This window comes from Carcharodon carcharias, chromosome 8, assembly GCF_017639515.1.
Source record: "Carcharodon carcharias isolate sCarCar2 chromosome 8, sCarCar2.pri, whole genome shotgun sequence".
In the NCBI taxonomy this organism is placed as follows: Eukaryota; Metazoa; Chordata; class Chondrichthyes; order Lamniformes; family Lamnidae; genus Carcharodon; species Carcharodon carcharias.
Genome location: NC_054474.1, coordinates 16,803,686 through 17,092,043, shown reverse-complemented (window position 1 = coordinate 17,092,043; position 288,358 = coordinate 16,803,686). Strand labels below are relative to the sequence as shown.

The window sequence follows — 288,358 nt, the reverse complement described above, 5'->3', positions numbered from 1 at the left end:
TATCTCCCTCGTTGTTTGCTACTCTTTCAAGTTTTTCGATTATTCTGCAAAGTTTGAAAATATGCTTTGTACACCCAGTCAAGGTCAGTAATGTCAATCAAAAAGAGCAGGGGTCCGAACACCAGCCCCTGGTGAACACCACCGTATACTTCAGGCCAAAAGCAACTGTTTACCACTCCTCTCTGTATCTTTACCAACTTTGTATCCGTGCTGTCACTGACATTTAATCTCATTTTTAACTTTGTTAGTAAGTCTATTTATTAATTGGCACTTTATCACGTGTTTAACACAGGTGGGGTGGGGGAGGGGCAATCAAAGCAGGAAAATTTTGCCACAAGGGTTTTCCGAGGAAGAGATCAAAAACAGTTGCTGGAGAATGGGCAAAGGGTTGTGAAAGGGAAATATAAAAGGAACTGGGAAAAGGGCCGGGAGACGGGACTGGGGCCGAATGGCCTTCTCCTACGCTGTCAGCCTCGATCGACGTCTTCCACAAGCAAATCCCTTTGGGTTCCTGATTTAGAAACATCTCTGTTGCACAGCTGGCGGTTTTATTGAAGTGGTGACTGAGGGGAAGTGGAGAGAGGGGAGGGGAGAGGAGAGGGGAACTGGAAACAAGACGACATCCAGAGGTCAGTGCAAGTCTCTGACACACTCATTCCCGCACACTTGACCCGGACTGCGGCAACTGGTGCCTTTTCTGTTCGCGGTTGCAGAGCGTCAAGTCCCACTTCAGATTCCTGCTTTACTATTGGGGATAAACTTGCTGTGCATCGCAGATAGACAAAATGGAAATAGTGCTTGCAGGTTTAAGTGTCAGTCTCCTGGAGTAAATTGGAAAGCTGTGTGAAAGGAAATCCCAGCCGATTAAACTGGAAATTACTGGGGCTTTTAAACCCAAAGCCATGGTCTTGAACCTCACATTGGTCGATGATTGTTTTTAATTTAATATTGTCCATTTATTATTCATTTATCAAAGGATACATTAATTTGTAGAAAATAGAATAAATCATTTTGATGGCATCTGCAAAAATTCCTATTAAAAATGCATTTCTGATGAGAATTTTAATAATAACGACTGGCAAATGAACAGAATGCCTTTGGGGAACAGTCAATCCTAACATGATTCTGTTTTAATTTGCTCCCTAATTCCAGGTTTCAGTTTCATCTCAAAATTTAATAATCTAGCGGCAAAAGATCAAGTCCCAGATTGATACACTGTGACTGACGCTGTATCTGCACATGTGCAGAAAGTGCTCCCCCTGGTGTTGCGGCACACAACCAAAGTCTCATTGTGGGACGTGGAATTATTGTCAAGGTAGCGGACCCCTGAAATACCTCATCACCGCGAACTTTAATTGTGAGCGATTTCAATCCCTTTAAATTGAACTGCATTTGGTGCCCTCTACTATCACAAGCTGTGCGGATCAGGAAGGATTTAGCACTGATCCCAGGCTGGTATTTAAATCAGTTGATCACATCTGTCTCTGCTGTCAGACTTGCTCCTGCTCCTGGTTTACATCAGCCTCAATTCTTACACCCCACCACTTGGGAAGGACAGAATGGGACAGCTCACAAGATGGCAGATGGAGAATATTATAGGGAAGTGTGAAGTTATTTTCTTTAGTCAAAAGAATGGAAAAGCAGAATACGGTTTAAAAGGTGTGAAACTTGTTCTGCAAGTGTTGATGGTCAAAGAGACTTGGGTGTGCTGGTACAAGGAACACAGAAAGTTAGCATGCTGGTACAGCAAGCAACTAGGAGGACAAATGGCATGATGGCCTTTATTGCAAAGTGATTGGAGTACAAGAATAGAGAAGCCTTGTTACAATTGTACAGGGCTTTGGTGAGACCGCATCTGAAATAGTGTGCGCAGTTTTGGTCTCTATATTTAAGGATATGGATTGCATTGGACAGGACAACAAAGGTTCACTAGTTTGGTGCCTGGGATGAGGGGAATGCCCTGTGCTGAGAGGCTGAGTAAATTTGGCCTCTATTCTCTAAGAATGGGAGGTGATCTCATTGAAACATATAAAATACTGAAGCGGCTTGTTAGGGCAGATGCTGAGAGATTGTTTCTGCTGGTCAGGGAATCTAAAACATGAGGGGGTGGATGGCACAGTCTCAATATAAGGGCCAATTATTTAGGACTGAGATAAGGAGAAATCACTTCACTCAAAGGGTTGTAAATCTTCAGAATTCTCTACTCTGGTTAGTTGTGGGTGCTCCATTGTTGAATACATTTAAGGCTAGAATAGACAGATTTTTAGTCTCTAAGGGAATTAAGGGATATGGGGAGTGGGCAGGAAAGTAGCATTGAAGCCTGAGATCAGCCATGATTGCATTGTATGGTGGAGCAGGCTCAATGGGCCTATTCCTGCTCCTGTTTCTTGTGTCCTAACTAAACTCACACATGAAGAGTGGCTGTTTGCCTGAGTTTTGAAGAGAACCTGTGGTTCTGTAGCCCAGGCCAAAAGAGTTAAATTATGAGGTCAGGGTGCATCAAGTCAGCTTGCATTCCTTTGAATATAGAAGATTAAGTGGCGATCTAATTGAAGTAATTAATCTTCGGTCTGTCCACAAGCATGACCCAGACCTCCCTGTTGTTTGCCATTTCAACACACCACCCTGCTCTCCTGCCCACATGTCCGCCCTTGGCCTGCTGCAATGTTCCAGTGAAGCCCAACGCAAACTGGAGGAACCGCACCTCATCTTCCGACTAGGCACTTTACAGCCTTCCAAACTGAATATTGAGTTCAACAATTTTAGATCATGAATTCTCTCCTCCATCCCCACCCCCTTTCCGATCCCCCTTTTTTTCCAATAATTTATATAGATTTTTCTTTTCCCACCTATTTCCATTATTTTTAAATGTATTTCCGTCCATTGTTTTATCTCTACCTTTTAGCTTATTTTGAGCCCTTCCCTTCACCCCACCCCACCCCACCCCCACTAGGGCTATCTGTACCTTGCTTGTCCTGCTTTCTACCCTTAAATAGCACTATCCTTAGATAATATCACCGCCTTCAACACCTCTTTGTCCTTTTGTCTGTGACATCTTTTGGCTATTTCCACCTATCGCTGGCCCTCTATCCAGCTCTACCTGTCCCACACACCCCCTCCCTTAAACCAGCTTATATTTCATCTCTTTTCTATTTTTACTTAGTTCTGTTGAAGAGTCATACGGACTGAAAATGTTAACTGTGTTCCTATCCGCAGATGCTGCCAGACCAGCTGAGTTTTTCCAGGTATTTTTATTTTGGATTTCCAGCATCCACAGTTTTTTGCTTTGATCTAATGGAGGTGTTTAAGATGATCAAAGGGTAAACAGAGAGAAACTATTCCTCTGGGTGGGGGGAATCCAGAACAATGAGGCATAACTTTAAAATTAGAGCTAGACTGTGCAGGGATGATGTCAGGAAGCACTTTGTCACACAAAGGATAGTGGAAGTCTGGAACTCTGTCTCCCAAAAGGCTGTTGAGGCTTTGGGTCAATTGAAAAATTTCAAAACTGAGTGTCATGAAAAGATATTAATGTCTATAATGTTATTGGAAAAAAATTTTTAAATAGAATTCAGTGGTGTCTGTGTGTGTGTGTGTGTCTTAATTGGATTAAAGCCAGCTGGTCTAGAAGCTTTGATGTATAGAAAGAAGTAGGTTTGAAATGGTAATTAGATAAACATGGGGAAGTTTAGAAACATAGATGTCAAGGGGGAAATTTGCATTTCTAAATAAACCATTCAAAATCTTGCACCTAGCTAGAAGACGGCAAGCAATGTGTTTATTTTTTTCAGCTTACTAATAAAATTGGCAGAATGACAGGATGTTATTGTTAGAAGAGGTAAAATTAAAAGCCTAGTGATACAATGGAAAATTTACATTCAAAGAGGAAGATATGCATAAAGGAGAAAGGAGATTGTGGGTAAGGGAGAGGCATTTTAAGATCCAACAATGAGAAGCTGCAAGCTGCTGTCTGCAAGGACCCAGAGCTGAAAGAAACTCATTCTGAATGTGACTATCCAGGGTGTGCTTTGCTAAGCGTCTGTTTAAATCTGAGATTTACTGTTGCCTTACCGGGGGGCTAACTGAGAGTCAGATTAAGTAGGGTATCTTTGTAATTATTTTAGTAGTAATTTTGTAGACATATGGATGTGTTTGCAGTCTTTCTTGTATTAATAAATGTCTAATTTAGTTTTATTAAAAAAAAAACCTCTTGAGACTCGGTAGTCTTATTACTACTGAATTCAAAGCCTGCATCTCAAAACATACAAATTGCAAAAATGGGTTATGACAGTTGTTTCCAGTTTCCCTCTGGGATTTGAACAACTCAGCCTTTACCATCGGCTGTGTCACAACAATAGATTTTTGTTGGGTAAGGATCACATGATTTATGGAATCAAGGAATGTGAGAGACAGATTAGCCATGATCTAAATAAATGGTTGAATGGCCTCCTACTGCTCCTATGTTCCTGAGGGGTCACTAAAACTGTAATTGCGGGACAGGAAACAATTGTGCAAGTAGTAAGCCAATAATGCAAAGATGTCCTCATCACTGGTACCACAAATCAATAGGGAGTTGAACTGTGTTAAAATGAATTGCATTCAGATGGCTCAGTGGGTTAATGAATGCTCCCTCCACTTGCTCCTATCACTGCTTGCTTGTCCCTACAACCACACCACAACCCCCCCAACTTCTCTTCCCCCCACTCCCCCACCTTAAACCAGCTTATATTTCACCCCTCTTCTAACATTTAATCAGTTCTGTTGAAGGGTCATGAGGACTCGAAATGTCAACTCTTTTCTTCTCCGCCGATGCTGCCAGACCTGCTGAGTTTTTCCAGATAATTCTGTTTTTGTTTTGGATTTCCAGCATCCGCAGTTTTTTGTTTTTTATTAAAGTGCTGCTGTGTTGCTTGCAGTGATAGCTGCAAGTTACAGCCTTAAGCGAGCATGCAACTAACCACCAGGGAACAAGGCTGTGCATGGTTCACAAGGCAGCTGTAATTCTGCATATGTTGACCTGTGCTTGCTGCCCACATTAGCTCCTAGCCTGATTGCACTAAAAAGGCAAATGCAATAGGTTAACATAAATCTCTCTGATCCTCCATAGTTCCTAGTGTCTCACCATTTTAAAAAAACCTTATCTATCTTTGTAAACATCCATTGTGATTGATCTCACCTTTAACCACATTGAACTGTCTGCCACAGACTGACTCACTTTACCTGCCTTTGTAACATCCTGCAATTATCTAAAGTATTTACTGTGCCTCCGAACTTAGTGTCATCTGCAAGCCTGATAAGCAACTCTCTATTCCCTCATCTGAGTCATTTTTAAACATGGTGAAAAATTATCCTTAGCCAGACACTTCAACCTCACCAGCAGCACAAAAACAATAAATTGTGGCTAGCGTCATATATGTTCAACAAGCCAGTGAAACAGCATAAAATGAAGGGGTAAATTAAAGGTTCTGACTCTCACTGTGGTGTTGGTATTTACAGCTCATCCTGTGTACGCTAATTTGGGATCCGCAGTGAACCTCTCAGCACCCCTCACTTGCCCTGAGTGCCTCAATGTGACCTGGTTCTGGAAACTGCAGCACAGTTGTTTGGGAAAGGCAAAAGGCTTTCAACAGGCAGTGACCACGCAGAACACCAACCAAACGTCCACGGATCCAAACCTCTACTCCTTGCAGAGACGGCTGCATATCCTGGCTGACCACAACATGTGGATGGATGGGGTGGAGTTTACAGATGCTGGGAACTTCAGCTGTGAGCAGAAGAGGAATGAAAGTCTCATAGACACAGTGTTGCAACTCATCACAGTGAAAGGTAAAGGAATCATTCTGTAAAAGGGGGAGAAATCAAGTGAAATTATCAGCTGTGGCTCAGTTGCAAGCGCTCCCACTTTTGAGTCACAAGGTTCTGGGTTCAAGTCCCACTCCATGTACTTGAGCACAAAAATCAAAGCTGGTGTTCCAGTCTAGTACTGAGGGAGTGCTGCACTGTCGGAGGGCCGACACTGAGGGCGCACGGCACTGTCGGAGGGATGGTACTGAGGGAGCACTGCACTGTCGGAGGGGCGGCACTGAGGGAGCGCTGCACTGTCGGAGGGGCGGCACTGAGGGAGCGCTGCACTGTCGGAGGGGTGGCACTGAGGGAGCACTGCACTGTCGGAGGGATGGTACTGAGGGAGCACTGCACTGTCGGAGGGGCGGCACTGAGGGAGCGCTGCACTGTCGGGAAGATGGCACTGAGGGAGCATTGCACTGTCGGGAGGGCTGATACTGAGAGAGCACTACACTGTTGGAGGGATGGTACTGAGAAAGAGCTACACTGTCAGACAGACAATACTGAGAGAGTGCTACACTGTTGTAGGGACGGCACTGAGAGAGAGCTACACTGTCAGAGGGACAGTACTGAAGGAGTGGAAAAACTCAGCAGGTCTGGCAGCATCTGCGGAGAAGAAAAGAGTTGACGTTTCGAGTCCTCATGACCCTTCGACAGAACTTGAGTTCGAGTCCAAGAAAGAGTTGAAATATAAGCTGGTTTCCCACACACCTTAAACCAGCTTATATTTCAACTCTTTCTTGGACTCGAACTTAAGTTCTGTCGAAGGGTCACGAGGACTCGAAACGTCAACTCTTTTCTTCTCAGCCGATGCTGCCAGACCTGCTGAGTTTTTCCAGGTAATTCTGTTTTTGTTTTGGATTTCCAGCATCCACAGTTTTTTTGTTTTTATTAGTACTGAAGGAGTGCCTGTTTTCAGCTTCGCCATGTTTTGTTGAGGCTTTGCTTATTCTATGGGTGACTTGAGACACTTGGTGTATAGTTCTGCTGAAACTATTTATTTACACTTACAGGAAACAAGTCCTGCACTCCCAAGTTTATTACAAGAAACAGTAAACTTTATTTACAGAATCCAGATGGAGCTACATACTTGTCCCAAGACCAAGGATAGGAAGCTCTGCCCCTAAGAATCCCCGCACATAGGGCTGATTCATCTATACAGTGACATGATCCCCATAACAGTAAGAAATGGTTTAAGTTACAATCATTTCATTCTTCCCCCTTTAAATTTGTTTTACCTTCTTATTTACAAAAACATCTTAACCCATATTATATACAGTTCATGTCATTATAAATTTGGTCTTTGGGGAAGTTTTCCGATTCAGGTAGAGTAACACAACTCTACAACTGGAGGTTCTTCTATAGGATCGATTTGCACAGGAACTGCAGCATCAGGGACACTCTTAGACAATGATAGTTCAGAATTATTTACTTCAACAGAGACATCCAATATGTTTATTGTAAAGAACATATCCTTCTATTTTTCTTTATTTAAGTTAGACTGTGGATTAGAATTACAATAGCTGCAACTTAAAGGACATGTCCACTGGGACAGGATGAGAGATATATAGAGTGTTGCAGCCCTGGAACAGATTGTGCCATGAAAGACAGGATGGTGCCGAAAAGGAGTCCTGGACTAAGGGAGCTGCCTGACACAGCATTTTAATTGGCTGCTGACCAGGTAACCAATGTTTTGTGTGGTAGCAGTGCAGAAAGCTCCTGGCCTGTAAAGCAAAAACATCTAAAATCTCTTTTCCTCACATCTCAATACCTGCTTTCTTTCTCTGAGGAAACCCCTGCAAAAAGGAAAAGGGGAAAACCACTGTTAGAGACCTTGAAAAGCAAGTTCTCAACTAGTGAAATAGATACTGAAAGTGCTGGAAGACCACCTCATGTCATCAACAAGAACTGAATAGAATTTGGAAGACATCAATCAAAATCATCCCATCGAATCCTGTTTTCCAGATTGGTGCTATTGAACTGTTTTATCCCACCCTTAAAACCCATGTTTTGTGTGTTTTACGTTCTTGTGTGTTTTTTTTTATTCATTCATTGGATGTGGGCTTCACTGGCTGGGCCAGCACTTATTACCCATCCCTAATTGCCCTTGAGAAGGTAGTGATGAGCTGCCTTCTTGAACCGCTGCAGTCCCTGTGGTGTTGATACACCCACAGTGCTGTTAGGGAGGGAATTCCACAATTTTGACCTAGCTACAGTGAGGGAAAGGCAATATATTTCCAAGTCAGGATGGCGGGGTGACTTAGAGGGGAACTTCCAGGTGATGGCGTTCCCATCTATCTGCTGCCCTTGTCCTTCTAGATGGCAAGGTGCTGTCTCAGGACCCCCTTGGTGAATTCCTGCAGTGCATCTTGTAGATGATACACACTGCTGCTACTTATGCATAAGTGGTGGAGGGAGTGAATGTTTGCGGATGTGGTGCCAATTCAAGCAGGCTGCTTTGTCCTGGGTGGTATCAAGCTTCTTGAGTGTTGTGGGAGCTGCACTCATCCAGGCAAGTATTCCATCACACTCCTGACTTGTGTATTGTAGATGGTGGACAGGCTTTGGGGAGTCAGGAGGTGAGCTACTCATCACACAATTCCTAGCCCCTGTTCCTGCTCCTGTAGCCACAGTATTTATATGTTATTCCAGTTCAGTTTCTGATCAATGGTAACTCCCAGGATGTTGATATTGGGGGATTCAGTGATGGTAATGCCATTGAACATTAAGGGGCAATGGTTCAATTCACTCTTATTGGAGATGGTCATTGCCTGACACTTGTGTGGCACAAATATTACTTGCCACTTGTCAGCCCAAGCCTGGATATTGTCCAGGACCTGCCGTATTTGGACATGGACTGCTTCAGTATCTGAGGAGTCTTGAATGGTGTTGAACATTGTGCAATCATCAGCGAACATTCCCATTTCTGATCATATGATGGAAGGAAGGTCATTGATGAAGCAGCTGAAGATGTTTGGGCTGAGGACACTACCCTGAGGAACTCCTGCAGTGATGTCCTGGAGCTGAGATGACTGACCTCCAAAATCCACAACCATCTTCCATTGTGCTAGGTATGACTCCTACCAGTGGAGAGTTTTCTCCCTGGTCCCCATTGACTCCAGTTTTGCTTGGGATCCTTGATGCTACACTCTCAAATGCTGCATTGATGTCAAAGGCAGCCACTCTCACCTCACCTCAGGAGTTCAGCTCTTTTGTGTTTGTATATAGGGATTTAAGAAGTGGATAGAGTTTAAGTTATAGTTAGAAGTGAACGGTTCATATTTCTTTCTTTTGCCACTAGGTAAAGACAATTTGTTCAATGACTTATTAAGTTTACGAACCTGGTGTTCATATTCTGTTAACCTAAATGAAACAGTTAGGCAGAATTGGGGACAATCTGGTGGTTTGGTCAAACTTTTCACATTTGTCACGGCTCGGGGCACTGTAGGGCTTGATATTACAGCGCACTGTCCCCAGAGAGCCGTGACACTATTCTTTGTTGTTCTGGCACCTCAGGAGTCGAAGTTTCGACTTTGATTTCAGCATCAACTGGTTGTTGGAGGATTTCTCGACTTCTGAGATGGTCCACGAGTTTCCTAACAATCTGTTTTCCACTTCTGCCTGATAAGATAATGGTCCTGTTTCAGAGACAATCGTACCAGGGGCCCATCTCTCTCGGTCCAGTTGCAAAATTTTGTACAAAAACTCTTTCCCACAGAAAATTCTCAACCTTTACTGTGAATGCCATGCTTCACTTTCTAACTACCCTGGTTTCTATCCACCTTCCCCTCTAAATTAGGGAATACCATACTCAATCTTGTACAAATTCGGTACTTCATTAACAATTCTGAAGGTGTTAAACCAGTTGAGGAGTTGTGCAATAGTGCAACAGATATCTTGAAATTCATGTTTCCAATGTTCCCTCTGATAGCTTCTTCAATTTAATTCCCTTGAACTTTGCCACAAAAAAGCCAACCATGTTCAAGGAGCTCCTCAAGCAGATGGTCACTGTCTTGTTCAGTGCATTCTGTTTCCACCTCCTCTAGCCTGTCTTCAAAGAGAAGTGAGAGATCTGCGATCTCCTCCCGTGGTGCAGTGGATGGTATTTCTGCAATAAAGACTGGCTCACTATGTAACGAGTAGACTTCCACTTCTGCTGCAGTGTTGGGTTTTTCCAGCCCTTGGAACACCTATGGAAATTCACCCCATACAATTGCTCCGGTGTCCCCTATTGTTACCTCATCGGCCTTTTCACAGAATCACAGAATCAGACCATCGCAGAAGGAGGCCATTTGGCCCATCATGTCGGCACCAGCTCTCCAAATGAGTAACTCACCTAGTTCCATTCTTCTGCCTTCTCCCCGCTAAACCCTGTACATTCTTCCTTTGCAGATAACAGTCTCATTCCTTTCTGAATTTATAGAAGACCAAGTCCTAAACACTTTGGTGTGCTAACTGATAAATTTGCTGGTTCTATAAAATATAAAGAGTTTTGTTAATTTCTTTATCTTCATGCCTAAGGTTTGTAGTGAGCTGACCCTTCACTTTGAAGCCTCGGCCCCCGGCCCTTGTAGCTTTAGTTCAGATGGTTTGACTTGAAGCCAGTCCAATTTTTCTGATCAGACTGTGCACCCCCCCACCCCCCACTACCCCCCACCGCGCCCCCCCATTCCCCCCACCCCCAGCCCTGGCGTCCAGTTTAAATTCTGTTTTGTAGCCTTGGACTTCCAACTCTACAGACCAGAACTGCTTATCAGGATCTGTGATTTTTTTCCTAGGAAATTGTCAGTATGATGTGGTGGGCATCACGGAGACATGGCTGCAAGGGGATCAGGACTGGGAGATAAATATCCAAGGATATACATCCTATGGAAAAGATAGGCAGGTTGGCAGAGGGGGTGGGGTTGCTTTGTTAGTAAGAAATGAAATTAAATCGATAGCAAGAAATGGCGTAGGGTCAGATGATGTAGAATCTGTGTGGGTAGAGTTGAGGAACCGCAAAGGTAAATAAACCATAATGGGTGTTATGGACAGGCCTCCGAACAGTAGTCAGGATGTGGGGCAAAGATACACCAGGAGGTAGAAAGGGCGTGTAAGAAAAGCAAGGTTACAGTGATCATGGGGGATTTCCCAGGAAGACTGGGAAAATGAGGTTGGTAGTGGATCCCAAGAAAAGGAATTTGTAGAATGTCTACGAGATGGCTTTTTGGAGCAGCTTATGGTGGAGCCCACTAGGGAACAGGCAATTCTAGATTTAGTGATGTGTAATGAGGCAGATTTGATAAGGGAGCTAAAGATGAAGGAACCTTTAGGAAGAAGTGACCATAATATGATAGAATTTACCCTGCCATTTGAGAGGAAAAAACTGGAATCAGATGTAACGGTATTACAATTGAATAAAGGCAACCACAGAGGCATGAGGGAGGAGCTGGCCAGAATTGACTGGGAGATGAGCCTAGCAGGAAAGACAGTGGAACAGCAATGGTAGGAGTTTCTGGGAGTAATTTGGGAGACACAGCAAAAATTCATCCCTAGGAAGAAGAAACATACTAAAGGGAGGACGAGGCAACCATGGCTGACAAGGGAAGTCAGGGACAGCATAAAAGCTAAAGAGAAAGTATACAATGCGGCGAAGGGCAGTGGGAAACCAAGGGATTGAGAAGCCTACAAAGACCAACAGAGGACAACTAAAAAAGAAATAAGGAGGGAGAAGATTTAATATGAGGGTAAACTAGCCAGTAATATAAAAGAAGATCGCAAGAGTTTTTTTTAGATATATAAAGGGTAAGAGAGAGGCAAAGGTGGACATTGGGCCGCTGGAAAATGACACTGGAGAAGTAGTAGTGGGGAACAAAGAAATGGTGGAAGAACTGAATAGGTACTTTGCGTCAGTCTTCATGGTGGAAGACACGAGTGACATCCCCAAAGTTCAGGAGAGTCGGGGGGCAGAGGTGAGTATGGTGGCCATTACCAAGGAGAAGGTGTTAGGAAATCTGAAAGGTCTAAAGGTGGATAAATCACCTGGACCAGATGGATTACACCCCAGAGTTCTGAAGGAGATAGCTGAAGAGATAGTGGAGGCGTTAGTGGTGACCTTTCAGGAATCACTGGAGTCAGGGAGGGTCCCAGAGGACTGGAAAATCGCTAATGTAACCCCCCTGTTTAAGAAGGGAGTGAGGCAAAAGACGGGAAATTACAGGCCGATTAGCCTGACCTCAGTCATTGGTAAGATTTTAGAGTCCATTATTAAGGATGAGATTTTAGAATACTTGGAAGTGCATGATCAAATAGGGCAAAGTCAGCATGGTTTCATCAAGGGGAGGTCGTGCCTGACAAATCTGTTAGAATTCTTTGAGGAGGTAACGAGTACGTTAGACAAAGGAGAGCCAATGGATGTTATCTACTTGGACTTCCAGAAGGCCTTTGACAAGGTGCCGCACAGGAGGCTGCTCAGTAAGATAAGAGCCCCTGGTGTTAGAGGCAAGATACTAGCATGGATAGAAGATTGGCTGTCTGGGAGGAGGCAGAGAGTGGGGATAAGGGGGTCCTTCTCAGGATGGCGGCCGGTGACTAGTGGAGTTCCACAGGGGTCAGTGTTGGGACCACAACTTTTCACTTTATACATTAATGATCTAGATGAAGGAACTGAGGGCATCCTGGCTAGGTTTGCAGATGATACAAAGATAGGTGGAGGGACAGGTAGTATTGAGGAGGCGGCAAGGCTGCAGAAGGATTTGGACAGGTTAGGAGAATGGGCAAAGAAGTGGCAGATGGAATACAACGTGGGGAAGTGTGAGGTCATGCACTTTGGTGGGAAGAATAGAGGCATTGACTATTTTCTAAATGGGGAGAGAATTCAGAAATCTGGAGTGCAAAGGGACTTGGGAGTCCTAGTCCAGGATTCTCTTAAGGCTAACTTGCAGGTTGAGTCAGTAGTTAGGAAGACAAATGCAATGTTGGCATTTATTTTGAGAGGACTAGAATATAAAAGCAGGGATGTGCTGCTGAGGCTTTATAAGGTTCTGGTCAGACTACATTTAGAATATTGTGAGCAATTTTGGGCCCCGTATCTCAGGAAGGATGTGCTGGCCCTGGAGAGGGTCCAAAGGAGGTTCACAAGAATGATCCCAGGAATGAAAGGCTTAACATATGAGAAACGTTTGAGGACTCTGGGTCTATACTTGATGGAGTTTAGAAGGATGAGGGGGGATCTGATTGAAACTTACAGAATACTGAAAGGCCTAGATAGAGTGGACGTGGGGAAGATGTTTCCATTAGTAGGAGAGACTAGGACCCGAGGGCACAGCCTCAGAGTAAAGGAAAGACCTTTTAGAACAGAGATGAGAAAAAACTTCTTTAGCCAGAGAGTGGTGAATCTATGGAATTCATTGCCACAGAAGGCTGTGGAGGCCAGGTCATTGAGTGTATTTAAAACCGAGATAGACAGGTTCTTGATTGGTAAAGGGATCAAAGGTTACGGGGAGAAGGTGGGAGAATGGGGTTGAGAAACTTATCAGCCATGATTGAATGGTGGAGCAGACTCGATGGGCCAAATGGCCTAATTTCTGCTCCTATGTCTTATGGTCTTATGGTTGAAATGTTGCATTTCTAATTTCCTGGGCTTCAAAATGGTTGGAAGCTTGTTCCAGCTTTCTTGCCCTATCTTGAAGTTTACATTCGCAGAATTGTTTAAAATGTCCAGGCGTGCCACAGAAAAAGCATTCAGCTCCCACTGCTGGGCAGTCTTTGTGGTGATGCTGATTTTTGACTCCGCATCTGGAACATTTTAAAATAGGTGGAAGGGTTCTTCTTGCCCCTTCAGTGGTTTTGGCAGACATTTCCATGGTCTTTTCAGTGGGCGGAGTTCCCGACTTTGGGCCTACATAATGGATCGACCCCTCCCGAGCCTCAATATCTCCAAAGTGTGCCCCGATTCTCCTGTCACAGCTCAGCTTGCCTGGCAAACCGTTCGGCCTTCTCTAATGTTAAATCCTCCTTGGAATACAAAACATCCAATGCATATTGTTGAGCACACCAACGAGGATGCGGTCAACAATTAACTCCTGCTCTAAGGCTCCATAGCTGCAACTACTGGCCAGTCAATACAAGTCGTTAACAAATGAATCAGTAGGTTCACCCAACCTTTGGCTCCTTTGGTTGAATCCCACCCAATGACTAGATTCCTCTTAGGGCTGAAGTGATTATCAAAGGCCCTCATAACCTCATTGTAGGATGCTGAGGTCCCCTCGATGCCTTGCCGCACCAGGATATCATCAGCTACGGCCTCAATTGCATTTAAAAGGGTACAGACTTGGTGTCTTTGTGCCTTTTCCTGTAAGCCTGAAGCTGCTCGGTACCTTTCAAATTGTCCCCTCCAGAGCTCCCATCATCGTCCTTGCTGCTGACCTTCGATGTGTTGGATGGGCTGTGGAAGTGATAGTGGCTGTTTGATGTCTGTCGACATCGTGTGTGGCTCACTGTCCCCTACCAAAGTGTGTTTCAGTTTTGTCCTTCTTCGTTGCAAAGTTGAGCTGTTCCAAGGTCTTCACCCTTGGGTTACCAATCTGTGGTCTGCATTTGTTAAACTGCGGCCTCCAGTGCTGCCACCATGTTTTGTTGAAGTTTTACTTACTCAATGAGTGACTTATTCAATTACTATGTAGTTTTTCTTTAAACTATTTATTTACACTATTTACAAAGACTTCATGGTAAGCACCATGGTTCTCTGGACACATTACTCTTCTCTGCCTTGCTCTCTTGGAGTCTCTTGATCATCTGACCCTGATGTCATGCTGACATCCTCATTAACATCAATGTCTCATTAGTATAACCATTAATCATTTAACCGCCACACTGTCAGAGGGGGCATTACTGAGGGAGTGCTGCACTGTTGTAGGGGCAGTAGTGAGGGAAAGTTGCACTGTTGGAGCGTCAGCACCAAGAAGGGCTGCACTGTCAGTGGAGCAGTACTGAGAAAGTCTGCACTGCCTGCCCAGACCGAGAGTGGCTGTCAAACTGGTAGCACAACACAAACCAATTTCTTCCCCAGAGTGGAAAATGGCTGCCATTCCTACACAAAATAGTTTCCATGTTTTCTTATGTAACAATTACTAAGTCAAAGTAACTACATCCAAACGGACTAAAAGAAAACACCAGACTAGGCATGCGCCTCAGGCTCCATATGTGAAGCGCTGTGAAGTGTTTCTCAGCTGCAGTAAGGTGCTTTATCAATGCATGTCTGCCTCTTTCCTTGTAGTTGGAGCTGTGCCCCCTGGTCCCACTGTGGAAGGACAGACCGTGACTCTCTTCTGTCGAGTATCTTTGGCCCTTTCAACACCATCTATAATGTGGAGAAACTCTGCCAATGACAGCCACCCTAAGAATACCAGCAAGAGCCAAGCATCCACACTACAGCCGGTCAAGAATAAAAGGCCAGATGAGGGGGAATGGAAATGTGTGATTGAGAATGGCAGTTACACAGTTGAATACCAGCTCATGGTTATTGGTATGTATTGAACTTGGTCTTTTACCAAAGGTAATCTTTACTGTTCGTATAATTAAATGCACACACACATATGAGGGGAAAGGAATTCAGCCCAACACTCACTTGGATCCTCCTCACACTGGCATTGATTACCTCAGTCAGCCTACCTACCACCCACAGGCTCTGAACCAAAGTGTGGTGGCAACTATTGATATTCCCTTTTACTCTCAAAACTCTAGGTCCCAGCAGAGTTTGTGTCTGTCTCAGCAACGTTGCAGTATAGTCCCAGCAGAGGCTGAGCAAACTCCTGGCAGAATCTCAGCAGACTCGCAGCATAGTCCCAGCACAGTTTGTAGTTGTTCCAGCAGGATCCCAGCAGCAGTCCAAGAGAGTCTCAGCAGACTCCCAGCATGAGCCCAACAGAGTTTGCAGATGTTCCAGCAGAATCCCAGCAATGTTCCAGCAGATTCCAAGCGTGGTCCCAACAGAGTTTTAGCAGTGTCCCGGCAGAGTGGGAAGAGACTCCCGGCAGAGACAGAGCAGATTCCCAGCGGATCCCAACAAGGTTTCAGCAGGCTCATTGCAGATTCTCAGCATCCTTCCAGCAGAGTTCCAATAGAGTCTCAGCATATTCCCAGCATGGCCCCAACAGAGTTGTATCATGATCCCAGCTGATTTCCAGCATGGACCCAGCAGGGTCCCAGCTAAGACAGAGCAGATTCCCAGCAGTGTCCCAGCAATAACTTTGGGCCCATCTTAAGTAAGTGAGCTGAACAAATTTATTTACTTTGTGCCAAACATTCGTTGCCCATAGTTTCTCCCAGCAGTGAGCAGTTTCAACCAACGCAGACCCAGTGGGAGAGATAATTTTTTTGTTCTCTTAAAGCAGCAACTAACAGGGAAGGGACAAATTTACTCAGAATTTCTTGATTTTCAATACTACCTTCACATCATGATGTCTTCTGTAAAAGTTCCAGAGGGGAAGTGAGAAAGATTGAGAAGAGACCTAATGGAGCAATAAGAAAAAGGGGGAGGCCATTCATCCCCTCAAAGCCTATTTCACAGAAAAAGGAGGAACCCTCCACCCACTTGAGCCGGTTGCTTTGAAACAGGAGGAGGTCATTAAGCTGCCTCAAGCCCGTTATATAAGAACAGGAAGAGGGCATTCGGTGTCTCAAGCTGGTTCTGCCAGTCATTGAGATCATGTTTGATCTGTAATCTAAGAGTAGGATGATAAAGATAAAAGGCAAAAGCAATTCGGCTCCTTCCGCATCATCATCAATACTGTCCCACCGATGATGCAGTACTCCCTCAGTACTGCCCCTCCAATTGTGCAGCACTCCCTCAGTACTGCCCCCACTTCAATGCAGCACTCCCTCAGTACAGCCCTTTCAGCAGTGCAGCTCTCCCTCAGTACAGCCCTTTCAGCAGTGCAGCACTGCCTCAGTACTGCCCCCACTTCAGTGCAGCACTCTCTCAGTACTGCCCCTTTGACAATGTATCACTCTCTCAGTATTCACCCTCTGCCATATCCATATTCCTGAAGTATTGCCCCTCCGATAGTGCAGTGCTCCCTCAATACTGTCCCTCCAACAATGCAGCGCTACCTCAATCATCTTCTGAGGCAGTCCCTCGGGATCGAGGATGATTTGCTTCGACTCTGGTTCAAGTTGGCCGATGAGTCCAATATACGATCGCAGACTCTGCCACATGCACAGCAAGTGATTTGAAGAGTCAGGTAGATGGGTTGTTTGAAGGTTTGCGCGCTCTCTCTGACACTTCAATTTCGCCTTTGCACGTTTCCCGATGATGTCTCTCGATGTGTTCGGGGCTTTCCCAAATAAACCTTCTCTATTTTGGTCGCTCACAAGCCAGGGACTCCCATGAGTCGGCGGGGATGTTTGACCTCTTCAGGGATGCTTTGAGGTCAATCCTAAAGCATTTCCGCTGTCCTCTTGGGAGTCTCCTGCCACAATTAAGTTCAGAGTAGAGCAATGTCAAGTACATGTATGACATGTCCCGCACACCTGGGTTGGGTTTGAGTGATTAGCGCCTCGATGCTGGGCGAATTGGCTTGGGAGAGGGCACTTGGGAGACTTGGGCCACCTTTCTCGCCATTGAAGGATCCTGTGAAGGCACCACTGGTGGTGCTTCTCCAGTGCTTTGAGGTGCCTGCTGTAGGTTGTCCAAGTCTCTGAAGTATACAGGGTCACAGGGGTCACTGCTGCCCCATAAAACATAACCTTGGTCTCAGGTTTGAGATTCTGGTCCTCAAATATTCTTTTCCTCAATCCACCAAAACCTGAACTGGCGCGTTGGAGGTGACGATGCATTTTGTCATCTATGTCTGCCTTTGTCAAGAGGAGTTTCTCAAGATATGGAAAACGCTCCATAATTTCCAGCATCTCATCATTGGTCTTAATCGAGGGAGGAGAAACACCTGTCCTGTGGGAGCTGGTTGGAAAAGGACCTTTGTTTTCCCGGTGTTCAGTGAAAGGCTCATTTTCTCATATGCTTCAAGAAGGAGCCAACAATGAGCGGGAGCTCAGCTTCTGAGTGGGTGCACACACACGTGTCACCTTCAAACTGATGCTCAATGACTGAGGTTGGAATGGTTTTGGTTTTGGATTGAAGGCACCATAGGTTAAACAGTTTCCCATCTGGAAATTTGCTGGGGGTGAGGCGCTGTATTGCAATGAGGAAAATGGAGAAGAGGGTTGGTGCAATAACACAACCTTATTTGACCCTAGTCTTCACTGTGTTGTGACAGAACGCATGTATTCCCTTCTAATGTCTGTGATTGGTATGTTTGTACGTAAGTGGTATGGGTTTTCTTTCCATCAGAATGAATGTCCCAAGTAAATAAGTCCAGCAGCAAGCTTTTTGTGAGGTTAAAAATAAAGGTTATTTATTCTCACCCACTTACCCTGAAAATTATGCAACATTTCAATCATTTGTCTCACACACACTTTCACATACACAAAGATTAGTTACAGATGAAGGTAATATACCATTATGGTTTATATCTCAGTCTCTTTCGTAGCAGGCCTGTAAATTTCATAGATAACGTTGATGCTTTAAAGTTGAAGTGAAGGTCTGGTAAAGCGAAGGATTCTCAGTAAGCTCTGAGATTTCTTGTAGTTAAATTTTCAGGAGGTTGGTTCTCAGATGAATTTGAAGGTGGAACAGGTTGGGGAAGTCCTTCTCTCTTTTAGGGTCACCCACTTTCAAGGTATTGCTGTTTATTACCTTGCCCGCTTGGATGACTCGCAGCTAGTTCAATGGCTTTCGATGAAACTCTGTCTACGTACAGCTTTGCGCTGATTTTAAAGAAGACAATCAAATAGCTTCATCATCATGTGACTTCAATGTCCTTATTCCAAAGAAAGGACCTTGGGTTTAACACCTTGAGAGTTTGGGACAGTCAGTGTCTTCGTGTTTGAATGATCCATTTAATTTGATAATACCCCTTTGGATTCATTTCCAGAGAGGGCATTGATTCAACATCAGTCTGGAATGTTCCTTTTGTTCCCTCTTGAGAGAGGGCAGTGGTTTCAATCCATAAAAGAAGTCAGGTCATCCTTTGCAGCCTTTTATGTTCAGTTTTAAAATATGAAGTACGGACTGGAGGTTCATAATACACTGGGGCATGACAAGCAGCTGCCACACAAACAAAATGGAATTTTAATGACATCTTTTACATGGCTTCCCTGCAAACAAAGGAAAAGAATACAAACACATTCACTTTTAACACATATCTGGACATTCACGCAGGAACCAGAGACTGACACAGTGTCTCTGTCTGTCGCATCCTCTTTTTCTTAAAATACCCAGTTACATGTTATCTTGTGAATAGTCATTAATATTCGTATGCAAGATTTTGGGAACTTTAACATCAACGGGTATAAGATTCTCAATGCATTTAGCAGCTGAGGGAAGTTCAAACTCCTCACTGACCTCTGGGGAGGAGTCGGATTAAACGTCTGGGTTCTGTTCCAAAGCTTGTAGTATGTAAATTGCTCTGATTGTTTGGTTGTGTTGCCTGTGGGGCTCTTAATCCTTTCATGGCTGCTCCCACAAAGCGTGCGCCTGATTCATTTAGGTTCAGGTTCATTGATGATTTTTATTTCCAGGTTAATGGTCTGTGATATATTGTTTATAAACCCCTGTGAGGTGGCTGCATTCTCCCCCTGCACCTTGTCCTCAGGGGGCCTAGGAGTTAAACTGCTGGGTTTAGGTTTTGAACCTGGTCCTGTGATGGATTGATGAACTATTCTGCATTAGCCGCACTTGTACTTTCCTTGTGGCTTTCAAAAGTGCAGCTTCTCTTAGGGTGTATTGACTTCCCTTTCCCTGTTACTTTGGGGATAAGTTTGTCCCAATGTGCCCCATGTCCTTTGGGACACTATGGTCCACAGGTAGGTGGCCAGCTTCTGCCACACGGTCCTGTGGCACTTCGGCTGGGTGAGGCGTCTCTCCCTCATTGTCCGTCTGCTGATTTGGGAACATTCTCTATTGCTATTTAAATCCTGAAAGAAGGTACTGCTAACCAGACCTCTGGTTCAGCCCCTTCACTCTTTTTAAATTCTACAGACCTTGCCTTGGCCTCTTTAAACTTTACAGGCCTGGTTTTGGCCTCTTTAGCTTCTACGGGTTCTATCCTGGTCCTTTTTGTGCGGGGAGATCTTCTCCTGGCCTCTGGAAAGTCCCCTGGCTTTCCTTCGATTTCCCCAATTTTTACTGGTTCTAACACCCACTGTAGGATTTTAGGGACTTCGTCCGGTTCTCTGCAGCTGAGCAGAATTTTCTGGCTCCCTTTCATTTCCCCAGTCTCCGGGGACTGTTTTTGTCCCTCTGGGTACTGAACCTGGTACCCCCACCAAGCCATTCCCCAACAATAGGTCCAGTCCGTGTATGGGTAAGCTCAGAACAACCCCACCCACACCGGTGAGCACTTACACTGCAGGTGAATTTTTATTAAGGGAGCTTTTAAACAGGTGCTAGTAAGCCCTTTTATTAGCACTGTGGTGTTTGTCCTGCTTTCAGTTGGCCATCTCAGTGAGCTTCGCTACAAGCAGTGTTCGGAAATACCCCATAGCTCAAAAAATGGTTATTTTTCTTCTTGGAGCTTGTGATACAAAAGAACTAATTGTCCATTGGTTCAAGAAGCCTTGGCAGGTATTCTGTCTTATCAGCCCTTAAAGTTGGGGATTGATCTGCCCTGTCTTCTCCACCTTCCTTCCCTCTTGAGTCTATCTCTGTTCCATCTGCCTCTTTCTTATCTCTCCCGCGCTGATAGGAGTTACTAGATCCAAATTTGTTTTGGTTTAAAGGTTTATGGGTTAATTTGCCGTCATCGGCCTGCGTCTCTGACTTTTGAAACCCTTTGTTCCGCTAGGTCAGTTTTAAGGCTGTATGGGAGACAGTTTTTGAACTCCTCTAACAGTACTATTTCTCTTAACCCTTCGTCGGTGTGGGCAGATTTTAGGGCTCGCACCCACTGGTCAAGGATTGGCTGTTTAGTTCCCCTCGAATACCAGCCCTGTGCGGGTTTTTTGATGGGAGTTCCGGAATTGTTGGCCGTATGTCTCCGGTGTGAGTTTATAGGCACTGAGAATGGCAGCCAAGCTCTCAACAGAGGAAGCCTGGAATAAACCGCATGGGCCTTTCCTACTTGCTGACCTTGTGTCGGGAGTGTCCAAAACTCTGCTGGTCGTTGTAACTGAGCTGCCAGTTTCTCAAAGATTGTGCACAAAATTTCCTCATCTTCCTCTTCAAATTTGCGGACGAATTGGGGATACTTCAGGAAATCGAAGCCTGTCTCTGGGCTAAGGGTATTTAAATTACAACTAAATAATTTCAGGCTCTCCCTAGCTACCTCAATCTGTCTTTGTTCCCTAGCTTTCCGTGCTTGTAGTTCTCTCTCTCTCAAGCTTTTCTAGCTGGAAAGCTCTCTTCCTCATTTTCTTTCTCTCTCTCTCTTGCCTGAAATTCTAACTCTACTCGCTGCTGCTCTTGGTCAATTTTGGCTAAGGTAATCTAATCTATCTCAAGCTCTATATCTTCTACCTGTTCCGATTCTGAGGTGAGGTGAAGTTGCTTGGACAGCATTTTGAGTGCTTTGGGCTTCCTTGCTTTATTATGTATATTCAGTTCTACCTGCCTAGCTATGGCTTTTAGCTATTCTATGTTTAAGGATGCTAATTTTGGCCAAGTTGAGTGCTACTCTTGTGTAAATGCTTTCACATTGAAAGCAGCCATCATACTTTCTATTGTTAGAATTGTCAGTAAAGCTTATTGCTGTAATGCCTTTTACTTTGTTCAACAATTTTGGCTATTTTGTTTATTCATTTATGGGATGCGGGCATCGCTGGCTGGGCCAGCATTTATTGTCCATCCCTAAATGCCCTTGAGCAGGTGGTTGTGAGCCGCCTTTTTGAACCGCTGCAGTCCATGTGCTGTAGGCATTAGTGCTGTCAGGAAGCGAGTTCCAGGATTTTGACCCAGCGACAGTGAAGGAACGGTGATATATTTCCACGTCAGGATGGTGAGTGGCTAGGAGGGGATCTTGGAGGTGGTGGGGTTCCCATGCATCTGCTGCCCTTGTCTTTCTAGGTGATTGAGGTCACAGGTTTGGAAGGTGCTGTTGAAGGAGGCTTGATGATTGCTGCAGTGCATCTTGCGGATGGTACACACTGCTGCTACTGTGCCTCGGTGGTGGTGGAGGAAGTGAATGTTGAAGGTGGTGGATGGGGTACCAATCACAAGTGGGTTGCTTTGTCCTGGATGGTGTCGAGCTTCTCGGGTGTTGTTGGAGCTGCACTCACCCAGGCAAGTGGAGAGTATTCCATCACAATCCTGACTTGTATCCTGTAGATGGTGGACAGGCTTTGGGGAGTCAGGAGATGAGTTACTCTCTGCAGAATTCCCAACCTATGATCTGCTCTTGTAACCACAGTATTTCTGTGGTTGGTCTGGTTCAGTTTCTGGTCAATGGTAATCCCCAAGATGTTGATAGTGGGGGATTCAGAGATGGAAATTCCATTGAATGTCAATGGAGATGATTAGATTTAGATTCCACTTCCAATTTTTTTTGCTAGATTTTAGTTATTTGCAATGGATTAATATCCCAGATTGCAGCCCCTAATTCTGTCATGGGTAAAATGTATGCGTTCCCTGTTACTGCCCAAGATCAGTATGCTTGAATGGAAGTGGTGTGGGTTTTCTTACCCTCAGAGTGAGAGTCCCAATTTCCAGCAGCAGGATTATTGTGAGTTTAAAAATAAAGGTTATTTACTCTCACCCACTTACCCCGAAACAACACAGTGGGAAGAATTTTATCCCCTTCAGGGGGGTTGGGTGGGAGCAGGCGGGTGGACAGCTGATCGCCGCCCTGCATTTAACGTGGGCGGGCCAATTAAGGCAAAACAGCGCAGAAATCTCCGAGGCACAGAGCTGCCTCAGGGAGATCAGTTTGAGTTTCAAAAATTTCAATTAAGAAAAAAAATTTAGGACGTACCCTCTCATGTGAAAGTGTCACATGAGCTGGGACATGTCTATCAATTTTAATGAAAACCTTTATTTCACTTATAAATCATTCATGAAACCTCATCCCACCCATGGCAGCTGAATTAAGTGGTTTAATTAGTTTTTAAATGGCTTTAATAGGCCTTTGACAGTTCAGCAGATGCGCGCCTGCCGAACTGAAAATCGGAATGACATGCGGTGACATTGGGACACACGCCCGATGTCACCGGGCATTATTTTACACGTCAGCAAGCGGGGTGGGGCCTATTCGCTGAGTCGAAGATTCTGGCCAACGTTTCACTCATTTCAGCCGTCCTACAGGTGGCTGAAGGCAGCAATCATTAAAAAACCCATGACATAAAAAACAAATGGTGGGTAGAAAGAGCATGGGAGATCCAACAATTTGCAGACACAAAAGGCAGGCATTGTCTTTTTCAGCACTGTCCAGAAGAACTCTTCAACCAAGACTCTATCTGCAACTTCAACGTCCTCAACTTCATTCCTAAATACCCCGTCTGGCTCAGTCTTGGCACTCTCCTGATTGGAGCTGAAAAAGAAAAGGCCTCTGGAGCAGATGGAATCCCTGCCAAACTTCCTTAGTTTTGCCCCTCTGATAGTGCTATAACTCCCTTCAGTACTGCCCCTCCAACAGTGCAGCACTCCTTCAGTACTGATCCTCTGATAGTACAGCGCTCTCTCAGTATTGCCTCTCTGATGGTACAGCATTCCTTCAGTACTGCTCCTCTGACAGTGCAGCACTCGCTCAGTACTGACCCTCTGACAGTGCAGCACTCCCTCAGTACTGACCCTCTGACAGTGCACACTCCCAGAGCGCTGACCCTCTGACAGTCCAGCACTCCCTCAGTGCTGCCTCTCTGATGGTACAGCATTCCCTCAGTACAGCTCCTCTGACAGTGCAGCACTCCCTCAGTACAGACCCTCTGACAGTGTAGTACTCCCTCAGTGCTGCCTCTCTGATGGTACAGCATTCCCTCAGTACTGACCCTCTGACAGTCCAGCACTCCCTCAGTGCTGCCCTAGGTTTTGTGATCAAGTCTTGCCCCCACAAACTTTAAATTGAAAGGTGTGAGCGCTGTCACTAAACCAGACTGGAACACGGGGTCATGGGAAGAGAGATAACACCAAACATTAATCACAAGTGATTTGTACAGAAAGTTTCCAATATCGTCAATGTGGAGAAGGTGTGATTCAATCTTTCCTGACCCTGTTTTCTATATTATTTATTTTACAGCCATGCATTCTGGAGTAGGACTGATCGCTGTCTTCAGGATTTTCTGTCTCATGTTGCTTTTTTCCCTTCCCTTTGCAGTTTACTCTGGATATCGCAAGTGCAAGAGTGAGTTTTCAGCATGTGGAAGTGTCTTCTGTTAAATATTATCAAAAGTGTTGCAGCCTCAGGCTCCCACCATCAGCAGGCAAAGAGAACTAAGCCTAGATTGGATGACTCTCCGCAGTCTAAATCACCTGCTGGCACTCATTGTCTGGCCTCACATTTCCAGAAGTTAGTTACTGACAGCCGGGAAACTGGCACGCCCAGCGTCAGGCCGCAGACAAAACAAAAAGGAGACGGGAAAGATTTTTTTTTAATTAATCCATGCAATGTGAACATTGCTGGCAAGGTCAGCACTTACTGTTCATCTCTAATTGTCCTTGAGAAGGTGGTGGTGAGCTGCCTTCTTGAACCGCTGCAGTCCGTGTGGTGTAAGGTACACCCACAGTGCTGTTAGGAAGGGAGTTCCCTTCCACCAACAGTGAAGGAACGGCGATATATTTCCAAGTCAGAATGGTGAGTGACTTGGAGGGGACCTGGGTGGTGTTCCACTCTGTCTGCTGCCCTTGGTTTTCCACGTGGTAGATGTGGTGGGTTTGGAAGGTGCTGTTCAAGGAGCCTTGGTGAGTTGCTGCAGTGCACCTTTTAGATGGTACACACTGCTGCCACTGTGCGTCAGTGGTGGGGGGAATGAATGTTTAAAATGGTGGATGTGGTGCCAGTCAAGCGGGCAGCTTTGTCCTGGGTGGTGTTAAGCTTCTTGAGTGTTGTTGGAGCTGCACTCATCCAGGCAAGCGGTAAGTATTCCATCACACTCCTGACTTGTGCCTTGTAGATGGTGGACAGGTTTTGGGGAGCCAGGAGGTGAGTTAGGATTCCTAGCAGGATTCCTAGCCTCTGACCTGCTTTTGTAGCCACAGTATTTATGTAGCTAGTCCAGTCCAATTTCAAATCAATGGTAACTGCCAGCATGTTGATGGTGGGAAATTAAGCAATGGTAATGCCATTTAATTAGAATTTCCCTTATTGGAGATGGCCATTACATGACACTTGTGTAGCACGAATGTTACTTGTTTGAATGTTGTGGAGCTCTTGATGCATGTGGACCTGGACTGTTTCACCATCTGAATGCTGCTGAACACAGTGCAATCATCAGCGAACATCCCCACTTCTGACCTAGTGCTGGAGGGAATGTCACTGATGAAACAGCTGAAGATGGTTGGGGTTAGAACATAATCATGAAGCTCTGTAACATCTCTTCCTTTCTTCACTTAGGGTCAGGAGGTCATGTGACTCCACGTATCTGGTTGGAAGCTTTTGTGAGAAGACACAGTTTGCTAAGAGAAGAGAGTTAGAATCACACAACACAGTAGGAAGCCATTCAGCCCATCATGTCTGGGCCAGCTCTTCAAACGAGCTATTAGTCCTACATCCTATACTCCTCCCCCATACTTTTCAATTATTTATCCAATTTCCTTTTGAAAGTTATTACTGAGTCTGTTTCCACCATTTTTTCAGGCAGCACATTCCAGATCATAAGAATATTTTTATGCAGTGAATGATTATCTCTTCTCTGCTTCTCATACCAACAATCTTAAATCTGATTCCTCTGGTTCCTGACCCTCCTGCCAGTGGAAGGAGTTTCTCGTTTACCATATCAAAACCACTGAAGCCTCTCACCAGGACTCAGGTTCCATTGATTCCAATGGCTCCTTGGTATGCACTTGGTGTCTGTTGTTCATGGGTGAGGCTGCACAGTATGTTAGTGAGATATTCAACCATGGAGGGGGCACCACACTTCAGGACAATTCTGTCCTCGTCTGATGCCCACAACACTTCACGAGACAGGGAGTACGAGCAAGAGCAGGAACCTTGCGTGATTTTTTTTCACTCTCAGCCCCAGGAGCAGAGACCAAGTAGTGCCCTGGCTCAGAACATCTACTTCTGCAACTACGTGAATAGCAGCTCAGGTTAAATGATTTTTTTTTTGCAGTGGGAATTAGTCAATAAACAAACTTACTTTGATCACAATCTCAGAGCAATAAGATTGGAAAAGGGATGAGGAACTACAGTTAAGTAGATAGATTGCAGAAGTTGGGACTGTTTTCCTTGGAGAAGCTTGAGAGGAGATTTGATAGAGGTGTTCAAAAATCATAAGCAGTTGGACTGAATAGTTAGGGAGAAACTGTTCCCACTTGTGGAAGGGTTGAGAAGAGAGCAGAGATTTAAGGTAATTGGTAAATGGAGCAATGGAACCACATGGAGAAACTTCTACAAGCTGCAAATGGTTTAGATCTGGAATGCACTGCCTGACAGTGTGATGGAGGCAGGGTCAATCAAGGCATTCAAGACAGAACTGGATTACTCTTTGAACAGGAAGAATGTGCAGGGTTACAGGGGGGAGGTGGGAGAATGGCATTTGGTGCATTGCTCATTCGAAGAGCCAGTGAAGAGAGGAGGGGCCAAACATCCTTATGCTGCATTGTAACCATTGTGAAAAATCGATTGAAATTAATTTTCATACAATGATAAGCTCAAAGCAGATTTCCTCATTTTGAAGTAAATGAATGTCCTATTCGTAGATTTATTGGGAATGTAAGTTTTTTTTAATTCATTTTTGGGAGATGGGCTTCACTGGCTAGGTCAGCATGTATTGCCCATCCCCGATTACCCTCAAGGGGGTGATGGTGAGCTGCCGTCTTAAACCACTGCAGTCCATGTGGTAAATTGCCGCTGGTGCCGATCTATCTTTTCAATTATAAACTCCATCAGGGCTCATTGGCTCTGCTGCTGAAACTCAGCTATGCTTTGTTACCCCCAGACTCGACTGTTCCAGTGTTCTCCTGGCCAGGGTCCCACCTTCGGCCTCAGTATAATTAAGCTCATCCAAAACTTTGCTGCCCCTGTTCTAAAACACACCAAGTCCCGCTCACCCATCACACTGCCCATGTTCTCCCCGACCTACATTGACTCCTGGTTTAGCAAAGCCTCAATTTTAAAATTTTCACCCTTGTTTTCAAATCCCTTTATGGCCTTGTCCCTCCCCATCGCTGTAACCACTACCAGCCCTACAGCCCTCCGGGATTTTCCAGTTATAGCCACTTGGGCAACTCTGACACCCCTTAACCACCACTAGCAGCCATGTCTTCAGCTGCTTAGATCCAAGAATTCCTTTTCTAGAACTCTCCACCTTTAAGAATCTCCTTAAAATTTGACCACATATAGTCTCCTCACTTTCTTTGGCTCTGAGTTAATTTTCATCTCATTACACTCTTGCGAAGCATCTTTTGATGGTTTCCCACACTAAAAGCTCTATGCAAATGCAAGTTGTTGTTGGACAATGTCATCTCAGTGAGTGGACTGGTATTAACCAATTTAATCAAGCTCTTAGGCCTGCAGAACATTACTTTCTTTGTGAAGTGTGTGCCCTACATCAGGTACTTGCTGACCGATGAAATCAAGATCCCACTGTGTGAGGAATCTCAGGCACAGATCCTCAACCCCTCACACCACAGCCCAGCCCAATAATGTATCAATTAAAGGCTAATGAGTGAATCTAATATAAGGATATATTCAATTAAGTAAATAAGCAAAGCAGTATGTTGGGCTCAATATATACACACACTGGCTGGTCCTTCAAAATTCATTCTTGGGATGTAGGCATAGCTGGAAAGACTGGCATTTATTGTCCATCCTCATTTTAACACATGAAGAAAGAACATAAGAAATAGGAGTGGGGTTTACAAATTCTGCACCACTGAGAAAGATCATGCATGACTGATCCCACTTTCTCACCCACTCTCCATGTCCCTTGATTTGACAAATGTCCAAATATCTATCAATCTCGATCAGAAATATACTCAACGACCGAGCATTCACAATCTTCAGGGGTAGAGAATTCCAAAAGTTCACAACACTCAGTGAAGAAATTTCTCATCTCAGTCTTAAATGATCGACTCCATTATCCTGAGATCATGACGCCTGTTCTAGACTCTAACCAAGGAAAATAACCTCTCTGCCTCTACCCTGTCAAGACCTCTCAGAGCCTTAAGACATTTCTCACTGTTCTAAACACCAGAGAATAAAGGCCCAATATACTCAACCTCTTATCAAAGGACAGCCCTCCATCCCAGGAATCAGTGACATTCACTGCACCACCTTCAAGGCGAGTACATCCTTCCTTAACTGAGACCAAAACGGTGCACAGTGTTCCAGATGTGGTCTCACCAAAGCTCTGCACAATTGTAGCAAGCCCTGTAGAATGATGGAACGGTGACACCTTTTTGGCCAGGCATGCCTGTGCCAGATCTCTGCAAGAGCCACTCAGCTAATCCCCTTCCCCCATCCTTTCCTTTTGGCCCTGCAGATTTGCTCTCGCTAGTTGCTCATCTAATTTCCCCTTTTGAAACATAGAAGCATAGAAAATAGGAGCAGGCGTGGGTCATTCGGCCCTTCGATCCTGCTCTGCCATTCAATATGATCATGGCTGATTCTCTATCTCAATGCTATACTCCTGCTCTCTCTCCGTACACCTTGACGTCTTCAGATTCTGCAAATCTATTTCCTTCTCAAATATATTCAGTGACTTGGCCTCCACAGCCTTTTGTGGTAGAGAATTCCACAGGTTCACCACCCTCTGAGTGAAGACGTTTCTCTTCATCTCATTCCTAAATGGCCTCCTGAATCCTGAGGCTGTGGCCTCTTGTCTTATGTCCCCAGCCAGAGGAAATATCATCCCTGCATCTAGACTGTCCAGCCCTGTCAGAATTTTATGTGCTTCAATGAGATCCCCTCTTAATCTGTTAAACTTCAGTGAATACAGGACTAGTCGACCCAATCTCTCCTCATACATCAGTCCTGCCATCCCAGGAATGAGTCTGGTGAAAGCTACAACTGAATCTGCCTCCACCACACTCTCAGGCAGTACATTCCAAATCCTAAGCACTCACCAAGTAAACACCCTTTTCCTCATGGCGCCATTGCTCCCTTCGTCAATCGCCTTAAAATCAGTGTCCGCTGCTTCTCAACCCTTACACCAATGGGCACAGTGTCTCTTTACCTTCTCTATTTAGACCTCTCAAGATTTCAAAAATCTTTATCAAATCTCCTCTCAATCTTCTTCTCTAAGGAGAGCTGCCCAAGCTTCTTCAGTGTATCCACGTAATTGAAGTCCCTCAGCCCTGGAACCATTCTTGTAAAATTTCCTGCACTCTTTCTAAAGCCCCCACATCCTTCCTAAAGTGTGGATACAATATTTCAGTTGATGCAAAACCAGAGATTTTTAAAGATACATAACTTCCTTGCTTTTGTACCCTATGCCTCTATAAGTCCCAGGAATTCATTTACCTTTTTAACCACTCTCCAGCTGCCTGCCACCTTCAAAGATTTGTGCATATGTGTCTTCAAGTCCCTCTACTCCTGTACCCCTTTAGAATTGTACTCTTTATATTGCTTCTCATTATTCCTACAGAAATACACCACTTCATATTTCTATGCATTAAATTTCATCTGCCACCTGTCCACCCATTCCATCGGCCTGTCTATGTCTTCTTGAAGTCTATCACTATCCTTAGTTCACAATACTTCCAAGTTTAACGTCACCTGCACACTCAAGTCATGGTCATTAACGTACATCAAGAAACACAATGGTCCTAGTACTGATGCCTGGGCAACACCACGATATACCTTTCTCCAGTCCGAAAAGAAAAATTCACGACTACCTTACGTACATACATAGGAAATAGTAGAAATAGGCCATTCGGCCCCTTGAGCCTGCTTCGCCATTCAACAAGGTCATGGCTGATCAGTTTTTATTTCGAATTCCACATTCACATCTATCCCCGATAACCTATATTTCCCTTGCCTAACAAGAATCTATCTACCTCTGCCTTAAAAATATTGAGCGATCCCACCCCCATCCCGTTCAGGAGGAGAGTTCCAAAGTCGCACAACCCTCAGAAAAAATTTCTCCTAATCTCTGTCCTAATTTTAAAACAGCTCCCCCTAGTTCTGGACTCACCCACAAGAGGAAACATCCTTTCCACATCCACCTTGTCAATACTGTTCAGGATCTTATATTTTTCAATCAGATCACCCCTCACTCTTCTAAACTCCACTGGAAACAATCCTAGTCTGTCTAACCTTTCCTCATAAGACAACCTATTCATTCCAGGTATCAATCTAGTCAACCTCCTCTGAACCACCTCCAATGCATTTACATCCTTTCTTACATGAGACCAAAGCTGCACACAATATTCGAGATGTGGTCTCACCAGTGCCCTGTATAACTGAAGCATACTCTCCTTACTTTTATAGTTCAATTCTTCTCATAATAAAAGATAGCATTCCATAAGCTTTCTTGATTACACCCTATGCCTGCAAACTAACTTTTTGTGACCCATGCACTGGAACACCTATGTCCCTCTGCACCTCAGAATTCTGCAGCCATTCTCAGTTTGTAATACTCTGCTTCTTTATTCTTCCTGCCAAAATGGACAACTTCACATTTTCCCACATTATACTCCATTTGCCAGATTTTTGCCTACTCACTCAACCTGTCTATATCCGTCTGCAACCTCTTCACAACATACTTTCCTACCTATCTTTGTGGCATCTGCAGATGTAGCTACCATGCCTCTGCTCCCCTCATCTAAGTCATTGATATAGATTGTAAAAAGTTGAGACCCCAGCACAGACCCCTGCGGGACTCCACTCATCACATCCTGCCAGTCAGAAAAAGACCCATTTATGCATACTCTGTTTTCTGTCAGGCAGCCAATCCTCTATCCAGGCTAATATGTTACCCCTTACATCATGAGCTTTTATTTTCTGCAATAACCTTTGATCTGGCACCTTATCAAATGCTTTCCGGAAATCCAGATACACCATGTCTACAGACTCTCTATCCACAGCACATGTTACTCCCTCAAAGAACTCCAATAAATTGGTTAAACATGATTCCCTTTTCACAAAACCATGTTGACTCATCCTGATTACCTCGAGTTTCTCTGTGCCCAGCTGTAACCTCCTTAATGATCGATTCTAACACCTTCCCAACAGACATCAAGCTAACTGGTCTATAGTTTCCTGTTTTCTGCCTCCCTCCCTTCTTGAATAGAGGGGTTATATTTGCTAATTTCTAGTCTGATGGAACCTTTCCAGAATCTAGTAAATTTTGGAAAATTAACACCAATGCATCCACTACCTCATTAGCCACCTCTTTTAAGGCCCTAGGACGAAGGTCATCAGGACCCAGACTTGTCAGCCTGCAGCTCCATCAGTTTGCTCAGTACTGCTGTCCTTGTGATTGTAATTTCACCAAGTTTTCCTGTCCCTTCCACCTCCTGATTTACACCTATTACTGGAATGTTTTTTGTATCCTCTGTCATGAAGACTGAAGCAAAATATTTGTTCATTTCATCCGTCATTTCCTTATTATCTGTTAACTCCCCACTGTCACTCTCTAGAGGACCAACACTCACTTTACTTACTCTGCCTTTAGAAATACCGGTAGAAACTCTTGCTATCCGTTCTTACATCTCTAGCTAACTTCCTCTCTTACCCTTAATTTCTTTCTCCTGATTAACCTTTTAGTAATTCTGTCATTCTTTATATTCTAACCAATCATCTGAATACTCTGAAATATCCCCTTAAATGTCTGCCACTGCTTCTCTATTGATCTATCCCCTAGCCTAGTACCCCAGTCCACTTCAGCTAGCTCAGCTTTTATGCCCACATAGTTGCTCTTATTTAAGTTAAGATACTAGTCTTAGACTCATTCCTCTCCCTTTCAAACTGGATGTAAAATTCAATCATATTATGGTCACTGCTACCAAGGGGTGTCTTTACACTGGAGGTAATTAATTAATCCTGTCACGTTACAGGATACCAAGTCTAATATAATATGCTCTCTGATTGGTTCCAGAATGTGCTGCTCTAAAATAAACTCTCTCGAAATTAAAACTCCCCAACCAGGCTACTGCAGCCAATCTGATTTTTCCAGTTTATATGTATATAAAAGTCACTCATGATTATTACCATCCCTTTATCACAAGCACCCAATATTTTCTCTTGAATACTTTATCCTACACTGTGACTAATGTTTAGGGGACCAGTAGACCACTCCCACTTGTGACTTCTTTCCCCTACTATTCCTCATCTCCACCCAAACCGATTCTACATTCTGATCTACTGAACCAAGATCATCTCTAACAATTGCACCAATGATCAACAGTGCTACCCCTCCACTTTTACCTAGCTTCCTATTCTTCTTGAATGTCATATACCCTTCAATATTCAGGACCCAGTCTTTGCCATCCTGCTGCCAAGTCTCCATAATCAAACCTACTTTTCCTACACCAATCTTTAAACCATGCATCCATCTCTCTAATCTTATTTGTCTTATGCCAATTTGCACATGGCTCAGGTAATAATCCAGAGATTATCTTTGAGGTACTGCTTCTTAATTTTGTACCTACCTTCTCATACTGACTATGCAGAACCTCTTTCCTTATCCTGCCAAGTCGTTGGTACCTACATGGAACACCTTGACTGCATCCTCCCCGACCCACTGCAAGTTCCTCTTCAGCCCTTAGCAAACGTCCCGTACCCTGGCACTGAGCAGGCAACACAGCCTTCCAGACTAACGCTCATTGTTGCAGTGTCAATCCCCCTCACTATACTGTCCTCTATTACCACTACATTCCTGTTTGCTCCCTGCACTTGAATGGCTTCCTGTGCCATGATGCCATGACAAGGCTGCTAATCCACTTTGCAGACCTTGTTTTTGGTCCACACAGATTGTGAGCACCTCAAACCTGTTTGACAATTGCAAAGACTGAAGCTCCTCCACTACTGTCTGCTAGGTCTAATTACCTACTTCACTCACGGTCACATCCCCATGTCCCTCACTGCTGACCAAAACAGATGACCTGATTCTAACAGGCGTGATCCTTTTCTGGAACCAAGTGCCCAGGTATTTATCCCCCTCCCTTATGTTGCGCAGTGTCTGCAGTTCAGCTTCCAGTCAATAATCCTGATCCGGAATTCCTCTAGCTGCTTACACTTTCAGCAGATATGTTCATCATGGATTGCCTAGGTGTCCAAAAGCTCCCACCTTCCACAACTGCAACATAAGTAACAATGGCAGGACAGGTGTTATGTTTAATTAATTTAATTACTCACTTAATTAACTTAGAATAATTCCTATGTTTACCACATCGTTTTCCTCCACACACCGAATTGCCACATGAACCTAATGTGCCACTCACTCAGTCTCCATCTCATCATGGCGTAGTCGCCTGTCTCCTCGCGTGCCCCTTAATGATCATGCAGTTTGAAAAGCCTGTCTTTTTTTAAAAATAGAACTTCTGATGAGTCACTAGCTCGTTTAGCTTCCTGCTACCGTAATTAACACCACTTGAACCAATTGCTTTCAGGTGATTGATAGATAATTGCCGCTCCAGGCAGTTCACTGTTTAACAAGCTGACCTAATTTATGTCAGATCTTGATTATTAATCCATAGTTAAAACCTGAAAAAGACTTACCAGAACTTACCACACAAACCTAATTTGGTACTTCCTTGGTCTCCATCTCACCCCGGCATAGTCGCCTCTCTCCTCACGTGACACTTACTGATCCTTGCTTCCTGTCACTCAGCCACTCCGTATCTATGTTACCACTTTCCTTTTTATTCCATGGGATTCAACAAGCCAATTATGGGGCATTTTATCAAATCCCTTTTGGAAATCCATATACACCAACCATCAGAGCTTGGCCTAAATGGCCAAGTGGTTATGGTACTGGGTTTGTAACCCTAAGATCAAGAGTTCAAATCTCACAACGGCAAACTATGAAACAATGTAACTTCATCTGAAAACATGTTCGTACTCGAAAGAGTTACATCAATCACATTACCCTCATCAACCATCTGTTACATCAGCAAAAAACTCAATTAAGTTAGTTAAACATGATTTGCCTTTAACAAGTCCATGTTGGCTTTCCTTAACGTTTACTTGGATAAATGTGGATTAATTAAATCCCAGATTATAGCCTCTAAAAGCTTTTTGATGACAGAGGTTAAACTGACTGACCTGTAGTTGCTGGGTTTATCCTTTTACCCTTTTGTGAACAAGGCTGTAACATTTGCAATATTCTAGACTTCTGTCACTACCACTGCACCTAAAGAGGCCTGGAAGATTATGCACAATATACCGTCAATTTCCACCCTTAGTTCCCTCACCATCCTCAGATCCACCCCTCCAGTCCTGGTGACTTACCAACTTTTAAGTATGGCCAGATTTTCTAATACCTCATCTATAAACACTGAGCCCATCCAACTACCTCACCTTTCACCATAAGTTTGGCAGCATCATCTTGAAGACAGATGTAAAGTACTCATTTAGCACCTCAACAATGCCCTCTGCTGCCTTGCATTGTTCCTTTTAAGATCCTAATTGGCCCATTCCTCCTCTTAACTACCCTTTTACCATTTATTTGCCTGTAGAAGAATTTTGAATTCTCTTTTTATGCTAACTGTCACACTCTACTCAATCTCTGACTTCCCCTCTGAACTATATTCAGCCTGGTTCTCGCTTGTATTATTAGCCTGATATCTGTCATACACCCCCTTATTCTGCTTCATCTTGCTCTCTGTCTCTTCATCATCCAGAGAACTCTTGCTTTGCTTACATAAACTTTTTATCCTTTGTGGGAACGTACCCAAATCTTGCTTTTTTTAAAAGTAGCCCGTTGTTCCATTAGTTTGCCTGTCAGTCTCAAATTCCAATTTACCCGGGACAGGTCGGGTCTCACCCCACTGAAATTGGCCTTTTTTCAATCTAGTATTTTTACTTTTGATTACTCTTTGCCCATTTCTATAGTATCATAAGGGTTAAGTTTTCTATGATCATTGTTCTCTAAAAGTTATCCAAGTGACTTTATCCACTTGACCCACCTTATTCCTCAAAGCCAGATTGATCAATTCCTCCTCTCTTGCTGGGCTTGAAACAATGGTCAAGAAAACTCTCCTGAACACACTCCAGAAACTAAAACTATCCCAGTCCATATTAGGATAAATCGAACTTCCCCATACTCTCCAGTTTTTGCATCTAACTTCTCTGTTGGAACATATGAATAGGAGTAGACCATTCAGCTTGTCGAGCCTGCTCTGCCATTCAATTAGATAATGGCTGATCATCCACCTCAATGCCACTTTTCTGTGCTATCTCCATATCCCTTGATGTCATTAGTTTCCATAAATCTAACAATTTCTGTCTTGAGAATAATGTGATTGAGCTTCCAAAGCCCTCTGGGGTAGAGAATTCCAAAGTTTCACCACCCTTGGTGAAGAAATTCACCCTCATCTCAGTCTTGAATGGCCTACCCCTTATTCTGAGATTATGTCCTCTATTCTAGACTCACCAACCAGGGGAAACACCCTATCTACATCTGCCCTGTCACGTCCTGTAAGAATTTTGTAAGTTTCAATAAGATCAACTCTCATTCTTCCAAATTCTAGAGAATACAGGCTCAGTTTCCTCAATCTCTCCTCATGCAACAATCTTGCCGTCCCAGGGATTAGTCTGGTGAACCTTCATTGCTCTCCAATGGCAAGTATAACCTTCCTTAAATGAGACCAAAAAACTGTACACAATACTCCAGCTGTAGTCTCACTGAGGCTCTATACAATTGCAGCAAGACATCTTTACTTATATCTTCCCCAGTAGCTGGTGCCATATTCATTAAAATAAATTAGGTGGCTCTTAACAAAATGTTGTACATTATACACTTTGAAAGAAACAAACTGTTTTGTATAATTTTTATTATTAAATTCTCTACAGGACGGAATGTGAAAAGCATTATTCCTTTGACTTGCACATTAACAAGGCTGTAGTTATTTGTTCACAAGTGCAGTTTGCAAATACAAAGAGAGAGAGAGAGAGAGAGACTCCAGTTTTCACAAGTGTACATTGATTGTAGCTACTGGGAACGTTTGAGCAGTTTCACAATTTGCACAAACTCACAACATTTTCACTGTTAAAAGTTAGAGATACGTGTACTAGAGCTGAGTCATATCAAACTGTTCTCTGCTATACTCAGTCTGCTGCACATAATTGCTGCTCCATAGAAGGCAGTTTTCTCACAGAGGAATGATGTATGTGCCACAAGATTCTGGCTCCCATCCAGCCTTTTCTACAGTGCATGAATGTGCACACAAGTGGGAGGATTTTGGTCAAGTGAGATGTGATGCTTCAGTAGTTGAGTAGCTTGCTAACACAGGCAAGGAAAGATGTGACTGAGCTTGCAGAACTGATTTGCACTACGAGTTAACACCTCAGGACATGAAGGCAGGATAGGCCAGGAATTCAAACAGCCCAAAAGAGAAGCTTAGAATTAGGAATTCTGAGCAATCAGAGCTCTAAGCCTTGGCCCATCTTTAAAGGATTGAGGGCTGGGAACTACATCTTTATTGTACATCTGTGGACAACAGTTAATACACAGACACCAAAAAAGAGAGACGTTTTAAGCAAATTTACATCCCTTTGCTCAACTCCACTCAGACACAGACAGGTGATAATCATTTATACAGTGCCTCAGGTATGTGCATGTGTGACAACAATCCCATATCATAATGATTCTCAAAAGGGCAACACAAACTCTTTCAGTAAAAATTACAGAAGAAATCAAAGTATCCTTAGAAAATGAGGAAACAAATGAAAAGACAGGAAGCTGGCAGTGTAGACATGTTTGGCTTGGTGAGGCAGGCAGCTTCCAACCAGACAGAGATAACCTGACATTCACAAATCAGCCACATTAATTGGCATGGAGTGTTTCTGATTTACAATCAATGGCTTAGATACAATAAAACTCCCTCTACAATGCCCCAAATTTAAATTTGTTTTGACTCAGTTACAATGCCCCAAACACTCCCAGGTACAGCACAGGTTAGATACAGGCAAAGCGCCCTTGACACCAACCCACTCTCAGGTGAATGTCTTGCAATGCATCTTCATATGTTTTCCATTCGCTGCAGATCTGAGCAAGATTAGTATTTGGAGCCAAACTGGGTTCATTAGCAGATTACCTGCCGGCTCTTTGACTCCCAAGCAATTGATGAAGTGGTGAGAGGGGAGTGGCAGGAGCTTATGAGAGACCACACCACTTTTGGGAGGGGGGGGGCAGCATGACAGCTGACTTTCCAACAATGAACAGGTCTGAAGTGAAATTGGCCAGTTCATCAGTTCATACGTGCTCAATGCTGAACTCACTCCTAGTCAGTTTCTACACATTCTTGGTCAGAGATGATAGTCTCTTTCTATTAATATCTAATAGCAAAATCGGGGACCATCTCAAACTTATAGACGGTGACAAGTCTTACATGATCTGCCAAGTGGAACCTTTATATTCAGGAGAGATGAGGTCTAAACAGAACAACTGTTTAGGAAGCAAGGTAGGGCTGACTTCAATGAAAATGGTGCACTGAAAGTCACAAAACAGAGATTAGAAATCAGGATGCATTACAGGAGCTTCTGATGTTTGCAATTATCGACCAATTGGAAAGTCTGCAAAGATCTGAAGTCTTACCTGCTGAAAACTTGGTTCACAAATGGAAAACAAACAAATGCATTCTACCTTGAATTAAAATTACATCCAAAACTGTTTCCTCACCAGCGATTCTAGCTTTAAGATACAATCCAGTAACTTTGAATTTGTTTCAAAACACGTACAAATGGTTAGAATACTGAAAACCTAATGAATCAATTTTCCAATTCATATTAGAAACTTGAAGTCATCTCTTGTTCACCAAAGACTTTAAAACAAACTTTGGTTTCAAAAACCCACCAAATAACACTGATTTATTTGATCCTTCAATGCCCTGCAGGCATAGCACAATATGGGGATGGAGTCACATATAGGCCAGTCTGGCTGAGGATGGCAGTTCCCTTCCCTGAAGGTTGTTAGTGAACTAGTTGGGTTTTTAAATGACATCCGACAGCTTCATGCTCACTTCACCTAGTGCCAGCCATCGAATCACCAGGTTTAGTGAAATTAAACCTGGTGGGGTTCATTCAGTATAGAACCACAAGGCTAGCTTACCTATTGGATGGGAGTCAAAATTGGCTTCACTGCATCTTGATTATGTGAGGGGGTTTGAAATCAGGGAGGGGTCCTGTCCATGCTTGCTATCCAACAACTCCTGATGCAAATGCATAGGTGATTAGGTTCAGCTATGAAGCCCTTCCTCAGTTGAGCTGCCTGTTGACACTCAGAGGTAAGATTCTGGTAGGTGGGCAGTGTTGAGGGAGCTGTACAATGTCAAGAGACAGAGGGTAAACAGGCTATCACTGTTTCCTTCGGCATTTTGACAATTTGTATCTGTTGCAAAGAAGAGCCAGTGAGTGGAAGAGTTGCTACATGGCTCATGAACTGGAGAGAGAGAGAAAGAGAGAGAGAGAGAGAGAGAGTGTGAGAGAGAGAGAGAGAGAGAGAGAGAGATAGCAACGGGTCAACTTCCACCAGTCTTTCACTCTACAGAAAACTGAGGCAACCTCTGTTGAAACCACTTTTTCAGTCACTGGTTGCACAGTATTAAAATGTGGGTTGGGAGGGTGTGGAAAGCACTGGAAAATTCCAACGCATCTTTTTATCATGCTGAACAAAATATCTAGTAGTCTTGTTCTCCCGCCAGCTGGAGTGTGTCCAAACAAGTTAAAAGCAAGAACAACCTCCCATGCACATACGAACAAAATTACAAAGCAAAAGCAGAAAGGAAACACTTTAATTGTACATATATTTTTGTAAAGTTTACCCACAGACAGACACGTGGACTAAGTAAACCAGTGATGTGCAAGGTTGCGCAACAGCAGGAGAGGCTAGACAGATATAATCTCTCAAAAGATACTGTCTGGGGCAGAGGGTTGTCTGAAACTCTTGATACTTGTGCTTTTCCATCAAATTTTACTTTTTGCTGCTGTCCCTCCCCCACACTGACCTCTTTCACCCTATCACAGTCTCAGTGAAACACAGTCTGTCGCCACTGCTTGTCCAGGAGATAAGGCCAAAGACAACGTTGCATTCCTTCTCGGAAGGGAGTCCGCTGTCCAATCCCCATCCTCTCCAGACGTGAGCAATCAAGGTGGACATCCCGGGGTCGAAGAGCACCGACAGAAGGACAACCCGTAACCTGGGGGGGGGGGAGCAGAGTGTGAGGAGTGACCATTCCACTAAAAAACACTGCACAAAGCATCTCCACAACAATAACTTGCATTTGTAGAGCACCTTGAACCTAGTAAAATGTCTCAAGTGCCTCAGAGGAGCACGGATCAAACAAAAACTGACAGCAAGCCAGAGAAGACATTAGGTAGGGCGATCAGCACTTGATCAAGGAGGAAGGTTATGGAGGGAGAGTGGCTAACCAGTTTTTCCTGTTTAAAAGGAATAGAATTTACAACATGGTGATTCCTAGAGTTTTAAAGAATAACCATGCATCTCTAAGTTCTGAAGAGTCATATGGATTCGAAACGTTAACTCTGCCTTCCTCTCCACAGATGCTGTCAGACCGTCTGATTTTTTCCAGCTATTTTTGTTTCAGATTTCCAGCATCCGCAGTATTTTGCTTTCATCTCTTAGTTATGTTCAGGTTAGCAGTACTTCCTGTTGATAGGCTCAGAACCAGTTGTGCAATATTTAACAACACACTCCTAACAGTGGGCAATGATGGCTGCTCAAGTTTAACCCAACAACAGGCAAGTGCCATGTGCCCCATAACAGGAGGATCAATCTGTGAACATCAGCACTTTATAAAGGCTGGACTAAGGCCAGTTGTTGATTAAAAGGTATAGAGATCACAAGTTCATTCCCAGGCAGTCAACATTCTGCAGACTTCACCTGTCTAGCAATGTGAAAAATGCAGTAATTAACAACACGCAAATCTGTGGGGATTGGAAGACTGGTGACATCACTTATATTTGCTCCAAAACAATGACATTGGAGGAGGCTGGAGACAGAACAGACGGGAAAGTCTTAGCAGTGGGAGGGGTAGCGCGGGGGATATTTTCACTCCGCAGTTCGATTTCATTTTATGTCCACCAACACTAGAGATGGGGAAGTGGAATTGCTAACTTCTGTATTTACAGTTAGCTGAGTGAAGTTCCAATGTTTGAACTCTAAGCATTTTTTAAACTAAAAAAACAAACTGGTGTTGACTATCACTTGCACCACTCTGTTTATGGCCAAAATTCATTAGAGGAAGGCAAGCAGTTGGGAGAACAGAGAGGTGGGCAAAAATAATCAGACACCAACTTGTTTCATCAGAGTCTGGTTTGGTCTTGACTGGACCTGCAGCAGGCTAACCAATGCTGGAGAGTTACAATCTTAACAGATAATGTCAATTCATATTCAACAATAATCCTCCAGTACACAGCGATGAGCTGGAAGGAGGGTTTAAAGGATGATCATCCTCTGCCATTTCCGCCAACTCCAGCATGATGCCACCACCAAACACATCTTCCCTTCACCCCCCCCCCCCAACTGGCGGCATTCCGCAGGGATCGTTCCTTCCGGGACACCCTGGTCCACTCCTCTATCAGCTCCTAAAGCTCAACCCACTCCCACGGCACCTTCCCATGCAACCGTAGAAGGTGCAACACCTGCCCCTTTACTTACCCTCTCCTCACCGTCCAAGGGCCCAAACACTCCTTTCAAGTAAAGCAGCATTTCACTTCCACTTCCTTCAATTTAGTCTACTGCATTCGTTACTCCCAATGTGGTTTCCTCTACATTGGAGAGACCAAACGTAGACTGGGTGACCGCTTTGCGGAACACCTTCGGTCTGTCCGCAAGCATTACCCAGACCTCCCTGCTGCTTGCCATTTCAACACTCCACCCTGCTCTCATGCCCACATGTCTGTCCTTGGCCTGCTGCATTGTTCCAGTGAAGCTCAACGCAAACTGGAGGAACAGCACCTCATCTTCCGACTAGGCACTTTACAGCCTTCCGGACTGAATATTGAATTCAACAACTTTAGGTCATGAACTCTCTCCTCCATCCCCACCCTCTTTCCGATCCCCCCCCCCCCCCCCCACCCCTTTTCCCCCCAATAATTTTTATAGATTTTTCTTTTCCCACCTATTTCCATTATTTTTAAATGTATTTCCATCCATTGTTTTATCTCTACCTTTTAGCCTTTTTCGATTCCTTCACCCCCCTACCCCACCTCCACAAGGGCTAGCTGTACTTTGCTTGTCCTGCTTTCTACCCTTAATTAGCACATTCCTCAGATAATATCACCACCTTCAACACCTTTGTCCTTTTGTCTGTGACATCTTTTGGTTATCGCCACCTATCACAGGCCCTCTATCCAGCTCTACTTCTCCACCCACCCCCTTAAACCAGCTTATATTTCACCTCTCTTCTATTTTTACTTAGTTCTGTTGAAGGGTCATTCAGACTCGAAATGTTAACTGTGTTCCTCTCTGCAGATGCTGCCAGACCTGCTGAGTTTTTCCAGGTATTTCTGTTTTTGTTTTGGATTTCCAGCATCCGCAGTTTTTTGCTTTTATCTTAGGGTTTAGTGGCCTTTGGGCTGCTGGGAGACACGAAGAAACAGACCCCCAAATAATGAAAGGGAGATAGAAGAACAAATATGTCAGCAAATTTCTTCTTATAAGAACAAGAGGGCAATAATAGTAGCAGACTTCAACTATCCTATTATCAACTGGGATTCAAACAATATAAGGGGCACTGAGGGAGAAACATTCATGCAGTGTATCCAGGAAAATTTTTTCAACCAATTAGTGACAAACGCAATGAGAGGAGATGCAATTCTAGACCTAGTCTTGGGGAATGAAGAAGGGCAAGTGGGTGAAGTGACAGTTGGCGACCAGATCGGGGACAGTGATCATAATTCAGTTAGATTTAGCATTACCATGGAAAAGGACAGAGATAAGGCAGGAGTAAAAGTTTTCAACTGGGGGAAGGCAAATTTTGCAGAAAACGCGAAGGGACTTGGCAGCACTGCTGGAGGATAAAACAGTGGAAAACCAGTAGGAAGCACTAAAAAGCAAGATCCTAATTGTACAAAGTGGACATGTCCCCGACAAAAATAAGAGCGGTACTGCCAAATCTAGACCCTCCTGGTTGTCTAGAGGAATACAAGGGAAGATCAAACAGAAAAAGAAAGTGTACGATAGTCACAAAGAACTAAGCACTGCAGATAGCCTAGGCGAATATAGGAAGTGCAGGGACGAAGTAAAAAAGGAAATAAGAAATTCAAAGAGAGGACATGAAAAAAGATTAGCAAGTAAAGTTAAAGATAACCCAAAGATGTTTTACCAATACATTAATGCCAAAAGGTTAGTTAAGGAAAAAGTGGGACCTATCAGAGATGAAGATGGAAACTTGTGTGTAGATGCAGAGGATGTGGGAAGGGTTTTGAATGAATATTTTGTCTCCGTGTTTACAAAGTAAAGGGAGGATGTAGATATGGTAGTCCAGGAGGAACACTGCGAGATATTGGGTGGGATAGTCATAAAGAGAGAGGAAGTACTTGAAGGGTTGAAATCCTTGAAAGTTGATAAGTCACCAGGGCCAGATGGATTGTTTCCAAGGCTGCTGAAGGAAGTCAGGGAGGAGATAGCAGATGCTCTGAGGATGATTTTCCAATCTTCATTAGATACAGGGGAGGTACCGGAGGACTGGAGAAATGCAAAAGTTATTCAATTGTTTAAAAAAGGGATCAAAGGAAATGCCAAACTATTATAGGCCAATTAGTCTTACAGCGGTGGTGAGCAAATTAGTAGAATCAATCCTGAGAGATAGGATTAACTGTCATGTGGAAAGGCATGGACAAGTCAGGGATGGTCAGCATGGATTTGTTAAAGGAAAGTTTTGCCTCACAAATTTGATTAAATTCTTTGAGGAAGTGACAAGAAGGGTTGATGAACAGTGGATGTTGCGTACATGAATTTTAGCAAGGCATTTGACAAGGTCTCAGTGTTGGGACCCTTGCTGTTTGTTTACATATTAACGATTTGGACGTGAACGTGGGGGGCACGATTGGGAAATTTGCAGATGACACAAAGATTGGCCAAGTAGTGGATGGTGTAGAGGATAGCCATAATCTCCAAAACGATATAAATGGGTTGGTGGAGTGGGCAGTAAAGTAGCAGATGGATTTTAACATAGGAAAGTGTGAGGTCATACATTTAGGGAGGTCAAACAGTTACAGGGATTACAAAATAAATGGGAATATACTAAGAGGGGTAGATGAAGTGAGAGATCTTGGCGTACAAGTACACAGGTCCCTGAAGGCGGCAGTTCAAGTAGACAAGGTTGTAAAGAAGGCATATGGAATGCTCTCCTTCACTGGCAGAGGTATAGAATATAAAAGTAAGGATATAAGGCTGGAATTGTATAAAACACTCGTGGGACCACAACTGGAGTATTGTGTGCAGTTCTGGTCACCACATTACAGGAAGGACGTAATAGCTCTGGACAGAGTGCAGAGGAGATTTACAAGAATGTTGCCAGGTTAGAAAAGTGTAGCTACGAGGAGAGATTGGATAGGTTGGGGTTATTTTCCTTAGAATAAAGAAGGCTGAGAGGTGACTTGATTGAGGTGTATAAAATTGTGAGGGGAATAGATAGAGTTGACAGGATAAAATTGTTTCCCTTGTAGAATTCTAGAACCAGGGGACATAGATTCAAGATAAGTGGCAGAAGGTGTAGGGGGAACATGAGGAAGAACGTTTTCACGCAGGGGTAGTGGGTGTCTGGAATTCGCCGCCCAAGTTGGTGGTAGAGGCAGAAACTTTAAGGTCTTTTAAAAAGGGATCTGCACCTTAAGTGCTGTAAGCCGCAGGGCTATGGGCCAGGTGCAGGAAAGTGGGATTAGAAAGGGCACCTGGGTGTCCTCGGGCTGGCATGGACAAGATGGGCCGAATGGCCTCCTTTTGTGCTGTAACTTTTCTATGGTTCTATGGACCATGACAACTGGATCCCCCCCCCCCCCCCCCCCCCCCCCCCCCCCTCCAAGTTCGCTTCCAGCCACAAAGAGACATCCTTAACCCTGGCACCAAGCAGGCAACACAACCTTCAGAACCCCTGGTCATGGTTGCACAGAACAGTATCTATCCCACTAACTAAACTGCCCCCTATCACTACCACATTCCTTTTCACTCCCCCCAATTGAATAGCCTCCTGTACCATGGTTCTATGGCCACCTTGTCCATCCACCCCACAATCCTTGCTCTCATCCACACAGATAACAAGTACCTCATGCCTGTCGGTTAAAGACAAGGGCTGAGGCTCTTCCATCACCACATCTTGGATCTCCATACCTGCCTGACTTGCAGTCACACCCTTTTTCCTGCCCATTGACCAACGCTAAAGCTCTACTTAACCTAAGGAGGTGTGACTATACCCTGGAACCCTGATGCCCCACAAAGTTGCAACCCAGGCTCCAGTTTAACAACTCAGACAGTGAGCTGTTTGGTAGGACAGAACTTGAGTATCGTTGAAAAAAAAAAGACACGTTGAAGCATTTCGTCTTGCAATCATCAGGACGCTCGCAAGAACACCAATATAAAAAGGGAAAACAACTTATAGTATATGAATGGTATATGAATTTCAGTGCCAGTGTAATGGTGGATATGCAGGCTGTATGTCCCGAAGACTGGCGGATCGTATCAAACAGCACGTCCCAGCACTGTTCGCAACAGGCAAGGTACAGACTGAATCCAACCAGCCCATGATTGCAAAACTCAAGTGTCCAACATTAGATGTGATTCCATGATTGAGGGTTATTTAGCAAATGTTATCCAATGTGCTAAGAATTACACTGACAACCAATTTAAGAGAGTCAGTTGGGCTCGCAGTGTGGTGCATTTGTGTGTACTGGAAGCTACATATATTAATACACAGGGCCCTGTGCTTTGCAGACAGGAAGAACATGCATACACATTGCACCCGTTTCAGCGAAACAAAATAAGTGACAGCCATTCACTGACTCATTCCTCAGGGCAATGCCTTGACCAATCAGGGTCAAGCTGCCTAGTTTAAATTTCAAACAATGCTTGACAGGTAACTGTCAACCATCATTGGTGCATACTCCATAGCAACGCCTCTACCAGGGTCTACTTGTCAATCAATCAGCACTCTCCTCACATACAGTATAAGTTGTCCTTTTCCCCTTATACTGATATTCTTGCAAGTGTCCTCGATTGCAAGACGAAAAACTTCAACATGTCACTTTTATCAGCAAACAAACTCAGACAGTGGTGAAAACCAGGTCTTCAGAGCACCAACACCACGGTTGTGGAGTTGTCCAGATGTGTAGCCTGTGTGACTGGAATCACTATAGAATGAAATGAATATCAGCTAAAGGGCAGAGATAGATACTGTAATTTGAAAAGAAAATTATATCTCCTCCTTTCCTCAGAATGAAAATGTAAGGCGTTCATTACTTCAATTGTGTAATATGCCAGGGGTTCTCAACAAGGGATCCACAAAACCCCTAAAATGTTTCAAGAAGTCCTTGGAAATTTCCTCCAATTAAATAAATATTGGGAATATCAAAGCCATTGTCTTCCATCCTATCAAAAACCCCATCCCTCATCCTGGCAACTGCCCGAGGGTGAACCAGACTATTCATGCAACCTCAGTGGCATACTTGACCCCAAGTTTAGCTTCTGATCTCACAGCCACAATCAAAACTGCCTATTTTCACCTCCAAAACATCACCTACTCTGCCCCGCCTCAGCTCATTCATACCTTTGTTATTTCTGAACTGGACTAACGTAACACACTCCCAACTGGCCTCCTACAATCTTCGCTCTGTAAACTCTGCTGCTCGTGTCCTAGTTTAAATTAAATCTCGTTTGTCCATCACCCCTCTGTTCACTGGTCTACACCGACTCGTGATTAAGCAATGCCTTGATTTTAAAATTTTCATGCTTATTTTTAATTCCTTTCATGTCCCGCTCCTCCCCATCTCTAACCTCCTCCAGCCTGACAATCCTCCAAGATAGTTTTGCTCATCTATTTCTGGCCTCATGAGCAACTCCAATTTTAACTGCTCCACCATTTGATGGCTGCCTTCAGCTACTAAGGTCCTAAACTTTGGAATTCCCTTCCTAAACATCTGCACTTCTCTTTCCTTAGGTTTTAAGGATTGTCTTATCTCTTTGGTCAAGCTTTTGGCTATCTGCCGTAAGGCAGTAATATCCTCTTACATGCCAAATTTTGCTTTATACTCCTCTGAAGATGCAAAAGGTCCGTTATAAATAACGTTCGAGATTTTATTAAAAATCAAATTTTAAAAATTCACCGCTGTCTAAAAGGGGGATCGAGTTGAGCAACCAATTCAAGCCTCTGTTTAACCCCTTCCAAACATCTGAGATGATAGCAGCAACTGCCAATGAGTCCAGGTCCTTGCTCATCGAGAAGGAAGAGGCAGCAGTCATTGCTGGCTTAGCATAGATATCCTGACCGGAGCTCTCCATTCTCCACTTACTTGCAGGTCCCACTGAATATCTTGTTTCACCCCCACTCCCAACATTTGCCTAAACGTCAGGCTGCATAGGATGTTGTTTCATCCTCCCTCAGGCTGTTTGTTCACCCCTTGCTCCTGAGTCCTCACTCTGTCACACATCGCCAGCAGCCACCATTACCCATTCAGCTCAAGTATCCCGCAGCCACTGAAGTCAGCCAACAGCAGCTCCACGTGCATACCTCCTCTGTTTTGGTTTCAGATTTTAATTCTTTTGCCATCCATGTGATCGGGACCATCAATCAAGAGGGGCGGCAAAATAAAAGGCAACAGCTGCATGAGGAAAGGGGCTGCTGGGGTCAGTGAGTCACTCTCTTTGCAGAGGGAAAAAAGCACAATGTGTCAACATTGGGACCTACTGTCTGCAAACTCATTTCAATATTCTACACTGTCTATTTCCCCCTTCCTCCAATTGTCTCGCTTACTGTTTTCAAAGTGTTGAGTCACACTGTAGTATGGTTAATATATTCTTCACCTGCAAACCCATACCTTGCGTGTTCTCAGTCTTGCTTTACCAAGGAGGACATCACTGGCAGGCCTGATTATGCACACCCAGTGGTCAGCCTCCAGCTAGGATACCAACTTTCCAGATCATCCTGGAGTCAGCAGCAATAAAGCAATCTTTACTCTACTGAGAAATTTGGGAGGAAAAACGTCAGACAAGCCTCAGTAAAGGTTTTGTTTCCGCCACCCCCCCCCAACGCCCACCATTTTCATTGCAGATGCGTGTTTATTAGGTACAAGAATGTTGGCGAAGGAGGGGACAAGGAGGAGGCTCTCAAAAATGCAGAGAACCAGGACCAAGCAGAGAGCCGGGGTTGGGGGGAAAGAGGAAGACAGAGGCGGGGAGGTGGAGAGGGGGAAGATGGGAAGAGGGAGTAATATAAAAGGTCAGATGAATGGGGCTCATGTGGAGAGAAAAAGAGGGAGAGTGATGGGCTGGGTGGTCAATGATTTTCTGCAGTACTCAGATAGCACCATGGCTGGTAGAAGCCATGCTGAGAGTGTGTTTCCACAGAGAGAAAAACTTGTTTAGTTACAGGGGTCCATGGAACTTTTAGAATACAGTTGGGGGGGGGTGCCTCTGAAACAAAAGGGTTGAGAATCCCTGCTGTACAGTATTAACTTTCAGCCACCAGGAGAAACTATTATAGCTTTGAAGACGGAACATGATCTACCCCCTTAACTCTAATGTAATCCTAGTCACCCAGTGTACTATCCAGGTGCAAATTTAAAAAAAACTTGCATTTATAGACCACCCCAAAGACCACAGGATGCCCCAAAGTACTTTACAATAGAATAATTTAAAAAATAAACGTCGACTGTTTTATTGACGGAACCATGGCAGCAGTTGAGGTTTGCTTTCGGGTTAGGGGTAGTCTGATCTAGCTCGAGTTGCTCCTTCTGGCCAAAATCTGTCTGACTTGAGCACACTTACTGGACGTGGTCTGACCAGTCTCAAACAGCGTCCAGTCCAAGTCACTATGCCATAAGGAAGACATTGAGCACTAGAGGCAGATCAGGAAGAACCACAGGTTTAATGCCTGGTGGTAAAAAGTACGGAGGAACGACAGCATGAGTCTGATGGCTGGTGTTGGAGAAACGGGGAAGTGATTAGAGAAACAGGTACATCGGACTGCAAAGAAAGTTCCCATGAGGAGACCTACTGGAGTGCACAAGTTAGTAATTGGCATGGCAAAGGTAAATCCAAAAAACTACTTTAAGCTAACCTGTGGGAGCAGCACAAGGGTGCCACAGTGAAGTCAGAGTACAGCACAAAAACAGGACATTCAGCCCAACTTGTCCATACATGTTCTGATGAAGAGTCATACGGACTCGAAACATTAACTGTGTTCCTCTCTGCAGATGCTGTCAGACCTGCTGAGCTTTTCCAGCTATTTTTGTTTTTGTTGTCCATGGTGTTTATGCTCCACAAGAGTTTCCTACCGTCGCTCTTCATCCAATCTTCTCAGCATCTCCTATTTCATTCTCCTTCATGAATTTAGCTAGCTTCCCCTTAAATGCAGCAAGGAAGCCGCCTCAATCCCTCCTTGTGGTAATGAGTTCTACATTCTAACCACTCTCCATGTAAAGAGGTCTCTCTTGAATTTATTAGTGACTATGTTATGATCCCTAATTTGGGTCTTGCTTTCAATTAGAAATATCTTGTCAATGTCAAAACATGTTAGACCCTTTCATAACCTTAAAGACCTTTTTCTTGTTATCCCTTAGCCTTTGCTTTTTTGAAGCGCCTGTTCAGGTTTCCCTAATAAGTATATCATCTCAATTCTTGGCTTGCCTTTTAAAAAAAAAATTAACCTGCATTCAACATTTAGTGATTTGTGTATCTGTATCCTAAGATCCCTCTGGTCCTCCACCCCATAAAGACTCTCATATTCCAAGCAGTATGTGACTACTCTCCCCTTATCCTTCCTACCAAAATGCACCATCTTACCTGTGCTGCTCAATAGGTTTGTAAGGATAGCAAAGTTTCTTCATTAAAAGGACATTACTGGACCAACTGAGGTTTGCGACAATCTGATAACAAGTGACCATGAAGCTATTTTTAAATTAATTCGCAGGTTGAGGGCACTGCTGGCAAGGACGCCATTTATTCCCCATCCCTAGAGAAGGTAATGACAAACCGCTTTCTTGAACTGGTACTGCATGAAGGGTTTTTTTTTTAAAAATCCACCATCACATAAAAGTAGAACCAAGGTGAGCAATCTGCCAGTTCCAGCCCAATTCAAACATCTGTTTACCCCTTCCAAACACCTGTGCGATGATGGCAGTAACTGCTGCTAAAATCTGCTGTTAGATAAGGGCTTTGACCCAACAACCATGATGGAATGCCTTATAGAAAAGGTGGGAATTGACCTTACATGCACTGGATCACTATTCCAGTTATGTCATCATCACACCAACTCACCCAATTTTAAGCTATCTGGTGTTCAAAATACTACTTTGTTTCAATACAAATAAGCAGAGCCCCAAGCGGCAGTATGGGCCTTCTCTCGGGATGTCATATGTAATGGATGAAAATGTCTGGACCTCACTCCTGCCAGAAATAGAGGCTCATTTTTCATCAATTCTAGACACCCTCCGCTAACACTGGCACTCAGACTCCATATGGACGATGGTCGAATCGTCATTACAGTTACTGATGAGCCAACCATGTCTTTCCTATGATGTCTGTTCACACAGAGCTCCAGGATTTCAATAGACAGATAAAATGCTGGAAACACACAGGTCGTCAGGTAGCACCAATAAAGAGGAAAGGACAGATAATCTATCATGCGGTATTTTCAATTTTTAAGAAAAAAAAATTGAGAAAAATAATAGCTTGGCCTGTTTGAAATACCTCGATATCCACAGAATCACATTTCCCAACAGCAATCACTGCCTGGTGTCTCCCCTCCCTGTCACAGAGAGACACAGATCATTCGAGGCTTCACTGTCAACATTTCAGCCGTGGTCAGCAAACTGAGCTGAGATCTTGCTGGGGGTTGGGGGCGGGTAGTCAGACCTGGGACTAATCCTCACCAGCAAGGAGCAGAACCACACTGGGTGACCAGGCACTAAACCAAATCGAGTTGCATTTCAGTACACAGACTGCAGCAGCACATGGGTTTAAAGAATCAAGCTCCATAGCGAGATTACCACCGAAGGATAAAGCTTCAAGCAGTAATCACTGGTACTTACTGGCCGCAGATGGTTGCTTGGCAAGTTGAAGATGTCTGACATTATGCAAGCCATCTCGTATTTGGTCATTCGTTCATTCCCAGACCAGTGGAAAACTCCGTTGATCGATGGGTCCTGTTAAGGGGCAAATAACAGCAAAAAATTCTAAATGGAGGAGAACGATTAAAAGCACTTAAATCAAACGATCTAGAACTGCTTCATGGAAGATAATAATTCAGCAACAAGGTCAATTTTTTATCAAACTACATTAATGCTGGAACTGTTCAAGAACTCAGGACACACTCACCTCAGAAGTGAGCCAACCTCTTTGGTGGCAGGGAAGAGTACACGAGTGAGAATGAGTGGGTGAAAAGTCAGTGGTTATGTTACTGGACTAGTAATCAAGAAGACTCGACTAATGATCTAGAAACATGAGTTCAAATCCCACCACAGCAGATGGTGAATTTAAACTTTTTTAAATCTGGAATAAAAAACTTGTATCATACTACTGGATTGCTGTAAAAGATCATCCTTTGAGAAAGGAAATCTAATGTCTTTACCTAGCCGAGCCTATAGGTGATTCCAGATCCTGAGCAATGTGGTAGAGTCCCAACTGCTCTAACAAGACACTCTGAAGTTAATAAGGCAGCTTACCACACTACCTTTGCGGGGTCAATTTAAGGTGGGCAATAAATGCTGGCCTTGTCACTCTCACTTTCAATCTATGAATAATTTTTTTAAAAAAGGAGTGGGTGGGGAAAGAGGAAATGAGAGAGGAAAAAAGGAGGAACAGAAACATGTTTTTTTTTAATATTCTTTTAACGAGATGTGGACATCGCTGGCTGGGCCAGCATTTATATTGCCCATGAGGTGAGGTTGTGAACCATCTTCTTGAACCACTGCAGTCCATGTGTTGTAGGTTCACCCAGTACTGTTCAGGAGGGAGTTCCAGGATCTTGACCCAGCAACAGTAAAGGAACAGTGTTTGAGGTAGTGCACATATTAAAGGACCAATAACTGAGAATTATATGGTCTTACATCAATTCAGAGCAACCAATAAGAAAAAAGTGTTGGAGGAGCTGCATGCCAGGGTGACCAACTCTCAGTGAATAGAGAAGCTTGAGAGCAGGTACTACCACCATGGCAGCGCAACTCATTGCAAGCTCAGTAGAACATTCCTTCCGACAAGCACTGGTAAGCCCTGAGCACAAGACATGGTACTTCTAGGGCTGACACAGGCGCAACACAAAGAATGGAGCGACAGATGAATTCCAGGACAACATGCATCCCGGGAAGAGATGACATGGGACAGAAGGCCAAATTACTGGCGGTCCCAGAAAACCCAAGATGGTTGGTCACCCTGTGCATTACAGAGGTGAGCATTTGTTGCGAGGAATAAGAAAAGCCACACTGCTGGATAATAACACAAAATTAAAAGGGTTTGTCAAGTTTGAGGTGTAGGTTGCTGCTGCCAATGGACTGCATCCACTATGCGTACCTGTATTCTACGCTCTGATAACTGCCTGCACACTCTGGCTACATCATCGACGTGTGTGGGAAATTGTTGCTGCCAGTGGTCTATGCAGGCCACTACGCTGTGGCACTGCACTTTTCCAAATAGCGCAGTGGCTGAACTTTCCTCCAGCTTCTCAACCTTGCCATAAAGGAGTGGAACACGGAGCACCGCCGCACCTGAAATCCAGAGAGCAAAGACAGTGAATGCCTCCCCACACTCTACAGTGCAAATACCAGTATGCCCCAACACTCCGCACTGTACAAGCGGAAAGATTGCTCACATCAGACAGAGAGAATGCCCTTCCCACACCCAACTGTACAGAAGAAAGGAATGCCTCCCCACCGCTACCCCACACTGTACAGAAAAAAGAGAATGCTCCCCCACAACCTGGACACAGCCAGGGAACACCCCAAGAGTAAACACTCTTCTACACTATACAAGTAGTGAACACTCCCCTCCACTGTACACAGTGAAGTCTCCCCTGCATTGTTCAGGGACAGAGTGAACACTTCCCTACACTGAATGGAGATTGACAAGTGAATACCTACCACACTTCACTGAAAGTGAGTTAACAACTAAGAAGAGGGGATTCAAATAATGAAGTACAACAAAGGGCAACATAGATGTGGAATAATTTATAGCTACATCAACTTATCACAGTATTTTACATCACAGAAAGGGGTCAATCAACCCTTTGCTTCTGTGCTTGAAACAGCCATTCAAGTGGTCCCATGCTCTCACTGTTCCGCACATGCTTCTCAGAGTATTCTCCAATGGGAATGGAGACTAAGCAGATGGGAAATCTGTGAAAGAAAAATAGGTGGTTTTTGAAAGATGTGGAAATTGCAAGGGGAAAGGGTGCAATGACTGAAGGACCAACCTCAATGGTGAACAGTAAAGGAGTAGGGGTGATGAGAATAAGTATTCCGAGCAAAGGACATGGGATGGCAACCTGGGATGTACAGCTGGACAAGATACAGTACAACCACTTGTAAAATAGGCTTGGTAAGGGTAGGTAAAATAGGCTTGAGGGACTGAAAGGCTCTTCCTGTTCCTAAGCAACATGAAGGAACTTGGAGAAAATCATAAGGACCTAAGAAACAGGAACAGAAGACAATAATATGGCGTCTTGGGCATGCTCTGCCATTCAATATAATGATGGCTGATCTCCTGCCTCAAATTCACCCTCACAATATCCCTCAACACAGATCAAAATCCGTCTATCCCAGCCTTAAATATATTTAACGATGAGGCATCGACAACCTTCTAGAGTGAGAAATTCCACAGATCCACAACCCTGAGTTAACGAGTGTTTCCTCATTTCATTCCTAACTGATCAACCCCTTATCCTGAGACTGCATCCACAACTTCTAGATTCCCAGCCAGGGGAAAACAACCTCTCAGCGTCTACCTTGTTAATCCCCTTCAGAATCTTGTCTGTTTCAATTACATCTCCTCCCTGAACTCCTTTACATTCTTCTGAACACCAGAGAGTGTATTGGTCCAATTTACTCAGCCTCTTAACATAGGACAAAGCTCTCATCCCAGGAACCAATCTAGTGAACGTTTACTGTACTATCTCCAATGCAAGTATGTCCTTTGTTTAAAAATGCAGGCCAAAATTGCACATAGTATTCTAGGTGTGGTCTCACCAAAGCCTTGTTCAATTGTACAAGACTTCCTTATTCTTATACTCCAACCTTCATGCAATATAGGCCAACATGCCCTTTGCTTTCCTAATTGCTAACTGTACATGTATGCTAACTTTGTGTTCTTTGTACGAGTACAGGCAAGTCTCTCTGAGCATCAACGTTCACAAGTTTCATGCCTTTTTAAAATATTGGTAATAAGAACATAAAAGCAGAATATGGATAACCTCACATTTTCCCACTTATGCTCCATCTGAGCCCTGTTACCCACTCATGTAACCTGTCTTTTTGCAGCCTGTGTCCTCCTCACAACTTACATTCCAATCTAGCTTTACATTGTCAGCAAACTTAAATTAAAAAAAAATAACGTCGCAAACTCAGTCAAAGTTAGTAACATTGATTGTAAGTAACCAAGCTCCCAGCACTGATCCTTGCGGCAAATCAAAGGTGAAAACTAAGTTGATGCACTGAGGGACCGGGAGCCAGTGGGACTTCGCAAAGGCCTTTGGGTGTTCAGAACATGAATGTGCACGCGAGACGGGGCTTAGGCTACGAAGCACTGGATAACATTAGGTTTTTTGAAGGCTGGTGGAGAAGCGGCACAGAAGAAGAAATGGACCATTAAAGTGACTGCAGATTATAGCTTCAGAAGCACAGTGCGAGGAAGGATCATATTTCAGAAATGGCCACGTCCAGGTTCCAGGTTTAGTCTCTGCACTGCAGAAGAGGATGAGGGTACTCTGGAAATGCTTTCCGGACAGGCGGTATAATTGGGTTCAAGAGACAATTCAATACATTTCTGGAGAGAGACAGGACTGAGGGGCCTGTTGGTAGGTCAGTCACTGGAATACACATCATTGAAATAGAACAAACTTATTGGTCTTAAGCAACAGGAGCAGGAAAAGCTATTAATAACATTCTTTCCTGTTGTATCACTGCTATATCCCAGTTATCCCTGATCTCAGGATCCTAGAGACAACCACAAACACAAAGTGGGAATTGGATTCCTGCCTCACCCGGATGATTTTGCAAAACTACCCTCTCCCCTTCTAGCTTGGTTTTCCCATACAGGTTGAGGGGGTTCGGAGTGTCATTTTCTCGATAAGGAGGATGCAATCCATCGAAGATGTAATTTGTGCTCACGTAGATCAGGAAAGCTCCAATTTCAGCTGTAAAGAACGGAGACAATAGTTTTTTTTTAAATTACAAGCAGTTTCAAACTGGTCAAATTACACTCATTTTATTTAGCAACATTTTATTGTTTCGTTGTGGGAGACAACATTCCTCCCATTTTCTCTTCCATGCCTCTCCTGAAGGCACAAATCCTTGCTGGGGCACAGCTTTCCCAGCACCATCCCATGTCTTTTGTTTTTGATTATTTGTTCTTTGGGTGCGCATGTTGCTGGGATGGCAGACACTATGGCCCATCCTTAGTTGCCCTGAGAAGGTGCTGATACCATAAAGACCACAAGACTCAGGAGCAGAAATTAGGCCATTCAGCCCATCGAGTCTGCTCCACCATTCAATCATGGCTGATAAGTTTCTCAACCCCATTCTCCTGATAACCTCTGATCCCCTTACCAATCAAGAAACTATCTATCTATCTCTGATGCAACGGAGATCTCAAATCAATCTGGGTAAGGGTGGCAGAGATTGCAAGTTCAAATCCATTCACAGCAATTTCAGAGCCTGGAGTTCAAGTTAAAAAATCTGGAATAAAAAGACGGCTTCAGCGTAAGTGACCATGAGGCTGTCAGATTGTCATATAAATCTCGTGGATTAGCCAACTAGGGAAGGAAACCTGCCATTCTTACCCGGTTGGGGCCTATATGTGAACCCAGCCCCATACCAAAGTGGTTGACCTATAACTGCCCTCTGAAGTGGCCCAGCAAGACAGTTAGTATCAAACGTGTTGCAGTGGTTCAAGAAGGCAGCTAACCACCACCTTCTCAGGGTAATTAGAGATGAGCAGTAAATGTTGGTCTTGCCAGTGACATCCACACTCCAAGAACTAATTTAAAAACCTGACTGAGTATTCAAACAAGTCGGACAGCTGTCCTACAGACATTCCTTCAGGTAAGAACCACTAAGGATTAATTTTTATGCATTCAAGCCCACAAAGAGTTTTAATACCTGACTCCTTGGCTATGCATCCTGAGCTGCTTACATTCAACTGCCTGGTATATTCGGGCTGACACTCCGCAACATCAGGTCTCCGCTCCGCAGCACAGTGTATAACAGCATGTGGCTGTAATGGGATTAACACAAGACCCGCAGTCAGTTTTCAGCCTATTTCCAACATCACTTGTGAAGGTATTCCTACAGATTTTAACAGCACAGCTCGATTTTACTCTTCAGGACCAGCAGGGAAAGCAACTCTGTTTACTGAAGTAGGAAATCAGCAGTTTGAGACAGGGAGTGGGGAACCCATGACAGAATGGGTAATGGATGAAACAGGCTTGACCTAAATCACATGTCCTTTATCAAGGAAGACGACAAATTATTTTTCAATCCAAGGAAGAGAATAAATCAAAAATCTGCAATATCTGTCAACAGAGACAGTGCATAAAGCTAACGGACACACAACCTGTCTTCTTCCTTCAAGTCATTTCCTGTTATATTGTGCTGGGAGAAAATTAAGCACTTTGTCACAAGTAGTGTCAGCAAATATTCCCTCAGCAGCTACAGCACAGCTTAGATCCAGAGTAAAGCTTCCTCTAACTGACCCATCAAACACTCCCAGGGCAGGTACAGCACGGGGTTAGTTACAGAGTAAAGCTCCCCCTGCACTGTTCCCATCCAACAATCCCTGGACAGATCTAGCACCGGCTATATATAAAAAGTTAAGCTCCCTCTACAGTGTCCAAAACACTCCCAGGGCAAGTGCAGCATAGGTTATATATAAAAGAGTAAAACTCCCTCTCCACTGTCCCAAACACTACATGAAGAACCATGGGTCAGTGATTTATATCCTATGAGTAGTCTCAACCGTAAGCTCATGATCAAGCTGCATACAATCATAACCTACAAATTCAAACACTATAAACAGAGTAGATATACGGATAATAAAGTCATAAATCCTGGAGTACTAGGAAATGCAAACTGTGTTTGATTAAATCACTGTAAATAAATGGCTGCTATCTAATACTCTCATGGATATATGACATCAAATTGTACAACTTGTCATGACAAAGCACAACAGACCTGCAGTTATATGTACTAAAAGTCTGGCGTAAAGCAAGAATGCCTGCAAGTTATTAGAAACATAGGAACAGGAGGAGGCCACTTCACCCCTTGAGCCGGTACCGCACTATTCAATGAGATCACATCTGATCTGTGACCTAATGACATATACTCATCTTCTCCCCCATATTCTTTAATATCTAGTGCCCAGAACTGAATACAATACTCAAGTCGTGGTCCAATTAGGGTGGGGCAGTAATATTAGGATGGAGAGTGGAAAAATCAGGCAATTTTTTTTTTATTCATTCATGAAATGTGGGCATCTCTGGCTGGGCCAGCATTTATTGCCCATCCCTAATTGCCCTCGAGAAGGTGGTGGTGAGCTGTCTTCTTGAACCGCTGCAGTCCATGTGGTGTAGGTACACCCACCACGCTGTTAGGGAGGGAGTTCCAGGATTTGGACCCAGCGAAAGTGAAGGAACTGCGATATATTTCCAAGTCAGGATGGTGAGTGGCTTGGAGGGGAAATTCCAGATGGTGTCAAGCTTCTTGAGTGTTTTTGGAGTTGCACTCATCCAGGCAAGTGGGGTCTAATCCACCATACTCTGACTTGTGCCTTGTAGATAGTGGACAGGCTTTGGGTAGTCAGGAGGTGAGTTACTCACCACAGGATTCCTAGCATCAGAACTGCTCTTGTAGCCACAGTATTTATATGGTTAGTCCAGTTCAGTTTCTGGTCAATGGTAGCCCCAAGGATGTTAATAGTGGGGGAATTCAGCAATGGTAATGCCAAGGAGCGATGGTTAGATTCTCTCTTGTTGGAGGTGGTCATTGCCCGACACTTACCACTTGTCAGCCCAAGCTTGAATATTGTCTAGGTCGTGCTGCATTTGGACATGGACTCCTTTAGTATCTGAGGAGTTACAAATGGTGTTGAACTTTGTGCCATCATTAGCGAACATCTCCACTTCTCTGTCCTTATGATGGAAGGAAGGTCCCCATTTTGTTAGAACAGAGGAAATTACACGGTAGATAGGGGGAAATATTTAAAGTTAATAAAAGGTAGGTATGAAGCAAATTTAGAAACTGTTTCCATAGTTTGAGTGTCTAAAATGATATCTCAAATGTTATGATCCCAGCTGATGGTACCATTGGACAAGTCAGGTCCCAGGGCAGAACTTGGCTTGATAGATCCTAACTTTTATCTTGTGTTTATAAACATTGAGGTCAGATACTGAAGAGTTACAGGGGTCTGCTGATGAACTTTTAACAAAAGAACAAAACAATTATTAAACATGAAAAGATTAACTATATTACAATACTCCTTCACCGCCAACTATATCTTTACAGATTCGTAAAAATAACACAAGTTACAAAATCTCTCATACTCCAACGTTCACAGTAAGAATATAGTCCATGTAAACCAATAGGTGACCTGTGGTCAGATACACCAAATGACAGATGCCGCACAAAACCAAATGCTATGTCTCTCTCGTCAGCTCCATCCCCAGATGCTTGTCACACTGCGAGCCAACCCGTCTCACTGAACTCCATCTTTCTCCCAAGGGTTTCCAATTTCAACATTCGAAGAACTCACTTTGGAATCTTCTCCCAAACACACTCTCAGGTGTCTTCAACAAGGATCCACCTCCAGGGTTTTGGTCTCCTTTTGATGTTCCTCTCCCCTGGATTGCCATGTTCAGTTAAGCTTCACCTTTCACGCTCCCTCAGATACTCAGCGCTGCCAACAGAACACCACTGCTTCACAAGCCGTAGTAAGGAGTCACCAACCTTTGGCTGTCTCCTCAGATCTTCCGGATTCTCGCAAGCCCACTGTGCCTTGATTCTGCTCCCCACGGCTTTCTCCCTTTAATTCGGTGTCTTTTCCTCTGCTGCTTACTTAAACTTCACTGAACATTATCTGTTCCAGATTTCCAGCCCCTCGCTGTTCCTTGACTTAGCTGGATGTCTTGGGACCCTTTCCTGTCCCCACTCCCTGGTTTTAGGACTCTCTATTTCTCTTTTGAGACCTGCTCCCTTCCCACCTGCGCTGGCAGTTTCTGGGGAATGTTCATAGAAACAGAAAAGCAGATTGAGTTCAGTTGATATCTCTGTGGGCCCCCTGTTGCTCAGCAACAGCAGTGTTCCCTACTTTGTTTTAACTTCCCCAAACCAATTAAAACCTGATTAAAATGCAAACAAACCCACAGACTTGCAGGCAACATTCTCCCAGAGAAAAACTCAAAAAAACTAGACCCAGGTTTAACCCTCTTAATCCACAAATAAAAAAATTAATTACTGAAACATAAAAGCTACAGCCTATCCCTAACACATACAAATATCTCTGTTTCCTAACACAAATAATGGATTTAGAAGAGATCTAGGACAGAGCAGATAAACCAATTATACACCAAGGATTTTAAATTGTGCTACTGGAGTGAGTGATTGAAGCAGAGACAATATCCTTCAATATATTCTTAATGCTGATATGAGGAATAAAGAGAGGTAGAGATATGGGAATCATATGTGATTAGGATGCTGCTTCAGGGAAGAGAATAACACTGGTTGGTTTATTTGGCTTCTTTACATGGTTTAATTTCTAGGTAATTAGGCGTCAGCCATACAGTGGAAAGCACTCTCCCTTGTCTCTCAATCAGAACACCATGGGTTCAACTCAAGACTTGAATACAAAATCCAGACTGCCAGACAAAGTATAGGACTGAAGGAAAGCTCCATTCTCGGAATTGCTGTCTTTCAGTTGAGATAGTAAACCGAGGCCCTGACTGTCCCCTTAGGTGGATGTAAAAAATCCCACGGCACCATGCAAAGAACAGCAGAGGAGTTCTCTAAAGTGTCCAGGTCAATATTTAATTAAGCAGACAACATTATTAAAAATGATCTGGTCATCCTTGCGTGCTGTTTGTGGAATTCTGGGTGCAACTGCACAGAAAAGTACTTAATTGGCCATGAAGCGATTTGGGATGTCCCAAAATCATGAAAGGTTTGGCATAAAAACAAATTCTTTCTATTATTCCATGCAGGTTGACTCCTCCAAAATTCTGTGCAAAACCAGTTGTGATCCCTATCACTCACTAATCAACCGCCAATGGCCCTGCTGGAAAGAGCACATTTTTGAATATTGTGTAAAGACAGCATAGGCCTTGCCTGTGATGCCCTCAATCAAATAGTCAGCACAACTTTAGACTCATATATGTGGTTATTCTTCATGTGTAAGAAACCAGAGATTAACTGACATGCATGGAATGTGGTAAAAAAGATTGGATCATCATGTGGAAATACGATGCTGTGGCTTAAAAAAGGGCAGGACTGGGTGTTAAGTATTCCTGCATACAAGGTGAAGATCTTGATTAAGGAAAGCACTGCAGTGCTGGAGGATGTCCCAGAGGGATCAAGGGCAGAATTTCTTTGGCTCGAACTAAGGAACAAAAAGGGTGCGAGTACATTTCTCAGTGTAACTTATAGGCCACCAACCAGTGGGAAGGATGTAGCGGGACAAACTTGTAAGGAAATTGCAGAGGTGCAGGTGCAAAATTATAACGTACTTATAAAGGGAGACATGAATTATCTGAATATAGACTGAGATAGTGGCGGTGTAAAGGATAGAGAAGGGCAAGAGTTCCTAGAACGCATTCAGGAAAATTTTCCACAGGACATAGTTTTTGGTCCAATGAGGAAGGAGGCATTGCTAGACCTGGTTCTTGGGAATGAGGTGGGCCAAGTGGATCAAGTGTCAGTAGAACATTTAGTGGACAGTGATCAGTGTACCATAAGGTTAAGTTGGCTATGGAAAAGGACAAGGAACAATCCAGAGTACGAATAACAAATTGGGGTAAAGCTAATTTCAGTAGGGTAAGAACAGGTCAGGGCCGAATAAATTGGAGTCAAAGGTTGGCAGGAAAAATGCTACCTGATCAATGGGCTACCTACAAAGAAGGGATAGTTCAGGCACAGTCAAGGCATATTCCCTCAAAAGGGAAAGGTAGGGCACACAAATCCAGACGTTCCCTGGATGACAAAAAAAAAGATAGAAATTAAGATGAAGGAGAAAAAGTATGCTTATGACAGGTAACAGGTAGAAACTACAACAGGCAACCAGGCTGAATATAGAAAGTTCAGAGGGGAGGAAAAAGCAAATGAAGGCAGAGTGAGTATGAAAAGAGACTGGCAGCCAATATTAAAGAGAATCTCAAAGTCTCTTATCGCATAGATAAAAGGAGGAGTAGGGCCAACTAGAGACCAAAAAGCAGATTTATGCATAGATACAGAGGGCATATCTGGGGTATTGAATAAATATTTTGCATCTGTCTTTACCAAAGATGATGATGCTACCCAGACCATGGCGAAAGAGGAGATAAACTAGACGGGTTTAAAATTGAAAAGGAGATGGTGCTAGATAGACTATATGTAGCTAAAAGTGTAAAAGGCATCAAGGCCAGATGAGATGCATCCAAGGATTTGGAGGGAAGTGAGGGAAGGGAGATTGGAATTGCAGAAGCACTGGCCATAATTTTTCAGTCTTCCTTAAGACTCAGGGGTGGTTCCAGAGGGCTGGAGAGCTGCAAATGTTACACCTTTGTTTAAAAAGGGTATAAAGATAAGCCCAGCAACTAAAGCCAGTCAGTTTAACTTTGATAGTGGGGGAGCTTATAGATACAATAATTTGGGACTAAATTAAAGGTCACATGGAGAAATGTGGATTAATTAAGGAAAGCCAGGATTTAAGAGAAAATCTTGTTTAACTAACTTTCCGGAGTTTTTTTTTTGAAGAGGTAACAAAAAAGGTTTAAACACAAAAAACTGCGGATGCTGGAAATCCAACACAAAAACAGAATTACTTGGAAAAACTCAGCAGGTCTGGCAGCATCAGCAAAGAAAAGAGTTGACATTTCGAGTCCTCATGTTGAAGGGTCATGAGGACTCGAAACATCAACTCTTTTCTTCTCCACCGATGCTGCCAGACCTGCTGAGTTTTTCCAGGTAATTCTGTTTTCGTTTTTAACAAAATAGGTTAATGAGGGCAATACTGTTGATGTAGTTTACATGGATTTCCAAAATACATTTGATACCATGCTGCACAACCATCTTGTGAGCAAGGTTAGAGCTCATGGAACAAAAGAGACAGTAGCAACATGGATAAGAAATTGGCCGAGTGACAGGAAACATGGACTGGTGATTAACAGATGCTTTTCGGGCTGTAGGAAGGTTTGTAGTGGAGTTCCCAGAGGTCAGTGTTGGGACCCTGGCTTTTCCTGGTAAATAATGTCCACCTAGATCATAGTGTGCAGGGGACAATTTTAAAGTTGGCAAATGATACGAAACTTGGAAGCATTGTGAACTGTGAGAAGAATAGTGTAGAACTTCTAAAGAACATAGACAAGTTGGTGGAATGGGCAGACAGGAGGTAGATGCAGTTCAACGTGGAGAAATATGAAGAAGTGAATCATTTTGTTGGAAGAACATGGAGGTGCAATATAAAATAGAGGGTGCAGGAGCAGAGGGACTGAGGTGTATATGTGCATAAGTCATTGAAGGTGGCATATGAACATACAAATTAGGAGCAGGAGTATGCCACTTGGCCCCTCAAGCCTGTTCCGCCATTCAATAAGATCATGGCTGAGCTGATTGTAACCTCCTGCTTACCCACCACCACCCTCCCACCCCCGAGAACCTTTCACCCCCTTATTTATCAAGAATCTATCTACCTCTGCCTTAAAAACATTTAAAGGCTCTGCTTCCACTGCCTTTTGAAGGAGTGGGTTCCAAAGGCTCACCACCCTCCAAGAGAAAAAAAAAAATCTCCATCTCTGTATCAAATGGGTGACTCATTTTTAAACACAGTGACCCCTGTTTCTAGATTCTCTTACAAGAATCCTCTCCACATCCACCCTGTCAAGGCCCCTCAGGATCTTAAAGGCTTCAATCAGGACAGGTTGAGAGAACAGTTAATAAAGCATACAGTATCCTGGGCTTTGTTAACAGGGGCATTGAGTACAAGGAGGTTATGTTGAACTTGTATAAGACACTAATTTGGCCTCAACTGGAGTATTGCATCCAGTTCTGGGTGCTGCACTTTAGAAAGTGAAGGCACTGGAGAGAGTTCAGAAAAGATTCACAACAACCTGGTTCCAGAAATGAGGAACTTCAGTTATGAAGACAGGCTAAAGAAGTTAGGATCATTTTCCTTGGAGAAAAAGGAGGCTGAGAGGAGATTTGATAAGAGTTATTAGAAAAGCATGAGGGAAGGGGGAGGTTCTGGACAGAGTGGACAGGAAGAAACTATTCTCACTCATGAGAGGATCGTGAACGAGAGGGCACAGATTTAAAGTAATTGGTAAAAGAGGAAAAAAGCGATGAAGAAAACATCTTCATGCAATGAGTAGTTAAGATCTGGAATGCAGTGCCCAAGTGTGGTGGAGGCAGATCCAATTGAAGCATTCCAAACGGAATTGGATGGTTATCTGAAAAGGAAGGATGTGCAGGGTTACAGGTAGAAGGCGGCAGTGCCGGTGCCAACATGACAGGCCAAATGGCCTCCTTCTGTGCTGTAACAATTCTGTGATATTACGAACAGCAAATCCCTCAATAGAAGAGTCTGCCCACCCCCCATCTCCCAGTAAAGCTCTGTGCACTCCCGGTGAAGGTCAGTAACCACCCCCCCGGTGTGGGTCAGGTAACAACTATTTCACAAGAAAACAAACTCTCGGCAGAATGCACTGACGTTCACTACCTTAAAATCCTGGATAATTTGCCGCACCGCCCCTGGATCCAGCAGGTTCACTTTTTCGAACTTGGGTCGAGCTCTCTTGTAACCATAACCCACTGCATCCCAGTCATTATCCAGAAACTCCTTGTACACAGCACGGCCAAGCAGTCCTGTTGCCCCAGTGACCAGGACACGTCTGTCCGGCACACAAGCATCCACCTGGAAAATAAGATGCAACAACCACTCAATCCCTAATCATTCTTTCACTGGCAGCATCACCTTCTCCTGAATACCTCCATCCACGGAACCCAGTAGGGGCATCCTGAAGTTGTGAAAGGCACCATAGAAAAGATCTTTCTTTACACAGATCAGAGTATATATCTCACTGTTATTCTGTACCCATCCTCAACAACTGCTCCAAAACACTGCATGGATATCCCATTCTAGAATTTCCAAGTCAGGAGTGTGAAAGAATACTCTATACTTGCCTGGACAAGTGCAGCTCCAACAACACCAACACCATCCAGGACAATGCAGTCGGTTTGTTCAGCACCCCATCCACCACCTTAAATGTTCACACCCTTCACCAATGGTGCACAGTGGCAGCGGTGTGTACCATCTACTACATCTCATGGAGGTCCTTCAGTAGCACTTTCCAAACCCAGTACCAATCTGAGAGAGTAATACTTGTGTTCTCGAGCTGCCCAAGAAAGTAGTCACCTTCCCAACAGTGCTGCCAGGAGCAAGCGATGGTGGTTTGAATAGTGCGAGAGACACGATAATGACAGGGTGAAGAGAGTGGCAGCAGGCAGAGGGACAGATGCAGAGAGTGGCCGCAGGCAGGGTGCAAGGGAAGGCACAGGTGTAGCAAGTGGCAGAGGTGCAGAAAATTGGTAAGGACAGAGGTTTGTAAACGTAATGGACAAATTAATCCTTCCTTTGAGCAAATTCAACCAAAAGTAGTTAGTGGTGGCGAGCTGACAGTTTAGGAAGCTGAACCGTCATATACACAAACAAGCATCACAAATTATACATAGGAAAGTCCCTTACTTAATGAGGACGTTGTGGCAACAAAATGTTGGCACAGGACAACAGGATGTCAACTGCACAGACAGGAAGCAAGAGTTTTATATTATAGGTCACACATAAGGATTATGAACATTTGGACCCTGTGGCTAAAGTTGTTACAACCCATCGAGGTCTCTATACACTTTCAAATTTGGCCACTTTCGCATCCCCAATTCCTTCATTCCAACACTGGTGGCCATGTCTTCGGTTGCCAGGGCCCCAAGCTCTGGAATTCCCTCCCTAAACCTCCCCCTCCTCCAAGATGCTCCATACAACCTTCCAATTGATCAAGCTATTGGTCATTTGTCCTTATTTCTGCTTATGTGGCACATTATCAAATAAAATTTGATATGCTCCTGTAAAATACCTTGCAATTTTTAACATACTGCTACATTTACTTATATAAATACAAGCTGCTGTTATTGCCCAGAACACACAGGATCCCTGTTGATGAACTGACAAGTCTGTGAGGACTCTCCCTACTAAGAGTTACCCTGCGTCAGTGGAGAGGGAGCTGTTCCCCACAGTTTTAGAAGTTGCTGAATGTTATGGAAAAGTTTAGAACTGCATTTGACAAGTCTGTGTTACAGAATTATAGAATGGTTACAGCATAGGAGGCCATTTGGCCATTGTGTCCAAAGCTACCCTGTCAGTGACACACCCACACCTTTTCTCTACAGCTCTGCGAGTTCTCTCTCTTCTGATAGTTATCCAATTCCGTTTTGAAAGCCATGATTGAATCTGCCTAGGGCAGTGCATTCCAGATCCTAACCACTGGCTTCTTAAAAGCATTTTTCCTCATGTCACCTCTGGCTCTGTTACAAGTAAATAGAATCAACTAAAAAGTTCATTACCTAAAACCTAAAAGACATACAGTACACAAGAATCATTCCCAATCTAACAATTTATTTCTAAAATGTGCATTTTGCAAATAGTGCTTAGAGTCCAGGTTTTTGAAAAATAGGCACAATGTATAAGCATTGAAGTTCATAATCTAACAAAAGGGCCCCAAGGTTGTTTGATATTTAAATCTACAAATCGTCTGGTGAATTGCATCAAAATTGCAAACAGCTCCCATTTATTGAAGTTGACAGTCAATGTTCAGTTTAGAGTACATTAACTAAGAACCTAACCACAAATATCTGCCACACACAGCAATATGAAGAAGACTGGATCATATGGTTATCGGTTCAAGTTTCACTACAAAGACTTGAGCACAAAAATCTAGGTTAACAATCTGGTGCAGTGCTGATGGAGAACTGCACTTTTGCAAGGTGCCATCTTTCAGATGCAGTATTAAACCAGAGATCCCAGTCTGCCTTCTCAGGTGAATGCAAATGTTCCCATGGCACTATCTCAGAGTAGAATAGGGGAGTTATTCCCAGTGTCCTGACCAATATTAATCCTTCAATAAACATCACAAAAACAGATAATTTAGTCATTACCACACTTTTGTTAATAGGAACTTGCTGCATTCATATTGACTGCTGCTCCTATGTTAAAGCAGTGACGACACTCCTAAAGTGCTGTCCAGTGCTCTGGAACGCCCTGTGGTCATGAAAGGCACTAAATAAATGTAAATCTTTTTTATATGTTGGGCTTCAAAAAGCACTCGATAAGGTGCCAAGAAAAGCTGTTAACACAAGGATTCAAGGATTGTAATAATATATTAGCATGGATTGAGGATAGTTAAAGGAGAGAGAAGAAAGCCGAGGTTAGGAATAAATGGGTTATTTTTTAGGTGGGTAGGCTGTAGATACTGGAGTGCTGCAAGGATCAGTGCTTGGGCCCCAGCTGTTTACAATCAATATCAATGGCTTAGTTGAAGCAACCGAGTGTAACGTATTCACATTTGCAGACAATACAAAGCTAGGTGAGAAAGGAACCTGTGAAGAGGACAATCTGCAAAAGGAAAGGAATATAAATATGTTAAGTGAGTGGGCAAGGTGGCAGATGGAGGAAAACGCAGGGAAGTGAGGTTATTCACTTTGAATGGATGGTAGAAAAACAACTTTTTTTTTTAAAAAAGGTGGTGAGAAACATTAGATTTTGCCATAGACGGATTTGGTTGTCCTTGTTCACAAAACACAGGAGTTAATTTGCAGGTACAGCAAGCAAGTAGGAAGGCAAATGGCACGTTGGTCTTTATTGTGAGGGGGTTATAGAACAAGAATAAGAAAATCTTATTACAATTGTACAGGACCTCAGTGCAATCACACCTGGAGTACTGTGATCAGTTTTGGTCTCCATAGCCAAGGAAGGGTCTACTTGCCACAGAGTGGGTGCAATGAAGGCTCACTAGATTGATTTATAGGATGAGAGTGTTGTCCTGAGCAGAATAAGCCAATACTCTCTGGAGTTTAGAAAACGAGGTGATCTCATTGAAACATAAGATTCTCAGTGGGTTTGGCAGAGTACATGCCGAGAGGCTGTTTTCCCTGACTGGAGAGTCTGGAACACAGTCTCAGGATAAGGGGCTGCTCGTTTAGGACTGAGATGAGGAGAAATCTCTTCGCTAAGAGGGTTGTGAATCTTTGGAATGCTCTACCTAGAGGGCTCAATTGTCAAGCATTTCAAGCCTGAGAGCAACAGAGGTTTGGACTTTAAGGGAGTCAAGCAACATGGGGAAAGGAGTTGAGACAGAAGATCAGCCATTGAATGGCAGAGCAGGCTCAAGGGAGCAGATAGCCTACTCTTGTTCACGTTCTCTAGTCACTATCGGCTGTTCAAAATTCCTGACTTTAAGTATTACAACAGATTATTCTAACTCCAGATTCCCATTCCCAAATCAGATTAAGACCTCTATCCACCACCTCTCTCCAACATCGTATTGTACGTTTTCGGATGAAGATGATAGAAAAGGACGATGAGCAATTCAAAGTAAGAATAATTAACTGGACGAGAGCCGACTTCGATGGGGCAAGAACGGAGCTGGGCCAGATAGACTGGAACAAAAGATTGGCAGGAAAAATTGTAGCTGAACAAAGGGCTACCTTCAAAAAAGAATTGATTCAGGCACAACCAAGGTATATTCCATCAAAAAGGAAAGGTAGAGCAAACAAATCCAGAGCTCCCTGGATGAAAAAGGTTCACTAATGTCTGGACTGGAGAATTGCAAACATTACACCCTTGTTCAAAAAAAGGTTGTAAGGATAAGCCCAGCAAATACAGACCAGTCAGTTTAACTTCAGTGATGGGCAAGATTCTAGAAACAGTTATTCAGGATAGAATTAGTAGTCACACGGAAAAACATGGTTTGATAAGGAAGAGGCAGCATGGATTTCTAAAGGCAAAATCGTGTTTAGCTAACTTGAAGTTTTTTTTTGAAGAGTTAACAGGAAAGGTCAATGAGGGCAATGCTGTTGATGTGGTGTACGTGACCTTTCAAAAAGGCATTTGACACAGTGCCACACAACAGACTTGAGAAAAGTTATTGCTCATGGAATAAAAGGGACAGTAGCAACGTGGATGTGATCTAGATCTTGGTGTGTGGGTGACAATTTCAAAGTCTGTGGATGATAAAGTTTGGGAGTGTTGTAAACTGCAGGGAAGACAATGTAGAACATCAAAAGGTCATAGACAAGTTGGTGGATTGGGCAGATGAAGTTCAATGCGGAGAAGTGCGAGTTGATGAACTTTGGTAGGAAGGACATGGACAGACAATATAAAATAAGGGGTGAAATTTTGAAGGGGTGCGGGAGCAGAAAGGCACGGGTGTGTATGTGCACAGATCATTGAAGGTGGCATTACAGGTGGAGAGGGCAGTTAATAAAGCATATAGTATTCTCATGGAAAAATAATAATTTTCATATTATTGCAATTTATTGTAAAGGTAAATTAATAGTGGGGTTTGGATTAGTTTCTTTGTGTGAGGTTGTGCATGTGGGGGCTTTAATTGAATTGCAGACAACTAGTCTGGAGCTTTTGAGTTATCAAAAGGGAAGTTAGGTTTGAAATGCTAAATATGTAAACATAGCTGAAGTTTTAGAATGCGAGGTTTGAGAAACATTTGCATTTTTAGATAAACCAGAATAGTTTTAATTTCAAAGAGATGGTACGGTGTTACACCTAGCCATAAGAGGCTAAGCCAAACATGGTGTTTATTTTTCCTCCAAGGTTACTGATAATATGAGGACTATGGAAGCTTTATATTATGGGAAAATTAAAGTTGCAAAGACATATTGGAACAATGGAATTTACATTAAAAAGGGAGGAACATGTATAAAGGTAATAAGGTTGTGTAAGATACATAAGATAGCAAGAGTTTCTATAGGTGTTTAAAAAGGAAAAAAATAGCGAGTCTTGGTCCTCTAGAGAGTGACATTGGGGAGGTAATAGTAGATAATAAGGAAATGGCAGAAGAAATGAACAAATATTTTGCTTCTGTGTTCACTATAGAGAATACAAAAAACACTCCAGTAATAGCTGCAAATCAGGTGAACAGGAGAAAGGAACTTGGTGAAATTGAAATCACTAGGGAAACGGTACTGAACAAATTGATGGAGCTGCGGGCTGGCAAGTCTCCAGGTCCCAACGGACTATATCCTAGGGTCTTAAAAGAGGTGGCCAATGAAGTGGTGTTAATTTTTCAAAATTCACTAGATTCTGGAAAGGTTCCATCAGATTGGAAAGTAGCAAACATAATCCCTCTATTCAAGAATGGAGGGAGACAGAAAACAGGAAACTATAGATCAGTTATTAGAATTGATCATTAAAGAGGTTATAGCTGGACACTTAGAAGAGTACAAGGCAACTGGGAAGAGTCAGCATGGTTTTGTGAAAGGAAAATTATGTTTAATCAATTTATTGGAGTTCTTTGAAGGAGTAGCATGCACGATGGATAAAGGGGAGCCTGTGGACGTACTGTACTTGGATTTCCAGGAGGCATTTGATAAGGTGCCACATCAAAGGTTATTATGGAAAATAAATGTGCCTGTTGTAGGGGGTAACATATTACCATGGATGGCAGAGTGTATGCATAAATGGATATTTTTCTGATTGGCAAGATGTGGCATCCCATAGGGATCTGTACTGGGGCCTCAACTTTTTCCGATTTACATCAATGACTTAGATGAGGGAAGTAAAGACATGGTAGCTAAATATGCAGGTGTCACAATGATGGGTAGGAAAGTATGTTGTGAAGGGGACATGGGGAGGTTGCAGATGGATATAGTTGGTTGAGTGAGTGGGCAAAGATCCGGCAAATGGAGTGGGAAAATTGTTCATTTTGGCAGGAAGAACAAAAAAGCAGAGTACTACTTAAATGGAGAACAGCTGCATAATTCTGAGGTGCAAAGGGATCTAGGTGGTCTAATATACGAGTTGCAAAAAGGTAGTATGCAAATACAGCAAGTAATTAAGAAGGCTAATGGAATGCTATCCTTTATTATGAGCAAGTGTGAACATAACATCCTTATTTTTATGTTTCAGTTATACAGGGCATTGGTGAAATCGCACCTTGAATACTGTGTGCAATTTTGGTTTCCTTATTTAAGGAAGGATGTAAATGCATTGGAGGCGGTTCAAAGGAGATTTACTAGATTGACAAAAGGCAAAATGCTGCAGATGCTGGAAATCTGAAACAAAAATCAAAAAATGCTGGAAAAACTCAGCAGGTCTGACAGCATCTGTGGAGAGAAAGACAGAGTTAACATTTCAAGTCCATATGAATCGTCTTCAGAGCTAAGAGAAGTAAAAATGTGTTGAAATTTATGCTGTTTAAGGGAGCTGGATAGAAGGCCAGCGATAGGTGGAGGCAAAGGAGATATTGTCAAAGATGTCAAACAAAAGGTCAAAGGGGCAGAGGGTGGTGGTACTGGCTAAAGGAGGTGCTAATGGTGACATTAATGGCAGAAAGCAGAATGGGATAATAGCCAGACAGGGGTAAGCACTCTGGAAAGAACAACATGAGCAAGTGACAGATGGCCCTAGTGGGGGTGGGGTGGGAGGAGGGGACAGTGGTAGGAAAAAAGATTGAAAATAGGCTAAAATGTGGGGATAAAACAATGAATAAAAATGAAAATGAATTTAAATAAGTGGGAAAAAGTAATTTAAAAAAATTAATATTGATAAAAAGGTGAAAAGGGGGTGAGGATGGACGAGAGAGTTGTTGAACTCAATGTTAAATCCAGAAGGCTGTAAAATGTCTATTTGGAAGATGAGGTGCTGTTCCTCCAGTTTGCGTTGAGCTTCACTGGAACATTGCAGCAGGCCAAGGATGGACATGTGGGCATGAGAGCAGGGTGGTGTGTTGAAATGGCAAGCGACAGGAAGATCTGAGTCATGCTTGTGGACAGACTGAAGGTGTACCACAAAGTGGTCATCCACTCAGGCTTGAGGGGCCGAATGGTTTACTCCTGTTTCTATTTCTTATGTAAGGAGGAAGGAATTCTAAGATCTAACATGTGTGAAAAGCCTCCAGTCTCTATGCCTCAAGCTGTCTGCAGGGACCGAAGCTAAGAAAACTCAGTGTGATATCATTGTCCAGGGTATTGTGTGCTTTGCCTGGGTCTGTTGAAATTTATTTGTATTTACTGTTGCCTTAACGGAGGTGTAACTGGGAGTCAGATTAATTAGCAGAGTTAGGTGTTATTATAGTAGCAATTTGAAGACCTATGCATGTGCTTCAAATCTTTTCTACTATTAATAAATGTAGAATTGAGTTTTGTAAAAAACCTCTATGCCTTGGTGGATTTATAACTACTGAATTCAAGGCACACATCACAAAATAAAAATACAAATTGCAAAATAGCTGTGGCAGCTGTTTCAAGCTTTTCCTCTGGGATTTGAGCAGCTCAGCATTTACCATCTGCTGTGGCAGTACAGTATCTTGGGCTTTATTAATAGGGGCATAGAGCACAAAAAAGCAAGGAGGTTATGCTGAACTTATATAAGACACTCATTAGACCTCAGCTGTAGTATTGTCTACAGTTCTATGATGAGAAACTTCAGTTACGAAGATAAGATTGCTCCCAATGTGGTCTCCTCTACATTGGAGAGACCAAACGTAAACTGGGCGACCGCTTTGCAGAACACCTGCGGTCTGTCCGCAAGAATGACCCAAACCTCCCTGTCGCTTGCCATTTTAACACTCCACCCTGCTCTCTTGCCCACATGTCTGTCCTTGGCTTGCTGCATTGTTCCAGTGAAGCCCAACGCAAACTGGAGGAACAACACCTCATCTTCCGACTAGGGACTTTACAGCCTTCCGGACTGAATATTGAATTCAACAACTTTAGGTCGTGAGTCCCCTCCCCCATCCCCACCCCCTTTCTGTTTCCCCCTTCTTTTTTTTCCCAATAAATTATAAAGATTTTCCTTTTCCCACCTATTTCCATTATATAAAATAAAAAAAAAACCCACTAGAGCTATACCTTGAGTGCCCTACCATCCATTCTTAATTAGCACATTCGTTTAGATAATATCACCAACTTTAACTTTAACACCTATGTGTTCTATTGTACTATTGTTGTTGACATCTTTTGATGATCTGCTTCTATCACTGCTTGTTTGTCGCTACAACCACACCAACCCCCTCCACCTCTCTGTCTCTCTATCTCTCCGCCCCCCACACACACACCTTAAACCAGCTTATATTTCAGCTCTTTCCTGGACTCGAACTCAAGTTCTGTCGAAGGGTCATGAGGACTCGAAACGTCAACTCTTTTCTTCTCCGCCGATGCTGCCAGACCTGCTGAGTTTTTCCAGGTAATTCTGTTTTTGTTTTGGATTTCCAGCATCCGCAGTTTTTTTGTTTTTAAGATTAGAGAGGTTGGGATTGTTCTCCTTGAAGAGAAGGCGGCTAAGAGATTTGATAGAGATGCTCAAAATCATGAGGGGGCTGGACCGAGTAGATAGGGAAATGCTATCAGCTTATAAAAAGGATGAAGAATGAGAGGGCACAGACTTAAAGCGATTTTCAAAAAAAGCAAATGTGACGTGTGAAAAAAAACATTTTCACACAACAAGTGGTTCGGGTCTGGAATGCACTGCCTGGGAGTGTGGTGGAGGCAGGTTCAATCGAGGAATGCAAGAGGGCATTAAATGATTATCTAAATAGAAGCAAAGTGCAGAAGTTCGGGGAAAAGGCAGGGCAATGGCACTAGGTCAAATGCTCATTTGGAGAGCTGGTACAGACACGATGGGTGGGCTAAATGGCCTCCTTTTGTGCCATTAAAATTCTGTGAACTATCTGTTCATGACTTGTAGCCTGTCTGAACTGTTAAGAATCAACACATTTTCTGTGCCAGTCACACTGACTGCTGAAGACAGCTGCACAATTATCATGCTCACTGTGCACACACTAACAATCAGTGTTCTTCAAGTGATTGAACTTGAACCATCTTAAGACACTGCTGGAGAAAACTGATTCAGCTTTATATAGAATTTAAATCCACCTATCATATCCTCCATGCAGGCTCAGCTCATCGTAAACACCTTACAGCCAATTAAATATTGTTTGACGTCTAAGGTAAGAAAGCCAGCAGCCAATCTGCACACAGCAAACCACCCACAAACAGCAATAAGATAATGACCATATTACCTGATGATGGTCGACAGATCAATACTGCCCCCAGGACACCAGGGAGGATGCCCCATTGGTGGGGGTGTACCAACCCCTTATGTACCAGGAAAGTCCAAGGGAAGGAGGCACTAACAGGTGCCAATTCTCTCCCGTGTATCCTGTACCCTGACCAAAGCTAAACTTTATATCTATTGTACAACTAGACTACTTCATTCTAATCTTTGCTGCCCATTTCCTAACTTGCACTGAGTCATTTAATACTGACCATACTCACTGCTCTACACTACTGGCTCCCAGGTTGGCAAAACCTCAGTTATAAAATTCTCACCCTTGTGTTAAAATCCCTCTGTGGCCTCACCCCTCCCCGTCTTTGTAATCTCTTCAGATGGAGAACTCTCCAAGATCTGAGTGCTCCTCTAATTCTGCCTCCTGGCACATCCCCAATTTTCACTGTTCCATCACTGGTGACAGTACCTTCAGCTGCCTAGGCCTCAAGTGCTGGATTATTCTCCCTAATCCTCTCCACCTTTCACTCCCCAAATGCCTTGGGACATTTTTTTCTATAGTTACATGCAGTAGATAAATGCAGGTTGGTCAATTCTATGTTCTGGAAGAATTCAAGCATGAGGGGGAGGAAACTGGCACTTATAAGATATCTGAGTTGTCCTGAAGAGCCTAGGATTGGTGCGACAGAGAACAGAAGTTTCAGAGTTTTGATTCTAGGTCTTTTAAGGGAATCAATTACCACTGGATATGATCAGAAGGGATCTTGGGGTGCGATGTCCCTGCCTCTGAGCCAGAAGCTCCAGGTTCAAGTGCCACTCCAGGACTTGATGGTCATGGAAGGTACACTCATGTAGGTACACCGGCCAAAAAAATTAATTGTCAAACTGCAAATCCTTCCAACAGCCTACGGCAGGAAAATCTCCTGGTCAGCCAGAACCAGCAGAAGGCAACAGCAAACACTGCAATAGATGGCCAAGCATAACCATGGACCAACACAGAGGCCTCCGCATTCAAAGGATCATCCTCCGCCATTTCCACCAACTCCAGCATGATGCCCCCACCAAACACATCTTCCCTTCACATCCCCGGCGGCATTCCGTAGGGATCATTCCCTCCGGGTCACCCTGGTCCACTCCTCCATCACCCCCTACACCTCAACTCCCTCCCACAGCACTTTCCCATGCAACCGCAGAAGATGCAACACCTGCCCCTTTACTTCCCCTCTCCTCACCATCCAAGGGCCCAAACACTCCTTTCAAGTGAAGCAGCATTTCACTCAACTTAGTCTACTGCATTTGTTGCTCCCAATGCGGTTTCCTCTACATTGGAGAGACCAAACACAGAATGGGTGATCGCTTTGCAGAACACCTTCGGTCTGTTCACAAGCATTACCCAGACCTCCCTGTCGCTTGCTCTCATGCCCACATGTCCGTCCTTGGCTTGCTGCATTGTTCCAGCGAAGCTCAATGCAAACTGGAGGAACAGCACCTCATCTTCCGACTAGGCACTTTACAGCCTTCTGGACTGAATATTGAATTCAACAATTTTAGATCATGAACTCTCTCCTCCATCCCCACCCCCTTTCCAATTTTCCCCCCTTTTGTTTTTTTCCAATAATTTATATAGATTTTTCTTTTCCCACCTATTTCCATTATTTTTAAACGTATTTCCATCCATTGTTTTATCTCTACCTTTTAGCCTTTTTCGATTCCTTCACCCCACCCCACCTCCACTAGGGCTATCTGCACCTTGCTCGTCCTGCTTTCTACCCTTAATTAGCACATTCCTTTTAGATAATATCACCACCTTCAACACCTCTTTGTCCTTTTGTCTGTGACATCTTTTGGTTATCTCCACCTGTCACTGGCCCTCTATCCAGCTCTTCTTATCCCACCCACCCCCCTTAAACCAGCTTATATTTCACCCCTTTTCTATTTTTCCTCAGTTCTGTTGAAGAGTCACGCGGACTAGAAACATTAACCGTGTTCCTCTCGACAGATGCTGCCGGACCTGCTGAATTTTTCCGGGTATTTTTGTTTTTGTTTTGACATTCCAACACACTTCGAGTCAACCAAGAACCACCACTGAAGTGTAGTCACTGTTGCAAAACAAGAAACATGGCAGCTAGTTTACACACAGCAAGCTCCCACCACAATCAGCAGTTGGTTAAAGGGGCCGGTTAATCTGTTTCAGTGATGTTGCCTCCGCTGTTCTTTGAGGCAGCAGCTATGGGGTATTTTACACCCGCCCAAGAGGGCAGCTGAGGCATCGGTTTAAGATCTGAACCGGGTGACGGCACCCGCGGCAGTGCGGCCGCCCCTCAGTGCTGCACTGAACTATCAGTCTAGATGTTGTGCTCAAGTCTCTGGAGTGGGCCTTGCACCTCCTACCAGTCAGGGTGGTTTAATGTTTGCTTCTGGGCCAAGGGGCCTGCCGGCCTCCCTCCGCTCTGGTGATTCTCGGCCTGGGGCTTCAGGCCCTGGGGAGGGGGGGGGGGGGGGGGGGGTGGTGGTGGTACGGTGGGAGACCCGGCCTCCCACTTACCTCGAGCAGCCGGACCGATCCCGGGGTGAAATGGATCTTCAACTCCTTCTCCTTCCCCACCATGACCGAGCGACTCCACCGCCCCGAACGCCGCGGTGCCGCCCCCTTCACCCTGTCAAGCGCCCTGACCGACAGCCGTACCCGCCAATCGCCGCTGCCGGCGCTAGGCGACCGCCCCTTCGCTCTGGCCGTTCCCTATGACTGACACCGCCATCCACCAATCGGCGCCTGGGCCTACCTCAACGCCCCAGCGTAATGGAGGTTGGGCCATTCCGATCCGCGGAAAGTCCCCGCCCCCCGCCTTACCTGACGGCTTGATTAACCAATCAATAGCCAGGCCTTTCTCCATGGTACCGATGAGTGGCCATCCGTCATCGCGCGGGGGGGGGGTCCACCCTCTGATAGACAGGTCAATTCACCAATTATCTCCATCAGGCCCTTTCTCCCGTGACAGATGCTCAACAATAGGAACGGGCGTCTCCATCACTGATTAGCGTGCGCCTCAACCAATCAGATCTAGGCACATCTGGTTCCCTTCTCCAATCTGCTGTTGGTATCACGAGAACTGTAAATACCTGCATCAACATGGTCAGCCACACTGCCAGCTATTCAACTGTGGCAGGCATATCACCCATTGCACCACACTCTTGCAGGACAAAGTAGCCCATAATAGAAGGCAGCAGCATCTACCAAAGCAGACATGACTGCATTTCCTCACCCCTAAGGGGACGGTGCAGGGGGTAATTGGAAATGGTTGGCAGCACAGCAACAATTAAGCCAAACAAAAGCTAAAGTTCCTGGAAAAACTCAGCAGATCTGACAGCGTCTGTGGAGAGGAAGACAGAGTTAATGTTTCAAGTCTGTATGAGTCTTCATCAGAACTGAAAAGAAATAGAAATGTGGTGAAATATAAGCTGATTAAGGGGGGGTGGGACAGGTGGAGCTGGATGGAGGGCCAGTGATAGGTGGAAGCAAAGGAGATAAAAACAAAAAAACTGCGGATGCTGGAAATCCAAAACAAAAACAGAATTACCTGGAAAAATTCAGCAGGTCTGGCAGCATCGGCGGAGAAGAAAAGAGTTGAAACGTCAATTCTTTTCTTCTCCGCTGATGCTGCCAGACCTGCTGAGTTTTTCCAGGAAGCAAAGGAGAGCTTGCCAAAGATGTCATAAATAAAAGGCCAAAGCGGTGTTAGCGGTGGTGATATTAGCTAAAGGATGTGCTAATGGCAACATTAAGGGTAGAAAGCAGGATGAGCAAGGTACAGATAGCCCTAGTGGGGGCGGGGTGGGGGGAAGGGATTGAGATAGGCTAAAAAGGTAGAGATAAAACAATGGATGGAAATAAGTTTAAAAATAATAGAAATAGGTGGGAAAAGAAAAATATATATATAAAAATTATAATAATTAGAAAAAAGGGGATCAAAAAGGGGAGTGAGGATGGAGGAAAGAGTTCATGGCCTGAAGTTGTTGAACTCAATGTTAAGTCCAGAAGGCTGTAAAGTGCCTAATCGGAAGATGAGGTGCTGTTCCTCCAGTTTGCGTTGAACTTCACTGGAACATTGCAGCAGGCCAATGGTGGACTTGTGGGCACGAGAGCAGGATGGCGTGTTAAAATGGCAAGCGACAGGGAGGTCTGGGTCATACTTGTGGACAGACCAAAGGTGTTCCGCAAAGCGGTCACCCAGTCTGTGTTTGGTCTCTCCAGTGTAGAGGAGACCACTTTGGGAGCAGTGAATACAGTAGACTAAATTGAGGGAAGTTCAAGTGAAATGCTGCTTCACTTGAAAGGAGTGTTTGCGCCCTTGGACGGTGAGGAGGGGGGAAGTAAAGGGGCAGGTGTTGCACCTTCTGCGGTTGCATGGGAAGGTGCCGTGGGAGGGGGTTGAGGTGTAGGGGCTGATGGAGGAGTGGACCAGGGTGTCCCAGAGGGAACAGTCCCTACGGAATGTCGACCGGGGGTGGGGGGGGGAGGGTGGGGTGAAGGGAAGATGTGTTTAGTGGTGGTGGTATCATGCTGGAGTTGGCGGAAACGGCGGAGGATGATCCTTTGAATGCGGAGGCTGCTGGGGTGATAAATGAGGACAAGGGGGACAAGTTGTGAGGGCGGATGCGTGGGAGATGGGCCGAACACTTGAGGGTCCTGTCAACCATCTGTAACAATTAAGCCATTCAGGATTATGGCATTTCCCTACGCATAAAAGCAAAATACTGAGGATGCTGGAAATCTGAAATTAAAAACAGAAATTTGTTGGAAATGCTCAGCCGGTCAGGCAGCACCGGTGGACAGAGGCAGCACCGGTGGACAGAGAAACAGAGTTAACATTTCGAGTCCAATGCTGTATGACTCTTCTCTGGAACTGAAGAGGTAGAAACGTAAAAGCAAAATACTGCAGATGCTGGAAATCTGAAAGAAGAACAGAAAATGCTAGAAAAACTCAGCAGGTCTGACAGCATCTGTGGAAAAGAGAAACAGAGTTAATGTTTCGAGTCCATATGACTCTTCTTCAGAGCGCATAAGGACTCGAAATGTTAACTCTGTTTCTCTCTCCACAGATGCTGCCAGACCTGCTGGGTTTTTCCAGCATTTTCTGTTTTTGTTTCAGAGGTAGAAATGTAATGGGTTTTATGCTGTTGAGAAAGGAGGGAGAGTCAGGTAGAACAAAAAGGTCAGGGTTAGGTTAGGAACAAAGGATTTAGGACCTGGAATAGGCCATTCAGCCCTTTGAGCCACCTCTACCATTAAATAAAATCATGGCTGATCTGGTTGTGGTCTCAATTCCATGTTCCTGTATGCCCTCCATAATCCTCGACTCCCTTGTCTATGAACAATCTATTTAGCTCAGCCTTGAATAACTTCAATGACCCAGCCTTCACTGCTTTCTGGGGAAGAGAATACCACAGACTAACAATGCTCAGAGGAAAAGAATTCTCCTCATCTCCATCTTAAAACAGTAGCCAAGTATTCTTAAACTCCATCCTCTAATTCTAATCTCCCCCACAACAGGAAAAACATCTTCCTGGTGTCCACCCTATCAATTCCCCTCCAGATCTTAAACAAAAACAAAAATAACTGGAAAAATTCAGCATGTCTGACAGCATCTGTGGAGAGGAACACAGTTAACGCGTCGAGTCCATATGACTCTTCAACAGAACTAAGGAAAAATAGAAAAGTGGTGAAATATAAGCTGGTTTAAGTGGGGGGGGGGGGGGAACAAGTAGAGCTGGATAGAGGGCCAGTGATAGGTGGAGATAACCAAATGATGTCACAGACAAAAGGACAAGGTGGTGTTGAAGGTGGTGATATTATCTGAGGAATGTGCTAATTAAGGGTAGAAAGCAGGACAAGCTAGGTACAGATAGCCCTAGTGGGAGTGGGGTGGGGGGGAAGGAATCGAAATAGGCTAAAAAAGGTGGAGATAAAACAATGGATGGAAATACATTTTAAAATAATGGAAATAGGTGGGAAAAGAAAAATCTATATAAATTATTGGAAAAAAGGGAGATCAGAAAGGGGGTGGGGTTGGAGGAGAGAGTTCATGATCTAAATTTGTTGAACTCAATATTCAGTCCAGAAGGCTGTAAAGTGCCTAGTTGGAAGATGAGGTGCTGTTCCTCCAGTTTGCGTTGAGCTTCACTGGAACAATGCAGCAGGCCAAGGACGGACATGTGGCCATGAGAGCAGGGTGGAGTGTTGAAATGGCAAGCGACAGGAAGGTCTGGGTCATGCCTGTGGACAGACCAAAGGTGTTCCGCAAAGTGGTCACCCAGTCTGCGTTTGGTCTCTCCAATGTAGAGGAGACCGCATTGGGAGCAGCGAATGCAGTAGACTAAATTGAGGGAAGTGCAAGTGAAATGCTGCTTCACTTGAGGTATTCTTCCAGGTATTTTTGTTTTTGTTTTGGATTTCCAGAATCCACAGTTCTTTGCTTTTATCTCTGTGTTTAATTGACTGCCACTTCTCTTCAAGGAATGCCTACCTTGAAGAAGTATTGCTCTTCTCTCCGACAGGATTTCCATCTATTTTGCCTTGTTCACCTTCATTGCTTTCCATTTCTCTCCTGGTGTTTGACTAAAACTCGCTTTCACAGCCATCTTTCTACCCTTAGTGTTACCTATTATCACATTCCTTAGACAATATCACCACCTTCAACACCTCCTTGTCCTTTTGTCTGTGACATCTTTTGGTTATCTCCACCTATCACTGGCCCTCTATCCAACTCTACCTGTCACCCCCCCCTTCTTAAACCAATTTATATTTCACCTCTTTTCTATTTTTCCTTAGTTCAGTTGAAGAGTCACAAGGACTTGAAAGGTTAACTGTGTTCTCTCTCCACAGATGCTGTCAGACCTACTGAGTTTTGCCAGGTATTTTTGTTTTTGTTTTGGATTTCCAGCATCCGCAGTTTTTTGCTTTTATCCCCTCAGGATCCTATTTGTTTCAATAAACCTGAACCTACCCTCCCAGTCCTCCCTGAAGGCCAAAGCCCTGATCAGTGGAGTGGGAGGAGGATCTGTGTTTACCCCCGCCCCCCTCCATAGGGTCCATATAGAGTGTGACCTTGTTTCAGGCCCTGCTACAGTAGGAATTGTCCCTGAAATAATAGTAGCAGGAACTGATATCCTCCTCAGAAATGATCTGGCTGGCAGCAAAGTGTTAGCTAGCAAAAGCAAAAAGGCCAATATAAGCCAGCAGAAATCTGCAGGAGTGAAGGTGGCTGGGGATTTTTAGAGGCCCAAAAGGGTGAAATAGAACCCATAGCCATTGATCGAGAGCTGCTTGAATGTAACATGGTCAAAGCCAGGCTAGTAAAGTTAAAAGAGGTTCGGGAAGGGCCAGTAGAATTTAAAATAGACTCACAGAATATCCCAGAATTAAACAGGAACCAGAGAAGTCCCAGAGCAGGGAAAGGGATAGTGAGGGGGGTTCCCCATGTAGTCAAAGAACCTGAAGGAAGACAAGTTACTAAACCAGGAAAGACCAAGGTTAAGGAATTGCCCAAAGTATGGCTGGCAGAAACCTTCTTTCTGAATTTAAATAGGGTAAAAGGGAGTTCCCATACCAATGAGCAGATAGGGAGTGAGATGCCTCCCCCAGTTGAAATGCCACAAGGGAGTGTAACTGGAGCTGCACCTCCACTTGAGGGCAGCAGTGTTCCAGTGGACAGGGGTCAAGTTAGGAAAGAATCCACTCCCAAACCAAAGGCACCGGCTTAGAAGCCATTGATTGGTCTAAACGGCAGTTTTATGGCGAATTTAAGTGGCGACCAGGAATGTTCCCAACTTGGCCCTGAAAGAGTGAGGGTGAAGCCTAACAGAGTTGAAAATCCACAGGGGGCCTCTGGTATCAGCTCACATGCTCCTGGCCAGTTTGAATTTAAAAAGCTTGTCATCTGTGATGCAATCTGTCTCATCTCTGCTTGTCTTCATTATCTTGTGCATACTACTGTGGTCAAAGCTTTCTTCTTCCTCCTAAGCTTCACAAAACTATGCTCAACCCACTCTGTCCTCCCTGCATCTTCAGTGTATTGAAGTCAACACTCATTACACAAATGCAAAATGGTGGAACTTCTTACTTCCATTGATCTCCACTTCATGATTTATCTTTCTTTTATTCATTCACGGGATGTGTGCTTCGCTAGCTGGGCCAGCATTTATTACCCATCTGTAGTTGTCCTTGAGAAGGTGGTGGTGAGCTGCCTTCTTGACCTTCTGCAGTCCATGTAGTGTAGGTACACCCACAGTGCTTTTAGGAAGAGAGACCCAGCGACAGTAAAGGAACGGTGATATATTTCCAAGTCAGGACGGTGAGTGACTTGGAGGGGAACTTCCAGGTGATGGTGCTGTCATCTATCTGCAGCCCTTGCCCTTCTAGATGGCAGTGGTCGTGGGTTTGGAAGGTGCTGTCTAAGGAGCCTTGGTGAATTCCTGCAGTGCATCTTGTAGATGGTGCACACTGCTGCTACTTTGTCAGTGGTGGAAGGAGTGAATGTTTGTGGATGTGGTGTCAGTCAAGCGGGCTGCTTTGTCCTGGATGGCGTCAAGCTTCTGGAGTGTTGTGGGAGCTGCACTCATCCAGTGAAATGGTGAGTATTCCAACACACTCCTAACTTGTGCCTTGTAGATGGTCAACAGATTTTGGGGAGTCAGGAAGTGAATTACTCATTGCAGGATTCCTTGTCTTTGACCTGCCCTTGTAGCCACAGTATTTATATGGCTAGTCCAGTTCAGTTTCTGATCAATGGTAACTCCAGGATGTTGATAGTGGGGGATTCAGTGATGGTAATGCCATTGACCATCAAGGAGTGATGATTGGATTCTCTCTTATTGGAGATGGTCATTGCCTGGCACTTGTGTGGCACGAATGCAACTTGCCAATTGTCAGCCCAAGCCTGGGTGTTGTTTAGGTCTTGTTGCATTTGGACATGGACTGCTTCAGTTTCTGATGAGTCGTGAATGGTGTTGAACATTGTGCAATCATTAGTGAACATCCCCACTTCTGACCTTATGGTGGAAGGAAAGTCGCTAATGAAGCAAATGAAGGTGTTTGGGCCGAGGACAGTACCCTAGGAACTCCTGCAGTAATGTCCTGGAACTGAGATGACTGACTACCAACAACCACAACCATCTTCCTTTGTGCTAGGCATGACTCCAACCAGTGAAGAGTTTTCCCGATCCCTATTGATTCCAGTTTTGCTAGGGCTCCTTGATGCCATCTCTTTTATGCTTTTCAACTTTTACCTGCACAGTACAGAGAAAGCTAGCTAGGAATATAAAGACAGACAGTAAGTATTTCAGAAAGAAAAGAGTTAACCAAGTGAGCACTGGTCCTACACAAGTGAGTCTGGGAAATTAATAATGGAAAATAAGGAGACGGCAGATGAATTAAACTACTGTTTTGCATCGGTCCTCACTATAGAGGATACAAATAATGTCCCAGAAATAGCTGTGAATCAGTAAATGGAAGGAAAAATTACAATCACCAGGGAAACGGTACTGAGAAAATTGTTGGAGCTACAGGCTGACAAGTCCCCAGGTCCTGATGGACTTCATCTTAGGGTCTCAAAAGAAGTGGCCATTGAGATAGTTGATGCGTGGGTTTCAATTTTCCAAAGTTCCCGAGATTCAGGGAAGGTTCCATTAGATTGGAAAATAGTGAATATAACTCCTTTATTCAAAAAGGGAGACAGAAAGCAGGAAAGTACAGGCCTGTTAGCTTAACATCTGTCATAGGGAAAATGTGAGAAGCTATCATTAAAGACATGAAAGCAGAGCACTTGTAAAAATTCAGGGTAGTCAGGCAGCATCAATATGGTTTGTGAAGGGGAAATCATGTTTAAGCAATTTATTGGAGTTCTTTGTAAAAGTAACATGTGCTGTGGATAAAGGGAAACCGGTGGATGTACTGTAATTAGATTTTCAGAAGGCATTTGATAAAGTGCTACATCAAAGGTTATTGCGGAATTTAAAAGCTCATGATGTAGGGGGTAAAATATTGGCATGGATAGAAATTTGACTAGCTAACAGGAAACAGAGGGTAGCATAAATGGGTCTTTTTCTGGTTGGCAAGATGAAAATGAGTGCTGAGCCACTGGGGTCAGTGCTGGGCCTCAACTTTTTACAATTTATACAAACGACTTGGATGAAGAGGCAGAATGTATGGTTCTAAATTTGCCAATGTCACAAATATAGGTAAGATAATAAGATGTGAAGAGGACACAAGGAGGCTACAAAGAGATATCAATAGGTTAAGTGAGTGGGCAAAGACCTGGCAAATGGGGTATAATGTGGTAGAATGCGAAATTGTCCATTTTGGTGTGAAAAATAAAAAAATATTATTTAAATGGTGAGAGATTGCAGAGCTCTGAAATGCAGAGAGATCTGGTGTCCCAGTGCATGAATCATAAAAGGTCAGTATGTAGGTACAGCAAGTAATTAGGAAAGATATTAGAATGTTTTGTTTATTGTGAGGGGAATTAAATACAAAAATATGGAGGTTATGCTTCAGTTATACAGGGCTTGGTGAAAACACATTTGGAGTATTGTGTACAGTATTGGTCTCCTTACTTAAGGAAGGATGTAAATGCGTTGGAAGCAGTTCAGAGGTTTGCTAAACTAATACCTGGATTGGGCTTATGAGAAAAGGTTGGGCAGGCGAAGCTTATATTGGCTGGAGTTTAGGAGTCAGGGGCACTTGAATGAAACATATAAGATCCTGAGGGGTCTTGACAGGGTTGGTTTGGAGAGGATGTTTCCTCTTGTGGGAGAATCTAGTACTAGGGGCCACTGTTTAAATATAAGGGATCATCCATTTAGGACAGAGATGAGGAGAAATTTTTTCCTCTGAGAGATATGAATACTTGGAACTCTCTTCAAAGGGCTGAGTGGCCTATTCCTGCTCTTAATTCGTATGTCCATATGAAAAACATGGAGCCTACTACCCAATTGACCAGCAGAGAGATTACATCCAGATTGGATACCGTAGCTACCCACATCAGTGCAGAATTGAGAGCAACCTGACAGGGCTGTCCACTGCATTTAAAATGATCCATGACAACCCACCAGACTACAACACTGTAGCCTTATCCAGTATGGATGCAGGCGAAGCACCTTACTGAAGGCAGTGTTCCTATCATCCGGACCCAGTTAGGTTGGCCCAAGTTCAGGGGCAGATTGCTCGCCTGTTGTCATGGCAACCCATAGCACCTAGTAACAGTAACTGGAATACCCCAGTGGTGCTAGCTCCCTCACTGAACCGGAATCCCCCTAAGAGGCCAAAGACTCCTTAAAACACCTCAATTTCCTGACAATCAGCCCAACACAGTCCCTGGGTTATCAAGGTGGACAGGGAGGAGCTAAGCTGGACCAGAGCTGCTCATCCCTGTGATCAAAGGACCTGGAACTCAGAGCAAGATACCCGGGATAGCCCCGAGCAGCTGGACAATTACTCACTCAGTGTGTGTAAACCACTCTGTAAAACCCCCAGAACCTTTAGAGGGCACTTAATCAGGAGTTGGACAGGCAAAGTTCTTCTGAAAGCAATGACTTTGCTTATGCCTGATCCCCAACAGAGGAAAATTCTGAACTCCGACCCCGACGAGATTTCCCATAAAGACAGATTTGAATCTTCCCAGGTCACCCAATCATTCCATATCCCAGGACAGGACCATGTTCTTGCTGATGCAGTAACCCAAATTTAAACTTCAAAAAAGGAAAATACATCAGGGAACTGCCATTACCCCTCTGAGCTGTATGTCTAGTCACGCCAGCGTGAATGAAAGAATGAATGATTCTTCTTTATTTCCTACTCTTCCTTCATAAGACCACATTAAAAAATATACAATTTTTTTTCTCCAAGACTGTGTGGACTGTGAGGGACTAAGGCCTCACACTGTATCTTTTTATAAAAATATATATAGATATGCTCATTGGTGTTTCTAAAATTTTAAAACTGAGTAAAGACCTTTAAAATGACTTAACCTATGTTTGACTGTGACCCTGCAACAAAAAAAAAGCTAATTGGCAGTTTCAGGAAAACTCGCACCTCATTATCCCTGAAGAGATACTAATGACCCCCTGTGGACTGTACACCCACTTTCAAAGAGGCCTATACAAAGGCTGCCTGCATTTAATAACCCAGACTGGCCAGAAGGAGATGGGATTGCCTGCTAAAACAAAGGCCCTGCAGCCTTCCTTTTAATTCCAAATGGCCGAGAAATTGAACAGTCTTTGGAATCCAAATGATGGATACACATCTTTGCCAAAGATGTTGGCAAGGTGGGAGTCATGTGACATGGGCCTCTGGCTTGTGGAACAAGTAATATTGCCTGGCTGAATTGCATAGTTCAGTCTGCTGTTTACCATCTAACTGGAAGCCTCACAGACAAGGAGCTCTACCTAGATGGAAAACCTGGCCCCCACTTATACTGTTTCTGCTTGAAATTCTGTACCATTACCTACAAGACAGATTCATCTCTGCATGCCTATCTGATTGTGTGAAGTCAACACCATTGGAAAAGTGAATTATCCAGCATCAGTTTTCAACCCACTAACTTGTGAAGGAGTACCTCATTGGACTTTGATTCTGGACTCTGGAATCCATGTGAAACAATATTTTTCTCTGTGGTCGCTGTACTGTAAATCTTTCTTTTCTCTATCCCTGTCTTTACTTTCTGAATGTGTGGGATGTTATGAACCCCCTTCGTGTTTTGAATATATGCATAAAAACAAACCTTTTGAGTTCATTGTATCTTGAGTTTGCTGTGGGGTTATTAAGAAAATTGTATTGCCCCAAAACCAAGTTATTGGGAAGTACGCCACTGCTTATAAACTAAAACACCTTTGTTTACGGATGGGTGGTGAGAGGAGAAATTAGTGCTGTTTAAATTAACACCCTCCTGCCTGTAACATCCATGTCAACCACAGTGGAGTGGGGGTTGGGGGAGGGGTGGTGAACCCTCGGTTGAGGAAAAAGAAAGACATGTCAGAAGAACCGTTGTGGAAGGTAGCTTCATCCGAACAATTTCCCCTTATCTTGTCTCTGCTCACCTACATTCATGACTCTCCTGATGCCCAAAGTCATTTCAACAATTTCTAGTTTCCGGCCCTAACCACCTCCTCTTCACTAGGGACGTACAATTTCTCCACACCTCCCACCATCACCCAGCCACCCATCCCACCCCTCCCCCTGCCCCTCCCCCACCCCCACCCCACCAGGAATGGTCAGAGGGCTGTCTGCTTCTCTCTTGAAGAAGTGCACTGTGTCCCATGGATTCCTGTCCATTTGCAGGACTGGTATGGCAGGGAGGTGTTGTTGAAGTATGGGCTGGGATGCCAACACTTGCTGATCGCAGTGTGCTATGTTAAGATGTTACCGTCTTTAATCGGTTGCCAGAGTTGCCGAGGGAGTTCGGACAGTGGGATGCTCGGTCTGGGCACAGCTCGTCTCTGTTGGGAAATTGCAGTTGCATTCTTTTCAATCCCAGGCTGCCCATCACTTTACATTGATAGGATGTTTGGACGCCCATCCCCCGAACCCTCCAACACCCTCCACACCTCAACTCCCATGTCTCTTCACTGCCCCTTATCCTCCCCTCCCATCCCATCACTGGTCTTACCACCCCCCAAAACACTCCCCCACACCCCATTCCCAGATTACCCCCACTCCTTCCACCGTTCCACATTCCCTCCCCTACCATACTCCATCCTCCCAGACCTCCTGTTCCCCACACCCCCTAACTGACTTGCTCTCAACCATCGGTGGGATTCCTGCTGGGATCCACCACTAAAATCCGCATAAGGCGGATTGCATGCTCTTCCTACATTTGGGCACTGGTGTTACCTGTCCAACCTGCTCTGGTGTTGTGAACGTTTTCCCCTTTCCAAGCTGACAGGGGACACAGCAAGTCTCCTAATGCTTCTCCAGTTAGACCTGGCCATAATTTGCATACAGAAACTGTTAGCAAAACTTTAACATGAAGGAAAAGGTATTTTTTTTTTTAAAAAAAAGTCCTGGCTTTAAAAAGCAGCAAGTATGTAAAAGATTAGGAGAGAAGACAAGAGAAATCAGGAAGCTAATGACATCAATTCTGCGTTTTAAAAGCCTTAAGTCTTCTCGTTTATTAGTACAGACCTCAGGATAATGAGTGCAGAGCTCAGGATTACTAGTATAATAATTTGACCTATCAACACACGACTACACTTGGTACTTAGGGATTTTCTCCCGGTTTTGGAAGGCCTGAATTCAGTCACTTTGCACATTTACCCTTCCAATTTTGCCAGCATTGAATCGAAGTCTACAACACAGGAGCTACTTCACTCGTGAAACAAAGCGCCGAGCCCCAAGTGCACCCCCGCACTACCCCACCCCCCTCCCCTCCCGCCGATTATTTTGTATGACTGGGGGAAGCAGTTATATAGCTCGGTGTTGAGGTTAAAAATCTATTCAACAGCTTCAGCTGAGGCACTGTGGTAAGGTGAGATAAGGTGTGGTCACTGAGGCAATTATGATGCCGCCAGGACTGCATCTCCCAGGGCCATAGTTCACTATATGAGTGATGGTCTGATTCGGATGAGCAGAGGCACAGTTTGAGCTGTCAGCCCATCCCTACCCATGGGGCTCAGTGCCCTTCCCACCACCTCCTGCACCTCAGTCTCCTCACGCCTCCCCCACCCTCCCATGGACCCCCGTCTTCCCTCTCCCCACTGTGGACTCGTCTCTCCTCGCCCCTCTACCCACCCACCCAAGTCTCCCCTCTCTGTGTTTTCCACTCTATGATACTCCATTCTATTTGATGGTTTAGTATTTCACAGGATTAGAAAAAAAAACCGCGGCAGTATATTTAATTTTCTTGAGCTGAAATTTGAGTTGGAAGATAATATAAAGGTTACTGTGCCCCACGCAATTTCCCAGAAAATGCCTACATTTCATCGTGAGTCTTATCAGCCAGAAGTACCGGACTTTCAGCAATAAAAGATATTTAGCAAGATTCTTAGTATAATGAGTCGCAGCCTACCTGCTCCATGCTCAGTTGAATCCAGAGACGCAGGGAGGTGAACTCGGATTGAATGTTGTTCCTGGAACCGGGGTCCAACAGGATTCACTCGGATCTCCCGACCATAGTTCGCGGATCATTGAAGAGAAGGACTTTAAAGGGGCCAATCGCCAAAATCCACACCTGTTCCTCATCCACAACCCGAAACGGATAGGGTGTTGATGCTTCTCCGTGAATGAACAATCAGCGAAATATACCCCCACCGCACAGCCAGCGGTACCAGCAAAGAGTAAGTGGGGACCACTTCAGAGTGAATAGGAACCGGCAGAGTAGCGACCAACAGAGTGGGGATCAGTTCAGAGTGACTGGGAACCAGTAAAGCGGGGATCAGCTCAGTGACTGGGAACCAGCACAGTGAGTGGGGACCAGCAGAGAGTAAGCATGGACGAGTTCAGAGTGACTAGGGACCAGTAGAGTGAATGCAGACTAGCAGAGATCGAGAGGAACAGAGTGAACGGGCAACAGAGTGAAACAAAACCAAAAATAGCTGGAAAAGCTCAGGTCTGACAGCATCTGCGGAGAGGGACACAGTTGACGTTTCGAGTCCGTATGACTGTTCAGTTCTGTTGAAGAGTCATACCGACTCGAAACGTCAACTGTGTTCCTCTCTGCAGATGTTGTCAGACCTGCTGAGTTTTTCCAGCTATTTTTGTTTCAGATTTCCAGCATCCACAGTATTTTGCTTTTATCTTGGGGCAACAGAGTGAGCTGTGTCACTCATAGAAATGTTTGGTTATGTTTTGGGAATCTGTTCCTTGGCCAGACACCCTGGCCTCTTCATTTTCTTCTTTAAGAACTTGCAAGAGCGCATTAAATAAAACGGCCATTAACCCTGCTTCTCCTAGAGCCTATATAAACTCTGTACTAACATGGACTTTGCCCATTTAATCTCTATTCCGAGCCATTTTGTTGTATGACGGACTCTACTCCAGCCATTTAATCTTCTGCAAATCATGCCAAGGGCAGTCAGTAGATTGACAATATCCCGGAATCGTCATTCTCGAAGTTCAGTTAAAAAAAAAACAAATTGTGAGAAGTCTCAGAGGATCTTACTGAGGCTTTCAATATCCTAAAGTATGGAGAAAGTGTTTACCGTGGCCCCAAAGTGACGAGAGGATACGGGAACGGAGGAGGGATGAATGGACAGGTGAGATAAAACTGTGGAACACAGAGGGAAGAACAGACAGATTCAAAAGAACGACTGCACACAGCGAAATAAAGAGATTCTATAAAACTACTGCACATAGAGCAGGAGGATTGAAAGATCAGAGAGGGGCTAGGAATGGGCAGAATAGATGAAACTGCTACGCAAAGAGGAAATATTTGGAATCAGCTGTGGAGGTGGGTAATGAATATCAGTAACAGGAGGCTGAATGGGCACAACTGGATGTGCTTTGAGTGGCTTCTCAATGATACCATGAGGCATACGGACATCGGGTTTCCTTTCAAAGTGTGCAAAGGCTGGAATCAAACATTTGAGGACATATGAAATGAATGCCGTGGTGGGAATTACTGCTCTGAAAGAGTGGGAGTGTTATTGTACAAGTGTGAGCTTTCAATGACTTTGCCCCGCATGGTTAAAACCCAAGGGAACATAGTAAGCTAACAAAAAAATACAAGCAACAATTTCCTATTCTCCTGCACACCAGTTGAATGACAAATCGTAGGACCAGAGGAAGAGGCTATTCACCACTTTATCTGTCCACTATTCAATCAAATCGTGATAATCTGCAACAATGCGTTGGAACCAGCTCACGGAAGGTTTATTAGACCAATAGCTGGAATGGGAGGGTTGCCTTATGAGGAAAGGTTGGACAGGCTAGGCTTGTATCAGCTGGTGTTTAGAAAATTAAGAGGTGACTTGATGGAAACACACAAGATCCTGAGGGGTCTTGACTGGGTAGACATGGAGATGATGCTTCCTCCTCTGGGAGGATCTAGAAGTAGGGGTCACTGTTTAAAAATAAGGGGTTGCCCATTTAAGACAGAGATGAGGAGAATTTTTTTCTGAACACTCTTCCCCAAAAGGCAGTGGAAGCAGAGAGTCTTTTAATATTTTTAAGGCTGAGGTAGATAGATTCTTGATAACAAATGGGTGAAAAGTTATAAGGGGTAGGTGGGAATGTGAAGTTGAGGTTACAACCAGATCAGCCATGATCTTATTGAATGACAGAGCAGGATCAAGGAGCTAAGTGGCCTATTCCTAACCCATATTTAACAACTCTGTTTACACACCTTGCTCCATATTCCATGAAATCTTCACCCAAAATCTATTGTGGGAAGTACAAAACTGAAACGTACTTTAAGAAAGGAACAATTTAAATTGATTAAAGCTACAATCTAGCCCACAACTCCCTGGTGCACATAGTTCTCTCTCTCTTTAGTTCGTCCTTTTGAAATCTGACCCTGGCAAGTGCTAGCCTTTGCATCATTCCACCATGATGGATAAATCCTCCAACAGAACACCAAGCTGTCAATTGTGCTGAGGATTCCAACAGGAGTAGTGACTCATACTTATGATATATTCCTCAGGTCAGGCATTTCTGAGAGACCAGATCACTTCTGGCTCATTAGACGACAGGCCATTCCATAAAGGGCCATGTTTGTCCCTTTAAACACCACAAAATAGATTGGAGATGAGGTTAGAATGCATTTGTTCTGCAGTTAGAGACCACAGCCCTAGTGGTCTGCGTGAGATTAGTTATTCCAATGCTGTGTACTTTTGTAAGGTTTATTTGACACAAAGTTTGACAAAAATTGTACAAATGATAGCCAAGAAATGCAAAGATGTACCATTCTTGTATTAGAGATAGAAAAAGGTCATTTAGTTATCATCAAAACTCTTGTTGCAATTTCTGACCAAATATGAATGGGGGAAAATACCTGTAGAATTTCTCAAAGTGCTTACTACCAATAAATTAGATTTGAAGTGCAACTTTTACACAGGATGATAATTTAAACAGAAGGGTAAATAATAAATTAATCTGTTCTTTTGGTCCTGTTGGTCAAGGGACAAATGCTGACTAGGAGAGTGGGAAAACTCCTTCACTGGAGAAAAATTGGAACATTCACATCTAATTGTTAGTCTGCCTGTCCAATGTAACTCAACATGGCATGGAAGTGCAAACTAGACTATATGCTTAATTCCTGAAGTAGGGTGGAAACCACAACAGAGTGACAGATCGGAGAGCCTCATTAATGGAGCCAAGCTGACACTCATGGTCAAAAGTAAAACAATCTTGCGAGCAAAACAATCTTCTGGGTTCCTGCCTCCAGCTTCAAAAAGGATGTCAGCAGTTCCTAAACTTGTAAGTGACCAATTCTGTTGGTTGTGCCACATTATACTCCTTTGCTTCTTTGAAAGAATTAGACACTGAAGGGATTGCAATCTCTCTTCTGTCCCTTCTCTCTACCCCTTTCCTTTTACTAATACAATGGTTGGTCATCCAACTTGCACAAATGTACAAAGACTGGGTAGCAAGCCCAACACAGAGACAAAGGTAAAAGCGCTAGATGTGAAATAAAGTCAATCACCATTAAAACTTAAAACAGTGCTTTTATTAACTGTATTAACTTTAGATAGCCATCACCAGCATGTTACTGCTTAGTACTGCTTTATCTACGTAAAATTAGTGTTGATCATCTCCAGCATGGAGCATGACAGAACAAAAATCCCTCAAACTGGACTGAGTCCAGTTTTATTTCTATGTCTAATATTTCTGTACATACACCAGTGCCATTCTGACCATTCACTACCCAAAGACATAGTTTAAAATGTTATATATTACACCAAAAGGTGCAACAATTTCAAGTAATCAAATCACAAGCCCTGCAAGAAAACCCCTGTATTAGGCAGCAAGAGTCAGGTGAGGCGAGTTCCTTGTTCCTGTCATACTATGCAATGACTGAAGGTCAGCTCCAACCTAATATTTATTAAACTAAGACCATCGACAATTTAACTTCCAGAATTAGGAAGCACTTGAAATGACTGACAATTACATGTCAAAACAAGCCCTGGGCGTCTACAGCAAGTCTCTCCACCTCAATGTTTGCCCCAAAGCAGGCTGACAATTTATTGGAATATTGAATTTCATTAGAGTAGAGAGATGCTGAAGAAAGAATTGTAAAACCATGGACCAGTCTTCCTACCAAAGGCTTGCTATTCGTTACAGACTTATTTTTACCCATCAGTTTAAGGCTTCAATAAGCCAAGTTTGCTCTTGGACTAGGTCTCCTGAAATGTAATCCTCAAAAACTTCCTAAGAGTTAAGAAGCAGAAGTTCTCAATGGGTCCAGTCAATGGTTTCAATCCAGTCTGTGAGACAATGATCCTCACTCCAACCCAAATTCCAGGCTTTATTTCCCCCATGTGTGATTAAATTAATGTACAGCCAATGCACATGATCCCAAAACTCATTATGATTGTAATATCTCACTTAACACCAGACCTCATGTATTAGTTAGTAACAATGTTATCCTTTGTAAAGGAACCATTTTATTTTAAGCAAAATAATTGAACAAGGGCAGAGAGGCAGTGCCCACGTGAGAGGCACGCACAAGGGAGCGAGCAAAGTATAGAATTACAGTAATAGATTTCTAGATCAGCTGCTATCTGTTAACAGTCCTGCTGTTTGCAAGTTATTTTCTCTTTACAAATAGTCTGTGAAACAAGAACTGTCAGTTCTCCCAGATATAAAGTGTCACCTGATCAGAAAATCCCACAATTATTTACAATTCAATGCTCACAAATAGGGTTACAAGTTTAAATGAACATTTATAACATTAATTTACATAATCTAAAGAGGAATTTATTTATAAATGCATATTAAAATTAAAAACAACACCTTTTAAAAAAGTAGTGAAAACAACTTAGTCAGTGGAGCAAGATAGCTTGTTGTTTGCTGCGATCCGTTTCTGTGGTTTAAAACAATCCGTTTCTGTGGCACGATGATGATCTCCTTCAACACATACCAGTTGAATTAAAGTCATTTGATCCACAGTAACATTATCAGAATCTTATCCCACTCAAAATGCCTGGAGATTTGCATTCAGACCTCAGGTCCTCAGAACTGCAGAGCTTAAAGTATATTTGTGTTCCCTGTAAAAACAAATGATTCATACAGAAAATGCCACAGCAAATATTGATCTATGGAGTATTACAACAATCAGATGAGATTAATACATGTATTGGTACAATTTTCCAAACCAAAAACTCTGCATCATTTGCTTAAGAATGAAATGAAACAAATTCAGAACTGTTCATAATGCAATGCAGCATTTGGATAGAAAAGGAAGTTCAACCATATATGAATGTTCATAGAAGATGTAACAAGCATATTAATGCCTACCTGCTCTCAGGCAACAGGTTACCTGGCGCATGACCTGATCATTTGTTACCCCCCACCCTTGCATGGACCCATGAAATAGGCTGATGACAGGTTAGCTTATACTCACTGTTTAACATTAAAGGGAGTCTGACAGTCTCTTTAAAGTCACAACTGTGGAATAAGGGATCAGGGAATATCACGGAATCAGACACTATAAATAGGTCGAGACAATTCGACAGTGTGGCAAGTAACTCACCTCCTGACTCCCCAAAGCCTGTCACCATCTACAAGGCACAAGTCAGGAGTGTGATGGAATATTCTCCATTTGCCTGGATGAGTACACCAACAGTCAAGACACTTGACATCATCCAGGAAAAAGCAGCCCATTTGATTGGCACCCCATCCACAAACATTCATTCCCTCTGCCACCGGCGAACAGTGGCAACAATATGTACCATCTATAAGATGCACTACAGCAACTCACCTTCCAAACCCACAACTGCTACCATCTAGAGGCAGAAGGACAGCAGACACCTCCCAACTTGGAAATATATCACCATTCCATCACTGTCGCTGGGTCAAAATCTTGAAACTCCCTCCTTAACAGCACTGTGGATGTACATACACCACATGGACTGCAGCAGTTCAAGGCGGCAGCTCGCCACCACCTTCTCGAGGGGAATAAATACTGGCCTACCCAGCAACACCCACATCCCATGAATGAAATAAAAAAAAAACCGAGTGACCTGGGCCCAGTCAGTCCTCTCCCTACGTGAGGAAATTAGATAATAGCTCTGCCTACAAAATACACAAAGACCGATGGATATCATAGATAAATGAATGATACAAGCTTTGCCTTAGCATCAGTTGAAAACTGTGTACTGAATGTACCTATCCCACAGCTCACACCCAACAGCCAGTATGTGCTAGATTGCTACATGCAACCTGGCACTGCTGCACAGTGTGCAGCCTGACAAACACCCAACCTCGAAACAAACATGGGCAAAGCAACAGATATTTTGCAGTATGAGCAAGGTCGTGCAGGCAACTAGGGAACCTTCTGAACAGATACAGATTCCTGGCATCACCTGAGCCTGCAGGAAGTCACATGTGATTAAAGTTTCCACTTTTATTTTGGGTATTGTAACTTGCCACAACTTTATCCCTCTCCCTGTTGAAGGAACAATTGGGAGGGAAACAGGTCTCCCACTACTTGCAGTAACACTTAAAACTTACTTGATGCCCTCACCCGCCCCTGGCCAATGACCTGAAAGCCTGCTGGCCAAGGCTCCTCTCCTATATCTAGGATTAATACCAATTAGATCTCAGTACTGCGTACCAATGCAACTTACAAAGCCATGAGCTTAATTACGCATCTATAATGGCCTGGTATTTGAATGTCCCGTAATCCAGGAAAGCAAATAAATTTAACCATCTTCTCAAGGGCAGTTAGGGATGGGCAATAAATACTAGCCTAGACGGCGATGCCCACATTTCATGAATGAATAAAAAGTGTTTACCTTCTCTCAGTGGTGTTGTCGGAGCAATATTTTCCTTCACAGCGTGTTTGAAAGCTTTGGCAGGATCAAAACGCTTGGTGCCTTGAACTTTGCAACGCTGCTCTGGATATTTCTGCTCAGTTAGCTTCTCTTTGGATAGCTGGGCTCGAAGTTTTGTCAGCTCCTGTCAGGTAGAACAAATAGATCAAACATTTACTTGCCAGTTTACATCTCTGCACTTCCCAATTACAAAAATGTTGATTCATAGGAAATTTAAGTCAAAACCCAAAATACTGTTCTACAAAGCCAACAGATATGGAAAATTGTCAGGGCAAGGGAAGCAACCCACAGCGAAACAGGGAAGAAAGTTAAGTTGTTGAAAGGACATAAGGAGTCTGCAAAGGGATATACATAGGTTAAGGAGAGGGCAAAAATTTGGCAGATGGAGTACAAAGTGAGAAAATGTGAACTTGTCCATTTTGGCTGGAAGAATAGAAAAGCAGCAAATTATCTAAATGGAGAGAGATTGCAGAAACTGGTGGTGCAGAGGGATCTGGATGCCCTGGTACATGAATCACAAAAGGTTAGTATGCAGGTACAGCAAGTGATTAGGAAGGTAAAATGGAAAGGTCTCATTATTGCAAAGGGAATAGAATATACAAGTAGGAATGTTTTGCTGCAATTCCACAGGGCATTGTTGGGGGCCACATCTAGAGTACTGCATAGTTTCGGTTTCCTTATTTAAGGAAGGATATATTGCATTAGAACAGTTCAGAGAACATTCACACTACTGATTCCTGGGATGACTGGGTTATCTTATGAGGAAAGGTTGGGCTTGTATCCATTGGAGCTTAGAAGAATGAAAGGTGATCTTACTGGAACATACAAGATCCTTGGGGGACTTGATAGGGTGAAGGGTGGATAATAAGAGGATGTTTCCCCTTGTGGGGAGAGATCTTGTGGGGACTGTTTGAAAATAAGGGGCCTCCCATTTAAGGCAGAATGGTGAAGAACTTTTTCTCCAGAGTCTGTGGAATTCTCTTCCCCAGAGAACAGCAGAAACAAGTCATTGAATATTTTTTTAAGGCAGAGGTAGAATGATTCCCTTGTTGGGGGTAGGCAGGATAATGACATTGAGGCCACAATCAGGTTAGGCAAGATCATACTGAATGGCTACTCTTGCTCCTAATTCATATGTTCATAAAACCAAGAATGGGAAAAGTACATTCATTCCAAAGCTCTTCCCTTCAATAGTATTGTGGCTAGTTTTATATTCATTCATGGCATGTGGGCATTGCTGGCTAGGCCAGTGATTATTGTCCATCCCTAGTTGTCCTTGAGAAGGTGATGATGAGCTGCCTTCTTGGGTTGCTGCATATATAGTGTAGGTATACCCATAGTGCTGTTAGGGAGGGGGTTCCAGGATTTTGACCCAGCAACAGTGAAGGAACTGCGATATATTTCCAAGTCAAGATGGTGTGTGGCTTGGAGGAGAACTTCCAGGTGGTGGCATTCCCATGCATCTAGTGCCCTTGTCCTTCTAGATGGTAGCAGTCATGGGTTTGGAAGGTTCCGTTGAAGTAGCCTTGGTGAGTTCCTACAGTGCATCTTGTTGATGGTACATGCTGCTACCACTGTTTTTGTGGTGTACGGAGTGAATGTTTGTGGATGGGTTGTCAATCAAGCAGGCGGCTTTGTGCTGGATGGTGTTAAGCTTCTTGAATGCTGTGGAACTGCACTCAAACAGGCAAGTGGAAAGTATTCCATCACACTCCTGACTTGTGCCTCGTAGATGGTGGACAGGCTTTGGGGAGTCAGAAGGCGAGTAACTCGCAGCAGGATTCCTAGCCTCTGACCTGCTCTTGTAGCCACAGTATTTATATGGACAATCCAGTTCCATTTCTTTCTGGTCAGTGGTAACCCCCATAATGTTAATAGTGAAGGATTCAGTGATGGTAATGCCATTCAATGTCAAGGCACAATGGTAGAATCTCTCTTCGTGGAGATGGTCATTGCCTGGCACTTGTGTGACACAAATCTGTTACTTGCCACTTGTCAGCCTAAGCCTGGATATTGTCCAGGTCTTGCTGCATTTGGACATGGGTTGCTTCAGTATCAGGGGAGTCACAAATGGAGCTGAATATTATGCAATCAGTGAACATCCCCACTTCTGACTTTATGATGGAAGAAAGGTAATTGATGAAGCACTGAAGATGGTTGGGTCTAGGACACTACCTTGAGGAACTCCTGCAGTGTTGTCCTGGAACTGAGATGACCGACCTCCAACCACCTTCCTTTGTGCTAAGTATGATTCCAACTAGCAGAGAGTTTTTCCCGGTTTCCAATTGACTCCAGTTTTGTTAGGGCTCCTTGATGCCACACTTGGTCAAATGCTGCCTTAATGTCAAGGGCAGTCACTCACCTCACCTTGGGAGATCTGCTCTTTTGTCCATGTTTGAACCAAGGCTATTATGAGCTCAGGAGCTGAGTGACCCTGGCGGAAGCCAAACTGGGCGTCAGTGAACAGGTCAATGCTAACCAAATGCCGCTTGATAGCTCTGTTGATGACCCCCTTCCGTCACTTTACTGATGATCAAGAATGGACTGATGGGGCAGTAATTGACCAGGTTGGATTTATCCGATTTTGTGTACAGGGCTTAACTGGGCAATTTTCCACATTGCCGGGTAGATGCCAATGCTGTGGCTGTACTGGAACAACTTGGCTAGGGGCTTGGCAAGTTCTGGAGCATAAGTCATCAGTACTATTGCCGGAATACTATCATGGCCCATAGCCTTTGCAGTATTCAGTGCTTTCAGCCATTTCTTGATAGTGCGTGGAACGAATCAAATTGACTGAAAACTGGCATCTGTGACACTGGGGACCTCTGGAGAAGGCCAAGATGGATCATCCACTTGGTACTTCTGGCTGAAGGTTGTTACAAATGCTTCAGTCTTTTGCACTAATGCATTGGGCTGCCTCAACATTGAGGATAGGAATATTTGTGGAGCCACCACTTCCTGCAGTGAGTGGAGTTGTTTAATTGTCCACTACCATTCATGATTGGATGTAGCAGGACTGTTGAGTTTGGATCTGATCTCTTGGTTGTGTAATCATTTAGCTCTGTCTATTGCATGTTGCTTACAATATTTGGCACACAAGTAGTTTCGCCAGGTTTACATCAGGTATGCTTGGTGCTGCACGTGGCATGCCCTCCTGTACTCTTCAATTAACCAGGGTTGATCCCCTGACTTGGTGATAATGCCAGAGTGGGGGATATGCTGGGCCATGAGGTTACAGATTGTGCTCGAGTTCAATTCTGCTGCTACTGATGGCCCACAGCTCCTCGTGGATGCCCAGTCTTGAGTTGCTAGATCTGTTCGAAATCTATCCCACTTAGCATGGTGACAGTACCACATAACACGATGGAGGATACCCACAATGTGAAGACAGGACTTCACCTTCACAAGGACTGTGCAGTGGTCACTCCTACTGATGCTGTCATGGATAGATACATCTGTGACAGGCAGGTTGGTGAGGATGAGGTCAAATATGTTTTTCCCTCTTGTTGGTTCCCTCATCACTGGCTGCAGACCTAGGACTCTGCCATCTGTCAGTAGTGGTACTACCGTGCCACTCTTGGTGATGGACATTGAAGTCCTCCACCAGAGTACATTCTGCACCTTTGCCACCTTCAGTGTTTCCTCCATTCAACATGGAGGAGTACTGATTCATCAGCTGAGGGGGAGGGTACGTAGTAATGAGTAGGAGATTTCCTTACCCATGTTTGACCTGATGCCACAAGACTTCATGGGATCCGGAATCAATGCTGAGGACTCCCAGGGCAACTCCCTCCTGGCTGCATACCACTGTGCCGCCATCTCTGCTGGGTCTGGACTGCCAGTGGGACAGGTCATACTCAGGGATGGTGATGTCTGGGACATCATCTGTAAGGTATGATTCCATGAGTGCGACTTTGTCAGGCTGCTGCTTGACTAGTCTGCGAGACAGCTCTCCCAATTTTGGCACAAGCCCCCAGATGTTACTGAGGAGGACTTTGCCGTTGTCGTTTCCAGTGCCTAAGTCAATGCTGAGTAGTTTGATACAACTGAGTGGCATGCTAGGCCATTTCAGAGGGTATTTACAAGTCAGCCACATTGCTGTGGGTCTGGGGTCACATGTAGGCAGAACCAGTCACCATTAGACTTAATTCCAGGTTTTTATCGAATTCAAAACCCACCATCTGCCATGGTGGGATTTGAACTACTAGTCTTGTAACAATACCATTATGCCAGCACCTCCCCTGGACTTGGGCATGTGCCTAACTGCATTTCAGTTTTACAAGTAGACACTGTTGTTAGACCTGTAATCTCAATACTCATTTGCACAGTGTATGCACATGAACTTTAACCTGGATGTGGATTGATGGTAAAATGGCAAGACTAAAAGCAGAGGGAGTATTCCTTCATCATTCAGCGTGGTTGTTGAATGGTGGTAGATGTTTAATATGAATTACATTTACTTGTACTGCCCAAGCATTTGCAAGGGGTTTTCTATTAAAATTAGTGTGTGTGGCTAGAATGGTGTCACTGTAGTGACATTTTTGTTTAATGAGCCATTTCTATCAGACAAATGTTCAGTATAGCAACTACCTTATTTTATGCAGAACATGGAGAGCAATAGTTTTAACCCAGAACACACATGCTGCTTCAGTGTATTAAAATGAATTTGATCCATTGATATTACACGTGTTCCATCAATGCTTGAAGAATACCCGTTTGTTCCTACTCTTTGTTTCCTGTCTGCCAACCAGTTTTCTACCCATCTCAATACACTACCCCCAATCCCATGTGCTTTTACATGCTAATCTCTTATGTGGGACTTTGCCAAAAGCCTTCTGAAAGTCCAAATAAACCACATACACTGGCTCCCCCTCATCAACTCTACTAGTTACATCCTCGAAAAATTCCAGTAGATTTATCAAGCATGATTTCCCTTTCATAATCCATGCTGACTCTGTCTGATTCTGCCACTGTTTTCCAAGTGCTCAGCTATTAAATCTTTTACAATGGGCTCTAGAATTTTACCCACTACCGACGTCAGGCTGACTGGTCTATAATTCCCTGTTTTCTCCATACCTTCGTTTTTAAATAGTGGGGTTACATTAGCTACTCTCCAATCTTTAGGAACTGTTCCAGAGTCTACAGAAACTTGAAAGATGATCGCCAATGCATCCACTATTTTTAGGGCCACTTCCTTTAGAACTCTGGGATGTAAATTATCAGGCCCTAGGGGTTTATCAGCCTTCAATCCCATCAATTTCCCCAACACCATTTCCCTACTAATACAGATTTCTTTCAGTTCCTCCCTCTCATTAAACCCTGTATTCCCCAACATTTCTGGTATGTCATTTGTGTCCTCCTTTGTGAAGACAGACCCAAAGTATGTATTTAATTGGTCAGCCATTTCTTTGTTCCCCATTATAAATTCCCATTTCTGACTGTAAGGGACCTACATTTGTCTTCACATACCTATAGAAACTTTTACAGTCAGTTACGTTCCCTGCAAGCTTACTCGCATACTCTGTTTTCCCCTTCTTAATGAATCCCTTGGTCCTCCTTTGCTGAATTCTAAACTGCTCCTAATCCTCAGGTCTGTTGTTTTTTCTGGCCAATTTGTATGCCTCTTCCTTGGATCTAATAGTATCTCTAATTTCCCTTGTAAGCCATGGCTTGGCCTATTTTACTTTTGCACCAGAAAGGAATAAAACAATTGTTGCAGTTCACCCACACGCTCTTTGAATGTTTGCCATTGCCTATCCACCGTCATCCCTTTAAGTAACATTCCCTAATCCATCATAGCCAACTCGCGCCTCATACCATCGCAGTTTCCTTTATTAAGATTCAGGGCCCTAGTCTCAGAATCTACTACGTCACTCTCCATCTTGATTAAGAATTCTATCATATTATGGTCACTCATCCCCAAGGGGCCTCGCACAACTAGATAGCCAATTATTCCTTTCTCATTACACAATACCGAGTCTAGGATGGCCTGTTCTCTAGTTGGTTCCTCAACATATTGGTCCAGAAAACCATCCCATATACACTCCAGGAATTCCTCCTCTACGGTATTGTTACTAATTTGATTTGCCCAATCTATATGCAGATTTAAGTCAACCTTGTTCCTTTGTTGCATGCGTCTCTAACTTCCTGCTGAATGCCATTCCCAACATCACCACTACAGTTTGGGGTCCATATACAACCACCACTAAAATCTTTTGCCCCTTAGTGTTTCTCAGCTCTACCCATACAGATTTCCCATCATCGGAGCTAATATCTTGCCTCACTATTGCGTTAATTTCCTCTTTAACCAGCAATGCAACTCCACCACCTTTTCTTTTTTGTCTGTCCTTCCTAAATACTGAATACCCCTGGATGTTCAGTTCCCATCCCTGGTGACCCTGCAGACATGTCTCCATAATCCTGACTATATCATAGCTATTTACATCTATTTGCGCAAATGCTCCTTGCATTAAGGCACAAAACCTTAAGGCTTGCCTTTTTAACATTACTTCCCACTATTTTTCACTGAGACTCTGATTGATTCTTGCCCTTGACTTCTCTGCCTATCACTTTTCTTATTCCCCTTTGTCTTTTGTTCTTGTCCTTGATTCCTCCTCCTCTGACTCCTTGCATAGGTTCCCATCCCCCTGCCATTTTAGTTTAAACCCTCCCCAACTACTCTAGCAAATATTCCCAAGGACATCAATCCCAGTCCTGCCCAGGTGTAACCCATCCAGTTTGTACTGGTCCCACCTCCCCCAGAACCGGTCCCAATGTCCCAGGAATCTGAAACCCTCCCCCTCACACCATCTCTTCAGCCATGTATTCTTCTGATATATCCTACAATTTCTACTCTGACCAGCACGTGGCACTGGTTGTAATCCTGAGATCACTATCTTTGAGGTCCTACTTTTCAACTTTCTTCCTAACTCTCTATATTCTGCTTTTAGGACCTCATCCCTTTTTTTTTAACCTATGCCATTTGTACCAATGTGTATCACGACCACTAGCTGTTCACCCTCCCCCTTCAGAATGTCCTGTAGCCGCTCTGAGGCATCCTTGACCCTAGCACCAGGGAGGCAACATACCACCCTGCAGTCTCATCTGCGGCCACAGAAACACCAATCTATCGAGTTTTGTAGTTCAGTAGTTCTTAAGTCACAAAATTAATTTTATTATTTAGGATAATGGAAACTGAAAGCTGAACCGCAGGAATACCAGTTGGAGGGGATGGGGGTGGGTGTTCAGGAATTTACTGACCAGGAAGATTTTATATTCAGGCACTCAACACAAGTTCCAAAGATTAACTGACAACTTGCAACAGGATAGTTGCTGTTTCTGATGTACAAATTCCCACACTGTGGAATACACAGGCTTTAAACTGGCCAATAGTTATTTTATCGGGAACAGGTTAATCTATTGCTGCTCAGATAGAGCTAGTGAGAATATTCAGGTCTGTGCCAAGTGAGTCTTCTGAACCTTAATCCTCACCCAGAATCAGATTTGGCTCAGACATCTTCATAGTCCAGCAGCCTCAGGGCAACAGTGACTTCTGTGGGAAACTGTCACAAAGCACAAGGAACACCCTGCCATCCCCTGGTCTGTGCCCAGCCAGGGGTCAACATAGTACACAAAAGAGGACATAATAGTGCCAGAGTCCCTAAATCAACAGATAGAATCCAGAGCAAAATTCCGTATATTCTGAAAGTTTAACAGCTTTCAAACCCAGCAAATTCACTCTACATTGCATGCGGAAGCCGAATGAATGATGAGATTGCCAATGAGAAATGCTGAGTCTATAAATTGATCAATATTTCAGGGCAGGTTACTTTGTCACTTTACACATAAACAGTTGCTGCTGCTGACCTCATAAAGCTGCTTACCTGCTTCAGATCCACATTTTCTTGCTTCAGCTTCATTACGTGTTTAATCTTCTGTTTCTGGTTTTGGTGGCCAAGCAATTTGACGTAAGCTTCACTCAGTTTATTCAGCTCTTCCTGGGTAGCTCCATGTTCATTGAGCAGGGAATTCTTTTCCCTTTCAAATGAGTCAAGTTGCGCCTATTCACACAAAATAATTTAACAAAAAACAGATCAAGTCCAACAGCAATTTCACATCAAGCAAATTGGCAATTTTAATCCAAGTAAAGGAACAGCATACTCACCAAAGACCAAGTCACAAACTTACAAAAAGAAAATCAATGATATATAGAGCACAGCTTGCTGGAGCCCCCAAAACAAGATGCTTAGAACAATAGGAGACAAATGAAGGCATGACTGCTTATTTAGATCTCTCTCAAATGGGCAGTAGCAGGGACCAGGAGTTTACCAACAGGGAAATAGCATGTTGCCAGTCACCCCTAGCAGAGTTCATCCTTTGTCCATTTCCTAATAAGCTCCGTGGTGGCAGTAGTGGGCACATTTACGCTTACCAGGCTGAAGCAGAAGAAAGTGCTGTTTCTGCAGGCCCTACGGTATTAGCGAACAGACACCAGAAGCCCACTGCCTGAAGCAGAGAAGCTGCTAAAGGACTCAGAATGGTTGAAAACTACTCCTGAATGCTTGTGCACCTGAGCCTTCAGGTGAACAACTGGACATGTCTACAACAGGAGCATGTATTTATGTACCATCATTAACATGATAAAACGTTCCAAAGTGCTTCCCAATAGCCTAATCTTTCCTTACTGTAATGAGAAAATATTAGCTCGAAATTGATAGCACAGAAGTTAATGTTGGAAGAGAGGACATACCTGGAAGGGTTTAACCTTGTTGTGTAATTCTTCATAAAGCACCTGCCATTTCTGTATTTCAGCTTTTAGCTCTGCAACCATATTCTCACCTACTGCAACACTACTGCAAGGGAAGCAAGAAATTCATTTGGTAAACAAGCTTGCATGCTTTGCCAACCTTCTCAATTGCATAAGTGGAGACCAATTGCTTAGAGGAAATACTACTTATAGACTTACACTGAATACACCTCAAAAGAAATACAACGCTGTCCATTTATACAGGATCTTAAAGTAGACAAATTTCTCAAGCCTTTCACAGAGGCTGAATCAAATATAAAATGGACACAGAGTTGAAAGTGAACAGGGAAGTCTAAAGTATCACTTTCAATTACTTGGTTTACAGCTAGAGCTGCATTCAGTACGTGTACATTAAATCATTGCAAGGTTTGTAAGCAACATATAGAACACAGCAGGCAAGGATCGAAGTTCAATTTTCTCAATTGTAACTCAAGAGTCTCAGTTGGGAAATCACACAAATATGGAAATTTTTGATGGTTACTGAGCCATTTTTCTTAACTGGTAAACGAGATATAGGCCAGAGCCCCAAGTTAGGTACTGTTCAATATTGGTTCCACAAGTTAGAGTGCCAAGTTAGTAACTATCCATCATTTGGGTGGGTTTTTTGTCCATAATGTTAGTTTCTGAACCTCTATTCTCGAATACTAATTAATAAGCAGTTATTACTGTCCACATTCCTGAGATGCTGGGCTATGTTCAGGCCCCATGTTAGTCTGATCAAGTTAGCATATAGGCTTGCAGCAAAGACGATACAACTTTCCTCTTCATTTAGGCTTCCCTAATTTAAAAAAGAAATCCAATAAAGAGCAAGCGCAATAACACACTGTACCCACCTCCAAATTACAATGGTCAAACTTGGACAATTTGATGAGACTGAACAAATCATTCATATTGGAATCTCAGAACTAACTGTAGATACAGCCCACTAGTTACTAGTTACCTCAGAGGCTCAACCATACACTGCAAAACTCACTGAACATTACGTTTGTACCTTTGTTTCTCCACCTCCTGACAGGTCTTGCTCTGTTCCAATAGCCCTTGAAGTTCGGTTACTTTCAGGTTACAAGCTTCATCCAACTTTCTAACTTCAGCTTCCTTCTGAGCTAGCTTTGTCTGTGCTTCTAGCAGCATTCTTTGGAAATAGGGAATAGAAAAAAGGAATTCCACTTTCATTAACACTATAAGTTAAGCCTGCACTGATTGAGGAGGATCTCTGCAAACTGGGTGCTGGACTTTTAGTTCTTTAAAACAGATAAAATGGAAACTCTTTGCTTTTGAATAGGGTACAGGCTTTATAAACTAATTTTTAAATTAATTCTTTAATGTTGTGCATGCACACCAGTAAAACAGTTCACAATCTGGAGTTCACTAAACAGCAAGCCGCATTCACCATAACTACCAATCGAAAACAGCTTTGTTGCAGTCAAGTCAGGGCTTAATTCCAGATTTACATGATAATTTACGTTAAATGGCGTAAATGAACAGTTAAAGTCAATGATGCATGATTGTTTTAAATACTTAAACAAGGAATTAAAACTCACTAATATGTCACATATATAGCGCAGCAACCTAAGGTATGCCTACTGAATGCAAGGTTTGATTTGTTGAGAAACTATTTTTTTTCTCTGAAGTATAGGTGCAGGAAAAGAGGAACAGGGTGGAAAGTACAGGTGACATTTATGGATCAAGAAGCCTCTCTTAACAACAAGCAGCATAATGCACGGCAATATTTCTTGGATAATATCCACTCAAATTGTGCAAAAGTTGCACTAGGATCTATTGGATTTGTAAAAACTGGTACGTATATATGGGCCCATTGCATAAGTACCGAGGTATGCACGACAAGTTAAAATCTTAGCATTTTCACCAATGGTAACTGAATAAACACTATTGTTGGCAATATTGAATTGTATACCTTGCATATTCTTCTTTTGCTTTCTCTTTAGAAAGCTGGATCTCTGCTAACTGCTGCTGCTTGTCCTTGGTTTGATATTGTAACAGTGCAACTTCCTTCGCCAGTGCCGTGTTGCTCTCCTGGAGGCACCCCACCTCCTCAGTTACAGACAGTTTGTAGCTAAACAAATATTACAAAAGTTATTATTACAAAGGGACAAACCGCAGCTTTAGAAGACTATACAAATTTGTCCACAATACACCGCATTATATTTCCCAATACACTACAAGATAAAACTCACAGGGATCTTCATGACATGGACAGAGGAAAGGGTTTTAAATGAACAAGATTGCCTTAAGTCCATTTTGAAAAACATTTTGTGCAAGGAATCAATGACACATTCAAGTACTGTACAACAACACAAAGTTGCAGGATAACCTTACCGTTACTTTGGATTCCTTCAAGCACCAATCAAGCATTTTTAGTTAATGATGCAACTGCTTTGTGTACAGCTGTGCATATACCCTCATACCTTTCAAACTCTGCTTCAGTATCTCCTAGCTTTCTCAGTGATTTACTCTGCTCCTCACGTAGCTGACTAACAATTTTGCTGTGATTTTCATTAATCTTCTCCAGTTCAGCATTTTTCCTAATTAGACAGAAAAAGAAAGTCAAACCAGATACTTAACTATGAATGCTACAATGGTGTTTATGCTGATGGAATTAACTTGGCATTGCAGCATACACGTCTTTACCATAATCAAACTCCAATCAGGGGAAACTAGAGTAGTTTGGATACTAATTTTTTTAAATGTTTTTATAAGATGGCTGGAAACTCGTGTTCACTGCAGAGATTTCAATTTTTAAAGCACAAAAGCTATTCTAGCATCATAATAACCATGCCAATATAAAATCAGTGGAAATATTTGATCTGCATCATTTTAGATAGAAGGAAAGAAACTGAAACCTCAAGCCGTTTATTCCATAACTGGCAGCTCTAAAAAGGATCCACCAAATGACATTTACTAAAAAGGCCCAAACAACTTGCATTATAATAGATAGAAACTGTACTTTGAACCACAGACATTGACAAATTACTGACAGCTTTCAATACATCACCGGTTTACAGCTTAAAACACTGGGCATGCAGTGGGTCAAAAAAAGCTTGTGTTACTGATATCACTTTTTGAACATACATATTGTCAAAAATCTCCTTTACCTTTTGCACTGAATGTTTGCACTGCTCTATCAGGATTTTCTCCACTAAAATAAAGAGCGCGCAAGACAGGGCAATAGATGGGGGTGGAGTAATGAAGATAAATATGGAGGAGATGATGTAGGATATGAATAGATGGAGTGAATAGCTTCCCTTTTATCTCACACATAGGTGACCACTGGCTCTTAGAACTTCTGAACAGCTGCTGCTGGAAAACTATGAATTGATTCTTAACTACAGGGAGCCTAACTTTTATAAAAATAAATCAAATAACATTTGTAGAAGTCACATGATAGGGTGTCACATGATTAGAAATCATGTGGCCAGAACATCTCATCAGGAATGCCTCCATCCAGTGTTGGCAACTCAATTCCACCAGTATGTCAGGTATTTATGCACTACTAACTTTCCATCACTTAAAACATTAGCAGCTGCAGCATTACACTAAACACCCCAATGTCCCAGGCACTCCTATCCTACGATAGTAACCTCACCTTGCGCAGGCTGTCAAAGTAGCAGATCCTATGATCACGACAATCACCTCTGGATAGAAAAGAACCCCGAGCAGAAAATGAACTAAAATCACATTCAGTTGGCAAACTCAAGAATTAGACAAATCCCAGATGAAGACAAAGAAGGAGATACAGACAATCCCAGAATATCTGGTTCATCAGCTTTCTGACTATGAAACGACTAAGAGATGCAATCTCTGGACCTAATATTGCCCTTTAATCAGTGGAGAATGAGATAACAGAAGTATACTGACTCAGCCAGTTCTCCCCGCAGCACAGCAAGATCTCGCGCTCTTAGTTCGTTCTCCTTCTCCAGCTGTTTGGCCAACTCCTCAGCCTCCAACTCTTTCAGCTGCAACTGTTCCAGTTCATCTAGTGCGCCCTCCAGCTCCTCCTCCAACAGAAGTTTCTCCTTGGTCATTTCTTCTTGGAAGGCATCAAGCTTCTGGCTTAAAGAGTCAGACAGTTCCTGCAGAACAAAGGACAAGGGTCAGATCAGTTTTCAAACACAAAGCAAATCAGATAGTCATAATTAACAACTTTAATTGAAGCAGCTAAAGAAAGTTCACCTGCTCTTCTGAGCGGTTGTTTAATGCTGGACATACTATCCAAATCTAGAAGCTTTAAGCTAGGAACGTGCAGCCACAGCCTGTCAGGTATAAATTTCATACTCTGAAGCACTGTGTAACTGGAACTACTTTTCTATCAGGCAACTATCCAAAATTTTAAGTTAGCTGCCACCCAGTCACAGTAATCGCCCAAAGCTTCTAACCTTTGAGAGATCAGTATCATTAAACACTCTGCCATACAAAGCCAGCATCCTGGCAGAGGCTCGTGTGGAGGATAAACAGAGATGGGCCTTGTGATCTACTTCTATGCTAGAAAAACTTTGTAATCCTACCTCATCTTAAATGGTGACACATCTCCCTATTCTGCCGAAAAGAGTTGGTGGTTCTGGGCCAAAGCTAATTATTGTTTACGATTCACATCTGGTAGCATCTAGGTTAGGAGCATCCAAACTGCCAAACAGGTGCCATAGGTTACTGCTAGCACATGGAAACACAAATTAGAGTCTGGGATGGAGATGAATCTGGTCAATCGGTAGACCACTGCAGCAGCCACCTTCCAAAACTTATGCCTCTTTTTCCTTTGCAGGCCTTGTTCACGATAAATTATGAAACAAGTAATCCAATAGAGAAAAAATAATTCAAGTTCAGCATTTGGACATAATTAAAAGTACAGAACCTGCATTTCTATTGCATTTTTCATGACCTTATGTGACCTAAAGCACTTGACAGCTAATTTTTTTATTCTTTCGCAGGATGTGGATGTCACTGGCTAGGCTAGCATTTATCATCCATCTCTAATTACCCTTTGAGAAGGTGATGGCGAGCTGCCTTCTTGAACTGCTGCAGTCCATCTGGTTTAGGTACACCCACACTGCTGTTAGGAGCGGAGTTCCAGGATTTTGAACCAGTGAAAGAACAGCAATATAGTTCCAAGTCAGAATGGTATGTGGCTAGGAAGGGTACTTGCAGGCAGTATTCCCATGTATCTACTGCCCTCTTCCTTCTAGGTGGTAGAGGTCACAGGGTTGGAAGATGCTGTCAAAGGAGCCTGGGTGAGTTGTTACACTACATCCTGTAGATGGAACACATTGCTGCAACTGTAGGTTGGTGGTGCAGGGAATGAATATTGAAGTGGGTGGATAGGTGCCAATCAAGCTGACTGATTTGCCCAGGATAGTGTTAAGCTTCTCGAATCCAGGCAAATGGAGAGTATTCCATCATGCTCCTGACTTGTGCCTTGTAGATGGTGGACAGGTATTGGGGTATCAGAGGGCAAGTTAGTCTGCACAGAATTCCCAACCTCTGACCTGCTCTTGCACCACAATATTTATATGGCTGGTTTAGTTCAGTTTCTGGTCAATATTAACCCTTAGGATGTTGATAGTGGGGCATTCAACAATGGTAATGCCATTGAATGTCAAGGGGAGATGGTTAGATTCTTTCCTCTTGGAGATGGTCATTGCCTGGCACTTATGCGGTATTACGACAGGTCCCCAGGTGATGCTCCCCCAAATTGTTATGCTCCAGGGCGAGGAGGAATGAGCTTGCTCCCCTTCTTTATTCAACCCCCTCGGTTGGTCACAACAAGGTTAATTTAAAAAGGATCCCTTCCCTTGTGAATCCTTTTCCAAGTCCAAATGCATTCATGTTTTAAATGGAGCCAATTCAACCAGGCTTTCTTGGGTCAGAGAAAGAGAGAGTTTATTAGCTACTAAAACACGAGAAAAAAAATAATAAAAATGTAACACACATACTTGAAATGAGAAATGGGTCCAGAAACAAAGTTAATAAAGATACACAAATCAGTCTTTGGCTCGTCCATGAGGATTAGATAGGGAAACGTTGAGGCCATTAAGTTGGATGATTCCAGTACAGCTGACTTTGACAGTTGAGCTGTTGGTTTGGAGACTCTTGGTTCTGCAGGTTAGCTGAAAGGAGCTGTCCTGTTTCTTTTTGGCTGTGGCTTTGCTGACTTGTGACTTGCGTCCAGCAATATGAGTGAGAGACTTTGTTTTTACCTGCAAGCACAGGCATGCCTAGTTGATGTTCTTTAGCTGTGACCTCCACAGCACAGACTTGCACAGCACACACTAGAACAACAAATGAGCAGAGACCAGGGTTGCAGTTGGCTTTTTCACCCCTTTTCTTGTTTGTATTTTCCTCTCCAATAATACGTGTCTTTCACCCAGGAACTGCTTTCTTTCAACTTAGATCATGTCCACAGTCTGGTATATAACTCAACAAGCGATGATTTCTGCTGAGATGATAAATCAGCCTCCATTATCTCCGCAACCACAAGAGATTACAGTTCAGTTTTTGCATTGCATCTCTTCCTTTGAAGTGTCTCTGTCTGAAGTAGGCCCTGACACCTTTTTAGGTGCAACATCCCGTTCCCTCTAAACTAGTTGGTCAAGTATAATCCACATCGAATTTTCCAGCAAGTGGTTACTTTACAGTCCCAGCCAAGTTTTGATTGTAGGTCCTTTTTAAAAAAAATACATGTCTTACTTAAAAGTTCAGTATGTCCGTAAGTAATTAGCGGCAGTGATCCGTGGTCATGACGGCGGTTCAAATATTACTTGCCACTTATCAGTCCAAGCCTGGGTATTGTCCAGGATTTTCTGTATATGGACATGGACTGCTTTAGCACCTGAGGAGTCATGAATAGTGCTGAATATTGTGCAATCATCAGCAAACATCCCCACTTCTGATCTTATGATGGAAGGAAGGTCACTGATGAAACAACTGAAGATGGTTGGGCCTAGAACACTACCCTGAGGAACACCTACAGCGACGTCCCGGGACTGAGATGATTGACCTCCAAAAACCACAATCATCTTCCTTTGTGCTAGCCATAACTCCAACCAGTGGAGAGTTTTCCCCTCGATTCCGATTAACTCGTTTTGCTAGGGCTCCTTGATGCCACACTCTGTCAAATACTCCCTTGATGTCAAAGACAGTCACTCTCACCTCACCTCTGGAGTTCAGCTCTTTTGTCCATGTTAGGACCAAGGCTGTAATGAGGTCAGGAGCTAAGTGGCCCTGGCAGAACCCAAACTTTTTCAGTGTTACTGTTGCAATGTAGAAAATGAGGCTACGAGTCATTTTGCACACAAGATCTCAAAACAGCAATGATATAATGATCACAAACAGCTTTAGTGAATATTGGGCAGGACAATGGGGAGAAATCCCCCACTCTGAGCATCACAAATCTGTTATGTCACCTAAAAGAGCAGATGGAGTCTCAATTTAACATATGTGAAAGAAGATATCTCATGAAAGGAGGCAGTACAGCGCTCCCTCAGTATTAGACTGGATTGTGTCTAGATTACGAGCTCAATTCACTAGACTGGGGCTTTAACTCAACCTTCTGACTCACTGGTAAAAGTGTTACCAACTGAGTCATGTATGACAACTCAAAGTCAACAATATGCCACATTCACTCCTGTCTAGGATGTTACGACTACACAGTGGAAATGTTACAGACCATGCATTTTTCACTGTGCACACTACTTAAATAATGATAGATCATATGAGTGCCCAGATTAAAAATAAAAATCAGCAAAGATCCTGTGATTTAGCAACTGAAGGCAATGATAAAACTATCCAGGTTGAGAAAAAAATCAACTTGCAACCTTCAAAGTTGAAAAATCTATAGCAAGACCCAATAGATGATATAAGGTGTTATATCCTGAAACATACAGTAAGACAGTCCTCAAGCTTCTCAACTGCTGGGAAGCAACTAGCTTTTATTCAGCTTCCCTTTTAAATCAATGTTCATTATACAGTCATATAAAAGCCCCAATGGTAATCATGTGAACAGCAACTTTTTTCTATCATGAAATGCGAGCATCACTGGCAAGACCAGCATTTGTTGCTCTTCCCCGATTGCCATTGAAAAAGGGGTGGTGAGCCAACGCAGTCCATGTGGTGCAGGTACATCCACAGTGCTGTTAGGAGGGTTGTTCCAGGATAATGATCCAGTGACAGTGAAAGAACAGTGATATAGTTCCAAGTCAGGATGATGTGTAGCTTGGCAGGGAACTTCCAGGTAGTGGCGCTCCCATGTCCCTGTTGCCCCTTGTTCTTCTATGTTCAGCTATGAGAAGTACTCACGCAGTCAAGGAATACCTCCAGGGGTACAGGATGTCCATTAAACTGTTTACACCCTACAAGAGGTACTCATCATCTTTCATCAGTTTGAGATCTGCCCCCGCCCCACCAGTAATGAAACAAGAGTCAACATCACACAACGACTAAAGTTCCTCCACTCATACCCAAGTGGCACCAGCCTTCTTTCACTCTGCACAAAGTAATAGTGGAACAAATATAAAACTAAAAGAACAACTTTAAGATGAAAGTAATTATGGGTGCAGGGTTTCAGTATGAAGCATTATGCAAGGTTATATTAGAAAGCGAGTGAAGGCTGTATAGTTCAGCCTCAGTTTCCATAACTTTTACCTTCTCCTGTTTGACAGAGGAAAGTTCATCTCCCTTCTGCTGCAGATCTTGTTCCATTTGATTCAGTTTTTCCTTCATTACAGCCAACTCTCTAGTTAAACTTTGCTCCATCCTGTTACATTCTGTCTCTACTCTTTCTATAGGGAAAAAAAAAAGTTAATTGCAGTAAAATTGCCATGTAGTTATGGTTATGCATTCACTGTCATGGGGAACAAGTTGAGCTTGTTGCAGTAAATTGCTCACATAAATCCACTATTAATACTGAACACTAATGGATGTTCCAGTTATTTAGACTGACATGCAATAAGTGCAACTTTTTTTTTAAACCTCTTTCCTCTTAAGGCACCAACTCCCAAAGGGGTCCAGTTTAAGACTTGTGGAAATTCAAGCCCATAAAATGTTTGTCAGATGAAATTATGAGTAAGCAGCTTTCAACCACTCTCAGCTTAGTGTGGACATATTGGGCAGTGCATAACACTAATAACAAATTTGGGTTTAACCCAATCAAACCTCCAAGTACTGGCAAAAAGCATTGTCCAGTCACCAAGACACCAATATAAACTTGTTCCGAAGCAGAACCACAACCCTATGCTTGTACAATATACCAACTCCTATCAGTTGTTTCACTTAAGGACAATGCAGCTTAATGTCCATTATGGTCTCAATAAACTGTTCCAAAGGCAGAAAAAATTCAATTTCAGTGAATGAGTTATAAATCACTAACCAGTCATTAGCTAAGGGCTCAATTCCCAGCAGTAGCTACTTAGTTGTCAAATTTTTACTTGCAATCGATTGGTCAGACTTTTCAAAAATGGAAAAGTTTCTACAGCAATATTAACTGGTAATACATGTGATGCAATGACAACGCAACTGGTTCAGAGTTTATGGCATTCCCAGAGAGAAAAATGTGTAAAAGGTGGCTATGGAGACCGATATTGCAGTAAATTGCTCACATAAATCCACTATTAATACTGAACAGTAATGGATGTTCCAGTTATGTAGACTGACCTGCAATAAGTGCAACTTTTTTTTTTTAAACCTCTTTCCCCTTAAGGCACCAACTCCCAAAGGGGTCCAGTTTAAGACTTGTGGAAATTCAAGCCCATAAAATGTTTGTCAGATGAAATTATGAGTAAGCAGCTTTCAACCATGAGTCATTCTTTAACAATTGTACAGTACCTTTCTCCTGTTCAAGCTGCTGACATTTTTCATTAACTTCTTTTATCTGTTCGCAATGAATCACCTCGTTCTGCTTCAGACAGTTGTTGAGATTTAGTATTTCCTTTTCCTTCTGAACAAGCTGCTCCTCTGACTGACTGATCTCCCCCTTAGATCTTTCAAGCTGCACCTTTATGTGACTGAATTAAATGACATTATAATACAACCATTTTTTAAAAACAAGCATTTGCACTCAAAACTCTAAATTACAAAACTCTATTCCATTCTATAACCAAATTGCTGAATGCACAAGTTTTATAAAAATACATTTTTGACATACTTTCAATTGAATCTCACTTGATGGAATTTAGTTAATTATGAATTAAGTTACCAAACTCTGCAGGCATATGGTATAGCTCCCTTGTATTAAAATACTTAGTTTTCACAATGATGGGATATTCTGTGGGTTAATGACTTTTGGCAAAAAACGATTTTTGAAGATGCAAGGACCAGAGATTCCCTGTTTGTGCGTCAGCATGAATAGACCCACAGACTGGTTGGTGTTCAGATTACCAATCCTAGGCATGGTGGTGGCATGATTTTTCCTTTCCACTTCATTTGAGCAAAGAGAAGCTATGAGAGGTGCAAAAATGAAAGAGAAAACAAGAATAAAAAAAACAGAATCCAGTTAGGGGTCCACCCAGATCACTATCCAATGATACCTTTGGAAGTACCTCAGGACACAATTGATTATGCTGATGCCCAGTGAAATTCACATCTGAAGAAAAGCCACTTGGGGAACATACAACATATCAGATGGTGACTGGCATCTATGGAACCAATCCCAGCACACAATCAAGGGAGGATGAGAAATAACATAGAAAGAACAAAAATAAACCTGCGAACATTGGAAAAATTAATTTATTTCACACTCCAATTAAACACACACAGGAATGTAGAAAAATTAGAATGATTGGAAATCTAGTCAAAGATCAAGTGTTCTTTTTACATCTTGGCAGAGGTAAATTTTCAACCAGTGTTGGTACAGTCTTTCTTATCCTATTAAAGGATAAAAGCATTAGTGTACTTGGGGTGGGGGGTGGCGCCATTCAACCCACTTTCCTGCCAATCCTTTTCCAAAGCAACACAATAATCCTTCTCCTTTCTGTCTACCTGATGATTACAAGTTTAAGACTAGAAGAAATGTGCAACATTCTGGCACTGTGTCAATGCGTAAAATCATGCAATGAAAGAAAATGTGCATAATCTTTTCACTTCTCTGCATGTATCAAAACAGCCATTCTCAAATGTGTGAATGAAATTATTTATGTCAGTAATTTCAATTCCCAGTTTTAAGTGATCTGAGATCCCACCACCCTGCCCCCCTACCTGCTGATTAGCTGTGAAAGAAATTGACTGCACTAGTTGTCTTAAAAAGTACCTGTGTTCCTCTAAGGAGAGGGAGAGTTGCATTTCAGTTTCAACTTTATCTTTCTCCAACTTAACTTTCTCCTGCTCCATTGTAGCCCTGAATAGAAAGTTAAAAAGATACAACACATTGAGTCAATGCAAGTGACGAAACATGTAACAATGCAGGTATGTCATCAGACTTCAACAATTATAGCTGCCATCCATACTTTCAAATAAACCACCACCACCACCACCACCACCGCCACCACCGCCACCACCGCCACCACCACCACCCCACCCCCCAAATCTTTCAGTAAGCTTCAGGTCACTCGTCCATTGACTATTAGGAGCTTACATTTAGAGTATGTCTTTCAGGTCCTGAGGTCGCAACAAAGTAATGAATTATTTTAAGGCATAATCACTGTTATATTTACATTATGCAAAAGTCAGTTATCAAGGTTGCCATGAATACCATCCGAAAATATATTGGGGCATCAATAAACATCGCTATTAAAATTATCATGTGTTGAGTGAAGGCCTACAGTTCAGCACCTCACTTTTCTTTAGTAGAAAATAGACCACTCCCCTTCCTAACACCCCTGCAGATTTCCCCTATCACTTTCCCAAAGGCACCTGTTCTTGTTGGGCTAATTCCATAGCCACCAACAATTCTTTGGTATCTCACCCATGACTCCATGTGTTAGCCAAGGCAGGGAATGTCAGGCTATTCTACCACCAAAGGCATCACAGGCCTGCCCAATCCTCTCTCTATCTTGTGTCCCACGTGCACATTGAACCACACCGATTGGAAATCTCGGCTGATTACTCACCCACTTTAAAGGTACTGAGGCAAACTGTACTACCAGAACCTGATTGAGCTAGTTTAGGTCAGACTGGTGACTGAACCTGGAACTTTCTGTACTGTTCAGTACTACACATCAAGCCATCAATAAGTCATACAGATTATACAAAACTATTAAAAAGAGAGTAGAACTGAATTACTGCTACATGAAACAGGCAGCTTCTTCAAAAACAAAATTTGGCCTGCTAAATACACACAGTTTTCCCTGAAGCTCAGCAACCTCTTCAGACAATTTCTTCAGAAGACTCTGCACCTCTAGCAGGTTCTTTTCAGCCTCTTGTTGCTTGACTTTTGAGACCTGAAATAGAAGGAAATTAACAAGCCCAGGTGTCAGACAATTTATGCCACACAAAAACAAGCAAGAGGTAAAAGGTCAGGATTGAGTTGTACCTCCAATAGAATGGGACTTCGGCCTTCCCCAGAAATGTTCCCCATTTAGTGATTAAAAAGCAGAGATCAAAAACTGTGCAGCTGCATTCACCTCCTGATTTTGAAAACTCAAAGCACCATGGAGACTACAGCTTCCAGTTACCTGAAATTGACCAAAGCTTGGCCAATGAACCCATGAGGTCAATAGTGAAGGGACAGAGACAGTCTGGTGGAATGGATGGACACATGGCTGATGAAATTTATTGCAGAGAAGTGTGAAGTGGTACACTTTTGGTAGCTAGAATGAGGAAGGACAACATAAATTAAAACAAGTAAAATTCTAGAAGGGGTGCAGGGAGAGAGAGACCTGGAGTAGATGAACATAAATCATTGAAGACAGCAAGGCAGACTGAGAAAGTGGTCAAAAAGGCATACAGGACAGAGGCAGAGAGTACAAAAGCAAGGTGATGTGCCTTTATGAAAAACTGATTCAGCCTCAACTGGAATAGTGTCCAATTCTGGGCATTACATTTTAGGAAGGATGAAGACTTTTAGAGAGGGTACAGAAAAGATTTGAGAATTGTTCCAAGAAGGAGGGACTTCAGTTACAAGGATAGATTGGCAAAGCTTGGTTGCTCAGCGTGTAGAAAAGAAGGGCAAGAGGAGATTTTATAGAGATGCTCAAAATCATGAGGGATTGGACAGAGTAGAGAGAAACTGTTCCCATTGGTGGAAAGTTCAAAAAGCAGAAGACACAGCATGTTGGGAAAAGAACCAAAAAGTAACAGGAGGAAAACCTAAAAAGCACCAAATGACAATGATCTGGAATGTACTGCCCGAAACTTTGGTGGAGATTCAACTGTGGGTTTCAAAAGGAAATTGGTTACCCACCCAAGGGCAAAACTATTTATGGGGCTATGGGAAAGAGAATGAAATTGCTTGTACAGAGAGCCGACATAGGCTTGACAGGTCAAATGACCACTTTCTGTGCTGTTACATTTTATGATTCTACATGCAAGGTTGAAACAAAGTCCAGCCAATAACTGAACCCTCTCAACTACAGGTAGGCAAATATTTTGCATGGAGAGCATCCTCATCCATGGAATTTTCAGAGTTATACCTCAAACTTTCCAGCATTCTGTTTGGTGAAAATGAACATGGTCCAATTATCCAACTACTCCAAGGAGTCACTTGGTTGTTGAAAGCTTCTCAAAATAAACAGTTAAGTCAATGGATAACAGAAATGTCTATATTTTGACAAGTAGTTTTCTAACCAAGGATCCTTCATTGCCTGGATCCTTCATTACCTTGAATCACAAGCCAGCAAGGGGCTTAATTCCATTTCCAACACCTATACATACACCCCATTGAACAGCATTCTTGATTATTTTGGTCTCAAAACTGATTACAAAATATACCCTAGCTTTAGCTGATTATATCAATATTGAAGGATTTATTCCATTTTAAAAACTCACTTGTGTGTTTTTAATATAGCGCCTGTCAAAAACAACTTGTGCAATAATTTCTAAGCGTACTGAAATGACAAATATTGAGCTACCAAGTTATCAATTTCACCTGTGTTAATAGAGGAAGGAATACAAGCAAATTCTCTGCTCATTTACAATGGCATTTTAACAATCAGGACAACTGGGCCTTGATTTAATATTTCATTCAAAGGATGAGATTTATAATAATGCAATACAGCACTGGAATATCACAGATTGTGTGCTCAAGCTTGGGGTGTGGATTCGAGGCCAGAATGCTCTTATCAGAGAAACTTGTAGAGATGAACACATGGGTAGATTCCATGTGACCAGTTCATTATAACATAGGCTGCAGCAAACCACACCTGGTTGTCAATGTTGCTTGAAATTATGTTTTTTTTTAGCTTGGTTTTAATAGGTGAAACAACTGCACATTTTCAGCTATAACAAACTCAAGAGACATGATCCAGACAGTTAAATAAAAGAGCCAACCATAGTTACCAAACCTTACCATACACTTTTCCTCCATGTCAGTGGAAAGCTGCTCCAATTTGCTCTCATAGTCATTCACTTTGGAACTTAGCTGCATATGAAGATCCTATAAATTTAAGCAAGCAATGTCATCCAGTCTGTTTCAGTAGTTGAAGGTAATCCTAGTTTAAGACACAAGGTAAATATAAGGGAAAGCAACAAATGGTAACTACACAATAGATATCCTTCGTGGACTTAAAAACAAATCCATGGCTTCCTCGTGGCTTAACAAAATATAGAGCAAATATCTGAACCGCACAGTCCAGGTATGTCCAGGTTCAATCCCTTATCTGTGTTGAACAAACACTTAACAGTTTGCCAGTGCATCCTGGGCTGGACAGTCAATGGTCCACACACCCAACTGCTACACAGAGACCCCTGTCAGAGGACAAAGTGCAGGCAGGAACAAGCTTGATTGCAATGCCCACATGGTTAAATAATTTTCCAACACAATTAAGCTGACTTAAGCAACGGTCATACATGGACATTATCAGCAGAGACCATCTGTAAAAACATTCAGGATGAGGGAAAATAAAATCAAGAACAGACAAGTTTTTTTTTCTCCTGTGCAAACAATTACCTGAATTTGTTCATTGGCATTATCCAAATAAGCTTGCAGCACCTTATTCTCTTCACGCAACTCCTCTGTTAGAGCTGGTTAATAAAAAAAAGATCGCTTTAATATATTTCTGAATGGGCTCTTTCTTTGATAAACATTGTGCTCATGAGAAAGTGGCTCTTATAAAGTCAAAAACCCACAATTTTAGCCAATATTCCCAGGTAGAAATAAGACTAACTTTTTGAGATGGACAGACTGGATGCAGGGATGATGTTTCCTCTGGCTGGGGTGGGGGGGGGGGGGGGGGGGGGGGGGGGGGGCGTCTAGAACAAGGGGTCACAGTCTCAGGATATGGGGTAGGCCATTTAGGACTGAGGTGAGGAGAAACAAGGGTGGTGAACCTGTGGAATTTTCTACCACAAAAACTGTGGAGGCCAAGTCACTAAATATATTTAAGAAAGAAATATAGATATTTCTGGACTCGGAAAGGCATATGGGGAGAGCGCAGGAGTACAGTGTTGAGATAGAGGATCAGTCATGATCATTTTGAATGGTGGAGCAGGCTTGAAGGGTCGAATGACATACTCCTGCTCCTATGTTTCTATGGGAGGCAGTAGGACAAGCAGTGAAGGAGAGCAAACAACAGTATGAACAAACAAATCTTAACCCTAGCTCAATATGCCTTTACGCAAGTCCCTTTAAAAATAACATGGTCAGATATCATGCAAAATTGCTTCAAACATCCAGACTTAAATTGTGAAAGTTGTCAATTTGTCAGATGGCTTCTGTGGTATCCCAACTCCTGACCAAACAATTATGACTTTGTTGACGTTCTGCTTTAAAATACTTAGTCCTACAAGCAGCTGAAAAGAAATCCAAGTGATAATTGGGACTGGAGAACACATTGCTATGTGAAATCAGCCCTTCCAAGTTACCCTGAGTTCTATTTAGGGTTTTATTGCTGCAAGCACTGTAGCTTCAGATGTGTCTGAAATAGACAATATAACTTGGACTTGAACCACAGCTTAGAACAGGTTTGTAAACTTCTTGGCTAAATCAGTCAAAGCTTTTCAAACTAAGGTCTACATGGCTATAAAATTCTGCATTTGTTGATCTATTAGCATGTTACTCTGTTGTTTGTAATATCAAAACATTTTCCAGAAATATTCCACTTTCAGTTGAGTCTACAAACGTATAAATTTCATAGGTCAAACTATTCATTGTGGTAAGTTAATTGCATGGAGGCAAAGTAAAAATTCTCAAGGATGCTTGAATCAGTGAATTGTCTTGAATATTACCATGAAATTTGTCCATTTCGATTTCCAGGTTCTCATTATGGGCTTTAGTTTCCTGGTGCATTTCTTCTGTTGGGATAATGGACAAAGAGTGCAGCTAGCTGTAATCTCAGACAGACATTATGAGCATCTGATAACACAATGTTACAAAGTTGCCTGAGATATAGAGAAACAGTTTTGAGCCCTAACTGCTGAAAAATGCAAGCATACCGCAAGAGACCAATACATACAAGAAGACCAAATTGTTTTACAATCTTAAGGAATAAAGTACAAAATTTAGCAAACCATTTCAATTTAAACAGTTTATGAATGGGAACTTACCCAGTGATCCATTTCTTTCTTGCAATGCAGTCACTGTAGCTTTGGAAGCTTCCAGGTCAGCTTGTAGAAGCTTCACTTGACCTTCCAAACTAATTTGAAGATAGCTGATCTCCTGTAACACAGGATTTAAATAGATATAAAGCAATAGGGTAACATTCATATGGAACACAGAAAAAAAAAGTGTAGCCACCAGCTACATCAAATGTTGAAACAGGAGGGATACAGCATGCAGAAGTGTACTGGAGATGTGTGATGTGCCCACACTGCAAGTGAAAGTGGCAAGAAATCAAGCTTTGTGCACCAACACTCAAACGCACCCCAAATTTTAATCACTGTTGTGCCAAATTCATAAAAAGGATGAAAAAAATGCACACATTCTTACCCCGCTCAACATGTCTAAATCAGCACATAATTCAGGCTTGGGCTGATAGGTGGCAAGTAACACTCGCTACACAGAAGTTCCAACCAATGACCATCTCCAACAAGATTGAATGTCATGGGGAGCTGTTAGATTCTATGGCACTACCATTGTTGAATTCCCCACCATTAACTTCCTGAGGGCTACCATTGACCAGAAACTGAACTGGACTAGCCATATAAATACTTTTGCTACAAGAGCAGGTCAGAGGCTAGGAATTCTGCAGTGAGTAACCCACCTCCTGACTCCCCAAAACCTAACCAAGATTGTTAAAGCACTTCCTAAAAAGTTTACCCTTTGACTGTTTCAATAATCATTCTAAATTCTTGCCCTAATTTCTGGGCCTAGTTACTGAAATCGCAGGATAATATTTTAAACCTACTAATGCATGGCATGCCATTAATCCATGCAGCAAAACAAGATATTACAGGCAGCATGATTGAGAAAAATAGAAAACAGTCTAATAGACAATGTAAACATGGAGAAAAGGGTTCTGGAACTGAAGGCACAAATATAAAATACAAGTGTCTGAAGGTATTACATATGATCTTTAAATTGTGGAACATTTCACTTATCCTTTAGAGTGAAGTTAGCATTAAAAGCCTAGATAGTTCATACCTTCAGGATTTCTTGCTCCTGGGAAATTAGAAAACAAGATTTACAAAGAAACATTACAACATTGCCATAGTTTGCAGGAGTTCAATGCACCATATGTCCTGAGGATGGGAGAGAAGGGATGAGGAGAAAAAGTCACTATCCCAGAGTACCAGTTGGTTTAAATCAGGAGTAACTAACCACATAGTCCAGGAAAGGCTCAGGTTTAATCTCCAGGATGCAGATTTAGCAGTTGGGAATGGGTTTTACAACTGTTATCCATGTTCGGATTCTCACCCATTTGTTTTTGTTTAACATGATGAAATGTTAGGACTTGATAAAGTGTGAAGTCATCCACTTTCAAAGGAAAAATAGAAAAGCACAATATTTTTTCCAATCTCTCATCATTTTAAGAATGTTATTATTCAGGTGGGACCTGTGTATCTTTGTGCCCAATCACAAAAAAATTAACATGTGGGTACAGCAAACAATTAGGAAACCAAAGGCTACGGTAGCCTGTATTACAAAGCAATTACAGCATAAGGGTAAAGAAGCATTACTGCAATTGTATAGGATGCTGATGAAAACACACTTGGGGTAGTGTACACAGTTTTGGTTTCCTTACCCAAATAATGGAAATTATTGCCTTCAACAGAGTGCAACATAGGTTTAGTATGATTCCTGGGATAAGCGTATTGTCCTCCGACTACAGTTTGAGTAGATCAGGTCTATATTCATCAAAGTTTAGGCTGAGAGGCGATTTCACTGAAACATATAAAGTGCCTAAGGGGTTTGGCAGGGTAGATGTTTCCCCTAGCTGGGAAATCTAGAACTAGTGGTCAGTCTCAGAATAAAATTGTTAAATAAAAGGCATTTAGGACGAGGTGAAGAGAAATATATTCACTCAAAGGATTGTGAACGTTTGAAATTCTGTAACCGAGAAAGCTGCAGATGCTCAGTCGTTGGGTATATTCAAGGCAGAGATTGATCGAACTTGGGAATCAAGGGAGGTACATATATTGCTGAAAGGTGTAGTGAGCCAGGAGGTCAGCCACATGAGTCTATTGAATGGCAGAGCAGGCTTAAAGGGCCAAATAGTCTACTCCTGCTCCTGTTGCTTTTGTTCTTATAAAGAGAGATTTAGGGGTTCAGGTACAGAAAATCACGAAAAACTGTGGACATGTACCAAAATAATTTAAAATTCTAATGGAATGTATTGAAGCTTGAATACAAAGGGGTGGAAGTTATGCTTTTAAACAAAAACAGAACTGCTACAGTGCACAAGGCCACTTGACCCATCATATCTTTACCAGCTCTCCAAATGAGCAATTCACTTAGTGCCATTCTCCCATCTGCTCCATGTAACCCTGCACATTGTTCCTTTTCAGATAACAGTAATTCCTTTTTGAATACTTCAGTTAAACCTGCCTCCACCCCACACTCTGGCAGTGCATTCCGGTCCTTAACCACTCACTGCACAAAAAAAATGTTTTTCCTCATGTCACTTATGCTTCTTTTACCAATTACAGTCATATAAAGTCTGGTTAAACGATATCTGAAGTAACTCGCAACTTTTTTTTTACAAATTCTATACATTTTGCAAAGAAATACAAGGTGTGACTTGACTGCCAGATTAAAAATCCTTCAGCTATTGTACCCATCATTTATCAATAGTGGAAGACATTGCACACTTTGAATACCGGCTGCGCAGAATCATCGACGTAAACCTCATAGGAACAGGGGGCAGCCAGTTAGCACCTTGAGCCTATTCTGCCATTCAATGATATCATGGTTGATCTGTATCTCAACTCCATCTACATGCCTTGACTCCAAACCTTCAGCAACCTTCCCTAACACAAATTAATCGCTCAGTATTTACACCTTCAGTTGACCCTCAACAGTTTTTTGGAGAGATAATTCTAGACTTTCACTGTGAAGAAATACTTGCAAACATCACCTCTCCAAAGCATTATCCAAGCTTCATTACCTTGTCCTTGGCATCAGTCTTATTCTTCACTTCAATCAACTCCAAGCATAGGGCATTAATCTTCTTCTTGGTACCATCATCGGAAAACTGAAGGAAACAAACAGCAAATATTACAGAGGACACCTCACCATGAACTTCTCTCTCAACTCCTCCAATGTTGCTAATTTATCAATTTGTTTATCTGACATCCAGCCATTGTTTTCAATCCCCACCCAAAACACTTTTCCCCAGTTACCAACTCCAACCCTATCCCTGGCAAGTTTGAAATTAGTTAATCTGTTCACAATCTTAGTGTTATATTTGATCCCAAGATGAGCTTCTGACCCTATATTCATGCCATCACTAAGACCTTCTATTTCCATAGCATCGCTCGACTTTGTCCCTGTCCTAGTTCTGCCGATGAAACCCAAAATCCATCCCTTCGTTGCCTCTCGTCTAGACTAATCCAACACTAGCCTCTTGACTCCCCAGAGCCTGTCCACCATCTACAAGGCACAAGTCAGGAATGTGATGGAATACTCCCCACTTGCCTGGATGAGTGCAGCTCCTACAACACTAAAGAAGCTGGACCCCGTCCAGGACAAAGCAGTCCGCTTGATTGGCACCACATCCACAAACATTCACTCCCTTCACCACCGACACACAGTAGCAGCATGTGTGCCATCTACAAGATGCACTGCAGGAATTCACCAAGGCTCTTTAAACAGCACCTTCCAAACCCACGACCACTTACCACCTAGAAGGGCAAGGGCAGCAGATAGATGGGAACACCACCACCTGGAAGTTCCCCTCCAAGTCACTCACCATCCTGACTTGGAAACATAGAACTGTTCTTCCACTGTCGCTGGGTCAAATCCTGGAACTCCCTTCCTAACAGCACTGTGGGTGTACCTGCACCACATGAACTGCAGCAGTTCATGAAGGCAGCTCACCACCACTTTCTCAAGGGCAACTAGGGATGGGCAATAAATGCTGGCCCAGACAGCGAAGCTCACATCCCTGGCTGGTCTCTCATATTCTGCCCCTCATAAATTTGAGGTCATCCAAAACTCTGCTGCCTGTGTCTTAATTTGCAGCAAATTCTGTTTTTCTATCGCCCCAGTGCTTGCTCACCTATAGGTCAAGCAATAACTTTGATTTTAAAATTCTCATCCTTATTTTCAAATCCTGCCTTAGCCTTGCCCCTCCCCATCTCTGTAATCTCTTCCAACCTCAACCCTCATATTTGCACTCTTCCTAATTCTGGCCTCTTGTGCATTCCCAATTATATCTGCTCCACTATTGGCAGGCATGCCTTCAAATGACCAGGCTCCAAGCTCAAATTCCCTGCCTACACCTCTCAACCTCCCTTTCCTCCTTTAAGGCACCCCTTAAGAACTACCACTCTGTTCGAGCTTTTGGTCATCTGACCTAATATCTCCTTTTGTGGCTTGATGTCATATCTTGTTTTATAATGCTCCTGTGAAGCACTTTGCAACATTATTCTACATTAAAGGTGCTAAATATAAGTTGTTGTTTTCTTCCCGACTACCTACTTGGAGTTAAAGGAGCTTATCAGCTCAACTGTGTACAATTCTGTATTGGCCCTCTTCCACTGTGGGAGACCTCATTTTGGACATCCCACCATGTTCTTTGAGGTTGCAAATATCGAAACAATAAATGGAGTTGCATGCCATACAAACTGGGGAAGGAACAAAAAGCAGGGCCCAGTATCAAGTCTCAAGCTTCCATTGTGGCTGTAGCCAGTAAAAGTTTGGAACTTAGAGGTTAAATATAGAGTAATATTTTCCAGCTGCACTGATGGGCAGCTGAAATAGATAGAAGCGTAGAAAATTGTTAACTTCCAAATCTGTAATGAAGGCATCAATATAATATATATATATATCTATCTTTTCTCAGCCACATCAGCAGTAAAACTTAAAAGATACATTTGAACCCAGAGAATCGACATATTGGAGTACAGTATTCAATTTCATAAGTGCAAATATACATGCCATGACAATAAGAGAACAATATCAAAAGTTGCAATTAAATCAGTGCGAAATTCTAACTGACCAGGTGAGAGTGATTGGGTACAGCCATGATTAACCAATACCTTTGTTTTGAGTAACTCATTGGCTTTGTGGAGATCAGCAAGTTGTCTTTCTAGGGAAACAACAGTGGATGTCAGGGATGTTTTCTCTCTCACAGCTGCAGTTAGTTTACTTTCAACCTTCTTCACTTCCTCTTCCAGGGCCTGAAGTCTTTTGTCCTGTTCCCCTCGCTGTTGCAGGAGGCAACGGATCTACAATTGTATATTAATTTTATGTAAGTATTTTACTATATTAAAAGAGAATTGCATAAATGCAAGTCAATATAGATGGAAAATAAGCACAGAACTTCACAGCTATCCACAAAATATTTTTCTGCATTTCTCATGTATGGACTAGAAATGGCCATTTATTGACTAAAGATATTAAAAGTTTGACAATGATGAAAGAATAAAAGGATCCGAGGTTAATTACAGAAACTAAGGGTATTTAGTATATAAGGAGTGAAAAGCTCATTTCTTGTGACAACTCTCAGGGGCTAAGTAATTTGCTGTGCAAAACAGGGCAAGACAACCAGGGTTTTTACTTCTGATTACCCCATCTGGAAACACAGGTGCCCATTGCTTCTCTCCCTTTCTCCAGAAGACAAGAAAAGCACTTGAACACTGCATCTGGCAACAGCTAAGACGGCAGCTGTGAGTGGGTTGTTTTAGTTTAGAATGCATTGGAAACTCCTGTTAGGCTTTTCTCCAACATGAGAGAATCTAATCATCTCCCCCTGATATTTCAACAGCATTGCCATCACTGAATTCCCCACCATCAACACTCTGAGGGCTACCATTGACCAGAAACTTGACTGGACCAGCCATATAAATACTTAGCTACAAGATCAGGTCAGAGGCTGGGCATTTTGCAGCGAGTAGCTCAATGAGTCCCGAAAAACAGTCCACTATCCACAAGGAAGTCAGAAGTGTGATGGAATGCCCTTCATTTGCCTGGATGGGATAGGTCGAATGCAGAGTTAAGACCACAGTCGGATCAGTCATGATCTTATTGAATGGCAGAGTAGGCTTGAGGGGCTGGATGGCCCATGTCTGCTACTAATTCGTATGCATGCTCAATGAGTGCAGCTCCAACATTCAAAAGAATGACACCATCCAGGACAAGGCAGCCAGATTGGAGTGCCCCTCTCCACCTCATCCCACCACTTAAACATTCAAACCCTCCACCATTGGGTGAAGGGTGTGTATCATTAACATGATGCACTTCAAAAATTCGCCACTATCCAAATCTTTGACCTTTACCACCTAAATCAGGGCAGCAGACATATGGGAACACCATTACTTGCAATTTCACCTCCAAGCCACATATCTTGCTGACATGAAGCTATAATTGCCATTCCTTCACTGGTTGCTGGGTTAAAGGTCAGAGTCTACTAGCACTGTAAGTATACCAACACCACACTGATTGCAGCAGTTCAAGGCGGCAGCTCATTAGCACCAATTATGGATGGGTAACAAATGTTACCTTTGTCAGCAATGCTCACAATCCATGAACAAATAAAATAGCCTCCATCCATCTACAGCAAAATCAATAGTAATGGTTAACATTTAACTGCAATACCATATTAGACATGCATCACCCACTGCAGCCGAGAAGCACTTGAATACTAGCCTCTCTCCCAGGTAAGTAGCCCTCACCTTTCATCCCATAGATCAGAGGTAATTAAGGCCACCCAGAGAGCAAAATTGGTCCTGGGAAACTGTCGAATCCTCCAACTCATTACTAATTGCTTAAACATCTGCCATTTCCTTTACCAGTCCATCTCCTCACTTTCCCTTATCCCGCTCTTCCCTGTCTCATCTGGGTCCTGTTAGCCTTTTGTCCTCCAACTCCTTGACCAGAATACAGCACTTGGTCTCAACTCCATGTGCAATACAACACTTTTTTTTTTAAACTTAGGAAGTATTGAATGTTGGTTGCCTAGCATTGCAGTATGATATTAATTGTGGAGATTCACCTCAAAAATCAAGTAATTCCATTATTTTCTCTGATGTTTTAATCCTAATTTTGAATGATTTACCACAACCCTACTTCTGGGCATTACTTTTCACATTAACAGCAAAAATAGACCCAAGTGTTCTTTTGTAAATGTTAAATGTTAGTAAAAATCCACTTGCCTCTTGTTCCAACATTTTCTGCTTCTTAAGCTCCAACGCCAAGGTTGCATCCTTCTGGGCACTGTTCTATAGGCAATTCACAGAAAAGCAGCACACCCATTAAAAATGAACAGAATGTCTGCATTTAAAAATATCCATTAACAGGCATGTCTACAGAAAAGTGCTACATTGTGTTGGTAAATGCACAGTCATTTGCATGCAACCTTGAACTTATAACTGGATGGTGGCAAATTACACTTGCTGGGACTCTAAGATATGAATTTACTTACAGTAAACAACAGGGTCCTCAGGTCAGCCAAAGCTAACACTTTGATCCATTTACATGGAACAATCTCTCAGACAAGTTTCAAATATTTGAAGCACAAAGATACAGAACTCTGGAGTAGGCCAATAGTTGCAATCTGGGATAGTTCTCACGTGGAGCAGGCACAGATACAATTGTTTTCTTCTGTGCTACAACCTCCACAGTTCCATGTTGCTAAATCTTTGGTTTTCAATAAAATAGATAACTTTCACCATCTCTGGTAGCCCAGTGGTACAACATAATTTAGTGTCAATCTAAATGTTAACAGTTGGTAAAAGTTCAGCTGCCTCTTGTTATGTCTGTGCTGAGTTACTTAATGCGCTGATCAAAAACAATCAGGAGGAAGAGAATGAGAGCTCCTGTAAACAGCAAACCCCCCATTAAATAGCATCACATAATTAGGATCAGAACATACAGCCTATTGAGCCTGCTCAGCCATCCAATAGTATCATGGCTGAACTTGTACATCTTTTATAATGCTTCAGCCCAGGGTTGTAAATGTTAACAGCTTTCTGGCCTGGATTGACAAGAACCTACTTCTTCAGTACCAGCATTCATTGTCAAGGGCGCAAATTACAGACACCACCCCACTCTGAGAAAGTTTGAACGCCTAACTACAGACAGAAGCAGTTTCAAAGGCTAAAATTCATCAGGACAGCTGCGGTGAATTTATTGATAATGCAGTTCCACAACAATGATAGCAATTTAATCAGCTTATAAGCAAAGCATTCAATAGGAAGGGAGATAATCAATTGTTTAAAAAAAAGTTATTCTTATCTACAAGTGTCAAACAAAACCAGAGACAAAATCCACTACATCCAAAACCAGCAGACTTTGTATTGAAGAAAATATACTTTGAAGTTACTCAATGAACTAGTTTTACTAACTGTGCCAAAGCTGAGATTCTTCCGTGAACTTGCTGGTGATATCAGACCTTTCTCAGTTTCAACCGTCACCTGGTTTCCTGGATCTGGAAGTAAAGAGAAAGTTACTAGAGGAACATTTTAAGCATAATGCTTCCACTGTATCAACAGGTTTTGGTAACACAAAAGAACGATGAATTTATTTTTGTAGTCTAACTCCTGTGAAGGATTTACCATTCATTCCTCAAGGCATACACATCCCACTGTTCTCAACCTGATGAACTCTCACATCGATCCAACATAATTTCATATCACAGTCCATACTTGTCCACAACAGAATCACTGACAAATCTAAACGCCCTTAAATACAGACTTGATAGCCAATTGTGTAATGAATCAAGCTGTAAGAAAGCAAAGGAAACCCATGAGCAACTTACCTAGCCAACCAACACATGTTCATTTACCATGCCATGGGCAATGAGTATAATCAATATTGCTGCTATGGCACTCATACAGAAATGCATGGTAGATAAATATACCAGGTTGCATTCCAAAATAATGCATAAATATTTGGAGATACAGAATCCTAACAAATACTCTACAATTATTTTAAATATAATTATAGTGTTCAAGAACTTTCATAGCACCATCTGCAAAATTAAAACCATTCAGATTCACCTTTGGTTAAATCAACACAACTTTCACTGAAAAGAAAACATACACAGGAGGTACAGGAGATGGTAGTTTGAAGCTTTCAGTTTAAGTGATGGATGTTATTAGATATGGGGCTTCTATAGCGATTTGGGTATTTGTATCAGATCAGCAATAAACCAGGTTTTTTATTTTACTTTATTTGTTTTTACTATGTGGGTGGTAGTGGCAAGGCTGCATTTATCGTCCATCCCCAAGTTGCCTTAACAACGAAGTGGCATACTAAGCTGCTTTAGCGAGCAATACAAGTCAACTTGTGTTGGACTGGCGTAGGCAATTTATGATAGCAGAAAAAGTTATCAGCCCATCAGGTTTACTGAATTGTCATGGTGGGAAATGAAAATTCGATGTATTGCTAGACCAGTGCCATAAACACCACAGCAGCAGATTTCAAATTTCAAACTTTTACAGGTCTACGTCTGTTCTGCTATCTCAGTATTCTGGGGAAAATTAAATTTGCATAAAAAATTTTTCCTACCTTTTTGCTTTTTAAATCGGTGAGCTTTTTCAAAGGATACTGGGCCCTTGGAGCCTTCCACCTCCTTAATATCATAGTGACCTGGTGCAGGGGCACAGCCTAAAACAGGAAAGGAGATACAGCAAAGACAGAACAAATGAGTGTTGTTGACCTTCCAACGATAAAAGTGATTTAAAATCAACACTATTACAGCGCAGGGAGATTTCTCTTTTTTTAACAAAACAGTTTAGTGCTGCATGCAATACTTCAGCTGTAGCCTGAAAACTCCATTAAAGTAGAGCACCACAGACCTGGAGAGTCAACATCCTATTTCATAGAGATAAAAAGGAAGCTGTACAATGTGCCGAATGCACGGTCACCAATCTCCTGACCACATCACAGATATGCACTATATCCATCACACTACAGTCTAGAACTTTAGACCAACTAGTTGTCTCTATACCTCCAGATAACACCAGCCAGCTGCTGTTTGACATGAAGGTTTGGGTCGACAAACGACCAGGGGCAGTCATTGTACCCAAGTGCTAGGTAATAGCCATCTCCAAGACAAACCCCAATAATCTAGCGCCTCAACCAGCCAATTTCCCACCTTCAACATATTGGAGGCGGGGGGGGACCATAAGTTTAAATAGAACAGCCCCAGCAATATTGTCTTTAAGTGTGGTATACTAAACTGCCTTATTCCTAAAAACAAAAGACTGCGGATGCTGGAAATCCAAAACAGAATTACTTGGAAAAACTCAGCAGGTCTGGCAGCATCGGCGGAGAAGAAGAGTTAACGTTTCGAGTCCTCATGACCCTTCAACAGAACTGTTGAAGGGACATGAGGACTCAAAACGTCAGCTCTTTTCTTCTCTGCCGATGCTGCCAGGCCTGCTGAGTTTTTCCAGGTAATTCTGTTTTTGTTTTGCCTTATTCCTAATGTCAACCATAACCCTCCCCACCTACCTCTTTAAATAAAGGTAATTAAAATCTCTCTCTGACCAAGCTTTTGGTCACTGTTGCAAAACTCTCCCTTGCAGGCTCGGTGTGATGCCTTACATCTTTTGGCCATGTCATCCCCTTAAAAGGCACTAGAAAAATATGTATTGTGGCAGCATCGGCGGAGAAGAAAAGAGTTGACGTTTCGAGTCCTCATGACCCTTCGACAGAACTCGAGTTCGAGTCCAAGAAAGAGTTGAAATATAAGCTGATTTAAGGTGTGTGTGTGGGGGGCGGAGAGATAGAGAGAGAGAGAGAGGTGGGGGGGGTGGGGGTGTGGTTGTAGGGACAAGCAGTGATAGAAGCAGATCATCAAAAGATGTCAATGACAATAGTACAATAGAACACATAGGTGTTAAAGTTAAAGTGGTGATATTATCTAAACGAATATCACATTCGTTTAGATAATATCACCAACTTTAACACCTATGTGTTCTATTGTACTATTGTCGTTGACATCTTTTGATGATCTGCTTCTATCACTGCTTGTTTGTCCCTACAACCACACCACCCCCCCCACCTCTCACTCTCTCTCCGCCCCCCACACACACACCTTAAACCAGCTTATATTTCAACTCTTTCTTGGACTTGAACTCAAGTTCTGTCGAAGGGTCATGAGGACTCGAAACGTCAACTCTTTTCTCCGCCGATGCTGCAAGACCTGCTGAGTTTTTCCAGGTAATTCTGTTTTTGTTTTGGATTTCCAGCATCCACAGTTTTTTTGTTTTTATTTAAATATGTATTGTGGTTGAAGGATGTGTGTAGGCCAGAAATATGTTGCTGTGCATTGGCTGGGGACAGAGTGTGGTCAGCACAGGAGGGCCTCTCTGGTCCAGGAGACTGGGGTAGAACTAGCAGCTCAACTAGGCACGAGGCATTGTAGGCCATCAGCAGCAGAACTGTTTTCAACCACAATCTGTAACCAAATGGCCCAGCATACCCCTCTCTGCTGACACCAAGCCAGGAGACCAACCCTGGCTCAATAGAGGTTTTTATTTATTCTTTCATGGGATGTGGGTGTCACTGACAAGGCCAACATTTTTTCCTTTCCCTAATTGGCCAAAAACTGAGTGGCTTGCCACACCACTTCAGAGGACAGTTAGGAGTCAATCACATTGCTGTGGGTCTGGAGTCACGTGTAGGCCAGACCAGGTAAGATCAACAGATTCAAAAATAGCTGGAAAAACTCAGCAGATCTGACAGCATCTGTGGAGAGGAATACAGTTAACGTTTCGAGTCCGTATGACTCTTCATCAGAATTAAGAAATATAGAAAAGAGGTGAAATATAAGCTGGTTGAGGGGGGTGGGACAGGTAGAGCTGGATAGAGGGCCAGTGATAGGTGGAGGCAAAGAAGAGATTGCCAAAGATGTCATAGACAGAAGGACAAAGGAGTGTTGACGGTGGTGATATTAGCTAAGTAATGTGCTAATGATGACATTAAGGGTAGAAAGCAGGACGAGCAAGTGACAGATAGCCCTAGTGGGGGTGGGGATGGGGGGGCGGGGGGGGGATCGAAATAGGCTAAAAGGTAGAGATAAAACAATGCATAAAAATATATTTAAAAATAATGGAAATAGATGAGAAAAGAAAGGTATATATTTTTTAAATTATAAATTATTGGAAAAAGGAGGATCGGAAAGGGGGTGGGGATGGAGGAGACAGTTCATGATCTGAAGTTGTTGAACTCAATATTCAGTCCGGAAGGCTGTAAAGCGCCTAGTTGGAAGACGAGGTACTGTTCCTCCAGTTTGCGTTGAGCTTCACTGGAACAATGCAGCAGGCCAAGGACGGACATGTGGGCATGAAAGCAGGGTGGTGTGCTGAAATGGCAAGCGACAGGAAGGTCTGGGTCATGCTTGCGGACAGACCGAAGGTGTTCCGCAAAGTGGACACCCAGTCTGCGTTTGGTCTCTCCAATGTAGAGGAAACCGCATTGGGAGCAGCGAATGCAATAGTCTAAGTTGAGGGAAGTGCAAGTGAAATGCGGTGAGGAGAGAGGAAGTGAAGGGGCAGGTGTTGCACCTACTGCAGTTGGATGGGAGGGGGTTGAGGTGTAGGGGGTGATGGAGGATGTCCTGGAGGGAACGATCCCTACCGAATGCTGACGGGGGGGGGGGGGGGGGGGGGGTGCTGGTGGTGAAGGGAAGATGTGTTTGCTGGTGGCATCATGCTGGAGCTGGCAGAGGATGATCCTTTGAACGCGGAGGCTGGTGGGCTGATAAGGGAGGACAAGGGGGACCCTATCATGGTTCTGGGAGGGAGGAGAGGACATGAGGGCGGATGCACGGGCGATGGGCCAGACACGGTTGAGGGCCCTGTCAACCACAGATGCACTGTCGGAACTCACCAAGGCTCCTTTGACAACACCTCCCCAACCCGCAATCGTTACCATCTAGAAGGACAAGGGCAGCAGACAGATGGGGACACCACCACCTGAAAGCTCCCCTCCAAGCCGCTCACCATCCTGACTTGGAAATATATCACCGTTCCTGCACTGTCGCTGGGTCAAAACCCTGGAACGCCCTTCCTAACAGCACAATGGGCAGTGGGTGTACCTACACCACATGGGCTGCAGCGGTTCAAGGAGGCAGCTCACCACCACCTTCTCAAGGGGCATTTAGGGATGGGCAATGAATGCTGACCTAACCAGCAAAGCCCACGTCCGGTGAACAAATAAATAAAAGCTGTTGCTGGGGCTGTACGGACACAACAAGATCCGCCTGCAGCGCAACTTCACTGCGAGACGAACACAGGGCGCTTCCCCGGGACCCCACTCTGTCTCCCAGTCTCGGGAATGTCCCCCCAATAACTCACCCAATCTGTCATTGAAGCGTTTGATCGCTGCTCTGGGGAACGACATGACTCCGGCTCAATCCGGGTCTCTCGCCAACCGCCGTCCGTTTGAATTTGCGGTCACGTGACGCGCCGCACCAATCAAAGCCCTCAGCAGCGCCAACCGCCTCCCGCTCCTTACGTAACCATTGCTGCCCCGCCCCCTCCCCTTTTACCTGGTGACTTCCTCCCGCTGTTCCCAGTAACCCCCTCTGTCCACCGCTCACTGTCCCCAACCCCTCCCCCAGTGACCCCCTCCCCAAGCCCTCACTCTCCCCCAGTGACCCCATCCCCAAACCCTTACTCTCCTCAACCCCTCCCCCAGTGACCCCCTCCCCAAACCCTCACTCTCCCCAACCCCTCCCCCAGTGACCTCCTCCCCAAGCCCTCACTCTCCCCCAGTGACTCCCTCCCCAAACCCTCACTCTCCCCAACCCCTCCCCCAGTGACGTCCCCAAACCCTCACTCTCTCCCCGGTGACCCTCTCCCCAACCCCTCACTCTCCCCCTGTGACCCCCTCCCCAAACCCTTACTCTCCCCAACCCCTCACTCTCCCCCAGTGACACCCTCCCCAAACCCTCACTCTCCCCCACCGACCCTCTCCCCAACCCCTCACTCTCCCCCACCCCTCACTCTTCCCCCCATGGCCCTCTCCCCCAGTGACCCCCTCCCCAAACTCTCACTCTCCCCCAGTGACCCCCTCCCCAAACCCCCACTCTCCCCCAGTGACCCCCTCCCCAAACCCTCACTTTCCCCCGGTGACCCTCTCCCCAACCCCTCACTCTCCCCCAGAAACCCTTTCCCAACCCCTCACTCTCCCCCATTAACCCTTTCACCCTGCCCCTCCTCCACACCCACTCACCTGCTGTCCTCTCCCATGCTGCCCTCTTTCGTTTCCCCCCCCCATCACCCCTTTCCCTCAAACCCCCAACTCCAAGTTACCCCTTATCTCTTATCCCCTGGACCCAGTAACCCCCTCCCCACCAATCTCCATACAGTCCCCTGCCCCTTACTGTTTGCCTAGTAACCCCCATCCCCTGGCTCATGATTGCACCCTGCCCTCAGTAATCCCTCCCCAACCCTTCACTCTCCTCCAGTAACCCCTTCGCCCAATCCCTCACTCTCCCCAATAACCCCCTCAGCAACACCTCACTCTCCCCAGTAACCCCTTCCCCAACCCTTCATTCTCTCCATTAACCCCTTCCTCAACTCCTCACTCTCCCCAGCAACCCTCTCACCTACCACCCTTCCCCTCCAGCAGTAACGCCCTCACCACAGTAATCTCTGCTCAACCTCTGCCCCAGTAACCACTTCCCATCCCCCACACCCCAGGTTCCCCTACTCCAAAATCCCTTCTCCCAGTATCCCAGTCTCCATAGTCCCCTCCCCATCATGGTCTTCCCAGTAACTCCTTTGCCCTCACCTCTTACCCCCAGGATCCCCTTCCCCCTTACCCCTGTGATCCATTCCTGCTCACACTCTGCTCCCAGGATCCCTTAATCCTTCTCCTCCGCCTCCACACCCCTTCCCCTAGGATACCCTCCTCCTCAGCCTCTTCCCCCAGGATCCTCTCCTCCAAGCCCCCTCCTTCAAAGGCTCTCTCCTCCCCACCCCTTGCCCCAATAACCCTTGCCCCCAGGATCCTCTCCTCCTCACCCCTGCCCCAGTAACCCCTCCTCACCCATGTCCGCCCCAGTAACCCCTCACCACCCCTTGCCCCCAGGATCCTCTCCTCCCTAACCCCTGCCCCAGTAACCCCTCCTCACCTCTTGCCCCAGGACCCTCTTCTTCTCACCCCTCACCCCAGTAACCCCTGCCCATTCTACCAGTTGCCCCCATACCTCACCCCACCCCATCCTACCCCTGCAGTAACCCCACCTCAGCCCACACCTTGTTTTTTTACTCAGTCATAGGGTGGGCATTGCTGGCTAGGCCAGCATTTATTATCCATACTTAATTGCCCTTGAGAAGTTGGTGGTGAGCTACCTTCTTGAACCGCTGCAGTCCATGTGGTGTAGGGTACACCCACAGTGCTGTTAGGGAGAGGGTTCCATGATTTTGACCCAGAGACAGTGAAAGAATGGTGATATATTTCCAAGTCAGGATGGTGAGTGGCTTGGAGGGGAACTTCCAGGTGGTGGTGTTCCCATGTGTCTGCTGCCCTTGTCCTGCTAGCTGGTAGTGGTCATGGGTTTGGATGGTTCTGCCTAAGGAGCTTTGGTGAGGTTCTGCAGTGCATCTTGTAGATGATACACACTGCTACCATTGTGCGTTGGTGGTGAAGGGAGGGAATGTTTTTGGATGGGGTGCCAATCAAGCGCGCTGCCTTGTCCTGGATTGTGTGGAACTTCTTGAGTATTGTTGGAGCTGCACTCATCCAGGCAAGTGGAGAGCATTCCATCACACTCCTGACTTGTGCCTTGTAGGTGGCTTTGGGGAGTCAGGAGGTGAGTAGCCTCTGACCTGCTTTTGTAGCCACAGCATTTATATGGCTAGTCCAGTTCAGTTTCTGGTCAATGGAAGCTCTCAGGATGTAGATAGTGGGAGTTCAGTGATAGTAATGCCTCTGAATGTCAAGGGGCGATGGTTAGTTTCTCTTCTCTTGGAGATGGTCATTGCCTGACACGTGTGGCGCGAATGTTACTTGCCACTTGTCAGCCCAAACCTGGATATTGTCCAGGACTTGCTGCATTTGGACATGGACTACTTCACTATCTGAGGAGTTGTGAATGGTATTGAACATTGTGCAATCAGCACCCAACATCCCCACTTCTGACTTTATGGCGGAAGGAAGGTCATTGATGAAGCAGCTGAAGATGGTTGGGCCTAGAACACTATCCTGAGGAACTCCCGCATAGATGTCCTGGAACTGAAATGACTCACCTCCAAATAACCACAACCATCTTCCTTTGTGCTAGGCATGACTCCAACCAGCAGAGAGTTTTCTTCCTGATTCCCATTGACTCCAGTTTTGCTAGGGCTTGATGTCAAGGATATCACTCTCACTTCACCTCTGGAGTTCAGCTCTTTTGTCCATGTTTGAACCAAGGCTGTAATGAGGTCAGGAGCTGAGTGACTCTGGTGGACCCCAAACTGAGCATCAGTTATTGCTAAGCAAATGTCACTTGATAGCACTGTTGATGACTCTTTCCATCATTTTACTAATAATCGAGAGTAGGCTGACAGGGCTATTACTGGGCAGATGGAATTTGTCCTGTTTTGTGTACAGGACATACCTAAGCAATTTTCCACATTGCTGGTTAGATGTCCATGATGTAGCTGTACAGGAACAGCTTGGCTAGGGGCTTGGCAAGTTCTGGAGTACAAGCCTTCAGTACTATTGCTGGAATATTGTCAGGGCTCACAGCTTTTGCAGTATCCAGTGCCTTCAGCTGTTCTTTGATATCACATGGAGTTAATCAAATTGGCTGAAGACTGGCATCCATGATACTGGGGACCTGCAGAGGAGGTCATGATGCATCATCCACTCCGCACTTCTGGCTGAAGATTGTTGCAAATGCTCCAGCCTTGTCTCTTGCACTGATTTGCTGGGCTCCTCCATCATTGAGGTTGGGGATATTTGTGGAGCTTCCTCCTCTGCTGAGTTGTTTAATTGTCCAAATCCATCCACAACTGGATGTGGCAGGATGGCAGAGCTTAGATTGTTGGTTGTGGAAACACTTAGCTCTATTGCTTGCTGTTTATGCTGTTTGGAGGTGATCTTATGAAACATACAAGATTCTGAGGGGCTTAACAGAGGAAATGCTGATATGTTTCCACTCATGCAGGAATCTAAAATGAATGGGCACAGTTTCAGAATAATTGGTTTCCCATTTAAGACAGAAATTAGAAGGAATTTCTTCTCTGAGAGTTGTGAATCTTTGGAATTCTGTACCTCAGAGAGCTATGGAGGCTAAGTCATTGAATATATTCAAGGCTGAAATAGACATTCTTTTAACTGTAAAGAAGTCAAGAGTTATGGAGAACAGGCTGGAAAGTGGAGTTGAGTCTAAGATCAGATCAGCAATGATCTTATTGAATGGTGGAACAGGGTCAAAGGGCTGAATGGCCTACCCCGTTACTAGGTTTTTACATTCCCATTCAGGACTTGTCCTCACTCTGAAGTTTAGAAGAACGAGAGTTGATCTTTTTGAAACAAAACCGTTTCTGAGGGGGCTTGACAGGATAGATGCTGAATGTTTCTCCCCATGAGGGAATCTAGAACTAGGGGGTGTAGTTTTAGCATTGTCCACTACTCAGTGGAGTGGTAAGAGCCATCATGTGAAGTCCAAATCAAGAAAACTTCCAACCTGGGAAGGTGTTGTGATGGTGAAGATAGCTGAGATTCACGGCAGGAAATGAAGCCACGTTGCCAAGGAGTCAGCAGCTGCAGGAAGCTCTGGTCACACTTGGGCTCCAAGTGCAATTGGAATTGCTTGCTCCTGTCAAGGTACAGACTCTCATACATACGAACATATGAATTAGGAGCAGGAGTAGGCCACTTGGGCCCTCGAACCTTCTCTGCCATTCAATAAGTTCATGGCTGATCAGATTGTAACCACAACTCCACATTCCCACCTACCCCCAATAAGCAAGGGGGTGAAAGGTTATCAAGAATCTATCCCTGCCTTCAAAATATTCAAAGACTCTGATTCCACCACCTTTTAAGGAAGATTTCCAAAGACCCACTACCCTCTGAGGGAAAAAAACATTCTCCTCATCTGTCTTAAATGGGTGACTCCTTATTTTTAAACAATGACCCCTAGTTCTGGATTCTCCCACAAGAGGATCCATCCTTTCCACATCTACCCTGTCAAGACCCCTCAGGACATGTGGGTTTCAATCAAGTTACCACTCACTCACCTAAACACTAGCTGATACAAGCCGAGCTTGTCCAACTTTTCCCCTCATTCCAGGCATTAGTCAAGTAAACCTCTTCTGAACTGCTTCCAATGCATTTACATCCTTCTTTAAATAAGGAGGCCAATACTGTACATAGTGGTGCCACGATGTCAGCACTTAACAGGAAATGTGCGTGTGCATTGGGCAAGTGTGTAATAGGCAGGGTGGGTGTGCAACTACGGGATCCATAACAGATGAGGTACTGGGTCACAGGCAGGCATGCCATACAAGGCAACCAACTCCCCTGTTTTTGCCTCCACCAAAAATGAATTTGGCCCTCTGCACCCATAGTTTCTAGGCTGAGGGAGGGGAGAGAAACTGTGGCACCAGTTAGGGGTGAGCCATGTAATTGACTCCTATAGAATGTAAAAAAAAAACTGGGTGGGTGAGGTCAGGCAGTTAGTAAAATCATTGCTTCCGGAATGTGCTGCAGTGGATCCCACAGTAGACCTTGTTTATGTCGCAGATAGATTGATTTTATAAGTTTATTTGAGTGACTTTTTTTGAACAATGGAAACATTTCCAATCCATGGAGATTTACTGTGTGCTGAGTTGTTTGTTGTGTGCAGTGTGTTCCAGTTCCCTGTGTGTCGTGCAGACCAGGGGGAATTGGTGTATTCAGTTGCAGTACACATCATGGAGGACAAAACAGGTACAACTTCCATGTTTTGTAATGACCAAATCATAAGTAGCCTTAGGAAAAAGCCATTAAGGCCCAAACAAGTTATTCGGTCTCCCTCAGTTGCATCTCCTCCTCTGCTCCCCTCCCCAATTCCTTCCCTTCCTCACCATGTCTCCCTCAGCCCTGCTTCCCCCTTCCCCTGAAACCCACTTCCTACCATCTCCACAACCTCCCTCCATCTCTTTACTCGTCTCACTCAACCCTACCCCCTCATCAGATCCTTCAACCTGGTAAGCTAGTAAAACCCCATCCCCTTAGAATGTGAACAAGATATTCACCCACAGAAGGATCTGTAGGCGATCCCAATGTTGACCTCTCCCTGCATTTCCTTTTTCTAACAAATGTCAGCAGACAGTGGTCAGGAATAGGAAACTTGGCTGATTTTCACCCCTCTGTAATCCTGAAGCACTGAGACCACCTGTGAAGGTCAACTAGTTCTGCAGGGGGCCAGGAAACAAATGTTCAGCAGGAATGACTTACTGATCAACTCCAGAAGGTAAATTCATGTGAAAATTTAAACATTATAGTTGATTTTTATTATTCTCTAGAAATTTTTAACAATATAGTGTCAAACATTTGTTGTGGCTGCTCCATTTATGGCTTGCTTCTGTTTGACTTTGAGTCAGCTGTTAAATACACTCCGCACTGAAGGAATCATAATGCATTAACAGAGACATATAATTCACCTTTACAAAAACAATAAGTAAAACGATGTTACAAAAATATATATAAAATAGAAAAATACAACTGGACTGTTTTCACCTTGTTCCAATATGCTGTCCTTTCAGGGTGTATTCATTTACTAAGGATTGAAAGTGATCAAAATATTTTCCCCGGTGTATATGCAAATATTGATCCACATTGCAGAATCTGGAACGGAATTGAGGGACCTTTGGAACAGAGATCAAAGTTGGTGCCAGACAGAATGGAGTTCACATTCAAAACCAGAACTACGCTTGAAAATCAATAGAAGAAAAAAATGGGAAATGCACAGTAGGTCAGGCAGCATCTATGGGTAGAGAAACGTTAACATTTCAGATCAATTACTTTTTGCCTCCATGAACAGATGCTGCCTGACTTACTGAGATCTTCCAGCATCTTCTGTTTTCTTTTCAGATTTCTGTCATTTGCAGTCTTTTGCTTATCTTTGCTGCTAAGTCCTTATTCCTTTAAATCGTTTCCTGCATTTACCAATGTTCTTTACTCTATGGGTGCAAGTCCCCTTTCTTTATGGATGGTGATCAAGACCAGAAACCCTGGCTGACTTTTACTTCCCAGTCCAATAGGCTGACTGAGATTTGCTAACTCAGGCCAGCCCAGGGATAGAACTTGGGGACTTCCTGGTCTGAATATTACCAGCTAGCCCAATGACCCACCGAGACTTTGTGACTACAGTGCTAATATCAGGGGAGATTCTGAAGTAAATGAATGATATTTACAGGCATTGCATCCCAGGAATGGCTAAGGATAGAAAAATTAGATGCTGTTTTGCAGGCAAATTCTGGCCACTGTTCCCTACCGAATTATAGCAGATGGAAGTTTGACTCCCAGTTAAACTCATAGAAAATGCCCAACATCACTGCAGAAGCACCTTCATCTCGTGGAATGCAGCAGTTCAAGAAAAAGATCTACCATCAACTTCAAGGCAACAAAGGTTGGGTGATAAATGCAAGGCTTGCCAGTGATGCCCACATCCAGAGAATGATTTTTTTTTTAAAATCCCCTTAGTCTTTGAGCCTTGAAGGAACTGTTAAATCAGTTTTCACACTATCATAAAAAACCTACAGATTCTTCATCTGATATTCTAGCTTCCCATGTTCAACATGGGACAAATCAGCAATAAGAATTTAAAAGTAACTTCAAGTAATCTGAAATGGACCAAGACAATTGTACAGTCAAGTGTGACCAAGATTGGAACGATTACTTGCAGGAATGAACATAAGAACAGAATGAGGCCATTCAGCCCCCTCAAACCTGTTCCTGCATTCAATAAAATAATGGTTGCTCTTTATCCTAACATTATCTACCTGCCTTGGCTCCCTATCATTTTATACCCTTGTCTAGTAAAAATCTAATCAATCTCAGATTTAAATATATTAATTGAGTTAAATTCCACTACTTTTGTTGGACGGAGTTCCACATTTCTACCACACTTTGTGTAAACAAGTGTTTCTCAATTTCCCTCCTGAAATGCCTTGGCTTAATTTTAACATTTTGTCCTCTCATCCTAGAATCCCTATCTACTCTATCAAATCCTTTCAAAATCGAAAAATCCTCAATCAAATCATCCCCTTAACTTTCAATATTCCAGGAAATACAAACCTAGATTATGTAATCTTTCCTTGTAATCTAAGCCTTGGAGCCCTGATAATATTTTGGTACACCAACCTCTGATGGTACTGAGATTGAATGAAATATCACTGGTGAGGAAAGCTAATTTACTTCGAAAGGGGTGCGTCACTTGCTGAGTTATTCCACACGCAGTGAGTATATGGAAGTGTCCTAAATCAAGGCACGAATTAGAGGGTTGAGAAAAGGCAGGTGTGCGTTGGCTTGACATAGCTCAACAATATGTCAGTCTTGGCTCGATGGATAGCACTCCCACACTGTCAGTGAAGAGGTTGTGAGTTGAAGCCCTAGGGTTTCACCTCGGCTGATACAGCCATGCACTACTGAGGGAATGCAGTACTACCTGTTGCTGTCACGGTGTATAGGGCTAAGTCCAACCCTGGTCGATGCTTTCCAGCTTTTTGTGTAGGTGTCAGTCCAAATCCGATGCTTTCCTCACGTGGCATTTACATAAACACACACACATTCTTTACAGAGATAAAAACAAAAACAAAAAAACTGTGGATGCTGGAAATCCAAAACAAAAACAGAATTACCTGGAAAAACTCAGCAGGTCTGGCAGCATCGGCGGTGAAGAATAAAGTTGACATCTTCGCCGATGCTGCCAGACCTGCTGAGTTTTTCCAGGTAATTCTGTTTTTGTTTCACATTCTTTACATGCTGGTTAGTGATCAGCAGCAGGAACAATGGCGGTTCTTCCCTCCCTAGCCTGGAGTATTAAGGTGAACATGTACCACCTCTTCGATTAAGATGAGCTAACAACACAAGATGACTTTTTTATGAACTTAAAACCAGCCATGAGCAAATAGTATAATAGGATCCAAAGCCAAGACTCGTTGACAAGAAAGTCAACAAATCATCTCTGACAGGAAAAAAAATTACACTTTAAAACTGCATTTTTTTTGATAGAAATGAAATGAAAAATGGGCTAGTTTCACAAGTAAACTGGGTAAGTCACAGAGTTTCCCATTACCCAAGAATGATTATTTATACTGCAGGGCTGATTGGTCTGATACTGGCACTTCATTCAAGCATCCAATCCTGACCAGAGACAGAGTAGAGCTGATCATTGATATAATCCCACCATTTAAACTGCAAGATACTTTTGCACTGGTCACAACGGGCTGTAAAGTGTAAGAGATGTGAGGGAATCGTTGTGAATCAGACTCGGACTATGATTAGCTGTCACCTCAAACTGTAACATAGCTTCTGGATTGGAACTGAATTGAAATCCTGTGGAATAACCTGACCTTTCATCAGTGAAATTTCTGGGTCATTGGGCACATGGAATAAACCAGTGTATTCACACGTCGAGGCACTGCACCAAAACACTAAATAGTTTCATAATCTGCCTGAGACTGGCTCTCATAGTAGCACTCATTTTTTTTTAAAGATTGTCTATGAACCTAAAACTTTCACCCATAAATAACAAAGACCCTGGGTTTCTCCTCAGTGAACACTGCATTGTCTGTGTTTTCTATAAGGATGTGCTTGTCATCTAATTTCAGCATAGGAGTGACGCAGACTCCCTCTTGTGCCTTGAGTGTCTTTGGCAAGTTCTTCAGGCTGAAATTCAGGTCTTTAAAGACATGAAGCATGAAGACACCGAGAGTGATGGTTCCAAAACCAGTGATTGTGCCCACAATGTCGATTGCAGACATGCTGTACCACTCTTTGAACAGAATGACTGAGGTGGTGATAACTACAGTGGTGAAGAACACATAGTAAATAGGGTAGACCACTGAGGTGTTGAAAATGTCAAGGGATTTGTTCAAGTAGTTGATCTGGGTGATGATGGAGGCCAGCAATGAGAAGATGAGAATCCAGGTTAATGGGTGTTTATGCACTGGGAGATTGGCGAAGCACCCTCGGATGGAAATGTCGATCCCTTTTACAGAGGAGACAGAGAAAGCACCGATCAGAGAACAGATGGCAATGTAGACCAGGACGTTGGTTTGTCCATGTCTGGGGGCCATGTAGAAGATGAGGAGGAGCACTGTGATCAGTAAGAGGCAAGCAAACACCAGGAACCCTGCAGGCACAAAACATTCATTCATTAACCTTGCCTGCCCAGTGTGAACATGCCATACTTCTCTCATCACCCAATCCCCCACCCATCCCCCAATCCCCCACCCATCCCCCAATCCCCCAATCCCCCACCCATCCACCAATCCCCCACCCATCCCCCAATCTCCCACCCATCCCCCAATCTCCCACCCATCCCCCAATCCCCCACCCATCCCCCAATCCCCCACCCATCCACCAATCTCCCACCCATCCACCAATCTCCCACCCATCCCCCAATCCCCCACCCATCCCCCAATCCCCCACCCATCCACCAATCTCCCACCCATCCACCAATCTCCCACCCATCCCCCAATCTCCCACCCATCCCCCAATCCCCCACCCATCCCCCAATCTCCCACCCATCCCCCAATCTCCCACCCATCCACCAATCTCCTGCCCAGGGAGAAATTGTGGCTTTAAAAATTGACAGGGTTTTACTTTATTTTTGTGCTCAGTGAGGGGAGCCTTGGGGAATTGAATATCTTCAGGCCCTTGAGTGTGAGCAGCTGGCAGACCAGGTTAGGTGTCCCACAGGTTAAGGGGAAAGTAAAGGGCTCTGGTAGTGAAGTGATTACTTATTGAACTAAATTACTTCACTCAAAATGGTTGTGAATCTTTGGAATTCTCTACCCCAGAGGGTTGTGGATGTGCCATAGTTGAATACGTTTAAGGCTGGGAGACAGGTATTTGGTCTCTTAGGGAATCAAGGTACATGAGGAGCCAGCGGGGAATTGAAGTTGAAGCCAAAGATCAGCCATGATCTTACCGAATGGTGGAGTAGGTTTGATGAGTTGTGTGGTCTACTCCTGCTCCTATTTCTTATGCTCTAATAATCCCAAGAAAGTGAGTTCAAATCCTACCAGAGCAATTTGAGAATCTGAACTCAGTTTTTTAAAAATCTGGAAATTAAAAAGCTGGTATCAGTAAAAGTGACCATGAAGTTGTCGGACTGTTAAAATTCAAACTAATTCACCAATGTCCCTTGAGGGAAGGAATCCTGCCGCCCTTACCTGTTCTAGACCTATATGTGGTTGACTCTTAACTGCCTTCTGAAGTAGCCCAGCAAGTTCAGTTTGTATCTACCAATGGTTTAAGGAGATGACCCATCACCAGGCAATCATAGATGGCCAATAAATGCCAACCTCACAGCGACACCCACACCCCATGCATGAATTTATAAGTAAGTGAAGCCCCCCCCCCAACCCCCGCATCTGTTACCAAACTAACCTGGTTCTTTGAGTTTCAGTGCCATTTCTTCCAGTGTTTTCACCTCCTCCTCTTGAGGTGCATGAATCACCATGACGGTTGACCCCAGAATGCAGAGCACACACCCCAATTTCCCCAACAGATTCAGTCTCTCTTGTAGGAGATAGGAAGACAACACAGCACTAGACATGGGGATGGAGAGGAACAAAGGGAGAATAAGGAAAAAATTCAGCAATAGTAAGGGATTCCAAACTTCTTACTGGAATAAACAAACAACTAGGCCATCTCCAGTTTTGTGTGGGAAAGGTGGGGGGTGGTGGAAGAGTATAGAGATGGGGTGTTGTGTGATGGGACTGTAACATGTTGGGGGTGAGATGGGGCAGAAGGGAAATTATTGATAAAGGTACTTCAGGGAAAGTTTGAATTATTTGCAGCCATTCTTATCACTTCTGCATGAATGGGCAAGCACCAGCGCCAAGAAGAGAAATTGTGGGCCCTGGTACTTAGCCCGTTTCCAGGCCCCAGCTAACCTTCCCCCTCAATCATGCATGTTATTTTTCCTCCTTTCAAGATTTACCCAGTTTTATTTACTTTAAGCTCTTCATGTTAAATCATAGCCTCCATGTATTTCAAATGTTTGCAATTTTTATTCATCCATTGCTGATATCATGCTAGCGTGGTTCAGTTTTTATAACAAGAAGTGAATGTGCTGTAAGAGTCTTTTTTTAAAATAAATGTACCTAAGAAACTAATTGGACCTAGTACACACCTCCCCCACTCTCAGGCCTTGGCCAGCAATGAGGGAGCGCTGCACTGCTGAAGATGTCATTACACAGAAGCCTGTTTTAGGGTGCTAGAAAACAGAAAGATGGTAGGATCAATAACAGGCTTTCCCCATCTAATTCAATTTCCTTTAATTTAATTCTCCGAGATGCACACAGCACCCATTTATTGAGGAAATTTACCCCTTCAAAGAGAGGTAAAATTACGGATTAAGATGACAGCTACCTGTATCTTTCAATTCATCCTCAGTACAGAGGGAGGTGGTGGCATAGTTGTATTGTCACTGGACCACTGTTCCAGAGACCCAGGGTAATCCTGTGGGGTGCGAATCCCACAGCAGATGGTGAAATTTAAATCCAATAAAAATCTGGAGTTAAGAGTCTGATGATGACCATGAAACCATTGCCAATTGTTGTAAAAACTCATCTGGTTCACTAATGTCCTTTAGGGAAGGAAATCTGTCATCCTTACCTGGTCTGGCCTACATGTGACTCCAGACCCACAGCAATGTGGTTGACTCTTAAATGCCTCCTGAACAAGGGCAAGTAGGGTTGGGTAATAAATGTTGACCTAGCCAGCGACACCCGTATCCCATGAACGAATATTTTTTAAAAACGTGGATGTTGCTGGCCAGGCCAGAATTTATCGTCCATCCCTTATCAGTTGGTTGTCTTGGCTGCGATGGCTCCCAACAATGTATTTCCTGCAACATTCACAGTCAACTTGTAACAACTTCTTTTACAATAGTGAAATGTTCCAAGAGGAGAATAACCAAACACAAATTGGTATTGGGCCACAATTAAAGATGTTACACAGAAATGGCCCTTTGAGATATCGGATGGCAATGCGCTGCTGGGGACCTGAAACCTAGCAAGGGGTCATCAGGAGAGAGGTGTGGGTGGAAAATGGAGAAGATGGGGGGAATGCAAATGGAAATTCTAAAAAGGCAGGATTGCATTTGCGCCAGTTTGGCTGTTGGGCCTACCTGATCAGGACGCTGAGCGCTCCAAGCGGAGTGACAACTGTTGCAGGAGCAAATGCGTATGCAGCAAAGTTCATTGCTTCTCCAATGCCCACTGGAAGAGACAAGACTCTGAATTAGTGCATTGTTTGACATAAAATATCTTAATTTATGCAGTGCCACCATTTTACATATTTAGAAAAATTGTTTTGCGGAAGTAGGCAACATAGGCAAGACAGCATTTATTGCCCATCCTTAGTTTCACTTTGAGAAGGTGGAACCGCTGCAGTCCACATGGTGTAGGTACACCTACAACATTTTATGATGGAGTTCCTGGATTTTGACCCATTACTGATTGTTGTGATCAAATTTGGGGAAATAAAAAGGATTTGTTAGTTCACTTTCTCATTGTAGCATCAGTGAAAGAATGGTGATATATTTCCAACTTGGAATGGTGTGCAAAACTTGGAGGGGAACTTGCTGGTGTTGGTGTTCCCATGCACCTGCTGCCCTTGTCCTTATAAGTGGTACAGGTGCTGTCGAAGAAGCCTCGGTGAGTTGCTGCAGTACATCCTCTGCTGCCACCATTCACCAGGGGTAAAGGGAGTGAATATTAAGGGGTGGATGGGGTGCCAATCAAGCGGGCTGATTTGTCCTGGATGTTGTTGCTCTTCTCAAGTGTTGTTGGAGCTACACTCATCTGGTCCAATGGAGAGTATTCCAACACAGTCCTGATTTGTGTCTTGTAGGTGGTGAAGAGCTTATCCAGAATCAGGGAGTTACTTGACACAGAATGGCCATCCATTGACCTGCTCTAGTCGCCACAGCATTCCTTAGAGTTTTAATTACTTTCTAAACAACAACTTATATCTATATAGCCCTTGTAATATAGTAAAACATTCCAAGGTGTTTCATAGGAGCAGTACCAAACAAAATTTGACACCAAGCCACATAAGGAGATATTAGGATAGATGACCAAAAGCTTAGTCAAACAAGTTGATTCTAAGGAATGTCTTAAAGGGGGTGAGAGGGGTAAGGAGGTGGAGAGATTTAGGGAAGGAATTCCAGAGCTCAGGACCCAGGCAGCTGAAGGCACAGCCACCATCAGTTGTGAAATTAAAATCGGGGATACACAAAAAACCAGAGGAGTACAGAGCTCTCAGAGGGTTGTAGGGCTGGAGGAGATTAGAGAAAGGGAGGGGCGTGCACATGGAGAGATTTGAAAAGGAAGATGAGAATTTTGAAATTGAGGCATTGCCAGACCGGGAGTCAATGTGGATCAGAGAGCACAGGGTTGATCAGTGAATGGGACATGGTGTGAGTTAGGATTCAGGCAGCAGAGTTTTAGATGAGCAGATGTTTATGTGGGGTGGAAGACGGGAGGATGGCAAAGCACCAGTGGCATAGTCGAGTCTATGGGCAATACATACAACATCTTAGCAGGATAACTAGCAATATCCAAAGTGCCTTCTGCCACAAAGTTGGTTACTAGTGGAGACTAAGAAGTAAGTAGCTAAAACTAGTGACATTCAGTAGATTTGGTTACAGATTGTTGTAATCAAATTGGGGGAAATTAAAAGGATTTGTTAGTTCACTCTCTCATTGTAGCATCCAGCACTAGTGCTATGCAACTTTGCCTTGAATTCAAACTGACTCTTTCAGTTCCGTTTCTCAGTTCGGTCGAAGGACTCGAAATGTCAACTCTTTTCTTCTCCGCCGATGCTGCCAGACCAGCTGAGTTTTTCCAGGTAATTCTGTTTTTGTTCCGGTTAGACATGCCTTAGATTAGGCTTAAAAACAATTCACAAGAATATCAATTCAATGAATTTAAGCTCCTTTCTTTTAGCTATGTATAAGATTTACCTCATGTTAAATGATCTGCAAGCCAAATGCATAAACATCAGCATTTCAACCCTTGATACAAATGATCCACTCAAACATAACAAATAAAAACCCAAGGATTGCCGAGATTATAAAAACTCAAATAAATCAATTCAACAGGGAAGTTATGAAACAATTCTTCACACAAAAAGTGGAAGTATGGAAATCTCGATGATAAAAAAGCAGTTGATGCTTTAAAAAAAAATTATTTCAAGGGATGTGAGCATTGCTGGCTAGACCAGCATTTGTTACCCATCACTAATTCTCCTCGAGAAGGTGGTGGTGAGCTGCCTTCTTGAACAGCTGCAGTCCGTGTGGTGTAAGTACACCCATAGTGCTGTTAGGAAGGTAGTTCCAGGATTTGACCCAGCAACAGTGAAGGAATGGCGATATAATTCCAAATCAGCATCATATGTGGCTTGGAGGGGAACTTGCAGGCAATGGTGTTCCCACGGGTCAGCTGCCCTTGTCTTTCTAGATGCTAGAGGTCACGAGTTTGGAAGGTGCTGTCGGAGGAGCCTTGGTGAGTTGCTGCTGTGCATCTTGTAGATGGTTGACTGCCAATGTGAGTTTTTAAGGTAGTGGATGGGGTGCCAATCAAGCATGCTGCTTTGTCCTGGATGTTGTTGGAGCCGCATTCATCCAGACAAGTGGACGATATTCTATCACACTCCTGACATGCGGCTTGTAGGGGGTGGATAGACTTTGGGGAGGCAGGAGGTGAGTTACTTGCCACACAATTTCAAGCCTCTGAACTGCTGTTGTCACCACAGCATTTATATGCTTGGTCCAGTTCAGTTTCTGGTTAATGGTAACCCCTAGGATATTGGTAGCAGGGTTGGACTGATAAAATGGCCACCACTGACCATATGATGGTAGCTCTGGAAATTTGAATAGTTTAAAAATGGACAAAGGCTAACACATCAAACTGCTGGAATGTAACACTGCCAGCATTGTATAAACACTCCAGCCAAGCCAACACAAATGATAGTAGACGAGACGTCTGCATCAGCCAGTTATGGACAAAGGCAAAGGTATTTGTGACTCATCTCCAATGTTGTACTAATGGTTCTACAGTTACCTGCTCAAAACATAATGGGTTTTAACAAGAGGCCTCATTAGCAGAATAGTTCTACCTGAAACATGACCGAGACTTGAGCTGTTTAAATTGCTTTAATTATATAGCCTTCAGATTCCAAATTCAGTCTGCTGTTTAACATCCGACTGGCAAGCCATTTGGAAACAAGCTCTGGCCAGGTTGGACAACTGGCCCCCATCTAACCTGACTCCGTGTTGTACTATGGCCTACAGAACTGATTCAATCTCTACGTGCCAACTTCATCTTGGGACATCAAACTCACCGGAAAAGTGATCCTCAGCCACCCAAACTCTGTGGAAGAATTACTCATTAGACTTAGATTCTGGACTCTGGACTCACATGAATACATAATTCTTATTTTTATCGCGGTCTTTGCCCTGAACCCCTTTCTATCCCTATCCCTCTATTATATGAATGCAAAAAGATGTGGGCATTGCGAAACCCCTTCCTGTGTTTTGAATGTGTAAAACCCCTCTTATTTTATCTTGAGTTTGCTGTGAGGTTAGTGAGAGTGTTGGATCACTCCAAACCCGAAAGGTTGGAGAAAATACTCCACCACTTATAAAGGGGGAAATCAAAAATCAAAAACACCTTTCTATTTATGGATGGGTAGTAAGTGCAGAAATCAGGGCTGTTCTAAATTAAACCCCCTCCTATCCGTAACGAAGGAAATGAAGCTGGGTCACTGTTCAGTCATGATCTCACAGAATGGCAGAACCGGCACTGTTGGGCTGAATGGCTCCCTCCTGTTCCAATGCAAATCTTAATCTGGTTCCTTTTGTTCATGAGACCGCTGGCCTTGCCCACCAATCATGGAAGGCTTCAAAGCCTCTCCAAGGCCCCACAGACACACACAAATCACTACCTGAATTGGGACTAACCTGAAATCACCCGCAGATAAGGCTAGAGGTTACAGAAATAGTAAAAAGACAGAACTAAAGGCTGTGCATTTGAATGTATGTAGTATTCGTAACAAACAGATGAATTGGAAGTGCAAATAGAAATAAATATATATGATCTAATAGCCATTACAGAGACATAATTGCAGAATGACAAAGACTGAGACCTGAATATTCAAGGTTACATGACATTTAGGAAGGACAGGAAGCTAGGAAAAGGTTCTGTTAATTAAGAATGACATTGGTACAATAGAGTCCTAGAGTTCAAGATGTAGAATCAGTTTGGGTAGAGATGAGAAATGATAAAGGCGAGAAGTCACTTGTGGGAGTGGTTTATAGGCCCCCTAACAGTAACCACATTGCAAGACAGAGTATACAGGAAGAAATAAAGGGGGTGTTCCAGCATCCACAGTATTTTGCTTTTATATAAGAAGTAATGGGAGTTTGTGAGAAAGGTACGGCGAAAATCATAGGTGATTTTAATTTACATACAGATTATGGAGAGAGATTGCAGAACTCTCAGAGGTACAGAGGGATCTGGGTGTCCTGGTACACAAATCACAAAAGGTTAGTAGGCAGGTACAGCAAGTGATTAGGAAGGCAAATGAAACGTTGCCATTTATTGCAAGGTGAATGGAATATAAAACTAAGGATGTTTTGTTGCAGTTGTACAGGGCGTTGGTGATACCACATCTGGAGTACTGTGTACAGTTTTGGTTTCCTTATTAAAGGGATATAAATGCATTAGAAGCAGTATAGAGAAGGTTCACTCAACTAATACCCTGGGAAGGGGGGGATTATCTTTCAAGGAAAGGTTGGATAGGCTGGGCATGTATTCATTGGAGTTTAGAAGAATAAGAGGTGATCTTATTGAAACATATAAGGTGGACTTCACAGGATGGATACTGAAAGAATGTTTCCCTCTGTGGGGGAGAGCCTAGAACTAGGGGACACAGTTTAAAAATGAGGGGTCTCCCATTTAAGACAGAGATGAGAAGAAATTTCTTTCTCTCTTTGGGTCGTGAATCTTTGGAACTCTCTTCCCCAGAGAGCAGTGGAGGCAGGATCATTGAATAGTTTTAAGGCAGAGGTAGATAGATTCTTAATTAACAAGGGAGTTGAAGGTTATCAAGGGTATGCAGAATGTGGAGTTGAGGCCACAATCAGATCAGCCATGATCTTATTGAATGGTGAGCAGCCTCCTGATTTGTATGTAATGTGACAGTAAGATCACCCAATGCCACAAGAGTTAAATATCATTGCAGAGGATTTCTAGAGTTAATGGATGCCTTTTATAACTTTGTAAGAGAGCCAACAAGGATTGATTACGAGTAATAGAGAAAATCAAGTCTCCAACTCAAAGGTGAGCGTGGCTTTCAGACTTTTCAAAGGTTGGTGAGGCTTAAAAAACTCAAACAAAATCGCCATTTTTTAAAAAAATTGAACTAACTTGATGCACTGGGTAAGGTGGCAGGGTGGGTAAGGTAGGTGGGTGAGGTGGCAGGGTGGGTCGGACGTTGTCAGGTCGGGTAGGATAGTCAGGTCGCAGGTTGGCCAAGTTGGGTGGTGGGTACAGGTCTGGTCTGGGGTAGTTAGGGAGTTGGAAGGAGTGATTGGGGGGTCAGTTCTGGAGTTACTCAGGAATTAGTCTATGTTTTTTTCTGTCTAACATTTCTTGGATAATTATCCAGGTTAGTACATTGGAACTGTACAAAGCCTCTGACCCTAACTGAGTCAGAGACATTCGTGGAGGGAGTCCTGGGGAGCAGGGGAATTGCCCATCGGAAGCTGAAACTTCCCAGGCAATTCCCACAGAGGTCAGCGCATCAGAACTTCCACAGGGTCCCGATGCATGTCTTGGGTCATATGTATAGTATCCAACAATCTGGAGACCAGAAGATTTGTGCCATTCTATCACATCTCCTCTTTAGCATGAAAGTATAATATGAAGCATTTTGAACATGTTTATATTCAAACAAGAATGCCTAAGATTTGGTGGAATATTAATTTCAACAATTCTTGATTATACACTGGGACATATTGTTCTCTTATTTCAGTAAACACTGACAGTAGCATTCACCTGTTCTCCAAGTTTGTTACTTACTTGTTAGAAGGCCAGCCCACCACATCCAATCCTTTAGATAACCATGGCCACCGTCCCCTAGAACAGACAACAAGAAGGCCAAGGCACAGTGTTTACACAACTGTGGATCATGTAGCTCAGAAAAATGCAGTCTAGAGAGAGCCTCATCTTGATTAAAGAAAGCTTGTGATTCTGCTAATATTTATCCCAAGATCAATATCACTAAAACCAGCTAATCTGGTCATTGACATGTTGCTGATTGTGGGAGCTTGTTGTGCACAAATTGGTTGCAGCGATTCTCAACATTACAATAGGGACGACATTTCATTGGCTGTAAAGCACTTTGGGATGTTCTGATGTAGCGAAAGGTGCTATATGAACACAAGTTCTTTGTTTTTTCAGGAAAAAACTGCCAGGGATTTGCCAGCAATGGGCCAATTCTGTGCTGTATTATTCCATGATACCCAGCAGGTCAGTCCTGGAGTTTCCAGGAATTACAGATTAATCTCCAGAACACACCTAAGAAAATAACATAGGGGTGTTAAACAAGAATGTGTTTCTGTCAATTTTCTATAAATATTTTTAGAAGGTATTAAAACATTAGATACGGAGAAGGGCTTTTTAAAATTCATTTGTTAAATTTGGGCAACACTGCCTAGGCCAGCATTTATTGTCCATTCCTGATTTCCCTCGAGAAGATGGTGGCAGAGCCGCTTTCCTGGGCGGGATTTTCCGGTCCTGCCTGCCGGCGAGATATTTTGGGGCCACCAAAGTCAATTAATTGGTCGGCTGACTTGCCGCATCGTCCGCAGCAGGACCCACCATGCTGGGGTCAGAATTCCCGGCTCTTGATTTGCTGACTTCCGTGTAGTGTTAAGAAGGGAGTTCCAGGTCTTTGACCTAGCAACATTGAAAGATTGGTGATATAGATCCAAAAGATGGTATGCAACTTGGGAGGGAATCTTGGTGCTGGTGTTGCTTTTCCTATGTGTCTGCTGCCTTGTCCTTCTAGGTGATAGAGGTTGGGGGTTTGGGAGGTACTGTTAAAGAAACATGGACAAGTTGCTGCAATGCACCTTGTAAATGATACATGCCACAGCCACGGTGCTTCGGTGGTGGAGGAAGTGAATTTTTAAGGTGAAGAATGTGATGCCAATGAGGCAAGCTGCTTTGTCCTGGATGGTGTCTAACTTCTTGAGTGTTGTTGGAGCTTCACTCATCCAGACAAGTACAGAGTATTCCATCACACTCTTGTCTGGTGCCTTGTAGATGGTAGAAACACTTTGGTGTGTCATGAGCTGATGTGCCACAGAATTGCCAGCAGCTAACCTGCTCCTATAGCCAAAGTATTTGTATGGCTGATCCAGTTAAGTTTTTGTTCAATGGTAACCCCCAAGATGTTGATGATGGTAATGTAATTGGATGTCAAGGGGACATGGTTAGATTCTCTCTTGTTGGAGATGATTATTGCTTGGCACGTGTGTGGACTGCATGCTAATTGTCACTTCTAAGGTCAAGGCTGAATCACCTGCAGTGATGCCCTGGGAGGTTGAAAAGATTGGCCTGCAACACCTACAAACAACCCCTTTGTGCTAGTGGAGAGTACTCTCCAATTCCTATTAGCTTCAATTTTGCTAGGGCTCCTTCCTGCCACACTTGGTTAAATACTGTGTTGTTAAGGGCAGTCATTCTCACCTCTGGAAGTCAGCTCTCTTGTCCATTTTTGAACCAAGGCTATCACGAGGTCCAAGTGTCCTGGCAGAACCCAAAATTAGCATTGGTGAGCACAGGTTATCAGTGATTGAGAGATGCTTGAAAGCACTGTCCATGACATCTTCCATCACTTTGCTGATGATCAAGAGTAAACTGATGATGCAGTAACTGGTCGGATTGGATGTGTCCTGCTTTTTGTCAGCAGACATACCTGGACAATTTTCCACTTTGTCAGGAAGGTGCCAGTGTTGCAGCTGTACTGGAGCAGCTTGGCTAGGTGGAGCACTACAGCCAGAATGTTGTCCAGGCCCATGGTCTTTGCTGTATCCAGTGTGTTCAGCCATGCTTGATATCACATGGTGTGATTGAAATTGGCTGAAGACTGGTATATAAGATGGTGGGGAATTCAGAAGAGAAACCAATGACAGTGTCTGACTGACAGTGAGAATCATGGAGTTGAGTAATGAGAAAACTGTTCACTTTCAGTTTAGCTGTGGGGAGAAAGGGCACTGCAAGGATGGACATGTCGGGTGACCAATGGTGAGAGTATGGGGACAGGAGGTCACATAATGAAACCTCCAAGAATACAGGGGCATGAATGAATATTGCCAGAAGATGGAGGAGATCATCTTGTGTATAGACCTATCCTCATCCCTCCATGAGTGGCATGTTTCCTGAGGACCTCGAGTCAATAACCTGCAACAAGCATTGCCCAAGGGGCAGTGCAGAGGAAGTGCTGCACCATCTAACGGGCAGCCCAGAGGGAGCACTGCACTGATGCAGGGGCCATCTTTTGAGTGAGAGCAGACTGCCTCAGTTTATCAAATGGATGTTAAAGATCCCTCAGCCACTGAATTGAAGAAGAACAGGGGAGTTCTCCCTAGTGTTTAGGACCAATATTTATCTCTCAACTAAAATGACTCACAGATGATCTGATCATTATTAATTGACTGCTGCATTTCGTGCATTATGACAGTGACTACATGTCATAAAGTGTACATAATTTTCTCCGGAACACTTTGGGACAACCTGACATGATGATCGATGCTGTACAAATGCAAGTTCTCTCTTTTCTGGTCTCAGCAAGTCTAAAAACCAACTGAACAAGCCCGCATCGATCTTTCTGTGGCCAGTTGAAGGGGTAACTAACTATACTATGAATGAAAGTGAGAGGGGCTTCCTCCATCAGTCCTGAGATGTAAAAAAGGGGGTGGGTGAAAACTACTACAAACCCCATACCTGCTCTGGTAGCACCTATTTGAGCCAAACGCAGCAGCCCTTTCTTCTTTAGAATGACACTGATACCGATGAGGCAGCTGGAGAAAATGGCCAAGGCCAGGCCAATATAAAAATCAGGAGATCTCCCCTCTGGATCCATTGCCAAAGATGCATTCAGGGAAGAGCTGGCTAGATCCTTCACATGGACAATCTGACACAAGGCCTCACAGGAAGTCGAAGGACACATCAATGTCACATATGATCCTGTATGGAGAGAAGTGCATGATTGAGAAAGCTGAATCCAGGAGGGTTTCTTTCACACTTCATCCTTATTTGAAGAATTTCCAATACCTCCCGCCGCCACCCCCCCCCCCCCCACTTCTCACTTCACTCTTTTGATCTTGCTGATGCAGTTTTCCTCAACATCTGGGCCACTTTTCAGTTTTGTGACCTCCATCCCCTTGTATTCTAGCCTTCAAGGTGTAAAGGCCAGCATTCCATTGGTCATTTTGATTATTTTCTGTAGCTGTTCATGACAATTTAATGAGCTGTCCATCTAGATCCCCAAGTCTCTTTGGATCTTCACCATTTCAAGCTTTTCACCTTATATCACAATGTTGTGTGCAAATTGGCTGCCACATTTCATACAACAGTGGTTAAACTTGAAAAAGCACTTCATTGAAAAAAAGTGCAAAGCTTGAAGGGAGGTCATTTGTAAAAGCGCGGAGAGCAAGGGGAGGTCATTTGAAAAGGAGCGCAGAGCTTGAAGTGAGGTCATTTGAAAAAGAGCACGGAGAGCGAGGGGAGGTCAGTTGAAAAAAAGCGCGAAGCTTGAAGGGAGGTCAGTTGAAAAAGAGTGCGGAGAGCGAGGGGAGGTCATTTGAAAAAGAGCGCGGAGATTGAAAATAAAAGGAGGGGAAGCTGAAGAGGAGCGGCCAGTGTGTGAGCGGCCCAGTGAAGGAGTGAAGCTTTGAGGCTTTGGCTTGAGAGGCTTAGGTGAGCAGAGGCTGAGGACAAGCTTGCTCCCAGTGGGGTAGGGCAGGTAGTTCCTTTAATTAAATTAGGAGTAGGTAATGGAGGCAGCAGTTAGGGCAGTCGAGTGCTCCGAATGCAGCATGTGGGAAGTCAGGGACAACACAATTGTCCCAGATGACTACACCTGCAAAAGGTGCATCCAGCTGCAGCTCCTGAGAAGCTGAGTTAGAGAACTGGAGCTGGAGCTGGATGAACTTCGGATCATACGGGAGGCAGAGGCAGTAATAGACAGGAGTTTCAGGGAGACAGTCACCCCTAAAAGTCAGGAGGCAGGCAGCTGGGTGAATGTCAGGAGAGGGAAGGGGAATTGACAGAAAGAGCAGAGCATCCCTGTGGCCATTCCCATCAACAATAGGTATACCGTTTTGGATACTGTTGGTGGGGACGACCTACCAGGAACAAGTTGTAATGGTCGCGTCTCTGGCACCGAGGCTGGACCCTCAGCTCAGAAAGGAGGGAGGGAAAAGAGGAGAGAAGTAGTGATAGAGGATTCAATAGTTAGGGGGACAGATAGGAGGTTCTGTGGGAGAGATCGAGAATCCCGGATGGTCCGTTGCCTCCCTGGTGCCAGGGTCCGCGATATCTCGGATCGAGTTCTCAGTATTCTTAGGAGGGAGGGTGAGCAGCCAGATGTCCATGTAGGGACCAATGATGTGGATAGGAAGGAGGAGGAGGTCCTGCAAAGAGAGTTTAGGGAGTTAGGTGCAAAGTTGAAAGACAGGACCTCCAGGGTTGCGATTTCAGGAGTGCTACCCATGCCATGTGCTAGTGAGGCTAGAAATAGGAGGATAATGCAGCTAAATACGTGGCTAAGGAGATGGTGCAGGAGGGAGGGCGTCATGTTTCTGGACAATTGGGCTCTGTTCCAGGGAAGGTGGGACCTGTACCATCGGGATGGTTTGCACCTGAACTAGAGGGGGACTAACATCCTTGCGGGTAGGTTTGCTAGTGCTGCTCCGGGGCGTTTAAACTAGATTTGCAGGGGGAGGGGAACCAGTGAGGTGGAGGAGGATAAAGGTCAAGCGAGAAATGCATGTATAGACAGAAATCAAAGGTTTGTATGTGATAGAAATGTTCTCAGGTGCATCTATTTCAATGCAAGAAGTATTGTCGGAAAAGCAGATGAGCTTAGAGCATGGATTGGCACGTGGGATTACGACATTATTGCTATTAGTGAGACTTGGTTACAGGAGGGGCAGGACTGGCAGCTCAATGTTCCAGGGTTCCGTTGTTTCAGACGTGATAGAGGGGAAGGGATGAAAGGGGGAGGAGTGGCATTACTAGTCAGGGAAAATATCACAGCTGTGCATAAGCAGGACAGCCTGGTGGGCTCGTCTACGGAGGCCATATGGGTGGAGCTGAGGAACGGGAAAGGTGTGACCACACTAATAGGGTTGTATTATAGACCGCCCAATTGTCAAAGAGAATTGGAGGAGCAAATCTGTAGAGAAAGCAGACCAATGTAAGAAACAGAAAGTTGTGATAGTAGGAGATTTTAACTTTCCACATATTGACTGGGACTCCCATACTGTAAAAGGGCTGGATGGCTTGGAGTTTGTCAAATGTGTTCAGGAAAGTTTTCTAAATCAATAAATAGAGGTACCAATGAGAGAGGATGCGATACTTGATCTCCTATTAGGGAACCAGACAGGTCAGGTGACAGAAGTATGTGTAGGCAAACATTTTGGGTCCAGTGACCACAATGTCATTAGTTTTAAGTTAATTATGATAAGGGTATGTATGCTCCTCGAGTTGAGATTCTAAATTGGAGAAAGGCCAATTTTGTGGAAATGAGAAAGGATCTAGGAAGAGTGGATTGGGCTAAGTTGTTTTCTGGCAAGGATGTGTTCAGTAAGTGGAAGGCATTCAAAGGTGAAATTTTGAGAGTGCAGAGTTTGCATGTTCCTGTCAGGATTAAAGGCAAAGTTAACAGGCATAGGAAACCTTGGTTTTCAAGGGATATTGGCGATCTGGTTAAGAAGAGAGAGGTATATAGCAGATATAGACAACAAGAAGCAAATGAGGCACTTGTAGAGTATAGAAAATGTAAGAAAATACTAAAAAAGGAAATCAGGAAGGCAAAAAGAAGACATGAGGTTGCTTTGGCAGATAATGTGAAGGTAAACCCAAAGGGTTTCTACAAGTATATTAAGAGTAAAAGGATAGTAAGGGACACAACTTGGAGTATTGTGTGCAGTTCTGGTTGCCTAACTATAGGAAGGATATCAGTAAGAGTGAGAGAGTGCAGAGAAGATTTACTAGGATGTTGCCGGGTCTTAAGGAGTTGAGTTACAGGAAAAGATTAAACAGGTTAGGACTTTATTCCTTGGAGCGTAGAAGAATGAGGAGAGATTTGATAGAAGTTTACAAAATTATGAGGGGTATATACAGAGTAAATGCGAGTAGGCTCTTTCCACTTAGATTAGGAGAGATAAACATGAGAGGACATGGCTTTGGGGTGAAAGGGGAAAGGTTTAGGGGGAACATTAGGGGGAACTTCACTCAGAGAGTGGTGAGAGTGGGGAACGAGCTACCATCTGATGTGGTAAATGCGGGTTCACTCTTAAGTTTTAAGAATAAATTGGATAGATACATGGATGGGAGAGGTCTGGAGGGTTGTGCACTAGGTGCAAATCAATGGGACTAGTGGAATAATATTTCGGCACAGACTAGAATGGCCTGTTTTTCTGTGCTGTAGTGTTCTATGGTTCTATTAGCTGTAAAGCACTTTGGGATGTCCTGAGGTCATGAAAAGCATTATAGGTATGCAAATTGCTTTCTATTATTCATTCCTTGGACCTGCTAAACCAGGAGCAAATCAGGGAAGAAGATGCTGCCAAAGTCATAGTGAAGGAGGAGGTAATTTAGATAGTGGACGGGTTAAAAATTGATAAAGAGCGGGTGTCAGAATAGCTGGCTGTACCTAAAGTTGATAAGTCACCAGGATTGAATGGAATGCATCTGAAGATGATGAGGAAGAGTGGAAATAATGGAAGTACACCCCATGGTTTTCCAATCCTCCTTAGATACAGGGGCCTGGAGAATTGCAAATGTTACACCCTTGTTCAAAAAAGGGTGTAAGGTTAAACTCAGCAACTACAGGCCAGTCAGTTTAACCTCAGTTGTGGGAAAGCTTTTTGAAATGATAATCTGGGACAAAATTAACAATCATTTGGACAAGTAAAGATTAATTAATTAAAACTGACAGATTTGCATGAAGAACCCTATTGTTTTAAAGACTAACATGTCATGGTCTTTATGATTTATTTTTGTAGCTGACCACCACACTTCATCTATCAATGTCTCTTTGTAATGTTATGCTCTGCTTTCTAACTACTCACTGCTTCCATTAAACCAGGAGCAGTCTATTTTAAACTTGGAGCAATCTATGTTAAACCAGGTATTTTAAAACCATTTCATTCAATAAACCATGAACAATACAACATATAAGAAGGCAATTCCACCCATCTTGCCTCTGGTGACATTTTGAAAGAGCTACCCATCAAGTCCGATTCCTCTTTTTCCACTGCAAACATTTCTTTTTGAGTATTTATCTAATTCCATTTTAAAATTGATTCATGAATCTGCTTCCACCATCCTTTCACGCAGTGCATTCCAGACCAACTTGCAGCATAATTTTTTTTCCTCCAGCCGTCCCTGGTTGTTTTGACAATCATCTGAAATTGGTGCCCTCTGGTTCCTGGGTCTCCTGCAGCTTCCACTTAATTACTCGACCAAAACCCTTCAAGATTTTGAACATCGCTATCAAATCAATTCTTAACTTTCTCCACTTTAAAGGAGGTCAACCCCAATTTCTCCAGTCTCTCCACATAATGGAAGTCTTTCATCCCTGATACCATTCTAACAAATCTCCTCTGTACCCTCTATAAGGCCTTGACAACCTTGCTAATGTGTGGTGTCCAGAATTGGTCACAGGATGGGCATATGTGTTCTGTATGGGTTTAGCATAATGTCTCAATAAACCAGGAGCACACCCCCTCTTAAACCAGGAGCAGTATTGAACCTGCCAATCCTAGTCACCTTGCACATTTCTGCTCAGAAGATGAAATCCTTACAAATCCTGTCTCCCAGGGTGGAAAGTTTCTCCTGGCCCTTCCCCAGCCCTGACTAGGGGTTCAATCCGTCCAGTTAGTGAACTCTTTACCTTCTTGTCCCATTGACATAGCTAATTTTAATTATCCTAGAATGTTGCTAACAATAATGTTCAGCACTTTGCCTTTTCACAGCTCCTGACTGCGAAAACCCTCCCAATTTACTCCTCCACCCTAGCTGGTCGCACTCCTCCATCCTACCTCCTGTTTAAACTGTGATCCCAATCAGGAGACAAACAAAAAGTTTTGACAAAATTGTTCAGGAATCTCGAGCGATCGTCTCAAGCAGCTTAATGTGTCGGTCGGAGGGTTAACCCAATAAATTTGGGATTGCACAACTTTAAATACAGTTAACAAATTAATCCACTGAACAGAAGTTCCAAATAGAGATTGTTTCCCCCATGCCTAGTCTGCCCAAGTTTAGAATCAAGTGTCCAAACGACAGTCCGCTCTCAAACTTCACAAAACTTGCCCTCAAAACCTGGCTTATCCGACCAGAGATTTACATTGCGTTTCTAGGCGTTGTTGAATGATTTGCTGTACTCACCCTTCGAGCAGTTGTGTTCTGCCATGACAATGGCTTCTTCCATCGTTTAAAGCCTTCGTACAGCTTCTCATTAAAACAGGAACACACAAGCTTGGTCTTTGTCTCGGGGAGCTGTACTGTGAAGTCGCCTGTGCTTCACCTCAGCACCTGCCTAAAAGAACCACCCCCTTGCTGATGTGTCACAACCATCTTCCTTAAAGGAACATGATTCCCTTCTGTTGACAGTCGCTGCAGCCGTAGCATCAAATTTCCTCAAACTGGTTCTGCAACTGGCCACCTCGGCAAAGTCAGCCTTTATGTGGGGTAAATAAACATGGAAATGAGACAATAACGAGAAAAGCAACTTTAGGTTTTGACTGAAGTTGAAACTTTTGGTCCTACTTGATATGAGGAAATGCATTACAAAGGTATGAAAAATGTTTCGTGAGAACAATGCAGATTACACGCAGGGCAATTATTTCAAATTCTGAAGGTGTGGGTCATGTTTCCAGTAGTTGAAGGGTCAGTGTAGATAGAAGATTAAATGTAAGATTGTTTTAAAGGTAATTGGCAAAAGAACCTGAGGGATGACGAGTTATTTATTCAGCGTGTGGTGATCTGGAATGCACCGTCTGAAAGGGCGGTGCAGACCCAAGATTTACTTCCAAAAAAGGGTTTTGGGTAAATATTTGATTTGTAGGGCTCTGGGGAAAGAGTGGGGAGAATTGGATCACTCTTCCAAAAGCCGACACAAGCACGATGGGTAGACTGGCCTCCTGTGCAATATCATTCTATGATTTGTGTGTATTCTATGATTTAGCACAGAAGCAGGAGAAACATCCTCACAGAAAGTAGTTTTGAAGCGTTGAGATTCATTCCCAGGATTTGTGGGTGAGGCTGAAACTGTAAACATTTAAGATTAGATTGGAGAAGCGGGTGAAGCAATTGGCAACAGACACATCCTGACCTCTCACTCAGCTGGCCAACTGCAACACTCAGCCGCACCTCACTGCCACCTCTTGTCTTTGACGCCTGCCATAGACTCCTGTTCCCTGACTGCTGTTTCCATTTCCCTCCCTGGCAACCATCTAAAATTTGAACTGATTGTAACCTCCATGTTGCGCTTGGCCCTGAAATGAGCTTCTGGCCATGTATCACCAAGATCATCTAATTCCACCTCAGTAAAATTGTCTTTTTTTTGAAAAATACACTTTATTCATAAAATATCTGGAAGAACATTACAAAACATTTCTAAATGGCCATTACAAAAAGTGCAATCAGATTCAACTTTTACACATGGATCAGGTGCTTCATTACAATCAATGAATATTACAATCATTTCAATATGGTCATTACAGACAATCAGACAATGGTATTGGAGTTATCAACATACATCATGTTGCACTCTGAGGTGCTTCAATACAATTATAATACAATTAGTACTCAATGCATACATTCATTGTGAGCTGTACAGCCCAAGGGGTCTATACAATTCCCAGCCCCTTGGTGCACTGTGGCAGAAAGGTCTTAGACAGCGACCATTGCGCCTTTGCAGAGGCTGCCCCAAGCTTAACTGTGTCCCTCAGCACGTAGTCCTGGACCTTGGAATGTGCCAATCTGCAACACTCAGTTGGGGACAACTCTTTGCGCTGGAGGACCAACAAGTTTCGGGCAGACCAAAGAGCGTCTTTCACCGAGCTGATGATCCTCCAGCTGCAGTTGATATTTGTCTCGGTATGTGTCCCTGGGAACAGCCTGTAGAGCACAGAGTCCTGTGTTACAGAACTGCTCGGGATGAACCTCGACAGAAATCACTGCATCTCTCTCCAGACCTTCTTTGCAAAGGCACAATCCACAAGGAAGTGAACAATGGTCTCGTCCCCACCACAGCCACCTTGAGGGCAACGTGCAGAGGGGGTGAGACTCCTGGCGTATTGGAAGGATCTGATGGGGAGGGCTTTTCTCACCACCAGCCAAGCTACATCTTGGTGCTTGTTAGAAAGTTCTGGCAATGAGGCATTCTGCCAAATGACTTTGACAGTCTGCTCGGGGAACCATCCCACAGAATCCACCCTCTCCTTTTCCCGCAGGGCCCCTAAGACGTTATGTGCCGACCACTGCCTGAAGGACTTGTGGTCAAAGGTGTTTCTCTGCATAAATTTTTCTACGAGTGACAGGTGGTCCGGCATGGTCCAACTACTTGGAGCATTCTGCGGCAGAGTGGCCAGACCCATCCTTCGCAACACCGGGGACAGGTAGAACCTCAGCACGTAGTGATTCTTGATGTTTGCGTACAGAGGATCTATGCACAGCTTGATGCAGCTGCACACAAAGGTGGCCATCAGTATGAGGGCGATGTTGGGCACGTTTTTTCCCCCCTTATCTAGAGGCTTGTATATCGTGTCCCTGCGGACACGATCCATTTTTCCATTTATCCAGATAAAGCGAAAGATGGCTCAGGTGATCGCCATCGCGCAGGAGTCTGGAATGAGCCAGACCTGCGTCACATACAGTAACACCGAGAGTACCTCACACCTGATGACCAGGTTCTTACCCACAATGAAGAGGGAGTGTCGCTCCCACATGCCCAGTTTTGTTTGCACCATAGACACTCGCTCCTTTCAGTTTCTAACGCATGCCCCAGTCCCTCTGAACCATATCCCCAGCACCTTCAGGCCGTCAGCCCTGACGGTGAAGGGGACAAAGAGTCAGTCAGCCCGGTTCCCAAAGAACATGGCCTCACTCTTCCCACGATTTACCTTGGCTCCCGAGGCTAGTTTGAACTGGTCGCAGATGTGGATCAATCTGCACACCGACAACAGATCTGAGCAGAAGACGGCGACATCGTCCATGTACAGCAAGGCTTTGACCTAAGTGCCTCCACTGCCTGGGATCGTCACTCCTCTTATGCCCGGATTCCTCCTGATGGACTCAGCAAAAGGTTCTATGCACCACACAAACAGGTCAGCGGAGAGAGGGCAACCCTGCCTGACTCCAGATTTAATAGGAAAGCTATCTGATTCCCACCCATTGATTGAGACTGCGCTACTGATGTTAGTGTAGAGCAGTTCGATCCAGTTGCAAATTCTGTCCCCAAACCCCATTTTGGAGAGCACATCCGCCATGTAGGTGCGCAATATTCTGTCACAGGCCTTCTCCTGATCCAGGCTAATTGGGCAGGTGGCCACGACCCTGTCCTGCACATAGGCAATCGTATCCCTGAGCAGCGCAAGGCTGTCAGAGATCTTCCTGCCGGGCACACCTCAGGTCTGGTCAGGGTGGATCACCAATTCCAGAGCGGACTTGATCCGATTGGCGATGACCTTGGACAGAATCTTATAGTCCACATTCAACAGTGAAATGGGTTGCCAATTTCTAATTTCCTCCCTTTCCCCCTTGAGCTTGTAGATGAGGGATTCTGACATGCTGCCAACCAGGACTTCTAGCAGGTCTAGGCCGATTCAGTCCCACTGAGCCAAATGCAACTCAGCCAGCAAGCCGTCGCTTCCGGGAGTTTTACTCTTCTCAAAGGACTCAAGGGCCTTAGTCAGTTCATCAGGAGGTAGTGGTTTGTCCAGGCTCTCCCGTGTACTGTCACTTAAGACCTCAGTGATAGAGGACAGGAAGGACTGGGAGGCTGTGCTGTCTGTGGGCTTCCAGTCATACAATCCGGCATAAAAGGATTTGCTGATCCTCAGAATGTCAAACTGTGATGACTTTACTGAGCCGTCTTCTTCCTTCAGGCTGCTGATCACAGAGCTCTCTCTGTGTACCTTTTGGAAGAAGAAACATGAACATGTCTCATCCTGCTCCACGGAGTGGACTCTGGAACGGAAGATGATCTTGGAGGCCTCCGAGGCAAAGACTGAGGCTTGCTGGCTCTTCACCTCTTGAAGTTCATTCTTGACATTGAACCCCATCAACTGCAGCCAGAGCAGGTTCTGCATGTTTTTCTGGAGTTGGGACATTTCCCTCTGTTCCTTTCTAGCTTTCTGGACACCTTTGATGATGAAAAACATCTTGATGTTTCCCTTGATCACTTCCCACCAGTGTGTCAGGGACTCAAGGAGGGGTTTTACAGTTCTCCAACATTTGTAATCCCTCTTGAGCTCCTCAATGTTCTCTGGGGTCAGCAGTTACAAGTTTAGCTTCCATTCCCCCCTACCCACCCTCTGGTTTTCCTCTAACTGACAGTCAGCCAGTAGGAGGCAGTGGTCAGAGAAGAACACCGGCTTGATGTCGGTGGATCTGACTGCGAATGCCCGGGACACAAACAGGAAGTCCATCTGCAGGTGTATCTACACTGCGCTCCATCTGCAGGGTTCTGAAGACATCGTGCAGCTTGGCATCCTTTACTATTTCCATCAGGGATCTGGACATAGCGTCCAATCTGCTGTCGGCCCTGCCAGATCGTCCAGCCACATCGATAATGCAGTTGAAGTCACCGCCCAGACCAGCCTGGAGGTCACCAGCAGCTGTGGGAGCTGCTGAAAAACCGCCAGCTGCTCGCCCTTTTGTGCCGGGGCATACATGTTAATTAACTGGAGTGGAGCGTTCTTGTACATTACGTCTGCTATGAGGAGGCGCCCGCCCACCACCTCCTTAACCTCGGAGACGGTGAAGTTGCCTTCCCACAGCAGAATACCCAGGCCGGAGGAACGTGAGTCGTTTCCTCCCGACCAGATCGATGGCCCATGGGAAAACCATCGTGACCATTGCCTGTACGAGCTGAGGTGTGGTATCGTTTGGCTATATAAAATTGTTTATTGCAACCCTGATTCAATCCATCTGCAGCTGAAACCCTCGCCCATGTCTATGCTACTTGCAGACTAGGTTATTCCAGTGCTCTCTTGGTCAACCTCCCATCCTCCATTCTCCATAAACTTGTGCCTACATCTTAACTTGAACTAAGTCCTATTCACCTATCACCTATTCTCACTGACCTACTTTTACAGCTTGTCCAGCAACGCCTAAATATTAACATTTTCAATCTTGTTTTCAAATCCCTCCATGACCTGGCTCCTCCCCATTTGTAAATTCCTCCAGCCCAACAAGCCTCTGAGATCTCTGTGCTCCTCTATTTCTGGCCTCTTGGGCATCCCAGATTTTAATCACCCCATCATTGGCAGCCGAGCCTTCAGCTGCCTGGGCCCTAAAGCTATCAGATTCCCTCTCTAAACCCCACTGCCTTCCTGTCTGTTTCTCCTCCTTTAAGATGCTCCTTAAAACCCAAGTCGTTGGCCAGTCTGTCCTGATATCTCCTTCTATGGCAATGATGCCAATTTCTTTTTATGGGTGAAACCTTAGCTAAGTGTCCAGTATTGCTAGGGAGTATAAACACTAGGTTAATTGCTGACAAGCCTGGTTCTGACTTCTGTCACTGGGAAGTAATGAAGAGTGAGACCCCAGGCTAAGATCAGCTAGCTCAGCACGGGCAAGGATTAGACAATGCTGCTCTCAGTGCTTGATTGATGACTGGGTAAACATAGAAACATAGAAATTAGGAGCAGGAGTAGGCTATTCGGCCCTTCGAGCCTGCTCCGCCATTCATTATGATCATGGCTGATCATCAAACTCAATAGCCTGCTCCCGCTTTCTCCCCATACCCTTTGATCCCTGTCGCCTAAAGAGCTATATCTAATTCCTTCTTGAAAGTATACAATGATTTGGGCTCAACTACTTTCGGTGGTAACGAATTCCACAGGCTCACCACTCTCTGGGTGAAGAAATTTCTCCTCATCTCAGTCCTAAATGGTCTACCCCATATCCTCAGACTGTAACCCCCTAAACACAGGGGATGACTGCTGACCAGCCTCTCCCACCTACAGTCAGATAACCTACCACATTCACTGTTGTTCGACCTCAGTCTATGAAAGATATGCACTAATATAACACCTTTCTCATCCTCAAGATGTCCCAACTTGCATCACAACCACAGCCGTTTTATAGGTATGTGCACAGCAAGATCCCACAAACAGCAATATGGTCAATGGGTCGTTACCTATTCTTTTGGTGATTGAGTGATAACATTGGACAGGACACCAAGAAGAAAACCCCTGCTTTTCTTCCAGTAATGTGGGAGGATCTTTTCCATTTACCTGAGAGGACAGACAAGGCCTGGTTTAGCGGCTTATCTGAAGACTTTGAGTGTAGCATACCCTGTGTACTGCTCCTCTAACAATGTAGCACTCCCACATTATCTCCCCTCTGACAGTGTACACTAACTCAGTACTGACCCTCCAACTGTGCAGCACTCCCTCAGTCTTGCCCCTCAGTTAGTGTAACACTCCCTCAGTATATCAATGCAGTACTCCCTCTGTACTGCCCCACTGACAGTGCTGCAATCCCTCAGTTTCTCGCCTCTGACAGTGCAGCTCTTTCTCAGTACTGACCCTCCAACAGTGCAGCACTCCCTCAGTATTGCCTCGTGGTTAATGTGGCACTCCTTCAGTATCTCCCCTCGATATTGTAGCACTCCCTCATTACTGCTCCTCTGACTGAGCAGCACTCCCACACTACAGTGTGGTGTGTCAGCCTAGATTTTTTGCTCAAGCCTCTGAAGAGGGACGATCTCTGACTCAGAAGTCAGGGAGGGGGCATCGTGGAGGGAGTGGTGCCAGGGTTGATGCCCAATGAACCAAGCTGACATTCGACCACTTGTTTCAAGACAGCCTCCCCTTTCCTCTCTCCCCACTGCATCTAAAATCCTGGAAGTGTTTTTTCCCCAAAGGGTTTAGGCTGATGTGGAAGATGGAACCAGCACTGGGACAGTCAGCAGCAACTCTTTCCAAAGCAATGCTGGGCTATAAACATGAGTGGGGTGTACTATACAAAATGCAGTGTGCTGTAGATCTTTCATTTTTATTCTGTAAATTAAGGAGACCTGCATTTTGCAATGTATTTGTATACTGAAATATTCATAATTGTGCAACCCTTTTATACTCAATTTTTATTTTAATGATTGTCTATAACCATGTGATAAATTATGATTATTTGTTTTATATCTGTCATCAACACAATTTGGCACCTGTTGCCATGATTATTTTTCAATAAAGCAGTTATCTAAATAGCAAATAGCCGGGATTGATGAGGTCAGAACATCACCCAAAACACGGTATGTAGGGCTCCAGGGAATATTATGCAGTAAACAAACTGCCACAGATTGAGAGTTTGTTTCAGCTTCTGCTTCTTCTCCCAGTACCAGTATTAATAGACTGACTGTACTGTGGCCAATCCCCCGCTCCTGACTGATAGAGGCGTCAGGAACTCGTTGGGCAAGCACATGGGAATAAACAGTCACAAACATGTAGCAAGTCAGACAGTGCCCATGGAAACAGCAATGGAGATCACCTTTTGTCTGAACTGAAAACTGAAAGATAAATACAGTACAGGGGACACTGCATTGTGAGCAGAACATACAGGGGATACTTTCTTCCCAATTGCACTCTCAGATCCCAGTGACCGTTCACTATTCCCAATCCTGTCATAATAAAATGTTAGAAGCTAGTATTAATGATGTTATGGCTTGGCATTTAGAAAAATTCAAGACAGTCAGGCAGAGTCAACATGGTTTTGTGAAAGAGAAATCATGTTTAACCAATTTATTTGAATTCTTTGAATAAGTCACGTGCTGTGGATATACTGTACTTAGATTTCCAGAAGGCATTTGATAAGATTATTGCAGAAAATAAAAGCTCATAGTGTAGGGGTAACATATTGGCATGGATAGAAGATTGGCTAGCTAACAGAAAACAGGATAGGCATGAATGGGTCTTTTTCTGGTTGGCAGGATGCAATGAGTGGTGTGCTACAGGGATCAGTGCTAGGGCCTCAACTTATTGCAATTTATAGAAATGACTTGGATGAAGGGACTGAAGGTATGGTTGCTAAATCTGCTGATGACACAAAGATAGGTATGAAAGTAAGTTATGAAGAGGACATGAGGCTACAAAGGGACATAGATAGGTTAAGCAAGTGAGCAAAGATCTGGCAAATGGTGTATAATGTGGGCAAATGTGAAATTGTTCAATTTGACAAGAAGAATGAAAAAGAAGCATATTTTCTAAATGGTGAAAGATTGCAGAGCTCTGAGATGCAGAGGGATCTAGGGGCCCTGGTGCACGAATCACAAAAGGCTAATATGTAGACACAGCAGGTAATTAGGAAAGGTGATGGAATGTTACCGTTTATTGTGAAGGGAATTGAAGTCAAAAGTGGGGAGGTTATGTTTCAGTTGTATGGGCCACCAGTGAGACCACATCGGGAGTACTGTGTACAGTATTGGTCTCCTTATTTAAGGAATGATGAAAATGCATTGGAAACAGTTCAGAGAAGATTCACTAGACTAATACCAGGAATGGGTGAGTTGTCTTATGAGGAATGGTTGAGACAGGCTAAGATTGTATCCACTGGAGTTTAGAAGAGTAAGAGGCGACTTGATTGAAACATATAAGATCCTGAGGGGCCTTGACAGGGTGGATGTGGAAAGGATGTTTCCTCTTGTGGGAGAATCTAGAACTAGGGGTTACTGTTTAAAAATAAGGGGTTGCCCATTTAAAACAGAGATGAGGTGAAATTTTTTCACTCAGAAGGTTGTGAGTCTGGAACTCTCTTCCCAAAAAAGTGGTGGAAGCAGAGTCTTTGAATATTTTTAAGGCAAAGGTAAATAGATTCATGATAAACAAGGGGGTGAAAGGTTATAGAGGATAGGTGGGAATGTGGAATTGAGGTTACAATCAGATCAGCCATAATCTTATTGAACGGCGGAGCAGGTTCAAGGGGCCGAGTGGCCTACTCCTGTGTGTTTTTGTGTCTTCATACGTATATATGTTCGTAATCTCATTCCCACTTTCAGATCCCAGTGAACTGTCACTATTCCCAATCCCAGTCCCACTCAGCTCACATCACAATTCCCAATCCCACTCAGCTCTCTGTGACCCGTCACTTCCCAATCCCCATTCCACTCTCAGCTCCCAGTGACCCATCACTGTTCTTTATCTCATTCCCACCTCTGTCCTAGCTTGTGGTGAATCTTTCCTCCGGGAAATCTGCAATGTTCTGGCCTGAACACGGATCTCGGTTTGGTATTGGGTTTGCTCACTGGCTATGAAACCTGTTGGGGTGCCCTGGGGGATTGAAAAACGATATATAACTGTCAAGTGAAAGAGTTTCCTCACTGCAACCTTTACTATGTAAGGGCTGAGTTCATGTTCAGTTGTCCTTTTGTGAGAAAGAAAATTCTAAGCCTGTTGTTGAGAAGTTGACACAATTTTTTTAATTGTGTGTGTCTACGTACATTTGTATATGGGTACGTATGTGTATGTGTGTTTGTGCATGTGTGCATGTATGTGTTTGCACTTGTGTATGTGTGCACATTTGTTTGTGCACGTGTGTTTCTGTGTGTGATTTTTGTGATGCCAGAACTGAGACAAGTGAGACCAGCAGAGTGTGAGATTTCCTGTACTCAGTGTGGAATCTCATTCCTTTCAATGACTAATGGAATGAGGATGTGGTGAGGGGGGCAGGGTATAGGAAAAGATCGCTCACTGTTTAAAACCTCCTCTCCTCACCCTCAGGTACTTTCCGTGTAATTGAATTCCTTATGTTAACTTGTGTCCTGTGACAACAAATAAAAACCCGTTGAAATATGGAACAGTTCTCAGTGTTCCCTGGAAAAGAGAGAGTTCTATATGAACGTTTCCATCTACACTGAAGTATTCAAACCTTCCCTCCCTCTCAGTCCTGATCTTAATATGAATAGCTGTAGGCATCAGGTTGTTTGTGTATGAAGCTAAGTGTGTAACAGACCCCAGTCCAAAACTCACCTTCTCGAGTGCCTGTAAAAGATTCTGCTGCCGCTAATTTGAAGAACAGTAGGGGAGTTCTCCCCAGTGCCCTGGCCAATAATTATACCTCAAACCACATCACTAAAACAGATTATTTGGTTATCTCATTGCTGGTTCTGGGATCTTGCTGTGCCCAAATTGGCAGTCTTTCCTACATTGCAAAATGACTAAGAAGTACTTCCATTGCTGTAAAGTGCCCTCAGATTATCAGTCCGCAGTTTATCTCTCCGTCACAAGGTGAACATCCCAGCATGTGACTCAGAGGAAACTGGTCAAGTGAGATGAATTCATTGACCTGCCATCCCACCCCCTCTCAACTGGTGCAGTCAAGAGTTTTGCAGACTTGGCATTGGAATGTGGTTTCTCATTTTCGGGTGATGTTCCTATACTCCAACTATTCACTGTCACAACACACCCAGGAATCAGTGTGGGATCCTGGTACAATGCATACAGTGAGTAGCTCTCTCTCCCACATACCTCCGAGCCAGAAGGTTCAAGCCCCAATCCTGAGACTTGAGCACAAAATCCAGGCTGACGCTTTCAGTGCAGTACAGTGGGAGTGTTGCAATGTTGGAGGGGCAGTACCAAGGGAGCACTGCATTATCAGAGGGGCAGTACTAAGGGAGTGCTGCAATGTCAGAGGGACAATACCGAGGGTGTGCTACACTATTGGCACGGCAATACTGAGGGAGCACTGTACTGTCGCAGGGGCAGTGCTGAGAGAATGTTGCACACTCAGAGGGTTGGCACTGTGGGATCATGTTTGATCAGAGGTTCTTAAAGGGACCTCTTCAAGGGACCTAAAACGGTTTTAAAAATTGCTTACCTGAATGTGTCAGCTTTGACTCAGGCCCCTGAATCAAAGGTTCTGGGTTCAAGTCCGAAGACATGACCCTTCAGTGTAATACTGAGAAAGGTACTACACTGTCAAAGAGTTGCTGTCTTTTGGATGAGGTGATAAACCGCGACCCCATCTGCCTGCTCGGGTGATGTATAAAATCCCTTTGCACTATTTTGAAGAAGAACAGGGGAGTTATCCCAAGTGTCCTGGCCAATATTTATCCTTCAATCAATGTCACACTAAAACAGATGATCTGGTCATTATTACATTGCTGTTTGTGGCAGTTTGCTAAGTGCAAATTGGCTGCCATGTTTCTGATCATACAACTGTGAAAGTACATCAAAAAGAACTTTATTGGCTACAAAGCACTTTGAAATGTCTGCTGGTTGTGAAAAGTGCTATATAAATACAAGTATTTCTTTTCCTTTACATAGAGATGGGGGTACAGAAAGGGCTAGAATTCCTGTTGTACTCCTCCTTAAATGTCAAAGACAGTTATTGGCATCCCATTCTCAATCACTCTATTAAATCATATTCCTTTCTCCCTACCAATTAATCTACTCGTTCCCTCTTTACAATCACCCTTTCCTTCCAGATCCTCCACTCTCACCCCCATACCTGGTCTGGCTCCCTGGGAATGATCAGCCATCTCAGAGCTGAACAATGCATGCAAAGCCAGGCCAATCCCTGATTGAAACTACAGAGAATGAAAAACACTCAGGGAATGCAGCAGTTTGCTCATCGGAATTATAATTCATTCATAAATTACGAGGAGAGATTGCACAAACTTGGCTTGTATGTCCTGTGGTTATAAGGTTGAGTGGTGATTTAATCAAGATAAAGGATAGAGAGATCCAGGAAATTATTTCCTCTAATTGGGGAAGTCCAGAAAAGAGGGCACAATCTTAAAAACAGTTCAGAGATGATGTCAGGAAGACTTTTTTCGCACAACTGTTAGTGGTCATCTGGAACTCTTTCTGTCCAAAAAGTTGTTGAGCTGGAGGTCAATAGAAGATTCCAAAACTGTGATTGATAAATTTTTGTTTGATAAAGGTATCAAGGTTTATTGGACAAGGATTATGGACCAAGCATTATGAGGCAAGGCTTTACAGGCAAGATGCTACCAGTTGAGCCAAGTTCAGCAGTCAGTTATTCCAAGAATGAGTTCCCCTGCCCTGGATGTCCAGGATCAGCTGTATGTGAGGCCATGGGCTAGGCGGTAGGGGAACTTTACCCTTTACTGGACATGGAAGGAGTGGGGTTAATATTATTTAACTTGAAGTGGATAAACATTTGAGAAAAAATGTGACAACAGTATGAGAATAAGATGAGAAAGTAGGTAGATAGATAGATGTGTCAGGAAGACAGTATAGGTGCGAGGGGCTGAATGGGCTACTTCTGCACCATAAAGTTCTACAGCCCTGATTTTAATGCCCCTGTCCAGTGCCGATCGGGAATGGAATGAACAGGGGGTTAAAATAGGGAATGGAGCCCTCCATTCCCCATTCATGTTGCACTCCCTCTGACCCTTATTTTAGCACTGGATTTCTGCGGGCAGAAATGTTCTAAGGTGGACGAATTACACCATTCAGACCCTGCCATGATTTTAACCCAGAGCTGTGAGAATCACTAATGGAGCCAAACACAGCAGAAGGGAAACAGGGCTCAGCAAGGGAAGTACTCTTAATGATTTCCTTGTGGACCAGGAGGAGCAGGAATTCTCGCCTCAGATAGGAAAACTGTGGGTTTCCCAATGGCTGATCTGTATCTTAACATTATTTACGCATCTTGGTTTTATATGTACAGATAGTAGTCCAAGTTTCAATATGTTGATGAGGTGTGGTGGGGTTGAACTACCCCAAGCCTCACGCTGACAGAGCCTTTTGCCCAAGTGGTTTAAGATGGGCCAAGAACCCTGCTCTCAATCTCTATCATTCGTGACTCAGTCAGTAGCTTACACAATTCTAAGTCAGAACGTCATGGGTTCGAGTCCTGCTCCAGAAACTTGGGGCAGGATTTTCCGCTCGGCATGCGGGCGCGCACCTGACACGACCTATCCTGAAATAGCCCAAGAGTCGGCAGCGCACCCGCCGACAATTAAGGCACCTATTAAGGCCATTAATCAACTAGTATTTTTCGCTGCCCGTCCGTTGGGAGCAGGCAAATGGCCATCCCGGGATGAGGTTTCCGACAATTTTTTAAAAATAAAGATATTTTGACATAATTTCTATTATGTTTCTTAACCTTTGTGGGGACTTTTTTTCCGATTTTCAAAATCTTTATTTTTCACTTTAAAATTCTTCAGCTCCCTGAGGCAGTCCCTGCCTTCAGGGAGCTTTCAGTGCGTGCTCCCTGACACTTGTGCAGACTTCAGCACTCGCCCTCCTCCCGCCCCCTGCCCTGGCATACCTGAGCTTCTCTGCGCACCTTTCAAGCTGGCTGGCCATTAATTGGCCAGCCAGTGTGAAATCGTGGTCAGGGGTGGTGGGCTGTTCCCTGGCTGCTCCTGGGCCTGCCTGACGACCTGAAAATCTTGCCCTTGAGCACAAAATCCAGGCTGACACTCCTGGGGCAGTGCTGAGGGAACACTACACTGTCAGAGGGTCAGTACTGAGGAAGTGCGTTGCTGTCGGAGGATCAGTACTGATGAAATGCTGCACTGTCAGAGGTGCTGACATTCAATGAGACATTAAACCAATGCCCTATCTGACCTCTCAGGTGGAAGTAAAAAGATATCACAGTACTATTGGAAGAACAGGAGATTCCTCACATTGACTTGGGCCCAATTTTTCTACCTTAACCAACATTACGGCCTGAATTTTTCAGGCGGCGGGCAGGCCCGGCAGAAATGGTCGCGGAGTCGATCGCTGCCCGCGATCAGCTCTGCACCATTTTATGCAGACGGGACAGTTAAGGCCCACCCAGTTTAAGACGCAAGCCGTAGCGCTCAGCGCTACCTGTGCGGGCGGGGGTAGGACAAAGAGTCGGGGCCAGCGCTTTTTCATGCATGCGCACAAAAGAGCGCTTCAATCTCCCTGAGGCCCGGAGCTGCCACATGGAGATTGAAGCGATTTTCAAATAAATAAATAAATGGCTCTAAAATTTATTTAAACATGTCCCCTCATGTGACTGTGTCACATGAGATAGGATATATTTTTATATCTCATTTAAAAATTTTATTCAATTAATAAACGCTTCAGGAAACCTCATCCCGCTCGTGGATGAGGTTTCCTACAAAACGTGAAGGCCACTTGGCCTTTTCTCCTGCCCGCCAACCTGAAGGTTGGATGGGCAGCGTCAACAATGACCTTAACGCCTTCCTTAATGGCCTTAATAGGCCATTTAAATATCGGCAGGCACACAGCCGACTCCGGCACGTGCCCGCTGAACAAAACATCGCGACACAGTGCAATGACGTCAGGACACATGCCCAACGTCACCGCGTGTCAGCATGTCAGGCCCGACCTCATACACCCACTGAAAATTCCTGCCGTACAAGGTTATCTGGTCACTAACGCACTGATATTGGTGGGATCTTGCAATGCAAAAATTCTTTGTCGCGTCCACCTTAATTCATTGGTTGCAAATCACTGAGGAGCTGAAAGATGCTATATAAATTCAAGTTCTTTTTTTCCTTTCTGAGATTCTTACTGATAGACAGTAACTTGGACAGGCAGTAGTTTTTAATATTCGAAGGGGATTTTATTTCTTTTAATTTATCCTCATGGTGGGATTTGACAATGGTGCATCAATACACACAGTCATGGAGATTAAACTGTTTACATTCCAGAAAAAAAAACAGAACACAAACACTGATTTACACAACTGCTTGTCAGTTCAAGGATGGTGACACACTTAAGACCAGCATTTAGGTCTGGTCCTGCTAATGGGTTTATGATCCCCCCTCACATTGAAAGGAGTGGCTACAGAAGCTGTTTCACCCGCTGGCAATCCTTCATATGGGAGGTTCTAGTTTAGGGGTGTTGGGCAGTTCTGTAACAATCACACCTGAGACCCAAACCAAGAGCACCCCACAAATACAAACACTAACAAATTCTCAACACCAATTTTCACCAAGAGCAGAAAGTGTGTAAAAAAAAAGTGTAAATGATAAAAACCCTTCCTCAAGGAATAATTTACATTAAAAGCTCAGAGGCCACACATCACATATAAATTAGTTCAGCTAGTTAAATTTCTTTGTTCTCTGGCACACATATCTCATTAATTGCTGTCACACTTGATAAATATTTTATATCTTTTTAAAAAAATCAAGATCCTGAGCCCTCCGTGAGATTTTACTGCTCGAGTTTCTGAGAAATTATATTTTGACTTTAAATGATGTATTGGGCAGTCACAGAGAGGAGGGGATATCTTTGCCTAGGCTAGTGCATTCAAACCAACTTTTAAAAAGGAAGCCTCAGTTTTCAGCTTTTATTTTTGAATGCATCAAGTCACAAGTTCTGTTGCATTATCCCCAACATGCGCTCAGAACATTGCCCATTTCCAAGCCGAGGAGTGATGCAATAGAACCTGTGCCCCAAGGACTTTGTATTGAGTACGATGCAATTGAATATTTAGTCCAGCTCACCAGTCAGCCAAGACTGTGCATCTCAATAGGTCCATCTGCCAATGAGCCCAATGTTCTCAACCAAAATGTGTGTGTGAAGTCTACCTGACAAAGAGGTGGCCAGACAAAGCAATGAGGAACAGGAACCTCAGTGAATTTCTTGCCCTAACCCCATCCTAGGCATGGCAATACGAAGCCAATTGTTTTGCTCCTGTTTGCTGGGTTGATACACTTGATCAGTATGACTCAGAATTGGGTTTTACTGTCTGAGCTGGGTTGGAGTGAATTGTGAGGAGGGGGGGTGGGGTAAAGAGGGGAGAAAACCCGAGAGAGGAGCTGGCATCGGACACATGGCTGTGGCTGGGCTACAACCCCCCCACTGTGCTAGGTGATAATTCTGCTCTGTTTAACCATGGCCTGGACCATGATAATTGGCTGATTGGGCCTAGTGGGATTTTCCATACATCTACAAATGCTCTTTTAGGGAGGCTATCCTGGACCCATACCTGTTCACCTCAATGCAACAAATATCAGAAAATCAGACAGGTGAGAGTATGCATCTGTGGAAGGAGACCGCTCAATTTTCCAATAGTCCCTGTGCCCTGATGATTTTTATTCATTTTTGGGATGTGGGCATCACTGACAAGGATGACATTTATTGTTCAGCCTAGTTGCCCTGGGCACGTGGTGGGCCTTCTACTTGAACCACTGGTAGCTGGTTTAATACAAACTGAATCTCTTGCTAGGCCACTTCAGAGGGCAGTTAAGAGTCAACTGCACTGATTTGAGACTGAAGTCAATATAGGCCCAGATCAGGGAATGATGACAGGTTTCCTTCCCTGGTGAACCAGTAGTTTGTTCTAAAAAAAACTAATGTTCCCTGATTACTAGTCTAAAAAGATAACCACCTCACCACTGTATTTGATGGTCTGGCATATGCAAGAAAATCTCCCCTTTCTTTTCGAACAGTTATTTAATTTATTAACTATTAATTATTTGCAAGATTAAGCCACCTCGACTTGAAAAGCCATGAAGTGCAAATGAATCATGTAATTGCAAGCTAATGTGTGTTGAATTGAGTCAGGAAGGGGTAAAGCCTTTAGCCAGTGGCCCACACGTTGCTCTAAATTGAGATCTATAGGCATGAGTCAGGCCATCATGGTTTCAAATCCCGTTTCAGACACTTGAGCCCAGAATCCAGGCCGACAGTCCTAGTGCAGTAACTGAGGGAGTACTGCATGGTCAAAGGTGCCACTATTCAGATGAGATGAGATATTAAACCAAGTCTGCCCTCTCAAGTAAAAGATCCAATGGCACTCTTTCTAAGATAAGGGGAGTTCTTCCTGGAGTCCTGTTCAACATTTATCCTTAAACCAGGATCACTAAAACAGGTTATCTGGTCAATAATTTCATAGCAGACTGTGGGAGATTCCTACATTACAACAGTGGCTACGCTTCAAAAAGTACTTTGTTGGCTGTTAATTTATTTTAATTGCATTTAATTGTATGCAGGTGGTGGGCATTGCCTGGGTATTGACTTGAGCCCCTGTAAATAGATACGGACTGAAACGATAGTTGTTGGATTAGGAGGTGTATGCATGCAACTCTGTAAATAAATATTAAAATGTGTAATGATTGGCTCCAGTTCTATCATTCACCAGCTGACTTTCTGAACTAGGACACTGGCTATGAAGTGCTTTGCAATGCCCTGAGGATCTGAACCATGCCACAGAAATGCAGGACACTTCTCTCCAAATGCACAAAATTTGGAGGATTTTAAAGAGTGACAGACTGGATGACCTCAAAATTCCATTGGGAAATTCCATTGTGTTCATTATTTCTGACAACACTTGTGAAACCCTCGGGAATTCCCCATTGCACTGTAATTAGGGCTCAGCAAAGTGCTTAGATATGGCAGGTGGCAAGGTCTGGTGCCCAGGGAGCGTCAAGTGAGAACAACACAGCACTAACCACCCGAGGGCACGTTGGGTGAGCAGGACAGGACATGCAGCAGAAATGACCAATAAAAACAACACAGTCAGCTCAGTTTGCTCTCTTCTGAATCCTCTTATGAATCAAATTAATTTCACCTCCAAGTGACCTCCAAAAAGGCAACTTAATTTCAGAACTGGCTCCAATATTCAGAGGATAAATAGAAATTTTCTTTTTGTCCCCAAATGGCTCAGTTGAAATAAAGTGACAAGGAGAGGCTGGGAGATAAACCTCTCTGCCCCGTAGCTGAGGGTTAGGATCACCAGGGAACACAGATACTACTGAAACCAAAACCAGAATTTGTTCCACCACAACTTTTGAACTCAGTTCCGCTTTTGGATCTCAGGCTGAACCAAGGTTACGTCAGGGGCCATTATTACTCCTAGCAGGTGGTGGCCAATGACTGGTGAATTGGTGGCTGGAAGCAGCGCACATGCTCTACCGTTGAACTGTCGTTCTCCACTGACTTGAGATACTTGTTCAACATGGCGAAAATCTCGTTATTCAAGATCTGGTACTTTCTGATCCTGTCTGCCATCTTTTTCAGGGGCTGTAGGAACACAGAATGAACAAGGCTCAGACACAACCAGACTCTTGAGATACTGACATAGGAACAGGAGGAAGCCATTCAGGCCTCTTGCGCCTGCTCCGCTATTCAACAGGTTCATAGCTGATCTGCATCTCAACTCCATCTACCGGCCTTTGTTATTTATCTTTTATACCCTTATCTAACAAAAAATATACCAATCTCAGTTTTGAAATTTCCAATTGACATTCCCCAGCCTCAACAGTTTTTTTTTTGAGGGGGAAGAAGAGTCCAGATTTCCACTGCTCTTTGTTTGAAAAAGTGTTTCCTGATACCTTTAAATAGCTTGGTTCTAATTTTAAGATTATGTCCCCTTGTTCTGGACTCTGACAGCAACCACCTTCCCTGTCAAATTCTTTAATCATTTTAAACACCTCAATTAGGTCACCCCTTAATCAACCATACTCGAGGGAATACAAGCATAGCCTATGGATCCTATCCTTATAGTTTAACCTTTTAATAGAGGCCAGTGTTTCCTGTGGTAGGTGTTCCAGAACTAATCTGAGTTCCAATGAGGATTGATTGTGTCACCAGATGGCCAACACTGGCACTAATCAACTGACCCCAAGATATAACTCTTGGCACTGACATTCTCTCCACTCAGGGTCAAAGACACTCAGCTAAAATATTCTTCCAAACTCCACCTTTCTTCCAGAGCATGGAAGCAAAAAGTGAACTGAGGTTTGGTCTCAAAGTCCAGTGTGAATAAAATGGCCCACACATGAACCACAACCAGTGCCCACTGGAAAGTGAATTTGGATTCCTGCAGGAAATGCAATTAACTCTAGAAAGGGTTTGATAGGGTGGGTTTAGAGAAGAAAATTTCCGACTGCGGTGCGGAAGGAGGGGGAGAACCTAAACTAGAGGCCATAAACTAAAAATAGTCATTAAATCCAATAGAGATTTCTTTCCCAGAGACTGGTGAGAATGAAACTCACACTGACTCTGATAAGGGGGAGGGCTCCACTGAGATCAGGGGAAACTGGAATTCCTGGGATAGCCTGAGCCTTTGCCCAGATGCTCCAACTTGGTGCAAAGGTGGGTACAGAGGGGAAGTGGTCAATAATCTGCTCCTGCCCCAGTGACCAGAATTTAAGGCAGAAATTAAACATGGTGTGAACCAGAGTTCTGACTCCCTCCTCCCTTCCCTGCTCCCTTTCCTCCTCCTCCTGCAGACAACAACCACAACCTCAGCCCCTGTTTTGCATCCTCTCTTGTTTCTGGGACCTGAACTGATGCCATAAGACCATAAGACATAGGAGCAGAAATTAGGCCATTCGGCCCATCGAGTCTGCTCCGCCATTCAATCATGGCTGATAAGTTTCTCAACCCCATTCTTTCGCCTTCTCCCCATAACCTTTGATCCCCTTACCAATCAAGAACCTATCTATCTCGGTCTTATATACACTCAATGACCCGGCCTCCACAGCGTTCTGTGGCAATGAATTCCATAGATTCACCACTCTCTGGCTAAAGAAGTTTCTCCTCATCTCTGTTCTAAAAGGTCTTCCCTTTACTCTGAGGCTGTACCCTCGGGTCCTAGTCTCAGATACTTACCACATTCTTTATAATCTCGTCCTTTCCATCCTGCCTCTGAACCTTCAGTAAGTGGTAACAGAAGTCAAACAAGTCAAAGCGACGCTGTTGTCCCAGAAGGACAATGATGGAACATCCAGCCCAATTCAAACCATCTCCGAAACACTGCCTGAGGGAGAAACCAGATACAGTAAAACATGGCATTCCTGCATTAGACTGTTTGCCTCCTGAATTTTCCTACATTCCAACAGTGACTGCACATCAAAAACATTCTGTTGTCTGTAAAACACTTTGGGACATCCTGAGGTGGCGAATGGTGCTATAGAAGTGCAAGATTTTTCTTTGAATTCAGAAACTTGCTTGATCTTAACCATGACTCATGTTGGCCTGGTTCATTGCTGTTTATGTGAGCTTGCTGTGGGAAAATTGGCTGTCATGCTTCACTAAATTACAACAGTGACTCTTCAGTGATCTACTTCAAAGAATATTTCATTGGCCGATAGAAAGGTAAGATTTTAGTGTCAGGCGCTAAGGCGAAAGGCAGGTTTTTAGTGTATGGGGACAGGAACCTGTCAGCGTTTGAATTTTCTACCTTTAATCTGTCAATCCCGAGGTGGAATGGATTTCTGAGTGGATGAGGCAAAAACCCTGGAATCACATGGTTGATGTGAGAATGGATATGGGGCTTGTGATTGGATGGAGTTACTCATCTGTATTTTATATTAATCGTGTGAAGACAAAAAAAGACTAAATTTACGAGTTCAAATTCCACTATGGTAATTTGAGAATTTGAATTCAGTTTAAAAAAAAATCAGCAGTTAAAAATTTGGCATCTGTAAAAATGACCATTTAGCTGTTCGATTGTCATTAAAAACCCGCCATCACCTTCTCAGGGCAACAAGGGATGGGTACTAAATGCTGGCCCTGCCAGTGACATCCCAAGTGTGAATTTTTAAATTGACATTTTAACCATATTCAGACAGCAGCACTGCAGATCAGTGGGAGCAGTGACACCTGGTAAATGCAGTAATTAGTGAGGAACTGAGACTGCACTGGAAATCCCAGTGAATCAGTCCTGGCATAGGAAGTGCAAAGTTTGCCTTTGATCCTGCTCCTGGTTGTGATTCAGGGACACCTTGTGGAAAGAATGTGTGCAGTGTATCAACATGTCAGCATGTAACTCTTTCGAGTACAAACCTGTTTCCATCTGTTTCAAATGAAGTTACATTGTTTCATAGTTTGCCATTGTGAGATTTGAACTCTTGATTTGGGGTTACAAACCCAGTACCATAACCACTTGGCTATTTAGGCCAAGCCCCAGAGAAGATGTAACTCTTTTGAGTACAAACCCGTTTCCATCTGTTCCTATTCAGATGAAGTTACATTGTTTCATAGTTTGCTATTGTGAGATTTGAACTCTTGATCTTGGGGTTACAAACCCAGTACCATAACCACTTGGCTATTTAGGCCAAGCATGTCAGCATGTAGGTGCAGCAAGCAATTAGGAAGGCAAATGGCAGGTTGGTTTTTATTGCAAGGGGATTGAAGTACAGGAATAAAGAAATCTTGCTACAGTGTACAGGGCTTTGGTGAGATCACACCTGGAGTAGTGTTTGCAGTTTTGGTCTCCACATTTAAATAAGGATATACTTGCCTTGGAGGCAGTACTGTAAAAGTTCACTCGGTTGGCCTCTGGGATAACAGGATTGCCCTATGATGAGAGGCTGAGTAAACTGGGCCAATACTCTATGGAGTTTAGAAGAATTGAGGTGACCTTATTGAAACATACAAGATTCTGAATGAGCTTGATAAGGTAGACACAGAGATTGTTTCTGCTGGTCGGCGAATCTAAAACACGGGGGCACAGTCTCAATATAAGAGGCCAATCATTTAGGACTGACATGAGGAGAAATTACTTTCTCAGAGGCTTGTGAATCTTTGGAATTCTCTATCCCAGAAAGTTGTGGATGCTTTGAATATACTGAAGGCTGGGATAGACAGATTTTTGGTCTCTCAGGGAATCAAGGGATATGAGGAGTGGTTGGGAAAGTGAAGTTAAGTCCATGGTCAGCCATGACAATATTGAATGGCGGAGCAAGCTCGATGGTCTGCTCGTGCTCCTATTTCTTGTGTTCTTGTGTGTGCATGTGTCAGTGTGCATCAGTAGCACATAGGTGTCAATGCTTCATGTGGACCCAGCTGCTCTATCGAGCTCTGGGCCACGCCTCCCTCCCGCTTGTTGTTAACACTTTGCACTCCTGCACTTACTCCGCCGTGAACTCATTCGTCCCGACGGGGATACAGTAAACGAACTGCATCGCGCTCCACAGCCGATGGAACTCCACGCACTCATCTACATGCATGACACCATTGGTCGCAGGAGGTCCCTTCCACACTGGGTCCTGCAGGTAGTTCCGAATGCGGGTCAGGATCACCTCAAACATGGATAGGCCACAGCACAGACGCTCCTTGGTGAGCAGGTCCCCTTCGCGGGCAATCGCTATTTGCTGCAGACACGGACACACAACATGAATATCGGTAACGTGGCAAGAAGCTCGCTCCAGGAATCAAGCTGTGAAATATTCTAAACCAGTACCACACATCGGCCCGATTACTTCTACACGACGCAGTTAAAAAATACCTTTCACATTTATATCGATTTCTTTAGCTCATCTGCTGAGTGCAGCTGGGAACAGTAGCATTTCCCACTTGCCCCTACTCTCTGTCTCAGTACAGGGCGTGCACAGACCCCCATACTATACACCACCTCACTTACAACTATTATAACATTGTTACTCCTTTAGTAAACTGACACACAAGTCCAATGCATGGTAGCAGATTCCCTCCATGTCAGGCTTCCTTAGGTCCCATCTTTCTCACCCCACCGCCTCCCGTCCTTCCTCTACAATAGAGATCTCACTGGGGTACGTGTTCCACACACACTGACTCTCACTGGGGTACGTGTTCCACACACACTGACTCTCACTGGGGTACGGGTTCCACACACACTGACTCTCACTGGGGTACGGGTTCCACACACACTGACTCTCAATGGGGTACGGGTTCCACACACACTGACTCTCAATGGGGTACGTGTTCCACACACACTGACTCTCACTGGGGTACGGGTTCCACACACATTGACTCTCACTGGGGTATGGGTTCCACACACACTGACTGTCACTGGGGTACGGGTTTCATGAACACCAACTCTCACTGGGGTATGGGTTCCAAAGGCACTGACTCTCAATGCGGTACAGGTTCCACAGGCACTGACTCACAATGCGGTACAGGTTCCACAGACACTGACTCTCAATGGGGTACGGATTCCACACACACAGGCTCTCACTGGGTTTCACAGGCACTGACTCTCACTGGGATACGGGTTCCACAGACATGGGGCTGAATAATACGCCCTGTCCAGAAACTACATTTGGAGCTGGAGCTGGCATGCTCTACACCGATCCACCCTGCAACCATAAAGTGCCGTGGGGTGGATTAATGAGGGCCGATTAGGAATTCTGTTCCTCATTGGGTAAGACATCCTGCCCTCTGGAGCTGTGAACAGTCCCAGCAGTTCCAGGAAGGCATCAGTGCTGCTGTTGGCACTACAGAGGAAGAAGATGGATCCCTGGAGCAGGTAAGATTAATTGATTAATTACTAGATTGATACCTGGAATGAGCGGGATGTCTTATGAGGAAAGGTTGGACAGACTGGGTTTGTTTCCACTGGAGTTTAGAAAAATGAGGGCTGATTTGATTAAAGTATACAAGATCCTGAACAGTCTTGACAAGGTGGACAACGAAAAGATGTTTTCTCTTGTGGGTGAGTCCAGAACTAGGGGGCACTGTTTTAAAATTAGGGGTGGCCCTTTTAGACAGAGATGAGGAGAAATTTTCTCTCAGGGGGTTGTGCGACTTTGGAACTCACTGCCTCAGAAGGTGGTGGAAGCAGGGTCATTGAATATTTTTAAGGCAGAGGTAGATAGATCCTTGTTAGGCAAGGGAATCAGAGGTTATCAGGGTTAGATGGGAATGTGGAAATCGAAACACAAGAAGATCAGCCGTGATCTTACTGAATGGCGGAGCAGGCTTGAGGAGCCGAATGGTCTACTCCTGTTCCTATTTCTTATGTTCTTATGCAAGTCCAGGGTCTTAGGCAGGTTAGGGATAGGGGTGGGGGCAGGGGTTAGGAAGGAAGGGGGAGGTTCAACCTAAGAGGGGGGCCACCTTGCGATCGGCAAAAGGTAGCCCCCCAGGAATGGCCTCCGATTCCTCCTGCCCTTTTAAGCACTGAGTTTAAAAATCAGGCTTCCTTCTTCTGCCCTGCTCCCCAAGCCAAACGTTTTATGGAATGGGCAGTGTATTATCAGGGTCAATTGCCTTGTTATCAAGCCTAACTGACTCTTGGTTATCAATTTAAATACGGCGGACAGGCTGCCGATTATGGTGCCCTTCTGCACCCCCACGCCCCCCCCCATGTATTATGGGGGTGAGCTTGGGGGTTGGAAGCTGGTGGGATGGGTGCGCCCCCATCCCAATCTTACAAGACCTCCCCCCACCATGGGAAACACGCCAACCAAGGGCACGTAAAATTCAGCCCCCCAGTTCTCACTGACGCTCTTTGGGTACACATTCCACAGACACTGACTGTCACTGGGGGTATGGGTTCGACACACGCTGACACTAACTGGAGTAGAGGTTCCACAGACCCTGACTCTCACTGGGGTACGGGTTCCACAGACACTGACGCTCACTGGGGTACAGACTTCACAGATACATGCTCTCACTGAGGTACAGGTTCTACAGACACTGACGCTAACTGGAGTACAGGTTCCACAGACACACGCTAACTGGAGTACAGGTTCCACAGACACTGACTCTTGCTGGGGTACAGGTTCCATACATACTGACTTTCACACATTGACTCTCACTGGGGAATGGGTTCCACAGACACTGATGCTCACTGGGGTTTGACTCCACAGACACTGATTCTGATTGGGGTATATGAACCCCCTTCAGACCCCCCACCCCCAACCCCAAGGCTGACGTCTCCCCCAGCTCAGGGGCTACCTCGGCTGCGATGAGCTAAAGGTTTTATGGAGTTTACTTACACTGACTGGTAGATTGTCTTTCCATCGCTGCGAAAAGTTCTGGGGGGGTAAAACAATTTTTATTTAGGAAAGAAACTCTTCAGAGGCCGACTTTGTCCGCTGGTCACGTTGCTTCGGCTGCTGGAGATGCCTGAGGTCGCGGCTCGGGCAGGGGGTTCACATGGCAAAGGTCAAGCCACGTCCTCAAGCATCGACTTTTACGGGTGGGGGGGAGATTTCCAGGAAAATTTCAGTTTGTATGGGTGTGCAGGTCGTGGCTCAACCTGTTCTCACCGCAGGGCAAACTGCGAGCACTCTGCCGCTATGCAAGGGTCTTCGCGGAAACTATCCCCCGTCCCACCTGTTAAGTTAGCTTCTGTTCAGGCTACAACAACAACTTTCATTTAAACAGCATCTTTAACATAGTCAAATGTGCCAAGGTGCTTCACAGGACCATAAATCAGACAAAAATTTCACACCAAGTTACATGAAGGAGATAGCGGAAATGGTGACTAAAAACTTGGCCAAACATATTGGTTTTAAGGAGCATTTTTTAGGGACAGAATCATTGCAGTTAACTCTTTGACTACAATTAGATAGCTAAGAATGGAATCAGATGAGGGCAATCCCATCCAGCTAGATGTTGGAGTAGAGTTGGAGGAGGATGAAGTGATAAACCATGTTGAAGGCTGCAGACAGGTTCAAAAAGATGAGGAGGGAAAGTTCACCATTGTCACAGTCACATAGGATGTAATTTGTGGCTTAGATCCAAGTCGTTTTGCTACTGTGACAGGGCAGAAACCTGATGAGAGCTATAGGAAAGATGGGCATGGATTTGGGAGGCAATAACACGTTCAAGGACTTTGGAGAGAGAGGTTGGAGACGAGGCGGTAGTTTGCAAGGATAGAGGTATCAAGGGTTAATTTTTTGAGAAGACTGGTGATGATGGCAGATTTGAAGGAGTGAGGGACAGCACCTGAGGAAAGAGAACCATTAACAATGTCAGCTAGCATGGGGGCCGGGTGGGAAAGTTGAGCAGTTAGCAGTTTAGTGAGAATAGAGTCGAGAGAGCAGGATGTAGGTCTCATGGACAAGAGTTGCAAAACCGTTACTATAAGCTTGTGATGTGGCAAAATCAGGTAAACTGGTGACTGACCAAGGGCACAGTATCTGAAGAGGCCTAGGGAACATGCTCTTGACTAGTGCTGGGCAGGGTTCCCATTGGATGTGTGTCCTGCTTGGCATGGTTCCTGCTGGGTGAGGCTTCTGCTGGGTTAGGTTCCCACTGGGGGTGTCCCCCGCTGAGTGAGGTTCTTGCTAGTTTGTGTCCCGTTACCAGTATCTACTCAGGAAATTGATCAAGTGTAATGCGGATTTGGGGACTGCAGCATTAATAGGATAATTTCTCCCTTACCTGTGGTGTCCCCAGTCTTTCGATTAAAGGAACAAGGTGGAGAGGAGCATATTTTGCTTCCAAGCGTTTCATTCGGACCTCCAATCGTTCGCCCTCTGTTAACAAGACACCAAATCATGCTCAGTTTCACACTGCTAATTCCTATGCCTTCTTGAACTCATCAAGTTGAATCTTTTTTTCACCAGGATCTGTACCAATCCCTCACTTCCCAGCCAGATATGCTATGTGTCTGCTAGCTTATTCATACAGATCCACACCTTTTCTATTCAAAACCACTGACTGCATCTTTGCCAAGTGACCCACTATCTGTTTTCAAATTGTCCACAGCATGGAGACCATCCTATGATCTGCATACCTGTAATCACCAGCTCTACCAATTTCATCACTCTCCCTCTCAGCATTCTTGGAGTTCCATTCTGATCTCTCCTGTCAGGGGGCTAAGACTCACTCTATGTTTTTATATCATCCTGACTAATCTATAATTTTTTTAAACTGGATAAAGACTTTAAACTGACTGAAGCCATGACTGGCTTTGACTCACATCAAAGGAATTTCTGGCCTTCACAACAGCAGCAACCTTGCTATCTCTAAAGAGTGCTAATGCCTCCTGTGACTGCAGAGGTCAAATCCCCAGGACTTGTACAAAGGCCCCTTTACATTTCTAAGGCCAGGCCCTTGGCCAATGGAGTCTGTGAGGGAATAAGGACCCGGAAACCTCTGTCGAACTTAATAGTTGAAACATTAACTATCTCAAGAATCCAGACCAGGAATGTATATCCTTTGTCCAAACCAGGTGGAGAAGTGGGAGTCATGTCGCATGACACCTCCCCAAGCTGCTAGAACCTGTAATATTGCCTTGTGGAGCTGAAAAAACTCAGACTGCTATTTTCTATCTAGCAGGCAGCAGCAGAAAAAGGGCTCTGTCCAGGTCTTTGAATACCTGGCTCCCCAACTACGCTGTTTTCTAGTGGAGCTTCTGAACTTTTGTACGAGTGCCTACAAGACTAAATCATCTCTGTATGCCCATGTTATCGGGCAAGTGAACTCTACTGGAAAAGTGGACTATCCAGCATCTGTCTTCAACCTGCTGACTCTGAAAGAATACACCATTGGACATTGATGCTGGACTCTGGACTCATGGGAAACAATAATTCTTACCTTTCCTGTGGTCTTTGCCCTGAACCTCTTCCTTTCCCTTATCCTTCTTTTATTGTATGAATGTACTGGGGGCTACATAGTGACACCCACTCCCATGTTTTGAGTGTGTGTAAAATAAACTAACCCTTTTAGTTCACCCTATCTCAAGTTTGCTGTGCGGTTATTAATAGAGAATTGGATCACATCAAAACTGAGGAGTTGGGAAAATACACCACCACATATAAAGGGGGAAATCAAAATCGAAAACACCTTTCTAACAACGGATGGGTAATGAGAGGAGAAATCAGGGCTGTTTAAATAAAACCCCTCTCCTGTCTGTAACAGTCCCAATATTTCCTCAAATGGTTTCTCTACCCATTCCTGTGCAGCCCACTCTCCGAGGGTCTGCACTTCATCCCTGACCTCCATCCTCTCTGTTACCTTTCAGCAACAGTGGTCCACTGCCACAAGTACACCCAAACAAATACACCCAACACCACCTCTCCATCACTGACATCATAGGACAGTGCAGCACAGAAGGAGGCCATTCGGCTATTCAATCAGTCCCGCTCCCCTTAATCTTTCCTATAGCACTGCAATTTTCCTTTTCAACTTTTTAGCCAATACCCTTTTGAAAGTTACTCTTGACTTTGCTTCCACTGCCCTATCAGACAGTGCATTACAGATCACAACCCACTACTTTAAAAATTCTCATTTTCCCTCAGGCTCTTTTGCCAATTATGTTAAATCTGTGTCTCCTGCTTACTGACCCCTCTGCCAATGGAAATAGTTTCTCCCTACTTATTGTACCAAAATGCCTCATAACTTTGAACACCTCTATTAAATCTCCCTTTAATCTTCTCTGCTCTAGGAAGAACTATCCCAGCTTCCCCAGTCTCTCCACATGTCTGACGTTCCTCATCCTGGTATCATTCTTGTAAATCTCTCTGTACCCTCTCCAAGGACTTGACTTTATCAACTTGCACATCCCAAATGACTGACTGACTGGCATCAAGCACTAGTGAGATTGTTTGCGTCTGCCCAGTATAAAAGGAACCAAAGTCATCCTTTCCAGCTCCTGATTCCAACTCCCGGCTACCTCCCGAGACATCTTCACCACTCTAGGAATCCTGGTGTCATAGAAACTCAACGGATAAACACTCTTACATCATATGCCTCTCATATTCTACCATGTCCAGAATGTTGCTTATTTCCCTCTCCTCCCCATCTCTCCCTCATCCCCTGTTTCTTAAACGTCCCTCCATTCCCCCCAATTCATCTCCTAACCCTCCCCTCCCTACCCCCCAATTCTTATTCCAAACCCCACAATTCAAACCATCATGTCCATTCCCCACCCCATTCCCACCATTCAGCACCTTCTCCTCTCCTCCACACCTCCTAATCCTCCCCTCATTCCCACTTAAGGGCCTCATCCGTTAATTGGCCAGCTAGCATGAAATTGCAGTCGGGGCCTGATCACGGGCAGCGGACTATTTCACGGCTGCTCCCGGGTCTGCCCGCCCGACGAGGGGAAAATCCTGGCCAAGGACATGTGGGAGAATTTTCATATCACAGCCATGAGAGCCTGTTCAGCAATGGTTTATGTGAGAGGGAATCACACAGTAATTGACAAAAGGTTGCACAAGATACTGGCCGACCAACTGGATTGCAAGTTGCAAACGGCAACATACTAAAAAATTCTTTGCAAATGCTTGGGGGGTATAGTCCATACCAATTGGTGTATAGGAGGAATCTGAAGTTGCCTTTGGTGCTGTCGGATGCTCCCCCTGCTCTAGAAAGAACTACCATTAGCTCTATTTTCTCCACCCACTTGATTGCCTTACACGTAGGCAGAAAAGCTTTTATGAAGACTGAAGTTTCCGGAAGAATTAGGAGAGCGTTGCGGCATCGCATAAGACCGATCGAAATAGATTTTATTTCAGGTGATCTGGTTTATTACATGAAAGAGGGACATAAGGGATGGAAAAGCACAGGAAAAGTTATAGGACGTGAAGGGAAAACTGTGATCATCCAAAATGGGAATCAAACATTAAAAGCCCATTCCTCATGGGTCATCGGAATGAATTATGAATTTTCAGCTACCGATGTGATAGAGGATGACGAATCACCATGTGTATCGCATATTCATAGGTTTTGCAGGGCAGAGCTGGAAGGACAAGATACGATGGATCAGAAGTTAGATACTGGTAGAAAAGCGGATCATGAAGAACAGGAAAGAGTTACTTTTTCAAAAGGTGAGCTGCCCAAAATGGGTTATCGGGTATCATGCTGCCTAGAAGGATTGAATAACTAGAAAGATGCGACAATAGTGGGATGGGCAGGGAAATCCACGGAAAAACGTAAGAACTGGTTGAATGTCCAAGATGATGGACAAACAGTGAAGGCCTCTCTCCGCCCCCCACACACACACACCTTAAACCAGCTTATATTTCAACTCTTTCTTGGACTCAAACTCAAGTTCTGTCGAAGGGTCATGAGGACTCGAAACGTCAACTCTTTTCTTCTCCGCCGATGCTGCCAGACCTGCTGAGTTTTTCCAGGTAATTCTGTTTTTGTTTTTGTTTTGGATTTCCAGCATCCGCAGTTTTTTTGTTTTTATCTCAGTGAAGGCCATGGATTGGGAGAATGGAGTATGAGGATGAAAAACAAGGAAGTGTAGCTCGAGTTACAGTTATGGGTCTGATGATGAATCCCAGGTGAGGAAGCGTTCATGTATGGTGGATAGGGCCTCAGATAGGGTATACAGGGGATCTAACAGTAGCAGCCCAGAACGACTTCAACAGACGAGCAGTGGGTCACAATCTGACTAAACGACACAGTAGAATAGAGAACGCAGAACCATCACAACAAAATAGTAGAAGCAGAAGTCCGCATACCGAGAGGTTTTTGTAATGGCCAACAAATTAGGGGATAAAGGCACAGAAAGAGTTAAACAGTTGGAGGGAATTTGGCGTGTATTCAGAGGTCCCAAACAGGGGTCAGCGAGCATTACCGCATAGGTGGGTTTGCAAGGTAAAGGTCCTACCGGATGGTACTTATAAGACCAAGGCTAGATTAGTGGTCTGGAGTTTTGAAGAATGCTTAGCAGATAAAGCGGTCAGAGTGAACACCCACAGCAGGAAAGGTAATTTTGAAAGTTTTTTTGGTCTTTTTGGCAACATTTTCTTGGGAATGTAAGTCAATAGACATAAAAGCTGCATTCCTGCATGGGGAGCACCTCCAGAGGGAAGTGTTTCCCAAACTTCCTAAGAGGTAGAGGAAAACTTTGGAAGTTAAATAAGTGTGTCTATGGTTTGAACGATGTTTCCAAAGTATGGTACTTTTCAGTTAGATCGGTCTTGTTAAAGTTGAGTTGTCTCCAATTGAAGGCAGATCCTGACATTTTTATTGGTACCATGGTTGGAAACTTTCTGGCATCTTTATGATGCATGTTGATGACCTCCAATAGTGAATTTCAAAACAATGTTATTGACAGGATTAGAACAGAATTTAAGGTTGGGAATCAGGGTTATGGGGCCTTTAAATATATTGGTTTGGAAATAAAACAGTACGAGTCTGATGTTACTTGACATCAACAATCTTATTTAGAAATCATTAACCTTATCACAGTCAATTGAACTAGGTCCTCACAAAAAGATGCAGATGCTTCCAAAGATAAAGCGGAGCAACTGCGAGGTTTAGTTGGACATTTGAACTGGCTGGGCACACAGACAAGGCTGGATGCAAGTTTTTATATCTTAGAACTGAGTACTATAATGAAACAACCCAAGGTCCAGGACACCTTACGGGGGAACAAAACATTTAAAAAATTAAAAATAGAGAAACATGTGCTGAAATTTCCATCTTTGGGTGATCCTAAGAATGTAAAATTGATTGTGTTCAGGGATGCCTCTCATGAAAACCTTTGTGATGGGTTTTCAAGTGCAGCAGACTTTATGATAGTTTTAATGGGAGAAAGTGGGAAATGTTGCCACTTGGCTTGGGAAGCCAAGAAAATAGGAAGAATAGTAAAGAGCACACTGACTGCTAAGACTCTTCTGCTTGTAGAGGCAGCAGACATGGCATTCTTTTTATCAAAAACATTAAGGAAAATTCTATATGGGGGAAAAGGCCGAAGGAAATGTCTCAATAGAATGTTATATAGACAGTTGTTCCCTTTGGTATAATGTACACTCCACAAAGATTGAGTGTGAAAAAAGTTTATGAGTTGATATTGCAAGTCTAAAACAAATGGTAGAAAGGAAATCTCTAAACTCCAATGGGTAGATACATGCCAGCAGTTGTCAAGATTGTTTCACCAAAATGAAGGCTTCGTGTGAGACATTATTGGGAGTAATAGAAGAGGGACGATTCAGAGTCTGTGTCTTGGAAATGTGTGATTTATTTCCCTGTCTTCAGTTTTTTTTTGGCTGAAAAAATGCACTTGTTATTTTTTGCTTTAAGAAGGGGATCTGCTAATGTTGGGATTATGCTACAATAGAGTGCATCCTTTAGTTTGTAAATGAGAGCAACTGCCACCAATTGGGGAAAGATTAGGGAATTATTTCAAGTGTCTAAAACCAGTTTATACCAGATGTAGGGGAGGAACAAGGAAAGTCTGTGACTGTGTGAATAAATCTGTGTTAAGGAAAAAATTGGCTCCAGGTTTATCCTTTATTCAAAGCATGAACAGTGATTTTAACAATACACACACAAATGGAGTTACACACACACACACATGGAGTTACACACATGGAGTTACACGCACACGCACAGAGTTACACGCACACGCACAGAGTTACACGCACACGCACAGAGTTACACGCACACGCACAGAGTTACACGCACACGCACAGAGTTACACGCACACGCACAGAGGGCCTCACACACACACACGGAGCCTCACACACACACACGGAGCCTCACACACACACACGGAGCCTCACACACACACACGGAGCCTCACACACACACACGGAGCCTCACACACACACACGGAGCCTCACACACACACACGGAGCCTCACACACACACACACGGAGCCTCACACACACACACACGGAGCCTCACACACACACACACGGAGCCTCACACACACACACACGGAGCCTCACACACACACACACGGAGCCTCACACACACACACACGGAGCCTCACACACACACACACGGAGCCTCACACACACACACACGGAGCCTCACACACACACACACGGAGCCTCACACACACACACGGAGCCTCACACACACACACGGAGCCTCACACACACACACGGAGCCTCACACACACACACGGAGCCTCACACACACACACGGAGCCTCACACACACACACGGAGCCTCACACACACACACGGAGCCTCACACACACACACGGAGCCTCACACACACACACGGAGCCTCACACACACACACGGAGCCTCACACACACACACGGAGCCTCACACACACACACGGAGCCTCACACACACACACGGAGCCTCACACACACACACGGAGCCTCACACACACACACGGAGCCTCACACACACACACGGAGCCTCACACACACACACGGAGCCTCACACACACACACGGAGCCTCACACACACACACGGAGCCTCACACACACACACGGAGCCTCACACACACACACGGAGCCTCACACACACACACGGAGCCTCACACACACACACGGAGCCTCACACACACACACGGAGCCTCACACACACACACGGAGCCTCACACACACACACGGAGCCTCACACACACACACGGAGCCTCACACACACACACGGAGCCTCACACACACACACGGAGCCTCACACACACACACGGAGCCTCACACACACACACGGAGCCTCACACACACACACGGAGCCTCACACACACACACGGAGCCTCACACACACACACGGAGCCTCACACACACACACGGAGCCTCACACACACACACGGAGCCTCACACACACACACGGAGCCTCACACACACACACGGAGCCTCACACACACACACGGAGCCTCACACACACACACGGAGCCTCACACACACACACGGAGCCTCACACACACACACGGAGCCTCACACACACACACGGAGCCTCACACACACACACGGAGCCTCACACACACACACGGAGCCTCACACACACACACGGAGCCTCACACACACACACGGAGCCTCACACACACACACGGAGCCTCACACACACACACGGAGCCTCACACACACACGGAGCCACACACACACACGGAGCTACACACACACACGGAGCTAGACACACACACGGAGCTAGACACACACACGGAGCTAGACATACACACGGAGCTACACACACGGGCTGGAATTTTATGGCCCTGTTGCGGTGGGGATGAGGCTGTAAAATAAGGTTTGCCATTCTAAACTCCTTTGACTTCGACGGGCGCGTAAAATCCTGCTACTGTAAGATTCTGGCCATGGAGTCACACACACATACACAAAGTCACATACAGACGGTGTTACTTTGAAACAGCTGACCTTTAATGTAAACCCTGGGTAGAATGTTCTGGAAAGGTGCTGCATGCAGAAGATCACAAACCTCTTCTTGAGACTGTAAGCAAAATAAAGTCCAACTCAGGTCACTGAACAAACTGAGATCATAATTTCTTTCAATTCACAAAGCAGCAAAATCCCAACAAATACCAACATCTATTCAATCATAATAATATTTGGAATTGGACCAACCATTCTTTACTAGTTAAAGAACTGATTAGCATCAAAAACCCAAGGCTTCAGCTTCTCAGCTTCTTAATGGATAGGAGAGCTAACAGAACCCCAACACTCCTTTCAAATCCCATCCCTCCAGCCCTATAACCTTCACAAAGCCCATCCCTCCACTCTATAACCTTCACAAAGCCCATCCTTCCAGTCTATAACCCTCTCAAAGCTCACCCCTCCAGTCCTATAACCCTCCCTAAGCCCTTCCCTCCAGCACTCTAACCCTCCCTAAGTCCATCCCTCCAGTCCTACAACCCTCACAAAGCCCATCCCTCCAGTCCTACAACCCTCACAAAGCCCATCCCTCCAGCCCTGTAACCCTCACAAATCCCATCCCTCCAGCCCTGTAACCCTCCTAAAGCCCATCCCTCCAGCCCTGTAACCCTCCCAAAGCCCATCCCTCCAGTGCTATAACCCTCACAAAGCCCATCCCTCTAGTCCTATAACCCTCACAAAGCCCATCCCTCCAGTCCTATAACTCTCACAAATCCCATCCCTCCAGCCCTATAACCCTCACAAATCCCATCCCTCCAGCCCTATAACCCTCACAAATCCCATCCCTCCAGCCCTATAACCCTCCCAAAGCCCATTCCTCTAGTACCTAAGTCCCCATCCTGCCATTCCTCCAACATTCCCATCAAGCCCATCCCTCTGTACCCTAACACTTTCACTGAAGCTCCCGCTCTAGTTTCTCTATTTAGCTTCAAGTCCTTCCTGGAGGAATTTGCTTTATATCAATCCTAAAATCTCAAACATCTCCCCCTAAATGTAATGTTTGAAATACCTTTGAAATGATTTTACAGTTGTTTCCAGAGCAAGGAGGGAACATTGAACAGTACCAAATCCGTCCTCTGGATCATTAGTCCAATAATAGAACAACGATTCTGCCGTACTCATCTGGGGAAGTGCTACACTGGAATATTCCAACAATTGTGCCCATTTCTCAATGCTTACCAAGGCTTGCTCGATGAGCAAACAGAAAAGGATTGCATTGCCGACCTCCCGGAGACTTTGGAACACGTCTGTCTTCAGTTCTGCGTACTCTATGATGTCCTTGAGTTGGTGGTGGAAAAACTCCAGGATTCCTGGAACAGACAGGCACAAGTCACAGTCTATGACAGTTCACCATCATCTCATTGCACCTCTGAGCTCCATCATACAGATCAATAACTCCCCATCTCACTGATCCTTGACCCCATCAACAGCGACCCTTGATGTCATACTTACACCCCCACCCGACCCCCTTCAACACTGACTCAATCACACTGACTCACCCCACCATCAATACTGACCGCATCACCCTGACTCCCGTTACACTGACCCCTGCAACACTGACCTCTGTTATAGTTACTGTAAACTATACACATCCAGGGCCCGAGCTTCACCTGTTCTCCTGTAACATGCCCAGGTCTGTGAGGATCCCCACAGAGTTTTGTCCCGCCATGTAAGATATTTTATGACCGATAATCTCAGTCGTGCTGGCTAAATGGAGTGTGCCCTCCCGCGCACAGTGCCTTCAGTTAATATGTCCCAAAAGGGCTCTCACTAACACTTCCCGCCACCAACCCCTCCAACCACCTTCCTCAAAACGACTGCCTCAAACCACAACTTACACTTAATGCAAGGTGATGTTTTATCATCACCTTCTCTCCTCCATGTCCAATCCCATCCACACCCCTGCTCCCTCTGCCTCCCTCTAACTCCCCATATTCTCTATTCTCCCACTCCCCTCTGTTGGGGCAACATAATTCAATATAATTCAATATAAGGGGAAAGCCGCCAAGAAATTCTAAATATCTCCATAAAACAGTGCCCCACATGGGGGAATAATATCCTCAGTGCACTGTACAACCCAATCTAAACTAGTACTTTACAAATGGACTTCAAATTAATTAGAAAGTGGTGCCTTGCACTACGATACATAAAATAAAACAGAGAAGTAGTTTGCTTCTGACTATGATCTGGAATGCACTGCTAGAAAGGGTGGTGGAAGCAAGTTCAATAGTAACCGTCAAAGACAATTGGATATATATTTGAAATGGAGAAATTTGCAGGGCTTTGGGGAAAGATGGGGGGGAGTGGGACACATTGGATAACTCTTTCAAAAGACAGCACAGGTATGACGGGCAGAAAGGCCTTCTGTGCTGCAGCATTCTGTAATTTTATGATTTAGCACAGAGGCAGGAGAAACTTCATCACACAGAGAGTAGGTGCAAAGCTTGGGATTCATTCCCAAGATTTGTAGGAGAGGCAGAACAATATTTAACAACATGTCAACATTTAAGATTAGATTGGAGAAGTAGGTAAAGCAGTTGGCAACACATACCCCGGCCACTCACTCAGCTGGCCAACCCTGACACTCAGCCCCACCTCACCACCACCTCTTTTGATCTGATTTGAGCGGGGTTACTCAGACTCACATGGGGCCGATTGCCAGAGGTTTTTGGTCCACATTCCCCCGACCCATAGTAACTCTCGCTTGCTGTTCACTGACCTGGGGATCCGTACTCATGACGAGGCAGGCGGCAAATCTTAGGCATCACCTCAATGAGGGTCTTCACATACTGTAAGATGGTGCCCTGTAACTGTGAGACAGAGTCAGACAGGAGGTATTAAATTCACTTGCAGCCTTGTGATGCAGCCCTCCCATTCCTCCCCTAACCCCCCTCCCACTGAATCCACAAACCCTGTCCTCCCACTGTAGCTCTCCCTCCCCACTGCCCATCTACAACCCCACAAATCTACCTAGGAGGACAAGGGCAATGGGTGCATGGGAACACCACCACCTGCAAGTTCCCCTCTAAGCCACTCACCCATCCTGACTTGGACCTATACTGCCATTCATTCATTGTCGCTGGGTCAAAATCCTGGAACTCCCTAGCAGTACAGTGGCTGTACCTATAACACATGGACTGCAGTAGTTCAAGGAGGCAGCTCACCACCACCTTCTCAAGGGCAATTAGGGATGGGAATAATGCAGGTTTGGAAGGTGCTGTCAATGGAACCTTGGTGAGTTGCTGCACTGCATCTCACTGCTGCCAATAGGTGTCAGGGGGGAGGGAGTTAATGCTCATGTGGTGAATGGGGTGCCGATCAAATGATCTGCTTTGTGCTGGATGGTGTTGAGCTTTTTGAGTGTCGTTGGAGCTGCGCTCATCCAAGCAAGTGGAGAGTATTCCACCACACTGCTGACTTGTGCCTTGCAGGACAGGCTTTGAGGAGTCAAGAGGTGAGTTACCTGCTCTAGTAGTCACATTATTTATGTGTCTAGTCTTGTTAAGACGCTGGTAAGCCCCAGGTTGCCAATGGTGAGGGATTGCTACACTGTCAGAGGGGCAGTACTGAGGGAGGGCTACACTGTCGGATGGGCAGTACTGAGGGAGCACTGCACTGTTATTGGGGGTAATACTGAGAGAGTGCTGCACTGTTGGGGGCAAAGTACTGAGGGAATGCTGCACTGTCAGAGGGGCAGTACTGAGGGAATGCTGCACTGTCAGAGGGGTAATACTGAGGGAATGCTGCACTGTCAAGGGGTAAATACTGAGAGAGCACTTCACTGTCGGAAGTTCAGTCTTTTGGATGAAGCATTATGCTGAGGCGTTGTCTACCTTCTCAGATGGATGTAAATCCCAGACACAATGTTGATTAAGTTCGAGGAGTTTTCCCTGGATTCTCGGGCAAAATTTATCCTCCAGCCAATATCTCTACAACAATTATCTGGTCATTATCACATTGCTTTTTAGGGAGTTCCCAGTTTCTGTGCACAAATTGTCTGTCACGTTTCCTACGTTACAACAGTAATTACAGTTCAAAAGTACTTCATTGGCTGTAAAGCACTTTGGAGGGTCCTGTTGTTAGGAAACAGGGATAGTTTATGTAAGTTACGTTTATATCTGTGGGTGTCAGGAATGAGTTTTTGCTTTAAGGCTTGCTTCGTATTTTTGTAATTGTGTGTTAAGAAATGTCAGATTGAATTTTAGTTTAACTTTAAAAAGTGCCTGCATTTCTAATGAGTTTTACAACTGTTGCAGTTAAGTTAAACAAACAAGAGTAGAGCAACTGGGCTGTTGCCTGGCAACAGGGGTCCAGACAGGCAGGTCCCTCCCACTGACACACACACACACAGAGGAAGCTAGAAACAGCAGTTTGATTTGGAAGCTTTTTGAGTTCAGTTGGTTTTGAAAGTGGCTGCCAGGAGAAACTGGAGCAAAAGGGACAGATAGACAATCCCAAGCTAAAGAAAAGACGCCAAAATCCAGGGGACTGGAACAGGAGAAAGTCCCAAGTACATGTTCTAATCAAAGGGATGGACAGGAAACTGGAAAAGGTCCTGTTAAGTGAAGTTAAGAGTGTGGGACAGAGAGAAAGGCTCCAAGCTTCAGATTTAAAGAGACAAAAGCTGCAGAAAGCAGATTTAAAGCGAGAACAGCTTGCAAGAGGCAAGAAGGTCCAAAGAGATGGCTGAAGATTTGTAACTCTTTGCTATGGGCTTGTGAAGCAGTGGTGTACTGTTGACAGCTGAGTCTGTGAGAGACAGAGAGTGTGGAAGACAGCTTGTATGCATGTGGTGACCCGGGGAAAAGGAACATCAGAAGGAGAGTTCAAAACCCTGGAGGTGAACCATTACGGAAGGCATCTGAGAGAAAGCACTGGTGTTGGAGAAGATTCCAAAGCAAGTTCTTGCACAGTGGAGATTGGAAACCCTCGTGTGAAAGACAGAGTTCAGTGATACCAGTTGGCTCATGGTGGGACAAGCATCTGGGGGGAGTTGATGAGAGATCCATAACGTCAGATTGAGGTGGCATCTGTCACTTGGTTTCAGAGTGTGGTGTGTCTGACCACAGGGGTGCCTATTGGTTTACATGGACTGTGTGCTTACTGTGAACATTATGGTATAAGATAGCCTTTGTAACTTGCATTATTCTTACAAATCTGTATATATCTGTAAAGGTATAGTTATGGGTGAAAGAGTATTGTAATATAGTTCACCTTTTCTTGTTTAATAAATGTTTTATTCTTTTGTTAAAAGTTCATTAGCAGACTCCGGTGACTCTGTTTAGTAGCCACTCTCCATGTATGTAAACAAACAAATTAAAAGTTAGGATCTATCAAGCTGGGCTCCACTCTGGGATCAGGCTCATCAGCTGGGGATCATAACAGTATGCTCTGTATATATGCAAGTTTATCTTTTCTTTAGACTTGTCCTTGTAGGAGACAGTCATTTACCAGACTTTTGACGATCTTCAGTAATTCCTCCATCACCACAGCGATACCTTGGTAGCCCAGCAGGCGGCAGATGGTCTTGAAGTGAGGGGGACCCACAAAGTTGCGGAAGACACTATAGATGTGGGTGAAGGCAATGTTCAGGGGCTGCAAAGAGAGAATTTAGAGGAAACACAGCCAGTTAGCAACAACAGAGCACGGCCTTAACTTTAGCTGTCAAAGTTCAGCAATCTGAAGCAATTCACTGAGTGTGACCCCTTGGGGTTTCTGTTATTATCTGATGTGGAACGTATCTTACTGCCACATACAACAACAGCATGAACTCAGCGATCCCACAGTTCCACTGGAGCAGCCATATTTGATGGCAGCACAGGCTGGAGATTAAGACGTAGCATTGGAGCCACAATTTGTGGGTTTGTTTCCCTGTTGAGAGCAATGGGGATTGATCAATTCGCACCAAGGTCTCCTCGATTCCAGATTCGTATGAGTGTGCATCTAAATGACAACGTGTTATCACTTAAATTCACCAAGAGTGGCGAGAGTGTGAAATTTGCTATTACCAGGAGTCACTGAGGCAAACAGCATAGATGCATTTAAGGGGAAGCTGGTTAAGTATACGAGGGTGAAAGGAATAGAAGGATTGATAGGGTTACATAAACAGGGGTGGTGGGGGTGCATGGGGGAGGCTTGTGTGGAGCATAAACACCAGCACAGACTAGTTGGTCTGAATAGCATGTTTCTGTGTTGCAGAGTCGAAGTAATTTCATGTAAAAATAAGGGAGTGTTTCAAATATTTTCAGATTGTGCTGTGAGTATTTGCACTGGACTATAATCAAGCTGTTGTGTAGAGGTTTGGTAACAGTCAGTGATAGACCATTTGTTCTGTGTAATCATGAGAGGTAATTTTCTGATTCTGCACTGTGGCAACAGGAGAGACCATATCACAGTGCCAGGACAATTGCTTCAATTCTCAAAGCAAAATGGTTGGAAAATTGCACACAGCATGGGCCCGAATTTCCAATACATGCACCAGTCAATGACCTGTACAACACTGGAAAATTAATTCCAGTGTGTAGAGTCAAATATTAAGGCCACACATAATCTTCTGTGATCCCCTCTCACCACTTCCATTCAGGTGGATGTTAAAGATTCCATTGGAAGGAGAGCAGGAAGTTCTCCCAGTATCCCTGCTAACATTCCTCGCTCAGCCAACACCACCAAAAAGTAAACATATTATGCAGTCATCCATCTTGTGGCTGCTAGTGGGAGATTGCTGGCACAAGATGGCTGCCATATGTCAGCTTTCATAACAGCGACAAAACTTCAAAGGATGAAGTTCCACATTGGGTCCGAAAACACATCCAAACATACCGGTTAAAAAATAACTTTTTTTAAACAATATTCAGGAAGGCATAACATTTAAAACTTAATAAGATAGTCCCCACAAATATCTGGATTGAGAATCCAGTAAAGATGTAATTTATTCCAGCGTCACATCATTAACCAGCTGGTCAGTCAGCTCCCACTCACCTTTGATCCATACAGGTAATATGGCTGGACACTGGCAGGCTTGTCCCTCTGCGGCTCATCGGTGAAGGGAATTGCTGTACGAACAAACCTGGGTTTGCAAAGAAGAAAGGATTGTTTCACAACAGGGGAAGTAAACTTGATTTTTGCAAAGTTTGTGCTCAGTCAGGGTCAGGGTTGTTAGTGACAGGCAGAACACGGTGCAATTCAAGGTCACAATGTTAGAATCAAACACTCCCAGGGCAGGTACAGCATGGGTTAGGTACAGAATAAAGCTCCCTCTACTTGTCCACCAAACACTCAAGGCAGGCACGGGTTAGAGACAGAGTAAAGCTCCCTCTACACTGTCCCATCAAATATTCCCAGGATCGTTACAGCACGGGGTTAGATACAGAGTAAAGCTTCCTCCACACTGTCCCATTAAACACTCCGGGGCAGGTACAGCATGACTTAGATACAAAACTTTTTTGATTCTTTCATGGGCCGTAGGTGTTGCTGGTTAGGCTAGCATTTTTATTGCCCATCCCTATAAAGCTCCGTCTACACATCCATCAAACACTTCCAAGGCAGGCACGGATTAGAGACAGAGTAAAGCTCCCTCTACACTTTCCCCATGAAATACTCCCAGGACAGTTACAGCACGGGGTTAGATAGAGATTTAAACCTCTTCTACATTTACCAATGTATCTTAGTTCCAATTTTTTGCAAACGATTTTATTTTCCCAAATTTTTCCCAATTTCTACAGAGTTGTCTGCTGGGTTAAAATACAAATCTGAACCCAACCAAATTCATCCCCCTTCTCTCCATCAGCTCACCCTGTTCCGGTGCCGTTTACTGTTGGGTGCACAGTGCTTGCTCAGGTATCACACAGCAACACAAATTGTCCCAAGTGTGAAGTGTACAAACTGAGACATCGAGAAACTCGAAACGTCACGTCAAGATTCAGGCACAGAGCCATGCTGATAGAAGTGTTTCAATTATGAAAGAATGGACCAGGGTAGATAGAAGCAAACTGCCACAAACTCAGTTTCCTAGCGACTAGCTCCTGATAACAGTCTGTCAGTCTGTGTCTGTTCACAGCCGTGGTGTTGTATTTGACCCCGTCTTGAGCGTCCAACCACATAACTGCACCTTGACTAAGGCTGCCTATATCCACCTTTGCAACATGGTCCTCCTCCATCCATGCCTCGGCTCATCTGCTCTGAAACTCTCAACCAGGTCTTTGTTACCTCTAAGGCTTGACTATTTCACACTCTGAGGGTCACGCTGTGAGAAATCTCCTACACCTTCCTCTGCCGGCCTTTCCAAAGTGACAAGAGACACAATCAAGTACAGAAAGCTGCAGGGATCTCATCAGGAGGAATCCCTGGATTAGGAATGGAGAGGAGAGTGGGGAATGAGAAAATGCCCTCACCCCCCACCCCTCCCCCCACCCGTTAAATTGGTGACACTGACCGATTGGTTGATCCGTTGTAGCAGTAATTGGGCAGGAAGTCAAAGTTGAGTTCCCAGAAGACGTGAAGCGTGATTCGTCCATACGGAGCAGACACATTGTGATTGGCCTCTCTGAACATAGCATCAAAGCTGTCCAGGGTCATGTGTTTGGAGAGGAGACGATGAGTGAGACGGTTTACTTCAAACAGCCACTCCAATTCCTGTAGGGTAGAAGAGCAGAGAGCTTTGTCAATAATCCATTCCAACTCCCTACTCCTAACGCTTTGTTCCCATTTCTGGTCTCCCACTGACACTCACTGGACAGAGGAACCCATTAGCTTTCAGTACGTCACCCACAAAGTCATTCTGTGCACTAAACAGTGATTGATGTGAGGCTATTCATAGAATCATAGAAATTTACAGCACAGAAGGAGGCCATTTGGCCCACTGTGCGCGTGCTAGCCAACAGGAGCCATCCAGCCTACACCCACTTTCCAGCTCTGGGCCTGTAGGTTATGGCACTTCAAGTGCATATCCAAGTACTTCTTAAATGTTAGATGGTATTTTGCCCCTCTCATGTTTTCAGGGTGCAAAGATTTCCCCTTGAGCTCCCTCTAAACTTCCTGTATCTTACTTTAAATCTGTGCCGCCTGGTTATGGATCCTTTAACCAAGACAAGGGAGCGCACCTTGGCCCAGAGCTTCCGTGGAGTGGCACTCACCATCGCATTGCCACTCCGCTCGATTTGACTTACATAGGTCGGGAGCTGCATGTTTCTCACCCAATCTTCTGAGCCGAGCCCGGTGAGGAACGTGCAGTGCAGCTGCTCTGGTCCGCTCCCTGTGCAGAACACAATCAGCAGGGAAGTGAAGCCATGCCGACCTTTTACAGAACTGCTGATGTTAAGGCCCCAGCCACTTTGAGAAGTCAGGGAAAAGATAAGTGGGTGAGGTGGGGGGGGGGAGGGTGGTTGCGGGAGGTGGAGGGGGGATGGAGGGACGATGGATCAGGGAGGATATTTGAGGGGAGGGTTCAGGTGGTGAAGAGGGTGGTCCAGGGTAGTCAGGGGAAAGTACGAGGGGCCAGTGGATAGGGAAGTAGTGGGGGGGAGGTCAGGGGAAGTCAGGGAGTGGGGGAAAGGGATCGGAGGGGTGTCGGGTGGTCAGCGAGGGCGGGGGGTTGGGGGTGGGGGGTTAGTCAGGGATCCAGTACGGTGTCAGAGTTAGAAGTGAATTTAATCCTTCTAACGATTCCCTGGGTAACTATTCTGCTGAGTCGGAACCATCCAAAGTCTCTGGTTTAAATGGGAGTTTCGGGCGGTTCCTGGTGCAGGGTGAATACTCATCGGAAGTTTGAACTGCCTGGGCAATTCCCATGCAGTCCTTGCCTGGGGACTTCCCCAACACATCTGTGGTTCTCAAGGGTATGACGATGACCCCCGGCCTCACCGCCTCCCCGCCCCCAATCCCCCCCGGGGAATGGAAGCCCGGGGCTAATAAATAGAGCGCTGTAGAGGAACAGACGGAACATGGAGTGCATGTGCACAGATTCCTCAAACAAGGGCAATAGGGACTTTCTATCCACTCCATCCAGACCTCTCAATCTTATTCAATTAGGTCTGCCCTCAGCCTCCTCAGTTCCAACCTTTCCTCATAACTCAAATTCTCCAGTCCAGGCAACATCCTCATAAATTGCCCTAAATCTTTTCTAGTGCAATCACATCTCTCCTGTAATGTGGAGACCAGAGCTGCATGCGGTATTCCAGCTGAGGCCTATGTTATGATCCTTTACCAGACTCCCAGGTTTTTGGTATGATTCGGTTAAGGGACCAAATACATTTTGTTTGAAGTAGACAAAGTTTGAGATTCAGACTTGTTCAGACTCATTGAGACTTGTTCAGTGAAGGAAGCCACAAGATTCCACAGGTTATGAACAAACAAAAATAAACTTTACTGTACAGGGTCGGACAAATAAAACAATTTACAATATCTATCTTATTCTTTAACATTCAGAGTTAATATGAGGTATATGTGAATTACCAGGCAAACTGTGATCATCATATCACACTGCACAATAAGTGACAGATGTGACCAAAATAGAGTCCATGGATTTCTCAACAATCCACTAAACGTCAGTAAACACCATGAGTCAGCCAATCTCACTGAAACTTTGTCTCTCTCATCTAGCCTTGGAATGCTCTCCACAAGTTGTTCCAACTCAGACAGCATCAACAACAGCCCATCTCCCAGGGTCTGAATCTCGTTTCCTGAGATTCCATTCCCTTGGATTCCCGAGTACGTATTTGGGCACCAACTCACAAGCACAATGTCAGATTTTCAGCCGCACCAAACAGAACACTACTGCTCCAAAGTGATGCCTTTGTCCAATTGGCCCACAGCACTGAATCACCCATCTTTGGCTGCCTTCTTGGATCTTCAGGGCTTCTCCTGAGCCTTCTTAGATTACCAGTGCTTCCCCCAAGTCCTGTCCCCTCTGCCTTTGTGACCTTTCCCTATACCCTGCCTGGGACACAACGTCAATGGTGCTCCTCTCACGGTCATATGACCCAGGTTTTCGTACCATTTTCCATCTTTGTGCTGGTGGACAGGGCCTGTCCCCACCCCAAACAATGTAAAAACCCAGAATTGCGTATGTGTAGCCCGCTCCCAGACTGCACATGCACAAAAACTCCAAGGTCAGTTGGGACTTGGAGTTCCTGACCTCTGCCCTGGACGAGAAGGTAAGCCTGGTTTTTATAACACTTAACCAGTGTTTTATACATTTCCAACATAACCCCCCAGCTCGTATATCTTGCGCCTCGACTAATAGGGGCAAGTATCCTGTATGCCTTGACCGCCTTATCTGCCTGTCCAGCAACCTGCAGCGATCTGTGCATGTGCACTTCAAGGTCCCTCTACACTTCTCAGTATCCCATTTATTCTGTTTCCTTTACTTTGTTCGCCTTCCACAAATGCATTACCTCACACAAATGGATTGAACTCCATTTGCCACTGTTCCATCCACCTAACTCATCCATTGATATCTTCCTGCAGCCTACAGCCCTTTTTCTTCATAATCAACCAGATGACCAATTTTTGTATGGTTTGCAAACCTCTCAGTCATAGCCCTTAATTCAAGTCCAAATCATTGAAATATGCCGCAAAAATCAAAGGACCCAATACCAATTCCCGCAGAACACCCCCCCCCCTCCCCCACCACACCCCGCCTTCCAGTCGAACACCTGAGCCATCACAAGCAAGTTCAGGTTTGTTTTCACCCACACACAGATCAGACTTGAAGCAGCTGAAGCAGGAACCCAGACTGATGATCCAGGGGCCAGGGGCTGGGGGAAAACTGATGGTGCTTTGGGACACATTGGTCAGATTCAACCAGCTCACTCAGGCAGGGAGAGAGAAGCTGGCACTCTTTAGGCTCCAAATTCTGCACTGACCTCCCCAACAGTGCTGAAACACAGAGACTGTAGATATTCATGTCATCATGCAGCACGGAAGGAGGCCATTTGGCACATCGTACCGGTGCTAGCTCTTTGCTACAGCCATCCAAATCGTCCCGCTCCCTGGCTGTCGATCATTCACAAGGCGAGTGAGAAGTGTTCAAACACTGAAGGGGAATCTCCTTGCTTCATGTTGATAGCTCATGGAATTAAACTAATGAACACCTCAGATAAAAGGTAACTTCCTATGAACAGATCGCCAACTTTTCTGTTCTTTTCTTCTAGAGTCTGGTTGTATTCACCATAACACAGAAACACATCAGCACCCAAACCCAATCTCCAAAATGATTTTCCAGCGCTCTGACATTGATGATCTTACCACAACAGACGTCAAGTCCTCGCTCTCGAACCTGCTGATAGCGTGATCCAGCGACTTGTACATGGCAGCTGAAATTCTCTGAGTGATGAGTCTGTTTAGGTCGATGGACCGCCCCAAGAGCTGGGAAAAAGAAACGATTGATGGTTAAACCCGGCCCCTGCAGACCATCAATATTTTTGCCCCTCTCCTTCTAAAGGCTCGTTGGGTAACAGTGCCACTTGGAGACGATTCACCTCTTAACCTCACCACCTGACCAGTGGACAAATGTTAGTCCAGGCTGCTCCAGTCCACTTGTCCCCTGGCAATGAAGGAGGTAAGGAGCCCACTGCTTCTGGTGGTGGGTTACCTCCCTTAAGGTTTAAAATCCACCCTGGACACTGACAGCTGTATATAGGCAGATTCTGATTTACAAGACTCCGTCCCATAAAAGGATATTTTCTTTTCCCTTGGCAGGTTTCAGGCGTTTCGCTACAGAGAGGGATATAGGATGGTAGTGGTTCTGTTACTGGACTAATAACCCAGAGAATGAGATTTCAAATCCCACCATGGTCAGTTTGAGAATTTGAAATGATTTACAAGAAACTCTGAAAATAAAATTCTGGTCTCAATAAAACGACCATGAAGCTGTCGGATTGTCGTCGGGGCATAATATCCTTTAGGGAAGAAAACTGCCACCCTCAACCGGTCTGGGCCTATCTGTGACTTCGGTCCCACAACAATGTGATTGACTCTTAAGTGCTCTCTGAGGTGACCAAGCAAGACTCTCAGGTGACATCAAACCCGCTACAAGTGGTTTATAGAGACAGCCCCACTATGACTTTCTCTGGGTGGCTGAGGATGGGTAATAACACACCCTGAGAACATAAAATCTGTCCCAGCTATGTGTGACCCAGGTCTCCACACCTGCTCTTTCTAGCAAGTGCCTGTGGATGGGAATCTGGATCAGGAACCCTGGTCGAGTTTCTCCCTTTCTTGAGTGCACAGAGATCAAATTTAGGGTAGCTGTCACCACGCTGGCAGAGGTCACAGGTCAGGGATCGAGACTGAATGTCAAAAACAAAAACAGAATTATCTGGAAAAACTCAGCAGGTCTGGCAGCATCGGCGGAGAAGAAAAGAGTTGACGTTTCGAGTCCTCATGACCCTTCGACAGAACTTGAGTTCGAGTCCAGGAAAGAGCTGAAATATAAGCTGGTTTAAGGTGTGTGTGTGGGGGGCGGAGAGATAGAGAGACAGAGAGGTGGAGGGGGTTGGTGTGGTTGTAGGGACAAACAAGCAGTGATAGAAGCAGATCATCAAAAGATGTCAACGACAATAGTACAATAGAACACATAGGTGTTAAAGTTAAAGTTGGTGATATTATCTAAACGAATGTGCTAATTAAGAATGGATGGTAGGGCACTCAAGGTATAGCGCTAGTGGGTTTTTTTTTAATAATGTAAATAGGTGGGAAAAGGAAAATCTTTATAATTTATTGGAAAAAAAAAGAAGGGGGAAACAGAAAGGGGGTGGGGATGGGGGAGGGAGCTCACGACCTAAAGTTGTTGAATTCAATATTCAGTCCGGAAGGCTGTAAAGTCCCTAGTCGGAAGATGAGGTGTTGTTCCTCCAGTTTGCGTTGGGCTTCACTGGAACAATGCAGCAAGCCAAGGACAGACATGTGGGCAAGAGAGCAGGGTGGAGTGTTAAAATGGCAAGCGACAGGGAGGTTTGGGTCATTCTTGCGGACAGACCGCAGGTGTTCTGCAAAGCGGTCGCCCAGCTTACGTTTGGTCTCTCCAATGTAGAGGAGACCACATTGGGAGCAACGAATGCAGTAGACTAAGTTGGGGGAAATGCAAGTGAAATGCTGCTTCACTTGAAAGGAGTGTTTGGGTCCTTGGACGGTGAGGAGAGAGGAAGTGACGGGGCAGGTGTTGCATCTTTTGCGTGGGCATGGGGTTGTGCCATAGGAGGGGGTTGAGGAGTAGGGGGTGATGGAGGAGTGGACCAGGGTGTGCCGGAGGGAGCGATCCCTACGGAATGCCGATAAGGGGGGTGAAGGGAAGATGTGTTTGGTGGTGGCATCATGCTGGAGTTGGCGGAAATGGCGGAGGATGCATTTCCCCCAACTTAGTCTACTGCATTCGTTGCTCCCAATGTGGTCTCCTCTACATTGGAGAGACCAAACGTAAGCTGGGCGACCGCTTTGCAGAACACCTGCGGTCTGTCCGCAAGAATGACCCAAACCTCCCTGTCGCTTGCCATTTTAACACTCCACCCTGCTCTCTTGCCCACATGTCTGTCCTTGGCTTGCTGCATTGTTCCAGTGAAGCCCAACGCAAACTGGAGGAACAACACCTCATCTTCCGACTAGGGACTTTACAGCCTTCCGGACTGAATATTGAATTCAACAACTTTAGGTCGTGAGCTCCCTCCCCCATCCCCACCCCCTTTCTGTTTCCCCCTTCTTTTTTTTTTCCAATAAATTATAAAGATTTTCCTTTTCCCACCTATTTCCATTATTAAAAAAAAAAACCCACTAGCGCTATACCTTGAGTGCCCTACCATCCATTCTTAATTAGCACATTCGTTTAGATAATATCACCAACTTTAACTTTAACACCTATGTGTTCTATTGTACTATTGTCATTGACATCTTTTGATGATCTGCTTCTATCACTGCTTGTTTGTCCCTACAACCACACCAACCCCCTCCACCTCTCTGTCTCTCTATCTCTCCGCCCCCCACACACACACCTTAAACCAGCTTATATTTCAGCTCTTTCCTGGACTCGAACTCAAGTTCTGTCGAAGGGTCATGAGGACTCGAAACGTCAACTCTTTTCTTCTTCGTCGATGCTGCCAGACCTGCTGAGTTTTTCCAGGTAATTCTGTTTTTGTTTTGGATTTCCAGCATCCGCAGTTTTTTTGTTTTTATTTTTGAGACTGAATGTCAGTTTGTGGGGCTCAGTTCCTATTTACTGAGCCATTGTCGCTGGAGTTAAACCTCTCTGCACACAGTACCTGTACGTGTCTTTGTTTCAGTAACGTCTCATATCGATTCGATGGTGGATAGGGAATGATGACTCCGTAGTTCTTGCATTCTGCCCGAAATCTTTTATCTAACAATACACTTCAAAGGAGACAAAAAAATAATGTCAGTACTTTGTAACTTCATCGGTGTTTATAGATGTTACAGATATGAGGTAAAATGTAGCTCCAAACAAAACTCAGAGGCCATCATAGAATTGACACATTAAGGGCATAAACATAAGTGTATAAGAAATAGGAGTAGGAGTAGGCCATTCAGCCCCTTGAGCCTGTTCCGTCATTCCGTAAGATCATGGCTGATCTGATCTTGGCCTCAGCTCCACTTTTAGCGCCTTACCCGAATCCTTGACTTGACCCACCCGAACCCTTGACTTCTCTATAGTTCAAACATCTGTCTAACTTCAATAACCCAGCCTGCAGAGTGTGGAAGAGAAAACCAAAGACTAATGACCCTCCAAGAGAAGAAAGTTGTCCCATCACCATCTTAAATGGGCAACCCCATATTCTGAAATTATGACCCAAGTTTTAGATAAGTAAGAGGAGCAGAAAGGGAACTGATTCTTGCAACAGAAGTGTGAAGTGATTAACCTTCATAGGAAGAATCAGGAGAGGCAATATAAACGAAATAGAATAATTCTAAAGGAGGTGCAGGAAGAGAGGTCTGGAGGTGTATGTTCACAAACCCTTTAAGGTAGCAAAACAAGTTGGGGATGCTGTAAAAAGCATATGGGATCCTTGGCTTTATAAACAGAGACAGGGGCCAGGAGTTTGCCCCACAGCCATTTCATGCTCCAATGAGCATTGACTGGCAGGGCTTCCGCCCCTCACTCAGTAGGAAGTCCTGCCTTAGAGAGCTGCCGGTCAATCTGATTGGCTGGCAGCTCTCTAGTCCCTCCATCACCAGAAGCTGCAATGGACGGGACTGGGACTGCATGCAGTGCCCAGAGCCGAAGTCCCAGGAGTCCAGGAAGAGGTAGGTTTTGGGGGTCTCAGGGCGGGGACAGTAGGGAAGACCTTGGCCAGGGGTGGGAGCGGGGGGGATGTAGACAGCAGGGGATTGGGGTGTTGGGGGAAAGGCCAGAGGTGCAGAGGAAGGAGGTCCAGCTGTTACCAGACCTTGGGGGAGGAGGGAGGGGGGAGGGGGAGCTCCCGAAGTTAAAAGGGGGCTTCTGATGGAGGCGCTCCACCCCCTTCCCACCCAAGGCCTAAATCCACCCCCTTCCCACCCAAGGCTTCCCCCATACCCAGGAGCTCCAGATTTGGGGCTGGGCAGGAAACGGCCCTTAGGTGGTCAATAATTGGCCACTTAAGGGCCTCAACTGGGGCAAGGACAGGCGGCCTGTCCAAGGCCTCACCTGCCCAAGGGTAAAATTGCAGAGAGGTCGGAAAGGACAGGAACCCAGCAGGAAGGTCAACTGTGCCACTGCACACTACCACCCCCGCACCACCTACAAACCCACCGGCAGGGTTGCGTAAAATTCAGGCCATGGAGTACAAAAGCAAGGAAGTTAGGCTAAATAAACGTTGGATTTCAACTGGTGCACTGTGTTCAGTCCTGTGCACCTCGCTTTAGGAAAAGGGTCAGGCAACAGATAGGATTTACCATAATGGCACCAGGGATGAGGGATTTCAGTTATGTGGAGAGACTGGAGAAGCTAGTTTTGTTCTCCTGTTGGAGCAGATAAGGAAAAGAGAAGATCTTACAGAGATGTTTAAAACAGTGAAGGGACTTGATAAAGTAAATAAGGAGTAGCAGAAGGGTTGGTAACCAGAGGACAAAGATTTATGGTCACTGGTAAAAGAACCAGAGACAGGATGAGAGGAAAAGAAACTAGCAGCGAGTGGTTATGATTTGGAATGCACTACCTGAAAGAGCGGTAGAAGCAGATTCAATAATAACTTTCAAAAGTGACTTGGATATAAACATGAAGGGGAAAAGAACAGCGGGGCTGAAGTGAAAGAATAGAAAGGGGTACTAATTGGACAGGTCTACCAAAAAGCCAGTACAGGCGCAATGGGCGGAATGGCCTCCTTCTGTGCTGTGTAACTCCACGGCTCTATGATCATTGAATGCAATGTCACAAGCATCTACAGAATGGGATCATCACAATTTAAGAACAAAGAGGTTCATTCATAGTCTACCTGCCGGCCATGGCCTTGTAATAAGCAAAGATTTGATCTGCCAACTTGTAAACAAACTGATCAAAGCAGAGGTTCACCTGAAAAACAAGCGAATAAAGTTAGGAGATGGAACTGTTCACACAGCGATTCCCCAACCAATAACCATAGGCAATGGGCATCCACATTCCCAATGTACTGACGCAGACTGGGAGGCCCATGGGTGTGTGTCAGCTAACTTCCAATAAATTGTTAGGCAACTCAGGCTACAGGTCTCCTCACTGGTCTGGAGGTATTGAGGCTAACTGAGCTGCTGCACAGCTGCTTTGGCTGGGACCTGCTAACTCAGTACACACTCAGCCATCAAAGCCAGGATCTTGCTGGTCAGTGTAGCTCACAGCCACATGAGCCAAGTTTATACAGAAGAGAAAGCTTAAAGTGGGAAAGTTTGCTCACCTCTGCTTCGATCTCATCGTACAGGAACTGTTTCTTGAACTTTGTCAGAGTGTAGTACGCACTGTCATTGTACAGATCCAGCGGGTATAAAACATATCTAGAAATGTGAAAGTCAATGAAGGGATTAGAAATGTTTGTTCTGATTATATTTTAATCATTTTCCTCAATAACAATGCTGAGTTCCTTGCTCCTACTGACAAGGAACCAATTTATTTCTTTCTCAGCCTAACTCAATTCTTACACTAGCCTCTCCATTCAACAGACCATCCTAAACCAGACTCAACCGCACCCAATTCACGTCTTTTGAGAGTAGCTTCCTGCAAAGTTCCACCTACCTCGGGAATGTATCAAACAAAACTGTGGCTTTTGATAATGGGGTGGCAGGAACGACACATGAAAATCTAACTGTGGTATAACCAATGTCTTGTATAAACAGGGAATTTCCCCTTTGCTTTTGTACTCTATGCCTTTATTTATAAAACCCAGAATGCTGGTGGCCCTTTTTAATGCCTTTATTTCTCACTGTCGGAGATGCCATCTTTCGGTTGAGGTGTTAAATTGTGATGCCATCTGCCCTCATAGGTGATGCAAAAGATTCCACATCCACTGTTTCGATGGAGAGTTGTCTCTGGTGTCCTGGCTCATATTTCTACCTCCGTCAACATGAGTAAAATCAGATTATCCGGCTATTTATCACGTTCTTGTTTTGTGGGATCCTGCTGTGTGCAATTTGCCTGTCGCATTTCTGAAATTACAACTGTGATTACACTTTGCAAGTACTTTCTTGGTTGTAAAACGTTTATGGATATCCTGAGGGTGTGAAAGATACTATATAAATGCAAACTTTTCTCTAGATAAGGCAAGATGGAAATCGCTTCCATGTGGTAGCGTGAAAATCTATCTTACCCTCAGATAAACAGTATCCTCACTTCCCAACTGCCTCCTGCTAGCTTCACACAGTGTCTTGCAAATACTTAGCCCAATGGTAGCCATTTCTGCCTCCAAGCCTGAAGGTGCAGGGTTTGAACCCTGCTCCAGACAGTCCTGGTGAGTGGAGATCGGAGCTCCGGCTTGAAATTCACCAGATAATGACCAGATAATCTGATTTTTGAAATTCCAGATTGCTATCCAGCGGAATACTCACGTTGGGTTGACATGAATGACTCCCTCCATCCTCATCATTTGGGGTCATGGGAACCTATAAAACCCTCCCCCCAGACAGGATTCTTGCCCTCTATTAACTGGAATGAAAATCATCATGACCACATTGCAGCCTGTCAGACTGTTAATCCTCCCACTGTTCATCAAGGGAAGAGCACAAAGATATGTGCTCTTCCAAACCCATGACCTCTTCCACCTAGAAGGACAAGGGCAGCAGATGACCATCTGCAACAAGAAAGAATCTAACCATCGTCCCTTGATGTTCAATGGCATTACCATCACCGAATCCCCCACTATCAACATCATTGGTAACAATGGTTACCATTGACCAGAAACTGAACTGGACAAGCCATATAAATACTGTGGCTACAAAAGCAGGTCAGAGGCTAGGAATCCTGCAGTGAGTAACTCAACTCCTGACTCCCCAAACCCTGTCCACCATCTGCAAGGCACAGGTCAGGAGTGTGACGGAATACTCTCCACTTGCCTGAATTAGTGCAGCTCCGACAACACTCAAGAAGCTTGACACTTCCAGGACAAAGCAGCCCGTTTGACTGGCACCCTATCCACCACCTTCAACCTTCACTCCCTCCACCACCGATGCACAGTGGCAGCAGTGTGTACCATTTCAAGATGCACTGCAGAAACTCACCAAGGCTCCTTCTCCTGCACCTTCCAAACCCACGACTGCTACCATCTAGAAGGACAAGGGCAGCAGACACATGGGAACACCACCGCCTGGAAATTCCTGTCCAAGTCACTCACCATCCTGACTTGGAAATACATCGCTGTTCTTTCACTGTCGCTGGGTCAAAATCCTGGAACTCCCTCCCTAACAGCACTGTAGGTGTACCCACACCACATGGACTGCAGCAGTTCAAGAAGGCAGCTCACCACCACCTTTTCAAGGGCAACTGGGGATGGGCAATAAATGCTGACCTAGCCAGCGACACCCACATCCTGTGAAAAAATATATTTTAAAAATGAGGAACACCACTTATGGATGTTCTGAATCAGATGCTAAATTAGTGCCAGATTTCAAAGACCCAAAATCAGATAAAGATTTAGAGAGAATCCTGCACCCCTCTCCTCTCTCCAGCTCTTAAACTACTGCGGCATTAACCGACCAAACCTAACCAACATTGTCCAATATTGTAATCATTGGCTCACTCAACCCTTCATCAGTGAAGTATTGCAGAAGACACTGCAAATGTATTTTGAATTCTGTTTGTGTGCAGGGAATATTTTATTTAAAGCACTGCTAAATTGTTTTATATCTGAAAAACAGGCATAGTTCATAGTTTGAATGTGCCCTTAAATTATGGGGTGCTCAAAACTGGTCAGCTAAGGGTTCTTGGTGAGATCAGAGGCCGCATCAGTGTTCTCCATTCAGTGTTTTGAGTGTCTGTATTAATGATTTCATTAGAAACTCTGAGGAGAGACATTGTTTAAAGTCACCATGTTACAAAAAACAAAAAAGCAAGGAAGAAGCGTTTGCCCCACAGCGGTTGACAAGAGAAGCCAAAAGGGCAGAAGGTAGGACGCAAACATTACTCCATCATGGACGGTTCTTTGGTCTCCAGAATGTGGTCAGTCAGGATCCACGGCATTGACATCTCAATGGGAAACTGGATCCTTCGGCCCATGGTTAGTTCCAGGAAGAACTCTCTGAACCAGAGCTGGGAAAGATCACAACACTGCTGGAGCGATTCTGAAACAATGAAGAACGCATAACAAATTAGATGAATCAGCACACATAGTAACTGTGTTTACTGACCTGGATTTAACATCATTGAGAGGAACAGGACAGAATGAGAAAAGAGCCTCCTGCTCACCAATCTCTCTCCTCCCACAACCCGTGTACACTCTATAATAAGCAAAAACAGAAAATGCTGGAAAAACTCAGCACGTCTTAACAGCATCTGTGGAGAGAAAGACAGAGTCAACGTTTCGAGTCCGTATGTCTCTTCTTCATGTACACTCTACCCTGTCATGGACTCTATCCACCCATTTCATCTCTTCTCACAGCCCAGGTACACTCTAGTCTGTCATCTCCCCCAGTGCTTAAAAATATGTCCCACAAATTTAGCAGTGGGCCCAAAACCCATGCAGGTTGGATGCAGCTGCAGCCTGTCCCACTGGTAAAATGTGTTTCACACCTGAAAAATGGACACAGTGTCAACCAATTTCATAATGTCCTGGGTTTACATTTTATGAGGCACTGTACAGTAACCTACGCTCAGCCTGACTGAATCAGACACACTGCAATTTGTAAGATATAGCTGGTAGTTTTAATCAGATATCTCGAGGCTCAAAAGACAACCTTGGACTTCCAGAATTTTCCATTGTGAAAATCATTCCGCTTGTTTTTTTTTTTCTCCCTCTCTCCCTTTTTTTGCAGATGCTACATAAATCATGACCCAAGCAGGATTCTTTATAAAATAAATTCAGTTTTGACCAGCACAATGTTTTGTAGGCTGGATGATTACTTGATTACCATGGTAACTATCTCATTTCTAAGTGGCAAATGCAATGTCATTACTGACATAATGTTGGATTTCTTATTTAATAGGTTATTCAATGCAGCCTTCAGTTCCAGTCAAATTAAAGAAAATATGTTTAGAAATTCATCTTCCTTACCTTTGGCAATTAAATTCCTATTTAATTCCACAACAAATGAAATGCTATATTTCACAAGAAGATCATATACTGTGGAAATTAAACATTGTGAATCTTCTTAATTGGCTCATGAATAAGAATTCAATATTCAGGACTTGTTATGTGGGAGTGGCAGGAGGCTATTCAGCCCCTTGAGCCTGCTCCACTGTTCTATCTGATCATGTCTGATCTGTACCTCAACTCCAATTACCCACCTTCGCCCCATACCCCTAGATTCCCTCAGCCAACAATAATCTATTGATTTCAGTGTTGAATATTTCAATTGAGCCCCAGCAGCCACAAGCTTTTGGGGAGAGACAGTTCCAGATTTCCACGATGGTTTGTGTGAAGACGTGCTTCCTACTATCATCGCTGAATGGCTGAGCACTAATTTTAAGATTGCGTCCCCTTGTTCTGGACTCCCTACACCATAGGAGATAGTTTCTCACCATCAACCCTATGGAATCCACTAATTATCTTCAACACTTCAAATAGATCACCCTTCAATCTTCTAATAAATCAATAATGAAGGGGATAGGTTGTGTCCGTGGGTTAGGGAGTACCACATCTATAGGTTGCCTAAACTAGATGCCAAGAGAATCTTCTGTTCCCAGAGGATATTTAAGCTATGGAACAGGCTCCCATCTCATGTAGTAAATGTTGACTCCAAGTTCCCCTCCAAGCCACTCACCATCCTGACTGTCACTGGATCAAAATCCTGGAACTCCCTCCCTAACAGCACTGTGAGTGTACCTACACTGCAGGGATTGCAGCGGTTCAAGAAGGCAGCTCACCACCACCTTCTCATGGGGCAATTAGGAATGGGCAATAAAAGCTGGCCCAGCCAGCGATGCCCAGGTCCGATAAATGAATAAAAAATAAAACTACAAACCTTCAAAATGGAACTGGACTAGTTCATGGCTGGGAGGGTGATGTTGTTAAGATCTGGAACACACACTGTGAAAAAGCAGTGGAATCAGATTCTATAGGAATTTCTAAAAGGCAATTAAACATATACTTGAGGAGGACAAATTTACAGGGTTATGGGGAATGGGACTAAATTGGGCAGCTCTTTCAAAGGGCCAGCACAGTCATAATGGGCCAAACAGCCTCCCTCTACATTGTCAGATCCTACAAGTGTGTAAAATAGATGGAATAATAAGCGACATAACTTGCACACTCTAGTTTTGATTACTCATAAGTTTCAGTGAAGAATCTTCCTGATACATTTTTCTCCCTGAACCAATCATGGGTTTTTAAATCTATTTCTTTTTTTCCCCTCCCAGGAAATTGGGAGTATTAGAAGCTATGATGCTTCGGACTTGGCTGTTGTGTGGGACAGACTGAATGGACAGACCAGCTGGTCTTCCACTATCCTTCAACACATGCTCCTGGTATCTTGGTCAACTGTTCCCCTTTAACACTGCAGCCTGATTATCTGGATCAAATCTCAAATCCTGCTAAATTTCACCCCTCATGTTTCAGCTTGAATCTCTCCCACCCTCCACTCAATCACAGACTTTCCCACTTGGTTCTGAGCTTTTTCCTCTTCCACCTCCCTCCTCCCATATTTTCTCTAGCTCCGTATTAACTTAAAGTCTGTTCATCGCTCCCGGTTCTGATGTAAGGTCATCGACCTGAAGCGTCAACTCTGTTTCTCTCTCCACCCAGGCTGCCTGATCTGCTGAGCATTTCCAGCATTTTCTATTTTTATTTCAAAGATTTCCAGATTCTGCAGTATTCTGCTTCAGCTTGACTCAATCATTCATCTGATCTCTATTATTCTTATTGTGGAGAACTGCAAGTTGCCTTTTCCCCTACAGAGTGGCATTCACTACACGTTAACTTACTGCATGTATGCAACACTTTGAGGTTCTGGAGTCATAATAAGCCACCTATAACTGCAATCTTTGACACACTGAGACTTGTTAAGATTGGAGAAGACACACTTACCACTGAAATTTAAGAGGTGGGTGTGGAAGAAAGACTGTTTATGAAAGTCCTCAATCGCAATCACAATGGGGCCATCGAGGCTGCTGCGTAGCGTCTTCTTAGAACCACTCTTGTCAGCAATGAGTGACTCCAGCATGGTCCTCACCATGTACAGCTAGAAATGGAGAGACCAGTCAATTCGTGACCAGAGAGAGGCAGCAAACCATTAAAAGCGGAAACTCACTCGACCTCAACTCAGTTTTTATTCATTCACAGGACGTGGATGTCCCTGGCAAAGCCAACATTTATTGCCCTCCTTAATTGCCCTTGTGAAGTTGGTGGTAAGCCATCTTCTTGCATCCTAGGCCATTTCAGAGTCAACCACATTGCTGTGGGTCTGGAATCCTATATAGACCCAGACAAAGTAAAAACAGCAGATTTCATTCCATATAGGACATTAAAGAACCGTTTCAAGGTCACCATTAGGAATACTAACTTTTCTATTCCAGGTTCACTTAATTAACAGGAATTAAATTCCACAGTGGTGGGATTTGAACTCACGTCTCTTGGTCATTAGACCAGGTCTCTGGATTACTAGTCCAGTGACATGACCACTATACTACCACACACAATGCCAATTACCACCCGATCCTAAACATTCACACTGTTGTTTTATGAGAGCAAGAGTCAGGAACCAGGAACCAGACAGGATTTTTGTGAGATCAGCACTCCATAATAGTATAGCAAGCTCCCACAGGAGCCCAAGTGCAAAAAATAGGTTGTGGGCCACCTTCCTAAATTCCCAAAATCCTGTTGTGGGAAATAGGGAAACAAGGACACACACACATGACATGGAGGTGTATGTTCCAGAGGGGACACACATACACCCGGCACAGAGGTGCATGTCCCCTACACCCATCTCGGAGGAGTGTTTCCCAGAGGGGACACACATGCACCCGACATGGTGGTGTGTGTCCCAGAGAGGACACACAAACTGGCGGGAAGCTGTGGGTCCCAGGAACACACCTGACATGGAGATGTGGGTCCCAGAGAGGACACATTCACACCTGGTCCAGTTCTAGGCAGGGCCCATGATTGGTTTGTAAGAAATTAAAAGTTCTCTTCTATTGCCCATGAGTAGCTTGTTGCCCCAACCACTCATACTGCACGGGCAAATGCAGTGGGTCTAACTTCCATTCTGTCCATCCGGGTAGGTTTACATTTAGTTTGCAAGATCTGCAATTAGGGAAGTGAGTGGCACTGGTTCCCATAGAGTGAATACAGTGCCTTCTAATATTTACATCTGGATGGAATCGAAAGCTTTAGTGTTGCTACAGCACCTCTCAGTTTTCAGGGTGTCCCAAAGCGCTTTACAGCCAATGAAGTACTTTTGAAGTGTAGACACCATTTTAATGTCGGGAAATACAACAGGCAATTTGTGTGCAGCGAGGTCCCACAAAGGACAGTATGATAATGACAGTCTTCTCTAGTGATGTTGATTGAATATTGGTCCTTGACACAAGGGAGAGCTCCGCTGTTCTTTTTCATATATCTTTTACATCTATCTAGAAGGCAGATGCGGCCTTAGTTTAATATCTCACCTAATAGATATGGGGTTCTCAATCCGGGGCTGGAGGAGAGAGAGGGAGGTGGGGGGTGGTGGGGACGGTGGTTGGCGGGGGTTCCGAGAATGTTCCATGGTGTCCCTCATAACAAAGAATTAAAGGATTACACAAAATAAAGCTAGTGTTTATTTTCTTCTCCGCCGATGCTGCCAGACCTGCTGAGTTTTTCTAGGTAATTCTGTTTCGGTTTTGGATTTCCAGCATCCGCAGTTTTTTGTTTTTATCTCTATTTAATTTCAGTGATTGGACCTGGAACAGTGCTGCCACTTAGTGGCTCTCCCAGGATTTACAGAAATAAAGAAGTCACGTTGAGCATAGTTTCTGTCTAAGAGTCCCCAAGTGGTTCTCACCCTGAACTACACAGGGGTAGAGAACCTCATCTCACGCAAATCCCTTTCAGTTGCCGATCTACTGGTGAATAAGGAGAAGCAGATTAAACTGTCACTTAGGTCATCCAGGTTTATCGGTGTCACACTTAGTACCTACTGCCTCCATTAAAAAATGTCCACAACAGAACATCGGGAATGACAGGGAAAGAGTGAGGAAAACCTTCCATGCAACTGTTCCATCTCCTGAATATAAAGAAAAGTAGAACAAGAGCTCCCAACTCCAGTGGCCCCTTAGAATCAATATTCAATGTAATGCGATACTTAGCACAACTCTGTATGGAACATGCTGAGGGACAGTGAAGCAAGAATTCAAACACCTCCAATCCTTCAAGGAACCGTGACAATTAGTTCAGTAATTATTCAGACAATTATTTCAGTAAATCAGTGTCAAGAAACAAACGCAAAAGGTCCGGATATGGACACTGACTCTATTCCTGTCAAACAAACTCTGTCCAGTATGTTGGGACTATTTATCAACAACAGAATACTCCATGGTTCAGCCTCCAGGTTATGCCTCCAGCCGCTGTTCTTCCAAGTTCCCTTCAGCCACAGGATGGGGCAGCTGCATTCAGTGAAGTGGGTGAGTTACACAGAGTCATGCCAAAGTGGTAGCCAACTTGATGTCTACTTCACTTTAGGAAAGATGTGAAGGCATTGGAGAGGGTGCAGAAAAAAATTCATGAGAATGGTTCCGGGGATAAGGAACTTCAGTTACGTAGATAGATTGGAGAAGTTGGGACTGTTTTCTTCAGAGAAGAGAAGGTTGAGAGGATTCAAAATCACGAGGTGTTGGACAAAGTAGATAGGGAGAAACTGTTTCCATTGGCAGAAGAATTGAGAACCAGAGGGGCTCAGATTTAAGGTAATTGGCAAAAGAAGCAATATAGACATGAGGGAAAACTTTTTCAAAGCCTCTAGTTGTAAAGATCCGGAATGCACTGCCTGACAGTCTGGTGGAGGCAGGTTCAATCAAGGCATTCAAGAGGGAATTGGATTATATCAGCATATGAATTGGGAATGAGAGTAGGCCATTCAGCCCCTCGAGCCTGCTCAGCCGTTTGATAAGATCATGACTGATCTGATTGTGTCCTCAACTCCACTTTCCTGTCTATCCCCTACACCCTTTGGCTCTTGAAAAGGAAGAATTATGGGGGGGGGGGGGGAAGGTGGAAGAATGGTGTTAGGTTAACTGCTCATTTGGAGAGCTGGCACAGACAAGACAGGCTGAATGGCCTCCTTCTGTGCCTTAATCATTCTGTGATATGTTCTTGATGTTTGTGCCATTAACCAGGCTCACTCACCACCAGTGACAACATGGGAAATACGTGGTCCTATGTCAGGGAGTTCAGCAGTGGTATCCTCACATTGGCATCGATTCAATCCCAGCCACCCCGGCTACTTGGTCACTATTTGATTTTATCCAGAGTCTTGAAGCAAGTTCCCATTTTTATCTGAAAACTATCTTGGCCGTGGATCTGATAATTGGAGCACAGAGGTCCTTCTGCTGCATATCTAAAAGTTGTGATCCCTACGTCTCAAACAGAATCGTTGCTCAGTACCAGCAAAAAGTTCCACATAAGTAAAACAAAAATAATAATAATAAATATATGTTTAATTGTATGATAAATTCTTAGACCAAAAAAAAACCTGTGCTGTGTTCTAGAGGGTCTGTGGAACACAGGACCATGTTCCTCTTATCCCCCAGCCACTCACCAACTTCTCTCTTCTCACTCTAACTCAGCAACAAAATGGTTCTCAGAACCCCTTGAATAGACATCTCCGCACTCCCTCAGTGCTGGCCCTCCAACAGTGCAGCACTCTCTCAGTTACTGCTGCTCTTACAGTGCGGCGCGCTCTCTGTACAATACTGCCCCTCCAACAGTACAGTGCTCCCTCAGTACTGCTGCTCCAACAGTGCAGCACTGCTTCAGTGGTGACCCTCCTACAGTGCAGCTTTCCCTCAGTCCGGCCCCTTTCACAGTGCAGCCCTACCTCAGTACTGCACTGAGAGTGTCAGGCTGAGCTTTATGCTCAAATCCCTGACTCGATCACATGCTCTTTGGACCCCAAGGTGAGAATGTATTATCCACAGAGGCACAGCAGGTAAGGTGGTCAAATAGTGATAGAGAAACAAAACGCACCTGCGTACTGGAAGGTCCAACTGAGCGACGAGGCACTTTAATGTCAAAACCACCTTTGGGATCCTTGTCCCCCTTCAGACAGGGATCGTTGGGAGGTTCCCTCCCACTTTCCCAGTCGCAGATAGTCTTCCTGATTGCCTGAAGGACACTGAAAGCGGGAGGGGGTGAGTGGAGGGAGGGAAAGCAGAGGTATCAGCTACGGCAAACACTGAGTGCCTAAAACACAGTCCGTCCCCCAGTTTGGACATCACACACCTTGATTGAGCACCACATTGAGAAAAAGATATAAAAGTTGGTTTATTTCAGGTTATTTGACACTTTCCCAGTCTGCCTCTGATTCAATGTTGCTTATAAATCAATGAAAAAAATTCAGGATGAAAAAACACATCATTGGCAAAATCTGGGGCTCTAAAACTCTTGAAGACACTGCAGTTATAAACAGAACACATCTCTAGTCTCTTACTTCCTTTCGCCTCCTACTCTCTCTCTATCCTACCGCCATGTTCCTCTTCTCCCCTCTGTCCACAACTTTCTCTCTTCTCACTCTAACCTTCCTTTCCAGCTTTCCTCTGCTTCCTTTTCCAACCCTCTCCTGATACAAGGCTCTCCTTATTCTTCCCCCTCCTCTGTCCCTCACCCTAAACTCCTCCCTTCACTCCATTCCACCCTCCCTTCTCCACCCTTCCTTCATTCTCTTCATGCGCTCTCCCATCCTCCTCTCCCTCCCTTGCCCCCTTTCCCCCCTCGTACACTGTGCCCACTCCTCGTGCCACCTTCCTCACCCGCTCTCCCTCTCCTGCCCAATCCCCTTTCCATTCCACCCCTGTCTGACCCTCCTCCCTCCTGGCCCCTCGTACCTGATCAGGACGTTTTTCTTCTTCCGGGTAGCCTGCCGGAGAGGCTCTCTCAGGGTGACCTGGGCAAAGTCCTGCAGGGCTGCATAGATGGTGTTGCGAATTGCCTGGTTGAAGACACTCTCCATTCTGCCCATCAGCACCTGCAGCCCTTTAATCATTGCGATAACCTGCGGGGAGAAAGCAGAGCGACAGCCTGATCAGCGTCCTGTGCTGCCTCTGCTCCCCACTCAACGCTCTCCCACTGCTTGAGTGAGTGAGGAGCCATCAGAGAGAGAGTGAGCCACCAGAGTGCGAGAATTCAGGTTAAAACATTCTTTGCCTCACAGAAAACCTTATTTCACTGGTCAGCAAACAACAAAAAGTACAACTACAGTTTGTGCAGCAACAAAAACAGAAAATACCGGAAAGACTCGGCAGGTCTGCCTGCATCTGTGGAGAGACAAACAGAATTAATGTTGCTAGTCCAATATGACTCTTCTTCAGAACGTCTGAAATGTTAACTTTGTGGGGGGGAGGGATGGGGGGTGGGGGGTTGGGTGCTGGGGTGGGTGGGGAGGGGGGGGGGAAGATTTCCAGCCCCAGCACCGATGGGCATCGTTGCAAGGCAGGACTGGAAAATTTGGAGCATTAGCCCGGACCTCTGGATTGCCAGTCCAGTGACATTACCACTACGGCACCATTTCCGCACAAGACTGAGGTCAATAGATTTCTGGACATTAAGTGCAACAAAAGACATGGGGGTGGAAAAGTGGACGGCCAAAGGCCATGTGGTCTACTCCTGCTCTTATGCAACAAGTTCAAGGGGCTGAATGGGTTAGAGTTAGGGTTAGGGTCTTCCTGTTTCAATGCTACACAAAATTTGTGCTGAATGCTGACTCCATGACAGCTATTTATCAGCATTCTGCCAACAGTACTGTAGCTTGGAAAAGTTTTGGCAGCTTAAACATGACAGGGGGTTACAAGCACCTTCGGGTTTCGGGCGTGTCCCCTCCCCAGGCTGATCAGGTGAAAATCTTCTCCGTCTGTTGGCTGTGAGTTGAGTTAGATAAGGCACATTGCACAAAATAAACCCAAATTATAATTAATTTTTAAAAAAATGGTTCTCCAGATGTGTGGCTCAGACTGGATAAGAATGGTGGGCTAGCTTCCCTTAAGGACAACAGTAAATCAGCCGAGATTTTACAACAATCCGAAGCTTCATCTTCATTTTCAGTGGATTCACCCCTCAGATTACCAAATTTGGCAAATTAATTTTGCAACTTGAAAGATAGAAACAGCTTGCATTTATATAGTGCCTTTCATGACTGCAGGATGTCCCAAAGCACTTTACACCTAATGAATTACTTTTGCAGTGTAGACAATGCAGCACTACATCAATACTGCCCCTCTGACAGTAAAGCACTCCCTCAATACTAACGCCCGACAATGCAGCATTCCCTCAGTCCTGACCCTCTGAAAATGCAGCGGTCCCTCAGTATTGACCCTCTGACAGTGCAGCGGTCCCTCAGTACTGACCCTCTGACAGTGCAGCGGTCCCTCAGTACTGACCCTCTGACAGTGCAGCGGTCCCTCAGTACTGACCCTCTGACAGTGCAGTGGTCCCTCAGTATTGACCTTCTGACAATGCAACACTACATCAATACTGCCCCTCCGACAGTAAAGCACTCCCTCAGTATTAACACTCCAATAGTGCAGCGCTTCCTCAGTACTGGCCTTTCAACAGAGCAGTACTCCCTCAGTACTGTCCCTCTGCCAGTGCAGCACTCCCTCAGTCCTGCCCCTCCGACAGTGCAGTGCTCCCTCAGTCCTGCCCCTCCGACACGGCAGCCCTCCCCTCAGTACTGACCCTCTGACAGTGTAGTGCTCCCTCAGCATTATCCCTCCAACAGTGCAGCGCTCCCTCAGTACTGCCCCTCCAACAATGCAGCACTCCCTCAGTGCTGCATTGAGAAAATCAGCCCGGATTATGTGTTCAAGTCTCTGTAATGGGGTTTGAAACCCCAAACTCCTGACTGCTACCCAATAAGCCACAACTAAGATAAAATCTGGGAAAATAGCATCCTGTTGCATGTCTGGAAATACCCAGGCATCTGTCAATCACTTTGAGTTACCTCAACTAGCGCAAATTTCTCCTCACTAGTGTAGTTATAGCGGGTTGCCCGTTCATACTCTTCTGCTGTGCCCGGGCAATCCTTGTTACAGAATTTATCCGTAGGATGAACCAACTTCCAGGAATACTAATCAAAAAGAAAAATACATGTTAGAAACAAGCATCAAATGTAGACATTCAACTGATTTTTAAAATGTATTTAATTCTTTGCACATGGCATCGTGGGCAAGGCCAGCTTTTAGTGCTCATCCCTAGATGCCCTGAAGGTGGCGGGCTTCTCGAAACGCTGGTAGCGGGTTTGCCACAAGCTAGGTCATCTACAAGATGTATTGTACCCGCTCACTAAGGCTCCTTCCACAGCACCTTCCAAACCATGATCTCTAACACCTAGAGGACAAGAGCAGCAGATGTAATGGGAACACTCCCTTCTCCAAGCCACAAACCTTCCTGACTTGGAGTTATATTGGTCAATCCTTCATCACCAAAGTCTTGGAGCTCCCTAGCTAATAGCATCTTCACCACACGGCCTGCAATGGCTGAAGAAGGTTGCTCACCAGCATCATTTCAAGGGAAACTAGGGATGGAGAATAAATACTGGCCTCACCAGCGATGCCCACATCCAAGAATGAGAAGATAGATGGGATTGGGGGATATGGGGAGAAGGTGGGGGTAAGGGAAATGGGGAGAAGTGGGTAGGTGGGTTGAGGGTGGGTAGATGGGGGTGAGGGATACTGGGAGAAGTGGATAGGTGGGGGTGAGGGTAAGTAGGGTATGATGGATATAGGGAGAGGGTGGGTAGTTGGGGTTGAGAGATATGGGAGAAGTGGATAGGCGGGGGTGAGGGATATGGGGAGGAGGAGGGTAGATGGGGGTGGGGGTGAGGGCTAACGGGAGAAACTAGTTCTTATTGAAAAATACAATTTGAAAATGCAGCATTTTTATGAATGACATCAAATATAGGTCATCTGTGCAATGGGCCTGAAAATCTGTTACACTGACCACTTTAGCAGACCAGTTGAAGTGAACAGACATTTTATTGTTGAACTCTCACCACTTCCATGACGTGAGTGCTCCACTTGGACAAGAGCTGTAGCCCTCGCAGTGCCAGGTCAAACAACTCTCGGTATTCTTCATCCGACTTCTGGCTGTCCAGTCCCGATCCCGTAACAACCTGCCCAGTTAGATAATCAGGTCAGTAAAGGGCAGGAGGCCAGGCTGAGAGAGACATTCCCTGGTGCGCGGTGGGGGGGGAGTACACAGAGGAGGAGGCCCCAGCCTAGCCTGTCGTGCCCCTGTGTTGAGCATCCAGCACTCCCAGTACTCCCTCATCAGCTCAGGCTGAAGAATGATGATTTGGGTGATGTCCTAGGTGGACGTCCAAATCTCATCAGTCTTTGATTCCTTGAGGAAGGAAAACCTTCATAAAACACTGGTTAGACCTCAGCTGGAATACTGGAACCAATTCTGGGCACCACATTTTCGGAAAGATGGCAAGATTTACCAGAATGGGCCCCAGGGATGAGGGATATATGTCATGTGGAGAGACTGGGATTGTTCTCCTTTAGAAAGAGAAGATTAGTGGTGGTTAAACATGTTGAAAGCATGAAGGGCTTTGATAAAACTAAAAATAAGCAGGAACCGTTTCCAGTGGCAGTGGAAGGTTGGTAACCAGATGACATGAGTTGAAGATAATTGGCAGGTCAAAAGAACCAAAGGTAACAAGAGGAAACGTTTATTACTCAGTAGGTTGTTGTGATCTGGCATCCACTGTGTGAAATAGAGCTAGAAGCAGATTCTATGGCATCATTCAAAACAGAATTGGTTAAACATTTAACTAATTAAGATTGGTCAAATGTTTGAATTTAGTTGAGGGGAGATGGTGTAATGATAAAGTCACTAGTCTAGTAATCCAGAGATCCAGGCTGCGCTCTGTTCAAATCCTGTCATGGCAGCTGGTGGATTAAATCCAATTGATAATCTGAAATTGAAAACTAGTCTCAGTAATGGTGAGCATGAAACTATCATTGAGTGTTGTAAAAACCCATCTGGTTCACTAATGTCCCTTAGAGAAGGAAAACTGCCATACTTACCTGTTTTTTTAATGCATTCATGGGATATCGCTGGCTAGGCCAGCACTTATTGTCCTTCCCTAATTGCCCTTGTTCAGAGGGCATTTATGAGTTAACATGTAGGCCAGACCAGGTAAGGACACCAGGCTTCTTTCCCTAAAGGGCATTAGTGAATTAGATGGGTTTTTACGACAACAACAATGGCTTCATGGTCATCATTAGCATTTTAATTCCAGATTTTTATTGAATTCAAATTCCACCATCAGTCATGGGAATCGAACCTGGGTCCCCAGAGCATTACCCTGGATCTCTGGAATACTAGTCCAGTGGTAATACCATATGTTACTCGCCACCCTATATGTGACTCCAGAGTCAATGTGGTTGACTCTTAACCTCCCTCTGCAATGGCTTAACAAAACACTCAATTCAGTGGAAATTAGGCTTGGGCAACAAATGCTGGTGACTATGCTCTGTGGTGTCCTTACTAGTGACATTTACATCCCAAGACTGAGTTAAAAAAAAAACTTGAAGAGAAAACATTCCATTGAGTCATAATGGCACAGAATGAGGCCATTCAGTCCATGCTGGAAGTTTGTGGATTACGGGGAGGAATGCATTCTGTTAGATCCTATGATGTTAAGCAGGCTGCGTTGGCTCCATTGGGCACCCACCTCACTGTTGCTGTACCGCGCGAGCTCAGAGATGAAGCGAATGTGATCATCTCGGATCTGCACCATCTGTTCACAGATGTTGTACTGCGGGCTGCTGCTGCTCTGAGTGCAGGTCCACCTGTGTAAAGAGACCGAGCATTAAAAACACAGTGTGCCTTGACTGGGAGAGGCACCGGCCTCAGATTAGATCCAGACTGAGCCAGTCAGCACCGAGAACGGATTTTAATCCGGCTCGGATGGACTATTAAAATCGCAGCGGAGAAAGTAGAGTTCACTGCGCCAAGTTCCGACTGTACCCCACCCCTGCTGGCACTTCCCCATTTTAAATGCCAGGTTCAGGGCAGGAGATACCAGGTTACATTTTCCTATGGCTCCTTGTGTTGCAGGAGGAGTGGGAGTGTCCCCCTCCTAATCGAACAAGAGAAGCCTGGGGTCTCCTGGCTTCTCAGGGGTCTACCTTCTCCCCAGCGCCCCACTTTCCCCTGCTACCATTTCGCACCCTCCTCCCTGACACCATATCCTTCCAACCAGGTGAGATGCCTGTTCAGAGCAGGTTACCGTAGTTACCTAAGTAATAATTGATCTCGTGTAAGAGTCGACCCTGACTTTTGGCCCCAAAATCCTTCATGTTTCACGGACCTTGCACTAGTTTTGGGAGCGGGGTTGGCGGGAACAGTTCAGTCTTTTTCACAATTGCTCTTTTCGCCTTCAAACCGCCAGAAATAGAGGAAAAGTCATATTGGACTCGAAATGTGTTTCTCTGTCCACAGATGCTGCCAGACCTGCTAGGTTTTTCTGATTTTCTGTTTATATTTCAAATCCCTAGCATCCACAGTATTTTGTTTTTATTTGTCAGAAATAGAGTCCCTGAATTCAGGACCAAGGCCAGCAGCCGCTGAGACAGTGCAGTTGGCAGTTCCCAAGAACTGGCATAGATTACAACCCCTCAATAGTGTTACTTGTGTAAAAGTCAACCCCCTACTTTTTGTCCAAATATCTGGTCTCAAAAACTCAACTTTCACATGGGTATATATAGTAAATCTACTCAATTCCAGGAGCTGGAATTCCAGACTTTGCTCCCTCCCCATTAGTTCTGTTGACTCCACCTTGAGCGTTAACTTCAATTCCTGCACCTAGCTACGACAGAGAGGGTCGAGTCTCCACTTGTTTTCGCCCAGTTATATCAGTGCAATGCAGACAGAAATGACTAAATCAGCGCAAACAATTGGGGGAATTTTAAACACGAAACCCGAGAAACCACTGACACTCATGTTTCCTGCAATCCTTTACAATGTTTCCAAATTCAATCTCCCTGAACCTTGACCTGCCTGCAAAACTGGCCCCCTCCACAGGTCAACATTCCACATTCTTCATTTCCTTCGCTAGGCAGGTACCAATGAGGTGCACTTTGAAAGCTTTCTCATGTCAAAAAAATATTTGATTTATTAAGAAACCATCAAGTGGACGCCAATACAACGACAACTTATATTTATATCGTGCCTTCAACATAACGAAACATCCCGAAGTGCTTCAATAGGAGCATCACAAAACAAAGTATGACACCGAGCCACATAAGAAAAAATTAGGTTGGGTGATCAAACAAATAGGTTTGAAGGAGTGAGGTAGAGACACAGAGAGGTGTAGGGAGAGAAATCCAGAGCTTAGACCCAGGAAACTGAAGGCATGGCCACCAATGCTGGAGCAATTAAAATTTAGGATGTGCTAGAGGACAGAATTAAAACAGCGCAGATATTTTAAAGGGTTGTGGGGCTGGAGGAGATTACAGAGATTGGGAGGGGGCAAGACCTCGGAGGGATTTGAAAACAAAGATGAGAGTTTTAAAATCAAGATGTTGCTTGACCAGAAGCCAATGTAGGTCAGGGAGCACAGCAATGATAGGGGAATAGGACTTGCTGCGAGTTACAATATGGACAGCTGGGTTTTGGATAGGCTCAAGTTTATAGAGTATTGAATGTGGGAGATCAGCCAGGAATGCAATGGAATAGTCAAGTCTAGAGGTAACAAAGGCATGGATGAGGGTTTCAGAAGCAAATGAGCTGAGATATTAAGAGGTTCAGTTTAGTTTCTCAAGCCATTTTCAGTTTAAATAGGTTCCTCTTGGTGGAGGTCTGGACAATCAGTAAAAATGCTTGTTTTGATGATCAGCCAACTTTCAGCCATATTAGTAAAACCATGCTGGGTTAAAGATCTTAATTATATCAAGGAATACTTTTAAATAGAAAATAAAGGATTCTTGTCCTATATCGCTATCTGAGTGTACTCGTTCCCATAAAATTTTACGATTGCGATCATCCAAATGATTTTTTAGCAGAAACTCAAGTCCTAACTTAACCAGCATAATGGCGAACTTGGGCACAATTTCCCAATTCTGTCCAAAGGGGAATTCCGGCTCAGAAACCATGCCCAAAATAATTAACTTGTTGTTTACAAAAAGTGCTGATGGAACTGATGAGGGTTTCCAGGGTTTTCCTTCCTTTTTATCTTAACTGCTGCAGACAATTGGCCAGGAACACACCAAGCAGTGAGGCAGCAAGAACTCAGGAATCCTGGCATGTCATATTGCCAGCCGAACACTTAGTAGATTGATCCCAAGCTCCACCCTCCATAATGGAAACCTTGCTTTTTAAGAGGGTTACACCACTAGTAAAACAGCGAGATAAGAGTTTCACGTAACGCAGATCATGATTGGCAGGGTGACCAACTCTTAGGAAATAAAGTGAGGAAAACTTCGACCGTGGGACCAGGGTGGGGGTGGGGGGGTAGGGCTGGTGTGCACGCTGGTAAGAATTGGGGCAGGGGACAGTCAACATAAGGGACATTCCCTTAAAATACAGGACAGTTGGTCACTCTTGATTGGATACATAATAAAAAAAGGTGAATTCAGAATCTTCAGATGTCAAGATATTTGTCGTGAAGAAATATTTGACTGTGTTCCTCTAATCAAAGATCATTGTTGAATTTAATTAGATTTCGGAATATTGAACTTGGTAACAAATATCGCTTAATCAACAATGTGTATAACAGATTAAATAAGCGAGTAGATTCCACATTAGGGGAAAGGCGTACATGAGCTGTGGAAGGAGATTGAATAGATGGAGTGTGATCAGTAGTGTGAGGGCTTTAGTTTTGTCCTGTGCTTTCTGATGATGGGGAATTTTTGAATATTTCTGCTGAGAGTTTTTGTTGTGGCAATGCTTCACCAAATGACGTGCTCGATCTGTTCAAACAATCATTGTTAAGAAGGTGCTTTTTTTTTTTGCAAAGTAAAACTCTGCAGCATCCATTCAACCAAGGTTGGAACCTGGCATTAGTGAGCGAGCAGGAGAGACTGTGGTGTGAGGGTGGAGTGGAGAGACTGAGCTACACAGCGCCATCTTGCCCACAGGGTACAGCAGAGAGAGCTCATGGAGAGAGAGATGCCAACATATCAGGGATGTGATACTTCTCACATGGCCTGATCAACTGGTAAAAACACGGATTGTAATTGGGGGGAAGAATTAGTGAGACCAGGGCACTGGGAATCGATTAAAAAACAGCTAGATGGTGTAATGAGGAAAGAACAGTGTCAGAAGGAGAAGCAGCATTTATATAGCGCCCTTCACAATCTCAGGGTGTACCCTAACACTCTACAACCAATGAAGTACTTTTTGAAGCAGTTATTATTTTAATGTAGGAAACAAAGCAGCCAATTTGCACACAGCAAACTCCCAAAAGCAGCAATGAGAGAAATAACCAGATAATCTGTTTTTTTTTGTACTATTTGTTGAGGGGTAATTATTGACCCAGGAGAACAGGATGGACTCCACTCCTCTTCTTGCTGTGTGACCTTTTTTGTTGAACTGAGAAAGTTTACCATCTCATTCCTGTAAGGCAGGAACTCCAATTCTAATAAGACAGCACTCCCTCAGTATGGCCCCTCTGACAGCACAGTGTTCCATCAGTATTGCCCTCCTACAGTTCAATACTCCCTCAGTGCTGCTGCTCCGACAGTGCAGTGCTCCCTCAGTACCACGCCTCCAACAGTGAAGCACTCCCTCAATGTTGCCCCTCTGACAGTGCAGTGCTGTCTCAGTACAGGCCCTTCATCAATGCAGTGCTCCCTCATTACTGCCCCTCCAACAGTGCAGCGCTCCCTCAGTTCTGCCCCTCCAACAGTGCAGCATCCCTCAATACTGCCCCTCCAACAGTGCAGTACTCCCTCCGTAATGCCCTTCCACCAGTGGAGCACCAACTCAATACTGCCCTTCTGACAGGACAGCACTCCCTCAGTACTGCCTATCAGTGCAGCATTCTCTCAGTATTGTCCCTCCAACAGTGCAGCATTCCCTTGGTGCAACCCTTCTGAAAGTGCAGCACTCCCTCAGTACTGCCTATCAGTGCAGCATTCTCTCAGTATTGTCCCTCCAACAATGCAGCATTCCCTTGGTGCAACCCTTCTGAAAGTGCAGCACTCCCTCAGTACCATTCCTCCAACAACGCAGCGCTCCCTGAGTACTATGCCCCCAACAGCGCTGCACTCTCTCAGTAACACACCTCCAACAGTGCAGAGTTCCCTCAGCAATGTCCCTCCAACAATTCAGCACCTCCTCAGCACTGGGATGAAAGAGGCTGAAGTGCCTTCTTCAGTTGAACCCACCTTGTACTGAGCAGAGAGGAAGATCCAAGAAAGGTTCCATCTGACCCTGCCGATTCTCATAGGTTCACAACAACCCACCTGCTCATCTCAAAGAGAACCGCGTTCCGACATCTCTCAGTCAGGACAGAGAAGGGAGGCAGTTACGTCTTGGATGCGGCTGAGCTCCAAGCAACTTCCCACCCGGGAAATACTGGGTTGGGTAAGAAGTTCTTGGAGCTCATGCTCGGCTTTCCTCAGTCCTGCCTTCCTCCTCTCAGTGTCCTCCTGCCAACCGGTTACCAAGGATACCCTTCACCTCCAGGCTTGCGACTGGCCCAGGTTACATTACGGCTCGCACTCACTTGGATTTGTTCTCCTCATAGTGAGCACTGGTCTTAATGTATCTGGCCAATTCTATCTGCATGTCTCCAAACAATGGCACCACCTGCAGCTGCTGCAAGAGAACAGAGAGAAGATGTTGATAGCAATTAAAACCCAACTCCTCACACAGAATTCACAGTCCAAAACACAAGGCAATCTACAGGACACTCTGGTACAAGCAAGCCAGCAGCAACAGCAGACACCATTCAAGCTGTGAATTGAATTGCAATTGAGTTTACAGAACAAAACAGGCCATTCAGGCCAACATGTGCTGATGTCAGTGCTCCAAACGAGACTCATCCCGCTTTGCTTCATCTCACCCAGTTAGCCCATCCTTCTGTTCCTTTCTCCCTCATGTGTCTATCCGTCTTCATCTTAATGCTATTCACCTCAACTCCTCCCTGTGGTAGCGAGTTCCACATGCTCACCACTCTCTGGTTAAAGACATTTCTCCTGAATTCCTGATCGGAATTAATTGGGACTTTCTTATATTGATCGTCCCTAGTTCTGGAACCTCCTCCACCAACAAGTGAAAACATTTTCTCCACATCTACCCTTTCATAATCTTAAAGAACTATCAAGTCACCCCTCAGCCTTCTCTTTTCTAGAGAAAAGAGCCCCAACCTGTTCAATCTTTCTTGATTGATGCATCTTCTCATTTCCCCATACACGTTAATATTTTTTTCATTTTCTCCCATGCCCTTTATGCTAATTTTAAATATTAAGTAGCAGAGGGCATTTTGCAAGCTTCAGTTCCCTGCTTCGCAGGGTGCTGAGTATTAGCAGCAACCTCCTTGACAATAATCTAACCAAGTTGACATATCTGATCAAGTTAAGGGCGCCTCCTCCAGAACCACCCCAGTTGTGGTTTAGTCATGACACTGAAAGTGCTAGGATGTTCTAGGTTGTGGAGTGTGGATTGCGGTGTGGACGAGCGCACTGCACAACTTAAATGAATTACCTAGTGCATCAGGAAATCTCAGCTCAATATTTTAACATTGGTTGTGAGCCATTTTCGAATGATCTCATTCTAGCATAAAGACGCCCAGTGAGGTTTTGCTTGGTAACTGATAACCCTGCAACATTAAGATGTAAGAATTGGAGAGTGAGCCCTATTACCATAAAACTAGAGGGCTACTCAACATTGAGACTGGCATTTCTCGGTAGGGGGGTGGGGGGACCGGTGTTCCACAAGGGGGCTCTTTTGGAGTCATTTGTATTTCTCTTGGAATTCAGTCTGCTAGTAGTGTCTATAGCTTTGCTGGGGTGCCTGGTTACTGAAGAGGAGGAGCGCGATGGGAACGCTGATCCACTGCAGACTAATCATCTTAAACTCAGCAAATGAGGAGGCTATCGCTTGGCTTCGGGGATTTGCATTGCTAATTAAATAAATAAATGGGGTTGGAGGTAGTAAACATCCTATTCAAGAAAGGAGGGAGAAAGGAATTGGGAACTATAGGCCAGTTAGCATGACCAGTTAGCATGACGTCAGTAGTAGGAAAATGTATTATCAAGGATGTGCTAACATGGTACTTAGAAAATCATATCATGATTATGCAGATTTACGAAAGGGAAATAGCATTTGACAAATCTATTAAGTCTTTTTTAGGTTTGTAACTAATAGGGTAGATAAGGGGGAACTAGTGAATTTGGATTTTCAAAAAGCATTCAATAAGCAGGTTATTACACAAAATTAAGGTTCATGGGATTGCGGGTAATATAGATTGCAGATTAGTTAACGGACAGAAAAAAAAATGAGTAGGAATAAATAGTTTATTTTCAGGTTGTCAGGCTGTAGCTTGTGGAGTCGTGTAAGGATCAGTGCTTGGGCTTCATCGATTTACAATCTGTAACAATAACTTAAATGAAGGGACCGAGTGTGACTTATCCAAGTTAGGTTGTGAAATAAGCTCTGAGCAGGAAGCAAAGGAGTTACAAAGGGATAGGGAGAGGTTAAGTGAATGGGTAAGAAGATGGTAGGTGGAATATCATAAGGAGAGGGGTGAAGTTATTCACTTTGATAGGGAAAATAGAACATTTTTTAAATGGTGAAAGACTGGACAATGTTGGTATTCAGAGGGACTTGAGTGTCATTCTATGCAAATTATAGAAAGTTAACATGCAGGTGCAGTGAGCAGTCAGGAAAGCAAATAATATGTTAGACCTTATTACAAAAGGATTGGATTATAAAAACAAAAACGTCTAATACAATTCTATAGGGCCTTGGTGAGACCATGCCTGGAGTACTATGTACAGTTTTGGTCTCCTTATCTAAGGAAGGATATACTTTTCCCAGAGGGAGTGCAATGGGTATTTATTAAACTGATTCTTGATATGAGGGGATTGTCCTATTAGGAGAGATTGAGTAAACTAGGCCTTATTCACAAGAGTTTATAAGAATGTGAGGTTATCTCATTGAAACCTATGAAATTCTTAGAGGACTTGACGAGGTAGTTGCTGAGAGGATATTCCCCCTGGATGGAGAGTCTAGATCTTGGGGTCATGGCCTCAGGGTAAGAGGTCAGACATTCTAGGCCTGAGATGAGGAGATATTTCTTCACTCAATGAGGTTATGAATTGTTGGAATTCGCTACCCTAGAGGGCTGTGGATGCTCAATTGTTGAGTATATTCAGGATTGAGGTTGAAAGATATTTCAATTCTAAAGAAATCAAAGAATGGAGGGTTAGGGTGAAAAAGTGGAGTAGAGGTCAAAGGAGCTGACTGAAAGGGCTGAATGGCCTACTGCTACAATTTCTTGTGTTCTCTTACGTTCTAAGGAAATATATCTGAGAGGTGTAATTCTGATCTGGCAGGAGACCATTGAGCTTGATGCTGATAGAAAAGAAATGGAAAGGGCCTTAATTTTCCATGTTCAGTGAACACTCCCTGCCCTCACTGGGGCTGGGGCAGTGGATGGTGGGGAGAGGTGCAGCGGGGAGTCAGTGAAAGAGCTTCTTACCCGGAAAAACTTGTCGATCTTACTGAGGTTTATCCGTTTCTTGGTGTCCAGTTTGTAGATGTTACTTACATTCCCATCCATCAGATACAGCCCAAACCCCATCACCTGTTGATGGAGAATAAACAAGGTTAGGACAGGGATAAAAATACCAGCATATAAATGCTGTGGCTACAGAGCAGGTCAGAGACTGGAAATTCTGCAGTGAGTAACTCATCTCTTGACTTCCCAACCCCTGTCCACCAGCTACAAGGCACATGTCAGCAGGGTGATCGAATACTCTCCACTTGCCTGGATGAATGCAGCTTCAACAACATTTAAGAAGCTCGACACCATCCAGGACAAAGCAGCCCAATTGCTCAGCACCCCATCTCTTACCGTAAATATTCACTCGCACCACCAAAGGTACACATATTCCGAACAATCCTGAGTGCATTAATAGCTACACTAATAACCAATTTAAGATAATCAGTTGAGCTCATAACATGGCTCATTTATACCTGCTAAAAGTGATACACATTCATATGCAGGGACATGTTTGCTGCAAACAAAAGGAATATGTTCAAGCCTTGCACCTTTTAGAATTACCAGGGAGCTTGGGGAACCCTATAGTTCCCAATTGCTTTCTCCACGGCAATGCTTTGGCCAGAGTCGACTTGTCAACCAATCCTGTGGTATAAATTGTTGTGATCATTTGAAATTTGGCATTCTTGAGTTTGTCCTAATGAATGAACGAAAAGCTTTGGCGACGTGTCTCTCTTTTCAGCTATCTATATCCCTTTGCAGACTCTTTATATCCTCCTCACAACTTACTTTCCTACCTATCTCTGTATCACCAGTAAATCTGGCTACAATACACTCATTCCCATTATCCAAGTCATTAATTGAGGCCCCAGCACTGATTCCTGTGGCAATCCACTAATCACAGTTTGCCAAACTGAAAATTATCCATTTATCCCCACTCTCTGTTTCCTGTTCGTTAACCAATCCTCTATTCATGCTAATATATCACCCCAACACTATGAGCTCTTATCTTGTGCAGTAACCTTTTATGTGGCACTTTATCAAATGCCTTTTGGAAATCCAAATACACTACATCTACTGGTTCTCCTTTACCCACCCTGCTTGTTCTATTCTCAAAGAACACTATAAATTTCTCAGATACAATGTCCCTTTTACAAAAACATGTTGACTCTGCCTGATTGTATTATGATTTTCTAAATGACCTGCTGCAACCTTCTTAATAATGGATTCCAATGTTTTCCAAATGATAGGTGTTAGGCTTAGTGGCCTACAGTTTCCTGCTTTCTGTCTCCCTCCTTTCTTGAGTAATGGTGTTACACTTGTGAGTTTCCAGTCTGCGAGGACCTTACCAGAATCTAGGGAATTTTGGAAGATTACAGCAATAATGCATCCACTATCTCTGCAGCTACTTCTTTTAAGACCCTAGGATGCAGACCACCAGGTATGGGGAACTTGTCAGCCTCTAGTCCCATTAGTTTTCCCAGTACCTTTTCTCTAGTGAACATTTTAAGTTTCTCTTTCTTGGACTCGAACTCAAGTTCTGCCGAAGGGTCATGAGGACTCGAAACGTCAACTCTTTTCTTCTCCGCCGATGCTGCCAGACCTGCTGAGTTTTTCCAGGTAATTCTGTTTTTGTTTTTATTTTAAGTTTCTCCCTGCCTTTTGCCTCTAGATTTCCAACTATGTTTGGGATGCTTTTTTTGTCTTCTACTGTGAAGACTGATATAAAATACTTGTTCAAAGCCTCTGCCATTTCCTTGTTTCCCATTATTAATTCCCCAGTCTCACCCTCTAAGGGACCAATGCTCACTTTAGCTACAGTTTTCCTTTGTATATACTATAAAAGCTTCATATTTCTTGCTAGTTTTCTCTCATACTCCGATTTCTCCCTTTTCTTTTTAGTCATCCTTTGCTGGATTCTAAATTTTCCCAGTCTTCTGGCTTACCACTAAATTTGCAGCATGGTATGTCTTTTAATTCAAAAGAGCTCATAGATTCAGAGATTGGTACGACACAGAAAGCCAGTCAGCCATCAGACCTGTGCTGGCTCTTTGGTAGAGCTATTCAATTTGTCCCACACTCTCTCGTCCTTCCCCATAACCCAGCAATTTTCTCCCCTTGAGGTATTGATTCAATTTTCTAGAGCTCATAATCCAGGCCGACCCTTCAATTTCTCCTTATTTCTTGAGATTAATTCCTTGTCGGAGGCTCCTTTGTTGAAGAGGAACATAGGGTATGGATGGGTATCTGGCACAGGACAGACGGACAGTGATTATTTCACCCATTCTGTACATTCCTTACTCACAGTTTCTGGAGACACACCTACATCACATGTGTGTGAATTGTAAGAGTGTTCCACATGGCACTAAGCAACCTCCATTACCTTCAGCAGCATGTGTTTCTCGCTTGGGGTCAGGTACATTTTATTCTCGTAGTAATCGACGCAGATATTGACGATATCGGCTAGAAGCTCCTCGTATCCGGGGATCACCTCCAGCTGCTGGTGCAGGCACTGAAACATAGCATGCCTCGGTCAAGAACAGCTCAGCCCAGCCTCCAACCCCCAACCCCTGATCCCCCCTGGACCCTCCCTATCCAAGACCCTAACCCGCAGTTTTGCCCCCAACCGAGCCACCCACCCACAGTAAGTCTGAGATGAGCCCCAGGCATTGTATGAAGACAACAAGATGTTCAAACTGAACTCAGACAAATTGAACTGTCTCTGTTCTGTCCCCCGATACAGATCTTAATGATTTTGAACTTTATCTCCCACACTTCTTATCATATTCTTCCAATATGGATCATCCCGTTCAGAAGCTTTCATCCATTTCAGATACTTCCCCTTCTCCCTCCCCCTCTTCTCCTTCCCTTCCTCCCCTCCTTATCTTCCACACTTTTACCTGGGTTATTCTGTTGTGATTCGCCAGGAACATGGAGAGGTTCTGAGATTCCTGGATGGATTGGGGATCGGCCATCTTCCTTAAGAATTGAGCGGCCCTGGAATGGTTCAAGACTCAGTGTGTCAGTCATTCGCAATTTGGCCCCAGAGATCTGAACTGGGTTACTTCTTTGTAAGATGTTTTCCAAATTAGTTTATTTTAATGCATGTCTCCTATTTTATTCTTGCCCTCACTGGGGTCCCCCACCCCTCCAACTCCCACAAACACACTGAACCTACTGGGGTCCAGTTCCCTCACCTCATGAGCACACTGACCCTCACTGTGGCCCAGTTACACGCCCCCCTCCCCCTCCCCCAGAACACACTGACCCTCAGTGGGGTCCAGTTCACCCCTCTACTGAACACAATGACCCTCACTGAGGTCCAGTTCCCATTGCTCCCCACCCCACCTCCGGCCACCTCCTGAACACACTGATCCTCACTGAGGTCCATTTCCTACCTCCTTCCAAACACACTGACCCTCACTTGGGTCTTGTTCCTTCCCCCTCCCTGAACGCAATGTTGTTCAAAGACATGGTGAGAGCAGAACAGAAATAAAGGGCTGAATTATAAAAGGGGTCGGATTCCCCGCTTCCAACCCCCTAAAAACAACCCACCACCCTCGCAACTAAAAAGCCCTCGAGTTTAGATAATTAAGTGGAGATCCGAAGCACTTCTTCGCACAAAGTTGTGGAAATTTGGAACTCTCTCTCCTTCAAAATCCATTGAAGCCAGGGATCAATTAGCTTTCCCAACAGATTGGTGGATTTTTACTGGTAAAGGTCATCAAACAAAGGCAGGTAATTAGAATTTGGGACATGCGCATTACATCGAGCAAAAGGTTCAAGGGGCTGAATGGCCTCCTCCTGTTCCTGTGTAACAGGTTCAAGGGGCTGAATGGCCTCCTCCTGTTCCTGTGTAACAGGTTTGAGGGGCTGAATGGCCTCCTCCTGTTCCTGTGTTAATTGGCATCGAGCCGCACTGACCTCTTGTAGGCCGAGTGGTCATTCTTGACACTGCATTTCATGTTCTTCAGCTCATCCAGCACAGCAAACATATTGATGAACTTGCCGAGGGTGAGCAGGTAAGCCTCCGACACAAAGTCCTTGCGTCTCTCTGCATGACAAAGCCTTTTCACCTCGTTGCAGAAACGCTCAATCGCTTTGCGCTGTGTTCAAACAAAAAGAAATGAAACCTGCATTAAACCTTTGCCAAATACATCAAACAAAGCAGTTTATGTTCATGATAAAAGCAAATACTGTGGATGCTGGAAATCTGAAATAAAAACAGAAAATGCTGGAAAAACTCAGCAGGTCTGACTACATGTGTGGAGAGAGAAACAGAGTTAACGTTTCGAGTCCACGTGACTCTTCTTCAGAGCTAAAGAGAAGTAGAAATGTGATGGAATTGATACTGTTTAAGGCGGGTGGAGCAGGTAAAGCAGGATAGAAGGTCAGCAATAGGTGGGGGCTGAGACAGACTGGGTGACTGCTTTGTGGGACACCTTTGGTCTGTCTGCAAACCTCCCTGTCACTTGCCATTTCAACAGCCCACCCTGCTCTCATGCCCACATGTCCATCCTTGGCCTGCTACAATGTTCCTTAACATTGAGTTCAACAACTTCAGACCATGAACTCTCTCCTCCATCTTTACCCCTTTTTATAAATTTATTTTTATTTTTTATTTAATTATTTTTTATTTCTATTCATTTATTCATTGTTTTATCCCTTTTTTAATCCCTTTTTCTATCTTACACCCCCCACCTGCACCCCCAAAAGGGCCATCAGTCACTGGTTCTGTTGTTCTTTCACAAGAGCGCTCACCCTTGTTCTGCTATTCACACACCCTGCTTTCTTACCCTTATGCCACTATCAGCACCTTTTGTAGGGCTTGCCACTATTTTAACACTCTCTTTGTCTTGTGTCCATGACATCCTTAGCCCCCACCTATTGCTGACCTTCTATCCAGCTCCACCCGCTCCACCCTCCTTAAATAGCATAAATTCCATCACATTTCTACTTCTCTTTAGCTCTGAAGTTGTCATATGGACTCGTAATGTCAACTCTGTTTCTCTCACCACAGATGCTGTCAGACCGGCTGTGTTTTTCCAGTATTTTCTATTTTTAATTTATGTTCTTGATGCCTGAGTCAAACGGCAGCAGACCCCAGCTAAAACTGAGGGAATCAAGAGCAAGAAGGGAGATTATCAAAAGAGAAAACAAGTTGTGGATTGAGTGAGCAGGGAAGGAGCTTGACACATACTTATAACTGGGTCAAGAATCAAGCAAGGAGATGTTTATTTTCCTTCCTTTGTCAGCCTGACTCCCAGCAGAAAGTCATGGGTGTTGCCCCCACTCACAGAGATTTGAGCTCATAATCCAGACTGACGCTCCCAGTACAGTACTGAGGGAGTACGGCACGGGCAGTACTTTTGCACGGTCAGAGGGGTCAGTACTGAGGGAGTGCTGCGCTGTCAGAGGGGTCAGTCCTGAGGAAGTGCCGCACTGTCGGAGGGGACAGTACTGTGGGAGTGCTGCACTGTCACAAGCGCAGGTTTTTGAATGAGACATTATAGCTAGGCCCCAGCTGCCCTCTCAGGCAGATGTAAAAGATCCTGTGGCACTATTTCGAAGGTGACCAGGGGAGTTTTTTTTTTGCTGGGCTCCTGGTCCAACATTTAATCACTCCACCAACATCAGCAAAAACACCCAAATGATTTGGTCAGAGATTTGATGAGATGTCAAACCAATGCAATTGCTGCGATGCAGGTAAATGCTAAAGACCTCAGCACGCTATTTGAAGGAAAGCCAGACATCATCATCAGTCAGCAAAATTTCCCACATTCTCTGCTAATGCTGGTTCAGTCCAGCCCGAGGCTCTTCTCAATGGCTCAATACCTGGAAATACATGAACTTCATCAGCTTGGTAACCTCCGGTTCCAGAACCTCGACAGTCTTCTCGTAAATCTCCACACGGTTTGGCTGCTCATTACACTTGACCTGGGGGTTTTAACAAACACAGAAATTATCCAAGAGACTAAAGCCTGGGACAGCAGAGGGAATGACACTGAATGCAGCAAGTTGCTTCATGCATGATCTTCCCTCTTTTAAATGGTTCCGGTACTTGACATTTCGAAAAATTGAAAAGGAGGATGGGTGGCCCTGATAATAAGGGATGACATAAGGACGGAAGTGAAGAGGAATCTTACCTCAGAAGACCAGTTGTATTAGCACGGATGAAGGTAAGAAATAACAATGGACAGAAAACACTGTTGGGAGTAGTTTACAGGTTCCCTAACAGTAGCTATACTGTTGGACAGAGTATTAACCAGGAAATATTAGGAGCTTGTAGCAAACGCAATGCAATAGTTGTGGGAGACTTTAATCTTCATAGAATCACAGAATTGTTAGGGAGCCATTCGACCCACCCTGCCTGCACCAGCTCACCGAACAGGCAACTCACTTAGTTTTGTTCTTCCGCCTTCCCCCCATAACCCAGCACATTCTTCCTTTTCAGATAACAGTCTAATTCCCTGTTGAATGCCTCAATTGAAACTGCCTCCACCACATACTCAGGCAGCGCATTCCAAACTTTAACCACTCGCTGTGTGAAAGAGTTTTTCTCATATTGTTTTTATTTCTTTTGCAACTTACTTTAAATCTGTGCCCTCGCATCCTCAATCCTTTGGCCAGTGGGAACAGTTTCTCCCTATCTACTCTGTCCAGACCCCTGATAATTTTGAACACCTTGATCAAATATCCTCTCAGCCTTCTTTTGTCTAAGGAAAACTTCTCCAATGTATCTTCATAATTGAAGTTCCTCATCCTTGGAGCCATTCTCATGGATCTTTCCTGCACTCTCTCCAATGCCTTCATATCCTTCCTAAAGTACGGCACCCAGAACTAGACTCAATAATCCAGCTGAGACCAAGGTAGTGGCTTATACAAGTTCAACATAACGTCCTTGCTCTTGTACTCTAAGCCCCTATTAATAAAAGCATGGGTTACTGTATGCTTTATTAGCTTCTCTTTCAACCTGCTGTGCCACCTTTAATTACTTATGCACGTATACAGCCGGCCCCTCTGCTCCTGCACCCCCTTTAGAGCTGTTCCTTTTATTTTGTTTTGTCTCTCCATGTTCTTGCGACCAAAATGAAACACTTCACATTTCTCTGCATCGAACTTCATCTGCCACCTGTCTGCCCATTCCACCAATTTGTCTATGTCCTTTTGAAGGTCTACACTATCCCCCTCACAATGCCTCCAAGTTTTGTATCATCCGCAAATTTTAAAATTGTGCCCTGTACATCAAGGTCCAGGTCAATATATATCGGGAAAAGTCAAGGGGCCAACAGCGACCCTGGGGAACTCCACCTCCAGCCCAAAAAACATCCATTAACCACTACATGCCCATATGGATAGGCCAAACCAAATCAGCAAAAGTAGTTTGGAGGACAAGTTCATGGAATGCATTTGAGACAGTTTCCTAGAATATGCTATGGAACTAACCAGGGAAGAGGCTATTTTAGATCTTGTCTTATGTAGTGAGACAGGGTTAATTAGTAATCTCATAGAAAGCGATCATCTGGGGAAGAGTATTCATAACATGACGAATTTCACAGTGAATTTGTGAGTGACATACTTAAATCCAAAACTAGAGTATTGTATGTAACGAAAGCCAATTACATAGGTCTGAGGTGCAAGTTGGCTGTGTTGGATTGTGAAATTTGACTAAAAGATATTATGGTAGCATTGGCTCCCGGAGGTCCCCGACCCAGGCTCCTCCACTCCCAGACCTCCCCCACCCTGCCCCTCCCCTCCCAGACCTCCCCCACCCCCGCCCCTCCACTCACAGACCTCCTCCAGCCAGGCCCTTCCCCTCCCAGACCTTCCCCAGCCTGGTTCCTCCACTCCCAGGCCTCCCTCACCCCGACACCTCTGCTCTCAGACCTCCCCACCCCAGCCCCTCCATTCCTGGGCCTCCCCAACCCAGCCCCTCTGCTCGCAGACCTCTCCCACCCATGCCCCTCCATTCTTGGGTCTCCCCCGCCCCCCCCGTTGACACCTTTGCTCCCGAGCCTCAACCATTCAGATAAAGGGTGGTGCCAGAGGACTGGAGAATTAAAAATGTTACATCCTTGTTCAAATAGAGTATAAGGATCAATCCAGAAACTACAGGCCAGTCAGGTTATCCTTGGTGGTGGGAAAATTTTTACAAAGGATAATCCGGGAAAAAATTAACAGTCACTTACGAACATACATACAAACAAGGAGCAGGAGTAGGCCATTCAGCCCCTCAGGCCTGTTCCGCCATTTAATAAGATCATGGCTGATCTAAGAGAAAACTGAAACATACATCCCACCTACCCCCGATAACCTATCAACCCCTTGCTTACCAAGAATCTATCCACCTGTGCCTTAAAAATATTTGAAGACTCTGCTTCCACCAGCTTTTCAGGAAGAGTTCCCAAGACTCACAACTACTGAGTGAAAAAAATTCACGTAATCTCTGTTTAAATGGACGACCCCTTATTTTTTTTAACCAGTGACCCGTAGTTCTAGATTCTCCCACAAGAGGAAACATCCTCTCCATATTCACCCTGTCAAGACCCCTCAGGATCTTATGTTTCAATCAAGTCGCCTCTTACTCTTCTAAATTCCAGTGGATACAAGCATAACCTGTCCAACCTTTCCTCATTAGACAACCTGCCCATACCAGTTATCAATCTAGTAAACCTTCTCTGAACTGCTTCCATCGCATTTACATCCTTCTTTAAATAAGGTAACCAATACTGTACACACTACTCCAAATGTGGTCTGACTAGTGCCCTGTACAACAGAAGCATAACCTCCCTACTTTTGCATTCAATTCCCCTCACAATAAACATTAACATTCTATTAGCTTTCCTAATTACCTGCTGTACCTGCATACTAGCCTTTTGTGATTCATGCACTAGGACACCCAGATCTCTCTACAATCTCTCACCATTTAGATAATATATTTCTCCTTTATTCTTTTTTGCCAAAATGGACAATTTCACCTTTTCCCACATTAAAGTCTATTTGCCAGATCGTTGCCCACTCACTTAACCTGTCAATAACTTTTTGTAGCCTCTTTATGTCCTCTTCACAACTTCCTTTCCTACCTATCTTTGTGTCATCAGCAAATTTGGCAACCATCCCATCCATCTCTTCATCCAGGTCATTTATATAAATTGTAAACAGTTGAGGTCCCAGCACTGATCCCTGTGGCACATCACTTGTTTACATCTTGCCAACCCGAAAAAGACCCATTTATGCCTACTCTCTGCTTCCTGTTAGCCAGCCAATCTTCCATCTTGGACAACTTGGACAACTGTGGCTTAACTAAGGAAAAACAGAATGGATCTGTAAAGAGCAAATTGTGTTTAACTAACTTTATTGAGTTGTTTAATGAAGTAGGAGGGAGGGGTGATGATGGTAATGTGGTTGACAAAGTGTGTAAGAACTCCTGAAAGGCATTTGGTAAAGTACCACACAATAGGCTTGTCAGCAAAGGTAAAGCCCATGGTATAAAAGGGACAGAGACAGCATAGATACAGAGTTGGCTGAGTGACAGAAAACAGAGAGTAGTGGTGAATGGTTGTTTCTCGAACTAGAGGAAGGTATACAGTGGGGTTCCCCAGGGATTGGTGTTAAGCCTATTGCTTTTCTTGATCTATATTAAGGACCTAGACTTGTGTGTGCAGGGCACAATTTCAAAATTTACAAATGACACAAAATTTGAAAGTTTTGTGAACTGTGAGGAGGATAGCGATAGACTTCGAGAGGACACATACTGGTGGCACACCACTTGTTACTTGTTGCATAGATGGAATTTAATGCAGAGCAGTATGAAGTGATTCATTTTGGTAGGAAGAATGAGAAGAGGCAATATTAAATAAAAGGTACAATTCTAAAGGAGCAGAGGGACCTGGAAGTACACGTGCACAAAACATTGAATGCGGCTGAAACAAAAACAGAATTACCTGGAAAAACTCAGCAGGTCTGGCAGCATCGGCGGAGAAGAAAAGAGTTGACGTTTCGAGTCCTCATGACCCTTCGACAGTTCTGTCGAAGGGTCATGAGGACTCGAAACGTCAACTCTTTTCTTCTCCGCCGATGCTGCCAGACCTGCTGAGTTTTTCCAGGTAATTCTGTTTTTGTTTTGGATTTCCAGCATCTGCAGTTTTTTTGTTTTTATATATATAATTGAATGCGGCTGAACAGGTTGAGAAAGTGGTTAATAAAGCATACAGGATTCTGAGCTTTATAAATTGAGGCATAAGGTACAGAAGCAACGATGTTATGATGAACTGTTATAAAATACTGGTTCAGCCTCAACTGAGGTAGTGTGTCCAATTCTGGGCACCCCACTTTGGGAAAGAAGTGAAGGCGTTAGAGAGAGTGCAGAAAACATTCACGAAAATAGTTCCAGGATGAGGAATTTCAGTTACACGGCCAGACTGGAGACGCTTCAGCTGTTCTCCTTGGAAAAGAGAAGGTTGAAAAGAGATTTGATAGAGATGTTCAAAATTATGAGGGGTCTGGACTGAGGAGATAGAGAGAAACTGTTCCTATTGTCAGAGGGGTCAAGAACTCCGACTTAAAGGTGAATGGCAAAAGAACCAAAGGCAAAATGAGGATTTTTTTTTTATTTGAAACAAGTGGTTAGGATCTGAAATGCAGTCCCCAAGGTTGTGGTGGAGGCAGATTCACTTGTGGCTTCCAAAAGAGAAAAAGTTAGAAGAGAAAATATTTGTATGGTTAGGGGGAAAAGGGCAGGGGGAATGGGACTAGCTGAGTTGCTCTTGCAAAGAGCTGAAATGGACACAAAGAGCCAAATGGCCTCCTTCTGTGCTGTAATTATTCCATGATTCTATGATTGTAAAGAAGTAATACTGGAGCGATTCATCAGACTAAAAGCCTACAAATCCCCTGGAATTGACGGCGTACACTCTCGAGTTCTAAAGGAGATGGCTCTGATGCAGTGACTGTTATCTTCCAAAACTCCCTAGATTCTAGAATAGTGTCAATAGGTTGGAAGGTAGCAAGTGCCACATAGCTATTTAAAAAAGGAGGGAGATTGAAAACAGGAATCTACAGGCCAGTTAACCTGGTATTAGCCATTAGAAAAATGCTAGAATCTATCTTTAAGGAAGCAGAAGCTTAGGAAATCATAATTTGGTGAGACGGAGTCAACATGGTTTTATGAAAGGGAAATCATGTTTGACAAATCTATTTAGCGTTTGAGGGTCCAACCAGTAAGTAAATAAGGGTGAATTGGTGGATGTAGTATATTTGAATTTTCGAAAGGCATTTGATAAGCTGTCATATGAGAAGTTGTTGTACAAGACAAGGGCTAATGTCAATTCAGAGTAATATATCAGAATGGATAAAGGATTGGTTAATGGACAGGATTCAGAGAGTCGGAGTAAGGTGGATGTTGAGAGGCTGTGGCCCTGGCCAGAGAGTCTAGAGCTATAGAACACAGTTTCAGGATGGGGGGTCAGCCCTATGTGGAGAAACCCCTTCCCTGAAGAGGGTTATGAACCTTTGGAATTTTGTACTCTACAAGGCTATGGATGCTGAGTTGTTCAAAGCTGAGATAGATATGCTTTTTGGACTCTAAGGCAGTGATTCTCAAACTTATTTGGTTAAGCGGCTGCTTTTCAAAGCAATTACTAATCCTGGAAATCCATCTAATTTATAATACTCATAATATGAAATAGCTGCATGAAATGATTGTTTTAATAATGCTTTTAAGGCGACAGGTATTTACTTCCAGATTTCACTGAGATGGGTATGCCTGTTCCTCACTGCACAATATGCAGTAACTAAATAGTTAAGGGATACCCCTCCCTTGAACAAGGTTGAACTCATCCTGCTGCCACCACCGCCTTGGTAATGGTGGGTCGACCTGATGATTTTCCTGCTGCTCTCAGCGCTCCTTTATGAGCAATCCCCTCTGAGGTGAGGCAGCCAGTTCACCCTGTGCTACACACGTGGCAGCTGCACTTGGCTCCCACCTCCCACCAAGCCCCCTTCCGGCCTTTGCTCACTCACTTTCCAGACTTTCTGGAATGTGTCTACAGGACCCCAGAGGTGTGTGGACCCCAGTTTGAGAACCCAGTGCTCCATGGAACCAGGCTGGAAGGTGGAGTTGAGATCAGCCATGCCAGTATTGAAAGGCAGAGCAGGGTCTAGGGGCTGTGTGGTCTATTCCTGCTCCTATCTCCTATGTACTTGTGTGCTGATGATCAACTCAATTCATGATTCTTCAATAATGAAGGAACCCATTCTAAGCTAGCAGGGGATCTGGACAACATCCAGGCTTGGGCTGACAAGGTGCAGTAATATTTACACTACTTAAGTGCCAAGCAAGGAAAGAAGACTCAGAGAATTAAAAAAAACACAATGAGGTGTTGTGATGTGGAATAAAGTGCCTGAAAGGGTGATGGAAGCAGATTCAATAGTAACATTCAAAAAATAATTGGATAAATATTAGAAGGGCAAAACTTGCAGGGCTGTGGAGAAAGAGCAAGGGAGTAGGACTAACTACACAACTCTTTCAAAGAGCCGCCACAAGCACAATGGATTGAATGGCCTTCTTCGGTGCTATGCTCCTCCAATTCTGTCCTCTTGCACATCCCTGGTTTTAATCACTCCACCATTAGCGGCCATGCCTTCAGCTCCCTAGGACCTAAGCTCTGGAATTTCCTCACCAAACCTCTTTGCCTCTCTCTCCTCCTTTAAGATGCTCCTTAAAACCCACTTTTTTGACCAAGTTTTTGGTCACCCATCCTAACATCTCCTTACATGGCTCGGTGTCAAACTTCTGTCGGGTAACGTTCCTGTGAAGCGTCTTGGCACATTTTGCAATGTTAAAAGGCACTATGTAAATGCAAATTGCTGTGCAGTGAATCTACAGATCATGGCTTGAACATTAACATTACCTGTGGAATGGCTCGCGAGCAGCTCCTCCACGTATAGAGCATCACCGCATATTCATGTCCCTCCTCCAGCATCTCGTTCTGAAAAAGAAAAGATTGTGATCCCATTAACAAAGGTGCTAACTTTTCCCAACAAAGGTGCAGCAGAGTGTGTTGTTCTGGTGATGGTCAGAGAGTAATGGTAGGGTTGAGTTTGCTGGGCAACGGAGGGCTCAAAATTCAATCATTGCTTCATAAAAGTGATCATCTGGAAGCGTGTGTAAGTTACACCTTCCGAGAAAAAGACCAATACCCTGATGCCCCTTACAGAAACCATGGTAACATCCACCCACTGCATGGTCATTTGAGCCAATGTTGATCACTGAGGCCCTTCCCTGGTAGAATTCAACTCTGGGCTCCAGATTAGTAAAACAAAAAAATAGAGAGGCACTGGAGAAAGTGCAGAAATGTTTCACAAGGGAGAGAGGTCAAAACAGCAAGAAAGAATGAGCAAGTTGGGGCTTATTTCTCCAGGAAAGAGCAGGCTGAAGGAGTGACGTGAGGGAGGTCTTTAAGGTTATGAAAGGGTTTGATCGGGTAGACGTCAAGAAAAAGTTTCCACTTGTGGGAGAGACTAAAACCAGGTACCATAAATATGAGATAATTACTAATAAATACAGTAGGGAATTCAGAAAAAACATCTTTACCCAGAGAGTGTTGAGAATATGGAACTCACTACCACAGTCTGTGGTTGAGGCGAATAATATAAATATGTTTACAGGGATAAACGCAAGGTCGAAAGGAATAGGAGGAGGTGATGATGATGGTGTTAGATGAATAGAAGTGCGAGGAGACTCGTGTGAAGCATCAACACCCAAATGGACTTGTTGGGCTGAATGGCCTATAAATAATATATGATGCTATGTAACCAGAAAAGATTCAAATGTTATATTCAATGTTGGTGCCAGTTCAGTTCACAGGAGCAAAAAAAAATTTCAGCAAAGACCACCGTCAAAATGCTAAATAGATGAAAGGATTCTAATTGGTCATTATTCAAATGGTTATGAGTATGTCATTTTGGACTGGCCGTAAAAAAGGTTACATCAAATCACATCACAGACAGAATGGGCAAACCAGTTTAGTGATTATGTACCTGGATTTGTCATCCAGTAAAAATGCCCTTCAAGTTGTCAGATTGTCATAAAAACCCAACTGGTTCACTAATGTCTCTTTAAGGGAAGGAAACCTGCCAACCTAACCCAGCCTGTGCTTATATGTTACTCCAGTCTCAAACCAATGTGGTTGACTCTTAACTGCCCTCTGACATGGTCTAGCGAGTCACTCAGTTTGTATCGCTCTGCTTCAGTTCTACACTGGGGCTGAGGTTGGGGATGGGTTTATATATTTTAACAAAGAACACAATTAAAATTCTAAAGGGAGACAGGGAGGTTACATTGATGGACTTGAGCTCAATCCAGATCAGTATTGTGCACTAGGACAAAGCAGCCCACTCGATTAGCACCCCATCCACCACTTTCAACATCCACCACCTTCAACATCCACTCCCTCCACCACGGAGGCACAGTAGCAGCAGTGTGTACCATCTACAAGATGCACTGCAGCAACTCACCAAGGCTCCTTCTACAGCACCTTCCAAACCTGTGGCCTTCAACCACCTAGAAGGACAAGGGCAACAGACGCATGGGCACACCACCACCTGAAAGTTCCCCCCCAAGCTACAAACCACCCTGATATGGAACTATATCACCGTTCCTTCACTTGTCTCTGGGTTAAATTCCTGGAACTCCCTTCCTAACAGCACTGTGGGTGTACTTAGACCAGATGGACTGCAGCAGTTCAAGAAGGCAGCTGAATACCACCTTCTGAAGGGCAATTAAGGATGGGAAATAAATGCTGGCATAGCCAGTGATGCCCACATCCCATGAACAAATAAACAAAAGAGGGTATAGCAAGCTGCAGGTTACTCAGTATTAAATTGAGAAACACAGGTAGGTGACAATGCAGATATCAGTGTGTGACATCATGCTGGTGCACTGGGGTCTCATAGCATTTACCCACTGTCTGAACCTTTGCAAAGTGGTCAGGTATCCACTTGGCCCAGTTTGAAAGTCTCACACATTAATAATAGAGGGAGAGCTGGTTACGGACAAAAGCAGAGTTGTGGTTGTGGACAGAGCTGAGTGGTGGAGAGTTACTTACCATGCTGGAGTGTACGGTGGCCTGTTCGATATACCTGGCAATCCCTGTAACAAATGCGTTCCTGTCTTCAAAGTTGGTGTCAAAGTTCGCCTGATAATGAAGGATAAATACAGTTTATAGAAAAGTGAAATGAGCTCATTATACAGTGTACAAATGGAACATGTAACATGACCCGCCCACTACAGGACTCCGTCATACTCTGAGACCAGATCCTCAAGAACCATATGTTTTGTTTGCTATAGTTGGATCAGGTTCCCAGTCAATAGATGGGCTGGGTCACTTTTAGCGTCGGCAGCCGGACCAGAGCACAGCATAACATCAGGGAAATGACCTCGGCCTTGTACAACAAGTTGGTAACATCACCATCATCTTGTTTCTTTACCGAGTGCTAATTCACTGGACGTGATAAATTGGTTACAATTGGACAGTTGACCAGGTGTCAACCATTTGGTCCATTAGTTCAAGGTCTTGGGAGTCCCTGGAACCCAAACTTACCTGATACATGATGGAGGAGGGAGGTGGTTCGATGCATGGCTGTTGGTCAGGGAGGGGCAACTCCTCCAACAGGTCCACATTGGACAGAGCATCCTCCAGCGTTACATGTGTCGTCATGGCTGCGTCCAATCAAAACCCGACAAGATTAATCTGGGGTGGGAATATGAAAATCAAGGAATATCATTTAGAATTAGTGTAGCAGACAGAGACAGTCCCAAACAGAGACAGTTGGGAACTGTCAAAACTGACTTCACAACTCTTTAAATATTAAACTTCCCTAAAAATTTCTCTCTCCTTCCCGCTGGCTTTCCTGAAGGTGCCAATTCTCACTGGGTTTCAGTCCCAACGCCTCTCCCACCGCAGTACCTCACTCAGTCCAACTATGGGTGAGGAGGTAATTTTAACTGAGCCTACCCGGTATGAAGGGGCAGATTCAGAGTAAATGCCTCATTTTACACCTTTCCCCCTAATACACCCTGCATTGAAGTCATTTTGATCAAACCGCTCAGACCTACCCTATTGGGGGGTAAATCTAGAACTAGGGGCTATAGTATCAAAATAAGGGGTCCCCCAGTTAAGGTGGAGATGAGATGGAATTTCTTCTCTCAGGGAGTCATGAATCTGAACTTCTCCACCTCAGAGAGCAGTGGAGCCATGATCTTACTGAATGGCGGAGCAGGCTTGAGGGGCTGAATGGCCTACTCCTGCTCTTATTCCCCGTGTCCTCATGCAGTTATCATAAAAGGAAATCCAAAAATCTTCTACCAACATGTAAATAGTGAACAGATAGCAAGAGGCAGGGTGGGGCCTATGAAGGACAAAGAAGGTGATATGTGCTTAGAGGCGCAAGTCAAGGCTTGAGCACTTAACAAGTATTTTATTTTGTATTGGTGTTTACTAAGGAAGAAGATGCTGACAAGCATCTGAGAAGCAGAGAAAGGAGAGGTAATGGATGGGGTGAAAATTAAGAGCAGGAGGTACTGGAAAGATTGGGCAAATTGTGGGCAAATCGCTTGGGCCGGATGGCTGGCATCCTAGGTTTCTCAGGGAAGTGATGATGGAGATAGAGGAAGGGATAGCCTTAATCTTCCAATTTTTCCTTAATACGGGGGAAGTGTCAGAGGATTGGAGAGTGACAAGTGTGACATCTTTATTCAAGAAAGGGTGTAAGAACATTTCCGGTAACTACAGGCCGGTCAGTTTAACATCAATGGTGGGTAAGGTTTTAGGAATAATAATCAGGAAAATAAATTACCAGGCACTGTTCCAATTAGCTAATGGTACAAGGACCAGGGGACACAGATTTAAGGTATTGGGAAAAGGTGCAGGGGGGTTGAGAGGAAGAACTTTTTAATGAAGAGGGTGTTAATGACTAGGAATTCACTGCCTCTGAGTGTGAAATATGAAAGCAGAAATGATCAATGAGCTCAAAAGAAGATTGGATGGACACTTGAGGGCAATAAACTTGCAAGGTTAGGGCAGGGGAATGGGACTGACTGGATTGCTCTAAAGAAAGCTGACATAGAATAAACGGGCTGAATAGCCTTTTCGCTATGATGCTATAACTGCAGGAATCAAGGTTGAAAGGGCCAACTTTATGTGGGGTGCGGAACACATTAATTTTGAGCTTCCCAATGTGTAACTGGAATAAATCACACTTCATCCAGCACTGGATATCAGAAAAGCGGCATGGTCAATTGGAAGCAGTAGAGGTTTTGAGAGAGGTGACGGTGAGGTAAAGCTGGGTGTCATCAGCTTACACGTGGAAAACGTCACCATGTAGATGAGAACTAGGAGGGTGCAAAAGATAGATCCTTGGGGACACCAGAGAATGAGGAGCCTTTGCAGGTGATCACTATGACTAATTGGTTAGAGAAGAATGGAACTAGGCAAAGGCAGTCCCATTCAGGAGACGTGTTGGAGGAGGACGGTGTGGTCAACTGTGTCAAAGACTGCAGACAGGTCAAAAAGAATGGTGAGGGATAGCTTACCACGGTCACAATTGCACAGGATATGTCTTTCAAATTTGATAAAAGTAGTTTCAGAACTATGGTAGGCGTGGAAACCCGATTGGAGGGATTTAAACATGGAATTCTGGGAAAGAAGCGCATGAATTTGGAAGGAGTCAACAGGCTCAAGGACTTTGGAGAGGAAAGGAAAGTTGGAGATGGGCGGTAGTTTGCTTGGGAAGGGCAGTCGTGGATATTTCTTTTTGAGGAGAGAGGTGATGATGCCAGATTTGAAGGACAGAGGGGTAGTGCCTGAGGAGAAAGAATTATTAACAATACCAGCTAACATGAGAGCCAGAAAGGCAAGTTGGGTAGTCAGCAGATTAGTGGAAATAAGTTTGAGAAAGCAGGAGGTTCATCACATGGACAAGATGGGAAGAGGGAAAAGAAGGGGAGGTAGGAGAGAAAGATGGAGGGGGAAAGCTATTTAGGTTAGGGGAGTGGAGGGAAATGGCAGAGGTAGCTAAACAGATATTCTCAATCTTAGTGTCAAAGGAAACCTTGAGCATCTCCAATATGGGCAAATGTACTCTACACAATCAATCATTTCCAGGAGGAAGTTTCTCCTCATCTATTCCATCAAAATCCCTCATAAATTGAACACCACATTTCTCTTTGAACTGAGTACTGTCCCCAGGGTCACTCTCTCTTCTCCACCCCCCACACCCCCGCTGTTACAATTCAGATAGGCAGGCAGCGAAGGATAGAACTGGAGCCACCTGATCACAATTACACACCTAATTAAAATACAATTAACATTCCCTTCAACACCCACCAAGCCCCCAGCACTAACAAAAATCCTGTGAGCTTGGCCTAAATAGCCAAGTGGTTATGGTACTGGGTTTGTAACCCCAAGATCAAGAGTTCAAATCTCACAATGGCAAACTATGAAACAATGTAACTTCATCTGAAACAGATGGAAACAGGTTTACTCAAAAGAGTATCAAGAGTTCAAATCTCACAATGGCAAACTATGAAACAATGTAACTTCATCTGAAACAGATGGAAACGGATTTACTCAAAAGAGTATCAAACGTTCAAATCTCACGATGGCAAACTATGAAATCAAGAGTTCAAATCTCACAATAGCAAACTATGAAACAATGTAACTTCATCTGAATAGCAACAGATGGAAACGTGTTTGTACTTGAAAGAGTTACATCTTATTTGTGGCTTGGCCTAAATAGCCAAGTGGTTATGGTACTGGGTTTGTAACCCCAAGATCAAGAGTTCAAATCTCACAATAGCAAACTATGTAACTCCATCTGAAACAGATGGAAATGGGTTTGTACTTGAAAGAGTTACAAAAATCCTGTAGCTTGGCCTAAATAGCCAAGTGGTTATGGTACTGGGTTTGTAACCCCAAGATCAAGAGTTCAAATCTCACAATGGCAAACTATGAAACAATGTAACTTCATCTGAAAAACAGATGGAAACGGGTTTGTACTCGAAAGAGTTACAAAAATCCTGTAAGGCTTCTGAGTTTCATGAGGTAGAATTTTTCAATTGGCAAGGTTTCCCACTCTGTCACCCAAAAAGTGGGTATGGAATGCATCACTGCCAATACTGACTGCCCTGAAGCCATTTAACATTTGGCACAGCATTAATTGGTTAAAGGTGAGACTTCCACCCCCTGCTGGGGAGGGCATCCTGCCTTAGAGAGCTTCCGGCTAATCCAATTGGCCAACAGCTCTGTGGGCCCAGCAGCTCCAGGTTCACGCTGGAGCCACTGCTTGGACTACAGCCAGTCCAAAGAAGAGGAGTTATGGAGGCTGGAAGGTAAGACTGGGGTATTGGTGGGGCCGGCTGGTCCTTGTGATGGGGGTGCAGTGAAGGGGATGGGGGAGGAAGCCAGGTTTGAGAAGCCAGGGGATAGGGTTAAAGGAGGATATAAACTGGGAGAGAGGGGTGCCTCCAATGGGCACAGGAGACCCCTAAAGGAGAATCCCTTCCAACTTGCCCAACTCCTGCTCACCCAGCAAGAACAGCCAGGCTATCCACCTGGCATAGGTCTCCCGCAGGTAAAATTACAGTGGGAGTGGGATGAGGCACTTAAGTGGCCAATCAATTAAGGCCACTTAAAGGCCTCAATAGACCCAAAGGCAGGCAGCCACCGGACTCCTCCACCGCCCCTCATAAAATGAGAGCCAAGTAGGGGATGGGTGGTTAGGCCATGTGCTATATTTTATGAGCACCCCCCCACCCCCAGCCTTCAAACTCACAGGTGGGGGGGCTGTAAAATTCCACCCATAGAGTTACATCGAATACACAGTCCAGAGGCAGGCATTTGGCCCAACCTGTAATTACACTCCTTTCAAGCCTCCTCCCACCCAATTCTACCAGCATAACCCTCTGCTCCCTTCTCACTCATAGCTTCCCTAGCCTCCCTTTAAATGCACCGTTACCATGAGGGTTTCATTGACCCTCAGACATTGGTTCCGGGTTGTTTTACCAGCAGACAATGCCTGACTTTATTTACAAAGTAAAGCTAAATTGCAAAATTCACTGTGTTGAATGGAGACCCACCTCCCCTTTCAACTCAGTTCCCTCCTCAGAGCAGCACACACTAGGAGATCTCAGCTCCCTCAGTCTTTTCTTTCTTCCTTACAATCTGCAGGTTTGGCCTTACCCAATTGCGAGCTGCACCCTGCGTTACCTCATCTTCTCCCCTACCTCTTTCCAAATCACCCGTCTCTGCACCCAGCCTTTCAGCTGAGCTTCCCAGTTGAAGTCAGAGGCAAATCTACCACTAGTTTTACTCCAGCAACCCATCAACTATTTGCTTTTAGAGACCTTCACCACGGAGTCAGTCTTTTCCCAGGGTAGCAAAGGAAGAGATTGATACACGCTTTGAACTCGGCCTCTGACCTTTACAGAAAGATGCAAGAGATGAAGAACAGGAACAAAAACAGGAAACCCATTTCCTGCTGAGCAGATACAGCCTTTGTAATAGAAAGTGCGGTGGGCAGAGGTGTGTGTAGCAATGGCAGGGTTGAGAAACTTGTTCCTGCTATCATTGCAATTTTTCTGTGCACAGACTTCTCCCTCAGAAAAAAGAACTTTAAAATTAACGCAGAACCCTAGAACCACCGATGAAAGAGCTGTCCAAGTGATACTCTGCTGGTGTCTCAACTACACAAAAAAAAACTGATAGGTGGAGCACTTTGACTCAGAAGGAAGTATACAGCTGTGTAATCTATAGCTACAGCTCAAATCAAGAACTTGGGTGCAGCTCACAGATGCCTGAAGACTAAGAAATCATACAACCCAATGACACATGGGCTGAGGTACTCATTCATGAGGGGAGTTGGTGGCGTAATGGTAGAGTCACTGGTCTGGTAATCCAGAGATCCAGGCTGTGCTCTGTTCAAATCCCGCCACAGCTGCTGGTGGAAATTAAATCCAATTAACAATCTGGAATTACAAGCTAGTCTCAGTAATGGTGACCATGAAACTATCATTGAGTGTTATTAAAATCCATCTGCTTCACTAATATCCTTTAGGGAAGGAAATCTGTCATCTTTACCTGTCTTTTTTTTATGCATTCATAGGATATCGCTGGCTAGGCCAGAACTTATTGTGTTTCTCATGTGTCGGTGCAGGCTCAATGGGCCAAAGGGCCTCTTCTGCACTGTGAGATTCTGTGATTCTGTAAATTTGGCTCAATCATCCAGGAAAACTTTCCACAGTTCCCCAAGCCAATGCAAACCCGATCAGCTCTAGCCTTTTTACATCCACTCCCCTACAGAAACCCTACTCCTCATTTGAGGAACTTACTAATGGATCCAACTCAGGCCTCTTGCTCATCCGTGATTTTAATCGCACCACTTTGCTCAGCCATGCCTAAATTCTGGAACTCCTTCCCCCAAACATCCTGGCCTGGTACTGTATCACCATTCTTTCACTATTGCCGGCTCAAAATCCTGGAACTCCCTCCCTAACCACACTGTGGGTGTTCTTACACCATGTGGACTGCAGTTCAACAAGGAGGCTCAGTGCCACCTTCTCAAGGGCAAATAGGGATGGGCAATAAATGCTGGCCTAGCCAGCGATGCCTACACCCCATGAATGAATAAAATAAGTGCCAGCTGTGGTTCAGTAATACTCCCATCTTCATGTCAGCTGGTAAAGTCAGCACTCTAGAGGCTTGAACACATAATTCAGGGTGACAAGTCAGTGCAACACCAAGGGAAGCGGAGGTTCAATTTTTCAGATAAGAATATATCGAAGACCCATCTGATCTCTCAGGTTCCATTGGTAGCACCTTCCAAACCTGCAAACTCTACCGCCCAAAAGGACAAGGGCAGCAGATGCATGAGAACACCACCACCAAATTCCCTTCTAAACCACGCTTCATCCTGTCTTAGAGCTATATTGCCCGTTCCTTCACTGTCGCTGGGTCAAAATTCTGCAGCTACCTCCCTAACAGCACTGTGGGTGTACCGACACCATATTGACTGCAGAGGTTGAAGAAGGCAGCTCACCACCACCTTCTCAAGGGCAATTAGGGATGGGCAATAAATGCTGGTCTAGCCGGTGATGCCTACATCTCGTGAAAGAATAAAAAAGGGTTCAATTTTAGAAATTTATAGCACAGTAGGCCATTCAGGCTATTGTGTCTGTACCAACCAAAAAAGAGTTCTTGAGCTGAATAACACTTTCCAGCTCCTGGTCCATAGGCCTTTAGGTCACAGCATAAAGCATATCCAAGTACTTTGTAAACGTGATGTAAGTTTCTGCCTCCACTATCCTTCCAAGCAGTGATTTCCAAACCTCCACCACCTTCTCTACAACTCCTGTCTAACCCTGCGAGATGAAGGTCCTCCCCCCATCCCCCCTGTTTATTGACCTCTCTTCTGATGGAAATAGGTCCTTCCTATCCACTATTGTTTAGACATGAGCAGGGGTGGGAAGGGGCCTGTGTCCTGCGGCCAATATTCATTCTTTAATCAACGCCACTGAGAAGCACAGGTTTTTCTGGTCATCATCTCAATATTGTTTGCAGGATTTCGCTGTGCACAAGTTGGTTGCCTCGATTCCTGTATTACAACATCGACTACACTTCAATAGTACCTCACTGCCTATAAAGCGCTCCCCAGGTCCTGAATGTGCTTCTTTTCCTGCCACGAGTCTTCGGTCTTGTGGGTCACCACTTACTTCACCTCCTCCAGGGATGGACGTCTCCCTGGGATCTCATTTCACAGGCCCGTGGCTGCAGGATCTTAACAAAGCCAATCCGGGTTACACGCTTTATGGAATGCCCATGCTCATCAAGCTGGGAGGCATCAACTCTACAAGACATCTCAAGTGGTTTCAGTCAGGATCGAGCACTTCCCAGTCAGGGACCTGAATGGGTGAGGCATCCCACCTTGTTACCAGGGAGCTGGCCTCAGTGCTGCATTCTCCCTTCCCTCCACAGCTGCCATCCTGCAGATTCTTTGAGCCCATTACTTAATCGGCTGAATGAGAGGCTACTCACCTGATCTACTAAATATTAAAGGATCCACTGTTTTTTAAAAAAAAAAATTGGAAACCGGATCAGGAACTGTGCAGTTAGATGGTTAAACCTTGCGGCCGACAGGAAGGTAAACATCAAACGCATCCACCCACCAGCAACCCACCAATCACACAATTTGCCAGACCAGTCATGTGAGCTGACAACATACACAAACATGACAAGTTCATTGACTCAGCTAAGCTCTGACTCAAACCAAGTGGTTCATGATGACTAAGTCAAATTCCATCTCTATCACAGGGAATACCCGATCATTTCTTTGGAGAGTGGCAGGGGGAGGAGGGGTGTGTGAATGTTGCAATGCACAATTCCAAAGAAAATGCCAAAACAGAAGCCTTGACAAAGCATAAAAAATTAAACCCCTAAGCTCATCAGCTGAACTCCCCCAACAGCCTGTGTGCACTCCAGCCTCTCAGACAGTACCCTACCCGTAAAGAAAAATAATAAAGACTTGCATTTATATAGCACCTGTCATTACCGTAGGACATCACTAGGCCTTTTGCAGCCAGTTAAGTGCTTTTGAAGTGTAGACTCTATTGTTTTTTTTTTATTCATTCACAGGTTGTGGGTTTCGCTGGCTGGGCCAGAATTTATTGCCCATCCCTAGTTGCCCTTGAGAAGCTGGTGGTGAGCCGCCTTCTTGAACCGCCGCAGTCCGTGTGGTGTAGGTACTCCCACAGTGCTGTTAGGGAAGGAGTTCCAGGATTTTTGACCCAGCGACACAGTGAAGGAACGGCGATATATTTCCAAGTCAGGATGGTGAGCGGCTTGGGAGGTGAACCTCCAGGTGGTGGTGTAATGTGTGAAATGCGCACAGCAAGCTCCCGTAAACAGCAATGAGATACTGACTGGACAAACTATTTTTTGTCATTTAGTTTGAGGAAATAATATTGGCCAGGACATGGAGTGGGGGGAACTACTTTTCTCTTTACTTTTTCATGGAATGTGGGCATCGCTGGCAAGGCCAGCATTTGTTGCCCATCCGTAATTGCCCTTGAAATGAGTGGCCTGCTTGGCCATTTCAAAGGGCAGTTAAGAATCAACCAAATTGTTGTGGGTCTGGAGTCACATGTAGGCCAGACCAGGTAAGGACAGCAGATTCCCTTCCCTAAAGGGCATCAGGGAACAACAATCGATAATAGTTTCATGGTCACCATTACTGAGACTAGCTTTATATTCCAGATTTTATTAATTAAATTTATATTCCCCCCAGCTGCCGTAGTGGGATTTAAACCCATATCCCAAAGCATTAGGCCAGGCCTCTGGATTACTAATGCAATGACATTACCACTGCGCCACCATGTCCACTACTCTACTTGAAAATGGTGACTTGGAATCTTTTACTTGCACCTGAAAGAGCAGATGGGGCCTCAGTTTAACATCTTATTTGAAAGATGGCACATCTGACGGTGCAGCGCTCCCTCAGTACTGCAATGGAGTGTCAGCTTGATTTTTGAGCTCAAGGCTCTGGAGTGGGGCTTGAACTCACAACCTTCTGCTGCCCACTGCAAAATGGAAAAGACAGATTTGTTTTTATATACAGCCTTCACAACCTCAGGCTGTCCCAAAGCACCTTACAGCCAATGGAAGTGTAGTTACATGTTGTTATGTAATGAGTGCACACGTTTAACTTGCTCTCACAGCCCATGTTCTTTATAAACACTTCCAAATCACAAAAGTGAATCCTGTAAAATGGCAGAATATTTTTATCGACTCTCATCTCAACCCTGGCCCATTATCCTCCACAGACAACACCCCCTTCATAGCATCACAGAATAGTGCAGCAGAGATGGAGGCTCTTCGGCCCATCGTGCCTGTGCTGGCTCTTTCAAAGAGAAATCCAGTTAGTCCCAATCCTTCGTCCTTTGCTCATATCCCAGCAAATTTTTCTCCTTCAGTATTCCCCATGTTGCCTCTGACTCGTTTGCCAATCACCTTAAATTTGTGCCTTCTAGTTGTCAACCCTTCAGCCAATGGAAACAGTTTCTCTATTTACTCCAGATCAACCCTTCATGATTATAAACACCTCTAGCAAATTTCCTCTTGGTCTTTCCTCCCTGAGGGAGAACAACCCAAGCCTCACCAGTCTCTCCATATAATTATAATCCCTCATCCGTGGAGCTATTTTAGCAAATCTTTTCTGTATCTGAATATGACAGGGCCTAGGACACTACCCTGAAGAACTCCTGCAACAATGTCCCAGGACTGAGGTGTTTGACCTCCAACAATCACAATCTTCTTCCTTTGTGCTAGGTATGACTCCAGCCAGTGGAGAGTTTTCTTCCTGATTCCCATTGACTCCAGTTTTGCTCGGGCTCCCTGATGTCACACAGTCAAATGCTGCCTTGATGTTACACGTGGTCACTCTCACCTCACCCCTGGAGTTCAGCTCTTTTGTTCACATTTGGACCAAGGCTGGAATGAGGTCAAGAGCTGAGTGGCCCTGGAGTGGCCCAAACTGAGCATCAGTTAGCAAGTTATTACTGAGTAAGTGCTGATGATCAAGAGTAGACTGATGGGATGGTAACTGGCTGGCTTGGATTTGTCCTGCTTTTTGTGTACAGGACATACCTGGGCAATTTTCCCCATAGCCGGGTAGATGCCAGTGTTGTAGCTGCACTGGAACAGCTTGGCTAGGGGCACAGCAAGTTCTGGAGCACAAATCTTCAGTACTGTTACTGGAATGTTGACAGGGCCCATTATCCAGTGCCTTCAGCTGTCTCTTGATAACACATGGAGTGAATCAATTTGGATGAAGACTGGCATCTGTGATTGTGGGGGCCTCAGGAGGAGGCTGAGATGGATCATCCGCTCAGCATTTCTGGCTGAAGATGGCTGCAAATGATTCAGCCTTGCCTTTTGCAATGACGTGCTGGGCTCCCCCATCATTGAATGGGGATATTAGTGGAGACTCCTCCTCCTGATAGCTCTTTAATTATCCACCACCATTCATGACTGGATGTGGCAGGACTGCAGAGCTTGGATCTCATCCACTTGTTGTGGGTTCACTAAGCTCTGTCTATTGCTTGCTGCTTCTGCTGTTTGACATGCATGTAGTTGTGTGTTGTAACTTCACTAGGCTGACACCTCATTTTTAGGTATGCCTGGTGCTGCTCCCAGCATGCCCTCCTGCACTCTTCACTGAACCAGGGTTGATCCCCTGGCTTGGTGGTAATGGTCGAGTGGCGGTATGCTGGGCCATGAGGTTTCAGATTGTGGTTGTGTACAATTCTGCTCCTGCTGATGGCCCATAGTGCCTCATAGATGCCTGGTTTTGAGTTGCTGGATCTGTTTGAAATCCATCCACTTAGTACGATGGTAGTGCCACAAAACATGGAGGGTATCCTCAATGTGAAGACAGGACTTCGTTCCCACAGGGGCTGCACAATACTGTCATGGACAGATGCATCTGCGACATGTAGGTTGGTGAGGGCGAAGTCAAGTAGATCTTTCCCTCATTTGGTTCCCTCATTACCTGCTGCAGACCCAGTCTAACAGTTATGTCCTTTAGGACTCGCCCAGCTCGGTCAGTACGGTGATACCAAGCCACTCATGGTGATGGACATTCAAGTCACCCACCCAATACATTCTGTGTCCTTGTCACCCTCAGTGCTTCAGTTGAACACCACTCGGAGGAGTGCTGATTCATCAGCTGAGAGGGTTGGTAGGTGGTAACCAATAGGTTCCATTACCATGTCTCATCTGATGTCATGAGACTTCATAGGGTCCAGAGTCAATGCTGAGGACTCCCAGGGCAACTCCCTCCCAACTGTGTACCACTCTGCTGAATCTGTCTTGTCAGTGGGACAGGACTTACCCAGTGATGGTGATATCTGGGACATTGTAAGATATGATTCTGTAAGTCTGACTATGTGAGGCTTTTGTTTGACTAGGCAAGGGACAGTTCTCCCAATTTTGGCACAAGCCCCCAAATGTTCGCCAGGAGGACTTTGCAGGGTCCATAGGGCTGGGTGCATCGTTTGACCCAGGTTGATGCTGGGTCGTCCATCTCGCTTCATTCCTTTTAGGCTTTGTAGTGCTTTAATATAACTGAGTGGCTTGCTAGGCCATTTAAGAGTCAACCACATTGCTGTGGACCAGGTATCTGCCCACAGATCCCCTTCCCTAAAGAACATTAATGAATCAGATGGGTTTTTATGACAATCGACAATGGTTTCGTGGTCACCCTTACACTAGTTTTCAATTCCAGATTCATTTATTGAATTTAAATTCCACCAGCTGCCCTAGTGGGATTTGAACCCATTTCCCCAGAGCATTAGCCTGGATTACTAGTCCAGTGACATTACCACTATGCTACTGCCTCTCCCTCATGAGCCTATCACGTGGCACTTTATTAAAAGCATTTTGAAAATCCATACTGCATACTCACGGACCCTCTCTGTTATCTCATCAAAAAACTCATTCAAGTTTGTCAAACACAATGAGTCCATGCTTCTCCAAGTGGATTTTAATTATTTCCTGGATTATTGTTTCTAAAACCTTCCCCACTACTGGTGTTAACCTGACGGGCCAGGTTCATCCTTCTCACCATTTTTGAACAGGAATGTAACATTTGCAATTCTCCAGACCTCTGGCACCATTCGGTCTATCTAAGGAAAACCGGAAGGTTGTGGCCAGCCCCTTTGCAAAAGCACCATTATTTCCCTCAGCAATCGAGGATGTATCCCATCCGAATATGTGAACTATCCTCTTTTCATACCACCAGCATTCTTTGTACCGTGTATGTATACTTTATTTTTGTCTTATCCAGTATCTTGACAGCCTCTTCAGTTACCGTACTTTACTGAAGCTTTCTGCCTCCATCAATCGACCTTCACTTTGCTCCCTAATTGACCCTGGCTACTCCTCTCGCACGCTTTTACTATTAATATGCAAATAGAAGATCTTTGGATTCCCTTTTCTGTTAACCGCTAATCTATTCTCATACTATCTCTGTCTCTCCAATTTCCCTTTTCACTTCTCCTCTGTACTTTCCATATTCTCTTGTATTACCAAGATTGCTCAGTGCTGCCCCTCCCCCCCAACAGAGCAGCTCTTTCTCAGCACTGAACTTCCGATGGTACAGCACTTCCTCAATACTGCCCCTCTGACAATGCAGTGCTCCCTCAGTACCATCCCTCCGACAGTGCAGTGCTGCCTCTGAACTGCCCTACCGACAGTTCAACTTTCTCTTAGCACTGTTTATCCGAAAGTGCAAGACTCCCTGAGCACTGCCGCTCCGACAGGGTAGTACTCACTCAGCGCTGCCCCTCCAACAGGGTAGCACTCCCTCAGCACTGCTTTGGGAGTGTCAGCCTAGATTTTTGCCCTCGAAATTCTTGGGTGAGGCTCAAACCCACCAATTTCTGACTCTGAGGTGAGAGCACTATCCAATGAACTTGAGCAGACATTGGTCCAATTGACCAAAAGATTCAATCCTGGGAAGAACAAAAGTGCAACTGGGAGTCTGAGAAATGGTAAGGGCACTGAGACTGGACCCCAATCTTAAAAGGGGGAACAGGTGAGCATAGAGCGCATGAGCCCAGGATAATGGAGGCCTGGGTGATTTACTTAGCCCACGACTGCTCCCCCTACTCAAGCCTCAGGCTAAACTACACTTGAGTCATGATCCAAATCTTTAACAGGAGGACCCCACTTCCTTCCTGCAGATCGTTGCTCACCAGCTCAAACTATTGAGTTAATTTTTTTTTTATTTGTTCATGGGATGTGGGTGTTGCTGGTAAGGCCAGCATTTGTTGCTCAATCCCAACTGTCCTTGAACTGAGTGGCTTGCTAGGCTATTTCAGAGGGCAGTTAAGAGTCAACCACATTGCTGTGGATCTGGAGTCACACATAGGCCAGACCAGGTAAGGATGGCAGATTTCCTTCCCTAAAGGTGCATTAGTGAACCAGATGGGTTTTTACAACAACCAATGACAGTTTCATGGTCACCATTACCAAGACTAGCTTTCAATTCCATATTTTATTAATTGAATTTAAATTCCACCAGCTGTCGTGGTGGGATTTGATCCCATGTCCCCAGAGAATGAACCTGTGCCTTGAGATTTTGAGTCCAGTGACATTACCACTATGGCACCATCTCCTCCAGTTCATGGTGGGAAGATAGTGGGATTACAAAGGATAATCTACTGGTTTCTTTAAATCTCTCATCCCATACTCCCCCATCCAAGCTTCTCCTGAGGTCAGTGTGAGAGGATCAAAGAGTGTGGCAGGGTGAAGAGGTGAGTGAGAGATTCGGATTCTCTCTGTTGCTGCCTTCACCTTTGTTCTGCATCACCTATCTCTTGGTGGATTAAAGCTGGTGCGTGGCCAAGTCAGCAGCCCTCGCAATCGACATCACACACTCTCTCTGACCAACATATTCACTAAATGTACAAATTTCAATCTTAAAAAAAAAAATCACACAGGAAGCCTTAAATCAAACTCATAACATTATCTAAAGGAACAATGTCCTGCCACATTAACTCTTTCAATGTTAAATGCCTTATTTCTTAAATTATGACAAACAAGTTCCTTTTCTTGATAAACTCCAGATATCAATGTTGCCTCAAGGGGAAATTCTCCCCCTCACTAGTTTTACCGCAATACTTGGAGTAAAAGGTCGAACTTGTGTTTTTTTAGCACCTGATCACACCCAATGGATGTCCCAGAACACTTCGAAGACATCAATTTAACTTTGAAGTGTAATGTAGATAAACTGTGCAAAGCAAGATTCCTCAATCAGCAACAGGATAAATGACCTGCTTCTTCTGGTATCCAGGTTGGTAACTCCGACCTCTTTGACTTGCCCTATCCAATTTCCACACCCATGTTCTTCCCAGCTGGATCCAGCGGATAGAGGTCAGGATCAGGAATCTGGGCACATTTTTCATCTCCTCAACCAAGGGACACAAAAGCCAAATCTAAATCCACATCAGCATCCAAGTGGGACCAACTAATGGCAGGGACTGGCAGTTGAACTGGAAATAGTCCTAACCTGGATGGCAGTATCACATTAATGAGCGCATTTGTTCACTGAGTCCTGGGAAGAGAGACCCATTAGAAGGGATGTTATGCTTGATTTGCAAATGTGCTGTGTTTTGGTACAGGTTACGTTGTTGTTGTGGTGCACAGTGTGATCGGGGAACTAAGTGCTTCATCAAAATAGCACTAAAGTCAAGAATTTGGGGCAAGTGGAAATTCAGATCAAGGGGAGGGAAGAGAGGTTTCTCTTTAATCTTCTTGTTTGACCTCCAGTAATTGTGGAGTCTTTTTCCTTTATCTCTAAGCTAGGAAACTGTAACCTATCACTTTACTGAATTAGTAACTACTTAGCCAATCAATTAAATAAATAAGTAATGTTAGACAGACACGGCAGGGCAGATGGTGTGCCGTTGCTGCAGCGTGTGGGAGTTTGTGGACAGAATTGCGATCCCCAATCCTGCAGTAAGTGTCTGGAGCTGGAGCAACTTCGGCTCAGAGTTGCGAAGCTGGAGTCCGAGTTGCAGACATTGTGGGGCATCAGGCAGAGGAAACGTTACATGGATGCTTTGTTCCAAGTGGAAGTCACATCCCTTAGGTTAGGCAGAACTCAAGAGCTGCTCAAACGTCAGTGACAGAGTGGTGTGATTGTGGTTCAGGGAGGTATTGGGGAATGGGGGAGGAACGTCAGCTCTTGATTTTCACCAACAGGATAAACAGGTGCTTGCGAACAAGGACTGTAGAGTGGATGAGCAAGCTGACTGTAGCATCCAGTGCAGGATTCCATTCAAGTGGAAGGAGTGAAAAAGCATATTGTAGTGATAGGGGACAGTATAGTCAGTGAGATAGATCCTGTTACCGGAGAAAGAGTCTCCAATCATATGAGAGAGATCTTACGGTGGTAGTGCCCGCCTACTGCTGCTCCAATGTTCTTACATTCCAAAGACATCCATGTGTAAATAGAGGCCACAACTTGAATAGATTACACATTGAAATATGGGCTACAGAACACTCAGGAGTTAGGAATAGAAGCATAAGTCCTCATGAGCGTGAAGTTTTGGTGGCTGCCAATAAACTAGAAGGTAAACAAATATGGGGCACAAAACAAAAGGAATTATATCACTGGAAGGAATATGAAGTTTATTCTGAAGTACCAGATAGAAGGCAGCCAGCCTTGTCACATAGATAGACTTGTACAGAAATGGTCAAAGCAGATGGGGCTTAAGGCCAAAGCGAGGCTGGTTACTCAGGGTTTTGAACAATGACTGGGTGATATGGATGTTGGAGTGAACTCTCCCACAGCAGGAAATGTACTCCTGAAAGAAAGTCCTTTTGCTGTTTTGGTCACATGTTCCACGAGAGTGCAGATCAATTGACATAAAAGCCGCGTTCCCGCAGGGTGAAACATTTCAGAGAGAAATATCTCTGAAACCGTCTAAAGAGGCGAGTGATGCAGAGGGGAAACCATGGAAACTAAACAAATGCATTTATGGCCTGAATCATGTCTCCAGGGTGTGGTATTTTTTGGCGAGACCTGTTTTGCTGAACGTAGAATGTGTTTAACCAAAATCAGATCCCGCAATGTTTTACTGGTATCAAAAAGGGAGACTTGCAGGCATCTTCATGATGCATGTTGATGATTTCTTTTCTGCTGATACTGTGCAAATTGCAAAATATGTTATTGATAAGATTAAAGTGGAACTTAAGATTGGAAGCCAGGCTTCAAGAGGCTTTTGAATATATTTGTTTAGACATTCAGCAGAATAGTTCTGGAGTAACTTTGAATCAGCAAACCTATTTAGAGAGTGTTACTCCTATCCTGGTTAATCATGCTAGGTCATCACAGAAAGATGATGTCACATCTAAAAGAAGAAATAAAGTAGTTGCAAAGCTTGATTGGTCAGTAGAATTGATCATGCACTCAGCCAAGACCAGATGTTAGTTTTGATGTATTGGAACTAAGTACCATGATTAAACAACCTAAAGGCAAATAAAACATTTAAAAAATAAATATGGAGAAATGCATACTTAAGTTTCCATCCATGGGTGACTCACAAAACATAAAATAGGTTATTTTTAAGTGATGCTTCTCATGCCAAATCTTCCTGATGGATACTTAAGTGCAGTTGGTTTCATAAGATTCTTTGTGGGTGAAAATGGGAAATGTTGCCCTTTAGCCTGGGAAGCTAAGAAAATAAAAAGAGTTGTTAAAAGTGCTTCAGCTGCAGAAACGTTGTCTCTTATGGAAGCAAAGGAAACGAGATTCTGTTTGTCAAATACTTTAGGGGCAATTCTATATAGGTGGTGTACTAAAAATGTTTGCCTATTAAATGTTACATAGATAGTTATTCCTTGTGAGATAACAATACGCTACAAAAAGTGGAAGTGAGAATGGACTAAGGATTGACCTTGCTAGCATAAATAAAATAAAAGGAAATCTCCAAGATCAAATGGGTTGATGCAAGTCATCAATAATCTAATTGGTACAAACATGCCTTTTTCTGAAACAAAGGATTATTCAAGAGCCTAGAAGTGGGACGACTTGCATTATGATGCTTTACAGAGAACATGCAAAGTCATTTTTCTTTCCTTGATTTGTTTGAAATATTGTTTATGAATTCAAGGGTTATGGGGAAATGGCAGAAAAGTGGAGTTGAGAGGATTATCAGATCAGCCATGATCTCATTGAATGGTGAAGCAGACTCAATGGGCTGAATGGCTTATTTCTGCTCCTACATCCTACGTCGTCTTATTTATAAAAAGGAAATGTGTTAATTGTATAAATTAAGGTTAAGTGTATACAGATTGGGCACACGCATTGGATAATTACTTGTGTACATATAAAGAGACATTTACTGACACTGGTGGGTTGTAGAGTGAGGAACTAAACATTTGTAATCCCTCACTTGATAAATAAATCTAAAACTAAATTAAAATTGACTTCTGGTCTCCTCCTTCATCAACTGGCTATAAGAAGATTAATAGTTAAGCATAGTATTAGATTAAAAGAAGAGTCTTATAATGTTGCAAAGAATAGAACTAAACCCGAGAGTTTTAGGAACCAGCAAAGAGTGATGAAAATGTTGATAGAAAGGGGGGGAAAAAAAGAGCATGAGATTAATCTACCAGGAATATAAAAACAGATTGTAGAACTTCTACATGTTAATAAAAATGGAGGAGAATAGTTAAAGTAAACTTTGGTCCTTAGAGGCAGAGACAAGAGACATTATCTTGGAAATAGAAGACATATTAAACAAGTATTTTGTGCCTTTCTTCACAATAAAACACACAAGTTATGTACCAGAAATAGTAGCACAGAACTTGAGTATTGCTGAAAAAAGAGAGACATTTTTGTCAAATCTTTTTGTTTTGCACTCATCAGGACGATTCACAAGACTACCAAATGTAATCAACAACTTATATTATATGAGGAGAGAGTACTGATTGGTTAACAGGTAGACTGTGATTGTGCAAGTGTTGTAATGGAGGATGCACCAGTTGATGGTGGCTGACAATTAACTGACAGCATAGTTTGAAATTTAAACCAGACAGCTTGACTCTGACTGGTCAAGGCATTGCCCTGAGAAATGAACCAGTGAATGGCTGTCACTTATTTTGTCTAGCTGAAACAGGCGCAGTGTGTGTAGATGGTCTTTCTGTCTGCAAAGCACAGGGCCCTGTGTATTAATGTGTGTGTGTACTGGAAGCTACATATATGTGCCACATTGTGAGCCTGACTGACAATTTTAAATTGGTTGTCAGAGTGATTCTTAGCACACTGAGGATTATTTAGCAAATGTCCAATCGTGGAATCACATCTAATATTGGACACTGTGGTTTGTGTTTTGTAAGCACGACTGGGTGGATACAGCCAGTACCCTGCCTGTTGCAAACAGCAGCTGGGACATGCTGTTTGATGTGATCCGCCAGTCGGCCTACATACCTAGCTTCACACTGGCACTGAAATTCATATACCACATTACTCATTTGTGTAATATGCAGAATGTCTTTTTGGGCCTGATGGCAGCATCCTGTTAGTGACGAACACCACTTGTGTTGCTACTGCATAGTAGCAGCATGAAACAGCTAGCTTCATCTGTTGCTCAAATTTTGAAATATCGTGCCCTTCCAGGGTAACCTGAGGTAGACTGGGTACTTTTCAGGGCCAAAAATGACGGCCTTGGACCCGTTCCTGAGTTTGTGCGATATACAGCGTTAAATTATCTGATCAGGATAGCCGTTATCCCACAGGATGCCTTTGACGCACCCTAATTTGGCACCAAGCTTGCATGGTGAGCAAATGGCTCAGACCCTATTCATGAGGTTGCCGAGAAAGCCAATCTTATTGCGCATAAAACCATGAAGGCAGGCTTGCACCACCATTGAATCAATATTCATCGAACTATGAACTCGGCAACACGTGCAGTGCAGTTCAGTTCGGTTTTAACGACACCAATTAGATGGTGTTGCCATGGGATCCCCTCTAGGCCCAGCTCTCTCAAACTTCTTTGTTGGGTCCCATGAGAAACATGTCTTCAATGGAATGACAGCTAACCTCCTATCCCTTGCACATTTCCGATATGTGGATAGTACATTTGCTATATTTAAGTCTGCAGCTGCGTGTAATCATTTCCTTACATGTCATAATGGGCTCCATCCTGTGCTCAAATTCACCTTTGAAACAGAGCAGTCAAATGAACTCCCTTTCTTTGATGTACTAGTTGAGAAATCTGCCAGGGGATTCTCTACTCTCTCCTTGGCAATACCAGAAATAGAGGGTAACCAAGGGGATTAATTAGAGTGAGGAACATGAAGTAATCAATATCAGCAGAGAAAGAGTATCGAAAAAACTTAAGGGACTAAAATCTGGCAAAGCCCCAAGACCACAGGTTCTAAGAGGTAGCTGCAGAAATAGTGGCTGCATAGGCTCAGATTTTCCATAATTTCCTAGATTCTAGAAAGATCCCTGCAGATTGGAAGTTAGCAAATGTAACATAGCTATTCAAGAAAGGAGAGAGAAGACAAGGGAAGTACAAGGCAGCTATGATCATTGCTGGGGCCTCAGCTATTTACAATCAATATTAATGACTTAGACAAAAGTCCAAGAGCAATGTATCCAAGTTTGCTGATAATACAAAGCTAGGTGGGATTTTTTTTAAATGCATTCTTTCCTGCGCCGGGGGCATTGCTGGAAAGGCTAGCATTTGTTGCCCAATCCTAAATGCCCTTGAATTGAGTGGCTTGCTACACCATTCTCAGTGGGCCATTGCTGTGGATCTAGAGTCACATATGTGCCAGACCCAGATAAGGGTGGCAGATTTCCTTCCCTAAAGGACATCAGTGAACCAGATGGGTTTTTATGACAATCGACAATAGCTTCATGGTCAGCATTAGCTTTTCAATTCCAAATTATTAATTGAATTTAAATTCTACCAGCTGCCAAGGTGGGATTTGAACCCTTGTCCCCAGCACATTACCCTGGATTACTAGTCCAGTGACATTATCACTACACCACCATCTCCAGCCTTAGAAAGATAAACTGTGAGGAACACAAGGAGGTGGGAAGGAGGTATAGGCAGGCTAAGGTAAAGGAGCAACAAGCTGTCAGATGGAGTATAATATGGGAAAGTTTGAGGTTATTCACTCTGGTAATAAGAACAGAAAAGCAGGATCTTTCTTTTAAAGAAGCTTGAAACTATAAATGCTAATGTTCAGATGTTGGGTGTACTCATACAAGGAACACAGAGTTAGCATGCAAGTTATTGCAAGGGGATTGGAGGATATTATGACCACAGCAGATGTTATTTGCTGAGCAAGCCAGATCTCAGAGGGAAACCTGTCTTACTGATCATAAACCTTTCTTTCGTACTTTGAAAACCAGGAGGAAAAGCCACTAAACCTAAAAAGCATAGATCTCCAGTAACTCCTTTGGGATTTTTAAACATTAAAAGATTTACTAAAAAGAAAAACAAGCTTAAGCACATAAGATTAAAGTTACATAGTTAAAACAGAACAACCCCCAAAAAACCCACTTAGCTAAAACACAAGTAAACTACCTTCTTGGCAACAACTCCCTTATAGATTTTAACTATAAAAATCTAGTAATATTACTCAGGGCAAAGAATTGTTGTCATGTTAATAAAGATAAACTCCTCAAACATTTCCAGTCAGATGTGGAAATCCAAAAGAAAGGTTCAGGAACAGAAAGGTTCAGAAAACAAAGACTTTCCTGGTTTGAAACCGGGTGGCTTTCTTCAATTCAAATGCTTCACAGCATTTTAGCACTCCAGCACACAGAAGCTGTCTTCAGTGGGTTCACCCCACAGCCACTTCCTTAAATATCATTTTTTTCCCCTTCATCTCAAATTCCATTGCCGTTACACTTCTTTGAACTCAACTTCTCCAAATGTGAAAATCTGTTACGTTTCCCAGGGAGGCATGGTTGGACAGTGGTTAGCGTTGCTGCCTCACAGCTCTAGGGACCCGTGTTCGATCCTGACCTCAGGTGTCTGGCTGTCTGTCTGTGCAGAGTTTGCGTTTTCTCCCCGTGTCTGCGTTGGTTTCCTCCCACCACCCAAAGACATGCTAGTTGAGTGGATTGGCTACGGTAAATTATCCCTTAGAATGTGTGTCCCAATGTGTGTGAGTGTGTACCCTATAATGGACTGGCGTCCTGTCCTGGGTATATTCTGCCTAGCTCCCATTGCCTGTCGGGATAGGCTCTGACTTCCTGTACCCCTGAATTGGATGAAGCAGTTCTGGAAAAGTGAATGGGTGTTATGTTTTCCTATTCTGTCTCCACTTTCAGGTTAATAAAATTTAATACACTGTCCTCTTTTACCTATGAAACCTTTGTAAGTTGTAAAAGTTCCTAGTCACTTCTATACTTCCCTTTGAAATTCAAAAGCTGAAAACCAAGTCTCCACTTGTCTCATAGTGCAAATTTTAAATCCAACCTGTTTACTTATAAATCCAACCTCACCATAACCTCTTATTACAAATGCATGAACCTGATACCTTTACCCTTTTATCTCTCCGTTCTCGCAGACAAGCTGTCTTTAATTACCCTCCCCCAGTTTAATTAATCAAGGACACACACACACACCCTTCTTTACAGAATACCACCATATTCCCAAAAATCTGAAAAAATAACAGCCATCATCACAAGTACAAAGAAAAAGTAGTCTTGTTATGATCATATTGGACTTTGGTGAGACTACACCTGGAGTACTGTGTGCAGATTTGGTCACTAAATCTAAGAAAGGATAAACTTGCATTGAAGATGGTGCAGGAAAGTTCACTGGATCAGTTCTGGGACAAGAGAGTTGTCCTATGATAAGAGGCTAAGTAAATTGGGCCTATTTTCTCTGGCGTTTAGAAGAGTAAGAGGTATTCTCATTGAAACCTACAAGATTCTGAAAGGACTTGATAGGTTGTTTCCCCTGGTTGGGGAATCTAGAACGTGGGGGCACAGTCTTGGGATAAGAGGGCAATCATTTAGGACAGAGGTAAAAAGAAATTTCTTTATTTAGAGGGTTGTGAATCGTTGGAATTCTCTACCCTGGGGGTTGTGGATATTCTGTTGTTGAGTAAATTTAAAGCTGAGGTAGACAGGTTTTTGATCTCAGGGAATTAAGGGACAAGGAGAGCAAGCAGGAAAATGGAGTTGAGGTAGAAGGTTAATCATGATCGTACTGAATGACAGAGCAGGCTTGAGGAGCCGTACGGTCTACTCCAACATCTGATAATTGGAGAACAGATCAGTATGTTGTATACAAAAATAAAATGAGATATTGCTATTTTAGGAAAACAAAACTCAAACTTCCCCTTTCACTTCACCATGAATAGTATCGCATTTTATTTTGTCATAAATGGTTGTTTTTCAGATCGGAGGAAGGCTTGTAGTGGAGTTCCTCAGGGGTCAGTGTTGGAACCCTTGCTCTTCCTGATCTATATTAATGACCTAGGCTGTGGTGTGCAGGGCATGATTTCAAAATTTGCAAATGATACAAAGATTGGAAATGTTGTCAACTGTGAAGGGGATAGTCTTGAATTCAAAAGGACATAGACATGTTGGTGGGTTGGGCAGCCAAGTGGCAGATGAAGTTCAATGCAGAGAAGTGTGAGGTGATTAGTTTTGGCAGGAAAGATATGGTGAGAAAGTATAAAATAAAGAGAGAGCCTCAAAAGGAGGTGCAGGAACAGAGGGACCTCAGTGTAAACATACATAGGTCATTGATGATGGCAGGGCTTGTTGAGAGATCAGTTAATAAAGCATATAGTATCTTAGGCTTTATTAATAGGGGCATTGAGTACAAGAGTAAGGAGATCATGTTGAACTTGTATAAGGCACTACTTGGACCACATCTGGAGTGCTGTACCCAGTTCTGAGTGCCATACTTGAGAAAGGATGTGAAGGCATTGAAGAGAGTACAGAGGTGGTTCACAGGAATGATTCCCAGGATGAAGAACTATAGCTGATAGACTGGAAAGGTTGGGACTCTTTTCCTTGGACAAAAGAAGGCTGAGAGGAGACTTGATAGAAGTATTCAAGATCAGGAGGGGTATGGACAGGGTAAATAGTGAGAACTCAAGAGAACATCAAAAATTAGAGGTCACAGGTTCAAAATAATTGGGAAATGGAGTAAATGTGAGTGAGGAATTGAAGGGGAAAGATTTGTAAAGCGGCGGAGCACGCTTTTCACCAAGAAGGTGGTTGGAGTCTGGAACAAACTTCCTAAAAGGGTGGCGGAGGCAGGTTCGATCGAGGTATTCAATAGGGAATTGGATTGCTACCTGAAAAGAGAGAATATGCAAGGTTATGAGGATAAGGCAGGGGAGTGGGACTGGATTGAATGCTCTTTCAGAAAGCCAGTGCAGACTTGATGGGCCAAATGGCCTCCTTTTACACTGTAATGATACTGTGAACTTTCTCTCACGGTGCTTGAGAATTGTCAGCATTGTCTGGTGGTAGCTTAGGTCTGATGAGTTACTGTGACCTTAGGTGAGCATATACCAAGTCAACATCCAGTTGCAAGAACTATGAGTGGGTGAGACACAGTGGGAAATGTGGGCAGTGGCTGTGCTGGGCTTGGATCCCTCTCCAAGCATATAAGACCAGTGATGCAGCACCTCATCATTAGCCATAACCTATTCTTCCCAGTCATCAGGGATAGCTTGAAGGTCTTGGAGTGGGTGTAATGAAGGTTCACTAGATTGTTCCTGAGATGAGAGGATTCCTTGGGTGAGAGGCTGTCCTGCGATGACAGATTGAGCAGAATGGGCTGATACCCTCTGGAGTTTAGAAGAATGAGAGGTTATCTCACTGAAATGTTTAAAATTCTTAAAAGCTTTGACAGGGTAGATGCTGAGAGGCGATTTCCCCTGGCTGGTAAGTCCCGAACTAGTAGTCTTAGTCTCAGGAAAAGGAGTAGGGCATTTAGAACTGAGATGAGGAGCAATGTCTTCACTCAGAGGGTTGTGAATCTTAAGAATCAAGGGATATAGGGATAGGGTTGGAAAGTGGAGTTGAGATAGAAGATCAGTCACAATCTTATTGATAGGTGGAGGAGGCTTGAGGGGCCGAATGGCCTACTCTTATTTTTTTTGTCTGTGGGCAGTGTGTCAAAGTTCCCACTTCATCTGTATCTTCAGCATGTGCACTTGTTATCCACAGTCATCTGTACCTTAGGCAGGGTGGGCACAGCACACTGTGGAATCCGTTCCCCTCTTGTTCTTCGCCAAATCTTTCCCCTTCAAGTATTTTTCTAATTCCCTTTGGAAAGTTATACTGAATCCCTTTCAGGCAGTGCATTCCAGATCACAACAACTTGTGTGAAAATATTCTCTTCCTCTCCCCCAGTTTTGGTACTAATCATCTTCTCAATCTCCGCTTTCTGACCCTTCTGCCACAGCAGTTTGGCATTCATTGGGTCAACACCATTGTAAAACACCTCTGCCAAATTTCCCCATAATCTCGGCTGACACACCAGGGGAGTGAGGCTCTGTTGGAAGGTGCAATCCTCCAAGTTGAATTGCCTGTCTGTTCAGGCGGGTGTTCGGGTTCCACAGGACAATCTGAAAAAGGGCAGGGGATCTCTCCCATTAACTCAAGCAAGGTTCATTCTATACCCCAAATTGGTTAATCTCCTCGCTGCCTTCTACATATAAGTATATAAACACTTGAAAGGAAAAAAATAATTGCAGGGTCTTTGGTAGAGGGCAGGGAAACAGGGTCAATTGGATAACTCTTTCACAACACCAGCACAGGCATAACAAGCCGCATCAGAAACTAGAATTCCTGCAGCGAATAACTCACCTCCTGACTCCCCAAAGCCAGTCTACCATTGACAAGGCACAAGTCAGGAGGATGATGGAATATTCCCCAGTTACCTGGGTGAGTGCAGCTCCAACAACACTCAAGAAGCTCAATACACATCCAGAACAAAGCAGCCCATTTGATTGGCACTCCATCCACAAACATTAACATCCTCCACCATCGACCAACAGTGACAGCAATGTGTACCATCTACAAGATGCAGTGCAGAAACTCAACAAGCTCCTTAGACCGGCACCTTCCAAACCCATGACCTTTTACCATCTAAAAGGACAAGGGCAACAAATAGATGGGGACACCATCACCTGGAAGTTCCACTCAAAGCCACTCACTATCCTGACTTGAAACTATATCACCGTTCCTTCACTGTCACTGGGTCAAAACGCTCCCTAACAGCACTGTGGGTGCACCTACACCATATGGACTGCAGCGGTTCAAGAAGCAGCTCACCACCACCTTCTCAAGGATAATTAGGGATGGACGATAAATGCTGGCCTAGCCAGTGACGCTCACATCTCATAAGTAAATTTTTTTTTTAAATGTTGCCCATCCTCCAGTTGGTGCTGAACAGCCTTTTTGAATCACAGGGTTTGATAGAAACTGAATGTCTTGCCAGCCATTTCAAGTGCAGTTAAGTTGATTCACATTAATGTGGGACAGGAGTCACATATTGGCCAAGCTGGGCAGGGAAGGACATTAGTGAACCAGTTGGGTTTTTATGACAATCCACCGGCTTCATGGTCATTCTTACTGAGGCCTGCTTTTTATTCAGAGGCTTCCCAAAGCAAAATTCAGATTTTCAAACTGCCATGGTGGGATTTGAGCTCATGTTCTCTGGATTAGTAACTTAGCAACAACCATTGCACCACTGTCAGCTTGGAAAACATCATAATAACTGTATATAAAATTCACTATTGATAATCTTCCCACAAAATAACACTACAAGGTAGAACAGTGCTATTTATACGTAAAGAAAGCATGCAGGAGCATATCAGAGTCTGTAAATATTGGGAAGACTGAAGTCATCATTTTCCATCCTCACTCCAAACTTCATTCCTTAGCTACTGACTCCAACCGTCTCAGACAACAGTCTGAGATTAAGCCAGTCCGTTTGCAAACTTGGTGTCACTTGGTGTTATATGTAAATATAAGTTGTTGTTGTGAGAGTCTGACTACTTACACGATTGACAGCCTCTGTCACCTCTAGACTTGACTATTCCAACACGCTCATGGCTGTTCTAAGGTTCCACCCCGCATGAACTTCAGCTGATCCAAACCTCTACTGTCTGTATCCTAACTTACACCACATTCCGCACCCCTATCACACCATGCTCACTGACCTACACTGGCTCCCTGTCTGGCAGCATTTTAATTTGACCCCGAGATGAGCTTCTGACCTCATATTCGTGCCATTGCTTACACTGCCTATTTCTGTAACATGGCCTAACTTCACCTTCCGACTAGGCACTTTACAGCCTTCTGGACTGAATATTGAGTTCAACAACTTTAGAGCTTGAACTCCCTCCTCCATCCCCACCCCCTCTCCGTTTCTTCCCCCTCCCTTTTGTTTTTTCAAATAATTTATATAGATTTTTCTTTTCCCATCTATTTCCATTATTTTTAAATGTATTCCACCCCACCCTCACTAGAGCTACCTTGCTTGTCCTGCTCTCCACTCTTAATTAGCACATTCTTTTAGATAACATTACCACCTTCAACACCTCTTTGTTCTTTTGTCTGTGACATCTTTTGATTATCTCCTCCTATCACTGCTTGCTTGTCCCAACAAACCACCCCCCCATCTTAAACCAGCTTATATTTCACCCCTTTCCTATTTCTACTTAATTCTGTTGAAGGTTCATGAGGACTCGAAACGTCAACTTTGCTCTTCTCCGCCGATGCTGCCAGACCTGCTGAGTTTTTCCAGGTAATTCTGTTTTTGTTTTGGATTTCCAGCATCCGCAGTTTTTTGTTTTTATCACCCCTGTCTCAGCTCATCTGCTGCTGAAACCCTCATTCATGCCTTTGTTACCTCGAGACTATTCCAATGCACCCCTGGTTGATCCCTCACATTCTATCCCTGGTAAAATTGGGGTCATCCAAAACTCTGCTGCCCATGTCTAAGCTTGTAGCAAAACCCCACCACCCCTGTGTTCGCTACCCTACATTGGCTCCCGGACAAGCAACGCCTTGATTTTAAAATTCTCATCCTTGTTTTCAAACCCCTCCGTGGCCTCACCCCAGCCCTCCCTACCTCTGTAATCTCCCCCAGCTTCATAACCCTCCAAGATGTATCTGTGCTTCTCTAATTCTGCCTCTTGTGCATCCCTGTTTTTAATCGCCCCCCACTATTCGTAGCCATGTCTTCAGTTACCTGGGTCCCAAGCTCTGGAATTCCCCCCTTGCGCCTCTTCACCTCTCTTTGCCCAAGCTTTTGGTCATCCAACCATATATCTCCTTCTGTGACTCAAGGTCAGATTTTGTTTAATAATGCTCCTGTGAGGTATTTGGGATGTTTTACATTAAGGGTGCCATGTAAATATAAGTTGTTGTCGTGAGAGGCTGACTATGTAGGCGATTGAGAGCCTCTGTCACCTCTAGACTTGACTATTCCAACACGCTCATGGCTGCTCTCATGTTCCACCCCACATCAACTTCAGCTGATCCAAACTTCTACTGTCTGTATCCTAACTTACACCGCATTCCGTGCCCCTATCACACCGTGCTCACTGAGCTACACTGGCTCCCTGTCTGCCAGCATTTTAACTTTTGAGTTGTCATCCTTGTTTTAAAACCCTCCATGCCCTCACCTCTCACTATCTTTGTAAACTCCTCCGCCCTCACCACCGTCTGAGATATGTGCACTCCTTCAATTCTGGCCTCTTGGGCATCCCCAAAAATTAATCATTCCACCATTGGCGGGGTGTCTTCAGCTGCCGAGGCCCCAAGCTCTGGAATTCACTCCGCAAGCCTCTAACCCTCTCTCTCCTACTTTGAAATGCCCCTTACAATCTCTCCCATTGACTGAGCTTTTGATCACCTGTCAGAATACCACCCCCCAACCCCCGCACACCCCCCAATCCTGGGGCAGAGAGTCAGGGGGAGGGGGGCTGATGGAGTGAGTAAGAGGAGCCGGGAGAGTGTGAGAGGAGGAGGGAGGGGCCAGGAGAGCAGGGCTGGGGGAGGGAGAGCGAGTGAGAGGAGCTAACAGAGTGAGAGGGGGAGGGGCTGGGAGATTGAGTGATTGGAAGAGAGAGAGAGGGGCTGAGTGAGTGAGTGAATGGGGGAGAAAGAGAGAGAGAGAGGGAGAGAGGGGGCTGGATGAGAAAGAGAGAGACAGAGAGAGATGGGGGAGGGGGTGGGTGAGAAAGAGAGAGAGAGAGGAGGGGGCTGGGTGAGAGAGAGGGGGGTGCTGGGGGAGAGGGAGGGGAGGCTTCGAGAGAGGGGGGGGTCAAGAGTGGAGGGGAGAAAGTGAGGGGGGTTGAGAGAGGGGAGGGGAAAAAGGGGGGGGGGAAATGGGAGGTGGGGGAGAATGGGAGGGGGGAGAGCGAGGGGTGAAAAAGGTGGGGGCTGGGGCTGTGAGACAGGCTTGGGGACTGAGTGAGTGAGAGGGGCTGGGGGAGTGAGTGAGTGAGTGAGAGGGGCTGGGGGAGTGAGTGAGTGAGTGAGAGGGGCTGGGAGGGGGAGTGAGTGAGTGAGTGAGAGGGGGCTGGGGGAGTGAGTGAGTGAGTGAGAGGGGGCTGGGGGAGTGAGTGAGTGAGTGAGAGGGGGCTGGGGGAGTGAGTGAGTGAGTGAGAGGGGCTGGGGACTGAGTGAGTGAGGGGGGCTGGGGGAGTGAGTGAGTGAGTGAGGGGGGCTGGGGGAGTGAGTGAGTGAGTGAGGGGGGCTGGGGGAGTGAGTGAGTGAGTGAGGGGGGCTGGGGGAGTGAGTGAGTGAGTGAGGGGGGCTGGGGGAGTGAGTGAGTGAGTGAGGGGGGCTGGGGGAGTGAGTGAGTGAGTGAGAGGGGGCTGGGGGAGTGAGTGAGTGAGTGAGTGAGAGGGGGCTGGGGGAGTGAGTGAGTGAGTGAGGGGGGCTGGGGGAGTGAGTGAGTGAGTGAGTGAGGGGGGCTGGGGGAGTGAGTGAGTGAGTGAGAGGGGCTGGGGAGTGAGTGAGTGAGTGAGGGGGGCTGGGGGAGTGAGTGAGTGAGTGAGAGGGGCTGGGAGGGGGAGTGAGTGAGTGAGTGAGAGGGGGCTGGGGGAGTGAGTGAGTGAGTGAGAGGGGGCTGGGGGAGTGAGTGAGTGAGTGAGAGGGGGCTGGGGGAGTGAGTGAGTGAGTGAGAGGGGCTGGGGACTGAGTGAGTGAGGGGGGCTGGGGGAGTGAGTGAGTGAGTGAGGGGGGCTGGGGGAGTGAGTGAGTGAGTGAGGGGGGCTGGGGGAGTGAGTGAGTGAGTGAGGGGGGCTGGGGGAGTGAGTGAGTGAGTGAGGGGGGCTGGGGGAGTGAGTGAGTGAGTGAGGGGGGCTGGGGGAGTGAGTGAGTGAGTGAGAGGGGGCTGGGGGAGTGAGTGAGTGAGTGAGAGGGGGCTGGGGGAGTGAGTGAGTGAGTGAGTGAGAGGGGGCTGGGGGAGTGAGTGAGTGAGTGAGGGGGGCTGGGGGAGTGAGTGAGTGAGTGAGTGAGGGGGGCTGGGGGAGTGAGTGAGTGAGTGAGAGGGGCTGGGGAGTGAGTGAGTGAGTGAGAGGGGCTGGGGAGTGAGTGAGTGAGTGAGTGAGAGGGGCTGGGGAAGTGAGTGAGTGAGTGAGAGGGGCTGGGGGAGTGAGTGAGTGAGGGGGGCTGGGGGAGTGAGTGAGTGAGTGAGAGGGGCTGGGGGAGTGAGTGAGTGAGTGAGAGGGGCTGGGGGAGTGAGTGAGTGAGAGGGGCTGGGGGAGTGAGTGAGTGAGGGGGGCTGGGGGAATGAGTGAGTGAGTGAGAGGGGCTGGGGGAGTGAGTGAGTGAGTGAGAGGGGCTGGGGGAGTGAGTGAGTGAGTGAGAGGGGCTGGGGGAGTGAGTGAGTGAGTGAGGGGGGCTGGGGGAGTGAGTGAGTGAGTGAGAGGGGCTGGGGGAGTGAGTGAGTGAGTGAGAGGGGCTGGGGGAGTGAGTGAGTGAGAGGGGCTGGGGGAGTGAGTGAGTGAGTGAGGGGGGAGTGAGTGAGTGAGGGGCTGGGGGAGTGAGTGAGTGAGTGAGAGGGGCTGGGGGAGTGAGTGAGTGAGTGAGTGAGGGGGGAGTGAGTGAGTGAGTGAGTGAGTGAGGGGCTGGAGGAGTGAGTGAGTGAGTGAGGGGCTGGGGGAGTGAGTGAGTGAGTGAGAGGGGGCTGGGGGAGTGAGTGAGTGAGTGAGGGGCTGGGGGAGTGAGTGAGTGAGTGAGAGGGAGCTGGGGGAGTGAGTGAGTGAGTGAGAGGGGCTGGGAGAGTGAGTGAGTGAGTGAGAGGGGGCTGGGGGAGTGAGTGAGTGAGTGAGAGGGGCTGGGAGAGTGAGTGAGTGAGTGAGAGGGGGCTGGGGGAGTGAGTGAGTGAGTGAGTGGGGCTGGGAGAGTGAGTGAGTGAGTGAGAGGGGGCTGGGGGAGTGAGTGAGTGAGTGAGTGAGAGGGGCTGGGGGAGTGAGTGAGTGAGTGAGAGGGGCTGGGGAGTGAGTGAGTGAGAGGGGCTGGGGGAGTGAGTGAGTGAGTGAGTGAGTGAGAGGGGCTGGGGAAGTGAGTGAGTGAGTGAGAGGGGCTGGGGGAGTGAGTGAGTGAGTGAGGGGGGCTGGGGGAGTGAGTGAGTGAGTGAGAGGGGCTGGGGGAGTGAGTGAGTGAGTGAGGGGAGTGAGTGAGTGAGTGAGGGGAGTGAGTGAGTGAGTGAGTGAGTGAGAGGGGCTCGGGGAGTGAGTGAGTGAGTGAGAGGGGGCTGGGGGAGTGAGTGAGTGAGTGAGAGGGGGCTGGGGGAGTGAGTGAGTGAGTGAGAGGGGGCTGGGGGAGTGAGTGAGTGAGTGAGAGGGGCTGGGGGAGTGAGTGAGGGGGGAGTGAGTGAGTGAGTGAGGGGGAGTGAGTGAGTGAGTGAGAGGGGCTGGGGGAGTGAGTGAGTGAGTGAGAGGGGCTGGGGGAGTGAGTGAGTGAGTGAGAGGGGCTGGGGGAGTGAGTGAGTGAGTGAGTGAGAGGGGCTGGGGGAGTGAGTGAGTGAGTGAGTGAGTGAGAGGGGCTGGGGGAGTGAGTGAGTGAGTGAGGGGGGAGTGAGTGAGTGAGTGAGTGAGAGGGGCTGGGGGAGTGAGTGAGTGAGTGAGTGAGTGAGTGAGAGGGGCTGGGGGAGTGAGTGAGTGAGTGAGAGGGGCTGGGGGAGTGAGTGAGTGAGTGAGAGGGGCTGGGGGAGTGAGTGAGTGAGTGAGAGGGGCTGGGGGAGTGAGTGAGTGAGTGAGAGGGGGCTGGGGGAGTGAGTGAGTGAGTGAGGGGGGAGTGAGTGAGTGAGTGAGTGAGAGGGGCTGGGGGAGTGAGTGAGTGAGTGAGTGAGTGAGAGGGGCTGGGGGAGTGAGTGAGTGAGTGAGAGGGGGAGTGAGTGAGTGAGAGGGGCTGGAGGAGTGAGTGAGTGAGTGAGGGGGGGAGTGAGTGAGTGAGAGGGGCTGGGGGAGTGAGTGAGTGAGTGAGTGAGAGGGGCTGGGGGAGTGAGTGAGTGAGTGAGTGAGAGGGGCTGGGGGAGTGAGTGAGTGAGTGAGTGAGAGGGGCTGGGGGAGTGAGTGAGTGAGTGAGTGAGAGGGGCTGGGGGAGTGAGTGAGTGAGTGAGTGAGAGGGGCTGGGGGAGTGAGTGAGTGAGTGAGAGGGGCTGGGGGAGTGAGTGAGTGAGTGAGTGAGAGGGGCTGGGGGAGTGAGTGAGTGAGTGAGGGGGGAGTGAGTGAGTGAGTGAGTGAGAGGGGCTGGGGGAGTGAGTGAGTGAGTGAGTGAGTGAGTGAGAGGGGCTGGGGGAGTGAGTGAGTGAGTGAGGGGGGGAGTGAGTGAGTGAGAGGGGCTGGGGGAGTGAGTGAGTGAGTGAGTGAGAGGGGCTGGGGGAGTGAGTGAGTGAGGGGGGCTGGGAGAGTGAGTGAGTGAGTGAGTGAGAGGGGCTGGGGGAGTGAGTGAGTGAGTGAGGGGGGGGAGTGAGTGAGTGAGAGGGGCTGGGGGAGTGAGTGAGTGAGTGAGTGAGTGAGAGGGGCTGGGGGAGTGAGTGAGTGAGTGAGGGGGGGAGTGAGTGAGTGAGAGGGGCTGGGGGAGTGAGTGAGTGAGTGAGGGGGGGAGTGAGTGAGTGAGAGGGGCTGGGGGAGTGAGTGAGTGAGTGAGTGAGTGAGAGGGGCTGGGGGAGTGAGTGAGTGAGTGAGTGAGTGAGAGGGGCTGGGGGAGTGAGTGAGTGAGTGAGGGGGGGAGTGAGTGAGTGAGAGGGGCTGGGGGAGTGAGTGAGTGAGTGAGTGAGTGAGAGGGGCTGGGGGAGTGAGTGAGTGAGTGAGTGAGAGGGGCTGGGGGAGTGAGTGAGTGAGTGAGGGGGGGAGTGAGTGAGTGAGAGGGGCTGGGGGAGTGAGTGAGTGAGTGAGTGAGTGAGAGGGGCTGGGGGAGTGAGTGAGTGAGTGAGTGAGAGGGGCTGGGGGAGTGAGTGAGTGAGTGAGGGGGGGGAGTGAGTGAGTGAGGGGGGGGAGTGAGTGAGTGAGAGGGGGCTGGGAGAGCTCATTCTGTGCAGTTGGGTGATGGAGCTCCATTCAAAGGGAGATGAGGGGATCGCTGGGACCAGCTACAGCCGCTCTCAGTGCAGCAGAGGCAAAGCATTAACGCAAAGCAAAAAAAAAACAAGTACACCTTCAACCCTGGCTCACTGCTGCATAAAAATACATTTCCTTCACATTAAATAAAACAGAGCGACTGAGCATTGAGAAGCCAGTGCAGGGTCCCCGCCCTGAGGTGCTAAACACAAGGAGACGGGTGAAATTACAGTAAATAGAAATTAAATTCAGAGCCTGCGAAATATCACACCGCAATGCAATTATACTGAATGAATCGATGCGGACAGCGGGTAATCCCTTCTTATGTATAGTTTATCCGATCTTTGCCGTTCATTTGCCTGCGTCAACTCTCAAAATCTGGTCAGCTATTTTATATCTTTCGCTACACATTCTTATATATTTGCTTAAAATGGTTTGGATGAATTCACTTACCCGCTGAGTGCATTGCAGCAGAGCCAAGCGCTGGGACAGGGAGGATTACAGGCGATTTCGGAGGAGCAGCGGCAGCTTTCCCTCTCTGAGTGATGCTCTGCGCTTGACACAAGCTGCCGGCTCCAGCACACACACACAAAGCACAAAAAACATGGCTGCAATGTCGATTCTTAAAGTGACATGGGCTGCTCAGTGATGTGTTAGCAAGAACACTCACTGCCAGGCAACACACACCTCGTCAAATCAACAACCTCAAGAAAGGAGATTTGAGGTTAAGCTGCATCTATAGGGCTAAATGCATTTAAAGAAATAAGAATTTTTTTTTTAGAAATTAACCAAATTATAACATGAGCCAAGTCATTTTTCAAATATCAAGATTTCCAAGTTTAAATCTGAGAAAAAGTATTTCTTAAACGTCAGTGGTTAGCAGTCTCGTCTCTGAGGCCTAAGGTTGTGGGTTCAAGTCTCACTCCAATCCCAATTCTCAGCCACCCCCTTGACCTCGCCATCTCACAGCGGGTCGCTATACCCACGGCATCAATCACAGATAGGGCCATCTCTGATCGCTATTCATTATCCCCCTTCCGTGCCTCGCACAACACCCGCCACCATCCCCACCCCCACCCCCCAACCAACCAAACCTCCTTCTGGGGTGTCTGCCCCTGGAATGAAAACTATCCCCTATTAACTTACTGGGGCATTTTCAAAATAGCAACTCTTTGGCCCTCCGTTTGCCACATTTCTGCACCTACTGATTTGCTCAACTGCACCCTCACCTGCTACAAAACCCCTTGGGATGTGTTATAATGTCAAAGGCACTATCTGAATACAATTTATTGTTGTTGTATATCAGCTGTCAGAGGAGCAGCACTGAAGGAGTGCTGCACTCTCAGAGGAGCAATACTGAGGAAATGCTGCACTGTGAGAGGAGCAATACTGAGGAAGTGCTGCACTGTCAGGGGGCAGTACTGAGGGCATGCTGCACTGTTAGAGGGCAGTACTGAGGAAGTGCTGCACTGTCAGAGGAGCAATACTGAGGAAGTGCTGCACTGTCAGGGGGCAGTACTGAGGGCGTGCTGCACTGTTAGAGGGCAGTACTGAGGAAGTGCTGCACTGTCAGAGGAGCAATACTGAGGAAGTGCTGCACTGTCAGGGGGCAGTACTGAGGGAGTGCTGCACTGTTAGAGGGCAGTACTGAGGAGGTGCTGCACTGTCAGGGGGCAGTACTGAAGGAGCGCTGCACTGGACGAAGGTCAGTACTGAGGGACACTGTATTGTCGAAGGAGAATACTGAGGGAGCATTGCACTTTTACAAGGGCAGAACTGAGGGGGTGCTGCATTGTGAGAGGGGCAGTACTGAAAGTGTGCTGCACTGTTGGAGAGGCAGGACTGAAGGAGTGTTGCACCTACAGGGGTGTTGTCATTTAGACACTAAGCAGTTGCTCTGTTTGATATGTCAGGTGGATGGAATAAATTCTATTGCCTCAGTTTGAAGAAGAGTACGGGAGTTGTCCCATGTTTTGTCCTTTGGAATCTGTACCCCACTGAGGATCAGTGTCTGTTGAACCCATACCCCAGTGAGAGTCATTGTGTGTGGAACTGTACCCCAGTGAGAGTCAGTGTGTGTGGAACTGTACCCCAGTGAGAAACTGTGTGTTTGGAATCTGTATCCCATGAGAGTCAGTGTCTGTGGAACTCTTCACCTATGGAGATTCAGTGCCTGTGGAACCCGTACTCAAGTGAGAGTCAGTGTGTGTTGAATCCGTGTCCCAGTGAGAGTCAACGTCTGTGGAACCCATACTACAGTGAGTCACTGTATGTGTGCAACTCGTACCCCAGTGAAAGTCAGTGTGTGTGGAACCTGTACCTCAGTAAGAGTCATGTGTTTGTGGGGAACACATCCCCCAGTGAGAATCAGTTCTGTGGAACCCATACCACACTGAGTCAGTGTGTGTGGAACCCATACCCCAGTGAGAGTCAGTGTGTGTGGAACCCATACTCCAGAGAGAGTCAATGTGTGTGGAACTGTACCCCAGTGAGAGTCAGTGTGTGTGGAACCCATACCCCAGTGAGAGTCAGTGTGTGTGTAAACCGTACCCCAGTGAGAGTCAGTGTGCGTGGAACCCGTACCCCTCTGAGTGTCAGTGTGCGTGGAACCCGTACCCCAGTGAGAGTTAGTGTGTGTGGAACCCGTACCCCAATGAGTGTCAGTGTGTGTGGAAACTGTACCCCAGTGAGAGTCAGTGTGTGTGGGACCGGTACCCCAGTGAGAGGCAGTGTGTGGGGAACACGTACCCCAGTGAGAGTCAGTGTGTGTGGGACCTGTACCCCAGTGAGAGTCAGTGTGTGTGGGACCCGAACCCCAGTGAGAGTCAGTCTGTGTGGAACACGTACCCCAGTGAGTGTCAGTGTGTGTGGAACACGTACCCCAGTGAGAGTCAGTGTGCGTGGAACCCGTACTCCAGTGAGTGTCGGTGTGTGTGGAACCCATACCCCGGTGAGAGTCAGTGTGTGTGGGACCCATACCCCAGTGAGAGTCAGTGTGTGTGTGGGACCCGTACCCCAGTGAGAGTCAGTGTGTGTGTAACCTGTACCCCAGTGAGAGTCAGTGTGTGTGTAACCTGTACCCCAGTGAGAGTCAGTGTGTGTGGGACCCGTACCCCAGTGAGAGTCAGTGTGTGTGGAACCCAAACCCCAGTGAGTGTCAGTGTGTGTGGAACCTGTACCCCAGTGAGAGTCAGTGTGTGTGGGACCTGTACCCCAGTGAGAGTCAGTGTGTGTGGAACACGTACCCCAGTGAGAGTCAGTGTGTGTGGAACACGTACCCCAGTGAGAGTCAGTGTGCGGGGAACACGTACCCAGTGAGAGCCAGTGTATGTGGAACCCGAACCCCAGTGAGAGTCAGTGTGTGTGTGGGACCCGTACCCCAGTGAGAGTCAGTGTGTGTGTAACCTGTACCCCAGTGAGAGTCAGTGTGTGTGTGGGACCCGTACCCCAGTGAGAGTCAGTGTGTGTGTAACCTGTACCCCAGTGAGAGTCAGTGTGTGTGTAACCTGTACCCCAGTGAGAGTCAGTGTGTGTGGGACCCGTACCCCAGTGAGAGTCAGTGTGTGTGGAACACGTACCCCAGTGAGAGTCAGTGTGTGTGGAACACGTACCCCAGTGAGAGTCAGTGTGTGTGGAACACATACCCCAGTGAGAGTCAGTGTGTGTGGAACACGTACCCCAGTGAGAGCCTGTGTGTGTGGAACACGTACCCCAGTGAATGTCAATGCCTGTGGAACCCGTACCCCAGTGAGAGCGTGTGTGTGTGTGTGTGTGTGTGTGTGTGGAACCTATGTCCCAGTGAGAGTCAGTCTCTGTGGAACCTGGACCCCAGTGAGAGCCTGTGCCTGTGTAACCCATAA

General features: G+C 44.7%; 4 protein-coding genes across 7 annotated transcripts; all 4 read right to left on the bottom strand.

Annotated features, from left to right (window-relative positions):
* Nucleotides 1-35,951: 35,951 nt before the first annotated feature.
* mat2b (methionine adenosyltransferase II, beta) lies at nucleotides 35,952-75,711 on the bottom strand. The gene is made up of 7 exons (XM_041193606.1): nucleotides 75,593-75,711; nucleotides 63,475-63,669; nucleotides 55,677-55,791; nucleotides 54,560-54,712; nucleotides 51,877-52,070; nucleotides 50,400-50,513; nucleotides 35,952-39,331 (listed from the first exon to the last, which is right to left on the bottom strand). Exons 1-7 carry the CDS (start codon nucleotides 75,653-75,655, stop codon nucleotides 39,161-39,163), a joined length of 1,005 nt encoding a protein of 334 aa, XP_041049540.1. The 5' UTR covers nucleotides 75,656-75,711; the 3' UTR covers nucleotides 35,952-39,160.
* Nucleotides 75,712-91,681: 15,970 nt separating this feature from the next.
* hmmr (hyaluronan-mediated motility receptor (RHAMM)) lies at nucleotides 91,682-133,929 on the bottom strand. 3 transcript variants are annotated; one of them, XM_041194597.1, is made up of 23 exons: nucleotides 133,841-133,929; nucleotides 130,044-130,142; nucleotides 128,879-128,961; nucleotides 127,688-127,753; nucleotides 125,573-125,761; nucleotides 123,478-123,564; nucleotides 121,515-121,532; nucleotides 120,479-120,590; nucleotides 120,161-120,226; nucleotides 118,884-118,957; nucleotides 118,284-118,370; nucleotides 116,117-116,217; nucleotides 115,089-115,175; nucleotides 113,669-113,847; nucleotides 112,490-112,626; nucleotides 107,714-107,928; nucleotides 106,264-106,380; nucleotides 105,753-105,911; nucleotides 104,829-104,969; nucleotides 103,781-103,883; nucleotides 102,915-103,091; nucleotides 94,993-95,155; nucleotides 91,682-93,243 (listed from the first exon to the last, which is right to left on the bottom strand). In XM_041194597.1, the coding sequence occupies exons 1-23, from the start codon at nucleotides 133,884-133,886 to the stop codon at nucleotides 93,224-93,226; spliced, it is 2,526 nt and encodes an 841-aa protein (XP_041050531.1). In that variant the 5' UTR covers nucleotides 133,887-133,929; the 3' UTR covers nucleotides 91,682-93,223. The 3 variants fall into 3 exon arrangements, with proteins under 3 accessions (XP_041050531.1, XP_041050532.1, XP_041050533.1); XM_041194598.1 differs by having other exon boundaries at nucleotides 103,781-103,880; nucleotides 133,841-133,886; XM_041194599.1 differs by lacking the exon at nucleotides 121,515-121,532 and having other exon boundaries at nucleotides 133,841-133,886.
* Nucleotides 133,930-139,939: 6,010 nt separating this feature from the next.
* Nucleotides 139,940-161,733, bottom strand: LOC121280685 (magnesium transporter NIPA2-like). Of its 2 annotated transcripts, XR_005943686.1 has the most exons (7): nucleotides 161,396-161,733; nucleotides 155,723-155,965; nucleotides 152,792-152,848; nucleotides 146,833-146,923; nucleotides 145,086-145,246; nucleotides 142,440-143,823; nucleotides 139,940-142,327 (listed from the first exon to the last, which is right to left on the bottom strand). XR_005943686.1 is itself a non-coding variant. In XM_041192776.1 (6 exons), exons 1-6 carry the CDS (start codon nucleotides 161,436-161,438, stop codon nucleotides 143,207-143,209), a joined length of 1,212 nt encoding a protein of 403 aa, XP_041048710.1. In that variant the 5' UTR covers nucleotides 161,439-161,733; the 3' UTR covers nucleotides 142,420-143,206. The 2 variants fall into 2 exon arrangements, 1 of the variants encoding a protein (XP_041048710.1); XM_041192776.1 differs by lacking the exon at nucleotides 139,940-142,327 and having other exon boundaries at nucleotides 142,420-143,823.
* Nucleotides 161,734-175,752: 14,019 nt separating this feature from the next.
* On the bottom strand, nucleotides 175,753-285,058 carry cyfip2 (cytoplasmic FMR1 interacting protein 2). The gene is made up of 32 exons (XM_041193966.1): nucleotides 284,952-285,058; nucleotides 251,958-252,107; nucleotides 251,463-251,552; nucleotides 249,267-249,344; nucleotides 242,191-242,292; nucleotides 240,280-240,461; nucleotides 239,256-239,352; nucleotides 238,739-238,867; nucleotides 236,335-236,439; nucleotides 233,356-233,447; nucleotides 228,358-228,475; nucleotides 226,669-226,788; nucleotides 225,619-225,744; nucleotides 223,508-223,674; nucleotides 222,651-222,798; nucleotides 218,517-218,670; nucleotides 215,460-215,616; nucleotides 212,745-212,841; nucleotides 212,313-212,389; nucleotides 210,144-210,252; nucleotides 207,139-207,258; nucleotides 203,327-203,526; nucleotides 201,874-201,961; nucleotides 200,347-200,490; nucleotides 197,615-197,705; nucleotides 196,075-196,205; nucleotides 194,881-194,953; nucleotides 187,249-187,343; nucleotides 185,856-185,894; nucleotides 183,010-183,248; nucleotides 180,763-180,910; nucleotides 175,753-179,169 (listed from the first exon to the last, which is right to left on the bottom strand). The coding sequence occupies exons 2-32, from the start codon at nucleotides 252,072-252,074 to the stop codon at nucleotides 179,002-179,004; spliced, it is 3,801 nt and encodes a 1,266-aa protein (XP_041049900.1). The 5' UTR covers nucleotides 252,075-252,107; nucleotides 284,952-285,058; the 3' UTR covers nucleotides 175,753-179,001.
* Between the last annotated feature and the right edge of the window lie 3,300 nt (nucleotides 285,059-288,358).

What these genes read in the sequence shown, in the direction of transcription:
- mat2b (XM_041193606.1), bottom strand. Translation starts at nt 75,655, where the DNA reads ATGGTGGGGAAGGAGAAGGAGTTGAAGATCCATTTCACCCCGGGATCG. An exon ending in TATCAGAGCGTAGAATACAG is followed by an intron (nt 50,514 to 51,876) that starts GTACGCATAGTG and finishes GCCCCTTAACAG; the next exon opens with GACCCATCGATCAACGGAGT. An exon ending in CAAGCAACCATCTGCGGCCA is followed by an intron (nt 39,332 to 50,399) that starts GTAAGTACCAGT and finishes CCCCCCCCCCAG; the next exon opens with GTTACGGGTTGTCCTTCTGT.
- hmmr (XM_041194597.1), bottom strand. Translation starts at nt 133,886, where the DNA reads ATGTCGTTCCCCAGAGCAGCGATCAAACGCTTCAATGACAGATTGG. An exon ending in GCTGAGCTTCAGGGAAAACT is followed by an intron (nt 115,176 to 116,116) that starts GTGTGTATTTAG and finishes CTTTCTATTCAG; the next exon opens with GGCTACAATGGAGCAGGAGA. An exon ending in GCAAAAGAAGAATATGCAAG is followed by an intron (nt 104,970 to 105,752) that starts GTATACAATTCA and finishes CTATTTCCAAAG; the next exon opens with AATGCTGCTAGAAGCACAGA.
- LOC121280685 (XM_041192776.1), bottom strand. Translation starts at nt 161,438, where the DNA reads ATGGAAGAAGCCATTGTCATGGCAGAACACAACTGCTCGAAGG. An exon ending in AGAACACAACTGCTCGAAGG is followed by an intron (nt 155,966 to 161,395) that starts GTGAGTACAGCA and finishes CTCTCCATACAG; the next exon opens with GATCATATGTGACATTGATG. An exon ending in ACTGAAACTCAAAGAACCAG is followed by an intron (nt 143,824 to 145,085) that starts GTTAGTTTGGTA and finishes TTGTGCCTGCAG; the next exon opens with GGTTCCTGGTGTTTGCTTGC.
- cyfip2 (XM_041193966.1), bottom strand. Translation starts at nt 252,074, where the DNA reads ATGACGACACATGTAACGCTGGAGGATGCTCTGTCCAATGTGGACCTG. An exon ending in AAGAAAAACGTCCTGATCAG is followed by an intron (nt 222,799 to 223,507) that starts GTACGAGGGGCC and finishes TCCCGCTTTCAG; the next exon opens with TGTCCTTCAGGCAATCAGGA. An exon ending in AGGACTTGACGTCTGTTGTG is followed by an intron (nt 203,527 to 207,138) that starts GTAAGATCATCA and finishes TCTACCCTACAG; the next exon opens with GAATTGGAGTGGCTGTTTGA.